We start from the raw sequence: 232468 nt of genomic DNA, 5'->3' as shown, positions 1-232468 counted from the left end.
GGCCAGAATTGATAAATAGCAGAACAATAATATTTCTTTACAGTTTGCTCGGCAACTCAATGTGTTTTCACTTGTTTTAGTGGAAAGAAGTACACAGAAGGCATTTAGATATAAATCTTTTGTCAAAATGACCACAAAACAAAACATTTTTTTATCAAATGACACCCAGAACCTTTAAATTGGCTGCTTATTTCCTGCAAAGAACATCTCAGGAACTCTTCATACAGTTTATCAGGCTGACAGGAAACACAGACTCAATTTAAGGCATTGACAGACATTCAACCAACATAAAAAAGATTAGACTATGTTCTCGTCTTATTTTACATGTCCCATGTCTCAAGTAGCACTCATATTAAAGTCTGTGGGTAAAACTTCAAGTGAAATTATGATGTCATGTGTTGAAAGATGAACAGCGAGCGCAGTGTTGTATATATCCTTCTCAAGGACATCACAACATGGACTGATGCTGGTTACCAGGGAGGCCAAACTATTAAGCCCCTCGTCTTGGGAAGTCCTCTGTCAAATGCACTTATTTCATAGCACCTTATAAGGTGGCCGGTAAGTTTTCTGTTGAAAAGCCAATGCCAAACATAGGCATGCTATGGGAACAGGGCATTGGTTGCCACAATCTCATATCGCGTAAGGTATGCACCAATATTTTGTGAAAATGCAAAGCTGACTTAATGCATGTGAGGCTCGAGGTGGTGATGCAACTGATACAGTTTTGGAGGATCTGACAGTGAAGACAAGCAGGTATTTTCAACTGAATTATCATAACCTAACTGAGCCTTCTTTTTAAAGTGTTCAATTTAGAAGAAGTAATATTAGATGTGTGATATCCCCTTCAGATGTTCTGAAACAAAATACAAAACCAGACTTCAACAAATCAGCATTTATGTTGTTGATGATGCAACAGACATTACACAACATGTTCCATCTTCTATGAACCAACAGTGATGTTTGTTCTTCCCCTGAGCTCAGACATAAACAACACCATATATTAGTCCTATTAGTCTGAGTCTAACTACCATCTACCATCTACCATCATACCGTCTTTTTTTTTTTTTTTTTTGCAGAACCCAGGCTCACCTGTACTCCTCCACAGTGTGAGCTGGTCACACTGATCTGTGCTATTAAAAAAAAAACAAACAAAAAAAAACACAACTGTCACAGCAACTCTTTCATCAGGTCAGACTAAAATTCACCAACTCCTACGTGTAATAAATATAATTAGAAAAAATATCCTGGTCGTCAGTAAAGACATCCACAGCTGTTCCCCTGCCAGCCGAGTTATATAAGTTGTTGATTAAATGACACATCACATATTTGTTATAGCTTTTGGGGTTGTTTTTTTATATCAACTGGGAATTAGCAATGCAATGCAGTCCTTTAATTGAAAACTGCCCAGCCCTCCAGTATTTTTGAGATACAGAAATAAGTTTTGAAACAACACTGGCAGTAACTGATCAGATCGAAGCGGTAAATTAATCTGTTATCTGCATAAGATGTCATATTACACAGATAACACTGTGTTTTTTGCTTCCCAGACAATCACGCAGTAAAAAAGGCCTGCTTTCATTTAACACCCATATTGGTAATTTTAACACCACTAAAGTGTCTATAGGTGTCCACACTTGCTCGTGTTAATGTAACATTTTCTGAAGTGGTAAAAGACTGACACTTCTTGTTGACTTAAAACCCATTATTGTAAATATTCAATGGGTGTCACATTGACGTTACACTGGTGTTGGTGTTTAAATGCAGTGTTAGAAATAACACTAGCATAGTGTTATCCTGGCCAGATATGGTGTTGGAAAAGTTGATAACTGTGACACTGACAGGTATTAATAACAACAACAAATGGTATTTGAATCCATGATTTTTCAATGCGAGTCAAGAGAACTAGCCACTGCTCGACTGTGCAACAACTTTTATTTCAGACTGACAATAAATAACTATTCTATTCTACTCTATTCTATTCCACTGAGTGGAAAAAAAATGGCGCTGGCCAAAAAGATTCTCATTTTGCAGCGTGTGTGACATGGGTAGGCATGGCTTCTTTTGACACCCGCTAATCAACACTCCCGATTGACAACATGAAAATGTTTAAAATAACACCAGCAATGTTACTTTATAGCTGTGTGATGTTAAAGCAACACCAACACTGTTTATTTAACACTGACACCAAACGTTTAACACTAGCATTTTTGCTGTGTAATTCATTCTCCACGTGATCAACTGAAAATGTTTACTTTCCCCTCAATTTAATAAATATAGTGAAAGATTATTTACAATTGTGGGGTTTTTTTTGTGTTGGTTATTGGAAGATAGCTTTTCAGATGTTGTATTTCATGGGCATTAACAGTGCATGTGTATATCAAACAATTACAATATGCATTTTCTCCCTATTTAAATTCAGTGAAGCTCCTGCAGAATTTACCTTTCAGTTTACATATAAACTGAAATATTCCAACTTTTATTTTTGTGTTATTTTTGGCTTATAAATCAGAGGGGACATAAACTATTTACAATCATTTATGGTCTGTTTGTTTTTTGTTCTATTTTTTAATCTAAGGCCATGACTATTCCAATTAAAACGTCAAAAATTCCTATTTATAACTAGTTTACACATTTTTATCAGAGCTTGCATGTTGTCTCTTTAAATCTTCTGGATTTCTCCCATAGTCTAAAAACATTCATTTGAAGTAAACTGGGGATTCTAATTTGTCCATACTCATTGGTGACATGCCTTGGGTTTGCCAAGCCATTGTCAGCTGGGATTGACTGGGATTGACTCCTGCACCTCAATTACCTAAATTGGATAAAACTCTACAGAAAATAGACAGTTTGAATAGTTTACATAAGTTCTGCTTTATTGACAGTATCCGAAATGACAATAAAATACCTCTGTGACTGTGTAGAACCGCTTCACTGCACTTAATTCATGTTTATCTCAGGTGTTGAGTTGTGGACTGACGGAAGCTTTTTATGGTCCTTCTCTTTTTTTTTTGTCAGACATTCTGCTATCTGCTGAGTTTGTCTCTCCTTCTTAGTGAAGTGATGTCTCACTGTGGCAGCACACATTAATCCCAGAGTCTGAAAATAACTTGTCTTTCAGATAAACGGCAGACACTGCAGGCTTGTAAGCCATTTCACACAGGCACAATCTCAACATCTTTAGGAATTCTTAGTTCGACTTGCAAAAAGGATTCCTTGTGTTCCATAAAATGATGCTTTTCAAAACTGCTTTTTCTGGCTTTTAGAATCTTGATCAGTGATATTACTCACCAAAAACTACCAGACATATCACTGACCACTGAGGTGTCATTTTAAATACTATTTATAGTGTGACTGTAGCAGATAAATTCTCTGGCACGGCGATTACAGGGCAGAGAGCAAAGATAAAACTGACTCTGTTATATCACTGCGGAGGCTGCTCTCTCACAATGACAGAGACTGTGATTCCTCTCAGACAGCTCTAGTAGCACTGACAAAGGTAAGATGATATAAGTACTGTAATGTGGACACTGCTGGAAGGTTCTGGAAAGGCAAAATGCTGTTAAAGAAGGTTGAATTTGTGTGTGTCCAGGAAAACTAGATGAAGCTGGACAATGCTGGTAATAAAGCTTATAGTTGAACAGATCATGTTATTTCAATCCCACTGAATAACAGCCTGAATCAACAGTATGATTTTTAACTATTTTATTTGGCCTAAATCATAAGAGAATGTTATCAAATACTGTATCTTAGCTTGAGTATGTTCTTTTTTCTTTCACAAACTTGAAAAATAAATGATGGCCGCATGGAGGCACAATGGTTAGTCTGCTTGTCTCACAGCGACCCTGAACAGGATAAAGCTGTATAGAAGGTGGATGGATGAAAAAAATGATTGGTAATTTGTTTAAGACTGTGGTATGCCCCTGTAAATAATCACTGTGATGAAGTAAGCTGAATATGTAAGCTACAGGAGATATTCTAAGAAATATGAAGTAAGGTGGGTGTTCGCAAATGACTAATGCAAAAAGAGTGGGAGCAAATGAATTCTAACAGCATCTCCTTTTCTACTGTATTTCTGAGCACATGTATGCACATGTAAATAGCTATGACTCATTTGCTTGTGTTATTTAAATTAAAGTTTGTATGTTTATGGATCTGGCCACCACTGCCCCTGACAGAAATAGTCGTATGCTTGTATGCCCTGGACTGTCTTGCTGTGTGGTGAATGCACTAATCACTCGGCCTATAAGATGTAAAGATCAATCTTTTGATACAAAATTGATGCAAAATGTTGGTGTTTCTTAATATGACAAGGAACAATAGGCTCTGCTACAGGAATTCAAATAAAAATGCTACAGGTTTATTTTCAAAACTTAATTAATTCCTGATGCAAGAAGATCAACTAGTTTGGCCAAACAACTCATGAGCTAATATTTTTGATAAGCGATATGAGCTAACATAAGCAGCATGATTTAAAAGTGACTGAGTACAATTTTGAACAAATTGTCAAAAGTAGGCTGTCCATCAATCAAACTTTATTTCTGCTTTTCATAAAAGAAAACAATGTTGCATAAAATACTTTCCTCATGAAAAGACATACTACTAAAAATCCCCAACTATTTATCCCTCACTTCTGTTGAGGAAATGCAATCTTTACTTTATAACAAGGAAACATGGGAGGTAGTTCTTAAAAACAAAGAATAAAGTAAGTAACACAAGTAACCTGACCAACATGAAGCAGGTGGAGCACATTAGACCGAGGTTTCAATCCATGCTCTCACTGCATGTGTGCCAAAGTATTAACTTTCAAAATCTTACTCAATCTTATGTCTACAAAGATTTGAACTGTCCCAGGCCTAAATACATCTCAGATTTACTTGTAGAATATGAACCATCCAGACCCCCGAGGTCCCCGGAAAGAGCCTTGCTAAATGTTCCTAGAGTCAGCAGAAACCTGTGGAACAAAATTCCTGAACACCCGATCACCTCTACTGCACTCTCTTCTTTTAAAGACAAGTCTATTGTTTTCTATTAAACAATAGACTTGAATTATTTTATTACCTTTAATTCAAGAAACCTTTATGGTTTGTTTATTCTCCTTTGTGTGCCTCACCTTGTTTTTATGTTCCATGCACAAATAAACAACTGCTAACTGCCTTGTGTCTGAATGGTGCTCTATAAATAAACATGCCTGGCCTAACAGTTTAATACTGTGTACAGTATGTACTGATCAGATCACACTGTGAATACTTAATTTTTAAAGGACATTTTCAGGCGCTCCCACTCTCTGAACTGAGAGAGAGAGAGAGAGAGAGAGAGAGAGAGAGAGAGAGAGAGAGAGAGAGAGAGAGAGAGCGAGAGCGAGCGAGCGCGCGCACTTCCGTTTGCCTCCGACCAATGAGCTGGTTCCACATGCGGACACTGAACACCGCATTCGACGAAGGGACGCGATTGGTGCTGATGAGGACGCTGCCGATTCCGCAACACACAGTCACCCGGAGCCGAGCTGCAACTTAACCACATGTTTAAATCATACCTCTGGACAGGTCATTCCGGGATTCGCTGCTTTAACAGAGCAGGAGACAGCGCTGTAGACGAAGACGCAGTGTTGATATGACCGTTTCCCCCGCACGGTGTCGGGAGAAAGCTCGCGCAGCGCAGCCGGTGAATTGAAGCGGAGCTCGAACAGCCAGCTAGCGTTAGCCCGTTAGCTTCCCGGTAGCTTCGGAGTTGCTAATACATATTCGTCCGCCCGCGTTTCGCTGCCTCGTCTCAAAGTAACCGGCCAGCCATCGTCAGCACCGCGGACTTCGGCTGCTTATATTTTACAGTATTTTATTTTGGTTTTTTTTAATTAATCCTCGTGAAAGGAGGGGAGCACCGTGACAGGTTGAGGTCGGGACCAGCGAACCGAGCGCTGTCCTCAAGTGGCCGTCCAACATGGACAACGCACATACGAAGACGGTGGAGGAAGTTTACAGCTTTTTTAACGTGAACGAGAGCACAGGTCTCAGCTTGGAGGAGGTGAAGAAACAACGGGAGCGATATGGACCGAACGGTGAGTGCGCTGTGTGTGTGTGTTTGAGGTTGCTAATATCCCGGTGTCATGTATGGCCAATGGCTCCTCGCTGTATCGGGCTATAACGCGGAGAGGAAGGTTGTTGACGTCACGCGCCGTGTGTCGAAATACAGACAGGCATCACTTCTGCGCATCAACCAGGAGTCACACGATCGTCCTATTCTGAAGCGCAAACGCTACTGCAGCAACACGCTACATGTTGTACACCTCGAAGCGGTATTAACCATTTGTCCACCTTTTTCTTTTTGTGTCTTGACGGGATGATCTGCAGAGCTGCCGGCTGAAGAGGGTGAGTCAACTTTTCAATGTTTGACATTTTCCTATTCGCTTTTACAATGTATTTATATAGTTTTATTTAAATAACATCTTATGTGTTAGGTAAATCCTTATGGGAGCTGGTGGTTGAACAATTTGAGGACTTGCTTGTCAGGATCCTTCTACTTGCGGCCTGCATATCCTTCGTAAGTATTGTACCTGTTTTTGTCAGCTGTGAATGTGGTTTGTCCAGTGTTCAACCAATACACAATAAAATAGACTGAGTGAAATGAGTTCAGGAGTTCATATCTGGCTGTAGCACTTCCGGACAGCAAAGCCTCATTGTCTGTTTGCCCGGCTGTTATCAAGATTGAAGGGAGACACTTGGTTAACTTGTGTTCAACCCCTCAGTCAAGATAACAAACGAGTGGGGATAGGACTTTAATGAGGGAGCTGTTTACTTTGAAATCTTAAATACATGTGACTGGTTCATTTCCCTCAAAGATGGAGTACTCTGGATAAAGTTGTAAACCTTGGCTTTCTGCCAGTTGGACATTGAGTGCATCACCGCCATGTTTTTTTCTTCTTCTTTTCTTACAGTCTTACAGCCTTAACCAACTGTCAGCTCTTAGTTTACAGAGACATTTTTGGATTAACTCTGTCATTGTGCAGATCAGAGCTTGGCTAAAAAGCTATTGTAAGTGAAACAGGAAGGCTTCCAGACAGGTGACACAATCCAGGTCCAGGGGATTTTTTTTCCTACCTTCTTTCCGGTTTTTTATGCATCGTTCTGTTTTAAATAAGCAAACATGGTTTTGCTCTTGGTGCCGATCATCAAGCATGGTCGTTTCCTGGAACATGATAGCAATTATTAGACTTTATTAACCCATCAAATATATATATATATATATATATATATGTGTGTGTGCTGAAAGAAAATGTTACTATATAAATACCACGATTACTATTTATAGTACTAGTGGCACATTCCTGAGACGACATAATGTTTCTAGTGATAAAATGGCACAACACAGTTGCAGTGGGGCCATTACACGCATACCAACTACTTGTTTGGTATTTAGCAGATTACATTTATGATGCTTGTCTTTATCACACAATAATTGTGTGCCACTGTGGTACATTTACTATCCAAGCACTTGAGTTCTGCTTTACAATTAGCCATTGGTCCACTGGATGAGAATATCATCAATCATATAACAAGAAAAGCCAGCTTTACTTTTGAATTACAAGCTGTAGTGTAATATGTTCCCTGTCACAGCATATGCATTTATTTCAGTGTGACCACAAAGTTATGTACAAGCATATTTTCAGTTAAGTAATTTCAGAATGGGAAGGTTCTTTGGTGTCGTTCTTTGCCAAATAATCTGAGCAGTTTACTGATTGGAGTTACCTAAATAGGTTGGAGTAAAATAGATGAGGTGCAGTTGGATTCTCTTTTGACACACTTCAGTCCTGGCACAGATTCTAAAAGAGGAGAAAGGGGTTACTACTCTCCTTCCTCTAACACACTTGGCCCAGTTTACATCTCTGGCAGAGGTTGGCTTGATATTTTATCATGATGATTAACCGCTTGCTAATAGTTGAAAGCTTTATGCCAAATAAGTGTAAGTCGGCGTGGACGTCTGGCACATTCACAGAGACTAAAGCCTGTGGATAAGAGATTCCAAAACAAACTCTTATTATAATATTATATAGCTAAACGCTGTCAAATAAAACCTCATGACCTTGCTATTCTTGCTCACTGTGTTATGTTGCAATTTGTGAACTAATCACAATAATACCAAATTAAAGTCCCAGTTTACCATAAAATAATAAACCTGAACTGAGAGGTGTGTGTACATTTTCTGGTGCAGCACATTTGCTGGATTTGGATCATTGGGTAATATTTGATATGAATAAGTTGTGGGGTATGATACGACTCTTGGCTGGAGACAAAGTAGACTACAGAAGTAAGTTTGCTGAGGCAACAAGACAATCAGCTGAAAATAGCTTTGACCTTTCTGCCTCTTGTTTGTCCCATTCCTGTGGATGACGTAAAGTGGCGTGCAACATTGATTGCTGATTTTTGTGTGGATTGTGAAAGCCCTTTGTTTTGTCATTTATTTGTGTGAAGGTTAGGTTGCTTTCGACTTTGTGATCGGGATTTCAGAGTTTATTATGTTTATACTGAAAAGCAGAGTGTTTTGCTATGCCCTGCGAATCCCAAATAATTCCATAATATCAATGAAACGTAATGTACATGTTTTAATGAATTCAAATTTTGTACTGTTTGTTTTGTGCACAGGTGCTGGCCTGGTTTGAAGAGGGAGAAGAAACCGTTACAGCCTTCGTGGAGCCTTTTGTTATCCTTCTAATTCTTATAGCTAATGCTATTGTTGGAGTCTGGCAGGTGAGCACTCATTGCAGGTTTCACTCCTTATAATTGTCTCTAAAATGTCCCTAAAGTGTCAACAGCTGTAAAGTGGAATCTCGTTAAATTTAATGATGAGATAAAACCTTTGCATCAGAATCTTAATCTTTAATGTGTTGATTTATAGCAACCTGAGCACGGTAGGTAGTTCGCTTGAGTATATTTTCAACTGGACCATTTTTGGTACAATAATGTCAATAATTGTCTCGTAAACATCAGTTCAAAGTGTAAGCGCATGATTTAACTGGTGGAGTTGAGACACGTTTATACATTCCTGACAACTATAACACTTGTGGTGCACCAATGTGATACGTGCACACATTTGGCAAAGAAGCAATTAGTTCGTTGGAACGGAGTCGTTCTTGAAAATACAATCACGTGTCACAAATGTGAAGTAATTACCTCACCCTAAAACTCGATGAGAATGCGTTTGACCACTCCCTTCCAGGAAGTCACAGTGGGTCATTTGAGGGGCCTCTTTGATTAAGCACAAGTCTTAACCTGGATGCTCTTTGTGACGCAACCTGGTTCGTTGAGGGTCACTCAGGAACTCGCAGCAGTGACCTTTTATTGAGCTTTGAACAACAAACTGCTCGCTCCACACCTAGAAGTCATTGTTGAGTGAAATATAAATCAAAATTCTAACAAGAGGTGTGCATCATTTGTTCTGGTGCTATTAAATGGCTGCTGGGAAAGTATAATACCTTGTGGTAGACTTGCTGAAAGAGGGCACCAGGATGCTGTAACCTTGTGTTGATTGATGATTAGAGCAACAGTCTCCATCAATAAACAAATGGCTCAGTTTAATTTAAAATGATCCGTTTGTGTTCCGTTTCCTATTTGTCCTTCGCAACAAGTTCACTGCAGTTTGACAAACCCAGGATCCTTCTCATTATACCTTATGCATATTATTCTACTCGTTTAACCTTGAACAACCCCTGTTGGTATCTGTTGGTTTATAGCAGGAATGGGCAACTTTGAATACATAAAGGCTTTAAAAATGCTGTCTTCACTCTTAGAGGGCCAGATTTCGACATTGACCACAGGGAATTATCATTATTATAGCTAATGGCAATTTTAATGTAATAGTTTTTCATTCTGTAATAAAGGAGTGTTTGCTTTTCAAGTGGTATTTCTGGAATACCACTAACTAATTATGCAAACGAGCTCAAAAGCTACAAAGAATTGTTTCTGGTTCCCATTTTATAGTTACAGATTATTACTGAATTAGATGAAAGTGTGTCTTTACAGGCTTGGGGTTTCACTGCTTTCATGTTTATCTAGTGTAGAAGTGGAGAAAGCCCTTATCCATAAAATTAATGAACTCTTGGTTCAAGGTTAAATAATGAGGCAGTTTCCTAAATAGTCCTGCTTCGGTTATCCAGTATCTGCCACATCTGCACGTTGTCTGTGAAAGCCACCTGATGATTAATATTGAGACAATACATTGAATGATTCTCGTACTTGTAAATCACCCTGTATGTTTAGTCAGCGAAGGCGCCTAAAAAGCCGGCTGGATCTCAGCTGGATGGGTTTGTATGAAAGGCTCTTTGAAGGTCCTGCTGAGGCTTGTGGAGACGAGGAGTTGTTAAGTGGCTGTTTGCCCTTGTCTTTACAAACAAACCCTCGATGAATGATGTAGAGGGGGAGGAGTGCTCTATCATCTCTGCCACTACTATTATGGTCTCACCGGTAGATTGTGGAGTTTTCTTCATTTATATATCTGTTCATAGCTTTTTTTTGCCATGTCCAAGCTTGTCTGTATTCTTAGCCATCTTTAATATCAGTGTCCATGCTGCCTTATCTTACTTAAAGACCAGAATTTCCTGTTTCTTTTGTTCCCGGTCTTGCCGTGTGTATCAAGTGTGGCCTTCTCACGGCAAGGATTGGAGCTGCAACTGAAAAGTTAGACCCTGTTAGCCTCTTTGAAAAGAGCACCACGTGATGACTATTTCAGCCTTTTACGACACATCCCATTGTTTGCTTAATTCCACTCCGCTGCACATCCTAGTTCACCTGTCACAGGCACTTTTTATTTCTATTCCTCGCTTTGTTTACACAAGGATCACTTTCCGCTCCTTAATCGGTTGGTTGTAAATTTGAGTAAATTGAACACCTGACAAGTAGCTTCCTTTATTTGTACCTTTATTTAGTAAAGTGCTTCATGCTTTTTGTGAAAATTGCTGTAATTTGACGTGTCTTTCCATTGCAGGAACGGAATGCAGAAAATGCCATTGAAGCGCTCAAAGAATATGAGCCGGAGATGGGGAAGGTGTACCGCCAGGACAGGAAGAGTGTCCAGAGAATCAAGGCCAGGGACATTGTGCCAGGGGACATTGTGGAGGTTGCTGGTAAGATGACGAGTGTTGGCTATCAAATGGGCACTTTTGTGTCACCTTTCATGCAAAGTGACATTTGGGTTTCCTGAATGGCACTCCAAAATAACAGGTTAAGATTTAATTTGATGGATTTTATTTTTCTACTCTAAAACCAGTCAAAACAACTAAATCGGTTGCAACATTTACACAGCTAATATCATACTGTGGAAAACTTTTAATTTAACAAATTAGGAAGAAAAAAAGGAACAACGGCACTGTTGAGACCATCTGACCTCAAAATTAAGGGGAAAAGGAGGATTGATTATCATCTCCTCTGAAGTTGTGATTCTACTCTCACATGACCAGTTTCAAAACTGGTGTCTTATCTCAAAATCTAAAAAATGTGATGTAGAAATGAAGCTGTTTTGTAACAATGATCCATAGAGTTGTGTTACTCTTTACAATGTTTGAAGCAAATGGCTGATCCTTCATCCTGTTCATCTCCCTTGACAATTCTCTTATGATTGTAGTACAAAGTGAGTGAAGTCGTTACGTAATGGAAGACGAGGTCCAGCATGTTCCTCAACATTTCTTGGCTAACCTCAACTTGGATAGGGCCACATATGTTTATTCCTTTTACGTCACTGCTTGTTATGTTCTCGGTTTTCTTTGTTTTTGTTACTGGGACTTTATTTGGCCTCTTTATATCTTTCTTTTCTCTGTCTGCTTTTATTCATTACATGTATGTTAATAATGAAGCTTCCTGTGTAGGATTTGCATAGAACACAATGGACTATGACCAGAGTTACGTGTTGGGCAGTATTTACATTGTTCTCAGAAGGTTTAAGAAAAGGCACTGAGCGTGGTGGAAATCTACCTAAATCATTTTGCATTATTCAATATAATTTCACTTATTTATATACTTAGACTTATTGATTGTTTCCATGTAAAACTGGAATACTAATGTTGGATAAAGCTGTTTAATCACATACGAAGGTTTGCAGTTTCAATCTGAACCTGGTACTGAAAAACTATGATAATCAAATTAATAAACGATTGAGTAGTGTCCAGTCTAACTCTCTCGTCGGCCATGTGATGTTTCTTCAGATATTCTGTCTCAGTGGTTTTCTTATTTCTATCTGACTAGTCCTCCACATGAACTGTTGTATTTGACTTATATGGTAACGCTTCAGACATTCCCTCATGGTAATGAATCTCTCTAAAACCATTTGATGCAGTGCTTTGACTACGATGCCATGTTCAGATACGTACAGGTTTTTCGGTCTTTTTTTGAATCATGAGTTCATGAGATGTTAAGAGTTGTAGCCATGTCATTTGTGTAGCATCTGTTCAAGGAGACTATTCTGGAAGTATATTATCATGATTCAACAGATTTAAGGGACTGCATATGTATCTGGAGTAAGTCAATATCACTTTAGTACTCCTTGTAAGTCCTTGATTTTAGGACTTCTAATAGATTTTCATTTCTTTCGTGGTGAAGCAGGATAATGATGTAGGAGAATTATACAGGCTAGCAGGTATATGGTTTATATCATTGTAGTGCTTTCCTTCACAGTCCGATGTGGTTTGTCAAAGGAATTGCACAGAAGTGGCCGTTCGACTTGTCTGCGCTGAGTGTATTGAGATTTTTGGATTACACAGTGAGGGTTATGCCGATTCCTGTTCTCCGACTCTGACGTACTCTTACTGAGCCATAATGTTTAAGCCGACTCTCTCCACTTACTCCAGGCAAAATGTTTCCTTCTGCTTTAGCTTGCTTGTCAAGTTTCAGAGTGACAGTTTATCTGTTCATTTTAAAAAGTGACTGCTTTCATTAACCAAATTTTTTTTCTGAAGTGGGACAACCACCTAAGTGTCCTTTGGTGACATGACTTTAAGCTTTCAGCTTTATTGATAAACATAAAATTAAGTGGGGAAAAAATGATTTACTAAAAGGGGACATGGCCTGTTATGCATTTGTAAATCTTTCCCCATTTTCCCATCATGATATACGTAAATCAAAGCAGGGAGAAGACAGCCAGGCAGGATGTAACAAGTAGAAAGGATATGGGTTCAATTTGATAAATAATTTGGGCTCCAGATGGCTACATAGCCAGAGATCTTTTCTTGTTTAGGGGTGTAAGAGTGTCTATCGTCATCACCAAAGCTATTTGTCTCAGTATATACCGCTTGCTTCATTTCTTTGTCCCTCAGATGTTGTCGTTTTTGAGCCATTTTTATAAGACACAAAGTTATATTTTTTTCTGTCTGTCCAGGGTTTGTCTTGTGCCTTTCTTTTCCATTTGTGAATAAAAGATTCCCTGGGGAGGGCTCTTGGAACTCTTAGCCGGTCGGTCTCTAAAGGCTGGAAGCCTACGTGCGAGTGGATTAGGGAGCCTCGGTCATGAAGAGAGAAAATATACAACCCCCTAAAGGCTCTGAAGTTTCTCTGGGCCCCCCATGATGAGTAGTTTACTGCGAGATTCCCCTTCATTGTAATTCAAATCTATTTATGGGACACTGTACAGTTAATTTTGTCATGGGATGCTGATTCCAAACAGACCTGGCATCATTTGCATCATTTTCATTCATAAGAGTCAAACGTTGTGCATTTACACACAGTGGGAGGGTTTGCATTGTGATAAGTACACCAATGAAAAAGATGCATATACATGCCATAAACTGTGTATGAAATCAGGTGCAGGCTGTACAAATTTATGGAAATGTTATATCTATGGATAAACAGTGTGACATCCGTCCATCCTCTTAAAAAACAAAACAAAAAAAAAACCCAAGATAAAACGGATGAAGTTTGTGTTCACAGGGGAGAAGGATTAATCTCGGTCCCAGAGGACAGTGTGAGAGCTATGCAGGGCCTGTTGTGGAAGATAAAGGAAAGATAGTCAGTCGGAGTTCAAACAGCTGCATGTTTCGGGTTCATGACGTTAAATCAACCTTCTTTATACAAGTTCAAAATACTTGTAATGCAGCTTCATTTATTAAGAACAACAGTATCTGATGCAGCCCATGCTTATCTTATACCATTTTTCCACTGAAAGTAACTTATAAGTCCATTTTTCCAACGAGTGCTATACAATCGTCTTTCACAAATACCCTGGTTCTAATCAGAAGAGGCTCGCTGCATTACTTCCCTGCATATTTGTGTCATGTCACATTTATTGGCACCATTTTTGCAAAATTTTCAAAAAATAATGGACTCATTCTTGACAGTGGTCATGGGCCATCATAATGTTTTGAAGACACAATCATGCCACTCGGAGTGTGACCTATTACTACTTCTGTAAGATTACCGGTTCATCTTAACCCACTCACCATGCTGATTAAACACGTTCACACTCAACCGGCGCCAACCAAGAGGGTTTAGATGGGTAGTTTGCTGGATCAGTAATTGGAAAAATCACTTTACATTGACATTGATACTGGTGCATGTCTCACTTAAAAAAAAAAAAAAAAAAAAAAAAGGCACATTTGATTTAATACTGAATATGTTTGAAGGTGAAGATTCTCAAAATGTCAACGCATCAATACTAAGATTAAAATCAATGTGTTCATTAATTGTACCACTAAATTGGTTCCATAATGTCTTTGTCACCGGTGCCAATGAAAGTGGGTTAGTCTGCTCGATGTGACCTTATTCCCAAAATGCACCAACGGGTGTTTTGCCACTACTCCAAGGCAGGAAGGAGTTTTTCTAATTAGTGACTTTTTGTGGGAACCTTCCCACAGGGCTTTGGGTCTTAATATATTTCCAGTGTCTGCAGTTCTTCAATTCCTCTGTGTGCCCTCCCTCTTGGTACGCTCGCTCCTCTCCTTGGATGTCTACTGTCAGTTAAGTGGGGATCTGGTCTGAAAGCAGGCAGGTGATGATGAAGTGGTTTTGACAGCATGTAGTCAACTGGAGTACCAAATTTGGTCGTACAGCTGGTACAGCATGAACTCGACACACAGAACAACGTGCTTTAGAAGTAAGCTGCATAGCTTTTGAAAGATCTCGAACAAACGGCAGTTTAATTTGTTATGTCATCCTCGAGAGGAGTTTCCTCGCTTCAATCTCTATATTATTAGTAACAAGCTGTCAGAAACTTCCTGAGTGACCAATATGAATGAACTATCTTCACGCTTCGACACACACTTTCTATTTTAGCTGATGTGACGTTGTACGGGTTCTCCCTGTAAAATAAATTTCTCCACCCTACCCCCCCCCAAAAAAGAAAAGAAAATCAAGCAGCATGCTTTCGAATGATCAAAATAGTTTTCCCATTTTTGGATGTGTGTTTTGGTGCACTAATGTATTCCCTCTTCCTATTCTCTCCTTCCTTTTTTTTTTTTTTTTTCTCTCCTTCCTCTCCACTCAAAAGGGCCGTGTGGAGGCCCAGGGGCTGTCAGCACTCTGCTCTGTCCACAGAAGGAACTCTTTAAGAGCTTCTGGGTCATCGCTTTTACCGTCACCCTTTCAGGCCCTGTCATATCTTACTATAAAAACTCTCAGTAATATTTCTTTCCAACAGCGTGTTTCCCCCGTCTGGATTTTCATTAAAATGTCAACCATCAATTTTGAATCGACTCGAGGCCCCTTACTGTTTTGTTGTCTTATTGTATTATGTTATTGTTGTTCCATTCAATATTCTTAAGCCTTTAGGCCAGACATAGACAACCGGAGACCTGCAGGCCACATGCAGCCTGCGCCCCCATATCTATGGCACAATATGTAAATGTAAATCATTTATTCGATTTATTAGTAATAGTAGCATGATAGTGACTTTTAATACATTTAAACCAGGTATCAATCCAAATTTCTGTCTGGCTCCTTCGAAGTTATGAATCCAAACAAACGCCTGCCTGTTAAGTTGACATCAAATAAGCTGAAAACATATTCAAATTGATACTGGTGGTGATTTAAATTTGGTTGGGTTGAGGTGAAAAGTTCAAGCTGAATTCTTCGGTCATCGCGACCGATTTAAGATCCTATATTTGATCCATCACAAGACTACAGCCATTTTTTCAATGTGACAGAATACTTGCATGACAAAAGCGACTGTGAAATCTTTGTGGTTTCTTTTGTGAGAAAAGAAAAACCGAGTCAAATCAGACTTGGGAGCAGAGACATCTGTTTGCAGAACACACTCCAACATGAAATCTTTTCTTCCTTTTAACCAGACCATAAAAGTGAGAGGCTCATTTACCAGAACTTTATCTGTGCAGATCAGACCCAACTACAGGTAAAAAGTAGTCGGACTACTCCCCTTGAGAGTGAAGCTAATAAATGTGTCTGGCTTTAATAGTACTTACTGGCTTTAGACAAAGAAAACACTTGCCTGGTATGTGGTGTGTATTTACATTTTGCATTGGTTTTAACTCGGGATTGCAAAGACTTTGTGTTAGTGGAAAGAATGACTAGTGATCTATTTATGTCCAGGGCAGCTGATGAGTGGAACATTAATCATTTTTGAATGCATGACTTTCTCCCAGCCTTTCCAGCAAATTACTCAAGTTTGATTATTTCATGACTTTCCAATGAGCATGAGCTGGATTAACACAGTGGATCATTTTGTGCCTCAGAGTTAAACGTGTGTGCCTGGTGATTTGTGCTTATTAATTGCTTATTTATTCAATTATTTGCACTTTTTTGGATGCTGAAGTAGTCCAGTATCTCTTTACACAGTTCGACTGTTATGTCAAATCACTGTTCATCTGCTTGTGTTTAAGGCATCTTTCTACCTGTTGTCTGCTCCACTTTGATGCATTTAAATTGTTAAGAGGTACTTAAGTGTCTTCTGTGTTTTGTTGCTTCTCTCCACAGTCGGCGATAAAGTGCCTGCAGATATCAGGCTGTGCTCTATCAAGTCAACAACGCTGAGGGTAGACCAATCAATCCTGACAGGTAAAGTCATCTTCCTATCTCTTGGAGCTCACTCACACCGTCGACATAGGATTCCACTTTCAGATTCTGTCATTTTTCAGTGTTGCTGGGTGTCTTTCACGTTTGTATATAGTGTTTATCTTTTCTTTTGGCATTTTCTTGCATTGCGTTGTTACCCCCCCTTGAACCCCAGTACTTAAAAAGAATCTAATCTATTGCTGCCTTTGATGCACATGTATTTATCACAGTCAACAGTCATAGCTGGTCACTCGCTACCATAAAGAAAAGAAAATGTGTAAGAGGAAAATGGATGCAGCTTGGATGAATAATTGGCCAAGAAATTCATGGAAAAGAGTAAAGGGGGAGGGGGGGGTTATTGACAGATGGTAAATGTCGGAGAGATGAACTTCATGTGAATCAAGTCCTTAAATCTCTTGTCTTGCTCTGCTGCCTTAATTGGTAGCAAATTCCACGGGATATTTTAGTGTTTGAGCTATTTTCCTCCTCTCTTCCCTTCCCCATTCATGGCCATGCTGCATGTCAAATGCTCCCTGCTTTCAGCAGTGTGCAGACGCCATACAGCTGATTACTCACACAGTCACACATTGTAAGCACACATCAGATGAGAGGGTTTGAAAGGCAGTATTTGATAATTGTCAGGCCTGTCCAGTCAGCTGAAAAAGCCTCTCCCACACACACATATGCCCGAAGTGTCAGCCAACCGTCTCAGCTGCAACTATATGCTCGGCTCTGTCGAAACTCCCTGTCTGCTCTCCAATTCTTTCTTCTTTTTGTTTTCTTTCCCTGCAGGAGAGTCTGTGTCAGTGATCAAACACACAGACCCGGTGCCTGACCCACGTGCTGTCAACCAGGACAAGAAGAACATGCTCTTTTCTGTGAGATATTTTAGGCTCTTCAGTGTTATTTTACACACTTTTTTTTTTCTTGTGAAATGTCTCCCCCCCCCCCCACACACACACACACACACACACACCTACCTTATCTTTTGTGTGCCTGTCTTCACTTGTACACTCAATAGTAACCTGCTGCTTTCTCAGTCCTCCTTTTGTTGGAATAACACCATACGTTCTCATTATCTGCTCCTGTTCTTTTACGCAATTACGACAATTTTATTTTATGACACCGGCTCGGAGCACCGTGTCAAATGCAAATATAAGATAAACTTTTGGGGGGAAATTACAGTCCCTGGTGTTTGTCGGAGTTCTGCTTGGGGGGGGGGAGCACAGGGGCCCAAATTACTTCAGATATATTTATATTGAGCAGAAATGAATAAAGTAATACCTCAGCCCTCCATGTGGCTCCTAGTTTATCAAGTATATTTGTTTGCTTAAACGCACACCTAAATAATTTTCTGCCAAATAACACATAAAACAGACATTTAGCTGAACTGACCTCCCTGTTGTGTGTGCCCTTCACAACACTGCTTTTGAGGGGTAAAAAAACCATTTCCTGCATGAATGAGTCACAATAATCTTTAGCTCTTTCTAACAATTATTTAGGCATAATTTTTCTGTAATTTCTGTTCAGGGGAACCTTTTGTTTAACTTATGACTTGTGATGCATGTTGACTCTTGCCACATGTTGAATCACTTCTGTTTGTCTTCGACGTGTCTCAGAATAGTTGTAAAACTAGTTCCACTCCTTTTGCCCAGAGGCATAGTGTATAACGTGTTGAATAACCTTTTCCACTACTCCATTCCCACAGGGAACCAACATCGCAGCTGGCAAGGCCGTTGGCGTCGTGGTAGCCACCGCCAGTAACACCGAGATCGGCAAAATCCGAGATGAGATGGCTGCAACCGAACAAGAGCGCACGCCCCTGCAGCAGAAGCTGGACGAGTTTGGCCAGCAATTGTCAAAGGTCTTTAACCTTATGTGATATTTTTGAATATCACTTTAATCAAAAAAGCGGATTCAAAATTGACACGTACAAATGATACGCATGTGTACATTCAGGTCATTTCAGTGATCTGCCTTGCTGTGTGGATCATCAACATTGGACATTTCAATGATCCGGTCCACGGAGGCTCCTGGGTCCGAGGAGCTGTTTATTACTTCAAGATTGCTGTCGCCCTGGCAGTGGCTGCAATCCCTGAAGGTAAGCAGGAGAGTCACCCAAATACAGCGTATTTATTCTGTGTCGTCTATACTGTGCTTCAAGCAATTTCCCTAAAATCTCAAATGTTTTTTCTCATTGCGAATCATATTTGTCCCTTTTTCTTCTGGTTTCGTTGATTCTGCTGTGCAGGTCTGCCTGCTGTCATCACTACCTGCCTGGCTTTGGGAACACGCCGCATGGCCAAGAAAAATGCTATTGTCCGCAGTTTGCCCTCTGTGGAGACCCTCGGCTGCACATCTGTCATCTGCTCTGACAAGACTGGCACACTGACCACCAATCAGATGTCCGTGTGCAGGGTAAGTGTGATGATAAACAATTCCTTTTTTAAGTTTTCACAGATATTTTATTTCTTTTATTCTTCCAGTGCCAGCTGGAACCGTATCTATCTAATCATATTATCTGATATTGTTTTAGAAATAAATACACTTCAGCTGCATCATTCAATTTTAGTTTACATTCACATTCACGCTGGTTTTCTTGTGACACCATAAGGCTCCAACATTGTTTACTGAATATGCAAATCACATCCAAATGAGCTGAAATGTACTTTGAGCCCTAAAATGTGGAGTTTATCTTTTGATGTTCATGTATGAAGCTATTGTGACGCGTCTCAATTGGGTACGATTAACACAGACATATGTTTTTCAGTTTTATTCATTAACTTGAATTTTATACCTTGTTACATGTATTAAATTATAGGTGCTATTGCAATAGAGTATTGAAACCTGCTATGATCAAGCACAAAGTTTAAAGGGTATAGTTATTGTTCATGTGAAAAACCAGTATATAAACACATTTATGCAAACACTGATCCGTCTGCTGGATGTAGGTAGAGATGCTTTGAGTCGATTTGCATTATAATGGAGATGACTGCAGACCACACTGTTATAATTAGTTTACACAGAGGAATCTTTGTGGGATCGATTCCAGCCAAGTATGGTAAACAAGCTGTTCTTTTGTATGGTTTCATTGAAGGAACTACAGGTACCTCTTAAAGCGGTTTCTTAACATTATCTGGAATCAATCAAAATAAATGTAGCAATTAGTGAGCACAGAGTTTCGCATGCCAGCACCATATGTGGCATAGCTACTTTATGATGTTGTGCAGCATCCCCAGGTCAACAGTACACTGAGGTCATTTATTGGGTCGAAACATTACCCAGGCTGAGTGGATTGAGAAGATTAGCTTGTAAACCGGCAGAGATGAAATGAGGCTCAGAAGTATGTTGTGTGCATGTTTTCCAATCCCTTAGGAGCACAAATCACTTCATGCCCTATCCGTTTAATGTGGACTCTACGTCAGAGTGCCGTCCTTGCTCTTCCTCCATCCCTACAGCTTTCTCCACACTGCTTTTCCTTCAGCCCCCACCCCCTGTTGGAGCAGCATGCTGATCAGTATGCAGTAGTTAGTCACTTGCAGCAAAACCAGTAGAGTTGCATAACTGACCTTGTGTCTCCTTTCTCTGTCTCCTGATATCTTCTTCCCACCCTCATCCTGCAGAATTTCTGCAAATCAATCCGATGCTGAGCAATTTCAAATCCTCCTTAGTGAGTTCCAGTGGGATCATGATGTCATTTCATGCCTGCTTGATGCATTTCTGACAGATGTAGTACTGCCAATGATATCGCTGTCCAAATACGGCACTACTGTAATTGGCTCCCTGAGTGACTGGCGCTTACAATTCAGTTTCTTGGGTGGTTTTGGATCATACTGTTACTGAAATCCCTGGTTTCTGGAGGCAGCTACTGGAAAACCTCACTGTGCATTATGGCAGATGATTCCATTCACATATTTTTTTTATCTTAAATCCATAGAGCATCTCTTCCCTGCTTGGAGAAGGTATTGGCTCGGTTTCAAGTCCTGTCCAGATATAAATGCTGATTTATTAATCGAGATGTATGGATCTTGTGTTTTATCAATAAAAGCTTATGTGTGCAGTCGCAATAGGTTGTATGTAAATGTAATCCAGTTTTAAAAAGTCCTTATGCATTTTCACCTCAATATTTCACTTTTACGTTCACTGTTTTTTTATAACTCGCATGAACTCTGCCGAACACACTACAACAAGACATCAATGAACCCTCCCCACCACAGTGCTCTGTCTGCTTTTGCTCAGTATTTTATGACAATTTTATGAGTGTACTCTGTTCTCTGGGATAGTCTTGTTTTTTTTTCCATGTAGATTATGATCTGCTGCCACCTGGTGGACAAACTGTACATCTACTTCTCAGATTCTGGAATTAAGCCCCACAATGCAACAAATGTATTGCTTTTTTTCTACACAAGGTCATCAAGGCAATATAGGCAACAAAGAATGTTGGACATCCCTGTCCTTCGAAACTTCCAGCTTTTCTGTGTAATCTGTCCAGCAGGTCCTGGCTCAACTTCATCAAAACATATTTGTATATACCTTTATATATGTTGATCAATCTTATTCCAGGTATTCTCCCATGAACAATAAAGGATGTGCACGTGTATATGCCGTAAGAATGCAATAATTGTTTGTATTTCTTTGTTCCTAGATGTTTATCATCGATCGGGCTGACGGCGATAGCTGTTCCTTGAAGGAATTTACTGTGACTGGATCTACATATGCCCCAGATGGACAAGTGTGAGTATTAAGTTGCCATGGCCTGTTTCCTACAAGTTTAAAAATAATTTAGACGCGTCTGTGTAAGCAACGTATTGTAAAAAAATGTGTTAATTTATCCTGTTCTATGAAATGCTTTGTTCAGGTACCACAATGACAAGCCAGCCAAATGTTCCCAGTATGATGCGTTAGTGGAGCTGGCCTCTATCTGTGCCCTCTGCAATGACTCCTCATTGGACTACAATGAGGTTGGTAAAGTCAAGTGGTTCTCATGTGACAATGCTCAACACGTGTGTGGCATCTTTTGATAATGACTGATCTGATCCGTCTTCGTTTACGTTCGTAGACCAAAGGTGTGTATGAGAAGGTGGGAGAGGCTACGGAGACTGCCCTTACCTGTCTGGTGGAGAAGATGAACGTGTTTGATACAGATGTGAAAGGCCTGTCTAAGATCGAGCGAGCCAATGCCTGTAATTCTGTAGGTAACCTTTTGCTCTTCCAAGCCAATTCCTTATAAATATGCTGCTCTACTCCTGATTTGAATAGATTCTTGTTGATAAAATACATGGAATACTCATTGCAGTTGTATTCTGTATATTTAGGTGATCAAGCAGCTGATGAAGAAAGAGTTAACTTTGGAATTTTCGAGAGAGAGAAAGTCCATGTCTGTGTATTGCACTCCGAATAAAGCACGCTCCTCTGTTGGAAAGATGTTTGTAAAGGTAAGAATCGCTGACAATGAGCATCACCGTCGGGTTTTGGGCTGTGAAATGTCCCGCTTCCTACTATTCGATCCTCCGGTCTGTATCTGATTCTAGGGTGCACCAGAGGGAGTGATCGACAGGTGCACACACATCCGCGTCGGAGGAAACAAAGTCCCTCTGACTCCTGGCATCAAGGAGAAGCTGATGTCTGTGATTAGAGAGTATGGAACTGGCAAGGACACCCTGCGTTGTCTGGCTCTGGCCACCCGCGACAACCCCAAGAGCAAAGATGAGCTCGTGTTGGAAGACTCGAGTCGCTTTATTGAGTACGAGGTGAGAGATGGGACATGCGGTAAAACATGTTGAATTCTGTACAGATTTGCCACATTAATCTGGGTTTGTATCTTTCGTCTAGACTGATCTGACCTTTGTGGGCTGTGTGGGCATGCTGGATCCTCCCCGGGCAGAGGTGGCCGCCTCCATCAGGCTCTGTCGTCTTGCAGGCATCCGAGTAATTATGATCACGGGCGACAACAAAGGTCTGCGAGGAGTCTCATCAGAGATCATTTAGCGCATTTAAAATAAAAATGCCTGCTGCTGATTATGTTGTATATGGGAGGTTGAAGCAGTAATTCGTCTTCCAGGTACGGCCGTGGCTATCTGCAGGCGGATTGGTATTTTTGATGAGGACGACAACGTTTCCAACATGGCTTTCACTGGCCGAGAGTTTGACGATCTGTCACCTGCTGCGCAGAGAGACGCTGTGGTCAAGGCCCGCTGCTTTGCCCGTGTTGAGCCTTCACATAAATCCAAGATTGTTGAGTTTCTGCAGTCCTACAATGAGATTACAGCCATGGTAAGAAAAAAAACGTTTTTCTCTCAATCATCGCCCAGTCTTAAAAGTCTGTCACTGTAAATCATTGTATAATATCCAAGGCACGTTTTCTTCTCTTGTGTTCCCGTTTTAAATATATCTATCTTTCACTGTCATCTTTTTTCTATTTATAAGAGAATCTATTAGAGTAACTGTTTTGATAATGGCGTGTTTTTCTTTTCACTTTCTCCAAGAGGGCAGTTTTTCATGATTCACAATTTAAGCATATTCAACTTTCACTGGTGCTGTCTGCAGTCCTTCACTTTATTCTCCAATTTCGGCATTTCTTTGAAGCTGCTGTAAAATTATTCTTCATTTAATTTCATTGGTGTCTTGTGCTGTGCTGGAAATTTAAGTCCTGTTATAAGGAAGCTAATTAGGTGATCCCAGCTTGCCCACTCTTATAAATCCTGCAGCGTCTGTTTTCAGCCCAGTCAGAAAATGGCTGAGTGGACGTGTAAACACAGGAAAGGCAACAGCCCAAAACGATAGAAATGAAAGTGCTGGTCACGGTGTGATCTACAATGACTTGCTAAAGTCACTTAATACACCAAAGTGATATTACTTACAATTTACATACTTGATTCCAAGTTCAAGGGGCTTATTTTTCTTTCCAGTGATGCGAAACCAACCAACACACGGCATCAATTGCTTGTAATTTAACCCCGGTCTCATTTATCCTGCTGGATGCTGCTGTGCCTGCGGCAGATGACGCCTGCGTTATTTCCCCTGCAAAAATCCTCATGTGTAGCACATGTGGGACATTGGCTTCATTTATCATGAAGTTTTTCAAATCATGTGTACGTCTGAAAAATATGGATCTTTTAAAAGGAAGGAGATTATACGATTTCAGTGTGTCGTCCATTATTGATCATCAAACACTAACGACTTCTGTCTTGTGCTGGTTTTCGTCCTCCTTTCAGACTGGTGATGGAGTGAACGACGCCCCTGCTCTCAAGAAGGCCGAGATCGGCATCGCCATGGGCTCCGGCACAGCTGTGGCCAAGACCGCCTCAGAGATGGTGCTCGCTGACGACAACTTTTCCACCATTGTCGCTGCAGTCGAGGAAGGCAGAGCTATTTACAATAACATGAAGCAGTTCATCAGATACCTCATCTCTTCGAACGTTGGTGAAGTCGTCTGGTAAGGATGAGACATTTTTACAAACAAATCTTTGATTTTTCTCATTTTGTTTTGTTGTTGGTTTTTTTTCTGTCCCGTTGTACTAATTAGCATGCTAATTGCTTCCATAGCATCTTCCTGACTGCTGCGCTGGGTTTCCCTGAAGCTCTCATCCCTGTTCAGCTGCTCTGGGTCAACCTGGTGACGGACGGCTTGCCAGCCACCGCTTTAGGGTTCAATCCACCAGACTTGGATATCATGAACAAACCTCCCCGCAATGCTCGTGAGCCCCTCATCTCCAAGTGGCTCTTCTTCAGATATCTAACCATTGGATGTAAGTACAGAGAGAATTATTGTGGAGGAAAATAACGCATCGTTTTCTGTCTGTCGTTTTCTTGCTGCACATCCAGACTCTTTCCCATTTCAGGGCAGCAGCTTTTAATTTGTCAATTAAACGGGAGTTCGAGAGATTGTCCCTGAAAGCAACCAGCTGTTATTTGTGAATAACTGTTGGCTTGTGTCACAAGGTTACGTTGGTGCTGCTACTGTTGGTGCTGCTGCCTGGTGGTTTGTTGCTGCTGAGGACGGACCAAGGATCACCTTTTACCAGCTGGTAGGACAGAACATCTGCCCTCATTGTTCAACATACAACCACACATAATGCAATAAATGTTTTTCACCGTTTATGCTCATCTGTGTTTTGGTTTTTTTTTTTTCACCTGTTCTAGAGCCATTTCCTCCAGTGTGGTCCAGAAAACCCAGACTTTGAGAATCTGGACTGCAAGATCTTTGCGTCTCCTTACCCCATGACCATGGCCTTGTCAGTGCTGGTCACCATCGAGATGTGCAACGCTCTCAACAGGTTCGTTTTGACCCGGGTTCCCAGCTGTTGGTACCAGTTAATATCAAGTTATGTTATGCCTTTCTTCTTTAATCAATGACTTTTAACAATTATGCATTTGTTGTCGTTTTTTTTTGTTCCTCAGTGTGTCAGAGAACCAGTCTCTGCTGCGGATGCCTCCCTGGGAGAACGTGTGGCTGCTGGGAGCGATCTGCCTCTCCATGTCTCTGCACTTCCTCATTCTTTACGTGGAGCCTCTTCCAGTAAGAGCTTTACCATAAAGTCAGAATCGTTTATTTAACTCTTCACTAGTAGATCGTAACGTCAAATGGTCAAAGGGCAACAGGAACCTGGAAACCTCCAAAAAACAGTGCAGCCATTGAGCGCCACTGAACCGCAGCCTAACCACTCTTGCCTTTGTTTCCAGATAATATTCCAGATCACTCCTCTGAACCTGACACAGTGGCTCATGGTGCTCAAGATCTCACTGCCTGTCATTCTCCTGGACGAACTGCTCAAGTTCGCTGCCAGGAACTACCTGGAGCCCGGTAAAGAGCTGGAGAAGCCCGGCAGCTCCAAAGGCTGCGCCCTGTCTGCATGTTTGGAGGGAATCTCCTGGTCCTTCGTGGCCGTCTCCCTGCCCCTGGTCCTCTGGATCTACAGCTCCGACACTAACATGGCCGACATGTTCTGGTCCTGACTGACTTGAGCACAACCTCGACTCTTTTCCATTCCTCCCCCTCACCCTCACCCACTGCCATCACCTCCCTCTTCCCCCTCCTCCACTCTTTCTCTCTCTCTTTCCCTCTCTGCCTTCGTAAATGTGCATAGCTAGAGTGTGTGCGCGAGTTTGTAGAGTTAGCGTGTGTGCGCTTGTGCGTGTGTACGAGAAGGACCAACTTTTAACTCGCGTAACTTAACAAATAATATCACAATGTTAACATTGCAGAAGTTCTGAGTTTGGGTAGGATCTGTGAGTGGGCGAGGCTTTAATCGTGAGTATTAGAAGAGCGTCACTCCCATAGCCGTGGACATCGTTGCTGTTTCGAATGAAAATATACTGTTGCCAGTTTTTTGTTTTTTTTTGGGTTTGTTTTTTAAGTCCTTTGGTTAAAGTTGATAATGCCTTTAAGGTTACTATTTTTAATGATGTTAGGAATCTCATATGTCCTGTGTCACTACAGTAACAGCAAATTGTTTCATTTAGTTCCCCCTCTTGATGAAAAGGAAATGTAAGACATTAGAAATCATATGATCTGTGCAGAGATTGAACACTATTTTATGCAACTTTTTTTTTTACGGCTTTGTAAGTTGTTTGACCAGCGTGGCTTAGACATACCGCCTTGATTTTTTTTTTTTTTTTTTTTAATGTTTACCATTGTGTCTTCAGTATATATTCAGAGCTCTTTCAGAGAGGACAAGCTCCATGTGGCAGACAAGGATGGGGGGGGGAAAGGTCTGGGACTCCGAGTGAAATGTTGTGAATGCTCAGCTAAAAAGAAAAAGAAACAAAAAAAAAAAAAAAAGAATCCCTGAAAAACAAAAGCCGCATGTCCTGTGACCAAGCATGAACTGTATGTGGTTTCTCATTTCTAATTTAATTGTGTATGTCCCCCATGTTAGAGCGTAAATTAACTTCATGGATGTTTTTCTTTTTCTTTTTTTAAAACTTAATGATTGAGAATGAGTCAGTTTTTTCTGCACTGGGCAGAGCACAGCTACCTCAATATGATAAAAAAAAAAATATATATATTTGTTTTTGCTCATCTCTAGATGCTTTTCCTCCACTGTCTAGCTGAAGCGTAACATCTGAGGTGTGCCCCTATTTGCTTGTGCAGAAAAAGATCAAAATCTTTTCATTCCCTCTTTAACCTTTTTAAGAATATATTTCATTTGTGCTGATCTGTGACATACATAACTTTATTTGTGCTTTAGAGACGGAACTGGGTGGGGATGATGTATGCTGATTACCATCTCCATGACGTTTGATTCAAAGGAAACCTAATATTCAAATCTTTAAGAACTACTAATGCAGCAAGAACTCCAAATGGATCGAACATTAAAAAAAATTGTTTGTTTGGTTTTTTTTTTTTTTACTTCAAAGAAAAATACACCCATGAAACCTTTGAATCAAGTGTTTTCTGTCTTTATTTAATACAACTGAAGCCCATGGCTATCGACATTCTTCATATCCAGTGTTGTTTTGTATGTGCATATAATACTTGAATACAGATCATTTCAGACATACGAATGCTTCGGTTTTCTTGGCACAACCTGGCGAGGCGGGAACTATTAACAGAACGTGATCCGTGTGGTTGTTTTGACTCTTAAAGGCTTTGTTTTGTTTGTGTGTACGTCCTACTTTTTGTGATAGTCACGTCGGACTCTGAGCCCAATATGGTCAAAGCAGCACTAATCTTAAACATCGTTCTGTTTGTGAGAAACCCTTCTCTCATCCGAAGCATGTTTGTTTGGGAGCAGAAGCCTGCGTTTGGTCACACTGTGTTTGTGTTCCACATAACAACCGTGTGCTTTTCTTCTTCAATGCCTTCCACTGGCTCCCCTGTCACTACAGTGAGTATCCACTCGTCTTGCATACTCTCATCCAACACGTCAACACAGAATCCTGTAAAACAGAGGAGCCCTAGACATTCAATGGTGTTGTCATTTAAGTAAAAATGAATACATTTCTCGATGAAAGTGAGCGATAATGAGTTGACCACATGTCACTATTGTGAATGTCACCGTGTGCTGTTCTTTTCACCCCGCTGACACTTGCTGTGTTCACCACGCTGGCTCTGTTAGACAAATTCCCGTGGACTTCTTTATTGGTCAACTAACTCCTATTTTCCTGTCTTTTTTTTTTTTTTCTTCCCAGGTTGGTTCTCTTAAATGCTTCAGATAATTTGTTGGGGACGGCCTTAAAAAGTTTGGTCTCGTCTCAACCGTCCAGCGAGTGCACTCACTCTGACTTCGCCACACTTCAGAGGCCATGATGACCAGCAGTACGTACCCTTGCACAGGCAGAATGGACATGTAGACCAAACGTGAGGGTATACGCAGAAAAAAAAATAAAGAAATATATATATATATATATAAAAAAGGTGGAGCACATGACCACACATACACACTTCTTTACACACTTATACCTCCGTGTGCAGATACAAAATTTGTTTTTTTGAAGTTTTTTTGTGTGCAGGGGAGTTTAAATGTCCTTGATGACCCTTCTTGCATGAAGAACTTGTTTCCGACTTTCATGGTAGTTTGTCACCAGATTTTTAGAAACACTGGGTTTGAATGGTCTTAGCTGTACATCATGTACAATTACATCCATGCATGCGTTTCAGCTGTACGTAGGCTTTGCGATTTGTATTTATAGATTCTAATGTATAATACTTAATGACATTAAGATGGTTTTCAGATGGCTATATTGGATATTGGGTAATCACTGTTTTTATTGTAACGGTTTGGGTAATTTGCACAATTTTAGACATGGATTAATGACATGCTGAACATGACTGTGCTCTACTTGAGGTTTTTGTTTTTGATTTTTTCAACCTTTCCCTTAAATGGTTAGTAGTTGTAGATTGTTCAGCAATCCATTTCCTTTATGACTTTAGTCTTCTGCAATGAGTACAACAGACTGACACCAATTCATTGGTAATCCTGCAATACAAGTGTTCTGTTCTCTGATTGCCTCTGCTTTTATCATAGTTATATTTATCAACTGCTGTAAAACTGTGATCCAATGTGGGGGGATTCATACGGTCTCCTCAGTGACACCCAGTGGAAGAACAATAGTTACCATATGTAGAACAAGAGGATCATTATTGAAGACAAATAATGATTGTACATTCATTACTGAGGTTGTGGTTTCAGGTAAATAAAATAATATAGTATTTGATTTGTGTCGTCTCGTTTTATTGCACCAAATGAGGTGTAAAAAGGAATTGTATCACTTTGTGGAGGAGCTGAAAGGCAGTCTACACCCTGGAGGGGTCACCAGTCCAACACAGGACAAACAAACAGTCTACAGGCACTTTAGTTACTAACCTCAAATGCATTATAAAATAATTTTCACAAAACTTTTAACCTGGAGTTGATCAAATGTTTTTTTTTTTTTTTTATGTAATCAATAGTCATGATTTCAAATGTTTGTTTTCAGTAACATTTCAGTCTGATGGCACCTCTCTGAGATGACATTGAAATAAAATAAGTTAACTTATTCATCAGGTTTGAAACGGTTAGTCATTAAAGCCATAGGGCCTGAATCATCAAGGCTTTCTTCAACCCAGGACTACAAGAGCCCATTCCAGCCTGCAAAGTATGAAATTGAAGTTAAACTATCTGCAGGTATGTCTGGTCCAGAAGAAAATCCATGAACACACAAACTTCACACAGAATTGCCCCAAATATCAAACCAGGGGATTATTTCATTGTGAAGTGAGGCTGTTGATCACTATTTTCGGTGTGGCTCTTTACACAGAACAGCCCAACAGAGTTTTTACTGTGAAACCTCCATGACATTCAATACAAAGCAAGAGAGAGAACATCCTGAAATTTTGCAGTTTTTTCTAATCGAGAGAATTTGGTCATTTTAGATTAGATTTGGCAGAAAGGTTACTGCATGTGGACAGGCTACTTCCAGTAAAGTGTAAATTGAAAAACTATGGAAGCTTCAACACTCGTGAATAATATTCTGTCGCACTTCTCCAAAAGCCTATCTTGTTATCAAAAGTGTGTAATAGTTACATTTCTCTGTATAATAACTTTAGATATTACTCCCCTCCACAATTAATATATAATTTACAACAAAATGGAGTTTCAATGATTTGTATGTTATCATTTATGGTACATCACAACTTTCTGTGAGCACAAGTTGCATATTTTGGACAAAAGAAGAAAAATATTGACTGTTCATCCATCCTCTATTCCACTTTATGCAACTCCAAAGGTTGGGGCAGATTCCAGTTTGCAAGATGTGTGTGGAGAGGTGTGAATTATCTGATAAGCAAAGAAAGCCATATGACACACACACACACACACACACACACACACACACACACACACACACACACACACACACGCAAACAGGAAATACTCTCATTGTTGAGCAAGAGTCTTAACCACTGTACAATATCCATTGACAATTGTGACCGAGAAGTGAAAAACAAATAGTTTTCATTTAATATTATGTATTTGCAACCTTTGATAAAGCAGACGTGTTCCATTGAAATATAAAAAAAGAAAAAGAAAAGGCACTTTCAAGAAGATTTTACCTTAATAAAATTGCTTTTTAGGGATTATAATGCATGAGATCGTAAACATTTGTTGTGTAAAAGATTCAGTTTGAAAGTCTTCAGGAAAATGAGCGCACGTGAAACGTTCTATATTTTCTCCATTGGGTGGCAGTATTGCTACAAATAATCACTGTTCACCTCCACGGTCAGTTTGTGGGATTTATACAGAAGCCTGTACACGAACGAGTCGCATTTCTCTTTATATCCTCTATCGAGTTGTACTCATTGCCAAATAACAGTGGAGAAATATAAACATTGTGTTTGTTGACGCGTTTACAGGATTATAAAGGATACGAGTGTGAAATATGGCAAGGCTGCAACGAGATCACTGTGTGAATTTGCGCAAAAACACAAAGTTTCAAGACCTACATTTCATCCTTGTAAAAACAAACAAACAACAAAAACAAACAAACAACAAAAGACAACTTAAGCCTGGCTTCCATCCAGGTGAGGAGGCGACCGCACGCTTGCATCGCTCTGTCTCTTTAACCAGCAGATTCTCTGTCACTGTTGGTCCCTCCCTTTCTTGCAGCCCCTCCAGCTCTTGCTGGCCTGAGATAGGAGCGCAAACAGCAGCACCATCACGGCCGCAGAAACAGGAGAAATCTGGACGGGAACATCACAAAAAACAACAACAACAACAACAACGCACAGGAGCCGCTTGAAGGAAGGGGAGGAACATGGGATAACGACATATCTAGTTTATTTCCCAGTCCTTTTTTTTGGTTTTTTTTTGGTGGTTTTTTTGAGGAACTCAGATGTTGTCTGCGCTCACGTTGTGCGCGTTTTATCCATTCTCCTCGAGCGCTGCTGGTACAAAGGAGCAGCAGCCTCTGGGATTACAGCTCTGTGAATGGACACGAGTGAGTGGAAACGGACGAGCCCGGGATGTTTAACACAGACAGTGAGTAAACCCGCCAGGATTAAATCACTTTCTTCAATCCGATCCCCCCTCCCTCTCCTCCTCCCTGGGAACCAGACCACCCGTGTCACCCCACGAAGACACACTGTCATTGTGTTGGGGGGGGATTTTTTCCCCCCTTTTTTTTTTATTCTTACACTTTCAGATCCCTTTGTGGAATAATGCCGGAGAAAGATGCGCGTTATAAGAGCGTTTTGATGTCGCATGTGTCCCCTGCCAGTGATCCGCCGGCTCCTCTCCTTCAGAATGGGATGTATTGTTGCGGCTGCGCAACCGACGACAAGTGTCAGCAATTAGACTGTGCGTCTGTGAGCGGGTTTCCTCAAGGCCTCTTATAAACACTCCGCTTTCTCACCGGAGGTGGCCATTGTTGACCAGGAGTCTGACAAAGTGGACATCATATATAAGAAATAAATAAAGGAGAGGGGGGTGAGAGCTCTCTCGTTGGCCCTCTGTGTGTGAACCAGGGTCGCTCACTGAAAGAAGTCGGGCACAATATGGTGGAGCCGGTGGGGTTCATTGAGGCGTGGAAAGCGCAATTCCCGGAGTCTGAACCCCCAAAGATGGAGCTGCGGTCTGTCGGAGGCATCGAGCAGGAGCTGGAGAAGTGCAAAGCGTCCATCAGGCGCCTGGAGCAGGAGGTGAACAAGGAGCGATTCCGCATGATCTACCTGCAGACTCTGCTGGCCAAGGAGAGGAAAAGCTACGACAAGCAACGCTGGGGCTTCAGGAAGACCCCGCTGAACGAGGGGGTGGACCCCGCAGCCACGCAGGGCGCAGAGTCCCCATCCCAGCAGCCCCACATGCAGGAGACTGGTGGAGTAGGAGGCGGAGTGGGGTACTGTGGCAGTGGAGGGGACAGGAGCCGCTTCCAGCCTCTTGGAGATGCGACTGGCAGGTCCAAACCCAGACCTCCGCCGGCCAGGAAGTCGGCCTCCCACGGTGATGGCCTGGAGTCGGCCTTTGAGATACCCCAGCAAGCTGAGTCGACTTCCTGCGACAACCTAGACGGCCTCTCACCGTCCAAGCAGAGATCCGGCGTTGCACTGTCGCCTCGCAGGCCCACTCTACCGCCCCCGGACAAGGAGCTGCCCTCTGACCCCAAGGACAAGCTTGGAATGGGACTTGGAGTAGCAGCTCTGAGATCCAACTTTGAACGGATCAAACGGGCTAACTCTCACTCTGCGGGTGATGTAGCGAAAGGCCAGGACAAGCAGCTGCCGCCACCGCCACCGCCCTTCTACACGAACATGGAGTTCCACCACGAGAGGGGCTTGGTCAGGGTCAACGACCGTGATGTCTCCGACAAGATCAGCTCCCTGGGCAGCCAGGCCATGCAAATGGAGCGAAAGAGGTCTCTACACTCTCTCCCGGGTAATCTGGCCACGGTGGCAGGGGAGCTCCGGGCCAGGCCAGTGTACAGAGGCCGGTCTACTGAGAGCACCTGTGGCTATGATGCAGAATACGAAGATGGAGAGCCCAACCAGCGACATTCAGGGAGAGCCAACGGGGGAAAGCCACCGCCCCCTCCTTGGCAGCCGTCTGAGTTCCAGGCTTACTCCAGTGTTTATGTTGGGGGGGTGATGATGGGTGAAGGAGGCAGCGGGGATGGGAGAGGTGGTGGAGGAAGCAGCAGTGGAGTCACAATGAGAGACCACGGTGTGGGTGACGACCACCTCCTGACCTGGCCACGCCGCTCCTACTCCCCCGGCAGCTTCGAAGATGTCGGTGGTGGCGGCGGGTACACGCCGGACTGCAGCTCTAATGAAAACCTGACATCCAGCGAAGAGGACTTCTCCTCCGGCCAGTCCAGCCACGTTTCACCTAGCCCTACCACGGCCTTTCGCCGTCCCTTTAGGGAAAAGAGCCGATCGCCATCCCAGAACTCCCAGAACTCCCAGCACTCCTTCGACAGCAGCAGTCCTCCAACGCCGCAGTCTCAGAAGCGTCACCACCGGCAGCAGGGAGGCCATGTGGTTATGTCTGAGGCCACTATTGTGAGTGTTCGCAAGACCGGGCAAATCTGGCCACCTGCTGCCCACCATGACCTCATGCCCCATGGCAGAGCATCCCATGACAACAGTTACCATGGAGACCACCTAGGTGAGTGGAAGCTATTGTGTCTAATCTACGTTGTGATGGAGAGCAGGTGGGCCAGAACACAACACATATTTGTAAAATCTGCCCAGAACAAGTGTTTGCTTTTGTGTGGAGGAAAGAAAACCTGAATTCCAGTGAATGGGTGTCATCATTTGGTCATGCCAAAATTATGTTGGCATTGGCACTATAGTATTTTTAAGCCTTTCTTCACGTATTCTGTATTTCCTTGTAATACCACAAAGCATCCAAATGTTTTAGCGATTGATAGTTTGAGCATGAGTGTGTGTGTGTGCGTGCGTGCATGCATGCACCCAGGACTGGGTGTCCTCTGGATGGCCTTGCGTGGGAGACAGATGAAAGATCCACCTCTGCTTATTCCTGGAATGTCAGCCGGGTGGGTGAACAATAAATGTGGTCAGTCTGGGCTGAAACTACAGGTCTCCCCTTTCTCAGACGACTCCTGCAGCGTGGAGTCGTTCGGTGCAGGTGTCTATTCTGCCCGTCTTTGTTTCTTTTTGTCCTTCTGAAACACGACAATAGAGAAAAACTCTCCCCTGATCCACAAGATGAAACTCTCCATCAGCTTTTACCAGAACAAAAGAAATCCAGCCTTATCTCGCCAAACAATTATCTGTAGTATACTGAACCACTAAAGAGCAGCCTTTGAGCCACGGCACCGGTAATGAACGGTCAACAGATAGATGTGCTGCCCAGAGCTGAAGTCATTGGCAGTGGTTAACTGATCCTGTCGTGCTGGAAGCACATCATTGTGTTGCTTAGAGAAAATCACATTGGGAAGCTTTGGCTGGCTGTAATTGCTCAGTGAAGTTTCCATTGTGAAAGCAGTGCCAGGTCACAAGGGGGAATAAAATAAAAAACCCCAAGCACTGCTTGGGTAGTTCAAATACTTCACATAATTGTCAGACATGGATTGTTGTTTATCGTGGTGTGGTTAGCAGCAGTCATGCACATTTTGGTGAGTTGTCTCTCAACAGCTTTTCTGCTGTACACGTTAGTAGCCTTTTAGCCTTTTAGCGCTCACTGTCTTGGAACAGAGTTGGGACTAGTGCCCTGCTTGACTAGACGGGCAGCAGGACGCTGGCATCACTCGCTCGCCCTGAGTGCCAGGATGAACTGGAAAGAGGGGAGGGAAACGCGGACCGTATCAGATGAGAGGGAATATGGAATACTGACGGACGCAGAAAGTTGTCTCCTGTGTCTTCAGAGAAGATTTACTGCTTTCTTTACACAAACGCTTAACGTCGCTGTTGTTTCAGTACGTGATCCAGTTTTGAGCATATTACTGTCACTCATGGCAGCTGCAACCGGATCCTTCTCCCTGCCTAAATGTTCTGAGTGGCGAACAGGTCTCGGTGCATCTATAATTCATTTATCTGAGGTGAAGCACTGACACAGCGGCCCTGATGGAATCGGCTAAAATGGTTTTTCCAGACATGATTGCATCCTGTTTGGAAACCCATCTCAGAAATACATTTGGGGAAAGTGAAAGGTTTTTTTTTTTCTTCTTCTTTTAATTAGCATGCCACGTTACTTTTAATCAAATGAAGGCTAAATTATTGGCGTGAAGCGCAAAGTGTACTGTTCGGTTAGCCGCAAACCCACATAGCAGGTCCTCCGCTAATAGCGAGCTGATTCTCCAGCTGCTATGTTTAGGATTATCACTGCACTGTCTGCCCTCTTTGTTTTACCATCTTTTCCACAACAATGAGCCCTGTGGGAAGTTAGGCAAGCCGGAAGCGCAGGGATGGAGGTTGTGGAGGGGAGGAGTAAGGGTTTGCAGACAGTGATGCATTTAGAAGGATAATCTGGAATTTGAGTCATAAGAAGTCAAATGTTGGTTGGACACCCTGCAGAGAGCTCTTGTTTTTTTTCTAAGCTGAGGGCAGACAGGCGTGATGTTGACAGCTCGCTGGACGAAAACAATGGCTGTTGCATCACCCACCATTGCTGGTGTACTCACTTGCAACGTAAAATGTATGTGTGAGATAGCCGAGCGGAGAGGATAGTAAAGGGAGAGGAGAGAGGAGTAGAGAGTGTGTTGTCGGTGGTGGGCGGCCGATGATGATAATGAAGTGTGGGACGGTGTTGTGAGGAAGACTGAGGGAGGCAGAGTGCAAGGCAGAGCTGTCGTTTCTCGCTTCATTGGTCAGGGATGCGGGGGCTGCGAAGAGGCGCAGATGGGAAGAACTCTCCTGTTGTGTAACAGAAGCACACACACTGACGCTGACACACACACACACACACACACAAAGACACAAACACTTGATGTTTACTCTTATACCTTTGGGCTACTTTGCCGTCAGCAGTAGGTGTACAGTATGTATTCCCATGTTGTATCCTGAGATCATTTTCAGACTGGGTCAAAGAAGAGCACAAGATTTCGCTCCTCTCCTCTCCTCTCCTCTCCTCTCCTCTCCTCTCCTCTCCTCTCCTCTCCTCTCGAATGGCATCAGTCATCACCTAATGGTGTGTGTTTCATTGATATAATATGGGGTCATTGGGGCAACTGCAAGCAGGTAGTATTAATTCATCTTCTGTGAAGCAGAAAGAAATAAAAGGACAAACCAAGTGAAAAAATAAAAGATTTCTATACAGTATGTCTTAGTGAGTATCAATTAGGGCCAAACAAAATGCATTGTTATAACAATATCAAGTTCCCTTATGATGCATAAGAATGACTAAACTGCAAAATAGCATTTTTTGGGGAATTTTTTTGGAATTTTTTTGTATGAAAATTAAATATTATTAATCACAACTAATCCTTAAAAATACCTGTTATTTGAACACATCTCACTACAAAAAAGACCTGTGCCTCTGTCCATCACAAATCATACAGTTATAAACAACATCATTGCATGTTCACCTAATATCATGTGTTGGAAAAGTTTGAACCCTCTGGAAAATGAACACCAGGCTAGGAAACGCTATGAAAAGAAAACAGCGGGAAACCTTTAACTGCCAACATTTAATTTGTGAACTGATTGAACAAACATGAGCTGAGCAGAGTTTTATCATCTCTGCGACTCAATTTTTCACGTCTTCCAGCAGCAGCGACGAAAGTTATCAGTCGCTAGAAAACGCCACAAAGGACTTGAAAAAGTGAACGTTAAAGACGGAAGCAGTGAAAAACGGTTAGTTACCCGCAGGGAGTCAGAAACGCGTTGAGGTCTGAGTCACGGTACACCAAGTTTTACAAACAGAGTTCCCATTTTGCACGCGTAGCCTCAGTCAGAGCACAAGTTCAGCAAGTTTTCATGAGGTCATTTCATTGAAGAAAAGCGGCATTCACTGCGCTCTGTAATGAAATGTGTGGTGACCAAAAAAAACGTTGAGTCTCTCCATACGTTGTTTCCATTAGTTCATGTGAGGAAAAGTCGGCCCTGAAGCCAGTGAATACCTGTGGGTTTGTGTCTCTAACGACGGGGATACTAATGCTGGACGGACTCAATGGCTTTATTGTCCACTTGCTTCCCAGTCAGTCAGCTGGATCCTGCCTGCGACTGTATTTCTATTCTATTTCTATTTTGCTCTCATGCATACAGCACATACATACAAATCCTCATCACCTTTCCCGTAACACTTAACCTCAAACTGTATTTTAAGACCGCTTCCCTTCAAATATTTCTGAAATTAGATGAAATTAAATACACAACTTTTCTTCACATAGATTTTTTAGAACCCATTCTAAGGACTTCAGCTTATTCCAAACGGTTGTTTTTTTTTCTTTTGTCGCATATATATGCTGTTTTAGTAATCATAATGATGACATTTAGCTTGTTATATGCATATTTGAAATACAGTATGGAAAAAAAATTATAAAACCCTCATTCATATGTTCTGTAATGATTTACCCTCATTTACACTAAAATATATGTAGATAACCAGATGTATAAATAAAGAAGAAATCAAAATATTTGCTGAAAACATTTTCAAAGTGATGTGCTGGGTAATTTTCGAAATGCATACGTTTCCCTCGGGTTCGGTTTGTATGTTTGGGATTCCTTGACACGTGTAAATCCTGTAAAAAGCTTCTGATGTGTGGAGATAACGGTTTTGTTCCTGGCAGAGTTTTGAGGCTTCTCTGATCCTTTGTGTATAGGTGCAGTTCTTGTCCTTTTTTTTTTTTTTAATCACACGATTCATCATGTATTTCTACATAGGAACAGGGAGGGTAGTGAAGATGAAAAGAAATACTTTACAGCCGTCTGGCATGGCACACTGACCCCCATTTCCACACAGGGTGGGGAGTGACTGGGGCTCTTAAAAAGCCTTGTTCACGATATGCGAGAGCAGCTCAGTGAAAGGCTGGGTTACCTCAGCCGGCTTGCAGGAGCTGCAGGCTTACAGTCGGACCCTGAGAGGGGAAAAGGGGTGGAGAGACAGATGGGGGGGGGGGGATTTTTGAGCTGATCTGTCTTTTTTTTTTTTTTTTTACCAGCTGGGTGCTCAACCGGAGTTTTCATTCAGCTGGTGTAACCCGCTCAGATCAATTCTGCAGATACAAAACTATCCATTTTTTCCCCTAGAAATTATGCTTTTTTGTTGTTTTTTTTAATCTCAGTAACCCTTTTCTGTCTCACAAGTAGTGAACAAAATGGATTTGTGTTAGCGAAACACAATGTTTTTTTAAGCACTGCTTTTTAAAGTAGGTGTCTTCTAGGTAGGACTATAAAAAGACAGTGCACACTGCTTTGTTGAACCACGATTCATATGGGACAGGCATGTGATGATTAATTTATTGTTACAGTTAGCATCCAGTCTGCTCTTATACAGTATATCGCAATTTTTTCATGACATCATACTTGTATCACAAAAAACTGGCTAAACTGTGATGAATTGTTTCATGCACAATGCACGCATTATGAAATAACACCATTTTGAGTGTGGTTAATCATGCTTATTTCCAAAAAAAATCAACAACCCTTATTTTATATCTGATGGACAAAGGTCAGAAGTAAATATATAAAGAAATAATTACCAAAATTGTCACACAAAAAAACCCCCCACCTCCTGCCGCTGGGAACTGCAGATGTGCATTTCATACAAAAAAAGCAAAACAGACAAAATGTAATTAAAAAAGGAAGGCACCTTCACAGCCAGAGCAAATCAAGTGGAAGAGAAAGAGCACTGTTGTATGGAAGAAGAAATCTGGAACACGTCTTACAACATTAACGTCACACACTAAAGTGTGTATTGAAACTAACTCAGCAGTATTTATCACATGCTCTATGTCATTGTCATTGTGGGGACTGAGGATCAGTAGGCAGAATGAGGTATTTGCCAATACCACACGGTTGGTGGTTTGATTCCTCTCCACACATTGTGTCGTCGTGCAAAACTGAATGAATCACCGAGTCGATCAGTTTGCGTGGCAGCCATTCCCATTAGTGAGTGTATGTGTGTCCAAAACCGTGCAGTGGTGGAAATGTGTGAGAAGAATGTAGCAGACTTGCTAGTATTGTGTGTGCCGGTCCAGGTTGGTTAAACCTGCGAACTTAGATAGACCTGCAGCGCAATACATAAAGGTCAGAGGTCATCATATTTTGTTTTCTTTAGATGGGTTTTAAACAAATGCATTATCTTTACCTAGAAATCACATTGCATAACCTATCAGAATCTAATCTCACTATCGAAATCTAAAAAAAAATGTACACAGATCAGAACAAATGAATTTAACTCGACTCTGAAATGTCATGTGAATAGAAGAGGATTTTGCTTGTAGAGTTCAGATGTCTGAAATGTTGTCTGGCAGTGTTGCGTTGCATGTTCCTGCAGTGGGAGTCCAGCCTGGCGTTGCCGGGCTGGCAGTGGATGGCAGGGTGGAGCAGCTCCACTAACTCCCCAGTGACAGAAGGCCTGCTGCTGCTTTGTGAGGCTGGAGCAGGGAGGTTTCGCCCTGCTCTCGACTTCTGCTCTGTATGTGTGTGTTTTGTCCAAATGCAAACAATGGCTTTAAGGATAGGTGCGTTCTGTCCTTTACTTTCGCACCATTTGAGCTCACGTTCAGGGTGAAAGATGGTTTTATCATAATGATACAGATCAACTTATAAACAAACATAAACACACGCACCCTTCTCTTCAAAGGGTCAGTACTCTTCTCCTTTTTTGTATGTGCTTATATATTTATTGTGCCAAGTAGCCAACTGCAGTCTTTCCTCTGGGAATTGACAGCGCTCAAAAAAAAAAAAAAAAAAGGAAAATCCCAGAGATAGATTTTGTTGACAAGCGCTCCCTGTTTAAAACAGTCTTTTTTTTCTGAATGTCAGCCATCTTGGCTCTCTTCGACATGGCCCGTGTTGTTGCAGTCACTCAGCTTGTCATCTGGACCGGCCGCAGTGCAGGAAATCACTGCTAGTTAGTGTCCACCGCTAACCGCTTACCACAGGCCTTTGGCCTTCCAAGAAGTCCTCGCTCTGTGTCTGCCTGTGTGTGTTTATGCATAACCCAGGTTAGCTGCATGGGTTATTAATCACAGCTCGCTCTCTGAGGGACCCGGCTGAGGCTGGGGGTCGAATGGAGAAAAAGAAAAATGAAAAAAGACCTGGCTTATGGTTTCTGGTTGGAACCACAAAGCAATATGGCTTCTATAAAGATTAATAACGCAATGAGCCACAAGGCTGCCAACACTGTGCAGAACTGGCTTTATTTGTCCACACTACTGGTTCCGATTTAGACGTTAAAGGAGCCCTCGGCTAATTTTATAGAAACCACTTCCAGAAAAATGACTGAACAATTTGTAAAGTGTCATTAAAAACATGATTTAATGATTTATAATTACATGAATAAATGATTTCACAATGGAGCGTCGCCAGTGCATCAGATGATGATTCATCCCGGCTTATTTGGGATTGGGGCTAATTTACTTGTGTCCTCGTCTCAGTGTTTCAACTTGTTTTAAACCCACAGAAGGTCCACCTGAGAGAATCTTCTTCTGAACAGTCACATATTTCTGGGATTGCTTTTTGGTTGCTCTGTACTCGGTTCTGCTCAGTGGATCATGTGATGTGCACGTTTGACCTGGTAGGTATTTGGCACCTGGTGCCCTTCCTGACCCAACAGCAGTGAGATTCAACCAGGAAACATCTGTTTCCAAGCCCTTACTGGCCGCCACTGGCCTCTAAAGGTCAAATAATAGTAAATATTAAAATTAAGATTTTGACAAATTCAGCAAGTTTATTGAGCTGTTGAATATAATAAGGAGAATTTATGGTTGTCTGAGGCTACTTGTCCTATCAATGACTCACTCAATGCTTATAAATGAATAAAGTGAAAATAACCTTTAAAGTTGGTCTAATAGTTTAGATTATGAGTGTCAAACTCATGCTACTCAATGAGCCACATTCGAGCCTGACCAGTAAGATGATTTCATAACGATCTTTAAATAGTGACTTCATTTATTTGAATATAAAATTACATTTTGCAACATTCATTGTGCATGTTTTCACAAATCCACCCTCAATGTTTTGACGCTAATGCTACTTAAATGTAGTCGATGCGTCACAAATCTCTCAGCTTAGATTGCAGCGTTGTCTGTTATTGTTACTCAAACAGAGCACACTCTAATTTAAAACTGTAGTTTTCTGATGTTATTTGTGATGTAGCTAACAAGAGCTAAAAAGATTTGAGAGAGAAATGTTCCACCCTTGAAAAATAAACACAAATACTTTAATAGTGCAGTGGTGGTGGAGCTGTAGATGTACAATGCAGATAACACAGATACAAAAGCAGAGATTAATTTTAGCTCAGTGAGCATTCGATAGTAAATTGGTTATTTTGAAATTTTATTTGTCCATCTGCATCTGTCGCTGTGTGACACGCACAGGTCATTTGTGTACAACTGAGAGCCGGCTGATGCTCTCTTGTGGATTAAAGGGTAACAGAAACCTGTCTAGTCATGCAAACATGTAAGCTTTAATCTCTGCTCTTTAATTTGGGATTTATAACCCAGTAACAATCAGATTTCCATTATTTACTATTCCTCCCCCCTCACAACACTGCGCTCATTACAACACTAATGCATCCTGTCCCATATATTGCAGTCAGGATTATCATTGCTAACAAAGCAGCTCTGGTGTGAATGCATGTTTAACAGCAATGATAGCTGCCTCACAAAGAACAAGGTTTATTCAGCACTGACCCAGTGGTGATGTTTCTACGCTGAATCATGTGTTATTAAATCATTGTGAGCAGTGAAGAGAATTCAGATTTAAAGAAAAGCTTTATTAAATCAAGCTCCTTTTTTTCCCCCTCTCCTTTGTTCCTCAAAGCTCTTCCTGCATCTCGTTCTTTCCCTTCACATCATGCCAATGTGTTCTCTTTCTTTATCTTCTCCTTTTAAACAGCTGCTGCCAGTTGCTTTTCGCTTGGAGCCAAGTAGGAGAGCATCACCTCTCTGACTTTGTTTTTTCGTGGGATTTTCACCCAGAAAGAGGAAAAAACAGGGAAAGATCAAAGCCCCCCCCCCCCCCCCCCTCCCTCTGCAGGAGAAAGCAGGCCTCTCTCTGTAATTGCTGTAGAGGGGTTTACCTGAAGAATCCCAATAAAACAACCCAATCAATGCCAACTGTCAGCAGCAGGCGTCCTTGTTACAGAGCGGGATGGACTCCCCCTCCAGCTCCAGTACAGCTGATTCAAAAGAACATCACTTTTTTTTTTCTTTGTGTCTCCTCCTCCTGCTATTATCCCGTCTACATGTCTGTGTTACTTTGCTCAGTTTGTTTATCCTGCACCTAAAACCTTCAACCTATGGAGCTTCTTGTAAGTTTTTCTTTAATTCTGCAATATAACGATAAATCAAGTTGAGATGTGATGACAAGAAGCTTGCTGATTTTGTTTTCTTTCCCCTCCCCCCTTCCATTTCTTCAGATATATTTTGACCTGTTTCAGATTTTCTTTGTTTTTATCCCATTTTTAATCTTAGAAAGCCTCAACTACAGACGCAAGCAATTACAACATGCCTTGTTATGTTTTCCCATGTATTTTTCCAGTTAACATTGTGTTCCTTAACTTCAACTTGCTTGGCGTATCAGACGAGATTTGCTTTTTGTCCCCATTGCATCTAAACGGTGCACAAGCAACAGCTCTGTTGCTCATCCCACAAATGCACATTCCTCATAAATGTGGCACCATTTAACTGGGACATTTTAATGATATATGATTTATTGTCACAACGCAAAAATAATCTACCAAACCCAAATTTCCTTTTATGTTTCTTCAATAGTTTACGAGAAAAAATTGTTGAACATAAAGATTACAGTTACAAAGCAACATGTTTGCAATAATTTCTGGAAAAATCCTTCCTGTTAAAGAGTCTGCTGTGATTGCTGCAGTTTGTTTTACTCCATCTGGAAAAATACATACATGTAAAATATCACAGTTAACACAGTTTTAATGCCTCAGCTGCATGATATCATTGAGCCCTACAATGAACTGACTTCGAGAAAAAAAGTATTTTCAAAGCTGGAAGTTAAGAGTTACTTTCACTGTAAAGCTGAAAGGCTGGAGTGGCGCAATGAGGTACTTCAAGCTTTCTGCAGCCACAGATGATGAAGGGCCGGAGGATGAGACAAGTTCTCCTCCTCCCCTGTGATAAACAGGACACATGCATGCACAAGTGTCCTCTCACTCTCTGTTTTCTCAGTCTGCAAACATGGATGGAAGACGGACTGTTTCTGTCAGTGTGGTCATGTTTATTTCCAGAAAAGATTCTTTCGTCGTTACTTCCTGTCTGAAACTTCACTAATCTGATCCGATATGTTTTTGTCCGAGTCATGTAAGTGACCATAAGCACAGAGCAGATGTTAATTTATGATACGAGTCAGTCTAACTGAGGGATCTGGGCTGTTGAAACTAGCAGGTTGAGCTCGCTGGTCCAAAGCACCTTGGAAAAGCTCACACATACAAAGGGAGAACATGCAAATAGAAAGGCCTCCAAGCTTCACCGCAAATCAGACTGAATTTGACACACAGGAGAAAAGGAAGAACTGAAAAAAAGGACAGAATAATTCACTGATAGTATAATTCTTTGACATCGCCACAGACATAAACTCTAAATGAATGAAGTCATTCTGGTTTTAAGAAGTTTAACTAGTAAAAGCAACTATCCCCATCGACTAAAACTGAGAGATTCAAACTTTTGAGTATTATTTTTCGAGTGACCGGAATAACTGAAAGATAATCCATCCATCTGTGTTTTATTCTTGTTTAATCCAAATATGGTTTGCAGAAACTGAGATCATGCAAATATTTTTTTGAGGATTCAATGTTTCCCTCAGAAAAGCAATTTCTTTATTTTTCTGGAAAAAGAACAGGCCAAAACACATTGGTTGACCACATTCTGACTTTTGAGGACGTTTCTTATAATTTGGGTTGAATTCTGGATTATACCCATTGACATCTGATTGAAGCAATCTAAATGTGATTTATACTCCTGCTCCATCTCTGTTACAGATGACCGGGTTAATGCTCTCTTGGTTTGGAGTTATTGTCTTGGAACCACATTTATTGGGGATGGATATCAGCGATTTCCAATGGCTTGATGTGCTTCCGGCTGAGTTGCCTCATTGGGATTGTAGTTTGAGAGCATCTTGAAATAAATGAACAAAAACTACCTGCTGCTTCAGCCTGATGGAAGTCAACACACTCCACCAGGCCTGTAATATACGCTTGAGGAAAACCTTGGGATTTCTTCTATTTCTTTTACGAAATGAATTTAGTTGTTTGTTTTTGTTTGGAGCAGACCCAAGATGGAACCAGCTCTCTTGAACGCATACAACAAACCAGAGGACTCATTACCTGGCACACAGTACCGGTGCTGTTGCTTCACAGACCTTCTGCCACCTCTGAGTCTGTCAGCTCTCCTTTCGCTCACTTCGTCTTTGTCAGAGTTTGTGTCCTTTCTGCGTCCCTCAGGCCTTTTGTCATTGGACCCGTGTTTGCCCATGTTAGCTGGATGGCTTTCCTCAGTTGTTGAGGGTTGCCCGGGCTGTTAGTGGTATGTGTGCGTGCTTTAGATTTTAGGGTTTCCAACCTGCTGTGTGAGTAAGGAGTGCAACGATTGCAACACTAGCAAGCAATGCTGTAAAAATACCACATTATCAGGCTAATGAGTGGAGCGGCATTGGCTGTGGATCAGCTGGCTGCGTTTGTCTGCCGAGTGCAGCGAGGACGCCAGAGTAAAACCACAGTACATAAATGAATGAACCAACATTTTCTGTTTATTTAGTGGGTCACAGCTCGTCGTTGGACACTCCTCAGTGGATGAGTCAGTAAGTTTGAACAGATTCTGTGAGAAGCTGTGTTTGTAATGCAGTCAGAAATGCAGATATATTGGAAGATCCTCGAGGATGGCATGTGATTTCCTTGACTCTTTGTTTTATTAAGAAAAACATTTTTTGATATCAAATGCGCTGCTCATGGTGAAGCAGATTGCAGATGACTGTGCAGTTTGCATGTTCTCTCCCTGTGTGTGTGTGTGTGTGTGTGTGTGTGTGTGTGTGTGTGTGTGTGTGTGTGTGTGTGTGTGTGTGTGTGTGTGTGTGTGTGTGTGTGTGTGTGTGTGTGTGTGTGTGTGTGTGTGTGTGGGATTAATTGGTGACCCTAAATTGCCCCTATAGGGGAGTGTGTGTGATTCTCTGTTTCTGTTTTTTACCCTGTAATGGGCTGGGACCGCCAGCTCATGTACCTAACAGCCCAAATGAAGAAAGAGTGTGTAGGGTAACTCTACTGTCACAAGTAACTTTAAGAGAAAAACATAGATGTCATTAAGCTCATTTTTCTGGATATTGATGGATTCAGCAGAAACACTGTGGATGTTGTTTGAAGGATGGCTGCACAGATGGAGGGACGGGAGGAAAAGTCTCCCCGAACTGTCTGAGCTGCGGCTCAATCGATTTGGAGGGAGATCAAAATCTGTCTGGTTTGAACAGACATTTGTAAATGTCAAAAAACATGGGAGGGGAAAAAAAAAAACCCAAAACATTTCAGTAGTTGTGAGGAGGTGCTTGATTTCCATCCTTCCTCCTCTGGCTCTGGCTCCCGTTTTTATTGTCTCGTTATTTGTTGAGCGGCTAGTTGCAGAGGGACTGGATAACCGTGGGCTCCGGGGGAAGATCAGATTTCATGTTGCGATCTGCCGCCCTCCCCTTCCTCCATCCCTTCCCCGAATGCCCTTCGGTAACATCGGTCCTTCTGTGAAATCTCTTTTATGTCACTTAATATCCCCCTCGCTATCCCCCTGCACATTCTCTCTCTCTCTCTCTCTCTCTCTCTCTCTGTCTCTCTGTCTCTGTCTCTCTCTCTCTCTCTCTCTCTCTCTCTCTCTCTCTCTCTCTCTCTCTCTCTGTCTCTGTCTCTGTCTCTGTCTCTGTCTCTGTCTCTGTCTCTGTCTCTGTCTCTCTCTTTCTCTCTCTCTTTCTCTCTCTCTTTCTCTCTCTCTTTCTCTCTCTCTTTCTCTCTCTCTTTCTCTCTCTCTTTCTCTCTCTCTCTCTCTCTCTCTCTCTCTCTCTCTCTCTCTCTCCTCAGCCTGAAGCGCACTCCACAGTATAAATGCTGATTTTAAGCCCAATTTGGCCATGACAACTGATTTTGAAGTTTGTGGAGCGACAGCACTTGTCTGCAAAGATACAGGACCCGGCAGCATTTACAGTCGTTATTTTTAGGGTTTTTCTTCATTTCCTTTCAGTGCAATCACGATAATATCAAACGAATCCCATTTTATATATATATATATATTTGGGGAAAAAAAAAAAAAAGAGTTCTGCATAATACTGAATGTGAGCCCGGGCAGGAAATGTGAATAGAAATCATTTATCTGCAGAAATCTGTCATTAAGTGTGTGATGTGGAGTCTTTTCACAGTCAGACAGAATTTTAAAATCCTTTTATCAGCCGCTGCTTTGTGCCTTTCTGTCTTTCCATTCCAGCCTATTGTTCGTGCTCTTTTCTTCTGACAGGCGGCAGAATCCAAGCCAGCAGCTTCTCCTCCTACGTACCTACGCGGGGGCAAAATGGAGATGAGAAATCCCACTTTCGAGCTCTCCCAGCTCAACCTGCTGCGCCCCTTAGTAAAAGCACTTCAAATTTTCAGTGTTGCAGGGACTGGAAAAAAAATAAATGGCTTAATGGCCACTCTGGTTGGTTTGAGCAACTCTCTGGTCTGATCTGGACTCTGTAAAGTCTTCAACACAAACCTTGTGCAAATAAACCCCGACTGCGAGATAACAAGGGCATCCAGAAGCCGTGTGATGTTTGCTCTGGACTGATACTTTAGTCTTCCAGGGCATGTTTGTGTTATTAACGCATCAGAAATGAGAGCAGAAACAGCAGGGGAAGAAGAAAAAAAAACACAAAACACTGCAGTGTACACAATGTAGACAACATGTTCACATAGAATCTTTTCTTACACGGACTGTACTTTCTTTATTTAAGAGAAGATAATCGAGTGACAGAGTCTTGTATGAATGTCGGAAGATGATGTGAAGTGATTCCACATGTGCAGCTCCATTGTGGGATTCAAAGCTTCATCTGCAGCGTCCACATGGCGTCCACATGGTCCAACGGTCAGTTTAAGCTTTTTAGTTTATGTTTTTGGCATTCTTCTCTCATTCTTTGTCTGTTTCCTTTTCTTTTCCTTTTTCTTTTTTTCTCTGAATGTTTCTCTCCAGTTCTCTTCCTTTTGTCGTTGTCACTGCTTCTCCCTCATTTGGCCCACTTTATAGACCTATAAATGGCAGAGCCCGCTCAGGGCAAAGTAGCTGCGAATGGCTTGAAGTGACAGCCCAAGAAGTCATTTCTCAGCTGCATCTGTAGAAAAGCTGTACAATCGCTTTTCAAGTTGAATTTGAACCACATGGGGTTTTTTTTTTTTGTCTACTGTCTGACAGTATATACAGTAAGCTGGTAAATTTAGCTGTGTGGAATTCCAGAAGCAGTGACACAGTTTTGTGGGCCAAGCCATGAATTAGCATCAACCTTGACAAAAATCAAATGGGCTTTTTCCAACGGACTTTGGGTCGCTGAAGATACGGTTTGGCACGCATGAAACTGTTCAATATTAAACAAAAGTGATGCGATAGTAGTATAATAACATTATAAATTACACGTAACTCATGCCTCTGCCACCTGTAACTCTTTTACTAGATATGATCTTATTTGATCATTTTATCTGTTTGAATCTCGATTCAGAAAATGTTGGAAGGATGTGCAGAAAGGACAAAGCAGGAATTTATCATTCAAACAAACAGAGACTCGGATTTTTGGTAAGGTCATCATAGGTCATCATAGCCTGAGAAATTTTACACTGTAGGGTTTTCTAAAACTGTCACACAATGTTAAGAGTTGTAAAATTCTGCCCATTTTCACTTGTGGGAAGTTTTACTTTGCTAAAATGACAGATCCAGTTAAGTTACTGATCTGTTCCCAGTATTCTGTTGGGAAAATGCTCATCCAGCTGTTTTTTTTTTTTTTTGCCCCATCCTATCATTTTCAGATTTATTGTCACCATTGACTTAAAAAATGTGTTTTAAATGTACTGCCGAATAGTTTCACCTTTAATGTGTGTCTCTGGCTGGATTGTGAATCACAAATTAGATGATTGTTTTCCTTTCATTTTGCACATTGTAGATCAGTGTGACCCATTGTATCTCCCATTATTGACCTTTTGAAATGTACACATAATCCTTTGATCTTCAATGCATGCATTAAATGTGGACAGTCATAAATACAAACTGCAATATGATGCTTGACTTACACCTGCAAACATAAAACCTTTGAGGTTTTATTTCAAGTAAGTATTTCGTATTCATCGCTATATCTTTTAGAATAGATTGCAATACAAAACAAAACAAAAAACTGCTTTAAAACAAGTTAAAAGAAAAAACTACTCGAGCTGTACAACTAATTCCTGCAGGATCCTATGTTATATACACCCCCCCAAGAAGTAAATCTATGTGCATTCAGTGTTTCTCTGTGCCATTCATTACAGAAGCAAACAGACACAGACATTGAGGAACAAACTTACCATCTCATGCACTTGCAGCGCTGCCTACTCACTAATTGACTGCTAAATCCTGATAAAAGTGTGTTTGCGCGTCTACGCTCTGCCTCCCGCCCTCATCCTTTTCTCTGTCATTCATTATTGATGGTGGTGCCCACTTGTTGCAAAACTAGAAACGGTCTCTCGTAGCACAGTGTCCAATTACTGTGTCCCTCCCCACCAGCCAGTTTACAATGAATAAACGCCTCCATTCACACAAAGGAACATGCTGATATTCACACACTTCAGCATAATCTCCATAAACAATGTAGTGAAAATGTGGAAATATTGTCTTCCTCCGGAGTTGTTAACCACAGCAGCGTGATGGGAGTCAGAATTAACAGTCGTCCTCTATTAGTAGACATTTCAATCACAGTAATGCCTTCAGAGGTGTGAGTTTGCATGTTTTTATAGGGCATGGCTGTGTTTTTCTTGGGATCCTCCCACACTCCAGAGACATTCTTGTTACGGTAAAGCGTATACATACTTTGCCAGAATAGGGACATTTGTTTTCTCCCCCAGGGCCGAGGGAACAGAATGACGCCATTCATTTTTCTCAGCAGCTTGTTCTCACATCATCTGGGCAGAGCAGGTTTTGTGTGTGTGTGTGTGTGTGTGTGTGTGTGTGTGTGTGTGTGTGTGTGTGTGTGTGTGTGTGTGTGTGTGTGTGTGTGTGTGTGTGTGTGTGTGTGTGTGTGTGTGTGTGTGTGTGTGTGTGTGTGTGTGTGTGTGTGTGTGTGTGTGTGTGTGTGTGTGTGTGTGTGTGTGTGTGTGTGTGTGTGTGTGTGTGTGTGTGTGTGTGTGTGGTGGCTGACAACCAGTGTGTGATTGACCAGAAATTACAAGTGAGGTTGATGCAGTAAAGCAAACATGCCAACTCCAATTATCGTTTTCTTTCTTTCTTGTTTTTAAAAAAAATCTCTTCCAAGGAGTTCGGCAATGGCCAACACTAACTTTGTTCGTGCTCAAATCACTCCGAGAACTTAAACTGAACTGATGACTACAGATTGGTCATAGTTTGGAATGTGTATGTGGTGGTTTGCGTGTCTGTGTTAGCCTTGTGATGGCTCGACATGTGCAGGGTGCATCAGTTGTGGGCTGGAACAGGCGTCCTCATCCCACTCAGGATTACCCATTTATAAAAGATGCATGGTGGATTGATCGACGCACATAGTTTTGTCAGAAGTTTTATCAGGGGTTCCAACATGAAACAGTGCATCTGTCTTCGCTACTGCTTCATTCAACTCTCAGTGTTAACCGAGATCGGCCGTGTCCACCTTTCAGAGTAACGATTTTACCATAAGTGCATCTTCTTGGCTCATGGAGAAAACCCAAACGAACAAATTGTGAAAATTCAAACTCTGCGGAGGAAGTTTCCTGCAGCCTGGACTCGAGCTTGATGTAATTTCGCTGAGAGGTGAGTCGTTAACCACTTACCCACAATGGATCTTAAAATAATCCAGGTTTCCAGAGCAGAGGTAAGTCAGAGATAATGGTTTCCCCAGTAATACTCGTTATCTTGTACTCGCAATGTTTTTAGAACAGTCCATGTGTGTTTTCAGCTGCAGTTTTACAGCACAACTGAGCGTTTTACCACTTATGAAGGTAAACCATGACTGGTCAAGAGCCCAAAATAAGGGGTATCAAGCAAACAGTAGATGGAGTCAGTGATGTCACTGGGTGTGCATGCAACAATTTTACCTCTACAATTTATCTTGTTTACAGAGCATGAAATAAGTAGTTTACAGAATGTACAGGGAGTCCTGTTTTCCCACTGGTATTTTAACAATGTGACATTTCCTGCTGGAGATCAAGGGAAACAAGCAGGTGAGCATTAGCTGCCATGACTGCCATTACCGCCGTGACTCACGTAATCATCAGCCGAGTGCAGCTGTGGTCCGAGTCTGACCACATTGTGAATGCGACTTCTTTCAAACCTTTTCTCTCTCTTTTTGGCCGGCACTGAAAATGCTACATACTGTAGATGTGGTCATCAGTTGACTATCTGTAATTACTCTTGTAGTTTGCAGCTCCTTCCCTGTGAGCACTCACTCATACAGCAGTGTAAACATTCAGCTCTCCATCAGGCCAGCCCGTAAATTTGGTCAAATGGTTCAGTCGCCTGCTGCATAAATCAGAGGAACATATGTAAGTGTTTAAAGCGAGAACACTGTTTTGTCCAGGTTTCCGATCATGTTGCTTTCGTAATGTTTTACTTTGTGGGGAGGTTATTAGGTTTGCTGAGTTCGATCCACTTTGTTTGATGCAGTTTGAACGCCCACACCGCTTCGGTTCGGACGTCCATGGAGACGCCACAGTAACTGTGTGAACGCACCGTGAGCGACGAAGAGAAGCCGCAGTGTCGTCATGAATGACTGGTGCTGTCTCCACCCACTCTCTGCAGTGGATTGGACGCTGGCCAGAGGGCAAGGTGTCTCAAGGAATCCCTGTGTCACCGGAGAGACACACACACACACACACACACACACACACACACACACACACACACACACACACACACACACACACACACACACACACACACACACACACACACACACACACACACACACACAAAACACCTTATGCTGTGGGCCTTATCACTGGATCTTCACACAGTGGAACTGATGTTTTTGCTTTAAAAGCTTCTTTTCTCATGTGCGCTGTGTTATTGCCCACAGAGAGACGACGCTCCCTGCTTTGTGTGTGTGTGTGTGTGTGTGTGTGTGTGTGTGTGTGTGTGTGTGTGCGTGTGTGCGTGTGCGCGTGTGCGCGTGTGTGTTGGCGTACACGAGTGTGTGCTCTTTGGCGACCGGCCTGGAGCGTGACTTTGTATTAAAGGAAAAGTGATCCATACGAGGACGTGTGGTGCCCACATTCTGCTCCCTGGGCCAGGGGAAAGTGGAATAATTTTATTACTGTCCTACCAAGCCAAGATATATTCATAACTCTCATCGATTACTTAAGTCAATCCATAGAGAGGGCGCCCATTGGATGACCTTTGTGAGTCTTTCAGCAGAGAATAGCTGAACAGTCTGAGTACGGCGACCTCGCCATGAATTGGGAGCAGTTAGGTTGCCGTCTTGCCGAGAGGGGACTGAGGCTGTCTTTTATTCTGAAAGGCTTTCACCTTGCGGAACTCTTCCCTCATAGCTTATTTACTGCAGAGTTGCAGATGAACACATGTGAACAGCAAGCAACAACTTGACTTAAAAAAAATGAATCGAAATCATTAGGGGTAATTAATAATCATAGTTAAAGTTGATCACATCTCAGTCATAACATTTATTCTTTTTCTAGTCAAACATATTTTGAAGGATGTTCTTTTATCTGTGCTTCCATCCCACTTGTTTTTTTGGTTGTTTTTTTTTTTTACTCAAACTTCCCATCCACCAGGCCAAGCATTACCCTCTCATCACATCTGTTAGCCTGTGATCTTCGTAGCCACTTTCTACACACAGGTTTGTTGTCGTTATTGTAGTGTCAGTCAGGATGTACCAGAAAGCAAAAGGTGTAATTGACTTGAAAACTGCCATTTTATTAAACTAAACAAAAAACAAAAACAAAACGCTACCTGTCAGCTGTAACCACGATGAAACAACACAAGGCTACCTAGCTACTGACTCCCAGCAGCGTTCTCCAGGTCTCGCTCTCTGACTCCACTCACCTCTCGCAGTGAATAACACTGAAGGAACTTCCTCAACTCACCATCATTCTGTGTTGGAGTGTAAAGGTGAAGCCGGATTAAATGTGTTAATATTTCTAACACGTTTTCTTTTTCTTTTCTGTAAGTACTTAATTTAAAGTTTAAGCCCTTAATATATTTGTAAATGCACAAATGTCACTCCCGATGGCCTTCCTGACACAACCCAGGCTTCCAGAGGTTAAGAGCCTTGCCAAAGGGCCCAGAGTGAAGATCTTTTGGCACTGGGGTTCAAACCAATGAACATACTGATGATTGGATGAGTCCTTCTTTCATTTAACTGTAATCTAAATCAGGATACATTTTGAGATGTGTTTTACTCCACAACAGAATAAAAATAATTTCTATGTTTCCCCAGTTCAAAGTCAGTGGTCGTTTCAAAACAACAAAGCACTTAAAAAAAACAAAAAACACAGAGGTGCTTGTCGTCTTCACTTTAGTTTCTGGAGAGAGAAATCTCCCAGCAGATGGCTGAACTGTGTTGAGGACTCGGCGCCTCACACAGTGGAAACTTCCAGTTGTTCACTGACACAATTAGCGATAATGAATTGAATTATCCTGCCAAGGTAGTGATGGCTTCGGTGAAAAATAGAGCACAGATTGAGGGAGATTCACCTCTGGCGAACACGTTGCGGTATCTCGCTTCAAGGCCTCTGTTGTTCCATTGAGAGGAAACAGATGTGTTAGTTTTTTGGGATTTTTTATGGCGTGTGTTCATTTGAGTACTCAGGCAAAAGTTTGCATCATAACGTTTATATGTGTGTGTGAATGTCTTTCTAAGACAATGGGACCCTCCAAACACTGAATGCCTCGCAATGCTGCATATGGAGCTCTATCCATAAACGTCCCCCTCTGGGATTTGGCCACAAAAGTCTCCTAAATTTCTCTTTTATTTTCTCTTCATTTTTTTTTTTTTTTGAAGAGAGTATGAGAACTTAATGACAGATGCACCAAATGTTCTACTCCTACCCCGACTTGATTATAAACCGGAGGTGTGTAGTATATATCCAAAAAAAGCTCAACACAGCAGAAAGTGTTTGACACCGAAAAAGCCAAACCGGAACATGAAGCTTAAACTAAGTTAATGTGATTTTCAGAGCATCAGTCAGGGTGTTAAAGGGAAATGGAAAAGCTTAGCAATGGGGAACTGTTTGATGTGGATGGAGAGCTAATGAAATGTTCTAGGAGAGCTCTTTGTAAACTTTTCCTCCATATAAGGTCTGGTTTCCCCTCAAACATCTTACAGCAGGATTTAAACCGAAAGTAAAATTTTTATTGTCTTCGTTGGAGTCAATCTACCAATAGTATAAATGTATTATACTCTTTTTATGAACTCCTGAGGAGAGTGAGAATTTAATCATACCACCTTTATGTGTTGGTTTTTTTTTTGCTGTTATCTCCACATTTTCAAACCCTAGTTTCTTTGCGTCACATAAACATGTAGATTGTGTGTTCACAAGTCAACAGGGAGTGGGAAAAATACATTTAGACGTGAAACTGGGATCTACATTGAATGTGAAGTTTCAGATATCCCTTCAAAGTTATTTTCACTCAATGTGACAACATTTGTGGGTCTACATGAGAATCCGTGTGTTTCTACACTAGAAATAGTATTTGTTACTTCTAAATTCTGTAAAGTCCCTTCTGTACAGGCATAATATTACTGTTGTTTGTCATTTAACTGCAGATTTTCTAGTCATGTTCTAGTCATGTGAATACTCTCATCTCCAAACTGGGAATTTCCAGCTTGTAACGTCAAGGACCCCCACCTCTATAAATGCACTATGGGGAGTCCCATAAATCAATGGATGTGACCAAATACCAACATGTTGTTGATTAAAATAAAAGGAGTAAGTCTTTTGTCTGATTATTGTAAAATCGCCACTCATGGCTGCTGGTCACCGTTACCTTAAATACACGTTCTAAAGTAGACTGTGGTCTTAAACCAGATGGGTTCATCACACTCATGTGTAAAGTGAACTTATCTATTCTGAGCTTTTTCCTGATTAAGGCCATTTGCTTTGTAGATTTTGTAGTTGGATGAAAAGAAAACGCGTTTCATATGAGAGATTGAACATGCGGCGAAGCAAACAAGTCTCCTGCTGTCCTGGTATGTCTGCGTGCACGTCGGGCGAAAGGCTGTTGTTCGCTTTGATTAGCATCTCTGAGCCTGCAGTCGATACTGTTTGCCCCGCTGTCGATTGGCCTGTCACTCAGTCTGGTAATAGGCTGGTCAGAGAAAAGCAGCAGGAGTGAATTGGCTGTCAGTCACACGTGGAGACTGATTTCAGGAGAGATATTGTAGTTTTCTAGATGTCATTCAGACCAAAACAGACGTAGACGGAGAAACTGCGCACGCTGGAAACAATCGTTCACGCAAAGAGGAAGTCTGACTCCGTGGCGGTGTGGCACATTTCCAGAAATACTGCAGAATTACGTCCCTTGTTCTTGCCTGTCGTCTGGACTGTCGATCGTAGCCACTAAATCTTCAGCCTGCGAGCGTCTGCCTGTTTGTATGCATGTGTACTAGAGACTGCCTGCAAGGTGATTTGTGGGAGAAATCTTCAGAGGGAGTCTGAGAAATCCAGTGGAATTAAAAACGAACCACGATAAGCAGGGAGTGCATTTTAGAATAATTACAGTGTAGTTTATCTTTTATATCATATTAATGCACTGTAGGTTTCTGGTGATTTAAAATGCACAAGCTCATAACAGATGATAATGGGTTGGGTTTTTTTTCTCCTTCCCTTGCCTGGTTGCTTCTCTGTGTTTATTCTTCATATCTCTCTGTGGCTCTGCTCTGAAATTCATGTCTCGGTTGATGCTCTTATGTAAGTGAATTAACTTGGAGTGTAGCGTTATATTTTTGATGAGCTGCGGTGACGATCAGAGACCAGCTGGGATTTGTTACCACTCTTTCTGCTCAGTGTAAAATTCAAACATCAAATTTAAGTTCAATTTGTAAGCCTGGGCGACTTTTATTGCTTCTGCTTGTTCCAATATAAATGTCCTGTCGCCTTCGTTATGGGCTCACCTCAACTGTCATATACGATACAACGCTGATTGTGAAGCTTCTTCAGTTTAACTGGTGGAAACTAAAGATGTTAAACTCACAATCGATAGTGTTTCACTGCAGATTTACTAAATGCTTGCTGGCACATACCCGAGGAAAATATCACTGATATTTGAGCAATTGCTGCTAATTGTAAACGTCTAAATGTCAAAGCTTTGCTCATCCTTTTATTATTGTGTGAACACACCGACCAAAGCTGATCTAATGTGGAACAATGATTACGTCTTAACGCACCATCGATTCATCGGACTCATCTACCGAATTTCCTAAAAAAACTGCGAATGCTATGAAATGTTTGATGTCATCTGCAACTTCCAAATGCATGGTGCCATATTTCATTTTGTTCTGATTGAGAGTGCGTGTTGTTGACTGATGACCTGTCCGGAGAGCACACACTGCTCATTGGAGAAATGATGGCATGACAATATTAATCACTGTTAAAATATACAATCTCAGAAACTGGAATTATTTGCCCTTCTATGTGCAAATGAGTTTTGTAAAGAAATAATAACTTCCTAAATCCTTGAATCGCTTTCCAGCTTTTTAGTTGAACTCACCTTTGAAAATAAGCTGATGCAGCTCTTTTTACAAGGCTGCAGTAAAAAAAGAATTACTTGTAGAGTTATAGAGCATTTTGATTTTGTAGTTCATTTGCTGTAATAACATTCACACCTCGATGTGAGTGCTAAAAGTTCAGTGTTTGGATATAAACGACTTCTTAAGGATAACAATGTGTGCTGTAAACCATTACTCAGGATGATATACTGGCCCCGCGCCCCTTCTTAGTCTACAATTACCTCTCGAAGTCACTTTATAAGGTCTGCGCTGCACTGAGCAAACAGTAATGTCATCCCTCTGGTTCCCTGAGCTCACTCACTGGTCCTGTAATTCAGTCTTGCATGTCTGCGGAAGACACACAGAGATCCTGTACATTAAAGGTATCACAGGAAGTCTGAAGGACGGAGCCCATTACCGTTGTATATAATGTCACTGCTGAAAGTATGGGTTCATCACACTCAACGTAGTTCTAGAACATCAGAGGTGAAACTGATTCTAAATGGACTCTTTTCAAGCTTGCAGGTCTCCCGTTTTGGTATCGGCTGTGGCTTTTTCTGGGACTGTATTTAGCTGTAAGACCAGATATCTGGAGGTAGAAAAATTATCAAATGCTAAAAAAAAAAGCTATTATTTCCCTTTCAATGTGCTTTAATGTGTTTTCTTTTCCTGAAGTGAATTCAGTCAGAGTGAAGGGGAGTGAAATTGTCAAACGTGAACAATAAGGAATGTGTTTGAGACGCACGTGTTGTGAGTTTAAATGAAAAGCAGACTTTCAGGGGCACGAGCATGGAGATTTTGATCTCATTCTATCTTCAGACGTGAAGAGGTGTCATGTCATGGATTGAACAAACTGTCACATTTACGACTGTTTCTTTTCTTCATTTGAAGTTTAACTTTTATTTAACCAGCGAGTCTCATTGAGGTTGCAGGGACTCCTGGCCAAGATGGCGGCAGCACCACGGGGCATGCATATAAAGCAGATCACCGTAGTCGAGCAACGGGACGTTATTTACCTTTCACCCGCCTATATGCCTCATATTTTTCTGCACTAACACATCCACCTATATTGGTTCATTTTGTGCTCTTTGGGGCAAATGAACAAGGAAAAGACACCATTGTTCACTGTAAATTATTCTAATTTACCTGATTCTATTTCAAGAAAAACCCTCACTAGACTATTCCTGTTTGCTCATGATGTCAATGTCTTTTTCTCTGTGTCTATATTTTTGTACAGGATCTTCGTTGATCAGGCCTTGACTTGGAACCAGTGTAGAAGTTGGATGAAGGGATAGTGTTTCCGGCTCCTTTCCAGTGCAGCATTTATGCTCTATTTAGCATAGTTTGTGGTTTCGACTCACAGTTTGTAAAATAAAGCTTAATGCTCCGCTACGCTCACCGTTGAGCTGCTAACCGGTTCTCTGCCAGTTGCCCTTTAAGCAGTGAGTATAGAGACTGCTTTTTAATACCAATCTTTAGCTGAAAACACTTTATGCCACCTATTGTGGCTCAAGATGATTAAATAATGAAAGTGAAACAAAACATTCAAATGACGAGCTATAAAGTCAAAACAGACCTAAACATATGCAAAAGTTCTTCATGGAAATGGGTGTCAAACTTGATTTATTTTGCCAAGAAAGAAGTAAGAATAGCTGTATTATGACTGATTCTGTGAAATCGTTCTCAGGCTGCGGTTTTCAGTCACAGCTTGTGCAATTCTTGTGTCCTGAATCTTTATAACAGACATAGCAACTGTAAGGATCACCAGCCAGAACCGCCACACACATTAAAAAAAACGACTCAGGTTGAAAAAGGCCACATGGCCTCTTCGTCACTGCTTTTAGCATCTTGCGGTGACTTTATTTGAACCACAGAGGGACATGTTAATCTCTTACCTCCCTAAAACTAAAGGGGACACAAAAACTCAGACCATACGTTTGAACTGAGAGGATTTAACGAGATTCTGGCAGAGGTAACGGTGTCTGTCTTTGAGGACAATTGTCTGGCTTGTGCCACTGTATTGCTCTGGATATTTGTTAAAAGGGTGTGTTTGTGGTCAAAGCTGGAGCGACAGCAGGAGCGTTTCTGCCAATGCTCTTAAAGCGTGTGTCGGCAGCTCTGCTATATTCTGACACTGATGTCACCGACAGTCTCGTCTTTGTGAGGCTGACTTCTGGGCCGAGGGGAAGAGCAGGGAGGAGACCTCACATATTATATTGTGTGTAAATGTGTTTGCAAGTCTTTATTAGGTTTGTCCTCAGCTAAACAAATCTACTTTAAGTCTGCTAACATAGTTTTAAGGTGGAAAACATGGCGGAAAATAAGGAAACGCGGGCAGAACAGATTTTTTAAATAAACTCTCCGGATGAGTAATGAAGAAAAAGGCCATAAAAAGCCTTGCAGCCATAAGAGCGACAGCCACGAGAATGAGTACTATGAAATATTTTCAGACTAGGACAACAACATAAGCACAATTAATTTGGCTCTAGAGGCGAAGCCTGTTAGAGCATATTCAAAACATGTGCCGTTCGGTGACTCAGGCAAAACAAGCCTGGGTCCCATATGGTTGTTAAAGAAGCAATCTGGATAATGCAGGTAGTAATTTGAATCTTGGTCTCATCTGTTGGAGTATACCGTTGTGCATTTCCATGTCCTTTCTAATAATGAATGGCTGACCTCTTCCTTTTATAATGCTGTGTGTTCGATTTGTGCATTTAAATCTTACAAGTTCAGATGTCGCTGGGCTTTGAGGTTTATTCATTCACTGCAAAAGCAGAGAAATTAGTTGAACACACTAAAGGCATAATAAACTAATTTTACCCGTTTAGTTTTTGCAAAATATAGCTAAACTTAAAAAAAACCAACCCAATACATTGTACTGTTCCACGTTTGCTCTCATATAGGTTATATGTTGTATGAAACAGTCAACGAGTCTCAAACTTGTATGAAAGCAGACGAACGATGTAATGACAAAGATGTGAGTCGCCAGAAAAAAATGCTTTCAATGCCACATTAGCCACATAGTTTCTCTGCCAACGAGAGTTGGCCTCAGCTGATAGCCTTGTTGTCTGCCAGCTGTTATCAAAGAGTAGAAGGCTTCAGTAAGATAATGTGTCTCCTGACAAAGGCACCTGCACCTTGCTTTATCTGTTTGTTGTTTTCCTCACACCAGTGTTTTCTCGTGGGTAGTATTGCTCTCAGGTAGCAATGCGTGTGCATATAGATGCCAAATGTTGCTGACGAAGTGGAAAAAAGTTGCGGAACAGTCAATTATTTTGACCACTATTAGAAAAAATTGCAAAGAGCTTGCGTTATCTTTTTGAAAGTGTTTCTACTTAATACCTAAATAATTGTTATACTTATTTCAGACACAAAGACAACCATTTCACATTTCCCCCTTGGTTGTGCCGTTGCGGGTGGAGCGTCGAAGAGGTGTAGAACTGAAGTGCATGCAGCTTTCCCACGACCCTCACTATCTCACGCATCACTCTCCCCCTTCTTTCTCACACACACGCACACACACACACACACACACACACACACACACACACACACACACACACACACAACCTCACTCCGCTAAGGGTGACTTGCTGATCATATGTGCATTCGAGGTATCGCAGGACCGCTAAAGGTAAAAAGTGGGTCACTCGAGGGTCTTGTTCCATCGCTTGGCTATTATTTGTTCTCATTCGAGTGTGGTGAGGCCCCGCTTTCCTTTGTCTCACTTTTCAATGGATTATGCCCCCCCCCCCTTTCATTCTCACTCTCCACCTCTTTACCTCTGTCTTGCTCCATCCTTCAGTCAACCACTGGTTGACCCAGAACTGCCTCCGGCTCACTGCCAAGTGCTCCATGCTATTTATTACTCACTTTGGCAAGTGCAACTTAAGACGTTGTCATATCCTGCAAATGGTAGCGGCACATAAAAGCCGCATCAGTTAAGGATTTTGCACCCATAAAGTGTTTAATAAAAGCTTTTATTCACTCCATTTACGCCAAAATGTTCACTTTTACAACAATACATTTATCCACTTATACAGGGAATCAGTTAGATCAACATTGTTGGCGAATAGAGTTACACAATATATTAGTACTTATTTTAGTGTTATAGCAATATCCATGTGCTCAACATACACATCACAAATGACTATGAACTATGATCTTTTATGCACTGTGTATTCATGCTGTGGATAAGCAAAATGACTAAATTTTAGATGTGAAAGAAATGTGATTAATCACGATAAATTCACAGAAATTTGATAATAGTTTGCAACATTTCTATAAATACAGAACCCGAATTATTTCATACCTGGTGTCCGCCTGGCAGAAGTAAGAAGCATCATGACTTTAATCAAGTATCAGTTATTTATTCCTGATAATTAAGTCATACAAGTTCAAAATCGTGATCTTGATACAATATTGGTATGATGGGCTTTTATTCATAGAATTGGGCTTGAAAAAAGTGAAGTCATCCAATCTTCAGAATCCGGCTCCAGGTGCTGGACATTGTTGATATGTGACAGTTTAACAATGTGAACAGTCAAGCGTAGGCTTTGTGTATTCTGGTCATGTAGCTGGTATTTAACATAAAGAGCAGACATTCTATTCCATGTGTGTCCAACAGCATTAGTGTACTTTCAGTGTCTTAATCAATTCAAGACGGATAGACAAACGTAAGCTCACAGAATCTTCACTAGAGTTCCCAGTTATTGTCAATAGTAGTGACATTACAGTATTATTTTAGACCACATCATCCCTGTTGACTTGGCTATAATATTGTGATGTAGCAGGAGAGTGGTGGTGTTGTCCTCTCCATGCTTGTTCAGTATATTTTAGACTAAAGTTATGTAATGTTCTTATGTAAGCTTACCAGGCCCCGAGGTTTCTCCTCTGTGTTTACCTTCTCACTCATTCTATCTACATTACTGATATGTTCTTGTTATTGTGCAAATAATATATTATTGTACTATGGATATCAGCATAATGATGTTTTATATTGTTAATATCACCCTGCTCCACAGTAGAGGATAATGTTATGCAATTTGGCCTGAATAGTAGAAAAATGTTGTAATACTCCAAACTTCAATACTACGTTTTAACAGCTCCATGTGGTTTATTGAAAAGGCAGCTTTTGACCTTGAAATGAATTTGAATGTGACATGTCATCTATGTGACAGTTTAATTCAATTACATTTTATTTACAAAGATCCAATAATAACAGTAATTTCAAGGCAGTTTGACAGAGAAAACCCAGCTGTTCCACCGAAGCAAGAATAGGAAAAAGTCCGTTTTTACAAGAAGAAACCTGCAGAACCAGCCTCTGAGGTTTTCTGCTGTTCCAGCTGAATTAGAGGATAGAGAGAGAAAAAAGGACAGAAACAGAGTAGATGTCATATTTATTTACAATTCTAAGAACAATTGGATGGATGGATGGATGGATGAGTGGAACATTCTCAGCCCTGCCCTCTGTTTAGTTACTGTATGCTTGATTAGCCCATTAAGTCTCCAGGCAACATGTGTGCCTTTCTGCATTTAGAAGTAGTTGTGACATGATTTCATGTTTCTCAATGTGTCTTTCTGCAGATCCAACTCAGCTCTGTAGTCATTCTTCATATATAAAATTAGATCACTGAAACAGGAAAAAGTCAAATCGTAAATTTAGAACTTGGTCAAAATGAGTGAATGAAATGAAATATTTAGATGTTCATGGAAATAGTTTCAAAGCTAGGTGTATCATGCATTAACAATCTCATACTGCCTATATGCTTTTTCTTTTGGCTTCTTTTCACTCAGTAGCCGAAGTGTGTGCTCTGAACGCTCCACTGCCAAGTGTTTAAAGTACTCATTTAGATTAGCAAGACTTGTAACACTAACATTTACATTGTTTCTTGGTCTAACTTTTCATTCAACAGCAGAACTGATGGCTGCTGAGCGACTAGCTCTGATGAAAGCTGCCTCGGCTTGATGAGTTGTTATGCTTATAATCTTTCCTTCCCCCCCCCCCCCCCCCAACCCCCCTCTCTCTCTGTGGTGGGCTTTGTTGCGCTTTAAGATGGAAGTGTTGCTCACAAAACCTCAAGTATAAATACTGCATGTCCTCACATTTCTGTCACTAATTTGAGTTAATTGTTCCCATGCACTCTGCTGAACCGGTGTTTTCCTTCATGTGTCCTTGCGGAGCTTGTCTGACGAGTCTATTGGTACAAACGGCTCACACTGCCCTCCCTGTCACATATGACCGTGTGTGTGCAGGATTTGGGTCACACCTCCTCTTACACAATGTGTGTGTGTGTGTGTGTGTGTGTGTGTGTGTGTGTGTGTGTGTGTGTGTGTGTGTGTGTGTGTGTGTGTGTGTGTGTGTGTGTGTGTGTGTGTGTGTGTTGGAGCCTAAAGGGGTCCTGCCCTCTGCATCCCACTGACATCCCAACAGTAGCTCTGTGCTATCTGCCTCTGCTTATTGTCAGTGAGACAGGTCTCCTGGTGTGCTGTATGAAGGTTTCCTTTGTTTGTCTGATCGGCAGCTTGGGCTCACCGTTGATACTTTTTTTAAAACACAAAACTCTTCCCATCAAAAAATATCTAATGTGATCAAGTATGTCCCTCTTTTTGTCCGATGCAGCGTCCATTGGTCATCACACAACAGCTCCAGTGATCTAATGGCTTTGTGAAGGTGTGTGACAGTTGTAATTCATTCATTCAAACAAAGACAGACAGTAGTCGAAAGCTTCTAAAATAATCATCCTCACAAAGCAGACAGATTCCTGTTTGTCTGATTTTGCGAGGGTTGGTGTAGGAGTAACGTTAACTCAGACAGTGCATCTTATGAGTCATTGTGTGTGTCTGCAGAGGGTTTACCCAGCCAAAGACTGGAGTGGTTGTTTATGGCTTGTTTTTTTTTTTTTTTTAAAGAGATTTTAAATATCTCTCTTTTTTCATGTCAGTGGGCTCAAGTTAGTCTCATTCTTTCAGTTAAGTCAGACATTTGCTTTGAATTGACTAGTTTGTCTAGAAAACACTTAGTCAGCTTCTCGGTGGCTTCCCAAACATAAAGAAAGCCAGTGAGACTTTTCCACAGTTTTTTGGATTGTTGTGGTAAAAAACAAACAAACAAAAAAAAAAAATACACTTTTTCTTTTAACATTTCGTGAAGAAAAAAAAAGTTAAAATTTTCAAAGCCTAACTCCAGTTTCCAGAAGTAAAACTCATGTTTGGTCATAAAGGTGGGCTACTGTTTGGTCTTTTATACACACATGTTTACCATTGTACGGGTTGTCAATGAATACAACCAGGAAATAAACCAAGCTGAAGCTTTTATTAACCACATCTTACCAGAGACCCATAAAAAACGTAATTCCAGCAGTATATCACAAAGGTTCAGAGATATAGGCGTCAAACTTCATGCTGCACCTATAATGTTTCATACCTGGCCGTATTTTTCGGTGCGAGGCGGGACTTCTAATTGCCATTTAAAAATCGGAACTCTTTTTCTGCTTGTTATATTTGAAATATCTGGAATGTTTTTATATATGGTATGTGAGTGTCATAGCTATTACACTATCAGTGTTGCACAAAAGCTTATTTTATCATTCGTATTAGGTCAGGGTGAACTTTAGTATACCTGAAAGGCAATTTGTGGTACAGCCAGCAGGAAAACATGATTAATAGAGGCAACATGTATACAAAAAAGGCATATACAGAGCTTAATTATGGCTCTGAGGCAGACCAATAGCTGTAGGAAAAAAAGACTTCTTATGTATGTTTGATTAACACATTGGTAAACTGAACCGATGACCTGAGGGTAAGAAATTAAACCATGCAAAGAGAGTGGATATCTGTGGTCAGCCTCCATTTACAACTGCAGTATTTTTTCAAAACAGTTTTTAGTTTCACCATCAAATTACCTTTTATGTCATGGTTTCGTCGTTGAAGTATGTCTGGGGAAAAGACGTTCCTCTGACCTCCAGATTTTTCCTACTGTCGCGAACCCCCTGTGTGTGTGTGTGTGTGTGTGTGTGTGTGTGTGTGTGTGTGTGTGTGTGTGTGTGTGTGTGTGTGTGTGTGTGTGTGTGTGTGTGTGTGTGTGTGTGTGTGTGTGTGTGTGTGTGTGTGTGTGTGTGTGTGTGTGTGTGTGTGTGTGTGTGTGTGTGTGTGTGTGTGTGTGTGTGTGTGTGTGTGTGCTGATGTGACAGTGTGTTGGAGCAGCAGGGGCCGACCGTGGCAGAGTAATCCAGAAGACAGATCCATACACACATTCTTCATCCCCGCACACGGTCACACTCTCAAGAATGTGTGGCTGCGCAAATCTGTAGAAACAAGCTGAAGACATGTATGCACACACTCCTGTCATCTACCGTCCTCTGCCTCCATCGAACTCTCCTCCCCATCATACAGCCGCTCTGCCGGGCAGATCACTGGAGCGCAAAGCAGCCACGGGGGAATCGCTGCATTTGTAGCTCTGCAGAGCAGAGTTTTAAACCTTTGGGATACACCAGCTTTAATTTGATTTTTTTTTTTTTTTTCTTGAGGTCACAGCCAATTCTAGATGTATTTTGATCGTCTCCACTCCAAACACTCTTTGGTTTTTTTCTCTCATGGAGGCTGCGGTTATTAGACTGTTACTGTAAATTTCACTGTTCACTGAGATAGTCAATAGTGTGATATAATACTCAACGTAACACTTTAGACAATATTGTCATAAGTCAACAGACAATTGGGAATAACGGCACAACTATGTAAGTTTAGAGCCTCATTGTTGTTGTTTGACGGCGTCCGCTCATCGGTAGGTGTATGCGTGTAAGAACAAAACCTTTATTGTTCTGCAATTTACTTTTTGACCATACTTTTTGCATTTGACTCAATACAAATGACAAAGCAGGCACTCATCTTGTTTGCTTCCATTTGCGTGCACAGAAGAGGCTAAAAATACTCTTAAATGGTGCCATCTCCTCCTCTCTCCTACACTGTTTCCAGGTCCCAAGTGTGTCTGCTGATCTTGTTTGTTTACCTTTGTGCATCTGCCTGTGTCAATATGTGGCTGTTGTCATGTTTTCCTCTGTGCCACGCTTTAGTTTAGTCAGTATTATTGTCATTTAGTTACAAATTCCTCAGAGAAAACTGAAGGAAACATTTCGCAGATTGAGTTGTATTAGCATAAGGAAGAGGGTATTTTTCCAGCACAGCAGTTTTACTATGTATCTGAGATAATAAGGGACATAATAAGGTTAACCAATGTGTTATTTAATAAAAATACACATTTTTGAACTGAATTTCATGTATCAAATTTCAATCACTCAATAGCCTTGAGTACAAAACCAGAAGTGTGAGAAAACCACACTTGGGGCTTCACATAAAGACCTATGTTAGTGTTTTAGAGTGATTCAGACAAAAGTTGCATGTTATCATGATTTAGGTTAAGCTGCTGAGTTTCTCTTCAGCTTTGCTTTGCTTGGATTTTGAAATGTCTTTTTATTGTGTGGTCATGTGGGTGAGGCAGCTTCCATCACTGTGAAAGTTACATCAGTTTCATCCCTAATGTAAATGCACATCCTGTACACACAGTATAATATATCCTGGTTCCACAAACCAAAGTCTCCTGTTGTTTTAGGGATTTGAACCAGAGCATCCACAGAGAGAGAGAGGCAGGAGATGTGAGTGTCATTCTTGTAGTGCTGATAGTGTTTATATGTGATTTTCCAGAACACCTCCTGAGCCCATTTACACCAGGAATAAATGTCTCTATTGACACGTGTGTGGATTTAACAGTTTATCTGCACAAATATCTTTCCTGCACCTTGAAGTCACATTAATGCTATTCAAGCTAACTCAGTGGACATTTGGGGGGCTTCAGTGAGAAAGTGTCATTGCTTAGAGGACACAGCTCAACATCACATATCTCACAGACATTCATGGAGTGATGAGACATGCTTGATTCAGTGTCACACACCTCCCAGCCATGATGGCATAAATGACTCCTTTGTTCCTCCTCCATACTTCCACATCCCTCGCTCCTTCTCTACCTCTCTCTCTCTCTCTCTTTCTCTCTCTTTCTCTCTCTTTCTCTCTCTCTCTCTCTCTTTCTCTCTCTCTCTCTCTCTCTCTCTCTCTCTCTCTCTCTCTCTCTCTCTCTCTCTCTCTCTCTCTCTCTCTCTCTCTCTCTCTCTCTCTCTCTCTCTCTCTCTCTCTCTCTCTCTCTCTCTCTCTCTCTCTCTCTCTCTCTCTCTCTCTCTCTCTCTCTCTCTCTCTCTCTCTCTGACAGACTCCATCTCTGTCTGCCTCCTTCTTTTTTGGGTCACGCCGAATTTAATGTTTCTCTACATCTATGTGTTGATTAGGCCTAAATTGTTAAGCGGTTGATATAGATAGCCTGTACATCTGGCCTGATGTGTGTGGAGGTCAGCTGCATGCTAGCACGCTTTCGTGTCGCTCAATGGCGTCCATGTGTCCTTGTTTCTCCCCTGCCTTGCCCTTGGTATGTAATAAGCATGTGGGATTGCGGCTCTTGGATCACATCTGTCTGGTGGTCGAGAGACCATGCAGCACTGCTGTGCACCATTTCCACCCGCAGCTGCCCTCGCCCCCCCCCCCCCCCCCCCCCCCGCCTGCCCTGCCCTCCATGTCGCCTTGTGCGTGCGCGCGCGCACACACACACACACAAACACACACACACATATACACACACACACACACACACACACACACACACACACACACACACCAAAGGAGGTCGTTTCTGCCGAGTTGCTCAATCTCCACGGGGAAATCTGCCTTCATCTGAATGAGTCCAAGAACCTGCTTCACTTCCATCAGCCTCACTCTGCGTTAGTCTCCGGCGGCTGTATGAAGGTTTCAGACTGCAAAAGTAAAGTGAGAATGCTGTCAAGAATAATCCCATGTACATTTTACATACTGCAGTAATCGGAAAGTCCTGTGTCAAATCTGGTTTGGTGGGATTGACATTTTAGCACACCACCACCGGATTTTTGTTCCAAGCATCTTGAAGAATTCACCACAGTTCTCCTGAGGATTTCAGATGGCTCTTTTCTCACCATGTAATCACTTACTGATTTGATAGGCTGTAATCAGAATGATGTACATGCTTACTCAGGAGCTTCAGTAACCTGCAGTAAAGGAACACTGGGAGACCCTTAAAATTCTGATTTCTCTGCACAGTTTAGTCACATTCGTGAAAGTTCCTGCAATTTTTGTTCCCAGAGATTCATTTCTAAAGAACTTGCAGATATCCCTATTGTATTTCTGCGGCTTTTCAGACTGGTTTACCCAGTCTGGACTGAAGCAGGAAAAACCCCAAGATATTTTATTGCGGTTTTCATTCAGGCTTTTCTTTCTTTTTTCAAACAACAGAAGTGACCACATGGCATCTCGGAAGTGTTTATGGTGTACATTATGTGTCAGGATTGTTGTGGCTTCCAAAACCATGCTGCACACTGGTAGATGTATTAATGAAGTTATTATGATGGCTTTTTCACCAACTGACAGCATAGTATTGCTCATAAAATGCAAAAGGAGTTAAGGTTAATGTGTATTGCAGTTGGTATAACATTCGATCGAGGTAGTGGTACAGCAGCGTCTGCTGAAATACGCACCTAATGACATGCAAAGTGATGCTTGCTGACTTTGCTTTTGGTTCGTCAGCTAAAATATTCCTTCTCGAGCTTAATGCTCATATCTACCAAGAAAGTGAGTCTTCGACTCATCAAAAGGTTTGGCTTAGCTCCATGCCCACGTTTAGCTTGTTAAGCCCCCTATCTTAGGCCAAATTAAAGCACAAATGAACCTCTGTGAAAGTAAATGAAGCTTTAGATCCTCATGGCTGAAGAGAAAATAGAGTTGCAGAAACTATGACTTTTAGTGGTTCCTTCATTTGGATCAAAGTTGATAAAAAGACGGATGTTCAGACTCGAATCTGGTTTGATACACACAGGCACTGTGATATTTTCAAGATTAGACCAAAAGATGTTAACAAAAGAAATGTTTCACAGCTGTTGCAGTGTTTATACTGCAATGTAGCTTCTGCGACAATACCCTGTAATTTCATAAATACACACAATGCATGTTGGTTTGTTGTGTTTGGATGTTACTGAGCGAAGAAGACGTCAGCTACCAGCTTCATATACAGTACGATGGGATCAAAATAGAGGCAGGAATTCCTTTGTGAAGCACTGCAATACCAAAATCTTTGGTTCCTGTTGCATTCATACTGTACTGGAGTATGTTGGCAAGCGTACCAAAACTTTTACAAAAGACTTTCTCCTATTGTTGTGGGTGTGGACAGCAGCTTTCAGACTTCCACAAATGAAATAACAAAGAAATCTTTGTTTATTTCAAGCAGACCAAAAGTAACACGTGGAAACACCCTCAGTGAAGGATTAGTGTTTCTCTTTTTCATTTTCATCCCACAAATTCACATAAGTTTCTGCGTTTTTGCTTCCGTTTTTATAATTATTTGCCATAGTTGTGCAAAACCAACTTCAGCTTCTTGGTGGCCTCTAGGAATCGATGTTTTAAAAGCACTCATATGCTCCTTTGCTCTCTCACAATGTGCTGAAGTCCAATGACACCCGTGGGCGTACGCCCATGCATACATATGAGGCTCTACAACCTGCGGTGCCGTATTCTCTCTCCCTCTACTTGTAGTGTCTCGTTACATAAGCGGTCTAATGTTACCCCGGTGCACCATGTAACTGGCACCTCAATATCAGTCATCGCCCCAGAGAGAACGAGAGAGGAGGGATGAAAGCAGAGGAGAGGCAGGCGATGAAATGATTAGTAGAAAGTTGAAGACACGAGAGGAAGAGGTCTGAGAACTACAGAGATGTGATTGAAGCGCTAAATGAGAGATAAAAGAGAGTTCAGAGGAAGAATCAGAGGTGAAAATGGAGAAATGATGTGGTCTTGGTCTTGAGTTGTGAATTTCTTTTTTTAAACTTTTTTTTTTTTTTTTTGAGTGGCAGTGGGTTGCCCTCATGGCCATGTTTGAAGTTTTCATTGACAACTTGTAGCCTTGATCTGCCTTAGTAAAAGCTCCTCTCTCGAATCTCTCAATTACCATCCAGCAGAGAAACACAGACGAGGCATTAATCCTCCAATCCGTGTCTCACATGCACTCCGGGCCTATCAAAGTATTTCCTTTCTAAACGCATTCTTTTAACCCAAATTGAATATATCATTCCTCCCTCAAGGCACCGTGAAGAAAGACCTTAATTCATACTCCCTCTCTCTCGCTGTCTCTGTCTAAGTAGTTAATGCTTTTGAGAGTCTATCTCCTCTCATCTCTGCCTTCTCTGTTTTTCACTCACCAACTTTCTGTCAACCTCCATGATTCTTTTTTTTTTTTTTTTTTTGTGCCTTTTCGTCATCTTTTCTGTCTGACATTGTGTTCACGTGTCAGCACATGAGCAACGCTTGTGATAATTTGCGAAGAAATAGCTCTTGAGTGTCAGAAACCATATTTGAGCTCTCCCCCATATGTCGAGTACATAATGATTAACACAACTAGAACTTTCAACCCTTTCCCAAATTTCTAACCTTTAGGTTCATAGTCGACATGACCGTCTCACCATGACCTCATGTGCTTTAACTGGCGAGAGATGGTCCCTCTATTTAATTAAAATCTGCAAAATTGGTCATGAAATCAACTACAATGGGACACTGTATCTGTATCTTCGACTCTATATAGGGTGATTTTTAAGTTTTTTCCATCTACAGATTGTGCTTCTTTTTGCATCAATTCCTTTATTGAATAACCTCCTGTACTATTCCAGTACTGTGTTTGCACATGTTTATTTAAAGATACTGTGCGTGTGTGTGTGTGTCACAACGACTGGGCATTTGTCAGTTTTACACAAGGAGATGCTTTTTCCTACTTTTTGACCAAATTATCCATCGACTAGTCAAAGAAACCTGCAGGTAAAAATAACCCCAATACAAATAATTGTGTAAGCATTATTGCATCTGTGCTTATAGTGTATTGATGTGCTCTGCCGTTTTTCCCGACCTATTGCAGAGCACATAAAGCAAACACTGAGTGCCTCTCGGTAATAGCTTGGATTTGTGTGTAGGTGGCAACCGTATGACATTGGCTTATTATGAGTTGTGTCCTTGTGGGAGGACAGAGTGCCTGTGTTTTTTCCCCCAGAGGGAAGTTGGAAAAGAACATACACACACGCATCTCTCTCACACACACACACACACACACACACACACACATACGCACGTGCTAACACAGGTCTACCCAGAGCTTTCAGCGTCCCTGAGCTTGGTCCCCTTGCCAAAGAGAGGATACCTGGGCTGAACATATCCATCAAACACCTGGGAGGATTGAGGCGTGGGAGCGAGGGACGGTGCCTCAGTTAAACATGGTTGTTCCACAGATCACAGTGCAGCTGTATGGAAACTGCAAAATAACGTCCAGTTGGCTTGGCGGCTCTCCATTCGTGTTCTGTACATCACAAGTAGCTACTGGAATCCATCCTAATTCCTTTTTGATACGCCACTGACGCACGTCACCGGTTAAGACTACTGTACTGCATTATGCAGTTGCACTAAATAGCCACTGTGGTGTTGATCGCAATCAAATAGCAAACTAGTTCCCCATAACTAAGACCCCTGTTACATTGTGGATACCTGAGCTGGATACCTCACATTCAATTGTACACAGTAGCCAGACAGCCAGAGGAATGGAGATAATTGAAATGGCTGTCTGTGAGAGGTTTTTTCTTTTTTTTCATCTCTCTAATTATTCAGTGTCCTCATTTTGAGAGTGTATTCACATGAAAAGTCTTAAAATCTACTGCAGGCTCTGTGTGTATGTGCTCTAATAACTCATGAGTGTGTATTTCAATCAGCACATTGGTTTAACTTTAATAATATAGCACCTTTTTCACATGTTAATATGGCTCATAGTGTTTTATGGTGGGATGACAAGTAGGATATGAGATAAAACAAGTGAAAGCACAATACAAGACAAGAATAATAAACAATAATTGAAAAGTATCAGGCTGTTTATTAACATTCGCTGAAATAGAAAGCAATTAGAAATATTGTCTTTGTGTGTGTGTGTGTGTGTGTGTGTGTGTGTGTGTGTGTGTGTGTGTGTGTGTGTGTGTGTGTGTGTGTGTGTGTGTGTGTGTGTGTGTGTGTGTGTGCGTGCGTGCGTGCGTGCGTGCGTGCGTGCGTGCGTGCGTGCGTGCGTGCGTGCGTGCGTGCGTGCGTGCGTGCGTGCGTGCGTGCGTGCGTGCGTGCGTGCGTGTGTCTGATGGTTTTAGAGTCGTCATGGGAATGTGTCAGAGCTGGATTCAGGTAATTGATGCTGGGATGCCTGACACTGGCAGACAGTCAGATTGGCCCAGTGCCAGTGTAAAGAGGTGGGGGTGGGGGAGGAGTAGAAGGAGACGATTAGAGCAGGACTGATAGAGGCCAAAGAAATACCATGGCAACCAGATTGTGTGACAAATGTAGTGAATGGATGCAAAATGACAGCTATCCTTATGGAGGAATGCAGTCTTCTGGTTTATTTCACTCCTACAATTTTCTTGTGAGGATCATCATCTCTTCACACAGTTTTGTTGATAAAGGAATGATAACACTGGGTTGTGCAACTTAGATCTGCGTATGTTTAAAAAAAAAAAATCTTTTTTTTTTTGCTATGTCAAACTAAGAAATCAACCATTCATTAGATACTCACATGGCATACTTGTGGTTGTACACCAGTTAGTGAAGTGACCGGTTAATCGGATATGTTTTCATAGAAAAATCCAACACTCCAACTACTGTTGTTCAAACTGCTGCAGAAGTTCATCCTGCTTCTGATGCAGACCAGTCAGGGTGCCAATGTTAATCCCTGTCCATTGCTAAAAGTACCAACCATGTGAACTGTAAGATGGTGGTCTGGTCGAATGGAGCATTTTTCCATTGACATTGCATGGATGGCCAGGCGTGTCAGGAAACACATTGTGCCAGGATACATTGTGGGAAGAAGACAAGTTGGTGGAGGCAGTGTTCTGCTTGGAAACCTGGGGTCCTGCCATCTATGTGAATGTGAGTTTGACACGTACCACCTACGTCAAGCACTGTTACAGCCCATGTGCATATTTCTTAGGAACGGTATTCCCCGATGGCGGCAGCTTCTATCAGAAGGACAATGAGCTCTTCTATGAAGCAAAAACTGTTCAGGAAAAGTTTGAGGCACAACCAGTTGAATATGTTCCTTCGACTTCCCGTTTCTCCACTTCTTAATCGAACCGTGCATCTGTGGGATGTGCAGGACAAACAAGTCCAGCCTCTAGAGCAAACTTGTAACTCTTGAAACTTCCAGGACTTTAAGAATCTACCAACATCTTGATACCACTACGTACTATAAAGGGGAGTTCATGTTTTGACCGGTCAGGGTAGTTTTGGCATCAAAAGGTGGAACCTTAATCATATCTCTGAATGCTTTGGATGATAGGTGTAGTTCTTTAGTGGCGTGAACAAGCACCTCCTCTGCATCCGGACAGGTTACCTAATCACAACTGAAATTGTCTTCCTGTTGGGCTGTGGTAACCCAGGCAACGGTTCCCCTGGAGACTGGCTTTGGCAAATCTCTGTGGTCCGTTCAGCAAAGTCTTAATGCGTGTCCCCTGAACAGCTCCAGCATAAAGCAGCAGTTTATTGCCCTGAGCAGTGATGATGCCGCGGCTTGTGTTTGACCAGAGATTAGGCAGACCCAGATCTTTTGTGCTCGTTCTGCTGTTTGCAGATGATAAGCGCCGCTATGGGCCATGACGGCTAATTCAGGAGCTGAGGGACCGGGGGGGGGGGGGGGCAGCGTGAACTGACAGGAAGCCTCTTGAGTTTGCTGCCAGGTTGAAGTTCAGATATTATTAATGCCATAAGACGATACATCTGTCGTTCTTTATGTTGGTTACTTATGGGTTTTTACTTCTGTTTTAAGTTGATGATCAGAAAAAAAAGAATGTTTTTATTTCCTTTGGTTTAATTTGCAAAGTTAGAAACCATGTCAAAGTTTTGTGAAATATGGTTTATTGCAACTGGATCACAGTTCGAGAGTTTGTTCATCAAGAAGCAAATAAATGTCTGTTTCATTGCGTTGATGATGCTGAAATGATAAACTGTGCAGCACTGTTTCATAGTGCTTTCTTCATAACTGCCCGAGTTTGTTTGAAAGAAATTGCATTTATGTGAAAGGGGTATTTTTCATTCATTGTTTTGTGTTTCAACACTATAACACAAGTAGTTTGTGCAACCAAGACTATATCACAAGTCTTGGTTGCATGTGAGAAAAGCTGAGTTGCAGTTGTTTGCAGGCAGGTCTGGTAGATTGGGAGCATTTCATTTAGTTTCTTAGGGACAATCTCAGCAGCAACAGCAGCAGGAGGAGACCATTACCTGCGTTACGGGACTCCTGGGATCTCTAATGGGGATGATGTGATTCAATGGGAGATGAAATGAATATTTTTTTGCATTCAGATTCAAGCATGGGAGAAAGAAGACTGGAAACTGTTTTACATTGTGCAGAATCAGCTGCACTTCCTCCATCTTTACATTGCGTGACTTGCGCACCAATGAAAACCACCACTCTTTGTTACATTTTTTTGCTGTACATTTGGAGAAGTATCAAGCTTCTTACAGTTTGCGGATGCAGCCTGCAGCCGGTTGATGCTCCCTTGGTGTCTGCTGTTCTGCCAGACTGAATTTCCTTTTTGCGGCAGCTCCATGTCACATAAACAGTATATACCATAATCCCATTATGCGCTCTAAACCACAGCACATGGCAGCCCTTGTTCAACGACTTCTCTTTGAAAACCACCAAAAGCATGCAAATATTTAGTCGTGGTCTGTTATTTTACAGTGAAACCACCCAGATGTTTTCTTTTTAATTAGAGTCATTGCATTTCTCATATATCTAAATCTCTGGGAGAGTAATCAGACCTCATGTGCATGTCTGTTTGTCAGACAAATAATTCATCTTTATTTGTTGCTTGTCGTACAGTACATCATAGTTAATTCATTTCTTGCAAGCTGTCAGACAAGTCTCTTCTATCAAATCAAATGCTGTATTTCGACATTATTGACATTTTTTCCCCCACAGTGCATGTAATGAATCATGAGAAAAAACAACCTTTTTCTTGTGTCTGTACAGGCTCAAATGAAATGACACATTAAATGTGGATTACTTATCCTGATGTAAAGCTCTCAAGGTGAAATCAATAATGATGAGCTTTATAAAATGCAAGTGCATCTAAAATTAAAGACTGCCACTTATGAAATGCCACTCATGTAAGGAGCTGACTCTTCATCTGAATGTGCATATTCTTCCATAATTCCTGTCTCTCATTTTATCCTCAAAATCAACATTTTTATGAACTGCTTGTTTTTCATTTCTATTTCAAGAGAGACAGTCAATTGTTCACTTTCAGTCCAGTTAATACTGTCAGTATTTTATGAAATGACTGTATTATTAAGAGGAGCTCTGTGTTTCCAAAAGGAGATAAGAGCTGCTGTGGAGAATTTTCTAGCTGGTGGGTTTATTGATTGAAGTGGAAATATTGTTTAGTAATTGGATTTCAGCTCCCCCGCTGCAGTCTTACACACATGAAGACAGAGGAGCACAAATCCCATGTGACCTTTCTGTCTATTCCTCCAATGCATTAACCTTTAACCTCTAACCTTTGCTCTGCTTTGTGCTTGAAATACCTCCAGCTCACGGCAACATCCTCGCGAACATGTGGAAACACCTGATTGCATAAGCATTCTGTTGAGCTGATCATCCATTTCATTTCTGATAGCTATACCAGCAGCTTGTCACTTAACTAAATGGTACCACTGTCTATAAACTGTGCAAGCTTGACAGTTATGAGTAAGTAAAAGAATGACAAAATTCCTTTCAGTCATTATTGAGTGGTAAGACTGCTGGTGCTTCTGTCTGAACTATAAAAACCCTCCTGTAATTTCGACATTCCATACATCATAGCACGAATCCCTACGGCTGAGGATTGTGTGAAATGGAGCCAGACCCAACCAGGTGGGGGTTAATAGTCATGTTAAAGCAGCCTAAAAACCTTGGGTGTTTTCACTGCACAGTGAGCAGGTGCAATGTCATGATGGAGCACCCAATTATCCTCACATCACAGTTCAGATTGTTTGTGCCCAAAGGTCTCCCTCAGAAGCTGAAGAATATTACAGCACAGATCCAGGGGGAGTGAAGGCACAGTTCACGACTCTTTGAATGGCAAAAGGAAACACTGAACATTGCTGTTGGTGGCATTCCGGACCAAACTCAACTTACCCAGGCTTTAAGAGTGTAAGTTGAACCTGCAAAGACTGCTGTCTGGTCTCCTGACTGTAGCGAGAATCTCCGTGTTGTCACCAGTAATGATCATCCCGATAGAGACTGAAAGATAACTGACGAGGTCACATTGATCCCAGTAGAACCAGTTTGAAGTCTATCGGGAAAATCTATATTTATATGTGTGATAAAAATCCAGATATTGACTTGCCCGCCTTATTAAAGCCTGCCAAGAGTTTTAGTCACTCATGACAGTCTTAAAACCTAATTATTAAGACACATTGTCAACAAACAGTCAAGTTTAGGTTTGGCAGGAATAATAACATCAGTGGCAAGTACTAGCAGGTTATTGTCATTCAATAGTAAAGCTAATAATACCTCAGAAGCTTGTACAGAGATAAAAAGAACCTCTGCGAGGCTACTGATTGTCTGAGCTCTGGCTTCATTATCTGTTCAGATAGTCTAGTTGCACATTCCTCTGCAAAAGACTTTATTTTACTGTATTGGGTTACTTGAGAGTTTAAGCTTTAATCACACTTCAACCTTGATTCTAACTCCAAAATTTACTAGTGTATTCAAAGATAAACAGAATAGGTTTATTTCGGGTTCAATGCGTTTTAAACCCACACGTGACTTATGATTTGCCACGGAGTGTTTTTTGCAGATAGCCGTGGAGATTTAAGTGCCAGCTTCAGTGTAGATAAATTAATGAGGCCGCTCTCCACCCACACGGAAACACACGCAATCACCACGGTACTCATGATGCATTAAACAGAGTGTCAGAGGGCCGCGGTCTGCTCTCAAGATTTATTGGTGCGGTGAGATCGCAGACTGGCTCCTGCCAAAGGCCAGCTCGGACAGGAAATGAGAGTATGGCCGACAGACACAACAGAGGGCGAGGAATGCTGCGTCGAGATGTGTGTTCAAGGATGAAAGGGTTTCGGAAAAGGAATATACTATCCTGCTGTGTTATGAAGAGAAGAGCCAGGTGACAATCTGGGGGGCGGGGGGTTGCATGCATATCTACAATCGATGCATGAGATCTGCAAGATTACAGGGAAACATGCAATATGGTTGCAATCAATACAAACTTTGTTGTCTTGGGTCATTTTTCCTTGATTCTTGTGCTTCTGACTCATGAAATATTTTTTTTCTGTCAAGACTTTTAATTTAATTAACCGCACATTCCTTGTGAATTTATTGTGAATAATTGCATTTTTTTTTCATATTTAATATTATGTCATATTGAATTTGCAGAGCATGACTGCACAGCTTATGAAAACATGAATAGGATTTTGGTCAGTCTTTTTCAGTGTATCAGTTTTGCGGATCCCATTATCACGTATGTAATACATTTATAATATATTGTGTATCCTTGCGTTACATTCTATTTTACAGAAACTCAGGTGACCAGACACTCAAAAATGTCTGTGAACGTCTCTCCAAGATTGCAAATGACCAAATGACTGCGCGGTGTCCTTGAATGCCTCTTTTTAAAAAGCCACTACACGCTACACTCCATTTAGTCCTTGAATGACTTGCGTTGTTGCTCATGCTGAATGACACCAAAACACAGTGTATTCATCCATCCTCTCCACTGCTTTATCCAACTCAAGGTCACAGGAAGCTGGAGTTGATCCAGCTGACTGGACATGCACAGACACATGCACAGAGACAGAGAACATGCAAACTCCACACAGAAAGGCTCATTAGCCCACCCCAGACCCCAGTTGGCTTTGGTTGAAAGTGTTAACCATTACACTACAGTGCAGGCCCAACATTTATCTACCAGGAGTGAAAGAAAAACCCTGATTTGACACTAGTGAACATTCAAATTTAGCCAAACTTAACTGATGCTGCTCCATTATGCCGTTGAGCTGCCGAACAGTGCTGCTATGATCACATCAGAAGCCCGAGCCTCCATATTATACCACCTGTAACCTAAAACCAAGCATCTTCTATTTTTCATCACACATTTTTTGTCTGTGCTGGGAGAAACTCTACTTACTAATGAGCGCCGTCCATATTTCAGAGTGGAGCTGGTAATTTAGCATGCTGTATTATTAATCAGTGTCTCTGTGTGATTTTGCAGCAATTTGAACGCTTATTTCCCCCCATAATGCTTCGGGGGTCAAAGTAATGAGCCTCTTTCCTAATGACTTTAGCAGTTGACGGAGAAGACACGGCGGGCGCTTAGAGAATCAAAGGTTTGTCTGGCAGGATGAGGGACGAGCGGTCTGAACGCACGTCCGCCGAGACGAATGAGCACTCTCCTCGAAAGTCTGGTGTGATGAAAGGATGTACAGAGACGGAGAGAGGAGTGATGGGTGCAGGGGAGGCAGTAAAACATACAGCACCGAGGGGAGCTGACAAAACCTCCAAGATGCGACAGACTTCGCGGCTGGTTGTATAATTATCTTTCTGTTCACGTCGTTACTTCCACTGTAATTATGTTTATTTCTGCGCTTGGGTCAATTCTCTCTCCATACCTGACTGCCTGTCAGCTTGTCTCTTTTCATGTCTCTCTTTCTCTTTATCAAAACACCTCCTGTTATGCCTCCCTGTTTGTCGACTTTCTCTTCTATCAGACTTGTGACGGCGCTGAAACATCTCGTGGAAGCAGATTCTTCCAAACTCTGCAGGAATGAGGCTCATGGAACAATGACTTCAGATGTCTAACAAGTTTTGAAATCAGCCAGTTCATAGGATGTCTGGATGGGTGGAAGGAATGATGGATGAGGTGGTTGGTTGGTTTTGGAGCGTCTTCATTGATAGCTCATTTAGCAAAATAATATTTGTCACTTCCTACACTTTAATAATGTTTTTTTGATTTTGAATGGCAAATTGAATCTTGAAACGAATTGAAATCTGAAAAAGTGGCCTTCGGTATATATAATATTTGGATTTTGTTCCTATTTATAGATGATAAAGAAAAACAGTGGTGCCATACATCTGTTCGTCATCATAGACGAGACAGAATAATGAAACAGATTACCACTGAATGTGATCATGTAATTTGATTATCTACAACATTATGTATACTTTGTTACCGTTTCTATCTCCTCATTGTTTTAGAGCTGTCTCCATTCTACATGGCACAAATTCATTAAGATACTGAAAACACCATTCAGTAGTTTCAGTCCATATTGGCATGGTAGCATCATACAGTCAGGACAGATTTGTCAGCTACACATCCAAGATGCAGATCTCATATCCTTGAAAAGTATGTTGGATTGTTGTCTTTAGACTTTGGACTTCACATTATAGCTGCCGGAATTAACCACCAAAAGAAGAGAGGTGCACTGTGAGTTGTGACCTTTAAGTGATTTCCTGACTAAGAGGCTTCAAGTTTGCAAATAACATCTCGACAAACATATTGCTGGCAAACATACCCAAATATTGACCACAGGATGGCAATGGCTGGAATTGTGCCATAAAGAGTAACTCGTATGTATAATTTATTTATTGGGGATTCCATTGATGTAAGATAATGGAGACCTGAGCTGAAATATCTGTGACACAATGGTGAAAGCTCACTATCTTTACGATAGAGTCCTTGGGCAAGACACTGAACCCCAAACGGCCTGTGTGAATGCAGTATGAGAGTGAGTGGTTGGTGGTGGTCGGAGGGGCCGATGGCACAGATTATCTATCCATCTATCTCTCAAATGTTATTAAAGTGCCGTTGTATTGTCGAGATGGATATATGCTTTACGCGGCTCCTTGACTTGAATGAGTGTGATCTATATTATGTCAGCAGCAGCAGCCAGAACCATTGAGAACAGCCAATGCAGATCTGTGAATGAATGACAGCTTAAACATAGTGTGAGAACATCTGCTCAAAGCTTGAATGAATTTGAACCAAATGAAAGGGAGATGGATGTTTTGTTCAATAATTGATTACCAAAAGACAACTTTTCTTTGTTTGATTCAAATGCATCACCTCTATTAGTCTGAACAGAGGATCAATGTTTGTCAAAAACAGAGAAATAAACACATTTTCAGTTGGGTGCACTGATTTTTTTTTTCTTTCATTCGATATTCCAGGAGAATCTACCTGCGGTCTGTTTTAGTGCTGAAGTTGTTTTCTTGGCTGAGCTGTGTATGATGCAGCCACAGGCAGCGCTGCAGGTGGAATAACTCACGTGTAATAGCAGTCTGGATGTCATTTCTGACAATCTGTTTCTGCAGTGGAGATTTATGGCAAGAAAACAACATGGCCTAGTGGTTTACATCTGTTCCCGTGAGTAGTTTAGAAGAATCCTTGCCACCACAGAGACATTTACCCACTTACAATTAAAAACTGATAGACACAGTGTGGTGTTGTAAAGCCACGAAGTACACAGGGCTCCACAGTAACCAAATATATTTTGTGACAAATGTCTTTGCTTATCATCTCTAGCCTCCCTTTTTTGAGATTTTCATTCTGTGAAATTTGGTTTCAGTTTTTTTCTTCCATCTCTGTTCTGAGACAAAGAGATGATTACGTCACTGCAGGGGGCGCTGTTAGTTTTAAAGGAGCACCGTCTCTGATTTGGCATTTGCCCCAGCATTATGAGTGAAACCGGCTGCTGCTGCTGCTGCTGCTGTTTCCACAGAGATTATCAATGGTGAGGCAAAGAGATTACCTCCAGCAAACAAATTGGTTTATTAGGATTTCTGAATTTGAGTATGTTAATAAGCGGGAAACAAGGAATTGCCTCTCAGATAGGCATCGGTTGGCTGCGATTGCTGGTTCAATCGGTTAAATTATATGCATAAGAAATGGACTTTTACTGAAAAACGACACGAGGAGAGTTGGGGAGTGTGTGGTCCCCTCTGGTACACTGTCGAAGGACTCAAATTCCAAAACAAATTCATGAAATGAAACGAGCTTCCAGGGAAACATTGTCTCCACTGAGATGGGTGTGTGTAACTGAGATATATACTGTATTTTGAGAGAAATTCTGTCGAGAACAGAATTCATATTTATCTTACAGTCTTTTGCGCCTCAAGCTCAATGGTTTCCATGAGGAATGCAAAGTGCCTGCCCTTCTTATGCACTCGTACATTCTTGGATCTCAACGGAAGATGTCCAATAGTTTGAGAATAAAGAGCTCTGTGCAGTTTATGCCACTGCATCTGCCCTCTAATGACAAGATCGCCACATTTATCAAATTAACTGCTGCCAAGTGGCTGTGGCATCGCAGGAGGATTACGGTGGGCCCAAGTTCATTTGACGGCCTGTCTGTCCCCTCCGGCGACGCCGGATCAGCTTCACTTTCATTTCTAAAGCTTTCCCCTTTCACTCGCCTACCAGCCCCCACTCTTCTGTGCTAAATTGTCTATAAATTGGATATTTAAGGGATTGAGCAAATCAGGATAACCAACGCCCTCAGTGTTTCCTGTCGGTCTCGCAACACTGCATTCATACAATATGTATGTTGAGCAGTAATGAAAATTACGGCGTCATTCAGGAGGCAGGAATGCATCGTATTTATCTCCACCATTCAGATGTGGCTACACCGTTGAGCTTTGCTCTTCTAAATCTGCTGTGCTATGCTGGCACACTGTGAATGAATCACGTTTGGGATTGTGAGGATGAAGTGAAAGTATTAAAACACACCTTTCAACCTCTGATTACACCCCTCGCAAACCAGCCGGATCAAGAAAGAGTGGCGTGTGGAGTCGAACATTAGCATCCCATGGGACTGGGTGGGGCTTCAAGGTGTGTGTGTGTGTGTGTGTGTGTGTGTGTGTGTGTGTGTGTGTGTGTGTGTGTGTGTGTGTGTGTGTGTGTGTGTGTGTGTGTGTGTGTGTGTGTGTGTGTGTGTGTGTGTGTGTGTGTGTGTGTGTGTGTGTGTGTGTGTGTGTGTGTGTGTGTGTGTGTGTGGGGACGAGAGAGGTGGGGTTATATTGGCCATGTTAGGATGACAGGCCTCTTTCCCCAGGTCCAATAAAGGCATGAGCAGCCGGGGCAGATTTATGACGACCATGCTGAGTGGAAGCCGTGATGGGGGATGGAAAGGATGACTATCGAGGATATCTTATGCATCCTTTGAGAGTCGCTCCCCTTCTCTCTTTAATTTCATAGCTCTGTCTGTTGCTTTGTCTCTGTACTCGCACTTGATTGTTATTCATCTTTTTTCTTTTTCCTCCTGTAAATTCAAACATTATTTGTGTTTCGTGTGTGTATATATTAGCGTTCACCTTTCTTTTTACTCCGACTCCACTTTGAATATTGTAGAGCTTCAGGCAACAATTGCTTTCTTTGTCTGCTGGCCACAGCTTTCTTATCCCACTTAAGCTCAGCAGAGCTCTTCCATTGTATTTGTGTGAACGAGGTAAATTTGCTGTTTTTTTTGCATTGTATCGGTATGTTTTGATGTTATGCATGTCAGGGCTGAGGCCAAGAAAAGAAGAACTGATAAGGCATACAAAATGTAAGTGTGAAGAGCTTTAATGATAAACGTTGAATGAGACAAAGAGACATTGAAATTAATTGATATAACATCATCTCAGGATCATTTGTTCTCAGTTGCATAACAAAATGATGAATGGTCAATAGCTGTCAAACATGCTGTACTGGGAACGGTGACTGTGGTCATCAGCTGTTGATTTTTGAGCAGAGTACTGTGTGTTTGTTTCCCTGTTTGTTGCTTTAAGGTTGGTTAACATTTGATGAAACGCGTTTATTATATATCTGTGTCATGTGTCTCTCAACATCAAAAATGTAATACAAAATGGGACAATAACACATTTTTTTTTCTTCCAGATGGTCTTTAATCTCAGAATTCTGAGGAAATTTGTAAGACATTGTTAGATGGTTGGATCTTTTTTTTTATCCATTATTTCATCCACTTTTTTTTTTTAGAATGACAATTTAACTTCAAATGCATGTTTTAGGACTGTTGGAGGAAACCAGAGTACCTAGAGATTGATGTTTGGATCCACTCTGGATCAAGGTGTCTTTCCATTCAGTATCAATTCAATTTTATTCAATCAGCACCAAGTACAACACAACCATTTCAAGGCACTTTTCCAGAGAAAAACCCAACACTTCCACATAAGCATACATAAGTGACTGTGGAAAGGAAAAACTCTGTTTTAGGCCCAGAGGTGGCAGCTCAACGTTTAAATGTGGAATCACTGAGCCCATTGCATGGCTGGTTTATGCCACACAATGTTGACCTGGAGAAGATCCATTATAGGTCCAACCATCGTCAGTAAATATTTCTGCTATCCCCCAGTAACTGACAGGTTTGTTTATGCTTGCTTCAGGTCTATTTTTGTCTGCTTCAAAACAGTGTTTCTTCTGTTTTGCTCACACTGAGCATGGTTCAGACTCCAGAGCATCTTTCGCATTAATCACTGCTCACATATGTGAGTTGAAATAACTTAGAATAACAGCACCTCCCGTCCATAATATTCTGTTATATAGGACATCCCATCAACAGATCAGCTGCCACATGACACCATTGATACCCTGATACCACTGCCCTGCCTGTGGTATTGTTGTGGAAGCCCCCCCCCACACCCCCACACCCCCAACCCCATGTTACCATGGCAGCTGAGCAGCAGCAATTCCCAGTGTGACTGTAGTTTTCCACCTGCAGCAGGAAAAAGACCTGTGCTCCTCCCTAATGCAGTTTCCATGCAAACATTTTACAGGAATGTGTGTGCTGATGTGCATGCGTTTGGTATTTGTGGTTCGAAGCCAATAGCTGCAGGAATAAATCAATACGTTTGGGTTTTTTTTTTTGGGGGGGGGTTGGTTTGTTTTGTAGAATGATATTAAGCAGTGCTCAGTCAATATATATGTTTGCCCTGCTCTTTAGGTGCTTTTCATCACTTCTATTCTTTTACTGTGGGGGGATGGTTTCAGGATGCAGGGGATGAGTGGAAAGCAAGACAGTGCAGGGGTCACGAGGATGAACAGGCCAGCTGTGAGGGCTGCAAATAAATGGAAATACGAGCGATCTGTTCAAGAAAAGGAGGAGAAAGATGAAGGGGGAGATGTGTAACATAATAGAAAGCAAAGAGTGAGAGGCAAGGAGAGACAAAGTGACTCAAGGCGGCGTTAGAAGCGGCGTCTGGGCTGAGATGAGGTCAGACGTGGACAGACTGAAACCTAGTGTTTGACGACCACAGGCTAAAGTGACCCATTAACAGCCCTGTAAAGCCCAGTCCCTCCCCCACTGGAAACTGCAGGTCATGCACACACACACGTACAAATGCACAATTTCACAGGAATCTTTTGCAGGTAACATAATATGTTTGGATTTTTTAAAGACTACATGAACATTAGATTTAAATCTATTTCCATCAAATAGGTTTAATGTGTAAAACGGCAATGTGGCAACTTATCTTGGCAACATGGTTGTGTTGCTTTATTTGTAAAAGATACACAATAAAGATTAATCTTGTAGCCATTTTATGTGTTTGCCCTTTGACGAAATACATTAATCACAAGACATTCTGTGTAGTCAGAGCAGGGGTGAGGAATGTGGCATTTCATGTATAATTATTCCATCCACACTCAGTCATTATCATTCATATCCGTGTTTTTATGTGTGTGACTGTGTCTCATTTCAACCAAGGGATGGTTCTTAGCCCAAAACTTTTGTTTAGCTGCTCGCCATATTGTGCCTCGAGGCTGTGTGTGGGTGCTTAAAAGCATTCAGTCTCAGTGTGATTTTTGTAGCAGCTTTTTTTTTTTTTTCATGAGCAAGCTATGATTTAACAGAAAAAAGGATCATGTAGTTATTCAAAGTGTTTGGTGAGACAGCTTGAGGACTGACTTTGTTTCAACGTCAGCCTGAGATGTTATGCTTCCTAACATGAATCAACAGAGGCGGAGTTTAAAAAAAAAAACAATACATGAAGACACATGCTGGGATGATACTCGCTCATTTCCAACCCTTTGTTTTTCATATCCACACCCTGTATTTTTAGACAAATAATGAATCACTTTTTGAAACGGGTCTCTTGTTTAAAACGTTTTATTCTGATGATGGACCTTTTTGCTTTGAAGAAGTAATAAACTTAATGCAGTTGCCAATCGATTAGGATTTTAAACTGATTCCAATAAAATGAAGACATGGAAGTAATAGAGGCTTTAGAAACTGCACATGTGCAAGTGCTAAAAATTACACCCACAGTTTATGTTAAGTTTATCTAAAGACAAGGAATTTTTGAGACTAAGTTTTGTTCGCTAGAAGGTTTTGCAGTGGAAACTTTTTGCATTGCTCACATGCACACACACACACACACACACACACACACACACACACACACACACACACACACACACACACACACACACACACACACACACACACACACACACACACACACACACACACACACACACACACACACACACACACACACACACACACACAGTGTTGCACAGTGGGCAACACCCACCCACATGCAGCAGTGAGTACTTGGAGCAAACAGTGGGCGTGCTGAAGGTCAGACAAGCCTTGGACACATTGGGATTGTACTTTCTGATTCTTGCTCCCTTTCTCCCGTCACTCCTTCATCTGTGACTTTGAAGATAATCTTTTACTCAATTTTTTTTTTAACCTCTTTTTTTTTCACTGATATAATGGTACAGTGCTGGATGTGAAACAAGATTAGATTTTAAAGAGATGAGATTATTTCAATGTTAAAAGTTGCTGCGATGAACTATGAAGCTTCACTCCGTCATCATCTGTAGTAGGTGCTGGCAAGACTTTGAGGCAGGTCTAAAGTTACAGTTGACACTATGCTGAATCCCCGAAGAAAGGAATCTCGAGGAGATTATAATGCAAAATCAGTATGGTTTAGACCAGGGGTATGCCTAACCTTTTGTTTTTCCTCGAGCCATTCCAGATGGTCTGCAAATCCACCACTATAATTTTACCAAAACATGCTGGCAGAGACACCCACTCCCCTCCACATGCATTAGCCCTCAAAATAAAACTGTTGGACTGTTTCGCAGGTCGACTCTAAAGGAAATTCCTTATTTTAGTTAATTTACAACATGTTCAAATACGCCTTTGACAACCTCAGTTATTACGTTCTGCCTATGATCCCTGGATAATTCAAAGATTCATAAAACTCACCTGAGGAGAGCAAACTCACCTGAGGAGGCAAAATACAAATAATGAATCTGTTCTTTGTTGAGTGAGTTTCAAAGATTCTTAACAGAATTTTTGTGTGAATGTGTCTTGGATTCTGGTCATGCCAGTTGTATGTTTTTAGTCTGAGTCAGCACAGAGGAGGCCCGACCGGCTCTCCCCCAGCAGCAAGGCTCTGATGAATGTGCAGGAGTGGGAGGAGATGAGCAAAAGGTCCTCTGTGACATTCAGAGACGCACAATGTCTTCCCCTCAGCTGTGGTGCATCACATTTCCGGAGCCGCTGACTGTACTCTCTCATCCAGGAAGAACCTTTTTAACTTAGTGAAACGTGTTTGTTGTGAGATATAATGTCAATAAAGTGCATCCTGTCCTTGAGTGTGACTTTGCACAAGGAGTCATTCGAAGTTGCATAGTTTGTTTACATCCAACTCCATGACCTGTGTTTCTTTGTTCTTTCCGTGTTCTCCACCTCCCTTTGTAAGTGGCAGCACTAAGGGAAAAGACACTCTGTGATGGCAGAGCTGTTATTTTCACACAGAGAAAGCGATAGCGCCCACTACAAAAGCAGGTCAGAGGGAGGTTGCTGAAAATTTCCCCGGAGATGCTGTTCAAATTATTGAACCTTGACCCATTTTTTTTTTTTTTTAAGTTGGTCTTTTCAAGTGTTTCCTCTCCAAGCTTTATGTTTTTTTGTGCAAATGCATGAACAAGGAGGCAGGGGAAATTCATTTTGTGTGTCCCAGTTTCCAGGACTGCATTAATTAGTGTTGGAAATTAACTGTGCCAGACTTGGCAACCTTTGGTGAACACAAAGCCAATCAGCCAATGTAACGGATGATCCCACTCGGTGTGCGGGAGGCCTGTCTCCCTACCTGTCTCAAGAGTGAGCGTAGAGCTTTGGGTTTTGTGATATGTAGGTCAAAATATGTCTGGGTGTCTGTATTAAGTCAGCTTAATGTGTTGGTTGAGTATCGAACATTTAAAGTACAGAAAAGACAGCTTCAACCCACTTGCATAAACCAAGACAAATATACCAACTCAAGTTTTGGTTCTCTTCTCCACCAGATGGTCATTACACTGGGACTCCTCCAAGTTACGGTTACGATGCCGACCGAGCGGAGGAGCAGCGGAGGCACCATGACATCCTGCCGTATATCGACGACTCGCCATCGTCTTCTCCACACCTGAGCTCAAAGAGCCGAAGCAGCCGGGACACGCTTTCCTCTGGATCCATGGAGTCCTCTAAATCGGTTTGTATACAAAGACTTTTTTTTTTATAAATCTGAAATTAGTTGTGGTATTAATATGACATAGATTCCTGGAATTAAAACATTTTTTTTGTATTATTGTTCACCAAGTCCTTCATATAGGTTCTCTTTCTGCAGTATGGAGGAGGGATATTTAATTGTGCGCAATGTTCAAAAAAAATCTTTCGGCCTTAATCTTTAAGCCTTTAGGAGCTGTATGTCTTTCTTTTTTCTTTTTTTTTTAGGTGAGACTGAAAGTCCAACCAAAGCTATAATTTAGTTTATGTGCAAAAGTCACTCTTCAATGGGAAATTGTGCCAATTCTTTCATACTCTGACCTCAATGCAGACTTGAAAGTGGGCTAATCTATTCTTAAAGCGATCCCGTTCTGTCAAATAGCCATCAATTGAGGAATCGTATACTGCCATTTGAGAGGATTGATAAAGGACAATATCTCCTGCCTCATAACCCCAGAAGCAGTCATCCAGTGAAGAATCCCATCCGCCTTGAACGTCTGGCTTTTTCTCTTCTGGGGTATTAGGAAGAATTACCTATTCCTCTTCATCACCACATCACTGCCTTCATCCTCTTACCCTACTGAGTTCATCCTCCTTTCTTGTCTGCGGAGCAGTGATCTATGACGTCTGGTGCTCATCGAAGGTTATCATGGAGAGGATACGTACAGTACATGCACACTCACACAACGCTGCTTTACGCAACTGTTACAATTCACATGTTGTTTATGTAGTTTGCATTATATTTTTTTGTCTGTTTATTATTCTGTTTCATCAGAATTTATGTATATGATCAAAACAGTCATATCAATTTGCATGATTTACACATAATTCTTGACAGTGGGGTGTGGTGGGATCATTTGAGGGGGCAGCCTCGGCCCTTATACAAAGTAATTGCATTAGTGACCACAGAGCTGTGTCAGTTCCTCTGCCTCATTCAGTCTGAACTGGTGAGTGAGCACCTGTCAATCTGATTGATGCATCGAATCTGCCAATAAATGATGAGTCCCTCGACTGAATCCCGCCTTTGACCCACAAGCTTTAGTGCTCGCTGATTTTAATGCTACACAGGAGCGTGCACGCATGCACATGTGCACGTGCACATTTGTATACCTCCCATAATTATTGAATTGACTGACATTTATTGATCCTATCCATTATATTCAGCTTACACTTGACAAACCTTAATCTTAATCAAAAGTCTCACCATTTTGCTGATGAAGACAATCTTTTGTCTATACAATAAAAGCAGGGCCCCATAATGGCATTGTTCAAAAATGCACACGCAAATATACGCACAGACTTGCAATGCTAGCTTTGTGGGGCTTTACCATTGATGTAATGCATTTACCAAGCATTCCCCTTAACTAAGAGTCTCATCCTACCCTGTTACTGAGCTTAACCTAATTGCAACACAATAAAAGCCCTCCATGTGTCGTGTGCGTCCAATGTTTTTGGATCACACGTCTAACATTTTTGATAAGAGAACAGAAAGGGTGTACACGAAGGTGCTCCTGTTAAATTTCTGCTTGATGTTACGCAAGCATGTTCTCAGTTATTATGCACTAATTCAAAATGTTCTTAATTTTCACAGATAAAAGATAGAGTTGTTGTATAGGATATTGAATTTGTTAATTGAACGAACATTCAACTTTAAAGGCAGAATTATTGAAAAAAAAAAAACCCTAAGTAGTAAACTAGCAGTAGTTTAAGGCTGCCATAGGCACAATCTGATGGTTGGGTAAATATATTATGAAACACTATAGAAGTTATCCATCAAGATATCGCCAGTACAGCCAGATAGGCTCTCAAAAATTGCCATCAGACTCGATTTCACCACCGTCCTTGATTTGCCCTTGGACAATTCCTCTCCAAACATCATGCCGTCCTGCTCCTCTAATTGAGGAGTCAGAGTCCAGACAAGCTCCTATTGGCTGAGGGGGAACTGATGGATTCATGAAGTCACTGTGATGAGTCATCACCATCAGCAGTACTGCTGATTTAATTTTCCACAGTGGCTCTCCTTATTCTATAATCTGACTTTCTTGCAGTCGGGAATGAAAAGAGGGCAGCCAGTGAGTGGAAGTGACTTGTTAGGACTGTTGTATAATAGTCTTTAGTCACACTGTCTTTGTTATATCCACATGAAATCCTATCGCCAGTGTGACACCTGCTTGTAGGTCAAACCAGGACATCCTTCTGTGCTAATTTCACTTTCGTTACTCAAATGGCATAATTGACAGTCACGAGACAAAAAATGTGAAAAAACAAAGGCCCTTGGCAGCACTTTTAAAAGGCATGGTTCCATTAATGGTTTATTCTTTGAACTCCCTCAGGTCACTGAAACGTTCTGAAATGGTCTTGCTCATAAACCTCTATATATTAAAACATAAATTCTCACTATTTTCAGTCCTCACAAGGTCACAAGATCATCTTGTTTTTCTGCCCAATCAGCACTGAACCTCCAGTCCAGTGTTTCTTAAATGGAGTAATTGCACCCTGAGGGGTAATATCGAGTCCTGCAGAGTGTACAAAGTAGTTAAAACACTCAAATTGATCAGTAATTTGTAACGAGGCAACACTTTATCTTCCTCTCTTTTTTTTTCTGGTGAGGTCTTATGAAGGGTAATATTCCAAAATGGATACATTATTGATATGTAGCTCTCTACCAGAGGCTTTGTTTTGGAAGAATAAGCCTCCCACACGGAGATTGAACCATGCCCACCCCACCGCCCTCTCAGCTCCACCCAGTTCTCACTGTGCACAGGCTTTGTGTCTCTCCAGGTAATTTTGTGTTGGATGCTAGACCTTCTCACATTTTACACTTAAGAAATGCTGATCTCAGGAGCTGGTATGCATACTCATCTTACACTTATTACATTTGGATTTTAATACAATAAAAATTGTTTCACCCTCCATTAAAATGGGAAAAATCATTGTCATGATCCTTGTGATCCAAGATGCTGCAGAGTCCCTTCTGAAACAGTTAGTGTTAAGGTTTGTTCAATGACAATACATCTCAGTTGCTAAAATGCATCGTATCTGTAATGAACCGCCACCAAATGGCATACGGCAATTAAAATGAATTGCACTTAACAAATCCAGCTGAAGCTAAATGTCAGCGCCTCTGACATGTGACTGAATGTGCACTTTGAATAACCAGAGGTAATGTCTGCATCTTAAAGTGATCCTTCTCCTGCAGCTCAGGATCATTCTAAGTGCAATGAAAGCAGATGTGGAGATAGGAAGCAGTCACATGAGGCATTTCAGAGAGTGAAGGATGCTAAATAGATCAGAACATGGAAATTGAAAAGGGTTAATAAAATGTAGAATAAAGCATGCCCTTCATGGTGTCCCTATAACCTGACAATCTCCTCCATGATAAGGCCAAAGAGAGATGGAGAATAATGTAAATATTGCTCCGTCTTGACGCGCAGAGCTTCATCTGCGGGCTCTTCAAACACTTTCTGTTCTGAATTCCATGTATCTCCTGCAAACATGATTCATCCATAAACAAATCAGAATTCCTGAATCATGTTGGGTTGAGCTCTTGCTAAGCTGAAAACTGTTAAGTGAGACTTCAGCTGTGAAATATTAGCTTTTTTATGCCATTGTCGGACATGAATACACAGTCAAAAGAGAAGCTAAATATACCCCAGGCAAGGCAGAGTGTGTTTTATTTTTACTTTTTTTGATTATCCAAAATGCAGGCAGACACCCCTTTAGTCTGAACTCAGAGACGGGCTCATTAGTTGCCATAGTGATGAATAAAAGATGATATGTCTGCAAATGTAGGAGCTTCCTCTGGGAGCCGTCTGGGGTCTGAAACGATGAATAAACACTTTACGCATGCCGTCTTCCCTCTGCCAGTTCACTATAATGCAACTGGATGTTAAAGTTCCCTTCTTGTGATTGTCTTGGATGTTTCAAATGGACCCTCATGCTTCTCGTGTCATTTTACAAGCAGGCAGAGTCACATGCCTCATGTCAATACTCGTCGCTCAGCAGATTTTATTTATTTTTCATTATTCACGAATATTCCAAGGCCTCAGTTTCTGGTCTCTGCTTTCCTCATTTTAAGGTATTGAACACAGATTTGTGTGCATTAGATTGAGTTTAAGGGCAATCGTAAATCAAAATTACATCACTTACATGTGCTGTATTTCTTTGAGACAGTTAATTATCAAGACTCTTTGTAGGGATTGTTTTTACGCAAATGAGATATGAACCCGTGTCATCTCCCTGTCTTCAACTTGTGTCCATCTGCTTTGGAGGGAGTCCTGATATGAGATTGCAGTGGTATTTACTTTTCCTACTTTCGCTTCAAAATGAAAGCGAGAGTAGAGTTAATATAAAATAGGATTGTTGCTTGAGCTGTGATAACATATACGACCACAGCAAGTCACATCCGGGTGGGGCAAACAACTCGGCCATAGATTCCCCAATAGTGGCAAGGTGATTTAAGTTAAATGATGTAAACATGAAACTGAAGAAGATACGTCTTCAAAATAAAAATTTTATATGTAGTCAATGGTTTTTTTTTTTTTTTAATTATAACCTTTATTACAACTGTTGGCAATGGCTAGTGACAAACACAAGCACAATCAATAAATTGCTATGCTATTAAATTCAATTGGATGATATTCTATTCTCGGTCATGTCTCCACATATAGGTATCGGCTGCACAGCATCTAAAACAACCCCCTCAGTGCCCCCTGAAGCTCATAGCACAAAATTAAAACTCGTACTTGTTGCACATTTCGTCAAGTTGCTGAGATCCACTTTAAAGTTCTGGTATCGAGCATGTGATTATTTTTCATCTAGCTAGCTGATCGATAGCACTGTGGACAAACCGATGTCTATTCATCCCTGCAGAAATCGTGCCGGTAATGGACTCCGGTGTAATAAAGTCCTTAATAATCCCAGTGCGTTTCGTAATCTTCACGGCTGCAACACTCCCCAGAGATCTGTACTACAACATCTGCTCATGCAGTGGCCATGGTAACAGTTTTCAGACCCATTTAGACCTTCATTTAAATAAATGCATGCACGCCCACAGACGGTCATGTACTCGCACCTCATGTGCGTATGTAGATGCAGCTCTCGGGAGTTATGTACATCATTTGAATTTTGCTGAGGCTCAGGTGTAGTCATGGACATGGTTCAACAACTTCTAAGGATACATTACTCAAAAAATAAAAGGGTGATGCAGGTCAGCAGGATTTGGAGATGGACAAAAGAAACATGAATCATAAATTCAGAATATAACAAAATTTCATGTATGTCCACACCTGTAAGCGACCTTTCACCCTGGCTCCTCCTGAATTTCTGTGGTTCATCAGATGCGATGGATGACAGCAGCACAGCAGCAGGACCCGAGCGTGGTTTCACTTGTGAGCGTCATGTGCCTCACATGCTCGGTCTTGACCTTTCCTCTGGTGCTTTCACACCTCAAATCCATATGATCGATGTGCAGACATACATGTCAGTGTGTGGACTGTGTGGGAAATTACCACACGCATGATATGACAGCTCCTGGTAATAAAGGCTCTCATCTTTCCGACGCTTCTTCTGTTCTTCCTCTCTGCTGTCTCCTCATTGCCAGAAGGACTAGATGTGTATGTGCACATATACACTTCACACTTACACATTTACTCATGCAACCACATATTTACCACCACCACCCCACCCCCCAAACTTTTTTTTTTTTTTTTCCCTGCCATGGGAGACTCTTCCTATTTGAGTTATTTCAGACTTAGTGGGTAAACAACACAGCCCGAGGAATCTGCGTCTCTCTGTTTTCCTTCACGTCTGCGCTCCTCGGTGAGCTTTGACTGTGCTGAGGGGGGAATGTGGAGGCAACCAGGGATGTGTGCTGGGAGGTGTATCTGTTGCTGTTTGGATTTTCAAGGCGGTTCTGTGTTCACACGCAGTACGTCAAGAAGATATTTATGCTCAGCTAAAATCCAGGAACCCTTCAATTTAAAATAGATGCAAGTCATATCGGAGGTGTTTTTTTTTATTTTTTTTTTACGATAATAAAGATCTTATTTGTCTTTGTGTTTGTTACAGACTGAATGTGACCTGGAGAAGGGTTTGGAGATGAGGAAGTGGGTCCTTTCTGGGATCTTGGCCACTGAGGAAATGTACCTCAGTCACCTGGAGGCTCTGCTACTGGTGAGAGTACATACAGACACACACAATAGCAGATGATATATGCATTGTATTGAGTGAAGAAGAATGAAAATTGGGTTTTAGCACACTTGTCATTGCCAAGCTTGTCAGCCTGTACCAGAAGTGGGCACTCCTGGTCCTAAAATGCTATGTTCTCCATCTATTTTCATATCAAGCTGTTTTTTCATGCACACAAATGCTACTACAAAATCAGTTAATTTCGCTTCATTAATTCTTTCCTGCAAACTCCAGCAACATACATAGATAATTTACAGATTAACACTTTTTTTTACATGTTAAAGTCGCAGTCATCTGATAAAACATTTACGTCAGCGGCACATTTCTGGCCTATATTGCTTTACTTATAACGATAGGTGTTGATAAAAGAGTTAGTTTTAAGAAGATCAAAGTTGATTAATGAGCATTTTTTTGGTTGTGTATGCCCCAATATGCCCGTGTGTCCATAGCTCACCTCCTTATTTATGCTGCCTTTGTTACTTTTTAAATATAATATAACATCTTCCATCTACCATGTTTTGGTTCGTCAATATCAGTGTATTTTGATGGTCCAGAAATCCTCACAATCCTACAAATTTGTGACCTGCTGGTGAATCTTGTCTCTGATTGAAGTCTGTACAGCAGTTTGTCGATGTCATCAGTGGTCTAGTAGTCATGGTTGCGCCTGTGGTGTCCTGTGCTTGGTCCCTCAGCCCATGAAGCCTCTGAAGGCTGCTGCTACGACGTCACAGCCCGTGCTCACTGTGGCTCAGATAGAGACCATCTTCTTCAAAGTGCCTGAGCTCTACGAGATCCACAAAGACTTCTACGATGGACTCTTGCCTCGCGTCCAGCAGTGGAGCCACCACCAGAGAGTTGGAGACCTCTTCCAGAAACTAGTGAGGCTCGGCTTTATTCACCTTTTGGAGCACCTTTAAAGTTCACAGCGAAAGAAAGATATGAGTGAAAGGACTTAAGGTGCTGTGTATGTGTTTGTGTATTTTATGAATGCATTAAGCTCCCCCATTGCAGCTGCCTGACATCCTCCCTAATCAAAGTGACAAGACAGGGAGTCTAAAAAACTTGACAATATTAGAAAGGACACTCGAGGTTATACGGCATCGTTTATGACCCATGAACTCAGAGCAAGAAGACACATTATTCATTATAACCTTGTTTCTTCCGTCTGAATAATTCTGGAGCTGAATTTGATGAACCAGTTGGAAAATTAGATCAAATTTCTGTGGGGGGGGGGGGGGTCTTTTTAAAATAATTTTGAATGACAACAAATTGAATCTAAATCTTCTCACTCTCAGTTCCACAGACACAGCTGCTTGCTCTGTCTTTCAGTCCACCGGTCGTTTATGCCAAGGCTGTCAGGGCCAAATGTACACTGGATCTATTTAATCATTTCCACAATAGGTCAATTAACCCACAAAGAATCATTTGTTAATTCTCCCTACCAAAAAAACCCCAAACTGCTCATCTCCCACCGGTGTCTCCTTCACTTGAGCTCTCTCTCTCTCTCTCAAACACACACACACACACACACACACACACACACACACACACACACACACACACACACACACACACACACACACACACACACACACACACACACACACACACACACACACACACACACACACACACACACACACAGAGGGAGGTACAGGCATGTTTCACAATGCCGCCTTTCTGCTTCAGGCAGCTGAGGCCATCACAGCACTGTGTGCTTTGTGTCTTGAAGAAGCTGCTATAAATAGGAACCCCCCCTCTCTCGCCCTCTCTCTCTCTCTCGCTCTCGCTCTCGCTCTCGCTCTCGCTCTCGCTCTCTCTCTCTCTCTCTCTCTCTCTCTCACAGACACACACTTATTCACTAATCTCAGGAGGGTCCCCTTGGGGCTCTGCTAAGAAATTGGGATTTAATTTGCATCATTTCCTGTCAAAGAGTCGCATTTAAAATCCTTTTTTTCTCCATCAAATGTTAGTAATTGTCAAACTGTTTGTCTATTGCGCCAAAAGCAGCTCTGACAAACATGACGTCATTGTGTTGCGGGCAAGGCAGCTAATGAGTGCAGCGCTGGATATTTAGTCTGGTAGTGAGACATTGTATTAAAAAGCAACCGTACACCAGTCGTATGATGGCTGGTCTGCATCGTATAGAGATGGATGAAATCTGAACAAGCAGACGTTTCATTTAAGACAATTGTGTTTAGATGTTCAGCAGGTATTTACTCAATGTTCTTATGTCTGTCTGAGCGTCACATCATCCTTGCGGAGTCAGGATTTTTCCACTTTTTCTGCTATCAAAGATCCACAGTCGCTTTCTTTGCCACTGTTTCTCCCTGCATACACAGATTCATATTGTTCACTGGGGTGTACAACCATATTCTCACCCTCTTTCTTTCCTCCCGCTCACCAGACAGTAGTTAATAAAAGTCAGGACGAGAGGATGTTGAGCCTACAGAAAGCAAAAAAAAGAAGAGAGAAAATGCTACATGACAGCCGTTCCGTCGGGAGGAGGCGGAGGGAGGGAGAGATTAGATGAGAGTAAGAGGAGGTGATATAGACGAGGACTTGAGGGGGGTGAGGAGGGAGAGCCGAGAGAAGATGGGAGTCGACTAGGCGAGTGAGATTTGGGCTGCTGCAGCTCATGATAGAGCTGTCTCACCATGAGTCTCAAATCTGTGCAGAGAGACGGGCTTAGGAATCATGAGACATCAGAACAAGGAAGGCGAGAGACAAGGGAGGAAAGAGGAAGAGGCAAAGTGTCACTGACGGGTTATGAGCATGAGTGTCAAAGAGAAGTGTTTGAAGGCTGTAAATAGGGCAAAATCACACTCTTTCTTCTGCTTCGACAAAACACTGACTTCACACAGGAGCAGAGGAGAGGCTTTACAGGATGAAAATAGTCAAACTGATAAAATGGTTTTGGAATGTTCATCTTTAAGAAAGACTGATAAGACATTGTCCTGTTTCCCCGGGGCTGTGGCTCAAACTATTGGCTGAGGAATTTATTACAAACTATCATGATTATTATACCATCATTTGTTATATATCAACATCAGATTAAAACAAGTCACCTTTTCCTTACGTTGCATCTATTTCTGATTGCTGTGGATGAAACGGATCAAAAAACACATTTTGGATTGCGTGGATTTGAGCCACGCATCAAATGTTTGTTTCTTTCAGATTTTAGCATGTATGAGCTCAAATCATGGTTTGTATCCTTCAAATGCCTCCGTTAGCTGTAAAAAGTGACTTTAGAATCAGTCAATTATCACTCACATATTTACACAGCTGGTCTTCGAATGCAAATTTTAAAGGGTTAAGTGCCTGAAATCTGAATTCTTGGCCTTTTAGTGGCGACGACTGTTCAGTCAGCAGCATATAAACAGACTTATGTCTGCATGATGTTACACATCTTATTTCTGATTGGATGGATGTACTGTGGGATTCCTGGAGGCCACCATGGTAACCTATATATAGATACAAGGCTCTACTTCTCCATTTTCTGTCAATTTTAGAGTTTTCTAGAGAACATAACTGGTCTAAAAGTTACGGTTATGAGAAGTGTGCATGCCAAATCCTGTCAACAGCGATGGAATAGAAATATATGTCACATATGAATTGTGTATGCCACATTGTGACTCACTAACAAGTAAACATGGTAAACTGTTATCTGTAACACATCAATGCTGTCCTTAGAGCTTGTTAAATCGCCTCTCTTGGCACTGAGCTCAAAGTATTTCTGAATGACCACTCGGAGCTTGTAGCATGACTCCACACTCTGTCATTTAGCAGTAAATTAAATGAAAGCTTTTTAATTACATCTGTTCGCATCATTACATCACCGTAGACTAAACACTGCGTTTTCCCTTTGTAAGGAAAAGTCGGCGCGTGTGAAGACGCCTTGCAAACCAAAGCTAAATCCAGCCTTCCCATATAATGGCCATGGTCTGTCATGAGGCTGTTTCGCTAATGTTGTTTTCCACTGTGGATTACACACATGCTCTCACACAGGACAAATCCTGAACTGAGAAATCCAAACACCCAAGCAGTTCTTTCATCACCCAAAGCTATCTTCTACTATGATACTGTAGCTGCGTCTGCACGCTGGCTAAGCCTTGGTGGCGTTGTGTGTGGCTGGCAGACATTCGGGCTCTCTGTTCTCGCCGCAGTCAAACTGTCACGCTCTGAATGCTCTCCGCTGCGGTGCAGATTGTGTGGCCCAAGGCAGGACACAGGATTGTAGGACTGAGGAAACTACTTTTTCTCTGCACCGTCCTCCTTATTGCTTCTTTCTAGTGTCCAATGTGGAAGTGCAAAATATGCTTTTGAAGCAGCTTTGCAACGGCAAGTCATCGGCAATCTCAGCAAGCGGCTCACAGGAAGAGGACGCGTTTCTTAACACGAATTCTAATTTCAGTCTTGTGTTGGCTGGAAATGTTCAGGCACATGACAAGCAGAGCTGTGAACACAAAGAGAGACGTGTCGCACAGTAACACGTCTGAGCTGCCAGGGATAACAAACTTAACTGCCGACAATGTTTATACAACTTGTGGCGATGCATTCCTGCTCAAATCAATTCACACACAACCTGTGATGGAGATCATGGGGTCAGTTTGGAACATGCGGGGTGACACAAGTCGAAGATCGTTCAGAAACAGGATTTGAGAGGATGAATGTGCTCACTTACAGATAACGGTTAAAAGTCTGACGTTGAAAATGAAGTTATCAGGCACAAAATTAATGATTTTAGAAATAATGAAACGCACAGCTCAAACCAGCAAGCTTTAATTTTAAGCCAAGTTTGACCTCATTTCACATGATTGTTCTATTTTGTTTGTTGATTTGTTTGTGGTAATTTTTTTTTCTGAAATTCATACCAGTAATGTACCACTATTAAACCACTTTAAAAGTCTATAATATGAAATGTGACTCACTTTGTGGGTGGTGCTGTTCAGTTTTGAGCCTTCAAGGCCTGCTGTTCATTTTAGCCATTTGCTGTTATTGACTAATCTGTAATCAAACAGAATAACTCTAACATGGTCACATGAGCTGATAAGTTTCTCAACTCATATTGATCATATGCTTTGGTTCACCTTCTAAACAAAAGGGGGAACAGATGATGGTGGTGGTGATCTAAACTGTTACTATAGTCAAAGGACACTGGTTTGAATCCAACAGGTTCCCACACTGGACAGGTTACCCATCCATAACAGAGCAATCGGAGAGAGATGGAAAATCATACACACACATTCACACCTCAGGAAATTTAGAGTCACTACTTATTTTCTAAAATGGAAGAACCAGGCAGAAAGAACCCCCCCCCCAAAGTTTAACCTGGGCTCAAACTTCTTGCTATGAGGTGAGAGTGCTAACCACTGCTCCAGAGTGGGGTCTGCTAACAACGGCAAAGAGTTTGTTTGATACGTTTTTTATAATCATTATTGTTTACACATCAGCTTCCTGGCTCAAATTTGACTGACAGTACTATTAATGATGTGTGCCCAGTATCTCTGTTGATAAGGAATTGCGATGATTCACTTTTGTCTTCGCCGCAGATAAAGCTGTTGAATTATGAACAAAATTGTGTTCTTTGTTTTCAGCTTGTCTAATCATCTGATTACTCATTCTGCATTCACAAATGAATGCAGCGTGATTTTAACTGATACAATGACCAGAACTATTAAACTAATTCATGTCCAGACTCCTAAAAGGACAGCTGCCCCATTTAAGCTCATATGAGGCGAGAATGGCTTAAATATATCAACATGGCCGGAGAAAAGAGCTTTAAAGGTGATATTTTGTGTTCAGTGCACTCAGGTGAGAGGTGCTCCGGTGCAGCATTCGATACGCAAGAGGTGTAAGCGTGTACGTGCGGCTCTCGACAACGAACACAAAGCCCATCTCCACTGTACTCTCTCTCCTCCATCAGCTTTTGTTCCTGGGAATTGATTGTCCTTTTGTTCTCCACTGAGATGGATCGCAGCGCTGGCAGGCAGCGTTTGCTGGAGTTTTATTCCGCCATCCAGCTTCCTAAACGTGCTTTCATAGCCTCTGTTACACTAATCATTAATTACTTACCCCGGTGCAGAGCAGGTCCCGTTGGTTGCCATGACAACCAGATATGAGGACCACCATGGTTACGCGCTGATCTGTCTCTTCTCTTTGCCGGTTGTTTCAGTTCGATTGTCTGCTTGTGGTGTCGCTCAGATCCAGTCAAACTGCTTCTGGTAAAGATGATGTAGTCTTTTATTTTGAAGCCTGAACTTTATATTGTTTGTATTAAAGATTGGTGGATATCTCGTATTATATTTGTGATTGTAAATAAACTCAAATCAACCAGAGTTGTAAAGATGACCTCAGAAGATGTGCAGAGGGGTTTCGGACACGTTTACGGTTTGTCTCTCCTGGACAAGATGGCGCCCGTGTGTGTGGCTTGCAGCAAACTGACCCAACATCTCAGCTCAATCGTGTCCACTATCAAGACCTGAATATAGAGAGACAGTAGAGACTCAAGTTAGTTTTGTGTAAGCATCTACTATAATAAAGCCACTGCTTTGTAAAGCAGCAACCAAGTTGTAATTTTTCAGTAAATTGCCCAGAGCAGGTCTGAGCAGACATGTTGATTTCTCGTCTGTTGATTAAATGCCGAACTTCACAACCCTCCCGTTTCTCGTTTCCCTCCTTCAGGCCAGCCAGCTTGGAGTTTATCGGGCGTTTGTGGACAACTACGAGCTGGCAGTGGAGACGGCGGAGAAGTGCTGCCAGGCCAACACACAGTTTTCAGAAATCTCTGAGGTAAGAGCATTTATTCCAACAAATGATCTTGTTGGGTTGTGTACATTGATTCACATGCTCTACTGTTTTTTCTGGGTTGTTATTATAAGAGATCCGGTTGTGTGTGGCTTTGTACCTCATCATTAATAAAACCCATCTCCACCTTGGTTCCTCTGCTGCAGTGGGACACTTAAGTCGAGAACAACTTTCTCCCAGAGCCTGAACGACAAAGAAGATAACTAATTTGTAGCAGTGTTACATCATGTTTTATTAGTATAAAGAGAAACAGTTTAGGAGCAATATTTTGTCCCTGATGCACTTCGCACTCTAAACAAACTCCCATTATTCACCCACGCAGCTTTTATCATTTCTCTGCATTTAGATTTGAATGTTCTGCTGAATATTTCTATAAAAAATGCGCTGTGGGGAAGATTTAGTGTGCCAGTGAATGGTTCATTGTTGTGTTTACATAATCTACATGATACAAGCAGAAGGCGGTGGATGGTACAAGTCTATAGATGTCACTCAAGGCCTCTACTCAGTTTCATCCTTAAATCTAACCAGCAACATATGAGCTCACCTACACAGAGCTAAGACAGCGTGATTAATCTGAACGTTTATCTTCTCCCTGAACGCAGGTTTCCAACTGCTTCATGTGTTCAGAACGTTATATTTTTATCTTAGACAAACTAGACATTTATACTCACGCCTGGAATCTAGTTTTGGAGATATAACAACGCTGACCCAAGTCTAAACTAATTTACATTTCCAGCAGTGTTGTATTCAGACAATCTAAACGCGGATGAGAATTGTGAACACTCTAAATGTGTTACAGTATTGTGCAGCACAGTAATGGGCTCAGATTCAGCTTTTTATTTCTCGCCACATCAAAATTAATAAACTCAGCAAATAGAACATGTTTAGCAATTTGGGCATGAATCTCTTCTACTGTTTTTTTTCCCTCTTTTATTCAAGCATGTGGCAGTTTTTCATTCACCATCAGTCTTTGTCTGTGTTTTATGAGGGCTACCAGTCAGTGCTTAGGCGGGTATCTACATGCAGGATGGGGAATTCATCATTGAGGGTTGTTAATGGTCTAAGTAATGATGCATGACTCTGAGCAAGATGGTGGGGGAGAAAAAGCTGCTGAGGATGGCATAATTAATTTGGAAGTGGATGACCTCAGAGCCACAGCGAACCTTATAACCCCTCCATGTTTTGATGGCGTGTACTCCTGAACTCACTTTAATGTGATTTTAAATACATTTTTCTGCATGTTTTTTCGTTTCGCATCCAAACAGAACCTGAAGGTGAGGAGCCCAAAGGACTGTAAGGAGACAGCCAAGAACTCTCTAGAGGGTCAGTTATCTCAGACTGGGTCTAATAAAACATACCAGAAATTGGAATATTTACATATTGCATACAATATTAATTCAGTCGTATAAAAAATTCAGTGTGATCTTTTCTCATTCACAGCTTTACTATACAAGCCAGTGGACCGAGTGACACGCAGCACTTTGGTGCTTCATGTAAGTGAGAGCGCAAGCTCCGATTTGCTCCATAATATTGTCACAGTTGTGTTTTTCTGTGTGTATATTGGTGTTATTAACCTAACAACATGGCATGGGTGATCAAAACCTGACCTGGACTGTTTGCCTTATTTTCCTATTGTACAAGCTCATAGTTACTGCATGAGCGACAAACAAGTTCACTTTCCAGTTAGAAGTCTGATCTTTGTCAAATTATACATTATGCAGACAACAGGACTTTTGTCCCTATAAAATGTATGTATTATACTCAAACGCTAAGTTTTTACATTTAAATTATGCAACTTTTGTGCCTTGGGTGTAGATTACATGTCTATGGAGCCCCTGAGTGGCCAAAGAGAAAAAAAAATTAAATAATGCGTGGGAACGAGATAAAAAGTCGTTCCCTTAAGTTAATAATGTGAGGGCACAAGATAATTTAATCCGTGGCCATGAGATAACAACTTGTACTTGGCGTTATGACTGCAAGCTGAGGTCTGCGTGAGGCTGCAGGGGGCGCTCCGCTATGAGACGCCTCACTATTTTCTACCCACAGAACTTCTTTAAAATAAAGCAATACTTTTGGTTCATCGGCAACTACAAAACAAGCTTCAGAATACTGTAAACGAAAGCATGGATTTTTTTAGCCATAAAATATGCCTTTTAATGGTGCTTCATGTGAAAGAGACTTTTAGTTGTTGTTGATCAGCGTGTGTTTATGTAGGTTGCCATTAGAAACGGCTGTAGAGCTGCGTTCTACCATTGTACGCCTCCATTCCTCCCCGATGTTGAAGCTTTTGATTCAGACACGTCCAGAAATAAAGGGAAAGGAGCAGACATTCACAATGTAATGCCCAAATGTAAAATAAAATGCCCCAAGCTCAATAATTTATTGGTAAAGAGGGGATACATGAATCGAGGCTGCTGAGAATTAAATCCTCTGGCCAAGATGAGTTTTATGCATCTGTAATTCACATGGTTGAGTTAGAACACAACAATATCTATTGCCAGTGAAGATATGGTGTCAGTCCACTTATTCATCCCACAAATGCTTGTTCACTTCAAGTGTAAATATAAAAAGCTTTGGTATAGTGTAGCAGTCTCTGTCAGTAAGTAAAGAAAACACAATTGCCAAAACACAAATGTCCTAATTTTGTGTGTCTTTTGGCTTTTTTTTTTTTTTTGCCTACATTTTAGTTTTTACAATATATGTCTTTGTATCGTGCCAGGATTTGCTCAAACATACCCCAACCAGCCACCCGGACCACCCACTCCTGCAGGACGCTCTGCGGATCTCCCAGAACTTTCTGTCCAGCATCAACGAGGAGTCGACGCCCCGGAGACAGTCTATGACTGTCAAAAAGGGAGAGGTGAGTGTGCAGAAACTCTCCAAAACATGCTGATGTGAGGAATGTGCTGCACTGTGTTCCACTTCTAGAATCTTTTGGGATCTCTTTCTTTCCTCAAGTAGCTGAGGGGCAGCGTGATGTAGCTGAAATTAAAAGTGCAGCACCAGGCTGTCATCATACTGGCATTTTAAACTTAAAATATGATAATAGTGTAAACACAAAGCGATTTTTTTTTCTTACTCTCACACAAGTCCAGAAAAATTTATTAGCCATTGACAAGACTTAATAAAGCTGTGCAGCTCTTAATGTGAAAGACTTTTGATTTGAACTCGACTAATTCAAGGCTATTGACTATGAAATGTCAATCTGTACCACTGTCCTTTGAAAATCTATTTGTGTCCATTACTCATTTTAAAGGTGGTAGTAAAACAGTGTCAAAATTGCTGTTCATTATTTAACCCTTTAAAAACAAGGGTTTGCATTATTCTCATGGTAACAGTCAGTGGTGCCACACATCAAACTAAACCCAATTATTGTCTTTTTCTTCAACCCATCTCCCACATTTATTGATGGATAGTTAGATGTCAAGAAGTTTAGGCTACCTTGACGCCCATGTTTTTTTTAATGAGGCCTTGTTGTTGCAGAAATTTTGCATTGAAATGACTTTCTTAGTGATCCCGCTGGGGAACTTGTTTTCTAGATTGATTGGAGGTTGAGGGTCTTGCTAACAGCCCCAGCAACTTTCAAGAAGAATGTTAAAATATAGAATAGTCAAAACAATTGTTCAACGCTAACACAGCTGCATGTTGCATTTTTATTTAAATCACCCAATCTGTACATATTTAGGTTCTTTTTTATCATAAATAAATTATTATCAAGCTCAATTAAAGCCCAGCAGTGACAAAGATAATCCCCTGAAAGATATAAAAGGTGGTTTTTATTGATTTAAATGGATGTGGGCTCTTCATACGGTAATTTCACTGTACTATTATCCATGATGATGCCATGACCCCGCCCTCCAAATGATCTTGAGGGTTCTGCCAAATGAGTGTACAGGGGCCACCAATCTGCTGCCTAAAGCAAAGTGCATGTCCTTATATGGTCACACACGGGTTGCCTGGGTGAGGGTGACTCTGGTTCTGTCTGCACCCCCCCCCCCCCCCCCCCACCCCCAGCACTGACACACACAGCCCGTCCCCCCACAGTCGCTCCCATCTCTGGAGATGAGTTGATGCACATGAACGGATGCCCCCTGATTGATAGCTCGCGTGACACTGCCATACATAATGCTTTGTAATGAGCCAACAGGCCGCACTGACAGGCAGCTCGCAAGTTAATTATTCATAAACAGAGGGTGGGAGGGAGCAAGTAGATAGGACTCCTCCCCTTACTCACAGGGGGGGGTCATTACTACCGCACCCTCTCTGTACACACACACACACACACACATATTTTTACTGTCCCCGCAGGCCTCAGTTTCCATCTCAGTCTGTCCAGACCTCCACACCAGTCATCAAATATTTATCATGGTTACATGAAAGCAGCACATGGAAATCAATAGGGCTCATTATATTGTACCTCGTCGCAGACAGAGAAGACCTGAGTGCTTTCAGTCTGTATTTCATAGCGTGAGCTCCAACATGTAAGAAGTGCTTTCCATCAAAACACTCATTTATCATGTCGAGAAGTTGAGAAGCTGATGTTTTACATTTTGGGTCAATGAAAGATGTGAAAGAGGACCTCATTTATTTATTTTTTGGCACTTAAAAGTATTTCACTGGCTCTAATGCAACAGTTCAGTCCAGCTTGTGTCATAAACTAGTCTTTGTCTTTTTAAAGGTGCAGTAGGTCCATTTCTAATAAGGTCACTTTTTGCATTATGTGGCATTATCTGTGGTTCAGCCTTCATAAATCTCTGTAAGAGTTTTAGCAGTTTGTTTTTAGTTGATTATATGTAGTAGTAGGTCAGCCTCTGTTATTCAATCCACCAGATTTCTTATTGGACTGAGGCAGCCCAGAGATTATGTCATAACTCTTTTCTTTTCTAAGCTCTCTCTCTTTTTAAAAAAAAATCTTATTTCAAAATATGAAACATTTCACTCAATACCCCACTGTGTAAAAGCCCACTTTCTTCATCTCTTCTTTCATCACTGCTGAAGTTTGCACGTACTTCATGTGCCTGCATGACATTTGCGACGATACTTTGGTTTCTGTCTTAAAATGTCCATTTGGCTCAAATGTGACTGGGACTCTCTGACCTGTACAGTGTGGACTCGACTCCACTGCTCTACGACTCTGGGTTTGATGAAGTGGCATAGAATAGGTTTCTACATTTAATACAAAAATATATTTACTGTCAACTCCTTTTTTAAGAAGTTGAATAATCATTTGGCAGCACGCAGGATCAATGGCAGTTGCTCAAACAGTGAAAAATTGCAAAATAATGCCAATACTATAAACAGTCACAATGTTGTTCCAAACACTAATAATGAGTATAAATAGCACATTTGCAATATTGCACTGCAGATTTTTAAATCACCTCATCTTTTTCCATTATTGAGTTGCGGATGAGAAAAGTAATGTGCCAAAGTGATGATTTATCGTCTTTTACCCGAAATCGAAACAACTGGGGGAGTGTCATTGTGGCCCTCCATGTCAACACGCTATTAAATAACCTGTTGTTTGGTCAGTGAAGGCATGCAGGAAGAGAGCAGCACAGGTGGCCCCCAGAGGCCCCGTCTCCAGTCAGAGGAGGGGAGGAGGAAAAACAGAAACTGCTTAATTAAAATGCAAATGAGGGCGCTCATGCCCCGGCTCTGCTTTGTTTGCCTTTGGGAGAAAAATGCTCCTGATGTGAGTGTAGAGAGGAGCAGCGGACACATTTTCATGCTCATATTGGGAGCCTCAGAGATCTTTCCACATGTGCAGGAATTTGAAAAGAAAAGGAGAAAAAAACCCAACATCTGCAGAGGTTTAAAGCGTGTGTTCTAAATATAACCACAAGCTCTCTGTAACCTCATGCCATTACCTGCACCCTTGCTCTCAGCAGTGGTCAATATTTAATCTGCATTCAGTGCAGTCAGTGTGCTCTGCTTCGTGCCGTTCTCCTTCCACATCGATTATGCCCGTGTGCTGGTCAGCTATTGTGAGATATAAAGAAAGATAAAATTCCTTTAGCTGTCTGATATGATGAAATGTCAGCTCATGTGCAAAGACAAGTTATTTTGTATTTTGTAGCATTTTTTTTCCCTTTTATACAACATATAGAAAGTCTGAAATGAGATCATTCATCTCTGACTCGTAACTGTAATTTATTTGCATTCAATGATAAAACTGTTAACTTCAATTTGATAAAAGGGTTACTATATATATATATATATATATATATGCTAGATTGTATCAGTGACAACAGAAATGATTATTTATATATAATATAATATTCCCTTGTTACTTTAGTTTTATATCCACAGATCATCAAGCAGAAGTTGCAAATGTCTGCTTGACTAGTTAAATAACAGTTGGTAAAGACAGTGTGTACATTTCTCTGTGATAATGTAATATGCTGTAATGTTACTGCTGGGATTATCTTCTCACATTACAGTCACTTGTTGCAAACATGTTTACCGTGTTACATTTGCTCTTCAGTTATTTTCACAATTAGCAGATCAAACTTGATTTTCATGTGTACTTATAATGCACAGATGCATAACATTTGAATGACCTCTCATCATATGATATTTACAACATTTCTTCAGGCAAACTGAGAAATAAATGTCAAAGCAGCTCACCACATTTTTCTTTTTTTTAATCCAAAGTCATTGGATATATTATATAATCGGCATGTAATCGGCATTGCAGAATTTTGAGGAATGTCCCAGACAGGTACTTTGGCCACACTTGATGTTTCTGCCCTCTGCCCAGTTTACTAGTGAGGATTTGTCTGCCCAATGAGGGTTTATTGACAATGACAGCTCTTTGAGATTCAGATTTAGATTTGACCTCAACAGAGTCCAAACGCAAGTACCACACTTGAAATTAACCCCAAACCTCTTCCATAAGATGGACGGCTGTGGCTGGTTGGTTGATCTCCCATTGCACCCAGTCCATATGTCAATAATCCTTGAGCAAGACATAAATTGCTCCCGACGGAGCTTGAGCACCTTGCATAGCAGCTGGCGCCATTGGTGTGTGTTTGTGTGTAAATGTGACTAACAGTGTCCAGCACAGAATTTGCTATGTACGTGAAGTCCATCCACCATTTATCTTCTCTAAGTTAATAGAATATTGAGGGGGGGAAAAAACATACCAACAGCCGATTGGCCAAATACTTTCATTTATGAAGAAGGTGGAAGAATTGCTACATCATTCACCTGAGTTGGATATATCCATCCATTTGTCTTTTATATTGCTTTGTCTTATTTAGGGTTTCAGGTCTGAACTGAAAGCCGATCTTAAGTGAGTCATTGGTAGTATTATCACTAAAGTTTGAGCGGCTTTCATGACGGTGAATGGCATTTCATTCAAGCTGCAGTATGCTATGAGAATACTAAATATAGACATGCTTGACAGCATGCAGATTGACAGAAGTAAGGTGAGAGAGAGCTATGCTTCGCCTTCTCGTGGCCAAATATCCACAGGGGATTTCATTATGTGTGAGGTGCCTTTCCCATGACATCAAAGTCCTCACAAAACAAACAAAACCGAGAAAACCGAGAGGTGTCCATGTGCAGTAATTGCCTGCAAGAGACTCAGCATGTGTTACGACACAAGTCTGATCGGAAAAATCTATTCACGCACCTATTGACGGACGCAGATGACAGTCACTGCTAGAAACAAGCCCAGACAGACAGAAAGCAAGTCATCCGGAAGTTATTCATCACAGGCCGCCATCATCATGGTCCTCATTGTGTTGCCTGTAATGAATAATTACATTCACCGGTGGGAAATTAGGTTTTTATTAGATCCTTGTTTCAGAGATCAAGCCATTATGTGCTGAAGGATCTCGATGAGTGAAGCGAATAAAAGGATGCCTGACAAGAAACAGATCACTGCAGTGGAGCTGCTTTGCTGATGTGTCACATGGTTTGTTCTCTGTGTATTGAAAAAAAGAACTGCAGTATGACATCTGTTATATCAAGAGCCCCTCTGCCTTTCTCTTTCTCCTTTCCTTTTCTCTTACCCTCCCAGACATCCATCTTTCTTATTTATGCTCTCTCAAACATTACTGCTGCTTTCCTCCTGATGCTTTCTTCCACCTCTCCCTCCATCATACTCCCGTCTTTGTGTATCTCTGTCATGCTGCCTTCTCTCGTTCCCTCATCCAAAAGCATAAACACTGACTAACACTGGTCCAGTTTCCTCTACTACTCCACTAACAGACGTCCGGTCGAGTTTTTTTTCGTGTTTTTTTTTGTTTTTTTCTGCAGGCACGTAAACTTCTCTTTTATTCACATCTGCTCCACTTCAGTATTTTCTGGTTGTGACAGCAGCTCTGTGCTCAAGATGGGGGGTGGGGGGCAAAGATAATGACAGGGATGCGGTTGGTGCAGGCAAGTGTGATGTCATGTTTCTGCTGCTGAGGAGGAGTTGTAAGAGATTGGAGATGGTATGCTGGTATATTAGGATATGTTGTGTATTGTGCTGCAGGGAGTCTCATTAGCAAGTCGCCTGTCCTCTGATTGACACTGATACAACAATAACCGAAACTCAGCAACAATAAACAAAAGATTTTTTTTTTAAAGAGCGGGACTGAGGACAGACTGGACGACACAGCAACCGACAACAGTGTCATCTACACTTTTACAACCCCATTTAAACATGAAGCCGAAAAATCATTGTGGCGCAGGTTTCTGAAATACGTGAAAGATAAGGATGTTTCAAAAGTTCGCCTCAGTTTTTGTAAAACCTGAATATGTTCCTATCTACTCGAATTTAACCTGATTGTCCTGGGTGAAGGAAAGAATCATAGAATGAATAGGCATTTAAAAACACATCTCACGAGGCGAGTGTGAACAAAATAATTACACTTCTCTCTGCAGTTTTTCATTTTTACAGTAAAGCTCTCCTGCCAATGTGCTTTTATACTTCACACCACAAGTAAAACCAATGCTTTAAGTATTTATAAGTGAGTCTTTTACTGCTGAGCTGTGGTTTGACATTTGTCTGCTTCCACTTTTGTTTTATGTCAATGTACTCTAATGTGTTTCTTTCTTTAGAAAAGGACATGACTGCCCCCTTTTGGCAAATGGCAGCATTACACTCCTCATTACATAGTCTGACATCAGTGAGTCCAAACCTCAGTGTGCAGCTCTTTCTGTTTCTCTGCTGCTACATTCTTCACTGATTTCTAGCGTGGCCCTGTTTGAAGCAGCACAGAGATTATGATATTGCTCCCACTTGTTTACTATTACATTCTCAAGGTTCTGGGTTTGATTCCCCATCTCCGTCCATATGTCATGAGTGTCCTTGGGCCAGAGGCTGACCCCCAAATTGCTCCCAATGTCAAGAATCTTGCATGGCAGCTCTTAATATGTGTGTGTATTCATGTATGGATGAATGAATGTGACTGTAAAACACTTTGAGACTGCTGAAGAAGAGAAACAATTTGCAATATAATTGAAGTTTCACATTGGTCATAGAGAAGTGGGATTTTGGGATAACCCACAGAAAGAAAATGGTTTTGGAGGATCACCATCCTATCTATGACCCATCCACAGTGGATAGTTTGCAAACATTTGGTATATTTGCTTACGTTTCGTTGATTCATTTAAGAATGCACATTAGATAAGACCGAGCAAATATTTTTGCACCGTCTTTGATTACTGACATCCAGCATTTTGTGTTGCTGACCCATGAATGTTGTTGTTTTTTGCCGTAGAACCGACAGCTGCTGAGGGATAGCTTCATGGTGGAGCTGGTTGAGGGAGCGAGGAAGCTGCGGCACGTCTTTCTCTTCACTGACCTGCTGCTGTGCGCAAAGCTGAAGAAACAGATCGGAGGGTAAGAATCATCTGACAGCATCACAACACCGTTGTAGGCGTCATCTGTGGGTGAAATTGGTGACAGGTCAAAGAGGCCAGGCTGCTATTCGGATGCCCAGCAATGCTCGGGAGTCATTTGGTAGTTGGAAATTGGCTGGGTCGTCATCCGGAAAGTCATTGATGGCCCACTTAGTAGATGACACTGAGAAGACGTTTTCTGCCAAAGTACCAATTAAGCAAATTCAGTTCAGACGCATAAAACAATATGATTATGGTTGTTTGGAGGGCGTCAGGTCCAAATAAAACTGAACTGAGGCCATTAAAAACCGGCTATGTCATATCGTTTAATTGATATCTGTGAAGAAAAAAACCCCATCAAAGTTTATTCTCAGTCATGTGAGATCCTCTTCCCCGTGAGATATCTTGGTCCGAGCAGACTTTATAGTAAGTCAATTAAAGATAACGTGTAACCAATAAAGCCACACGATTGAACTAAATCACTTTTATCAGCACTTTGCATCAACAAAGCTACAGTATTTCTTATTATTTAACAATTCTTTCCTTTTAAGTTAAGGCAGGGAAGTGACCTTTCTGTCACATAATGACTTTGTCAGTAGGCTTTATCCCGCAGGATTTCTTTCTATACCAACTTTGATTGTTGCTAAAAATATTCTTTAGCTCTCTGTTTTGATAGTGCTGCGATGAGTCATCGCCACTGATCCTACGTCTGCTGAAGACATGATTTCGTTATGTTACAAAACTCATTAAAATTTAAAGTAAATTCCTCCTGAAAGTCTCTAATGTGAGTTCATCATTAAAAAACATAGTTGACCCACATTTCAGTGTCATCAGTTGACAGCCAAGAATCGCTTTCCTTTGTTGTTTTCCTGGGGTCTTCTAATTTGTTTTCCTTTATTTTTTTTCCTTTTCCTCTGCACCAATCCCTTTTATCACTCTTATTTCATACCTCCTTTATTTCTGCTTTAACCCTCTGCTCCTATCTAATGCTCCTATCATCCCCCCCACTGTAGGAAAAGCCAGCAGTATGACAGTAAGTGGTACATCCCCTTGACGGAGCTGACCTTCCAGGGGCCCGAAGAGGCTGAGCCTCTCACCATCCCCCAAGTTCCAGATGAAGAGCTGGATGCCATGAAGGTCAAAATCTCACACCTCCGCAGTGAGATCCAGAGAGAGAAGGTAGCACACGTACAGATGTTCAGGGGCAGATGTTTCTTCCAGTCGAATACCTCGTTTCTCTAATGGGTGTACAGAAACCTTTGATTTGGTTTTCAGATTGAAGGAGCCAGAATGTCACATTTGTTTTTCCAGGTGTCCTCTTATATTGTGAGAGCTTGAAGTGACTTTTTGCATCCGAAATGATTAAATTGCATAGAATAAGATGTAAAATGCTTTGTTTTATCTATGTGAGGTTTCCGGGTATCCGCGTACCCACTCCAACTTACTATTTCTCCTCTGTGATTTCAGAGAGCCAACAAGGGCTCAAAAGTCATTGACCGTCTCCGGAAGAAGTTGTCTGAACAGGAATCCCTGCTCCTGTTAACATCTCCGAGCATGCCCCTCAGACTCTACAACAAGAATGGCAAGGTGGCTACATCTGCTGCTTCAAGTTCGCGTTTCATAAACGCCTTACTTGCACCATAGTTTGTAAACATTGTCCTATGTCGTATTGTGAGACTGATTTTCAGATGGCAGTTGTCCTCATAGTTTAAAGAAATCTATCCTTTTATCATCTTTTAACATTGGCAGATATGCTTTCTAAGTTAGTTATTCTAGTTAATATGTAATTTTATTTATTTAAATGAATAAAGCAGTGTGATCGGCTCTCGCTACACTGCACAATGTGACTGCTGCTGCAACACTGGCACTGCACTACACACATAGGCTACACTTAAACAGTAGTTTGCAGATTGCAATATAAGTTACATGTCACTGCATCCACAGACGAGCTCTACTTCTCTACATGATTGTGTACCCTGTACATGAATGGCAGAAGAACAATAGCTGGATCCTTTGTTAGCTGAGCTTATTCATCTCCTGAATGCACTGTTGGAACATGGATTATGTTATTCTCTATTGTAGCAGTTGGTACCTTCGATTCAGTAGAGAAAGTAATATCTTAAACACAATCTCACTGTCGTACCCAACTCTGTGAAATCCATACCACAGTATGGCATTTAATTAACTTGTTAAAATCACAGACTGTAGCAGACTTTATTCTTTTCTGTATCACGGTGGCTGTATGTCCCGTATTCGTTAAAGCTGTAAAACAGCCACAACCTAGTAAATGTTGCGTGTGTATTTGTACAACTTTGTCCTTCAAAATGTTCAATCTGCTTCTCTCTTCTCACTTTCTCTGTGTTTGTGTTTCAGAGCTATGGTTTTCTGATTTCGTCTGACTATGAGCGTGCAGAGTGGAAGGAGACCATTAAGGAGCAGCAGAAGAAATGTAAGTCTCCCAGATGATCCCGGTACCGACTGAGCCTCCACTTTTTTTTTCATATAGCGTTCTTTGCCCTGCATACATTTTCTACCACTAGTCCCATTATCCTTAAGAGAAGAAAGCCGCATCCCCCCCCCCCCTGGAATCGCAGTGACAACCCACAACATTTGATGTACGAGATCATTTACAGCCTATTTATGTTGTCTTCCCTGAAGGTTTGAAAACGTCCTCGCTGACGTCCATGGAGCTGCAAATGTTGACCAGCTCTTGTGTCAAATTACAAACTGTCCACCACATTCCACTTAGTATCAATAAAGAAGGTAAGATACTTCTTTTTGCTTGTAAGAGCATTTTTCTCCTCTCCATTTGTATTTCTTCACAAAGTTATAATATTCAAAGTTTTAGGAAGTAACCATTCTAATTGTGTTTAAATGATGTAGGAGAAATTCTGTGGCGTAACGTTATAAGGCATTTGAGGTTTTATGCACAGGAGTGCAGTTATATTTTTAGCCTTTGTCGATGTCTTTATCTTGCACACAAACCATAACATGTCATAAAAGAAACTGCCCTAGGACAGAGAAATAATGATTGATAATTGTGGGCTGAATTGGAGAGGAAGCGTAGACCTGGGATTTCAGCCACATGTCTCATACAGTGCAGTGCTGTTTTATCTCTTCCTTCCATGTCTGATTGTGCTCCAAAGCAAACACAGATCTGCATGCTTTTCTAATCCCTCTCCCCCTCTCTTCTCACTGACTGTTTTTCCAGAGGATGAATCCCCCGGTCTCTACGGGTTCCTGAATGTAATCGTCCACTCTGCCTCCGGCCTCAAACAGAGCTTGAGTGAGTCACTCACCTACAACTTCACCCGGCTGAAAATTCACATAATCAGGCAAAATGAGCAACTAAGAAGCTCAACTTTAATGCGACAGTGTTATTTTAGGTTAAAACTTTCTTGTTTCATTTTTGGTAATAACTTTAAACTGCTTAATACCATTTAACATATTACCAGCTACGTCAATTGGATTAGATTTGTTTTGTGAAGATAACAACAACCATCTAGCCTGTTCTTTTTGTTAATTCAATAAAATGAAATCGAGTCCTTATGTGGCTTTGTAAATCCAATTTCTTTTCGATTTTCTCCTCTCTGTCAGATCTCTACTGCACAATGGAGGTGGACTCCTTCGGCTTCTTTTCAAATAAAGCCAAGACGAGAGTGTATCGATACACCTCTGAGCCCAAATGGAACGAGGTAAAAAAAACAAAACAACGAGTGGCACTTTGCAGAACTGGTGCCATAGTACTGGCTGAATCCCTTTTACCTTCTCGGGCATGTAAATCCCTTATCACACAGAATTCACAAAGGAGTTTCCAAAATATTGTGAACATATGACTTGAATTTTGAACATATTCACGTTAATTTTTGTTGGTGTTTGTTCCACAAAATGGTCTCATAGTTGTTGCGGATCGATGGAAGTTGTCTCAATTCCGTCTCACTTTACCCAATTAGAGAAAAATAAATTGATAATAATCCTTCAACACTTCTTTTAACTGTCATGTTTCGTGACACTCCAAATGATACGGTTAAGAATGTGCAATTGTTTAGCAAACCATCTGAAAACGGATTCACAAAATCAATAAATGTGTTGAAAGTCATTTACGAGTGCCAAAGATTTGTAAATTTAATTAGGCGAACGTCATGTGAATCTTGAGCAATTATTGTGTAAATGTCGAGGGAGTGCTGTGCAACACGCATGTGAAATCCTTGCTGCCTTCTTGCAGAGTTTGTGCAGTATAGACAAAGTACCAGTTCCTTGTGTTTCCATGAGAAATGTCAGTATTTTTTGGGCACTTTTGTGTCTCAACTGATCCCGATCCTGCTCCTGGCATCATAAATTGCACAGATTTGCCGTTGGTTCCATTTGGTCAAAAGTAGAGCAGACTTGAATAGTCTATTCTTATATTTATTCCTCCTTCACATTTCAAAAAACTTCAACCAGAGCACATATTTTCTCCCTGTGCTGTCTGACATGTATCGGACAGCTGGTGTTTTAATTGTCAACTCAACCCCCTGACTCCAAAACATGAAAAGACATCTTCAGAAACCTTTTGTAAACATCTGCAGCCCCTGCAAACATATAGTGAATGCACACATGCATGCAAGCAGACCCATGCCTATAACTGTCTATACACAAGCACAAATGCTATAATGACACAGCTGGATGAGGGAGGAAGCGCTGAGACCCAATCAGAGTGTGGGATCATCTGCGGTCCAGCAGTTTTCCACAGTAGACCCAAAGACTCTTTGAGGAATTTGGTCAGCAAAGTGGAAATAATGTTAACTAATGAGGATCTGCTGGTGATGACTCACATCTGTCCAGAAGTTTAGTGAACCAACACAGTATGGGCCTCAAAACGATGTGCAAACCATATGCAGAGTCTTCTTACATAATAACGGAATGTTGGTCAGCTGTGCATTACTGTATGACACATGAATTAGAATAACAATGGGATGATAATGTTTAGGAGGTATATTCTCAATTTTTCATCATTATTATCATTTCATCATTTGTCAGTTTTCTTCTGTAATCCTGGACGTTGTTCTTGATTTTTTTCCTTTTTATGCAGGCTGAGATCTTTAATGTTGATTTGTGTGTGTGTGTGTGTGTGTGTGTGTGTGTGTGTGTGTGTGTGTGTGTGTGTGTGTGTGTGTGTGTGTGTGTGTGTGTGTGTGTGTGTGTGTGTGTGTGTGTGTGTCTCCCCTGAAGGAGTTTGAGATCGAGCTGGAGGGCTCTCAGACCCTGAGGCTTCTCTGCTATGAGAAGTGCTACAATAAGACCAAGCAGAACAAAGAGGATGGAGAGAGCACAGACCGCATCATGGGGAAAGGACAGATCCCGGTATGACATGACGTCACCTGAACACCCCCCTACCCCCTTCTTTTTCCTTGCAGCAGTCCCATCATGACTCATTACTGATAGACAGTTATGTCACCATCACTGCCACAGAGCATGAAATCCATTTTATTGCTCATTGGGATGGCTGAGATTATGCTTGATGTGCCAATTAGATCAATTAGCTGAATATGTGATGATTTTATTTTTTTTTCCAGATGCTTAAATGTATAAATCCACGTTTTTAAACTTGCTCAGATTTCATATCAGTTAGTGGTGATGGGTCTGTGCTATGCTGTAGTGAGACAGCCCGGTATTTTTTCATAGAATGACACAAACCTATAATTTAGCTGCCATTGATCTATCATTGTTCTGGCAGGTTCAACTTTTTAAACCGTTCATCAGAAGCCTGCACAGGTGGGAGTGACATCAATACTGCGAAGTGTTCAGTCCATAAAAATGCTGAAAACATGGACACCGTCCTGAGTGATCTGGGCCATGAGACGGACTGATTGTAGGTTGATGGCAGATTTAGATGGCCTGTGATTACGTTGCCAAGACAACAGCGCAATGCAGGATAATGCCAAGTGCCACTCAGGAGATCAACGAAGAGAAAGAAAAAAAAAAAAGACACAGAAATTCACACTGGGATCAGTATTTTATCTCAACTCGCAAAAATAAAACCATTTATCTTTTTCATCTACTTGCAGGAGAGCACAAGTGTTTTACTTCGTATCCATATTAAAGGACCTCAATCTCCTCTTTTGGGTCAGAAACTCGTATAATGGCCAGATTTCCCTCAAATTCATGCAAAAAAAAAAAAAACTGAATATAAATATTAGATTCCTGTTTCAGCTGAATAAAACACTGGAACATTTTCCACATGTTGGACCATGCTCTAAACACTAAATCCATTGTAGCTGTGTTTATTCTGAACTGAAAGAAGCAGCAGAGGAGTACACAATATCAGTTTTCCTTGTTTCTTTTTGTCTTGCCAAAATGAGCTGCAGTCAGACGCTCCACCTAGTGGCTCCCCTGATAATCCTGAGACAACACCAGTGCTTTTTGGCAGGATGATGTCATTGAAAACAAACAGAGAGTGGTGAGAAAGTTGCTCTGCAGGATTTTCACAAATATGAGGATAAGAAACTGCCCCTCCTATCTTCAGCAGTATGGCTGATTGCCCCCTTGGTTTTAACTCCTGTAATGTTTTAACTGTCAGCTGTGACTTTAGGATATAAAAAATGCTGTTTGATGTAAAAGATGCACAAAGAAGAAATATCACACTCGACAGCAGCTTGAAAGAAAAATACTGACCGCTTGATGCAGAAAACAATGTCGTACCATTTTAGCACATTTGCCACCATATGTGTTCAACATTTGTTTGTTTGGCTTTTCTGCTGCTTTTGAAAACGTCCAAATGTTTTCAGTCTGTCTTTACATGCTCCGTGTTGCTGCCACATGCACATCTTGAATATTGTTTGGAACTTTCTAGTACTAATTTTATAAGTGCAGACATTATAATAATACAGTCTATCTTTGCCTTTCATATCTTTGCACCTTCTTGTAAGATTGCTGGCTTTAGTATTCAGCGTTACAGGCTGCAAATCTTCGTAGTAATCTTTCAAGTGACAATTATTGCAGTGTGAAAGAAGAAAAGTTAATAGAGGTACAAACAAAACAGCAAATTATCATTTCAATTTTCTATCACCTTGTCATCTGCAAGTGCCTTTATTCTCGTTTAAAGTTCCAAGTGTCTATTGTTTAAAAAAGTATTAAACAACACGAGTATTTATATCAAGCTAGACGGATATTTTATATCCTGTATTGGGACTATGTAGGGGCGCCATGTCGAGGTTTGTTCTCTCACTCCAGAGTGAGTCGTCCACACTTTCAGTCCAAATGAGAGCCTTTTTTTTGTGAAGGGGTTGCATGTTGTACCTGTGCATTTGTGGGTTTTCTCTCTTCCTCCCACAGTCTAAACCCATGAGACTAAAATGGTGACTCTAAATTGACCATAAGTCTGGATAGGAGTGTCTCTCTTGTCTTTCTCTCGCTCTCTCTCTGTTTGACGTGTGACGGACTAACAGCCCGTCCAGTGTGCGCCCTGCCTTCACTCTGCTGGCTCCAGCACACTGCGTGCCTGAATCGAATAAAGTGGTATATAAGATAGATAAATTGATCTTAATATACCTGAATGTGCTGCTAAACCCTTAATAGCCAAAGGGCAGAGGATATAAAGTATCTGTTGGCTTAAAAACTTAATAGTTTTGACAGGAAGCAGGAGAGGCTCTCATAGCTGTGCTAGTGGAAAGTAATTTCTTGGCGGATGAATGGCTCAATCCAAAGAGCGCTCTCAGCAGTGAGAGATTCAGTTATGAGGAACATGATCCACCTATGTAAGCTACCAGATGGGGCTTAGACTAGGTAAACATACAACACAGAGTATACTGTGTATATTTGTTTCATCACGTTGCTTGTGTATGTGCGTGTGTGTGTACTCAGCTTTTAAAGCCCCAGATGGCGTGACTCTTGAGATCTGAGTGTATTTAGGTGTGAATTCAGTCTCTAAATAAATTATATTTGTTTGCTATGTTTCTAACAATACCGTAAAAAAGATGCAGCATATCAGCAACACCTTTGAAAAGCATTCTGCTCCAGCTGAGTGGAGGTTTGCACAGTTGATCACAACTCAATGCGCTGTTCTTTTAACTTTTAACTGAAAAGCACAGAAGTGGGACAACAGTGCATACAAAAGAAATACACAATAAAATATTATGAAGTAGTCATCGTGTTTTTGGAAGATACTACCGCACAAATTGCTTAAAAAGTCATATGAACTTGGCCTTTTAGCCACTTACAATTTGATTTTACACAATTCTAATCATGTAACCTATCGATCATGAGTGATCTGATCAGACGCTGATGTCTCATGATGAATTGCACCTTTTTACAATTGTTTTTCAAGTTTGAAGTAACTTTAACTGACTGAGCTGAGGCCTTCTATTTGTCTCAATGTGAATATTTACAATGTTTAAGTGACTTTCCCTTTGGAGGAATTAGTGGTGTATTTTTAGTAGATATTAGTAGAGTTATTAACTTTTTCATGAACTTGTTTCTGTCGGGCATATTGCAGTTATATATTCTAGAAATCTTTATTACCACAGGATTATCTCAATCTGTTCATACAGTATTCATCTCTGTTTCACACCCTGTACTTGCTTTGCCGAGTGTCTTTAACAACATTTAACATTTTAACTTCTCTTTGCATTGAAAAATGTTGTGCAGCATTTTAACTTTTTATAACTACAATCATTGGTAATTTGTTAAAATAATTGTGTAACAGGAAAACAACAAAGAAAGAGGTGAATAAAGTAGTCAGAACTGAACTGACCTATAGTTTGGGCTCCTCTCAGTGATGAGATGACACATTGGAAGGGAATTAAAATTAATATTATTTGTAAATAGAAGGGAATACATTTCATCATTCTCCTGCAGAAATGTACTGTTAAACATTTTGGGAATGTTTTTTTGTTGATGAATGAATATTTACTGAAGCATAACAAGTGTGAGGTCACAAGCCGGAAAAGAGTGGAAAGCATTAGCTTTAACCTCATTCCAAGCTTTAACCTCAGGGATATGTTTTGTTTTATAAGTCATTGTTTGAATAAGACAGCAACTTTGTGGTAACATAACATTAACTATGTTTCCCCTTGGAATGTGGTGGTGGATGAGAAAATAAGAAAAAACTGAACGTAATTGTTCCTCAGTATTTGTGTTGTTTATAGTAGTCGATTTGAAATGTGGAAATACAATAATAAGGATTAGATGAGCTTAGTTTCATAATTTTTTTCTTCCCCCAGCTGGTGCAGAGGAGGATTTTCATCAAAATATTTTTGTCAGTGTAAAGTAAGCATTGCTATGTTTTTTTTGTTGTTTTTTTTAATATATCTATTTTCTTTTCTCGACTCAGCTTGACCCTCAGAATCTCCAAGGCAAAGACTGGCAGAGAACAGTCATTCCCATGAATGGGGTGAGTGCATTGCTTCAGTCTCACTAAACATTCTATATTATACTTCCGTGTTTATTTATTCAAACTTTCTTGTTCCACGCTGATCTATCAAACCTCTCCTTGTGTCCCAATACTGGCATCTGACTTATTCTAATTCATTAACATTTCTGTTGTGACACACGTTGAGGGATATTCTGAACATTTTTGCAGGCTCTGGTTTAAAAATGACAGGATTTCCTCAGGTTCATGGAAACATATCACAGATGGATTTCAGGCTTGTGATGTGTCTTTTTGCTGTGTAAACCTGAATTTAACTGGAAGCTCTTCTTTCCTGTCAGATCGAGGTCAAGCTGTCCATGAAGTTCACCAGCAGAGAGTTCAGCCTGAAAAGGATGCCCTCGCGGAAACCCATGGGAGTATTTGGAGTAAAGATCTCCACAGTCACAAAGTGAGTAGACACTTGAGTGAAAAGCATATGTAAATTACTAAAAACCACCCCGATTCTGGTTCTTTTTGAGTTCTGTAACATTCCTCGGTGCTCCATTTTTAGCCTTCTTTTTCTTTTCATGCACGGTTGAAGTTTTTGACATATTTACTCACTTTCCTATACTATGTGTATAAAGTTATGCCTGAATTTTACTTTCCTGTGACTAACGAAAATATAGGGGGGGGAAAAAACTCCCCGTAGTTGCCTAGAAAACTTATTTGAACTACGGATTACCCTTTCGCACAATTATTTATCTATATTTCCAATAACCTGCCATGTGTTTCAGTCGTCTCTCAATGTCTATACCTGAAGTACTTCTGCTGTACTTTTGTATGCTCATATCAAGCACAGAACTGTGTATCAAGTCATGACCAGTATTTCAGGTTCCCTGGAGAGAAGTAGTTGGATTACATTGCCATCTAGAGTAATTTTATTGGTAAAACACCATTTAAACTGGCCCACAGGGCGTCATGCATATGTATTTGTTTTTTGTGAGAACTTTGTGAATTAAATTCCTTGGAGGCAACTGAGAGAGAATAAACTTTCAGCCGTTGTGGAGATCGTGGGACACATTGATGAGAATTCAAGAAAGCAAATGCGTTTATGAGACTTAGCAGAAATAATGAGTCTGCATTGTGGATAAAACATTTAAATGGGGCACAGGGGATTATCTGCCCATGCAGTTGCTGCTTATTTCATGTTTTTAATCACAGTAAAGAAAGACATTTCTATCTCATCATTTTATTTTGCAGTTTTGCCTTTAATGTAGTTTTCCTAAGAATGAGACTGTTTGTCCTCATTGACGCATTTTGTTTTCTTCCAGACGAGAGCGCTCCAAGGTGCCCTACATTGTCCGGCAGTGCCTGGAGGAGATTGAAAGGAGGGGTATGGAGGAGGTGGGCATCTACCGAGTATCAGGAGTGGCCACTGACATTCAGGCCCTGAAGACGGCCTTTGATACAAGTGAGTGTGATATGTGCTTCGATCAGGTTATGAGTGTTTTTAAATTAAAAACTCTTACTTCTGGGTTTTCTGGTTTCTGTTTTTTTTTTTTCTATTTTATTTTATTTTTTTCATAATATCACAAGTAGTCCAGAAGTTATATTTATGAGAACTATACCATGCCAAATCCTGCCTGCTCCAACAGGATTGGAATTTCAGGTTGAATTTCTGTTAAAAGCTACTCAAGCCTTCATAGACCAAAAGATACTGATAGCTCAATATATGACTGTTGACCTGTCATTCATCTTAAAAAACAAACAAAAAAAACCCAAAGAGGCTTTATTGTTCATCACCACAAGGAATTCCTTTTTGCTCTGTAAGCTCACATTGTTCTGAGTTTGTGATGAAGATCTCCCTCCTGTGAAAAGATTAACCAGACTACCAAACAAATTAATTGACTCTAATTGCAATGTTATATCATGTGATAGCCAATAATGAATGTTTGATCATGTGTGAAAGGTGCATGTGGTTTTATTTCTCATGAGAAACTGACACTTCTGTCAGTTCTTACCGACAGCTGAAGGTATTTCCTCATCTCGCCAGCCGACTGCTCTCCTTCACGTTGTTCATGTCTCTCTCTCTCTCCTGCAGACAACAAAGATGTGTCAGTGATGATGAGCGAGATGGACGTCAACGCCATCGCCGGGACCTTGAAGTTGTACTTCAGGGAGCTGCCGGAGCCGCTGTTCACCGACGAGCTCTACCCTAATTTCGCAGGAGGCATCAGTAAGACGCTTGATATTACCAACGCAGGGCTTGGAGCTTCTAAGAAATTGAGATGTCACTCACCATAGTTGTAACGTTAGTGGTGGCCTGGTGACAAATAGGCGTACTGGATTTGAATCGTACTGTTGATAGACCACCTCGGTGCAAGGTTGAGCAGCTGTGATCACTACATTTCTTTTTTGTTCATCTCTTTTTGTCTTTCTCAGCATTAAAACGGCTCAGATGAACTTTGTCTCAGAGCTCTGTGAAGAGAGCGATTTGTAATCGGTGTCTTCTTCTGCTTCTTTAAGCTCTTTCTGACAGCGTTGCCAAAGAGAGCTGTATGCTGAACCTGCTGCTGTCGCTGCCTGAACCCAACCTGGTCACGTTCCTTTTCCTTTTGGATCACTTGAAGAGGTAAAATGACATAAAACATGCATTTGATTTTAGATTAAAATGTGGCTTTGTGGTAGACACTCATAGACACAAGACCCTTAGTGTCACTTCAGTGTGTCAGGCACATTACTGTTCTAGCATTCACATGGAGGGTTCAGTTTTCCTCTATTGTATTATAAGGCACTCGTGCAGCGTCATTCAGCCGCTGAAGCCAAATGTCTTTTAGTTGCCATGGCAATTTTACATTACATGAACAAGCTAACAATGCAAATGAATCTATTTAAAAGCAGCAGATGAGCTTGTGAAACGTCGTTCTGGGATTCCATTTTTATTATTACGGTAAAAGGCCTGTGAATTACATTGTCAATTTGTGTTAAAATAATTCTTGCAGCCTAATACTTACCAATTTGTTACTGAAATTCATTATAATCTCATCAAAAGTTGTTGGAACAAAGTGTATGAAAGGTTTTTGTGAAATGTCCAGAGACAAGTACAGTTTCTAATGCAACACTGCAAATAATACAACCCTTATCATTTTAACATTTTCAAAGCCTGAAAATCATGAAGTGCATCTCTAATAATGGCAAAAGATTTTCGTTCAAGATTAAAGGTGAATTTTATTATCCCTCGAGGAGCAATTTGATATGCAGGAATAGACTAATTTCAATAAAATCTACCACATACTGTACTATCCAAAAAAAACTTTTTCTTTTAATATACTTTTTCCTGTATATTTTGTAGATAATAAACCAGGCAGGATTTATCTCAGTGGGGCAGATATTTTTTGTGCAACAATTTTTAGGTTCATTTAATCAAGATTCCTAACACATCTCTTAATATGTGCACAAAGAACACGGAGATCACACGCTCGTTGCATGTCCTGCTAATAGTTATATGCCTGCTTCGCTCTCCCCAGGGTGGCAGAGAAGGAATGCATCAACAAGATGTCTCTGCATAATCTGGCAACCGTGTTTGGCCCGACTTTGCTCAGGCCTGCTGAAAAGGACAGCAAGATTCCTGCGAACCCCACGCAGCCCATCAGCATGGGGGACAGCTGGTCCCTGGAAGTCATGGCACAGGTGAGCCTTGCTCTGACTGGACCATCTGGCAAGTCACTGAGACAGGTGTAATTTTGAAGAATTAACCTTTCTTTGAAAAAAAAAATTTTTCTCTGTTCTTTTCTCTACGTTCTCCCAGGTCCAGGTGTTGCTTTATTTCCTGCAGCTGGAGACGATCCCCACCCCAGATAGTAAACGACAGAGCATCCTCTTCTCCACTGAAGTATAAAGTGAACACTGACTCTCTCTTTCTCTCTCTCTCTGGCTGCCTGAGGCTTTGACCATAAAGGTGTGGAAGAACAGACAGACATTGGCTCAAAGTGAGCCTGTTGTAGGACATTTTCCAATTGACTGGACACAGTTCAGCTCCTGCAGCTGGGAAGGATTGTCTCTTGCGATGCCTGCTGTGCTTGAACACAAGAGGGCGCCACTTGCTCTCTGAAGCTCTGAGGATGCTCGATCCATGCCATTCATATCCCTTCTTCCCTGATAGTTCCCACTATTGCTCATACAGCCCATGATTTTATGTGGACGTCGGCTGTCTACAGTTTCCCACCTTGCTGTTTGTTGGTCTTAATTTCGAAATCAAGAAGTTAAATGGATCCGAAATCAAAACATCAAAGGACAAAACACTTGATTCTTGGACTTTGGCAACACATCAGAATTTTTCTCTCTACTCATGTTTATTTCGGACAATCATCACATCAAACCTCCTTCAAAAATCTGTGCTTTGCATTTCAAACATTGCTCCGCATCACATCGAGGAAGCGTGTCTTACGTCATCTTGGTGCATTCTTTCACACAATAAGCAGATATTGTTGGTGTTTGGCTTAGAGTTTGTTTTTTGTTTTTTTATCAATGTCACAGACAGCACAGAAAGCCATCACCTGTATGTAATAGTGTTTACAAGGTAAACAACCCCAGTTAGAATCAAACCCTACGGACTGAAGAAGTGTGATGGAGGGAAAAGCCAGTGGTTTTAGTAATACGCTGCAGTCCGGCTGCCTGCAGTTTTTGTGACCATAAAAGTCAAATTTCTCTATTTGTTGTTTGTGTCTTAAGGTAGTCTTCAGCTTAAATACCCAGGAAGCAATATATTTTCTAACATAGGAGTTGTCTGTGTTCATATCTTTGCTGACAAAATGTCCTTATTGTAACATCTTGCCAAATTTTGTTTGTTTGTTTGTCTTTAGGAAAAACGGAAGCGGTTGTATTTACTTATACTGTACATGTACATAATTTTATTGTTCTTTTTGGTTAACAATATAATGATTGTTGCTGTTATTATAATTTATTTTGAGAGACTCTGGCGGAAAAAAAGTTAGTTTTTTCTGATGTGAACTTTTTTTTTTTTTTCTGTTTAAGAAAGTGGTAGGTTGTAGCCTTGACCTAAAGTCTTGCTCTAAATAAGCAAGATTTAGCCTTGTTCTAATAGAAGCTACTCAGCTGTTCTGTCCAGCTCATCAATTACTCATTTAGATATTAATATTATTATGAAGATAACAGGCACACACACATACACACACTATCATTTGCTGCTGTGGAAAAGGCACAAGCTCTTTAACGTCTCACACCCGGAGACCATCTCCTGTCTAGTGTAGACATTATGCAATGTCATGATACAGCACACACACACACACACACACACACACACACACACACACACACACACACACACACACACACACACACACACACACACACACACCCATATGATATTGTCTTCTTTTTGTACTATTTAATCTGTGGCTGCAAAGGTGCACTCAAGCAATGTCAGAACTACTGTGCACAGGTTGAAGTGACCTGTGCACTCAGTGTCTATGTCCAGTGAAAACGTCTCTGTCGGTTTGGATTTGTTTACTTCAACAAAATGCCCCAATTTGCTTCATCTGAAATTTCATTTCCAAGTTCAAGACAAGCTTTTAATATATTGTCGCGATACTCAAATGACATATTTCTCATTTTAATTTCTGTACCATTGATTTAACATGCAGGCATGTTGTATTATTTTCCCTCTCATCAACTTATTGCTGTCTTGTTTACAAATGTGTGATCACAGATCTGGATTTCGGGATCTTGATAGTTCTTAAGAGTCTCTTTTGGCCCACCAGCGATCCACGCTGTTTACTACGGGAGAAACAGGAGTTCTTTCGATGGTGATACAATGTCAGCAGTCGTCGCCACATTGAAATATCCTGCATGAGGTGAAAGCTGGGAGCCTGAGGATGCAGTTTGTTCTTTCATGCTACGTTTCTGAACCTTGCACCTTTGTGCAGTCTGGTGCAGTACCTATTAAAATTTTTATATATTCGGTGCATATACAAGTAAAGTCGGAGGTGAATTACTCGATATGTGTTACATTTCTACAGAAAGTTGTAAAAGACACGAACCAAATCCCTTCAAATTGTCATGTTAGAATATCAAAACGCTTTATGTCCACATGTTGATTTCTCTCACCCACTCAAGAACAAAGTGTGTGAGACTAAAGTCCCGTGAGGTGAAAAGTCAGGAGACACTGATTATAGCCATGAAATATGTCACTTCACAATATTACTTAGTTTGCAATATTTATCACTTGACCAGTAAAATGTCATGCTATTTACACATTCCTTAAACTTTGGTTGAATGTGAGGGCAACACCTTTGAAAGTGAAACCTGCAGCATCCTCTGAATGGCGGCCATGTTGGCCAATTGAAGCAGATACACCAAACAGCTTGTGGGTCACGTTGGGTTTATATTCAGAATATCACAATCCAGTTCACATTACAAGATGGGCATGATTTTAAAGCATGGCATCACTTTATCTGACCTTTAAAGGGCTTGTGTGTGTTTGTGTCCGTCGTTACAATCGTGTTTAAAGGCATACATGAATTCATTACAAAATAGCGTTTCAAAATGAGTTTACTTTTGAATACATATCAGCAATCGAACTGCTATATTCACATAGACTTTGTCCTTGCCATGCTTCAAATATTTTTTTTTTTAATTGTCTGAAATCAAACACAATATTGGTGTTAGCCTCATGATTATTTTCTCCAAACAGTCATTTTAATTTTCTATTTTGATCTAGCATGTTCACATTGTTTCATCCTCTGAATCTGAATTTGTTGAACAGATGAAGAATTCATTTGTTTACTGATACATCTGGGTTACAAGTCCCGTTTGCCTACACTGATCTATCCTGTTGTGCCTCGACACTTATGCTTTTTTTTTTTTTTTTTTTTTAGCGCCTGTTGGTACTGTGGAGACTTTTTTCGTTCTCCTGTTGCCTTTGCTGAGGACAGCCACACACCTTTTTATCTCCTCTCGACTAAGACAGGACCTTAAACTTAAGCATGGTCTTAGCTCACACTGTACATGCCTGTCCGTTGCCATCTTCTTTACTATTTGCCATTACTTTGTTAAAATTCCTTCCCCTCTAAGGCCTTTTGTTTTTTATTTATTTATACTCTCTCTGAGTTTGGTATAAGGTGGTCTGCTGGATTTATTTATTTATGATAATATGTCATCACAAGCTAAATTCATGTGAGAAAAGGGTCTTTATATTGTGTGCATTATTTGGGAAAATCTTACATTGTGGTTTGTTTATCCTTTGTTGTTTTCATTCTATTCAAGTTGCAACAAGTTGTCTCAATTTTGTCCTGGAAACACAACCACTATGTAGAGCTGTAAAGACAATTCAAATCCTTGATTCCTGCATCTTCAGCTCGTCTCTAGCTGTTTATGTCCTTCAACAGACTGGCCACTGTGATTGTTTATCTGATCTAGATAACTGAATAGCCGGTGCAGGTTCTTGTCAATTTAAATGGTAGATTCAGTGAGTTTGCACAACACAAACTTTTCCACAAAGGTTGTATAATATGTATTATACTAGAGAATACATAATTTGGTTTCCCTTTCATTATTTATTGTGGCATCCACTGACGTATGATCGTTAAGAATTAAGCTGGTACACCTCTTGTCTCTTTGGAAATCTGAGCTGTCAGTATGTGGTAGAGGAGAAAAGAGTCTTATATTACTCTAAATCTGCATTGTTTTGGTCTCGTTGATTGTCACTGTAACTGCATGTACCCTGCATAATACATTTCCCTTCATAATATCAATCCCAGCCCCTCTGACAAGAAGAAAAAAAAAGGAGTCATTCTTCTCTGGAGAAGATCGAAAACATGGTCAACAGTTGCAGATTTCTAGCATTCACTGTACTTGATTCTGGTATCTATCACCACATCTCCAGACAAAACTTTACAATTGACCCTCTGCTTCCCCTTCTCTGACACCTTGCTCCCATTTAGTTGCGCTTTTTCGGGAAATGTTCTGGTTTTGTTCTGATCAGCAGATAACAAAATGTATAGCTGGGGATGAAACTCGCTGACCAACTTACAAACACTCTGTCTTTTTATTCCTCGATTTTTGACCCTTGTTCCTGTTGAATATTCAATGTTCTGCTTGTAGAACTGTAAAAAGGAAAACTGTATTCTGAGGGCAAACATGTTTGGAAGGCATTTGCAGCCGATGTTTGTACACAAAAATGTTAAATAAAATCTCCTGTATCTACATGCACTGGTGTCGCCTCCTTTTGACATCAGAACAGGGCGGCCTGTTGCCAAACTGAGACCAAAGCAAAGGTAAGTTACGAGGCCTCCTTCTGTTTTTGTGTCTTTCCCTCTTACTTGATCCAGATTCAAACACTCTTTATGTCACCTCAGTCTCTTGTGTGTATTTTGCAGGCGACCACTCAGGACATACAGGAAGCTCTGTAATGCAAATTTTCTAATAAGACAAACCTCTCAGCAGGGCGTGCATATCGAGAGAAAAAGTTCTATTGTAGGAAATTAACCGGTGACATTAATTATTGTGAAGAACACAAACATTTCATCCTCATCACGAGAGGGTTAAAAGTTGAAGTGGAGTGCACCATTTTTTGTATATATTAACTTGCAATACCTTTTTTAATGAGGGATGTCACTTAAAATTGTGCAAAGACCCAGTATTTAAATCAACATTAAATCCAGAAACGTCCCAATAAACATTCCAAACAATTTTGAAAATCCGCATCAATTAAGAAAATCGTTTTTTTGTTTGTGAATGCAGTAGGTTTTTATAGACGACCACAAGAATATATATAAATTATATGTACTAATTGAATATAAAGGACTATCTATAAATATCTAAATCAATATTATTAAATTGTCATTCTTTGATCATTTTCACCTTGAAAAGCATTTGCTTATACAATATTCACAGATCACACAAATCACTCGGCAGAAGAGCACGAGGCAGGAGAGCTGGCTGGTGCTGAGCGGCATCAGCAGTGAACGTGTTTGGTGTTTTGGTTTTGGTTTTTGTTTAATTTATACATTTTAGTAAATGGCAAATCGAGTTCCTTATTTTTATGCCCATCTGCTGCAGTGAAGTCTGGAGAAGAAGAGTCTCCTGCTACTCGGATACTAAAAAACTAGTGATTGTTTTGTGAGCCAACAATTGAGCAACAATTTCAGCTTGAAGACTTTTAGACTGAAATGGCTTTTAAATCAGGAAATCACAAAAATGAAATTGAAGTTTTGTCCAGCTTGTGTTTGATAAGATGTTTACTCATACCTGTAGTGACTAATCTTCCGTACATCATCAGCCATAGCTGTAACTTGTCCCATCATTACATGTATTTGACAATAGATTTGCATTACTTGTGTAAAATAGCTTCAGCTGCATGCAACTGTAATGTAGAAGATGGATAAAATATAACTACTCCCCTTAAATTACAATTTCCTTGTCATGAATCGCCTCTTTTACATGTCATAAGAGACTCAATGAAAATGGGATCAATCGGATTGGTTGTGTTGCTTTGGCCTTTTCTTTATAGATTACTACAAAAATCCAACAGAGGAAGATGAAAAAGCAGAACATGGATAATTGGAGAACATCAAGCAAGCTTGTTTTTAAAGCACTGTTTATTAGAGCTAACAAATCTGTGTTGTGGCCAGGAATAGCTATCATAAAATGATAAAGTGGCACCAGCCCATGGTGCTTTGGCTTTAAAACAAATACAGTGATGTATAATGCAACTCCATCAACCTGCCATTCTAACCAGATCTTGTGTAAATGGCATATTATCATTTTTCATCAAAATCTTTAAACACTTCCAGTTTACAATCATTAAATGACTTTGTGCTCTACACAAACAATATTGAGAGTATTAATGCAGTCAGCTCACCATAGTTGTCCTTCCAGTCAGTAAGTAATGATATATATTCAACCAGTTCTTATGTATATTAACTCAACTCTTATTGATCAAGTTGTTAATATTGTTTTCCATGTTAACAGTTAATTAGATTTGAATGTTTAATTCTCGAATGTGCTCTGAGCTTTCCCACAGAGGTCATTGCATCTATATATATTAACTTTCTTAGCATTGCTTTGACACAGATCAAGCAACGGAGCTCAAGTTCCTGCCAAGTTAGTGTCATGAAAATATATTTCCAGTTTAGTGTGTCCATTTTTACTACTTTTCTTATTTCATATTTTGGGTATGTAGCTTACCTTTTATTTTTTTCATTTACACTGTATAGCTTGAAAGACATTTTTTTTAATCAACTTTATTAAAATTACAGGTTTTCATGCAAATTACACCAAATAAATAAGGAGAGTCAAAACTTGTGCAGGTAATTTGTCATACAAACATCACCAGATTTCATCATTAGATGACAATCTTTAAGGTGGTCAGATAAAAATAGACTCATTATGGCTGGTAAATGTAGAAGAGATTGTTGGTGGGTTGATTTTTGTGCTGAATAATTTGCATTTAACAAATACATGAGCATGCAGTGAACAAAATAAAGGGAAACAGTAGAGTGTGCTGCTTGTGGGTGGGATATAAATACGCTGCTGAAAAATAAAAACCCTCACTCATTCAAATACCAGTGTAAGTTATTGAGGATAAATTGTGTCATCATGGATATCTGAAAGCAGTTTGAGAGAAAATTATGATAAAGAGATGCCAGTTGATGAGTTCCACGTAGCCAGCATAAAAACTAAAGCTCATGCAGCTGCAAGCTGCTTTGGTGTGTCTGTCATTGCTGGTCAATATACTGCATATGTATATCAGCACTCTGTTTGTTCGGGGTTCCATTATGAAGTGTTCATAATGGTTGCTTCCTTGATCTCTCCACTCTCCTTTTTCTGTCTTTTTTTGTTGTCCATCCATCTTCTTTGTTCATTACAGAACTGCATGGCACTGCAGCATCAAGCCCCATTGGTGTGGAGAGGGTACCCCCATCCATCTTCTATCCCGCTTACCCAAGTCAGGGTCAAAGGGCTCTGGAGCCGAGTCCAGCCTACTCCAGGTACACTCTGGACAGGTCGTCAGTCTGTCACAGGGCAAACACAGACAGACAAATAATTCCCACCAAGGGGTAATTTAGTGTCACCAATTGACTTTTTTTTTTGGAGGGGGGGACTGTGGGAGGAAGCCAGAGTACCTAGAGAACATGTAAACTCCTCACAGAGACTTGAACCCATGAACTTCTCGCTGTGAGGCGAGAGCGCTAACCACTACAGCCCACACCTGCACCACCACAGGGCAATTGCACAGAGACCGACAGCCACACATTCCCGCCAGTTTAAGGTCACCAAGGTCACGTGCATGTTTTTTTTTAACTCTGGGAAGAGATCATGAGTACCAAGCAGAAAGCCACATTTACACAAGGAGAGCATGCAAACTGCCCCTTATTTGTTTAGTTAATGTTTAAATGTGCAGTCTTGGGTTTTAAATGTAACTTTTTAGTTAATTTTCTGTGATACATTTTGACATTCTCCTGTATGTTTGTTGTTTCTGGTGTAAAGACCTGACCACCTGACCTTCAACATGCCTATGCACAGCCCTGAAAATAACCCTACACCCAAACATACACTTCCCTCAACCATGTTGATTCCCTCGACCCTGAAGTTAATGGTCCGACAAAGTGACGGTATTAACAGACGTATAAAACAAGCACCATGCGTAACACACGGAAATACGTGTTCACGCACACGCACACGCACACACGCACGCACACACTGGAGACCCTCCTCTGCTCTGCGGCCGCGCTGCTTCCTGCTGCGCTGAGCGCTGCGTGCGCTGTGCGCACATCCTAACTGCCGCGATCACCACGAGCGGCGCTCCTCACTCGGAAAGCTTTACACCTCGTTTGCTTTGGTATTACTTTTTTAATCAGATGCTCACCTTACTGTGTTTTTGTTTCATTCGCTTTTAATTCAGAGTGATCATGGAAGCACGTGGACTATATGGGAAGGACGTTTTTACTCTCACATGAAAAAAAAGGTAAGAATACACAGAATTATTTAAAAGTTTTTGTTACTGTGGATCTGTTTTAAACACATTCATTTCTTAGTTAAATTAAACAAACTCCTTCAAAATTATGTAATTTGGGGGCTATTTAACTACTATGAGTTTTATACGAATGTCGACTTTTTGTTTTACTGGATGAAGCAAATACGGACTTTATTGTATTGTAACTTAAGTTGACTTTTCCAAAACAGTTGTTCAGTAATATTTCACAAACAAGCTTTCAGGATCTTATATTTATTTAGAAGCGTGGTGTGGTAAATAATACCACTGGCTCAGAGCTCAAGTCAATTCCCATTAAACACACGTCAAGCTGTGATTGTCTTTGCGCAAACTATCAGGAGTTCCACATTTAATGGCAGGACCTGCCTCATTAGCTAGACACACAGTGCCCGTGCCAAAAGTAATAGAAAGCTTTTCATTCACTATGCTCTCTTTCTTTTTATTGTTTTCCTTTGACTTTGGTGGAGCAGATCCTGGACATTGATTGACAGGGCAGTGACAGATCCTCTCCAGCAGGATGTGCCTCTCCTTATCACTTCCTTCAGAGCAGCTGCAGCCAGTAGCCACGTGGTATATGGGCATATAGGCGTGGTGATATGAGGAGGGTTAGGAAAGCTCATCATGTAATGAAGAAGTTCAATTTGAAGACGTTTTTCACTCCCAAGTCCCTACGGTGGCCCTGAAGTGCAAACCACAACAACAAATCACTAAACACAACAACAAATTGAAAAACACAACTGCAAATTGAAAAACACAACACAAATGAAAAAACACAACTGCAAATTGAAAAACACAACAACAAATTGAAAAACACAACTGCAAATCAAAAAGCACAACACAAATGAAAAAACACAACTGCAAATCAAAAAACACAACACAAATGAAAAAACACAACTGCAAATACAAAAACACAACACAAATGAAAAAACACAACTGCAAATCAAAAAACACAACACAAGTGAAAAACACAACTGCAAATCAAAAAACACAACACAAATGAAAAAACACAACTGCAAATCAAAAAACACAACACAAATGAAAAAACACAACTGCAAATGAAAAAACACAACACAAGTGAAAAAACACAACACATTAACTTAAACGGAAAAGGTAGGAACCAGTTGGCAGAAAGAGATCTCGCTGTTTGGACGACGGGACCCTGCCGCTTTATGAACCGGAAGTCATTTCACCCGTGGCGCGTTTGGATTTGAGAGGAGAAAATACCAAGGAACAATGTTTTGTCCAAGCTGCGGGAAAGAGTTGGTGGAGGAGTCACCAAACTTTTGCAGCAGCTGTGGCAAAAGTTTGGTGACTCCTCCACCAACTCTGCGATATCTCTTTCTGCCAACTGGTTCCTACCTTTTCCGTTTAAGTTAATGTGTTGTGTTTTTTCACTTGTGTTGTGTTTTTTCATTTGCAGTTGTGTTTTTTCATTTGTGTTGTGTTTTTTGATTTGCAGTTGTGTTTTTTCATTTGTGTTGTGTTTTTTCATTTGCAGTTGTGTTTTTTCATTTGTGTTGTGTTTTTTCATTTGTGTTGTGTTTTTTGATTTGCAGTTGTGTTTTTTGATTTGCAGTTGTGTTTTTTCATTTGTGTTGTGTTTTTTCATTTGCAGTTGTGTTTTTTCATTTGCGTTGTGTTTTTTAATTTGCAGTTGTGTTTTTTAATTTGTGTTGTGTTTTTTGATTTGCAGTTGTGTTTTTCAATTTGCAGTTGTGTTTTTTCATTTGTGTTGTGTTTAGTGATTTGTTGTTGTGGTTTGCACTTCAGGGCCACCGTACAAGTCCGACACAACCTGTTTTCCAGCTGGATGTGGCTTCCAGCTGGAGTTTTACAAACTTACCAGATAAGTCGTGTTTTCAAATCCCTTTGAGAAAGTTTCAATGACACAGTACTGGAGGACTTTGGTCCAGTGTTTTGCAAATAGGGATTATTGCCAGCATACTTGGCTAACGGGAAAATTAATGAAATTTTCTGAAATATGTGGAAGGCTGTAATCTGAGTAACTTCAACAAGCTGGTAGTTTCTCACAATATTTTTCTATTGACATTAATCCATTTAGGTCAATTCAGTTTTATTTGTGCAGCACTGATTACTTCAAAGCCATGGCATCCATCTATCCATCCATCCATCTTTTATACCACTTTTTTCATAAGGATCCGAGGCCAATTTCAGAATAATTGCTGTCTGTAATTTACCTCAGGGTGCGAATGTGAGTGTGTCTTGATGACAGTGTGATTGTTTTTGTCCTGTGATGGATGAGCGACTTTTCCAGGGAATTCCCTGCACATAGCAAGCTGGGATCTACTTTACTCTATCTGCCATGCAAACCATAAGTGTCAAAGAAGATGGATTGATGAATAAATGCATTGAGAGAGAGAGAAAAAAACCTCTGTCCTAATCAAATTTGATAACCCAAACACATCAAAACATTTAACAACACTCTAAACAATGAATTTACTGAGAAATCCATAGTTAGATATGATTCCTCGCTTAATGATGTAGTATGTCATGAACTTGTTGGGGCACAAGGCACATGAAGCAAGTTTAATCATTTTTAATGAATATTGTATATCTAAAATTAAATTTCTTGAACAAGTGTGCTTAAAAAAAGGTGATGTATGAAAACTGGGTCAGTGATGAGCATTTGTACCACTTTATATGATTGGATTGGAGATTCCCGTCAGCTCTTTTACGCTGATGTAAAGCACACACACAAAAGTCAATGAATATCCCTTTATTACTGATTGATTTGTGTGTAATGCATTGAATCTTGTTTAACTTAACCTAAAATCGTACATGGTTTAAAGACCTTGGCAGGATTGAGGTCATATTCACTCGTCATCGCTTCCGCTGATATCAACTTGTACGTATATGTCCACAACAACTTCTCGTTTGTTCTAGTTCAACAATTCGGCTGGAGTAAAAATAAACATCATGTACCATCCATACTGTAGTATCTTGCTGCCTGTTTGCTTTGTGCCACTCCCCTGAGGTATTTTACCTCACTAAAATCAGTAACCTGGCCTACATTTCAGAAATTTACCTTTATCTAGGGTGATATATGATCTCCCCATCCACTTACATTACAGAGGAATTCAGAAAAATAGCCTGTAAAACCACAACAGAGATAAATTCAACTAAGTGTTCCAGCGATAGTGCCATTGTGGTCAAATTTATGGAGGGTTTACTTTGCACAATTATCATTGATTTTGTAGGAAAGCATGTCACTGACGGGAATGATTAGTGTGCAGGGCTTTTGGGAAACTTTTTCCTGAACTAAAAGGACCATTGTTGGGCTGTCTGCGCTGGCCCTGCAAAGTAAACAAACTGCCCCTTGTCTTCCAGAGATAGATGGCTTTCCTGACCTGGTTGTATATGCAAGTGGTCACCTGCAATCTGTTTATACAGGCTAAAACCACTGAGACTCTGTTTTCTCTCTCTTTCTCTCTCTCTGTCTCTCCAGACCACTGAGTTTGGCAGCCATCGGGCAAACGTCCCAGATGCTCCTTCCTCAATATTCTACCGCCGTCCGCGACAAAGTTTACTGAACTGAACACAAAGCAGGCAAATAGGAAGTGAAACACTCTGATATAGTGGTGATGACAGTAACAGGTACAAGTGTAGTCAGGCATCACTCTTGTGGTGGGAACTTCCTGTCTTGGCTGTCCTCCTGTGAAACAAATCACAATAGTTGTATTTTTTTTATTTTAGATCGCACCATGCGGTTTGGCAGGCAGGTACTTTGCCTGGAAACATGTCAAGCAGCTGAGTGTGTGGGATGAAAACACAAAGAAAGCCCAAAAGAGGAAAAAAAAACAACCATGCCGGAGGTTTACCAGCTGGTCTACGTTGTCCTGGAGGTGGTGATTGCTTGCCTGGCCGTGGCTGGGAACATCCTGGTCTGCTGGTCTGTCTGTGTCAATTCCAACCTGCAGAACATCACCAACTTCTTTGTGGTGTCACTGGCTGTCGCTGATATTGCTGTCGGACTGCTGGCAATTCCCTTTGCTATCACTATTAGGTATCTATGTTTTTTGTAATTTGCTATGAGAATGTATTCTGGACTGAGTTTGATAAAAGTTGAATTAGGGAATCCACAAAAAAATTGTGAAAATATTCATTATGATAATTACTTCTTCAATTTTGTTATCTATGTCTTTGTTTATATAACCAAATAGGCAATGTATGACACAGAATAATGTTGATTTGTTAAGCTTTCATCTGCTTTGTTTAATCTTTGGCGGTTTTGTTTTTCAGCTTTGGGTTTTGTGCAAACTTCTACGGCTGCCTGTTCATCGCTTGCTTCGTCCTCATACTAACTCAGAGCTCCATCTTCAGTCTGCTGGCTATCGCCGTGGATCGCTACATCGCGATCAACAATCCACTCAGGTCAGACAGAACAAGGTCATTTCTTGACATATGTTTCCATTTAAACCCGGTGACTGTATAAATAACTGCCGTTGTGTCAAATTTTGAAAGTTAGCAATTATAGATTAGTTCCTTTTAGTTAGTTTCAGTCAGTTGAGGTAACAAAATGCAGTTCATTTAATTTTAAGTGACAACATTGCATTAGTGGGTATCACCTCTAATGCAATATAGACGTACATTGCTTAAAGCTTTATATCTTTCATCTTGCTATCAGAAAAAAGTGGTTATGGGATTGACGTGTTTGTCTTCCAGTAAAGAGGATATTGGTGAAAGCCAACCAGAGTGCTAAACGGATGACAAACACACGAGACAAAGCATAGTTTTTAATGGGTAATTAGTCAAATCAATCCATCTATTTTCAATGTTGGTTGTTAAAGTGAAGGGCGGGGCAGCAAAGAGCTTAAATGGGCATTTAGCAGGATGAGAGGTTTGGAGGTCCACAGGGTGCATTGTTCCACAAAGATGTTTTGATTTTAATTTTTGAGCAGAAATAATAGTGGGGGAAAAAAACATTTTGAGGGCATAGTTAATTCAAGTGTGATGGAGATTGATTAAAATGACAAGATAAATAATATAAGTAACAGTTTTGACATTTACAGACTCTTTATGAAGACTATCCAAATATTTTAGATTGAAAGCATCAAATAACTAGCACCAGAATATGCGTTTGCAAAAAATAATAATGAGCTATATAAGGAAGACTCATCCTTCCACACTTTGAAAACCTTTTTTGTCAATCAGTGTAATTTGTGCTTCTTTATTGTCTAATGTTGAGAAAGCATTTCATAAAATCTGATGAAGATACTGTGAATTTATACAGGAAACAAATGTTCCTTCATTTTTGGACATGAACTGCTTATAATGGTGCTGGTGTATTATTTGTTCCACCTTTTAATTGTCATTTCATAAAAATTAGTACCTTCATGGCTTGAAACTCAAGCTCTGTCTGCAGTAGAGGTTTGTTTACACGTGTGTAACTAACCCCACTGTTGTTTGCTGCATTCTTTTCTCCTGCCATTCGAGGATTTGTCATCATGTAAGCCATAGCAGGTGATGCATTTTGCATAAGCTGTTGCGTAACAGTTTCAGTGAGTGTTTGTGTGCTCACGCCGGTGCCACAACCCTGGCACCAGAGCCCGGCGAGCTAATAATTCATCAGAATTTTAGGAAGCTTTATTTAGCATGCAGGCTGCCAACCTGTCCTCACAAGATCTCAGTCAAAAGCGCAGGGCCTGATTCAAGTCAGTGTTGCTGAGCAAATGTTTACAAGTGACTCAAGCGGGTTCTCCTTTCGTTTTTCTGCAAAATTGTTCATTCACTGAGCTGTCACACTCACGTACATTACTCTGAAGCAGTTCTGAGTTCACAGAGTTTATTCTTAGTAAGAAAGCTAGGTTCGTAATAGTACAAGGAAAGGGCTAAACATGTGTACCACTGGAGTTAACAGTCAATATGAAAATTAAGCAAACTACACATGAGAAGAAAATGAGCTGGAGTGGCAAGGATTGAACATAAGTAACATACTGCATATACACGCAGAATGAATATGGCAGAGGGCATGGAGGTGATGAGAATCATGGAATCAGGAGTGGCGGATGAACAGACGGCGGAAAAAGACCTTGACTGCCACCAGTATCAGTAAACAGAAAGCAAGAATTCAGAACATGAAACATGAATTTGATTAGATGGGAAAAACCTGATAAAAAAGAGACACAACATGAACAGACAGGAAGGAATGAAATGATTCCAGGGCAGAAATTAGTTTAACATGACTGGAATCAAATGTCAAAATACAATAAGATATAACCAAGTGTGAAACTTGATAAAGAGATGAAGATGAAAGATAAAGAGATGACCACAACACAAAGCATCTGACAGAATGGATGAACGGCATAGATACTAAAACCCTGAGGTTCAACGACATGATGAGACACGCATTCAACCATTAAAAACCTAATGGTTTTAACAGACACTAAGATGAGACCAAAGAACAACTTTAAAACACATTTCCCAAATCAGCAGAAATGACCCGATTAGGAGAGTATTTGCTTACAGTATATATACAATTCCCAGCAATTAAAGTACAATATTGAAAATATGTCAAATTTGACTACATTTACCGTTGGTGATTGCAATTTTAACTATTCCAGACCCGAACATGATACTTGTGGATCTGCATTTTTTTTTTCTATAATCATAATCATGAGTAACAAATTCAGAGTTGTCATCAGGTTAGTGTGTCAGCAGTTTTCTACACAGTCATAGTGCAGCTTACACACAGCAAGATGTTGTCTTATGTGGACCTGGTCATCATTTAACGCTGTGAAAAACAACAATACAAAAATAACTGTTTGTACACGTGTGTGTGTGTGTGTGTGCGTGTGCGTGTGCGTGCACTGGCTGACAAACGACTGCTTCAGAAATGTTTATCCTTTCAACGCGTCTTTAAAAAAATCTATTTAATTTCACTTTTGAGAAACATAATATGGGCAAAACAAAACAAACTACGTGATGAGAAATGTGGACCACATAAGTAGGTGAGTAGATCACAGTTAGCGTATTGGAAAAACACTTTGCTTTTTTCTCCATTTATCAAAAATGTCTTCATGCTTCAGTTCACAACTCTCTTCTCCTCATTTCAAATGCCAAATATTGACTTTGCCTCCTAGGGATCTCTCACAAACAGATTAGATAAAGCACCCAACCCCATAATGTATTGTTGTGGTCTGTTTAACCCTTCAGGTACAACAGTCTGGTGACGGGGCAGAGGGCAAAGGGTTTCATCACATTATGTTGGGTTCTCTCAGTTATGATTGGCCTGACACCATTGATGGGCTGGCACAAAGGTGAGTGTATCTCCAATGATATCCAGAGAGTTGTGCAGAGGTGGTTTTGGGTCATGTTAATTTTCAAATTTAGAAACGAGTATCCACTTTATAGGACGTTAACTATCTCCATTTTTTTCAGACGTCAGCCTCCTCTAAAATGCTTGTTTTGAAATTGTTTAGATTTTTGTCTTCATGATTACTTTATGGAAAAGTACATTTAAGACACTGCTAAAGTATATTGGAGAAATACCTATTACCTACAAAAATCACATTGTAATGTTGCTCTATAGAATATTCTCTTTTTGAACTAACGTTTAAAATTCTGAAATCAAGCTGATAATAATTCCACTTTGCTCCTGCCGCGCAGGTTCGAACTCCTCCTTCACCGAGAGCAGCGACAACCTACCAAACTGTCCAGAAGGCAAGACCCACTGCTTGTTTGAGGGGGTAGTTACCATGAACTACATGATCTACTTCAACTTCTTTGGCTGTGTGATGTTGCCCCTGGTGGCTATGCTGGGCATCTATAGTCATATTTTCTGTGCTGCGAGGAGGCAGCTCCGACTTATGAGCGTGAAAGTTGCACACGCACCTGCCCCTGGAGAGAAAACCTTGTCCTCAGGCTCATGTCGCTCAACCCTGCAGAAGGAAGTGCATGCTGCAAAATCACTGGCTATCATTGTAGGTTTGTTTGCCTTCTGTTGGCTCCCTGTACACATCATTAATTCTATCAACTACCTTTGTGTGAACTGCAAGCGGCCACATATCTGGGTGATGAACATTGCCATTATCCTCTCCCATGCAAACTCTGTGGTGAACCCTTTCATCTATGCATACCGCATTCGGGAGTTCAGGCAGACCTTTCGGAAAATCCTGTACCAGCACATTCTGGGAAAACAGCATAGGATTGGGGGTGGGAGTACTGATGGTACAGGTCCTGGGAGCTGTAGTGTCATACGGACCTCATCCCGTGTCAGTAAAGAGGGGTCTTCATGTGGCACAGTGGTGAATAGTTATGTCCTGGATCCCAGTCTCGATATGCCTACATCCCAGGACAATCGTGAACTCTACTGCCAGTGGACATCAAAATTAGATGCTGTACCCATTAGCAACATACCCAATGGTCACACACTAAAGACTGCACAGCAGCCGTGCGTCATGGGACTTTCTGCACAGGGTCCAGAAGAGCCAGCTGCAGAAGTTTCTGAGGTGAAAGGCAGAGAAAGCTGCATTGGCTTTGTGAATGTTCAGGCTTTCTCGTTACACCAGACCAACTGTTCTAACTCAACTATGTTTCCAGAAGTCTCATGATATGAATGTGAAAGTGTTTTGAATATCGCTGAATATTGATCTCATTGTAACACCATATTCAGTATGAGCAGAACAACTACAGAGAACAAATTATAATTTTTTGGTCCAGGCAATAGTCTAATCTGCCTCGTTGCTTTATTCTCATGTAACAACTTTTGGCCTGGTTTGTATGCACAAATGTACTACACAGAAAGAAGGTAGCTATTTGATATGAGCTGATTCTGACATTTTGTTGAGCTTACATGCATTTTTTTTTAAACTAATTTAAACATGTGCTTCTTCATGTTGTAAGTGTTGGGAAAATGCCTTTCTATAATTTGTACTGTCTTTTGCAATGTATTTGAAGGAACATTTACAATTGTAAATAAATTGAATCTCTGTATATATTGGTGCATCAGGTCATAGTTTCTGATCATCCAATGTATTGGTCTCATCCACTGGTGAATTAAAAGTCTTACATGTTTCAAAGTCATGTTTTTTTTTATTGCAAATTTGAATGACCAAAGTATCAACAACCATGCTTTTAGAGTTGATCTGGCTGTAAGATGAAGCATTTATACATTGGGAAGAACAAATTGAAGCTATTCTACTGAAAGCTGAAACCATTGTCAATTATCAAAACGTGTAACAACTTCGAGGACAATGACGGTAAGCGTCCTGTGGAAAGACCCATTAAAATTTTATTTCTTAAAGTGCCGGATGGCTGCAGAATACTTGATATAGGTAGCTTGATGAGTGGTTTGATAAGTGCCTGGTAACATGTGTCTGTTTCTAGTCCATCAACAGCGTGACTCATGAACCAAAATACAGCGATCTGCATCTGTTTCCAACCATCCAAAACAAAGAGCTTGTTTGAGCTACTCGAATAACATGGCAATAATGTTGTGACTTCCGGAGTCCAGCTTACACATATAAACAGCATAAAAAATACACTTGCACATGTCAAGGGCATACACGCGGCCACAGACTGCAGCATGAGGTGTTATCAGACTGGCCTGGCTGTTGACGCCAGTCAATGAGGCTAATGCAATGGAAATCAAATGATGTTTCATTTGATGGTGTCTTTTATTATCCTGTAATGCTTTCTCTTTCCTCATTTAAAAGCCTTCTCCTTGAGGGAAGGACGTGCATTAAGCATTTTTTTTACGAGGATGGGTTAGTAATCTGAGACTCTTGTCTCCAGGTGTAAACATACATGGGTATGTTTCTCTACAACCTGGTCTCACAGCAGTTCGCGGGTTGAGATATACCATATACCAGAGATATACCAGTAATTATTTTTCTGTTTTTTTTATATATATATATATATATATATATATATATATATATATATATATATATATATATATATATATATATATATATATATGTGTGTGTGTGTGTGTGTGTTGGACAACATGTGTTGGACAACAGATGGAAATAAGCCTTGTGCTAAATCACATTTTTTTCCATCAACATGGTGAAAATTCATGATATTGTTTTTAATATGCACTGTCCCATCAACCCATCCAAATAAATAAATGAATTAATGAATGAATGAAGTAAAGCGTTAATGTGTGTGTGCGTGTGTGTGTGCGTGTGTGTGTGTGCGTGTGTGCGTGTGTCACACGGAGTCAGAGGAAACCCGGCGTCGATCATCCATTTGTTGAAACTACATATCCCATGATGCACCTCCGAGGTCACAGGAAGTGTTTCGCTGAAGCCGTGTTGCATTGTGGATAGGCGGAAAAAAGGCTCAAAAAGCTAGTCTGAAGCGTTAAACGCACGTTGCCGATCCACACAAGAACCACTACTAAAGAAAGAAATTCTTAAGAAAGTCGAGGTAAGAATTGTGAGCTGTTGTCCACCATGTTATAAAAACGTGGCTTTGGTAATGGTGTGGATGTTTGCGTGTCTATTGTTGCAGTTCATTCATTTCGGAGCTAACGTGGGTCTGCACTGCTAGCCGGACTCGAAAGTTTCTACTTTAGTAACTACTCTCATAGTTAACTTAAGTCTACAATCCCCTTTAATCTAATTTATGGTAAGGACTGCAGCGCTAACGCTAAACAAAGGTCAATAATTATGTGAAGCCTTTCTATATTTGCTAAGAATGCTAATGTGGCTAAGTTAGCCTGGTTTGCTAAATCTCTTCTGAAGCATTTAAATGAACGAGTATTTCAACTAAAGGTAAACCAATTGTGAGGTTTCTCTTTTTTACGCAGGTACACGCGTCAGAATACGTAACATGTCTTTTTTTTGTGAAATTTTCTCCGCAGTTAACACGGATGCCTTTTCCCTCCCTCAGATCTCTAAAATGTCCACTCGCAACCATTGAGGTTCGAATTGTAGTTGATTACATATTTTGTTCATTATTTCAGGAAAGCGGTTGAAAATGTCCATCGGTGTGCCAATCAAGGTCCTGCATGAAGCAGAAGGACACATAGTGACCTGTGAGACCAACACTGGAGAGGTCTACAGAGGAAAACTCATCGAAGCTGAAGACAACATGAACTGCCAGGTTCGCTCATGATAAACAAACACAAAAGTGTCCTGGTTTGTTTGTTATAGACATACCGTCCTAGTTTATTTCAACCTGAATTTATGTGCAATAATCTTTTAACAAAACATTTTCTAGAATCGGGAATCAGTGAGTGTTTCTATCAAAGTGCTCCACGTGGCAAATAGTCCTTTTTTAATGCATATTTCATTTACATAAGTAGCCCTCAACCAAAACTACTGTAAAAATGTACCCAGTTAACAAACACTACTAGTCATTCTTGAGTTAATGAACAGGCATGCTATCTCGTCCATTTTGATTTTGCAGCTCTTGGGTAAATTTCCAAAGCAATGTTAATCATTTGTAATCCTAATTATCAGAGGACCAAATTTTGACTCAGCATTTCTACCTCATAAGACATGCTTCTCTGATTTGGGTGCAGTATGTAAGTATATAGGTGGTGTTTTACAAAGGCATAAATACTTTATAAGGTAACATGCTTTGAACAAGATACTGCCTCTGTTTAATGACCTGCATCAATTACATATCTGCTTTTTGAAAAATAATTCGATCTTTGCCTGCAGATGTCCAATATCACCGTGACTTACCGTGATGGCCGGGTTGCACAGTTGGAGCAAGTTTACATCCGTGGCAGCAAGATCCGCTTCCTGATCCTCCCTGATATGTTAAAGAATGCACCGATGTTAAAGAGTATGAAGAACAAGAACCAGGGATCTGGTGCAGGAAGGGGCAAGGCAGCTATACTTAAAGCACAAGGTGAGAGCGGAGCTTTTGGGACAGGTATTCGCAAAGGTCACTGGCGTTTTGTGAATCGCATGTTTTTTTGTTTATAAACTTCTGATACTTCATAATTTGACTTATGGGACTCGCTTTTGTACAATTGCAGTTAAACCATTGGCGATTTGTAGGAAAACATTGTTCTTTATTCATTATTGCGGGGTCTTAGGAGAGAGCCATTGGATTAGTTATGAGCTGTATCATAAGTAAAAACAGAAGCAGTGTTCAGCTTTTCTTACTTTTCAGCCAAAAACATGCAAACTAACATGACAGCTTTTTTTTTTTTTTTTAATCTATTGATAAAATGAGTGAACCAGTCGAGATTCCTCCAGGACAAATTCTACTCATCAGCGAGATGTTTCCTCGGGAGTCAAAATTTCCCTAAAATGTTTTTTTTCTATGTTTTTCTTGCAGTGGCTGCAAGAGGACGGGGTCGTGGTGGAATGGGAAGAGGCAACATCTTCCAGAAGAGGCGATAATTGCTCCATCTGCGTTGACGGTGTTGCATTGTATATTGTTTCTCTTTTTAAGTTTTGTCTTCTCTGGATTGGATTACTTGGATATGCTTTTCATTCTTGCGATTTGCAGATTCGTGCTTTGATTTAGCTTTTTTTTAATCGAAATAAACATTTCACTTTGGAAAATTGTGTTCCGCTTTTGTAAATTTGGGATTAATTTAATTTCCTTTCTGCCATCTTTATCATCTTAGTTCTCAGCGTCTTGCTTGTCCCCGTCATTCTGCATCAATAACTAGTCTATGATTTAAAAACAAGGTGGCAAAGGTTGAATGCGTCTTTATGGTTTCAAAAATGCACATATTTCTGCTTCTATCAACTTGAGGTCTGATTGATTAGTTTCCAGATCATGTTGCTGCACACTTGTGCATGTTTTTAAAGAATTTTTCAATAACTTTCAAATAGTTTTAGTTTTTTGAAGTAATTGTAAGACACCCACCAACCCTTAATCTACATGAATTTCTATGCTGCTTTATCCAACAGGGGGGTCACTTTTCAATGGTTATGAATCCCAGTTTGCAATAGACATAGACTGAGTACACTGGACAGATTACCAGTCCATCAGAGGGCAAACAAACGAGTTAGGCAAAGATGCTGCTTTTTGTGTAAAATGTTTTTATAAACAAAAAGATTTAAAACAAGTTTTTACTGTAATAATTGTACAATATAAGTAATTGATTTGATCCCAATAAAATTGCAAGACAGGAAAGTGAACATTTAGGCCAATGACTAATTGAACAGATCGCACTCATCTTATAGAATCCATGCAAGGGAAGTCGATAGCCAGGTAGTAACACATTCAACTGAAAAGCCTGAAGCAATAATAAACTACACAATCTAAAAGTAAGAGGAGCTGTTGTCATGAGAACAGACTTGTTTTATACAAGTGCTGAAAATTTTCCTGCAGAAAGCTGCAGTGAGACAAATAACTTGGTCAGACACGGTAAATGCCGGGAACCAAATAGATTAGTAGCTGGATTTGAGGGCATTTTTAATTACTATTTTGTACTTCTGGAATCTTAATTTATTGTCCTCAAGCCTGATTTGGTGATTATAGGTTGCAGTTCTCGTCACCACCACTAGGGTGAGCCAAGTCACGCAGTGTTGATATGCGCACCCCCCCAACAACACAACCCTCGAGTGTTTTCTATTGAAGTCGTGAGAAACGGAGAAAAAGGGAGGGTGGGAAACAGAAGGCGGCGTCTGCGGGCGAAACACGTCGGGTGGAAGTAAGTGAGGACTGTTCGTGAGCTATTCACACTTCCTCGGCGTGGAGCACGAGACTCCGCGGCTCGGCAGGATTGGTCCACGGGACCCGCTGCCTGTCACTCCGCTCGGTTCTCCGTGGGGCTCGCAGCTAGCTAGCTGTCGGAGGGGCAGCGGATCCTCTCCCACCCACGGCAGCCCGCTGGTTTCACCCGCCGGACGAAGTGACACGGTAAGGCACCGTTTGACCGGAATGAAAGGGCGTGTTTGGTTCGGTTGTCTGTGCGTCTTCGTGCCGAGGTCGCGGCTAGCATCCCTGACTCCTGCAGCAACATCTGGATGTGGACAGATGCTGCTAACGTTTAGCTCGGCTGCGGGACGGAGGCTGAGGGCTTGTCGCTGCGTGGGACCTCGGTGAACACATGTTCCCACCGTTGTGACCGAGTGACAGCGTGAATAACAAAAGGCGCATGGCGGCTGCCGCCTACAGCTGTCAGTGAAGTTAGCATCACTGTGGGGGAAGCTAAACAAACCCAGCAGCGGATCATCTAAATGTAAATCCCTGCAAAAAAAGCCCCTTAAAATGTCGCTTGTTTATGTCTTATTACATTTGCAAAAACTGTCTTTATTTATGGTCTGATGCTTCTAATACTTCTCATGGTGAAGCGACACGGAATAAATATTATGTAACGTTGATGCTGCTGTCAGCTTTCTGCTTTATGTTGGTACTTAATTATTCCCACACGTTTAAATGGTTTGTTTTAATATTAATCCAATAAAAATGGGGTAGATTATCATGTGTCTGATTTTATTATACATCAGAAACAGTACTGTGGGCTGACATGATGGTATACCTTAATGGGGAATACACCACTTCCCTTTTTCACTTTTGATCTCATGACATTTACCATTGGAGACCTAACTTTACTCGGATTGTCTCTTTATAGGTTGAGGGCTCTAGAGGATACAACAACATTTTAGAGTCAAGGAAAACCTGGACTATATGCCAGATTTTACACACAAAAAAAATAGTTAATCTTCTCTTTAAATCCTAACAGATGTGAACAATAGTCTCATAAGTAGAAAAATATGGAAATTAAATGTGGCAGTCAAACAGAAAACTAGTACTTGATGTTAGACAAAGCACATTGTAAGAGTTTGGGGACTCTGATGTGGTTTAAGCTTGTGTGTGTGTGTGTGTGTGTGTGTGTGTGTGTGTGTGTGTGTGTGTGTGTGTGTGTGTGTGTGTGTGTGTGTGTGTGTGTGTGTGTGAGAGAAAATTGTTGATCTGTAAGAATTTACTATCTTGGATTTAATAACACACAGTACATTCATACACTTGCAGAGCCTTTAGTAGAATTACTCTGAAGATGATACATGAATATTATTATATTATTACCATGATCATATTGTTGCAGTTATGGAAATCATCTCAAAATGTAAGATGTTGATCTACATCAAAATCATGTTGGTTTTGGGAAAGTTGTGCTGCACTATCTTCCCCATTTTAGGAAATAATCCTCTTAATGCAGAGTCTGTAATGGACAAACAGCTCTGAAGACCTTTCCAGCACAAGACAGCGTCACAATTTCTGAGTTGAAAATCTGGACTGCCAGTTACAGGTTTCTGATTCTTTCTCTGGGAGAGTCAGTCATGATTGTGTGATAGCCCGGCAGGAAAGTTGATCGAGGACATTCATCCCTCCATTTACCGGAGCTTATCCCTTGCACGGCTCCGCAGAACGCTGACAGCGAGGCCCCGTTGATCTTTTAATGAAGCCGGGGATCCTCTTCTTGCTCCAGATGGCCTGGTTTTGTACTGGTATGTCTTTTGGACCATGTCTGTGTTGTCGTTAATGCTGTACATGGCTCAGACCCCCCACAGGCTCTGATAAGTCCTCTCCTCCCCCTCCCTTTTTTTGCCGAGATAGTGAAGGTCAAGTCACATGACTTTTGTTATGATAAGAGGCGCAGTCCGGCATCTGGAGCGCGGCAGCATCTGTTGGTGTTTCACGGGGACTCAAATCTCACCCCTTGTTCTTCAGCGTGCTGCTGCGATCACATGGGACCAGGGATGTTCAGGGCTTCAGGGAGCGCTTAGGTTATTTTTATGGTATTGTTGTCCACAGAGTGGAGGCTACAATATAAGAATGAACAATCAATTTAAACTGACGATAATATGTCCAAAAGTGTTGAGTCAATCAATTCAGTACTACTTAATTTATACAGCACCACATACAAGTTATTTCCTGGTGCTGTTAACAGAGAGAAACCCAGCAAATCCACATGAGCAAGCATAAGCGACAAAAAGGGAAAATCTCCAAAGATGTTTCTTTATTTATTTCTAATTAAACTTAGAATGGCATGGTGCAGTGATGCTGGCATAGAAACCTTTAGTTTGAGAGGGTATTATTAGCAAGACTTATTTTAATTGTACAGATGTAATTCCTGATGTCATACCGAACGCTCTTAACTTCATGTTTCTGATGGTCAGCATTAGTTTGTCTTTCCAGAGAAAACATCTGTCACAATTTCACATAATGGCTTTTATACAGAAATATTAACCATCCTGAGCTTCATGGAAATCCTGCTCACCAGAATATTATTTACTTTAACAATGAAGCACCACAGATTTAAAAAAAAAAAAAATACAAAGTACAGTTGAAAGATTTCTCTCTGTAATTCTTCCAAATCCAATGTGAACAGAAGGTTAAAAAAAACAACAGTATGTTCAAAGCATTGTCAGTTGTTGTGTGAAGTAAGTTCGCGGTTCTTTTCACCATCGATGTGGAATCAAAGCAACTTGGTTGTAGGTTCTCCTTTCTGGATATAAGAAGCATTCCATAGCTGTGAGTTTTCATCCATACCTTTCCTCTCGCGCGTAGCACTACTGACATGTGTTTAAAGCTGAACTTGATTTTATGTCAGCTGGATAGGTGTCAGAATAGTGCCAGAATAGTGTCTGGTTTCCAGAATAGCACGTTTTGTTAGATGTTACATCAACCTTGGGAAGGAGAATATGTGTTCTCTGGTAGAGATAAGCATTTTCACTGAATTTGTTGTATTGTAAATAAAACAGGCGCAATCATTTAAAGTGATTTTGCTCTTTTTAATTGTCACTGTTGTGTTTACCCCAAAGATGTGTGTTTTACAGATGAAACTGTTATTCTCAATGCAACTCACTATGAATATATTGCGATTCCTTCCCTTTGGTTAGTTCACATCACTATATTTGGGTTGACAGTGGAGGTAGAGAAGCTACCTGGAGTGGGTGTCTCTTCTCTGAAGTTGTTTACACTTATGGCTTCCCTTTGTCCGTCTGTCAGCTCGCACAGACTGACAGAGCCACAATCCTGTCAGAAATCAAGAATCGGTCTTTATGGCCATCTCCTCTCTGCCACTCACAGATAATAGGCAGATAATAAGTTGAGTGGACTTAAAAATGGAAATGTTCCTCGTGAAGTGACCCCAAAAAATGGTTTTCTTCTGCTGCAGATAGCAATTAAGGATGTTGTATAACTGACATCAAAAGCAGACTGAACTGTGGCTTTTATAGATGCATCCAATCTGTCCTCTTAAAGACGATATATGCGATACTAGATGTGTTTGCATTTATTAATTAGCACTTTACAGAATGTGTGGGAAAAGTCCATGCTTCACGATTGTTTCACATGGAAAGAGCTGTAACTTGGTATGTTTCAGAACTGAATGGCGTCTCTAATTGTTTTTCCCACACCTTTTTATTACACCCACAGCTTGGCTCGTGCAGCTCCAGCCGTGTGGGTAATTAAACCTCTGGGGTATTTTAACATCATTTGGCACAAGCTGTTAAGTATTCTTTGCTAAAAAGTCACTTACCTTCTGTATTCTTTTAATTAGTCAAAGTAATGGATGCTTCAGAGATCCAAACTTACCATCCATTCATCCATCCATACATTTGAAAGCATTATAAGAATTTGAGTCCTCAGCTGGAGAATTGATTTATACATTATGCAACCTTAAACTATCTAAGCATAATAAATGCATCAATGCAGGTTGACATTGTTGTTGAGGCTGCTTGAGAAACCTTGTCAATATCAGTGTCAAGACTGCAAACGCAAGGCAGACATTAAGAAACATATTGCACCGAGAGGAGGGAAAGTGGGGAAAAAAGGTCTATGCTTGGGTGCTTTGGTGTGAGATGACTACTGATGGTTGTCGTCAATGGACAAATGTACATGAGAAAAGGAATACATGAGGTTTAAGGTACGGGTATTTTTTCGAGAGACATAGGAGAACAGTAAAGATCAAGAATAAACATATATGTATAGATCAGTAAACAGGATTATTTCTTCATCTCTTTATTTCCACTTTTCCTTAGACACAAGTTTCCCCGGGAGGCTCCCATCTGATGGAGCAGTGGTTGTCAGTCTTTGCGAAGAGGCACCATGTTTCCTTGTCACGTCTCCCCCTGGCCACCTGCTGAACCCCCGGCATCCTGCGGTAGCCATGCGCCTCCAGTGCAGCCCCCACAACCCCTGCCTGACCTGCTGTGCAGCTGCCCCGCTCCACCTTTGAGCGCTCACTCGGAAACGCCTTCGCCGGACCCCATGGAGTCCCTCATCGTGGTCACGGAATACGAGCCCAGCAGACCGCCTGGAGAGGCTGGCGAGGAAGAGGTGAGATGAAACATACCCTGCGAACACCACCTCCACAAGATATGCAGTCTAATTGGATATTCGGCTCGCTAATGAATGAAGTGTGCAAAACAGGCTTAAAGGTACATTCTGTTTGGGTATTTTCTTTCTTTGAACGATCAATAAACGAAATAAAGCAGGACGACTGGAGTCAAGACAAGACTGCCACAAGAAATAAGGATAATTTATCTCCTTCAAAAAGTAATTAATTGCATTAGATTGTTGTTTTGTTCAAATGTAATCACTGAAATATAATGGCAGATTTGAATAAAGATTTTGCTGCATTAAATTTTAAATCCCAAAATTTGGCTTAGAAATTTACTACTGACATCCTATTTTACATAAAGACAATCGATTTGAAGAAAGATCTCAATGTGTCCAATGTCAGGTAGAAGAGATGGACAGCTCTGAGACACCCGAGCCGACTTCCTCTGTGGCCGCACCTTTCCGGACTCCGTCCTGCGACCTGCTGTCCCACACGGTCGGTCGATCCGAGGCTCTGCTGCCCGGAGGCCAGGAGCAAAGGGGCAGATTGAACCTGTCGGACAGGAAGCTGTCTTTGCAGGAACGCTCGCAGACGGCACCCTGCAGCTCCCCTGGGCTCAACGGACGCTACATTTACCCATCGTTACCTTACTCCCCCATCACGTCGCCTCACTCCTCTCCACGCCTGCCCCGCCGGCCCACTGTGGAGTCCCACAGTGTCTCCATCACAGACCTCCAGGTATGATTGTGATTCATCTCATCATCTTTTCAATCTAAAGTGTTCTGCCCTTAACAAACTGATTACTCTCTGCTGTATTCATGGCTTGATGTTTGCGTCCACAAGCAACAATAACAACCCCCAGTAACGCTAAGGGAGTTGCGTTTGCCCTAAATTGATGACAACCCAAAATTGCAAGAAATCGGGGATATGAGATTACAGCCACTGGAGTAATAATTGTGATTACATAATTTAGCATCTCTGCACTATCAGGACCCGTGTAGTTCCCTCAGGAGTGTGTAGTGCGTGAAGCTTTACACATGAATGAGCAAGCTGACGTGCAGGCACACTATGAGAGGTGTTTCTACTGAACACATGTTTGTGTGCTATAAAATCACCATTGTTGGAAAGTAAGCAGGGCTGCTTTTGCATTTGTCTTGAAAGCAGCAGCACACTGGTACAGACCAACCTTTGTGGATGTAGAGGTAAGGTTTTACAGTCTCTGTAGAGATAGATAGATAGATAGATAGATAGATAGATAGATAGATAGATAGATAGATAGATAGATAGATAGATAGATAGATAGATAGATAATTAAAAGCACCAGTAAATTATCCTACTTTTTTTCTTATGAAAATGTCACATTGGCAGATAAAATGAATAGCACATAAAACGTTGATACAAAATTAGGAGCCAATACAGATTTATACTGATAGAGCTGCTTAGTGGGATTCAAGCAGGACCATACTGAAATTAGTAAGAGAACAGCATTTAAAAAACACAATGTACAAACAACAGAAGACAACAAGACCTTTTACAACATGAAATGGCGAAGTGGACCAGAAACACACAACTTAAATACACTAGAAGATAAAAAGATAATCAGGCAATAAGACTTCATTCAATGTGAAAAAAATATGAAATACTCTAATTGTAATGCTTAAACAACAAAAAGCAGCCATTCATATGATTTATACTCGCACCAATGTCCCCTCAAACCTTTTTGTAGATGTCTGAGCTGATATTATTTCAGCTAAGTATTTTCACAATAAAAGATGCACCATTGGTAGTCTAGAGGTTAGAGGAACAAGCTTGTAACCAGACGTTTGCTGATTCAAACCCCCAATGCTGAACGAGTGAATAAAAATCGAGTAAATCAAACATCTGGATCTCATGATCCACTGTGACCACCTTGATTTTAATAGAAGTGGATCATTGTTATCATGCTGAGAGCCGAGGCTTAGTTTGAAGAAGCTACTATACTGAATGAAATTAACTGTTAGAAGTCGTCTGAGGTAAATTTGTATCTTAATATTTGCTTTTTGCTCATACAATTTGAACAAAGACTAAGTATTACAATCCTTTGTTCAACTCCGAGTGTGGCTTCAAAAGGAACAAGAATTACGCTAAACTCTTATTGGGTTTTCAAAAATATGTAATTCCTTCTGCACTTTATAAGGCAGACCTTGTTTGAACTGATAAGCACAGGAACCAAATAAAGTAAAGGCTCGGACATGACAAAAGCAAAAGTATTTTCATGTGAAACTGAAGAGAAATGACAAATACAAACATACAAAACATACTTTATTGGTTAGTTCTAATGTAAGATGACCTTGATCATAAGACAACCAATCCCCTTTTAAAGGATCATATTTAGAAAAAGGTTTTTCAGATCAAAACTATGTTGTTTTTACAAAGACGTGGTTTATTTGCTTATCTTTACAATAAAAAAAACCACATGGAATTAAACCGTTGCCCACATGCTCCCTGGTTCCATTCAGTCTTATATAAAGTCGACTGTCTCAAGTGTCCTCAGTTCATTCCTCACACAGAGCTCCTGCCTCGGTGTTGTTCCAGCTATAGTTGCACTCACGGTCTGGTTGCTGCCGTCCAAAGCGTTTAAGATACAGCATCTTTTTTTTTTAAACTGCTGAACAGCTTGTTAACAACAACCTCAAGCCCCCCCAACGGCTTGCCATCTCCCCCCTCATATTCATTAAGTTTACTGTGTGCATCTGACATTTGACCACGTCCAATATGCTCGTCTTGCTTCTGGGGAATAATACGACAATCCCACTATTTCAGAGCTATTTCCAGCACAGAAAGCCATCTACTATTTGGATCAATACGGTATATTTCATTACATAATACAAACACACAATACTACCATATAAAACATGACACAAAAGAGACACAATGAAAGAATAACAGAATCTAAGCAGGAAAAAAAAATATATAAAGCTGAACCCAAAACACGGATCATGACAAAAAGATTATCAAATATGATCCAAAAGCATCCGGCCACGAGGATCTCATGCAAACAGAAAGATTACCAGATGGGATTACTGCCAAAATGTAGATGAAGTGCAAGTCTTTGTTTTGGATTTATCTGCGCTTACTTTTGATCGGTTGTTCTGATTAACCACACACCTGGATGCGTCACGACAAAAGTCCCCCCGACGTGCCCGACAAGAACACAAAAAAGGTGATGCACTTTGAAAGACTCATTGTGGAACAGGGATGTGCAGAAATATTGGCATGAAGGAAAAAAAAAATGTAAAATAGATTCAATGCTGATCGCTTTGCAATGTCTCAGGAAAAGCTTTTCAATAAAAGTATCTGGGGTATGTAACTGCTGATGTGATTTTTTTTCCCTCTCTCTCTCTCTCTCTGCTTTCCTGTCTCTCCTCACTTTCTATCTTCAAGGATTGTGTTCAGCTCAACCAGTACAAGCTGAAAGACGAGATTGGAAAGGTACCCATCAGGGAGAACTCGCTGATTGCTCCCCTTCGCCATCTCTTCCATTTTCGTTTCCCTTCCGCCTACCGCATGCCTGTCATGTAGTGCACACCATCAAGGGCTGGCAGTAACCGTCTCTGATATCCTCGCTCTCTCTCTCTCGACTGTCCTCATTTCCCGAACTCTGTGTAAACCACCAGGCCATGGGAGAGTTGGAAGATGGATGAGAGCCTGGTATAAATAGCGCTCTCTAAGGGTTGTGAAAGGCTTAGTGGATACAAGTGTGCTTGAGTCATTTGGTGTGTGTTTTGGATTGTGGGCCATGTAAGGCACAGTGCACGTCTGTTTTTCTGCATGTAGGTAGACTTGTTCATGTGTTGCATTGAAGAACTCAGACGAGACAAGTCTTTTAAGGATTGTTGGACCGGCTCCTGCTATCAGTTAATATCTGGGACTGTTGGATGAGCTGTTTGTCCTCTCTCACCAATTGTGCAATCTGCTCCCCCAGCAGGAACTCTTCCTACCCGCTCTCCCCGTTTGTTATTTGAGTGTGAATTTATCTGCAGAGGCTACTAATTTTTCACTTTTTATCCTGAATTTCCTGTGTGTGGGCAGAGGGAGCTTGATAACACAAGCCAGATCCAGTTTCCTTAATTAGCCTGCAATAGGAAAAAAAATAAAAGCGTGAGATGGAGAGATGATTTGAATTTCTCTGTTCTCACTTTGAACAGCTGGTGCACTTTCAGTGTACACCGCCAGCCCACTCACCTCCATTGAGCGTACACACTTGTGTATTTGTTGGTGTTCGTTTGTATATACAAGCATTTGGATTAGGTTTGCATCTCATATTGTGTGATTTTTAATTTTTTTTAATTTATTTGTCACATGAAAAACTGAAAGCTGCTCATCCTCAATTTTGGCTGTTATTCTCTTTTGACCAGGGCTCCTACGGCGTTGTCAAGCTGGCTTACAACGAGGATGACAACACATACTACGTGAGTTCCTTACATGCAGATGCGAGTTCCTTTGAACCGGTGACACTTTCTCGGGTCTGATTGAGGCGCTCCTCAAGCGAATCTCACAAATGATCAAACACTTTGTCACATCTGCAGATGCGATTCTACGTGAAAACCGCACATGTGAAAATGTCTCCTGATAATTGAGCTCACATCAGCGGAGGCTTTTCGGTTTTCGGCTTGTGATTATTGCTGCAGTTCTCATTAAGCTGCATGATAGTGACTGACAATGACATGGGGATTATTTTAATGTTCATCCCAAGTGACAAAGCCCACATGTCGCATTTAGTGATTATGCCATTGCCATAATAACCGAGACCAGAGAGGCTATTAAGAGAGGAGTGAGTTTCTACAGAGGAAGATGTAATATATGATATAAAATGATTGTACCATCACTCACTCTGTGCTGCTCAGGTGTTGTAGTTGTTGGAAATTAATAATCAGACGCCTCTCAAACAAATTGCATTCCACACTTTTGCAGTGTATAAATAAAGCCTATCCTGGTATTTGTAGTTTGCCTTCAACCTTTTTGTTTTTCCAATAATAATTCGGGCTTTTCTTTTATACATGAAGTAGTTGATCAGGGCCACAGCAATGTAGAGCATTTTGCCTAAATTAACAGTAACAGTAAACTGTCAAGAATCAAGTTGATATCCAAACAATTACACTTCTCATGCCTTCATTCAATTCTATCATAGCTAAAAATGGGTGATCTGATTTGATAAGCATTTTTCTTTGAAATAACAATTTTCAATATCTCTGGGCAAAAGGTTTTCGTCAGAAAATATATGAAAAATGTACTATTCAACACCTGCAAGCTCACAAAAGAAGCAATTTGGATTAAAAACCTTCTCCTTAAGCTTTTAACAATATTTCTTGTATGTTTGTATTCAAACCTTCTCTAAGACTATTTTCATAACAACCTAATTTCTTCACAAGGGGAAAAGTTGACATTTGTAGATGACATAAATAAATTAGTGAGTTGTACTGCATTTTTTTTTTGGTTTACAGTCACATCATGCCGGGCTAATGGAACAGCCAATGCCTTCCATTTTATCCATCTTCTATTACTACTCCATCCAACTGTGTGACTAGGACACGAAAAAGATGTTCAGGATAAGAGAGGAACATATAGATACAAAAATAGTCATCAGTTTTTCTGTGAGTGGGAGTACTGTCAAATAAGGACTGCATCACTATATTTTTTTGGTCTTTTTTCTTCTTCTTCTTCTTTTTTTTTTACATTTCTCATCCACTCTTCTGTTATTTTCACCTTCTCCAAATACATTTCCAATTTCCTCTCTGTCCTGTAGGCAATGAAGGTGTTGTCCAAGCGGAGACTGATGAGACAGGCAGGTTTCCCACGTAAGTCTGTCAGTTTACATAGTGGAGAGGGCAAAGTCTGTAATGTTTGAGTGGTGCCTGAACACTGCATGTTCCTCACCCATTTCCTGAAACATGATTCGTGTCTCCTCAACCAGGGAGGCCTCCTCCTCGTGGAGCCAGAGCAGTTCCCGAGGGCCCACCTCAGCCTAAAGGGCCACTGGAGCGGGTCTACCAAGAAATCGCCATCCTTAAAAAGCTGGACCACCCTAATGTAGTCAAACTAGTAGAGGTGAGTCTTTTTAACCTCTGATCAATATTGTGATATTCAGACATTTATTTTAAATGTAATATTGTGAAAAGTGTGCAACGAGTTAATGCTTCTGATAATGCTAATGACAATGCTAATGCTTCTCACTACCAGAAGGCTACATTTTCACATTAGAAAGATGGCTACCGATTTACAAAAACAACAAGAAAAACATACAATTTTACATGACACGATAGGAATAAAAAGATTAAAACTCTATACAGGTTGTTGCTTAATACCAACTTAATTTGTTAGGGTGTCCAGATAATTTGTGGTTTTCAGACCTCAGCAGAAGGTTGTGCAATTAAATATTCTTTTTTGTACTCGTATTCATTTAAAATGAAAAACACGAGTACAGCAGGTCATTGTCTTATCGAACATAGACCCCAAAAAAAAATAGATTTACAGAGTGTTCAGCTACTCGCTAGGTTCTTGTTTCGAGTGTGTCTCTTGAGCTTTTTTTTACACGTGACACAGCCACTCATATAAAAGACACAAACCATCAACAGTTAACTTCCAGATGATCTTGTAAGCTACAAACACAACGTCATCTTTGACTACTAAAGCATGCTTATTTTCACCAATTTTTTAAACATCTGTTGTAATCAGCAGAAATACTCGGGCGTTTGGGAGGCGGTTCAACAGTTACTATGGAAACCAGTGGACCAGAAACACTGCTGCCACGTTTCCTCACTGTTTACCCTTTCAAAGATTATGTTGGGACTTGGATGGTAAAGAAGGAAAGCTTATAGACTGCCTGCTCTTTAAGCTAGTCATCCAATGCCACGCAAACTACTGTTCGATGGCAATCGACGTATTGGAAAATGATGCTTTAGTGCCACACTAGTGTAGTATTTCATAACTGTTAGTTATGTCTTTTGATTGTGCTTCATGTGTTGAATGTGGCAGAAGGAAGGATGTATAAATGCTTAAAATACATCGGCGTTGTGAAAATGTGTAAACATATCTTTTCTGGCCCGGAGTGACGAGAAGCATAGGGATTTAAAACAAATACAGCTGAATTCTGTTATACTGAGACTTTTTCACACACTTCATGCGCTCGTATTTTGGCTCCTGACCTTGAAAACAGTATTTGGTTTCGTTATTGATTTTGACTAAAAGTGTATTTCACTCTGCTGCATGCTAAAATGATCTATTGAGCGTGTGTGCGTGCGTGCGTGCACGTTTTTACACTCATTTCCATTCCCTTGTGATTCTGTGCCAGGTTTTGGATGACCCCAGTGAGGACCATCTGTACATGGGTATGTTGTGGCCAGACACTCAGCCTTCAGAACAACACATACAAACGCACACTCACAGTCACACTCACACGTCACACAGCCTCAGAGTGGTACATGAGGCAGAAAATAAGGTCATTTAAACTTAGAATGATGTTGTTTATTTTAGTTTGTGTCCTGAAAAATGAAAAAAAAGAAAAAGAAAAAGCTTTGCTCACTAACCTCTTGTGTGTTTCTGTCACAGTGTTTGAGCTGGTGAAACAAGGGTAAGCTAAGCCTCTTTTATGGTAATTGTGATTGTGACACTGGAATGAGCTCAGCCTCATTAGTCGTGATTGCTAATTGCGTGTGCGCTTGTTTGCATGTGTACCTGCTCCTGCGGCCCGGTGCGTATTCAGGGCCGTGATGGAGGTGCCGACAGATAAACCTTTCAGCGAGGACCAGGCACGCTTTTACTTCCAGGATCTACTCAGGGGAATTGAGTATTGTGAGTCGCACAAAACCTGTTTTGACTCTTCACCACTGCTTTGATACCGATGTGTTCAGACATGCTTACGTCATTTTATTCAATACATTTTCAACTTTTTGACAGAGAATACCAGAACAACACTACAGGGAATTTGTAGTCCAGAATCAGTGTGTCCTTCCTCTTTCTGTCAGATGACACCCTGATTTTAGAAGAAATTCAGAATGTATTGCTGTAAGTCTGCTAACCTTCTTCCAACAATATTATTGTCAAACGTTGCGAGTCCTCAGGTATTTGTTCAAGCTTTAAACATTTCTTTTACTTAATTTTTTTATTTGGTTTATTTTTTTTAGGAACAGATTTAGGACAACAAAAAACAACTTTGGCAAAAGGAGGAACCATCTCATGGCAAAAACTATACACATATGCACCATGTCATAAGTTCATCATATAACATTCACATAAAACAAAAAGGGGCAATTACAATGAAAAAACTCAATACTACTAATTTCAAATCAAAAGCATATCTGTTTGTGTGATTAACCCCAATTTTAGTGCCGTATTAATTTGCATATGTTCCCTTGTGTGTGTGTTCGCTAGTTTTCGCCAAGCATTTTTAGTTTTTTTCCCAAAAAAAATAAAAGAAGGTAAATTGATGCATCTAAACAGGTGTGAATGTGACTGTCTGTCCGTGTTTGCCCGGACATGGACTGACTGCCTTTGTTCAAGGTGGCGCCACAATCCGAGCTTTAGTAAATCAGGCCCTGAGTGGTCTGATATGCCTAACAATTCAGTAAAACTCCTGCAGAGATGCAAGTAAATCCTCAACAACTTTGAATGTCAAAATTACAATTACATGACCGAGGTAATAGAAAAAAAAAAAAAGCTCTTACTGTATGATCAAGATCTCCCCTCATCCTGTAATTCCTTCCCTGTCATTTAAACAAGTCCTTCATCTGTTCTGTTCTTGACTCCAGCCACCCACAAGGATCATTTCACATCGTCTCCGTTGCGCTTAATGCATTTCAGCTTCAGGAGAACAGGTTCTGCACTAAGTGTCGTCAAGGAGACTAGTTCTGAGGAAAGGGGAGGGAGGGCTCTGCACCAGGGACACAAAAATAGTCAGGACCATTTATTTTTTTTCTCCTTCTCAGTGATCATTACCAAGAAGAGTGCACACGACACACTTGTTTTTTGTTTTGTTTTTTTTCCTTGTAATTTCACATCTTGTGCAGAAACTCGGGGCGTATCACTTTCTGTTGATGGTACTAATTGATAAAGGATTTATTCTACCACCTGTTCACTACCACAAATACTTCAAGACTCTTAAGCCAGTAGAATTTTTTATCTTGTTTGACCGAGTACTGATTTCTTTACAAGAAGTAGCTGTGAAAATACCACCACTTGTTTTCACCTATTTGAAATAACATAAATGCATCTTTACGTCATTGCCGGAATGACGTTTTAATACAGAAACCATGATTTTGTCAGTGCATTACCAGAGGATCATCCACAGAGATGTGAAACCCTCGAACCTGTTGGTGGGAGAAGATGGCCACATCAAGATAGCAGACTTTGGAGTGAGTAACCAGTTCGAGGGGGCCGATGCGTTACTGACCAGCACAGTGGGAACCCCTGCCTTCCTCGCCCCTGAAACACTCTCTGAGACCAGGAAGAACTTCTCTGGAAAGGTGAGGCTCGATTTTGGTTAAATAGCATTCAAGTATATGCTAACCTACGCTCGTATTCATTTCAGTTTCTATACGGCCCTGTATTTCTTAACCCTGTGGACATGTTTGATTTGTTAATGTTGAATTCCTGTTGGGTCATTTTTGGCTTAGGCCTTGGATGTCTGGGCGATGGGAGTGACGCTTTACTGCTTCGTCTTCGGAGCGGTGAGTGGGTGCAATGACGGACGCCGTTAATAGTTGTCGACTTTCCTGTAGATGTCAATCCGCGTGCTGGAGATGAAATAATGTCTTGTGTTCACAGTGTCCATTTATGGATGAGCGCATTCTGAGTCTGCATCAAAAAATCAAAACACAACCGGTGGTGTTACCAGAACAGTAAGCTCTTCCTCTCCTCTCGCTTTCTTACGGCCTTCATTTGGTTGAATACGCACACTTGTCACCTTTTCTTTAATTATGTTGCATTGATTTATTTTTCTGTAACCACAGTGCCGACATATCTGATGATCTCAAAGATTTGCTGTTAAAAATGCTGGACAAGAACCCAGAGACGAGAATATCAATCCCGCAGATTAAGGTGAGAGATCTGATTAATCCAGGTTCACTGATGAACAGGTTTTTACATTTCAGAGTTGGTTTTAACTTTCTGCTGCTGGATTGTGAACCTTTGAATGACCTTGATTTCATTCACAGCCGAGATTTTCTTCCTCTCTGGTCCCGTCAGATCATTTAGATTCAAAGTTCCACAGCTTTTTTTAATGTCGTCCTCCTCCAAGACAACTAAATATTTTAGATGTGTGAAGGATTGGAAACCTCTGACTTTGATCCTTCCCTGTGTTTCATGTGCAGTAGAGAGTTTGATTTACAATTGAATGCTTTTGGAACTTTTTAGAATCCAGATTAGGTTTTAACTGATTCACCTGCACTGTACTAACCTTAATTTATGCTGGTGTTTGCTTTGTTGGTGCATATTTGTCATTGTTAGCAGTCGTCTGTCCTTGACAGCAAAGCACTTTCTGTTGTATCTTGAACTGAAAGGTGGTACATAAAAGCCGAAGAAATTGTCAGACATGTTGCATTCGTCTTATTAAATTTGTCACAGTGGCCCTTTAGAGACGCCGAGGCTGAGTCTGCCACACAAACTGGGGATGAAATACGTTCCAAACGTCTTTGTTTTGCTGGGGCTTGTGCTCAGGTGCACCCATGGGTAACGAGACACGGCGCTGAGCCGCTTCCCCCCGAGGATGACAACTGTTGTATGCTGATTGAAGTGACCGAGGAGGAAGTGGAGAACTCTGTCAAACACATCCCGAGCCTGGCGACAGTGGTGAGCGTCTCCACTTGTTTGTGCCGCTCAGAAAACACTTAACAAGCCCCTGAGTCACAACCAAGCCGAATTTGTTTGTTTTTTTTTTCTTCTCGTGGCATTCAGTGGAAGATCACAAACGGTTCTACTTTATTTGTTTTTCAGCTTCACTCAAACGACAGGAGCAATTGAACTGCAAATCATTCTTGCCTTTGTATTACGAGCACCTTTAGTTGTTTATAATAGCATTTTTAGATCCTTCAGCATGCAGTGAGTACATTTATTCTAACAAAGGATGCTGTGAAAAATATCACAATTTGGGCTCAACTCAAAAACACTTTGAAATTATCATTCAAATATAGATCTTTTTTTATTCAAATGTTGTGAGATGCACTCGTACTATGGCGCTCACAGAGTAGATTAAGGGATTAAGACACATGGATCATTATTCAGGATTTAAACTGAAGTTTGATTAGTTTAAATGGTCTAAAACAAAGTTTTCTTTTCTCTTTCTGATCAGTTTTTTGGATTTGTGTGCTTCAGTGGTTCATTTTCTTCTTCCAGATCCTGGTGAGAACCATGTTGAGGAAACGCTCCTTCGGGAATCCCTTCGACTGGGGCCGGAAAGAAGAGCGCAGCAACTTGTGCGCTTCGGGGCAAATGCTCACGTAAGTTGACAAACACAAAGCAGATTGTGCCTCAGGCTCAGTTTCATCCCCCATAAAAAAAACAAAAGAAAAAAATAAAAACCTTGCGCGAAAATATTTAAAGCAGCATGCTGTCATTGCCACACCGTCCTCAAGAGCTGTTGTGGTTTCCTGTTATTTTGCCTTCATCAGTTTATGTGTTTCTCAAGTAGTGTGTGTGTGTGTGTGTGTGTGTGTGTGTGTGTGTATGTGTGTGTGGGTGTGGGGAGACTTTTGGTAAGACCTTTATCATCTTTCCCTCCCCTCTCCTGCTCTGTAGGAAAGGCAGAGCAGGCAATGTGAGATACTGCTCCATTCATTGTAACCAAAAAAGGTAAATAAACATTAGGACAACTCTTGCCTGCTGTGGTACCGTTTAAGTTGCAGAGAGAGTCCTTTAAGACCCCTGGCATGACATAAGCAGCTGTACATCCCAATATGGCTGCGACAGTCAAATACCCCTATGCTAGTGGAGGGGTGTTTGAGCAAGCCATGTGCGGGAATGTTGTGCTCTTCTCCTCTGTTTGTAAGACCAGCAGTGCTACATGCTGAGGGTGCTTTTTGCAGGAGCATGTGTCATGCGGTGTAGAAAAAAAAAAGAAATCCTCTGATAACTTGCACAGATCGGCCATAACATCATGACCACTGACAGGTGAGGTGACTAACACTTGTGATGTCTTTATCATGGCACTAGCTAGTGGGGGATGGTTTGTCCTCAATGTCGATGTGTTATAGAATAGAATATTCTATTAAAAGAATGTCATTTCACTGAAATCTCTTGTACAGGAACGGGGAAGAAACACTACCAAAAATTATACGATTTGGTTTTAGCTGCAGCTAATACTTGACATACAGTAACACCACACTTGCCACTTATAAATGATATTTTAATTACACGTGAAACTTTTACTCGGTGATAAGAGTCAAAACCAAAATATCCATACAAGAGCATCCGTGTCTCTTGGAAAAACTGTTCCTCATCCCCTGCATGAAGCTTTCTGCTCCGTCATTGCAAGGACAATGCCAGTAAACGAATGCCACCTTTTCTTTTAAAAGAAATAACCTTTCAACGTAACGTCTTCCAATGTCTTTCCATCGTTGTCATTTCTGACCACCTGTTTCTCCCTTCTCTTCTTCTCCTCGAGTGTCTCTTTGCACACTCTATGTGCTTCAGAGGTGAATGAATCAGCGTGCACCGCCTTGCATTATGCAACCGATAAATGCTTGTTTCTGTATCCTCAAGAAGTGGCTGACTTGTTTCTGGGCTCGGTGGCGTGGGATTGACGGGAGGCCCGCCGCACCGCTGTAGCTAACGTGGTGTCTGTGCTCTGTTACTTAGGAAACAGGAGAGTGGTGACGGTATGAGAAGTATGGACCTGCCCTACGTGGGAGAAGACGAGGCTCTTTCGTGATGCGGAGGTTTAAATATGCACGCTAGTATTTGCCTGCAAAAAAACCAACAAAAAAACAAAAAAAAAACCAACAACCCTTTACTCACAGTTTTTATACTGTCATCCCACACCTACGAACATTTCCGGGGAGGTGGACAAGTGAGTGGGACCCTGAAAGACGAGGAGGAAGGATGAATATTTAAGGCACTTTGACCATTATTTCCTGTTTTTCTCCCCTGCCTCAGCTTAGTTTGTGGGATTTCTGACTCTCATGTTGGAGCCTTCCAAATGATCCTTCACCGCCTTTTTCCCTGACCTGCTGTCCTCCTCCTCCTCCTCCTCCTCCTCCTCCTCCTCCTCCTCCTATTATCCTGCATGCATTTATATTCCCAGCATGCTTCGTCTCAGGCTTCAACTGTACAGTTTTACCCCCCCACCCCCTAGGGCACGGGAACAGGACATGGTCATGGTGGTCTTCACCCTCGCCGCAGGTTCCTTGATGATTGTCTGGTTCTCTCTGCTTTGGAGCAGCGGTGATCAGTTTTTGTAACATATTTGTGAGTGAAGCAGATGTACAGTTTACCTAAAAATGAGAAGAAAAAATAGGGAGTTGGGGAAAATGTTTACTTTATTGAATGCATGTGTTTACTCTCCCAATGCAAGCACTATATAAGCTATTTCGAAAAGAAACATTCCCACTCTTATAGACATCCTTGTTTAACCCTTTTTTGTTTTGGTCTCACACATATTTCAATCAATAGAAAGCTTTAAATCAGTTGACATAGTGCTTTGTGAACAGTCACCTTCATCTTCACTGCAAAAACATGACAGTTAAAAAAAAAAAAAAAAAATCCAGATTTTCTTCTTGAGCAGATTTAACAATTCTAGTAATTCTTCTTAGGTTGAAAAATATGATTTTAGGTGTTTTAACTTCATGGAGCTAACTAATTAAACTAAATCGTTTAGAAACAAACTGAATGTATCAGTGCAAAGTTACTGGTTAAGGTTAAGGTAACATTTTTTTACTTATTGTTCAAATTGTATTGTTTAGACCAGTGGTTCTCATACTTATTATAGTCGGTTTCCCTTTTTGTGTTATTTTCCAGCTCAGTATCATCTAATGAGCACAAAACAGCAGTTGGGAAATAGATAATATTGAAGGAAATAATAGAGTTCAATACTGAATTGTACAGGTGCAACTCCAAAAAACATGTTATTTGATTAAAAAGGATAAATGTTTTAACATTTATCACAAAAGTCAAACTTTTTAGACCTTTTTGTTTCATTTCTTAGAATTTTAGCTTGGAAGTTATTGAACTAAAAAAAATAATTTCATTTTTAATATCAGATGTTTTTTCTTTTTTTTATTTCAACGTAGCCTGTGATTATTACAATTATTTATTTTATAAATTTTTGAAATGTTTCTGTTAATGTGACTGTAAAATTAATTGATTAAAAAAAACCCAAAAAACAATGATTACCTTTTTGTTTTCTGGAGGTGCACCTGTCAGTACAGTATGTTGTAATGTCACAATGCACTGAAGTGAGTTTGTTTCTTCCATGAAATCTTTTTGCCAATTCATCTTGTAAAATTAAGCTTATTTGTTTTACATCCAGAGTTTTCCCAATGTAATATGATGAAGGATGCATAATTAGTCATTTTTATGTAATTATTGAAAAAGAAGAATCCCTCCGACTCCCTTCAATACTCCAATCTACCACTAGGGACATTCGTGTTCCTGTTTTGGAAACTGGTTTAGACAACAGGGCTTATAAACTGTTTTGTTTTGTTTTTTTCTAAACCCGTGTCATGTATTTATTTCACTTCTCAAAGTCTGTGTGCAAATTGAACCTGAACCTCATGTTTAAATTAATCATGTTTTTTTTTTCCTTGTTTTGTTTGTTTTGTTTTGTAAGAATTCCTAATGTTATTTCAAAAGTGCACATTTCAGGACACCAAAAAGAGATCTATGATTTTGTATAGAAAAAAAGAAATCTAGTGATTGAAGTATTAGAGCTGGTTTAAGGTTAACATGATGGCAGCACAGTGCAGATGCAGACGTTTTGTACAAATCTATGCATGCCATATCCGTAGAAGTTAAAACGTGTTGTCGTCTTCGGCTGGAGGTGCAGGCCACTCTACAAATCTTTCTTCTTCTGAACTACTTTTCTCTACCCGCTTTGGTTCCCTTCATTTCAGTTTGTTTTCCCCCCCAAAGATGTTAGCATCAGTATAAATAGATAGTCACTTAACATTTTTTCCTTGTCAACCTCAAATATTGACGGAAGATTGATTCCAACTTCAAATGCTTCCACGCACTAATTACTTCAGCACTTGTGTGTTGAATGTGTGATAAAAGGGACTGGAATTATTTTCTACTTACTATTTGCATGTCACTTTGAACTGTATCTACGGTATGTCTGTTTTTACGACTAGTACTATGCACATGATGTATCTTAATGGTGCAACAGTACGCCCTGTCAGATTGTCATGTACAGCGTGCACACTCAGTGGCTGGATGCAGACTGTTTGTTGTGTGTGGCTCATCGACACGATTCTTTCACTCAAACACACGCGGCGTGTTCACAGAGCTGGGAACCAGCTGGAACGGTCCCATTTTCCCAGTTGGGAGCGTTTACAAGATAACATGGCTAACATGTTTACCCCACATTAAGTTATAAACATCATCGCCCATGTGAGCTAAGTGTACCTAAGTATGGGAATTGTGCTTTTAAAATAATTTTTATTGTCTTGAATGTTGGTGGCAAAAAGTGTATATCAGCCAATAAACTCTGGCTTTTGAGTCATGAACACACAGACACATGTCGATTTAAGATTTCCACAGATATAAAACAAAACAAAAAAAATTGAGCATTTGAAGTGCAATTCCAAAGTGATGACGGCAAATAATTCATTCATGTTCTGTAAAATATTGCCTCTTAAATCTCCATTTCTGACATAAAGGGACTTTTGTGAGCATTAACTAAAGGGCCGTGTTGAGTGTGAATGCAGGGTGACAGAGTACGCCACAAGAAAGAAAAAAAAACAAACCCTGTAAGATAAAACATTTTTATACATACAATATTTAATCTTGTAGTTTGTTTCAATGCGCCTGCTCTTTGTGGCTACACAAGGCAGGCTGAGTGATTAAACCTTTAATGTTCACGAATGGTTTTTCATGCTGTCGTGTCGTCGTTTTTATCGAGAGCTTTGGGGGCTCTTTTCCCCTAAATGCATGCCAACATACTGAAATGCATACCGCCGTATCGTCATAGCATGAAAGGTCCTCTGTGAGAAACAGCGACCTAAAAACTAATTATTCTATACATACTGTATCTTGTTAATCATTTGAATAAAAATATTATTGCTTTTCTGTAATCCCTGTGGTGCTGTCATTGTGTTGGTTTATTTTACAGTTACACAAGACGACCACAAGTGGGCGCTGTGCACCATCACATCAGTGTGAAGCTCAGGAGAGGCTGAATATCTCATTGTGTTCTTTTCACACCTGCAACTGCAGTTTCATTCTTCTGCTTCAAATTTAAAGGATTGTTTTTATTGAGACATTTTTAAAGGCTGGCTTAATTTGTCTGGAAGATTCACTAACTTGTCATTTGTCACTTGTGCTGTCATTCTGCAAATATCTGCACGTGATATTTGATCTAATTTTTGTTTCTTGTTCTTTCCCTAACCATGTTTTTTCTCTTTTATTCTTGAGCGGAAGTCATGATGAAAATATTTATGTAATTAGCTTCAGTGCAAAACTGGAAGTTTTGAATCTAACTAGAAACTACTAGTTAGTAAGTGACATAGTGTGAGTGGGGTCTATAGAGGTACTGGGTGGCTCACTCTCATAAACCTAAACATATAAATGGTGAAGACAAAACCTCAATGGTTTCACTTATATTTTCTGTAAATGCAACAGTACTTTCTCATTGCTGTACATCTCAAGTTAATGATAATGCCACACTGTCTAAATTTTATTTAGGTTTTGAAATTGTCCATATAGTAAATTAAACATTATTTTACAGCATCTTTTCACCATACTCTTGTCCAAACCTGATCCTGGCGCCACCGTCGTGTATGTTTTATAGATGTCCAGCACACCTCCATCTCATGACTGTGTCAGTCTGATAACGAGCAGCTTATTTCAGTCAGGTGAGCTGAAGCCCCCTGGAGACCTCGCAGACATGCAGGCCTGAGACGACCAGGACAAGAAATCACTGCTTTAAGAGGCTGCTGCTGCATAACACTGGGTGTTATGTTGCATCTAAGTTGTATGTATCCACTGGCACGGATCATTCTCGTCCTTTTTGGGGGAAAGTGAGCGACCTATTTACACTTCGGTAAATTTTACATTTCTTCCTGTCTGATGAAACATCACGTCACATTTTTCCAGTCGGCACACCTGATGAATGTGCGTAAGTTTACGATTTAAAATCCCAAATTTGTTTACAGGCTTTGGACCCACAAGTGACAGAAACAGCAATGTAATTTTACACATTGTGAGTTGTCCTTCGTGTCAGTTAGAGAATATTTGACCATAAAAATTGTGAAATATGAGCAATTATTGGTCAATTGGGTATTATGCAGCTGATTTACCCATTTAAATGAGATCAAATGTTGATCTTTACTACTTTATTTTATTCAAAGGACTAAAACAGGAAGTGATTTGAAGGGAGTTCAATATCTGTTCTACACAGGTGATTCAACGCATCACAGTAAGACAAGCACCACACTGACCTCTTGTGTAAGTAGGGATGAATTACAGTTCATGCGAAACAACTTTCACACTCGCTTTGTATTTGAAGCTTCTTTGAGTCACAAAAAGTCAAACATTCACGTTCTTGAGGTTTTCTGCGTGGACGAGCCCTTTTTAAGACTCAATACTTTGACAGCAATTCTCAGTTTGAATCATGCATCCATTTCACTTGCACTACATGCACTTGGGGGGGGGGGTAAAAGGGAAGTTGCACACATTGCAAGAACAAATACAGAGAGACATACAGTCAATGTACATACACCTAAGCCATACAAGCACAGGGAGAACATGCAGAGTTGAATGGAAAGGCATTGAACTGGGAATATTCAGAGGTGAGGCTGAAATCCACTTAACCACCCCCCCCCCCCCAAAAAAAAAAATCTCATTTATGTGCATGAAATAAAAAAACAAAAAAAAATCAAACAAACTATTCACACAAATACTGTTCCTTTCCACAAATATTGTGAGTGCGTGAGAGTAAATGACTAAACCTTATAATCAGCTGTTCTGCCTCCGAAAACATCAGCGTAGAAGCAAAAAGGGCAGGTTCAAATTGTTTCAATTCCCCCGGAGCTTCCATCCATCACAATGTTGCTCACTGCAGCACAATGTACTGTTGGCCATATAGGATCCAACGTAAGAAACGGCTCGGAGGCTCACTCAGGTCTTGAACTGGTTGGTGTGTTGTGTTCCCAGCTTGGCTGCACTCGGGAGCCCAGAAGCTCCACATCAGCAAGTAGGAAGTGCTGATTGTGACAGAATCGGAGCTCTAAGTCGTCATGCTCACTTAATTGTTTACTGGATGGAGGTAGAAACAGAAACACCAAAATAAAACAACAAAGGCCTTGATCAGCATTCCGTAGAAACACATGTTTCATCATACATGTTGCCTCCTTTCTCTTGAACTATTTCTGGATTAAATCTTTCTGCAGCCTCTGTATTGTAGCGTTCACATGATCTTTGCTGCCGATTGTGCACCTGGAGAGAAACTGCATGAAATACCTGTTAAAAGAACCTGAAATGAGGTGAAAATGAGTCACTTAAGACGTCATTCATGAAGCATCACAACTTTTTTTTAAGATATCTGGATTGATGTGTGTGTGACAACCAAGAATTGAACAATTTTGGCCTGTTTAATATGTAATAAAGCCCCTAATGTAATAATTTACAAACGGTGTAATCAGATATTTGAGCATTGTAATAAGTTATCATATATAACATTGTAATAACATTCAATCAGCGAGAAAGTCTGGGGCCTTAAACTGTGTGGAGTTTGCATGTTCTCCCTGTGTGTGCGTGGGTTTCCTCCCAGTTCTTCCAACAGTCCAAAAACATGCATGTGAGGCAGAGTTGTGACCCTATTTGTCCCCGGGTGAGAATGTGTGTGTGTGTGTGTGGGGTTGTCTGTCTAATTTCCACACGGTGGTGTCGTGGTTCGTACTCAGATAAAGTCTGAGCTTGTGAACCTTTCTGTGCAGAGTCTGCATGTTCTTCCAGTTTCCTCCCACTGTTAGAATACCTCTATTTGGAGTTAGTTTGGTGTTCTGAAACTCCCTGCTGTGTGAATGATTGTGTGTGTCTGTACTTTCGCTGTGATGAAGTGGCAGTAACCTGCCTTTGCCCACAGTCAGCTGAATTGACTCCAACATGCTGTGACCCTAATTTGGACAAAATGGTGTGGAAGATGAATGGAAAAGTAAATTCCTAGTGGAATAACTGTAACATGTTTTTTTTTTTTCGTTAGTGTGTGCAGATCCCTGCATTGGTCTGCAATATTCTGCATAAGCTAAAGTGTTCTACATCAGGCTTTACAAGGATTTCATGTTTTTTTTAATAGTTTCTTAATGACTCCTGCAGCATATGTGACCATGATTTAGTTCCTTTTGTTCTTGCTTTCACCGCTGTTTGCTCTGAGTCTTTAGCTGGATTTGATGATCCTTTAAAGAGGGGAGCCAGAAGTTTTAAGATCGCCTTAGATGTGTGTGTCTTCTCTCTCTGTCCGTGTAGGCGACGTTGGCGGTCAGTTTTGCCAGGTTCGTACCTCGACATCTTCCCAAGTTGACTTGATGTTGCTCTCTAATTGCTGCACTCTATGGTAGATTCCACTTCATAGGATCTAGTCTGAACCCAGGCATCATATAGTATATGTATTTGATTTACATTAAACCGCAACAATCTTTTAAAGGTCTATACTACAGAACCATTTCCTTGAAGGAAGCAAGTCTACTTCCCTGAGTGAGACTTGGTGATTATATACTGCACAATGTTTCAATTGTGTATTCGGAATTAAAAAAAATAACCTAGAAAAAAATTCAACATCTAAATGCAGAGCACATAAAGAGGGGCATGACAATCTGTCTTGTTTTGTCAATCTGGAATAAAGGAATTCTGTAAGTTTAGAGCAGAAAATGTCCCTTTACACTACTGCCTGTCACAGCAGGAGAAACAATGCCTCTTTAGCATTTACATACTTTTTATTGTGCCTAAGCACGATTTGGAGTATTGTTTTGGCACTTCTTCACTATATTTAAGGAAATCAAAGATTTATTGTTTTTGTAGTGTTCTTTTTTCCCCCCACTCGTCGTTGCTCAGCAGTCACTGATGAATCCTCAAGCTGGCCGACATGTTGCAGACACAAGTCCAACTGAGTCAAGAAAAAACTTAAATGCGAGAAACGTCCAAAAGTTATTTACACTGTTATTATCATAGTTTTTAACCCATTTGTCAGAAACTACATAGAATTTGAGCAGCAGTTTACCTTCACATTGGTTTTGCATGGCGTGAAATGATTGACTTTAAAAGACTTTAAAAGATCGTTAACCATCTGCTACTTACACACAATAAATTACTTATGTAAAGTTACCAAACTATATATTTTCTGATTTGTGATTTGTTTAATACATAGTGTGGTTCAGTGTTAAAACAGACATGGCTTTTCATCCTCCCTGCAGATTTGTAGCCTCTGGAAGTGCTTTGCAAGAGCTTTCTTGTGACCTTTAGAGACTCGGAGGAAGTGACTAGCTGCTGTTCGACAACCAGTGTTAACAAAATGTGTTTCCTCATTTCCCTGTGCACTGTCACTCAACCATTTCCGCCATCAAGCTTGCGTCTGCCATATGTGGATAACAGGGAAAAGCTGCAGTGGGGGGAACCTCTGGACAATTAGGACTTGCTGTTGATTGTGCTTCTGAGATCACAGCCTGAGATGTTTACATATGCTCAATGCTAAGTTGCCACCACTTCAATGGGGGAAAGGAAAGAAAGATAGAAGTAGAAAAGTAGTGTGCAGAGGGCAGAATGTGCATGGAGATTATGGATCGAAAGGCTTTTCTGGCACAGAAAGATAAAGCACCTTAAAACGACTCCATCGAGTATCAGGAGAAACTTATCTGCATTACATTTTTTTGCATAATAAGCTCCACCTAAAACATAATCCGTGCTGTTTTTGTTGACAAACATCTCATTAAATTTCCCCGTGCCTCCACTGAGATTGAACGAGGTTGAATTTTTCTCAGAAGAAACATTTGCGACAGAGGTTTTCCTCGACTCTGCACTTCAAAGTCACCGCTTCCATCCACTTTTCTCCAGTCGGTTGCAGCTTTGCGTGAATCAGACAGGAGGTGGATTCTGGCCGGGCTGAGAGCTTTTCATTTGATGCGTGTGTCGACTTCTCACCATTTAGAATCTGTGGCTTCATTCTGTGCAGTCTGAATGTTCTCCCCGCGTGCACCTACATTTACTGTGTTTTCTAATACAGACCCAAAACACGTGTTTCACGTGTCTCACAATTACTTGGATATACTATATTGCCTGTGGATGTGAATAAACACACTCTTTTGCCCTTGAGTTCAATGCTGTGGTCTAGAAGATGGATGGGAGTGAACATGCTCTTCATCTGACCAGATTGTCTCATATTGACCTGCTTTGGCAAAAGCATCCATTATGAAGATTAAACAGTTTGATCGCGGTTTTGTTGTGAAGTTCTCCCTGCATTCGAAACACATCCTCGCTGTAAGTCTGCAGCATGAAGGTCGATAAGCCTTGATTTTATTTAAACCGATACAGCCTAAATGAGTGAATAAAATCAACACATTTAATAATCACAGTATAATTACTTCTCTTCACTTGTGTGCCAAACTGTGGTGGGATTACCAGAACCCTCTCTAGTGAAACAAGAAGAGAATTCTGGTTTTTTTTTGTTTTGTTTTTTTATGTACAATGAACAAAAATATAATTGCAACACTTTTGTTTTTGCTCCCATTTGTCATGGGCTTAACTCAACGATGTAAGACTATTTGTATGTACACAAAAGCACAGAAGGGTTATTTCTCTCAAATATTGTTTGCAAATGTGTCAGCCAAGTATTAAAAAAAAAGAAAAGATTATTCTCTGCGTTTGGCCCTTAGATTTATACATAAATATAGTGACGATTCACCACAAATGATGATTTCTAAAAGCTCCGGCCAAATTGGAGATTCAGAAAAACTCAATGTCTCCGTTTGCATCTAAAGTGGGGCAGGCGGATATTTATGTCACAATTCGTTACATCGTGATTTTTTTTCCAGGATTCTGATTGGCTGTCATGACATCATGCTTCTCGTTACACTGCCCCCTACAGGTTTGGCGTTCACATGAAAACTCCGAACTAGGTGCAAGTGCGGATCTGTGTCGATGAAGATCTGTTTGTCAGATGGAGCATAATCGTGTATCTGTGTCAATCTGGTGCCTCCTAGTGTCTAAAACTGATAGCACATATTGAAAACCTGACAGTTCCATAAATAGTTCAACTGGAAATGTCAAAAATTAACTACATCACAAACCACTCAGAAAAACCACTTCTCCCCTTTTCTCCACAACAAAATGACTTGAGTCTTAAACAAAGCATAATGATCCTGTCATCACAGGACTGTACACTTACGAGCAAGCTAAATATTTCAGAACCACAAAGACAAATTTAGTAGCACACACAGGTGCACCGTTTAATGTTTATATTGGTCAAAATCAATTTGCCACCACAGCTTTATTTCTGCCCCCACAGGATGGTGGAGCAACTCCAAACCCTGTTTGTAGGAGAAAAGAAACACTCACCATGTGCTTCACTATTTCACAAAAGAAAAAAGATTCATAAAAATTTAACTATTTTTATTTCTGGTGTCAATAGTGAGGGATCCTAGGATCTTTTGAGTGCGTGTGCTTAAATGTGTGCATCAGACATGGTACCAAGTCTTATTTAAGTCTTTATGCAATACTAGTGTTTTTGGCTTGTAACTACTCAGTACTTAATTTAGGCCAATCTCAAACAAAATTCAATCAACTCACTTAATTAGGTAGCAGTTTTGACCAAATCTGCAAAGTTGACTTTTTCAGAACTTGATTCAATTTTCACCTTATGCAAAACTTTTAATGGAGTGGCGTAAGGAAGGGTCATGGGGTTTGTTCAGTTCCACCTCCAGAAATATTTCCATTTGCTAACTACACCTCCCTGCTTTCTCCCTGATCCTAAAATGAACCCAACAAACAACACAAGACACACAATCAAACACATTTGCATCTTTAATTAGATTTCCGGTGAAATGTAGATTTTTTTTTTGTTGTATTTATTTATTTTTTTTGCTGAGGGAGAAAACAAAAGAAAGCGCTCTCAAACTCCTGAGTCAGAGTGCTCTTCACATCATGGTCTTTTGATTATTAATTGAAACAGTCATAAATAAAGGAATACTTTCCTTTTGGATTATTTTCATTTTTATGGCACTTTTTTTTCTTTTAATTGTTGCTCTTCTTTAAAATAACTGCTATGCATGTTTGTGATCAGTAAAACGAATACAGGATGAAGTTCAGAGAAAAAAAAAAAAAGAAAAAGAAAAGCCCATTAAACCCAGCAGCTATTGAGGAAAACTTCTATCAGGATTTGGCAGCCTAGCGCTGAGCTGGAATTTAAACGGCTCCGCGAAATGACAGGTTGCGTAATTGTTAAATATCAAATCTATAGTGAAACGGGACAACTCAGGCTGAGAGAGCACTTGTCTGTGCCAGACAAACTGCATCATGAGCAATACAATGTCAAAGAGGTCAAACCGGAGCTGCTGGTAGAGAGATACAGAGCACTCTGAGAGCGGTTGACCTGAACTAAAAAAAATAAATAAATATGCCCTTCACAGAATGGCCACCTATTACCATACCCACACAAATAATGACAGATGGAAAACTATTTACTGTACACAGATGTATCTTGATCTGCGTGTGTTTGTATATATGCAGAGCTTTGACCACGCTCGTCTGAAAGCATTTCCTGTTCAAACTGCTAATTTTCTCCTTCCAAACACTGATTTGTTGTGACACTTTACCGACAATGAGGAGTTTCTCGTTATATGAAACTGCTGTGATTAGTTGAAGAGTGAGCTGTGATGTAACTGACCTGCTGCACAGTTCATAAACCCTCATCAATTAAACCATAAGCACTATTTCAACTAATCATCCGCCTGGCACGGTTTTGAATAATTTCTTCTGCTGGCACATTTAAGAAAGTCTGCTGTTTCTTGTGGGAAAAACCTGAGAAATTAGATAGCAAAGTGGAGGCCACGGGACTGAGTCATTTGTGCTTTGGGACTAGGGATGCATTTGATGATTAGTTTCTGAATAATCAGTCAGTGTGTATTTTTTGTGATTTATCTGCCACTTATTTGGCTTTCTTCTGGAAAATGTCTTTGACAGTTCACAACTAAAATGCACTCAGTTTATCATTATAAAGTACTGAAGACAATAATCACACCTAACAATCGAAGTTAAAGAAAGACAGACTTATAAACAACTGACGATGGTCAAAATTCCCCCATTTTTAAAATGTATAATTGCAGCTTTGTTTTGTAGTGTCATGTATGAAGTCAGAACCTTTTGAAGCTGAAATATAATAAGTGTTTATAGCTATCGGGGCACTCCAGGGATTTAGATTTGCGCCTCACATTGACGCTCTTGTAAAAACCATAAAAGTGAAGGTCAGGAATAAACTCACAGAAGCCAAAACATAATTTTAAGTCCTATAAACCTTGAATCCTACACTTTCATTAATAAAGGTTTATGGCACACTCAATTAGATTTGCCCTATTTGGACCAACGTCCTTATCTTTCAAACTCAATACCATGGTACACATGCTGTCTGTTGGACACATTTCCTCGAAGGAATCAGACCCCCAGAGCCACAGAAGATGTTTTATCTGCCAAGTCTCCATGAAAAATCGTTGATATAGTAAATTTCGGTCAACTATGACGAAACTGTAAAGTAAAGTTGGTGCTGCTCATCACTGACTTCACTTGTATTTTCACCCTTTAGCCATTCACACATACATTTGCAGGTTTACCTCTACTGGAAACAATCAAGACACTCAGTGTTTTGACCAAGAACACTTTAACACATGGATAGGCCCAGATTATGAGATTGGGTACAACTGCAACTCATGGGGACAAATCACTCTACCAACTGAGTTTCTTAAGAGCTTTACATCAAATAGAGAACATATTTCAATCCAAAACCAGTCGTTTCTTTAGTCAGAGGGCCTAAACCTGTATATAAATTGCCGTTGTGTCACAAGATTGTTGATGGATTCACTTTTGTTGCCACGATCATACAGTTTTGAGAAAGTAGTTGCAGTTAAATGTGCAAAATTGTGGATATGAAGCCCCCTGTCCACCTGGTCCCCCGTCTTTGTGTAAACCTGTCGGTCTCGAAAAATGGATGTATATAGTCATCATTTTCATGACTTGTAGAAACCGGCACAACCAACTTTTTCTCTGGAGACTGAGGGTTGAAAGTAGATCAGACAAAACCATCAATTGTTTATGATTATATCTTTGAAACAATACAATCTCATAATTACTTATTGAATGATATCAAAGCACCCCAAAAACAACAGTAAATCAACCCGAGCTGCTCAGAGATGCAACAGCCTAATACCACAGCTTCCTGTTACCATTACAAATTAAAAGCCCTTCTTTCAGATTTAAAGACATCTAGTGGTTTATTCATGGCACAACCATATACCAGCACTGTAACAGCACTTCTACCTTACTAGTATATAACTTTCTCTCCCTTCTTTCTGCGGTATCTAAAGGGATATTCTAAATGCTAGTGTTGTACTGAAGTTTAAACCTCTGGCCTTGGAGCCGCCCTTGTTCAACATATTATAACGTGGCTCACGATGAGCATGCAGACTTAAAGTGGCGATACCCTTTGACTTGACTCGTAATGTGTTTCGAACAGCCCTCGCGTTTGTGTATCTGTATGTGTGTGTTTGACCATTCTTAATCTGCGTAGGTCTGCCGAGGTCACTCTGGAAATGGGGCAGTCTGAGACAGACACACTCTCGGTGCATATTTCTGGCCTTTTTAACTCGCGGACACCTGGCGGGGGAGCGGGAGCTGAAAGCCGTTAACAGCCTAAACTGCTGGCAGATCTGTTCAATTCAGAGAGCTCTGGTCCTCAACACTGGATCACAGCCCAAAGAAGTGTGAGGTGGCGGAAGCTCGTTTGGCTGCCGTTGAGCGGAGCCAAGAGTATTTTGGCAGATAGTGAGAGCAGCCAGCATTGATGACGGGGGCCAGCTAAGTGGCCTGAACCTTCTGCAGAAGAGCAGGAGGGATTAATAGTTCAACTCCTCCAGTACAGGGGCAGGAGTGCTCGGATGGCTGTTACATCCCTCTTGACATCATGAATCATACATCATGAGTTTGTGTTTGATGCGTATGATACAGATGCATGTGAGCATGATGGTGGTGATACTTTTTGCTTTAGGAGAAAATACACACATTTGCATGTTTTCTTTTCTTTTAACATGGTAAACACACATAAAAAAAAAAAAAAATTCAGCACATTGTACGTCTCATCCCCTAAATCTCCAAGTTCAGTCCTTAAACTAAAGACACGTTTCTAAAAAGATAATACATTCATTCCAAGTGATGGCAATGGGGAGTACAATATCTTGATAGGATAGACAAACAGAATAATTACTTCATGGCTAAAACCTGAGTTATTTTCATATGAAACTGCACAACAATGCACATTAAAAAACAAATGATGCATCATTCATCTCATGTAAGAGTATTATTTGCATGACTAAAGCTATGCTAATATATTCATGTGATATATATATACACACACATCGACGTATGGGTTATTTATGTATATGTATGTCTCCAGGATGTGAGATTATCTGAGAGGTCCAATCAAAACACAGAACCACATTATGGCAGGGTGAGTTTCAGCAATTTCTCAGAAGCGTGTCAGCTTCAAAGAGTACGTCCTTGCAACAGAGCCATGACAAAAATGGTATTTCCTTTTCTACACGTTTGAATTTTGGACTTTTGAACTCAAGAGGCAGTCAGATTTGGTGATTATTATGTGGAAAGTCCCGCTGTCTCTGGCTTTTTCCCGATTTTAGGTAATGTTTTGGCTATTTTTGCAGTTGTAGTCCGCTATCCTCACTCTGGGAATGAGGGAGGGCAGAGGCACAGCATAATTTACATCATCCTCAGCCTCTTTGTTCTGCTATTGCCTTTTCTCCTCTCCCAGCCCTCTCCAGGATGAAAGCAGGCATGACTGTTTATATTGACTTGACGGGCCGAGCACTACAGCGGAGCAATGTGCAGTTGCTGGATCAGTTTCAACAGGTTCGTTGTGGCATTGGAGGGCTCTGCTGCTCCCATTATCCAGGTGCCGTTGTCACAAAAAGTCTTCGTAGTCCAAGAGTTTCGAATGTTGGCGAGTTTTCCAAAGGCGGTAGAGGCGAAAGTCGAAGTACATCTCAATCATTTCTTTGCCTTAAATGAAAAAAACAAAAACAAAACAGAGGAAATCTTTATATAGCAGGCATTTAGCACAATTTTCATTTTAATTAAACAACAAACTGTCTTCGTGGTGACTGCACGAGCAGATTTGTCAAGCGAGAGATGGATAAACCCATAGTCATCTCAGACTTCTTTCAGTTTAGTTTAAGTTCAAGAGATGAGCCTTCAGCCCGGTCTTCATCTGGCAGCTTTTAAATATCGTTGATGAGCTGGATTTTGCTTTCTGTAATCACAAACTCACTGCTTGAATGAGGAGAGACTACTTTGCATTAGTCACAAATGATCAATTGTTACACATTTGTGTGCCTATTGTACAAGAATGTTGTGCAAATCTAATGCTGAGCAAGTAGCATGTGAGATGTGCATAAACTTCAGGCAAACTTTGACCCAAATTTCGCCAGAAATTAATAAAACATTCATGGAACACTTGCAGACTACAAACTTGTGTCATTTCAAGTCACATTTGATTCAAACACCGTATGATAACAGGTGGAACTGAACCTATTTTGTAATTTCAACACGAAAATGTCTGGACAAAAACACAATGCATCACCTAAACATAATAATTTGAGTGTGAATTTCTGAATTCTTTTGTTCTGTGATGTTGAGACAGATGTCCAAACAGTCCTTCTAGAAAATGATCACAGCGCTACACTTTATCCACATTTTGTTTTATCCCAACTTTTTTTTCCGAAATAGATTGAATTCATTTTGTGTTCAAAATTCTCCACACGCTACCCCATAATGTACGTATCTCAAGCTTGTGGCATCGCATTCAAAAACACTTTAGGCTGCAATTGCTAAGTATTGAGTAAAGACCATCAATACTTATGTAAAAGTGATTTCTCAATTTATTTATTTTTAAATAAATGTGCAAAACCCTTTTCTACATGGTAATTATAGAGTATTATATGTAGAATTCTGAAGAGGAAAATGAATATAATTAATTTTATAATTAGGCTGTAACCTACCAAAATGTGGAAAAAGTGAATACTTTCTGGTTGCACTTGTGAAAGAACTGAGGATGAAGCTGTTAGCAAAGTGTGTCTGCACTGTCATTGATTAAAGTTCTGAGGTAGTTCAAGGGTGAACAGAATATTGAAATGTCTTTAGTGAAGTCCTCTCCTTCATATTCGACTTCAAGAAAAGCTTTGGATTGATTTTTTAAGTGTTGCCAAATTGTATTTACAGTCAGTTACAGTCAGTCAGAGAGGTCACAGAACATTCACAAGTATATTTTGTTTTAGTCAAATAAAATGGAAAATGATTGTGAGAGTGGCCTGTGGAATGAATGTTTTAAAGTCAATCTTAAGATTTTTTTCACTGTTGCATTCGGTTCCCAAATTGTGTTATTGTCATATTGTTTTATTGTGCATTTGATCTTAAATGTATATTTTTTTTATCGACAGCACTTTGATGGAAATTGGATTGAATTAGTTGGGTTTCTCAATCAACAAACAAAAATCTACAACTTCAGCACCAGATTTGACCAAACCTACTAATCGTTGTTTTTTCATTGATCTTTTTATGAATCCTAAATGGCACCAAGTTCATCTTATTGTACAGTATTTCTTATGGGTATGAATGTGTCTCTCAAAAATGTTTTAACACCTGAGGTGTTTGAGGGAGCCTTCCAGAGCGGTGGGTGTGGGCATTTCAACAACAACAACAAAAAAGTGGGCTTTTAGGAGGCAGGAAAGATCTAATGAAAGATGCTATCAGTGTTTTTGGAGGTTGACTCATATAAACAAAGAGCCACACGCTCTCAGCTTCGACTTCCTCTATTTTTGCCTTTGTTTTTAGAGCGTGCCTCTCATGAGTCTGATACCATTGTTGTTATGTTTAGATAAAACTTGAGTTTTACCTCCAATGCAGAAGATCCTGTACAGTTTCATTTATTCGGGAGGAAAAGTTGAATTAGATAATTAAAAATAAATAAATAAATAAATAAAAATCTATCTTTTTCAGGGTACAAATTATCTGTGCTTTGTGTGATGCGAGCGTGTTGGGTTTTTTTTATCACCAAGAAAGAAAAGTATAGAAAGGGAACATGTCTGAGTGGTTAAAGAAGAGACCGTCTGGATCAGTGAAAGAGTGCCGCTTATTCCCAACACTAAATACAGGCTTCTACGAAACCAACTATCACAGTGAAAAGAGGACAGAACGTCCATGCTCTCATCTGCAGTGAGGAGAAGAAGTATGTCTCAACAAAGTGCTAAAGTCTAAATTGTTCGTCTTTATTTATCTGTAGACAATTTTGCTGGCTGACTTTGTGAAGTCAGTCTAAGTCTATTCTTTGGAAAATTCTGACAAGTGTGTTTACAGGTCGAGAGACCTCGACCATCATTGCCTGGATTCTCAGGTTATTGTACGGACACATTTCCAAAGAGTCAGGCCCGAAGTGGGATGACGTGCAAGAAAACTTGGAGTGATAAGAAATCCTAACATTTGACAAATTCAAAGCAATAAATTGAAATGAGCACTAATCTAAATTTAATTTATATCTGGTTAAATGAAAAGTATTGATTTAGTCTGAAGGAAAAGGAAAAATTCAAATGAAATGTTAATATATAAGATTAAAATCAGATAAACATATTCGATATGGGAAGAAAATATGAAGTGACACACTGATAATAAATCAGAATTTTTACAGCGCGCAGCTGTGAAAGTCAATTCCTTCACCAGTTGTCAATGCAGGACAGATGGTGTGTGTCTGCAACATTTCATATGGACTGAATTTTAACACAAGCATATGTAAGTGTGCATGAATCACTGTGCATGTGTGAGTGCATTTGCATGTTTGTTTGGACCCACCCTGCGCCGACAGTTCCAGCGGTGACTCGAACTCAACAGAATAAGGCCTCATCAGATTCTTCAGTTTCTGGAACAGCTGTTGGGCCGAGATAAGAAAGCAAGCCCCAATTAATCCCTCAGCACTCGGATACGCTTGCAGCGGGGCAACCCGCGTGTTTAGTCGCAGCGCATTAGCGCAGAAAGGCACAGGAGGACAACGAAGCATTTAGCTTGTTACTGCCAAAGAGACAAATTCAGTGTCTTGTTGTGCAGGTAACAAGGAGAGAAAAAGAGATAAGGAAGCGCGTTTCAGAGGTGTTCATTTCTGTTTAAGGTTTCCATATGACCTCTCTTTCTTTTTATGAATCAATAAAGCCTGCAAAAGGTCCTTGTGTCCCATTTTAAAGTTCCCATGGGTAGGAAGGTTTTAAACACATGGAGCTAACTCATAAAACAAAAGGAAGTAAGATCTTACTAATCTAACTGCAACTGAACCACATACAACAGAGACTGAGCCATTTCATTGGGATTGAAGCGCTAACTTGGTGAATTGTGGATTTCCACAGTGTTCTTTGTTAGGACCCATATTTTTGCAATATACATGCTTCCTGGAGGAAAAGTTTAAGCAAACAATTCATTGACTTGCATTTCAGTCTGATATCAACTTGTTTATTTGTTGCTCTCTACCTCTATCCTGTCCTTCTCTCTCTCTCTCTCTCTCTCTCTCTCTCTCTCTCTCTCTCTCTCACACTATCCTTTAAATCAAACCAGTGGTGCAGAAAGCCGCCACATCGGAATCTGCTTCTTCTAGATAAACATAATCTGATACAGTTCGTATTCCACAAAGAAATAAAAGTATACTTAACATCCAGATAACTAACCCGCACCTAAAAAAATGAGCAATATAGAAAATACCTGGAGAAAAGAGAAGTAGGTCGAATTAATCAGCTCCATAGGAGGAGTTATGACTGTCTGTTTATGCTGATGGTGATCAATGCAGCTGAAATTTACAATAACTGTCAGGTTGCTGAAAAACACTGCGTCAATGAGAGCAACGTAAAAAGATAGAGAGCACAAAAGGAATCTGGAGGAAAAACACAAACAGTGAGAGGAGATCATGCTGTGGTCCTTAAAGTTGTTGAGGACAAGGAATGATTGCTGAGTGAGAACCTTAAAGACAGAATCAACATAACCAGAGCTGTTAATCAGCTAAACTCTCATTATGCAATCAATCTGAGGGAAAAAAAGATCTTGACTCCCTGAATCAGATAGAAAAAAGTCAAACACCCCCCTTTTTTTTTTAAACATGCCAAAGTTAGTCCTTGTAAACAAAAAGAAATCAGTGATGGTGAGGCCAGAGGGAATAAAGAATCTGTCTCTGTCTGACCAATACATTGTCTTTCAAGCATAATTTAGATTGAAAACAAAGACTTGGTAACTAAATGTGAGCAAAAGATCAGTTTTAGGATCTATACTCCCTTTGGGTAGTTTAAATTAAAGCGTAAGGATTTTCTTCTTGAATTCAGTCACGCACAACTCCCCATGTCAGGAATAATCAAAGAGCAAATATGCCTTAGTTTTTTCACTCCAGGGTGTCAAAATGGAGATGGTATAGCAAAGCTTTTATTTTCTCGTGTTTTCCGTTCTTTGAAGAACATAAAAGAAAATGGCTCGATGTCTGATGTGGAAGGAAGAACGTGTGTGTGTGTGGGGGGGGTTGCAGGCACAGAAAGAGCTGCAGGCACATAACAAACAACGTGTTGCGTGCCGGGTCGTCTCCTGTCTGTCCTGGGTGGCTTCTTACAGGCTAACAATGGCTGTCGTCTCCCAAGACATAACAAGATGCAGACTTAGTGCTGACAAAGTAAAACACACGGGAGAGTCTCTGGATGTCTGCCGCGGTGTGAGAAGTGGGTCACGCTACCTGTCTGACCTGCTCACCTACTGGTCTCCATCTGCATCCTCGCCATTCACCTCTCCGTCCTCCAGCCAGCTGCTAAACTCGGTGAAATTGCATTTTGAGTGGGAAAGTTGAGCTTCTCTGGAGGCCTTAATCCAACTGGGATAACAGCATGCGGCTTCATTTCCAATCAAACAGCCCTGAAGGATTATTATCGAGATAACTAACATTATGAAATCAGCTAATATCATCGTTAAAAGCTTGATTGCTCTGACATTAATAAAAAACAAAAAAAACAACAACCCAATTGTGCTTATTTTTCATGGAAGTGCTTGTTTGTCACTCTTGAGATATTTGATCAAATCATGGCCACTTAAAAAAAAAAAAACAGTCAGTTTTTATGTGTATCTATAAAATTATCAGAGCGCCTCAACCATAACTGCACAATTTCTACTGCAAAAGTTGGAAGAAGTGCCTTTGAATGCAGAGTATTTACTGCTGTCATCTGCAGTTTCCCCAAAACACTTCACTTAAGTCATCTGCACACAGATGTATGCAAAAACACATTCAAAGTATTATTATTATTATTGGAAATAAAGCAGCCTAATGGTTAGCAATAACACAGATCAAGATTCAACTAAAGTTATCACTTTGAATTAGAAATAGATGTTTTTTTAAATAAAAACTATTTTCTTTTATATATATACATGTACCCTGAAGAATCCCTGCAGCCCTGTTTTACATGATCGATGAAATCATTTCCATATTTAATTTCAAAATAGAATCCATAAAAGGTTGATGTGCTAAATTCATAGTAGCAGTGGTCAAGATAAAATGAGAAACAGGTTTCAAGGTTAAAGCAGTCAAAACTGTCTTTGGACAAAGGTGCTGAATGAATTCATCTTCTCTGAGTCTCTGGCTGGAAACTATCACTTAGAGCTTCAGGAATGGAGCCAAACTTCTTTTTTTGTTTGTTTGTTTGTTTCGTTCTGTTTTTCTTTTTTCTCTCTCTCTCTTTTTTTTCCTCTTTGTTTTATGTCCTTTTATTTTTGCTTTTGTTATAACTGTTGTGATTATTTTGGTTTTTGCTCTGTTGTTGCTCAGGCTGGTTTAATCTCATGGCAGTTGGAAAATATTTTGATCACTGTGATTACTGTATTATTAAAAAGAAAAAAAATGTATGTAGCACTAACAAGGGTATTGTATGTATCTCCCCACCAAGTCTTTCTCTGTCTTTCCTCTCCTCTCTTCTATCCTTTCACCCCAACCGGTCCGCAGAATGCAGCCACCTCTGAGTCTGGTTTCTGCAAAGGTTTCTCCCTGTTGGGGGAGTTTTTCCTTTCCACAGTCGCAAACACACCTGCTTGCTCATGTGGATATGTTGGGCTATTTTCTCTATAAAAGCAAATTGGAATGACTGTAATGTATTTAAAAATGTCTTTCTTTTTTTTTTTATTTAAAAAAAAGAAAAAAGAAAAAGGAATGGAGCCAAACTCTTGAGACAAGAGAAGAAAAAAAAAAGCAACCAATTTGGTTGTTTTGTATTCACACACTGGAGATACAAATGCTTCTGTTGGGGAGGAGATATCGCTGATGTGCAGTCGGCACTGAAGACTGTCCATCAACCCTGGAGAGATCCGCTTTATATAACAAAGCAGTTTTGGCAGACGTGACTGGAACGGACAGTTCGGTCACACAAACACCGCTGGCTGTGGTGTTTGTGTGCGTCTGTACACAAGCGCCAGATTGTTTGTGCGTGGTTGTTTTCGCGTGTGTGCATGTGGCTCTATTTGTTGACATTAGCGGCGTCACTCAGCTTGTGAGCTGCTCGGCTTCATCCAGTAACATTATTCAGTAGGAGATAATAGTCACACAGGTGGAAGAGGAGACGGGAAGAAATCAAGACAGCCAGGCGGATAACATGCTGATTATCGGACGGAGTCAGACGCGGTGAGCAGTGAAATGAAAGCGCAGGCCCGTGAACAGCAGAGTATATAAGGAAATCGGAGTGAAAACTGAGCAGGGGAGAAAAAATACCAGGAAACCAAAGCTGTATAAACTTCAAGCTTCAAAAGATTTGAAATCAGTATCAACAGGCTGCAGAGAAAGTCTTATTTGCTCTTGTTTGCAATCAATCTAGTTAGAAGTTTTGGAGAAATTGTTGCCTACGTAAGAAAGACTAAGTAAGAGTCACGATTCAATAATAATATGAGTACATTCATTCATCCATTCATTTCTCAAACTCAGTTAATCTTTAGAACAAATACCTCAGTGCTGCTGTAATCTACTCAATATTATTGAATACCTTTTCTCCATTGGGGTTGCCCAGGACGTAGCAGCCCATTATGTGGATCAGGTTTGGCTCTGGGTTGACTTTACTCATGAAGCGACTGAGTCTCTTCCAGAATCTGAAAAATAGAATTATAGTGACTTACACAGCTTGTTTTCTTCTTTTTCTTTTTGATCAGCCCATATAAAAGGCTGACAATAAACATAAACCTTTGTTAATCACATGGCAATTTCTCATTGGTGTGCTGCTGAGAGTTTCACTAAAACAGTTATTAAATCAGAACATAAGTCTTTTATACTTAAACAGCAGGTCAACCTTGTGCTTGGAGTTCTGCAGGTAAACATCGCCTGGTCAAACAGTCTTCAATGGGAAATGTACAGGAGTCAAAATCTTCATAGAAGGACTCATTAATGACAAACGGAATAGAGAAAGCTACTCCATCCCAATATAGTATCTCGGATGTTTTTTCGTTTACAGTAAGAGTGTTTATATCCTGGAACTCCAGCCACAGCAAACATGAGGCAAATCAGTTTAACCAAGCACTAGGAAAAAATCTTTTTATGTTTTTTCTTTTTCTTTTTAATAGTATTTGTCAAACATATATTTGTGCAAACATGAAATAAAAGTCAATTTTAGTTGAAAATCACGTCCATTTTTTTTCTCCAGATAAAGCTTAGAGAGATGACAATATTGCTTTTTTCACCATGATGAGACTTAATGACATTAAAATACCAATTTGTTTGATCAAATTCGGCTTCATGGTTCATAACAGCTCAACATTATGTCTTCTTTATTTTCACAGACTTTATTCTGCAGTGTTTCCATCATCTGCTCTCTAATGACTCATATTCTGACTTTTTAAATGTTAACATTAAATAAATTAAGGCTGTAATATGTTTATTCTTGAAAGGACACAGAATAACACTTTTACTGGTGGACAGTTTTGGATATCTGTATGATTAAAAAACAGCCAAAAATCATGGGAATAAAGCTTTTTATCCTGAAAGGACTGATAGAATTCGTTATATTAATGAGCACCTTAATACACAGTAATATTGAATAACTTTTAAAAATGGAAGTTATCTTGGAGAAAAGAGGCAGAAGCTCCCATTCATTGTACATTTTCTGACAATACCACAGCCATAAAATCTAAATACATAAATGTCCTCATCAAAATGAGGTTTATTATCAATAACCATGTGTGAGAATCTACAGCATGAGCTAATGTTTGTTAAATATCACAGAACCTAAAAGTCCAACATCAACTTACTGGCTCATGTCTTCCTCTTTTTCCACCTTTGCAAAGGTTGCCACTTTATTCTTCAGTAAATACAGATGACCAGGTCCCCCCTAATAGAATTAAACACATCACAGTTGTTACTGTGCATGAAAATGTTGGGTTTTTAATTTTGCAACCGGACTGAACATATGCATTAATGCTACAGTCAGGAATTAACTCGTACAATCTACAAGGCATTCTAGGTATACTGTGTCTTCACCTGACAAAAGATGAGCATCCTCCAGAACTTGCTTCCTCTCCTGTAAGCCGTGAGCTTCTTGTCGATTTCCTCTGCGAGAGAGAAGGAAATGGGGGTGAGATTGATGTGAACGACAGGGAGCAGCGGAGGGAAAGAGAAGCAGAATATATAGGGACAAGTGACAACGCATGGGGGGTGTGTGAGTGTGTGAACACAGAGGAAGTCTCTGGAGGCTAAGTTCAAGTACAGGCGTAACATCAGGTAGCAGAGACTCAAGCCCAAGATGTAATATAAACTGAACTCAACAGAGTGTAACTCGCAGCAGCTTGAGATGTCACATTGAAATAAAACGGATCAATGGGACACATTCAAACGGAAATCTGAAATCTGTATTGTGCAAATGATAGTCAGTGGCATCTTTTCAGCTGCTCTGCTGCAGCTTAATTCAGTGTAGAGTTAACTAAAACTCCAAGGAATATCTACTGAAGATGATTATTAATTTCAGGCTTTTGTGCAAACCAGTCCTAAGGAGTCCTTTAGTCATTTTTTAGGGTTGGACACTGGTCTTGAGGAAAATACACCATATTATCCAGATCCAAGTGAAATGATTTTACTGCGAGAGAGATTCACCCTTGAGATATGTCTCTGACCTTTGACCCCTGGAGTTCACTGTGAGTGAGAGGTCAGACTTTACTCCTCAGGCTCAACTCAAGGAAAAGGAGGAAACCATGTCATCTGTGGTTCTTTATCTATACCTCTCCTGTTCCACATCAAACTGATAGCTCTTTGAATATTCCATTTTGAATATTCCATTTTAATTGTATTTAAGTTGTGAATGTTAACAAGATTTCATCATAGAAACTAACCACCCCTTAAAAAAACACTATATCCCTATGTCCCCCTAATGTCCCCCTGTTTAAGTCATAAATGGTAGTAAAACTGAGCAATCCTGTGATTGTATTTTTACAAAATTTTGATTTAAAAGGGATGGGCAAAATTGTGTCAATATTAATGGCAATCTGTTGTAGAGTAGTAGTTAGAAGTTCCAACGTAACAAAAACGCAAAGTTTAAACACAGTGCATTTCAATAATAAAATTGAAAGTTCAAAATCTCAGAACACAATCAACAGAAACACTCACCCAAAATGTCGTCAAAGGTTGCATGTTCATGGTCCTGAAGGAAAACACAGAATACAGTATTACTTTTATAGAACTTAACTATTTAGATGAGGGGCAGCTTTTATTTCTACACCTAAGTCCTACATGTACATGTACAGTATGTCGCCGATTGTTCCACATCCGCTGTGTGTTTGACTCACGTAGAGGATGGGGATGATGGAAGGGTCATCCCTGCGGATTATGGTGGGAACGTACTCCGCCTTGGGGACCTTCGAGGAGATCAGCTGCAGGTGAAGCAGGAGCAGAGAGGGCAGGATTAATTTGTTAGACTGGATGTGAGGGAAGCAAAAGGTGGAAGACTGGTAGAAAATGGGAAAAGGAATGAGAAGTGAAATGGAGAGGCATTAAAATTCTCATCACACCCTCTTTGTTTGAAATGCACAGCTCTGTGTCGTATGCAGTGATGTGAGAGGAAATGCCTTCAGAGCATTTCAGGCACTGTGCCTGTAAATCACGTCTCAGTCCCAGCAGCAGGCTCATCTTAGCTGGGAATTGTTAGTAATTTATGAGTTTATAATAACATTTTGCTTTCCTGTCACCAGATATCACTGATTTAGCAATCTAGATTCTTTCTTTTCTGAGGTATTGCACTCAATATCCCTCACTGTAACAAGATATAAAGAAACGCTAAATCTAAACATAAGGTGACAGTTGCCGTTACTTTGGTCATTTTTTTGGGAGCTGCTCAAAGAAACCACATTTCCTGCTGACTCATTCGCTGTTTCATTCTCCAGCACATCAATCTGGTAATGATCTCTCACCATGATTTTGGGAGGCACAAAGTCGTCCCCCTCACAGGCCAGCCTCTCCATCTCTCTTTCCTCCTCCCAGTCCACATTGTCATCCAGGCCTCCCTCTTCCAGAGTGCTGCAGGAAGTCTGCAGGTCTCCACCTAGAAGAGATCAGAAGACACAGGTGAGGGAACAGGGCGAGATAATGAGGCTGTCAGTGGTGGTGGGAGTCACGTTGTGAGTTCAGAAAGACGACACAGGAAAAGAGGAACTTTGGAGTGAAGGAGAGACGTGGCCAAGTAGTGAAGCTCAGTCAGTGTGTAGGAGAGGAGGAAGGATGGTTAAAGGTGTCAGCGCAGGAGGAAGATGACAGATGGAACAGCGAGAAGCAGAGTCAGATGACTGATATCCAGTGTGGCAGCGGGTTTGAAGAGATTAGAGAAAAATGTAAGGTTTCGTCCATAATGATCTGATGCACGTGTTTACTGATGCTGTCTGCAGCCCTCTGATGTCTGAGTGGTATGATGGAGTTTCATTCCTTCCATTATTCATGTGACGGGATCTTTATGGTATTTTGATCATCTATTGCAACTTATACAATTGCAACGTTAGGGAATTCCAAGATTTACTGTCCTAAACTATACGTGCTGTAAGTCCTTGTGATGATCTCTACAGACCAGACATGCACTGGCATGGCTGCTCTTTGTGGGCCTCCAGCAAATTTCCAAAAGTTAAGACATTTTTGATTTCACAGGTCATTAGAAGGATAATATTTTTATTTGTCATTATGATTATAATTATTAATCAAATATTTTATAAAAGTAGTATCCATAATTTCCATTGATTGCAGTACTCTCACAGTTTGGCCCTCCAGTAGTGAAGTGGAAATCTCAAAATGATCTAATTTGCCCATCGTAGCTCTTGACTGTGGAGTGATTCTCCAGGCAAGTTCACGTTTCAATTCTATCAAAATGTGACACCCTCGTATTTGTTTTTGACTAGTTACACTCTAGATTTTCTCTATTAAAACTTTTTTATTTAAATCTCTTTTTGTTCATATATTTCCCCCCCACTTTACTCCACTTCTATAAACTTTAAAAGAAACTATAATAAATTCTTGTAGTTGTAAGTCGCAGCAATAATAGTAGGCATAATTCATCATATCAAACGTACATCCCCTGAAATGATAACTACTATCTCTGAAGCTACACATACACTTTTTAATACACGATACATATAAAACATATACATACAAGTTTCCATACATGTGACAGCTGACATGCAAGCATCACCAAACTACATATTTATTTTTTCTGTTTTCCTTTTCACTATGTTTTTGGCATGGGGAGGAACATCTAAGATAGAATTCTAGGTTGTTGATAATAAACGTTTTTATATTTGTATTTTTAGGTTGTATATTGCACAGCTTAAAACAAATATTCATGGAGACGGACAGTCCAACATTTCCTGTGTGGTTGTTACATACATTAGTTCAGTTCTCTTTTCTACTATAATCTTAATCCAGCCACACACTAAAAGCTGCACGCCTAAACAGAATGAGCATGCCCTTAACTGTGAATGAATTATATGAAGAGACCTCATCAGTTATTATTCATCTGTCATCATCACAAAAACTCCCAGGTCATCCTGAATGTCAACTGTATTGTTACTATATTAACTTTATGTTAAAACAGATATAAAGGCGTATAGTGTTTTTAAAAGAGGAACTGAGGAAGAGTGAGAAGGAGAAAAAGATGAACAAAAATAAATTTTTAATGACTGAAAGGGACATCCATGGGTTGAATAACAAAGAAGAATGCCTTTCTCCCTTAAGAGAGGAAGAATGAGGCATCAAGCACCATTAGACAAACAATTCATTTATCTTTTGTCACATCGTGAAACACTGAAACACTGATGAGGATGGAGAGAAGAAAAAAAAAAGTCACACATCCACGCAGACAAACAGCATGCAAACAGTGTGTGTCGATTCGTATACTTGAAAGCCTCACGGACACACGGAGACACGCACACCCTCGCATCAACATCTGCAGCGGCTGACACACTTGGACGGGGACGCACACTCCAGTTTGGAGGACATACTCGGAAAGAGACGGGGTCACACAGTTGAAGAAAGACCCACGGTCATAAGGAGACAGACGGACAGGGTCAGAGTCAACGGCAGAGACAGTCAGTTTGTACGTGTGATCGTGTGCGATTTGTCCGTGTGTTAGTTTGCCTCGATCTGCCAAAACCAGGAAGTGAGCTCAAAACCTGTGACGACAAAATGTCACATCGGCGTTTGATTGAAAACAATCTACTGCACAGACTGCAAATTTATTCATAGATTCCAAGTCCTGTGGAGGACGTGGACCAAATGTGTTGAAAAGTGGCTTTACATTTTCAAGCTACAGAGTTCATACTGACATATTAATAATAATTTAAAAGAAGATCCCATGGCAATCCTTACAAATAATATTTGACTGGTGAGGAAATTTCAGAAACTGTTTTTCAAATATGATGATCTTTAGAAATCTAGCATTTTCTAATTACACTTTTTTTTTTTTTTTTTTTACTTTTCAGAAGTTAGTCTTCATTGATCTAAAAAAAAAAAATGCAGTCATTTAAATGTGTACTGGAAATTAAAAGCAACCACCTCCTGTGCACTCTTACTTTCAATGTGTCTCTTCCTGCAGCCTTAATATTGTGCACAAAGCAGTATTGCAGTATTGTTTCAGTGTCTGTGTGGGACAGTCAAATGAGTGATTCATTAATTTAGTCATGACTCATGTAAGTTCAATGATTTGTAATAAAATGCTCTCCAATCTAAATGTAAGAGCTTCGTGAGAGAGGCCGACGAATAAGATCATGAAAACATCAGGAAGCAGAAACACAGCTGAGACATAATGACATATGATGCAGACAGATCTCAGAAAGGTAAGCTCGCCCTTAGTTAAAGCTACTAATGCATCAAAAGTATTATAGATTCAGGACAAAACTAATACTACTCTGATCATGGTGCTGTCTGAGTTAGTTTAAGTATTAATTAATTGACAGGAGTTTAATAGAATCGTAACAAAGCTGCTCCTCGATGGAGAAGAAACCTTTAAATAGCGTCAATGTTAATAACTAACTGGAGAGAAAGTGTTGCTTTTTCACATTCAACAAATGTACCAAGCTTAATTTAACTTCAGTAACTCCGTCACATTGATTAGTTCATGATTACTGACGGCGAAATGTTAATTTATAACATATAATTCAATCAAAAGTTTAAGATTTGTGCAATTAAATTTATTGTCTGTAGACTAAGTTTAGAACGAATCAGAAATCTCTTTTGTAATAAAGTTACTTGATATGTTCTTTTACACCGTATCGTATTGTAACGTTTACGACAAAGCATCAGTATCTATTTAGTACCAAAGTGCACAAATGTTAATAAAAATTGACAAAACCAAACGGAATTTGATGCCAGATTTCTAATTTTACTCATCTTTACCTTGTTTGCCAATCACCCATTTGACAGAGGCAGCCTTCATGGTGTCTATGGTCGCTCGCTATCCTGCAGGCACGTTTAGCGTAGCACACGAGGTGCACTCTAAAAATAGCAATACTCAGCACAAAGATTTCAAATTGATTTTGCTGTGTTTAAGAAATAAAATGTTAAACAATCTAAAAAAAACAAAAACAAGTTGCCCTTTATATACGGTAGCTTGAAACAGCTGAATGTCAAAATGCTGAACCCAACCTTATGGTAGTTATAGTCAATACAATTGTGTTAAAATGATCAATGCCACAACAGCAATATACTAATAATTCTGTCATATGACACATTTTAAAGGTTGCTCCTGTTTTCAGATGGGAATCATGTCAGACGAACAATCATTTAGCATCATTGCACCCTCACCCAGCGTCGACCCAAGCTCGTATATCAACATGTTGATTGTCAGAGTATTTTTGCTGCCGACAAATGCTGCTGAGTGGATTTTACCTTCTTATGAGCCACCTGTGTTTAAAAATTAATTACTGACAAAAGTACTGAACGAGTACAAAGCCGGCGTGAGCTGCAATCAATCTGCCAGTCACAGTGTGAGGGCACCAGGGGACACGTGGGTAATTTATCACGGCAACCACGAAACATGGGCCGACATGTGTTTTCACTGCAGCCCTTTTGTCAGACTCTAAACATCATTGTAAAAAAAGCCACGTTTGTATGAGGTTGTCACAGTGATAAGATAATTATATAACTAAAACATCCAGGTTATGTTAGCTGAAGTTGTTGAGAGCATGTTTGAAGGCAAGGGAGGAAACTAAAATGCACTTATTGTGGGTGGGATATGTGTCCCTTGTGTATATTTGCAAAAAAAAGGGTGTTTCAGATCCCTTCATGACAGTTTATCATATCCTGAAAATTAACACTTGTCCTAAGTAGATGCTGTGCCTGACTTTTCTATCAATTTTCCAAATGTATATTTACAACAATTTTCATTGAAAATGTAGACTAAAGAAGCAACAACCTTTAATCAATACTCAGGTAGATTAATGGTATTTGAATAGAAAATTACGTCATTTACTTGTTGAGTCATATTTATAATAGTCCTTTTCATATGGATTTAAATTTCCATTCTTAGCATGTTTTAAGAGTCCCGAGGAAGTGTTTGTTCACCTCCAATTTCTGAACATGATTCTATTTTTAATACAACGCTGGACCTCCCTTGATTCGGTTATGTATTTTTTGCAGCTACAGGAAGTTCACCTGGCATCACCAGTGTCCTTTCAACTTATTATATAACCTTTTAACAGCCACATGACCATATGTGGTAACTCCCTCACATCTTCCCATTTTAATAAAAAGTTCATATTTATCAAACACATGATTAAATAGTTACACTATGCACACTATATACTTTTAGTGTAGAATGAGGAGGATATTATCAAATGTATAAGATATTTATGAAAAAAAAAAAGACAAGTGATTTATGTCAATCTTCATAATCACACAAACACTGTAGAGTATATCTCACAATAAATGTAATCATTGAAATTTAGCACACAATAAGATACTCTAACTCGTGCATGGTTTTAAAATAGATGTTATTTTGGCCAGTTTTACACTTTAAAACCATTTTCGATGATATTTTTAAGTGAGTAAAATAACATTTTTACTTACTTTCATTGGCACTCATAGATTCCTCTTTAACAAGCTAATTTCTTTAGTGTTCTGCCAGCTTACGCTCCACTAGCCTGGTTTTTGCCTCACAAACAGACGTTTGCAGAAATGATTTGTGTTCTAATTTCTGATCACCTCTCTTTTTCGTGCAATCTGCGGCTTCGTGTCGGCGCCTGTGGACGCGTGCGTGTGACGTTCTGTTGGTGTGCATGCACATGTGTGAGTCCGTGTTAACTCACTGTCTCTGGGCTCATTGGGAGCGTCAGTCTTGACAGGGGTGGGATCGCTCCAGGAACGGCTGAAACTCTTCGATCTACGCTCAGCGAACGCTAGGGCAGGCGGGGAGAGATCGTCACGCACGCACATACGCACACACGCACATCACGGGCAGGCCTTACGAGCGGGCCGCTTCCTCGACACGCTCACCACCCCAAAACACACGATAGTGCAAAGGCGGAAAGGCGGATGCAGCGAGTGCACGGTGATAGTGTGCTCACGATCACCATCCCTCCTCAACACGAACGCACAAGCTGCCAAACGGACACACAAACGGGAGACGGACAATCCACCTGCTGCTCGTCCTTGTTCGTGGACTCAGACAGACGACTTCTTTCACAGATTTACTGAGCTGCTCAAAGACAAGATCACCTCTGCCTTCAACAGTAATCACTGAGCTCTCGGAATATTTTAAGACTACTTGAAAGCGTTTGACATAGTTAATCAACAGTGTCCCTCAAGGCGCAGTATTTTTGGGGGGGGGCTGTGCTTTTGAGGCTGACAGATCCTTGCTCATGTTGTGCTCATTTTGCTTGTTCTTTTTGAGTGGATGTTTCTTTTTCATTTACAATTGAAAAGGGTCAACCTTTTTGTTTTTAATGTTTTCTCACTCACACCTGAAAAGACATATTTGTGATGTAGACTTTGAAAGGTTTCCCTTGATGAATAACTTTTATCCTCTTTTCAAAGTTTTGTTCTGTTTTGTGGTCTAATGATGTGAAATGCTTCGCTCTTTGAGAAAGTTTTTGTTTTCTACCACCCCCCCCCACCCCCCCCACCCCTCCCCCCAAGGCCAGCAGGAACCTAATTAAGATTTTATTCATTTATATTATTAGTCACAAACTTTGTGACCATGAAGAGAAATTCACCATGAGGAGATCAATTCACTCCAAGTTATGAAGGAAAGTGAGAGGAGATTATTCGGGGAATAAATTAGCTCCGGTAGAACAATTTCTTCCTCGCAGCAGGATGTCTGAGGTGTAGAATAAGTTTAATGCTACTGTCACCAGCAGCAAGATTTGGGGCAATAAAGTAGCTCTACAGTGCAGAAAAATCTGCTGATGTGCAACATTGTGAGAGTTGATGTCACACTTGGGCTTTAATTGGTTTCAGGCTTGTTAAGATTAAGACAAAACCTACTTTTACTTGGAGCTGCCTGCATGTTGAGCCAATGGGATCATCGTGTTGAAGGAAGACAAACTAACAATCAGGCCAATCTGATCATTCTCATGCGAAATGTGTTTCGAGATGTTTGTTTATTAATATGCATATGTGTTGATCACTAACTTTTGGTGAAACTGAAGAGAAGAAGGAATATGTGATGTGGACTTCACATGAGGTCACACAGTGTTTGTGGTCATCTGAACCAACACTGCAAGTCTTACCAGTAAAACACAAGATAAGTGTTAACATGGTGCACCATGAAATGAAGCGTTCACGGCTGAGGATTGTAGTAGTCCCTCTTTATGGCAACAAATCACTGTTTTCAGTGAAGTGTTCTTTAGGACAAAAAAAAAAAAAAGTTAATCCTGTCTTATGTGCTTTATTTCATTAATTGTCACATGATAAAGTGTAGGATCAAGTCGTGAGAGGCTTCAGTGCTCTTGTATGAAGTGAGAGTTTGTTTGGATCACAATGGTGAATTCCCAGTGAATTAGAACTCAGTGTGTTGTTGAGTAAAATATTGTTGCCTTCTTTAAGGTGATTACTCAGTTTTTATTCAATGACATCTTTCATTAAATAAAATAAAACATATGCATTCAGTAAGAGTTTGAGTCGAGTGAGGAGCCAACTGGACATTACGTCACTAATCATGATTTTTCTTGAAACCTAACCCCATAGTTTGCTGTCTAAAAAAAACAAATAACTGTTTTGCAACATGAACATGCTGATTCTTATAACCGCCACAACAAAAATTCAAATAATAAAATCCATATTGTTGACTTTGTGCATCAGTTAAACATGTGTCGGTGTCAAGGAGGGTACATGTAGTTGAAGTATCTTCACAAAATGTTTTGTTTAAAAACATAACCCCTCATAAGTCACTTCTACCCCCTTTTCTGAAAGTAACGGCTTCAAGAAAAAACTTCACAAATCTAAATTGATTCGCACAACATAACCCCACAACCACATCCTTCTGCCACCAACAGTCACTCCCTCACTATATTTCCTCCCTTAAAAATGATGCCACGTCTTCATGTCTGCAAACCTTTCAGCCACACAAATAAACAAATAAACAAACAAACAAAAACGTTTCAAGAGACAACAGCAAAAGGCCACCTACTTCACGTCTTAGACGCTCGTCAACACACATGCACAAGGCTCACATCACCGGTTTACCAAACACGCACCGATAGATAAATGAACCTGTTCACATGAAATCCCAGTAATGCAGTTGTGCTTGGTGCCACACACATGCACACACACACACACCGGAAAGAAAACACCCAACACACTGATGATGGCGGGGTGAACGACATGACAGTCGATTTGAGCAAACATCTCAACCACACACACACACACACACACACACACACACACACACACACACACACACACACACACACACACACACACACACACACACACACACACACACACACACACACACACACACACACTTCTGACTCACTCTGCGCTTTAATCCTTCTGCTGCCCACCATCCGAAGATGCTTCCGGAAGTTCCTGTGGGTAGCAAATTCCAAGCGGAGGAGGAATAAGAGAGAAAGGACCAAAATGTAAAGAGGAGAAAGAAAGAGGAAGGGGTGGGTGGGAAATAAAGCCAGGGAAAACAAAAAGAGCAGACTTCAGTGTCAAGCTTCTGCACTTGTACAGAGGCTGTAAAAGAGATAATTAGGTAAATATATGCATTTCCCTGCCAGTGCAAGTGGACACGGAAGTGGTGTGGGAGTATTGTTTCATGTGGCAACAATGCTTCATTTCATCTTTTTTAGCGCTGCGTCATGAGACTCGGGAGACTCATTCATATAACGCCAGCCAAAAGGGAAGCCCTGCTTTTATATTTGGTACGTTTGAAATATCTGTTTGTGGATCTCCTCAGAGAAAGACGTCTGAGTTTTGGCCAGAGTTCCTTTTGACATAAAGACCGGAACAATACTGTGCGCTATAATTAAGTTTGAGACAAAGTCCAAGAGCTCCTTTCAGTTGAGGGTAAAAATAAAGTTCAGGTTGGACTATTGGGTTGGACTAGTAAAATCAGAGCACAATAACCGATGAACAACTCCAAATGTTGCAATGCAAATCAGTAAAGAAAATGTTCACATTTAATTGGCTTTCAACAAACCTAAAGTGTAATTTTCATTACAGTTTGAAGTATTGAGCCTGAGCATTAAGCACTCATCTTTACACAGGTTCCCTCTTAAATAGTTCAATAAGCTCAAATAGTTTCACTGATTGAGAAGAAATTGCTGCAATCACCAATTTGGTCGTGGTGGGCAACGTCTCCTCACATATCACAGGTTTCAGTCCATTCTTTCTCTGTGCATGGGGCTTTCCTTACTAAGTCTAAGAACATACTTCTGATATTGACTGGCCACTCTTTAATCCCTTTCGCATGTGAATGTGAACTTGTGTGTGACTAAACTGCATTCACTGCAGAACATGAATGGAACAACTTTCCCGTCCAGTTAAGCATCTCTCAGGTACGATAAACTTTTACAGATGCTTCAGATGTGACGCCGCACTATTTCCCAATTAGTCAGATAAGTTAAGTTTTTCACTCGAGGGTTGTATTTTTTTCTATTTTTGGAACAATTTTGAGAATTCAAAATCCAATCTAAATTACACGTCATTATGTATGAATTCTGCAATTTCAGTTCTCAAGTTTAATCTTAATTATATCAATCGCTTTTCCTTTTTTTAAATTGCTTTTTTTTACCCCACGATTCCTCCTTGAGAACTTTTTAATCTTTGACATCATTCTGTGAAAGGACAGCTTCTGATAAGGCAAAGTTCAAACATTACATTGAATAATCATGGAAGTGCTCATGCTAAGGTGGAATACATCATGTTTGCAGGGGTCAATTACAATTATTGAATCTGACGTGGAAATCTTATAACAAGCTCACTAAAGGTTACAGGAAAATGAAAATTATTCTTCATGAAGCCCACTGTTGATAAGTTCCTGTTGCTACGACACAGGATGTTTTCACAAACTCCCCTCGCAGTCTGAAGTTTTAGATCATAAGTTCAGACTAGCACGCTTTCACTGCAGCTTCTTACTGCAATCAGCTCCGTTCTGGGTCACAGTGCTGTGATATATGTGCTAATCTCATCAATACTGTATGACCCCCCCAATGACCAAATAAGGAATAATGCTTGCTTTCGCAAGTGATGTCTTTTCTTGACACTTTGCAGTGTTGGATCTGTTGGTATGCATCAGAGCTATAAGCCATACGTTTGACAGCTCTGCCTCTACAGTCTGTCTGATAGCGAAGCAGCATGCACTCCTCTTCGTTCCTCAAAACTAATGCATTTATCAGAAACTCGGTTGGCTTATATAATCATACTTTGTAACCGACCACATTCAAATATTAAGTTTGGGAAATACTTAGTGCAAATATTACAGTTCATTTACATGAGATATATATAAAAGATTTTTCTCAATAGCTCACCTTATTAGTTCGACCTTAAAGTAGAAGTGGCTATTTTAGTTCAACTGAAGCTGCTGAGGCAGCAGAAACCTTGAGTTTTCTTAATGCAGTCTTTGAGTGTAATAGGTGAAAAAAGTAGTTTCCTCGTGCACAGGGTTTTGCTCTAATTGTGTGAAGAAACTTATTCAGGTTAGTTCTAAAAGGCTTACTCAGTGTTAAATCCAAAGTATTCAGACGTTCCTGCTAATATAGTATACACACTCATTATCCTAGAGAAGTAGGAAGTCATTACCCACTGTCTATATATATAACAGGATTTGCATTGGGAAAAAGGCGATTATTTGGGCTATTACTGGAGATATTAGATCACTCAGCAGAATCCTGTGTATCTTTGTCGCTAATGAATTGTGAATTGGGTTAGATGACATCAAAATACAGGCCGGCCGAGGACAAAAAGTAAAAACTGTGGTGTGTTCAGTCTTATCCAAATGAACAGGGATGGTACATCTGAGGCGAACGCAGCTTTAGACCTGTCCAACAGCAGATCACACACACGTAGTAATAAAATCCACACTAATTAAGAGCTGAATAGGATAAAACTGCTGACGTAGTTTCACTATCAAAGGTTTGTTCAACATCCCATTTTTTTCCCAGTAAATTGATATTGAAATGATAAATATCTTGATTATGCGTAGGCTAAACAAATATGCATGCTGTTGTAGCCACGTTTCACCTAAAATTCACTGAACATCTTTAATAAAAAAAAGCATTGAGGTCCATGTAGTCCTTCCTGGTGACTTGCTGCCTCATGCTGACATAATGTTCTATGCAAGAGTCCCAGATAAACATCCTTTTATCTCTCTGCGCTCCTCCCATGTCGCCTCTGCACACAGTATCAGTGCACCGAGCTGCCAGGCGACACTCATTATTAATGGTCTCTGCGTGTGGTTATGAGTGAGTGGGAAGTATATTCATGTTTATCTGGTGGAGGAGAAGTGTACAAATATAGATGTCACATGAAAGAGAGAGAGAAAAAGTCTGTGATTTCTCTTTGTCCCCGGTTTACCTCCGTCGTGATGTCAGCAGGACAGAGGTAACATGAAACTATAAATGTCACTCGTAACTTTATTAACCGACAAACAGCCTCGTTAAAGACAAGCAAATATCGCATCACTAGTAATTACACATGAGCAACGCCACGCGCTTCGTGCTTTGAAGAAGAGATCTTTGTACGCTAATGCAATGAGTCAGACAGGAGTTGTCAGTCTGAATGTCCTGTACTTAAACCTGCGCTTTAACGAGATTTAGACAGAAAGAAGTGAGAGAAACTACATCCACCTCCTGCCAGTGAGAGTCTGACAGCTCCTCCCACTCCCTTCTTCGGCTCTTTATACAACTGTTTACTCATTTCAAACTAGTCTTGTTTAACATGTTATTCAGGTAAAATAATATAAAATCCCCCATTATTTTGATTATCAGCATTTGATCATTTTAGGTGTTCTTTGTACTTTTGGGAATGTTTATTTTATTGTGTATACTTTTACTCATACTTAAGGACAATTCACACCATGTAACCTGTTTCAAATACTACTTTCAAATCATCAGATAGTCTATAGGTCTCTAGTCTATAGGTACTAAGGACATCCGAAAGAAATAGTTAAGTCGACAGAGAAGATTGCGTTGATTTGCTGTGATGACCCCAGTAAACTCCAAAAACTTAGAAAAGTTATTGGAATGAAGATATTTCATACAGGTAAACTAAAACCTGGACTTCTACAAGGTTCAGCGTTATGGTGTTTACAGTATATACATGCTTCCTGTAGGGACTATTAGTGTGGATATTGTGTTGTATTTGACACCAAATAAATACAATTCAATTGAATTGACCATCTATGGACAATTCAATTCAATACACCAAAATATAACCGATACTTAGAGTGGGTTTGAAAAAAAGTACTTCGAATTGAACGGCTTACCTGCTGCTGACTATATTAAAATGAATAAATAGTAGTCATAGCATTTTGCTTAAAGAGTACTTTGTACATTCATTGGAGTATTTCTAACAGTAGTACCTTCATTTCACTTGCCGTTGAGTCTAGTGAAGCAACGTAACAGTGACAGGACTTGAGTACACATTGTTGGTACTCGTTAGTAACATTGCTGTAAAAAAGTTGGATAATTTACTTTCAAAATAAGAAAAAAAAATACATCAGAATGTTACTATTACAGAGGTAAATAGTGCAGACTGAAAACTTGAATGAAAAAGCAGAAATGTGTGATCACTTATGTAGCATTACAGTCCAGGTGAGAGTAATGATAAGTTACTTGGTTCCTTTATTTATTGAGGTTGGATTTTTCATTTTCTTGTTGTATTCTGGTTTGATGTTCTGTGTTTTGATGCAGCAAAGAAAACGATGGAGACTACAACCAAAATATATTGCCTGTGGTGATTGTGCGGTCTTATTTTGAGCAACACAATAGAGTCAGTGCTTTGTTTGTGTAAGCAAAATTACCAGAGATCCGATCTGAGTAAACAAGGTTTGGAGAGTATAATTTTGGGAAGTTTATTTAAAAAAAAACAAAAAAACAGAGTATGCAATATAAAGTAGAGGGCTGATTAAAAAGAAAAGAGACAGCACCACTTACTCAAAAGTTTCAGGGTGCATTGTTATTGGAGATCATGCAGGCTTGATTAAAGAGGAAGTGAACATCTTGAAGAGCAGAATTTTTCTTCTTCTTTGTAATAACGAAAAGGACTCCTCTTGAAATAATGAGCTGATTAACAGCAAATGCTGATTTGGCTCTTTTACTTTTCTTCCTTCACTTGCTCTGTCGAGAACTGGAGTTCATTTTACCTTCATTTGTGTTGTGTTGGATTTACAAAAAGTTCAAACCTTTCAGTCTGCCAGCACAAACACAGCAGGAGCCTCATGGAGAGAACGACACTTCACTTGTATTTTGCAGAACCCCTGCCTACTAAAGTGCCACTGTAATAAAATAATCATCTCCACGGCCTCTTCCATTCTTACAATGAGGCTTTTTATCCAGACTCGCACGTGTAGAATGAAACAATCAAATTGAAAAGACTGAGACAAATAAAAGCCCCGTAACATTCATCCAAAGACGCTTTCTGTCGTTTTCAAAGGGTTGTCTGTTGGTTACAGAAACATAAAATGATCCACGGAAGAGAAAACAATGCCTCCAGTGCCGTTTATTGTTAAACTGCAAGGTTATTCTTTTGATTTATATCTTTTGATGTATCCTCTTTCAACAGGTTTATGATGGTCAAATGCTTATCTCTGCATTGAAATAAAAGGATAGAAAAATTATATTAACATATGTTTTATCATTTGATGTTATGGGCGGGGGGGGGGGGGGGGACTATTGCTATGACATGGGTATTAGAAGAAATGTGTTTTTCCAAAGGAGGGGGAAGTTCAGAAATTCACTTTGTCCCCCCCATGTCATTTCTGCCTATGGATAATTACAGTTTTGAACAGAGTTGGTTAACTCCAATCGTTGTGAGGGCTACTAAAGTTCATCACTAACACAAAACACCAGCGCGTGACCATTTTTCTGGAAATCTACATGCCATTTCTAATTTAATACTAGAATTATAGAGTTTTGGTGTTAAATAAGCTTAAAAAAATTTTTTATGAAACACATAGCCTCTTCTTGTAACCGGTTGAAGAATAAAGAGATATAGATTTTGATAAATTGGCTGAATGCCCATGTCTGGTTTAGAAAATGTAAAAATAACCAAAAATTATCAACAAAACTTGAGGAAATAACAGTCAAATAATCATCTCAATAATGATTGACATTTACATTGCAGCAAAATCTATGGAAACCACACAAGCCATCCGTATCATTATTGAAGTATGTCTTAATACTATCAATGGTGAAACATGTTCATTCTACAAGAAGACATCACTTAAAGTTTGTTCTCCCATGTCTTTTTTTTTTTTTTCTGTTCATATCACTCAATTTGATGAAATAACGCACTCTGTTAATGACGTCGACACTGCAGATGGATGACACGGACATGTCAATGTAATTGAGATGCATCGCCTGGTGTCACAGTCTCCATCTGCCCCTTTGTGACAGAGCATCTGGGCCTGAGTGGGACGCTCTCTGAACTTGTAATCAAAGTCTTGACTCGGCGTGTTGCAGAAGCTCACTCCATAGGCTTTAGACTCTCGCTTGTGTTTGGTGACCCATTTTTAAAAGAAATAAACAATGTAATTTAAAATGCTGCAGAAACCTACAGTACCTTCTTCTGTTGGTTTAACTGCTGAAGTTTTTATGACTGCTCCTATTTGAATTATCAGCTTGAAACAGCTTATTTATGATTTAGGCTATTTTTAAACTCTGCATTTTTGGATGATTCATCAAAGAATAAAGGTCTGATTCACTTTTCATTGACGTCTGTTTGACCTGGAAATTAGGGCACGGTAAGCAGTTCCTTTTTTTTAGTGGCTTCTGAAAGCAGCTGACGTCGTCGCACCTTCAGGAGCCGCACTCTGACTCCGTGGCTTAGTCAGATTATACCGCTGTAAATAAGCAATGGCGGAGGCAAACCCAGAACTGTGTGCCAGCGGTGCTCGAGCAAAGCACAGCGCTGGCTGTGGACGGCCACTCCATACCTCTGGATGACTTGGGCAGAATCCTGCTCCCTCTCTCTCCTCTTTCTCTGCACAAATCCCCGGAAAGCCCTGCCAGGACGTGGCACAGTATTAAAGGGATGAGAGAGAGGGGCAATGCTAGCGTAGCGAGGGGCAGGGCAGTGCGGGGAGGCTGATGCCGCGGCGTTTAGCTGCAGGGTGTATTTGGCTGTGAAAAGGACACTGCTGTCGGTAGACAGCAGATAGCTCACACGACAAAGACCAGAGGGTGAAATCACATCACTCGCTGAAATCTCATTTTCTATTCTGCCCTGCGAAGAAATGTGCCAGTCTGCCTTTTGATATAATCCATCACCCAAGAGAAATACTGGTCTGGTGACCCTGTATGACATCTTGGCTTTGAAGCTTCCCTTGAAGGTAAACATTGTTTTGAGGGGGATTTTATACTTTCTCATACTTTCCCCAGAATCAGTCATGCTTGCTTGTTTTTGTATCCTCCAGTATTTTTGAGTTGTGTGGAGTTTGCAGCTTATCCTAGCCGAACATAGCTCCTGAAGGTCTGTGCGCTCAAGAAGCAGCTACACTCCAAAACTTCTCCAGTGCTGTCTATTTGATATTTCTTATTCCCAGCCTTGTGTGCATCCAACTTTCATGGGCACATTTGTTTTTTTTCTCAGCTAAAATCCTGCAAGCAAGCAAGCAAGCAAGCAATCTGCAGCAGAAACCGTTGAGTTGTTGAGGAAACCTGTGGTCCATTTACACGAGCCACTGTGGAAACTTGCTCTGACTGACAGGAAGTGATACTGCCAGGCTCACGCCGGACATTTATGTGTCAAAGTACAAACATGGTGTGAAATGCATCACTTTCAATGTGTGATTATGTCTTCAGCAGACTTAATTGTTGTTAACTAGGGGAGACATGACCCAACGGTCCTGTGAAGCCGATTTACATTTGTTGAAAGCTGAAACAAAGCTGAAAATGAAGCGTCTCCAATTCTGCTCAAGATAACGGTTTTCTGTGTTTTTATGATTCTCCTCCATAGTTACCAGCATTCTGGGTGAGGAGATGAAATTGGCTTGAAGAAATTCCCCCAAACAGCACATCCCTTTAATAACAGGGGTCATCTTTGTTGTTACTTTACTTTCTAATGGAGGAAATACCTTGAAAAGACCAAAAACAGCAATGTCTGTGTCTCTTAATATAATGGTATCTGGATTATGGCATGCAAAAGATCTTAAAAGATCAAATATATTTAAAAAAAATCAATCGATCAATCAATTAGATACAAAGTGATATTTCCCTTTCAGTGACAATTTAGAACTAAACACCAGACTTTGGGGAATTTTGACAGAAAATAAAAAACTATCAATTGCAAAAAATCCTCTCAAAATAAAATAATTTGTGTTTATTTTGTGTTAAAACCAGAGAAAATCATTCAGGGCTCTTGGAATCGATAGCGATGAAAAAGTTTAATTGTTCTCACACTAGTTCGATGCTTTAAAATTAAAAAATTTTCTTAGACTTAATATGTAGTTTGCAACTGTTGTAACAGTTACACTAATGCTTATTTTATATCTTGTTCGATTTTATTATGATCCTATGTTAAATTTTGTTATATAATATGGACTTTACTCAAAGCGTTCCTGGATTTTACATTCACCTAATTCTTTTTATCACGATTCCTTCTCAAAAATTGCGATAATGTATGCCATATCAAAGCTTTCTGTTCCAGACCACTAATTTATTGTAAAGGAACTAAAATTGAAGGCACCAAAGGTCAACAAAGAGGTCCAGTGCTGTATTTTGAATCGTATTTGGATAACAATAGAGCTCCAGTTTCTTTTTTACTGACAATGTAGAAATGGATGTTTTTACATTGCTTACATCTTACTTAGTTGGTAAAAATAAACAAACTAGAACGGAAAGTTAAAGAGACGAAATGAATGAATTATGTTCACCCAACAATAGAGCTCGATGCCACAGATTAATTTCATTATAGACCAAGGTGAAACTTTTTATTACAATCATTCATTGTTGGTTTTGTCTTTAGATAATAATCAAAACGAATGACGTCATCAACAAACTAATAAAGCCCAATTTTTGCTTTTGTCAGTAACTTGGCCAACATAACAGGGCAAACATATGAAACAGTCAATAGCAGCTCAGGTTAGTTGGGTTTAGTTATGTGCAATGTTGGAAAGGAGGGTGACATATGGCATGAAAACACCTTCAGTGTGAATAATGTTAGCAGTAATCTGATTATTTAAGGCACTTGCAAGTTAGTCTTCACGCTCAGGAACAATCTGACTGAAGGTGGTGATCTGCACACATGTTTCATAAATATAATATTTATCTTCCAGGTTCTAATGAAAATTGCTCGACACTGAAAACCGACCAACAGCAAACTTTGTGTCAAACTCCAGCTGAACAGAAGACTGTGGGCACGTCTTGGTGCTATAATTACTTGTTCCTCTTAAACCTCTCCAACACAAATTTCCTCCAAACACAACTTCAAAGTCAGCCAACACAGATTCGATCGTAATTAGGCTAACTGTGGAGCAGGATTACAGCCCGAACATGACCGTCACAAACATCTTAAATGGCCAGTCTCTGCTTGTCACCGAGTGGCAGTGGGTCGGTGTGTGTGTGCCAACCTGTCGTAGCTGCGAGCTGGATGGAAGCTGTCAGGGTTGTAGGGCAGCCAACACACACAGAGAGACACTCTTTGGACCCGGGTTTGGCACGACTTACTCAGCTGCATTGGCTTCCTCTGGACTTTGTACCTTCTGCCGCACAGAAATCCTCTAACTCAATTTTTCTCCTTTTGGCTTTCATCTTGAGGTAAAAGATGATATTTGTGTTGACTGAGCTTGCTGCCAATCATCCACAGCTGTCTATCATAAAAATCAATAGAGGAATAAATGTTGATTTTTCAATGTCCAAAACAGTTTGGAGTCTCAAATAATATATATAAAGCAAAAAAACACAACAACTTCAACAGCAGCCAACAGAAACACACATACACTCCCACACCATGTACTCTCAAATCGGAGAATATAGTGATTTGATAATAATATTTTCTGTTCCCTAACATGTGCGTCCCAGGTATGGGGGTTATATAGTGCAAGTTGAAAAAGTCATAAAGGCAAGCAGTGGAGAATACTCACGATATCCTGTTTTAGCATCCCAAGATTAATTGGCATGCAAAAAGAGAGAGGGGAGAGAAAAAAAAGAACATTTTAGGTATGCACTAAAAGGAGACAGTCACAATGAGACAGAGACACAAAAGAGAGTGTGACTTGTTTGACCCCCATGAATAAAAAGTCAACCTGTCAAACCACATAACTGCTGCTGGATTGTGCTTATTTAATGAGCCACACCAACGATCGCTAAGCAGCGATTTGGCTAAGTCTGATTTTGTGACCAAACACAGCCGGACAAGTGTCCATTTGTGTTTGGTTAAAATTAACCAAACACTTATTAAAATAAGTTAGAATGACATTCATATGTCCTTGAATGACAGAAACATCGACAGGACTGTGAGAGAGTCAGTAGTTTTCTCATTGAAATTGGTCTTGAACACTAAATATGTTTCTACGCTACAGGAGATTTTGAGGATCTCATGTTCTCATTATAATCTGATGTATTTACAAAGGTACAGAGTCATTTTTGAATCCACATTTTCAATATTTTTCCTTCCATTAGTAAAATCAGTTTGTTTTAGCCTTTGAAACACAAATGTTAAAGGTTTTTGTCTCACGCCAAGTAGTGAATATCGGTTGACCACCAGACTTTCTAATGTTATTTACACTCTAAAATATTTAATTAACAGCTGTTGTGATGCTAAATGATGCTAAATTCTTTAATTTTCTCTCAAATTTTTATTTTGAATGTCTGTTACCTCTTTATAAAAAGTCTGTAACTGTGATATATGTTTTATTTTATTTGCAAATTGCCGTTTTTCTGATTCTCCTCCCTTGAATAGCAAGTCAGGCTTTAAGGTTTTTTGAAAGAAAAAAAAACAAGCAATTGACAAAATATTCACTGTGATTGATTGCAGTCCTTGAGCAAGTTTGAGATGCTTATTTCTCTTTTTAGCTGTCTGAAATCAAAATCAATGGCAGCCTGGAAGACACAAAACCAATCTAAAAACCAATAACATGCTTTGGAAAGTGGTTGGTGGTATTGTTAAGTATTCAGGTAATGGCCTGATTGTAGTTAATGGTCTGAAACATGCAAAAAAATACGAGAACGCCTCGTTTACGCTGACCTTGTGTGTGTGTGTGTGTGTGTGTGTGTGTGTGTGTGTGTGTGTGTGTGTGTGTGTGTGTGTGTGTGTGTGTGTGTGTGTGTGTGTGTGTGTGTGTGTGTGTGTGTGTGTGTGTGTGTGTGTGTGTGTGTGTGAAGGTGGGACACTCACGCCTGCATGGTGGTTGTGGCGGTTTGGAAGCTGAACATGTTTTCCTTGGGAAACCAGTTAGTGTCATCTGCAATTAGAGAGAAAAATGAGGAATGGCGAGGTTAAGCGGACAAAGGGAAAAGATTCATGTGACATGCTGGCAAAGGTTATCGTAAATGTATTTTAGAGGGAAAACAATGAAAGCACAAAACCAGCAACAGCACTTCACAGTGCACCACTCCACAGATGGAGAGAGGGAGACACAGAGGAAGGGACAGCAGAGGAGAGAAACGGGGGAGACGAAGAGTCAGGAATGCAGACCACCACGTCACATCCAACATCAAACCCTCAAATCCCACCAGACCTGAGAGGAAATAGATTTGAGAGCAGTGTGAAGATATGAAAATGATAGCAGCTCATTTCATGCCGATTTTCTGTTTAATTCATTAAAAACCAAGGCGTGTATTTTATTTCCAGTCCCATGTTTAGTAACTCAAGATCAAATGTATGTGAATGTTTAGTACTGAGCCGATAAATTAAACACGAATTGCATTAAAATGTTCATATCAATAATCTGGCAGTAAGCGGCCATAAACAAATACAATATCTTAGTGAATTAACAAACACATGTTCAAATTAAAGTATGAATATATACATGTTACTATTATTTGAAAATGTTTAATTACTTTGAAGTTTAAGTTGATTGTATTAATCACAGAATCTTTTTTAAGCATGTTTTTCATTCTTAAAGTTAAGAGGTTTGCTGACCTACAGTGTTGTAAAGAATTACTGTGACCCTCGGTAAATATAAATGCAAAATTAGTGAGTGAAGTAAAAAGAAATATAGGTTTTCTTTAAAAGAAACCATCAAGCACTTGTATAATGTCAATTTGTGTCATACATTTACTCAAAATCAGCATTAAGTAACCCATCTAAATATATTAGTAACTACGTTCAGTGTAGATGTTTTTCATATTGGTATATGAAATCATTGCTTGAAAGCAGTTTTACTATCTATTCACTAATATTTACATTTCTGTGTCCCAGCACATTATATTTATATAGTTTCAGAATAGATGAAGGAACAAGGAAAACAGTTAACTGTGTATTTTCCTTGCCAAGTCATTGACAAAGCTCAAATGCTATTCCATCTCTGGTCTCATACCAATCCTCAACAATCTTGCCACCTCCCTTCCCACCCTTGTTTGGATTTGGGCGCCTCTCCCTTCCTCTGTGTCCTCCGCCCTCTCACCTCTCTCCAGCCCAGTCACCCGGTCCACACTCCACATCCGCTCTAGGCGTCGGTGCTGCTTGCCTGCCTCTCGGGACGCGCTCTCCAGGTCCAGCGATCCCTGGCTGCGCGAGGGCGCGCCGCTGCACGACTCGCAGGCGAGCCCGCTGCACTCCGCCTCCCCTTTCCCGCCCTCGCCCCAGCTCCGGATGTTGTGCGCGCTGACCGAGGTCTGCAGCGGCGGCTGGGCCAGGTGGTGATGGTGGTGGCCGTGGTGGTGCGATCCGTGGTGGGAGTGCGACATTGCAACAGTGAGCTGCTGCTGGCTGCTGCTGCTGCTTCCGCTTGCTCCGCCGCTGCTTCCTCCTCCGCTGCTGGACGGCGCGTTCGTGCCCGACAAGACGTGGTGGTGGTGATGATGGTTGCCGTGATGGTGGGGGCCCGCCGAGCTGCTGGTGCCACGTCCGCTGCCGGAACGGTGGTATTGGGTTGGAGACGATGTGGCTGAGGAGGGGGAAGTGGAGGGCTGGATCGAACCGCCTCGAGACCCCACCCCACCACTCCCCGACTTTTCCTTGAGGACGTCCAGTTCTAGGCTCTCTTTGCTGCCCCGGCCACTGCTCATCAGCATACCGTGCCGAGTGGTAATGGTGTACACGCGGGCGGGCTGCAAGGTGCACTCCACACACTTCTGCTGGTCTTCCTCTGCCGAGAAGCTGCGTTCGAGGGACAGCGGCGCTGGTTTGGTGGAAATGGTTATGGAAGGAGGAGCTGGCTGGAGTAGGCCCAGTGGCTGTTTCACTAAACTGAGCTCAAGGGCCTTTCCACAGTCCTTGGTACTGGAGCAGGAATGGACGTGGTTGTTGTTATTGGGGCTGACGGCGTCACTCGGCGACTCCGGATCAGAACCCACCAAGGTGTCACAGAGAAGATGAGCTAGAAAATGAAAAAAAAAAAAAAAGGGGGGGGGAGAAACACATGAGGACAAATTGAGGTGCAGGAGAAAGAGAAGCTCACCCAGGTGCTGACGAGAAAGTAAATAGAGAAAGTGGGGTAAAAGAAGAGAAAATGCTGTGGATGACAGAGAAGATTATAGCATCGTCTCTCTTCGGCTGTTGGAGAGGCACTAATGAACACAGCCTGGCATTTCAAAAGAGGATGAGGTGATGCAGGTGGAGGAAGGATTAAAACCACAAAGAGACACGCAGAACAGGATAAAAGGATGAACAAATGGCAGGATGGCAGAGACGCTGACCTGATCCGTTTCGGTTTTCAGGGTGTGTGTGGGACAGGTACTCTCCAAATGCTCGCGCTGCTCTGTTGGGACACACACACATTTATGAGACACACAAAGACATTAATTCATGGGTGGGAATAGGAGATGAGTGAGAAAAAGAGTGAACAAGGAAAGGGTGAGAGCAGGGACGGACAGGGGAACTGTAAATTGTAATCCTAATTGCCTTCTTTGTAGGCCTGTGCCACCCACAGATTAAGATGCAGCCGTTTTATCTTCTCACGTCAGGCGGCCTCAGACTGAGAGGGAGGCAGAGTATGAGACAGCAGGAGGAGATAGAGTGAGGGATTGTTTTAGGTAGACTTAATTTCTCAGGATGACCTCAGTTTGCGTTGGTGGACTTAATTGCAGTCCGCGAGCACTCTTACGCTGTGGTTTCACACACACACACACACACACACACACACACACACACACACACACACACACACACACACACACACACACACACACACACACACACACACACACACACACACACACAGCCTGCGAGTGTGGCGATGCTTCCTCTGTATTCATGTGTCGAGAAAAATACTTCACCATGATGGCATCACTGCTTAGAGATGCACTGAAAACTGAAAATATCTGGCTCTTAACTCATCTTTTGTCTTTGTCCTTCTTTTGCTCACTCACAGAAAGAGGCACTCGACTGACTATAATACTCGAAATACATCCAGTCAACCACATATCACTGAAACCTTATATCAAAGAGGGTTTCTACTTTTATTACTTTGGCCTGAGGTTTCACAGCTGAATCACACTGACCTGCTAATATTCCTCGAGTGCATGTCTGTGATGAAAAGGAGAAGAGAAAGAGACGGGATGGGAAAAAAAAGATAACCATGAGGATGTTCTTTCAGTGTCAGTCTGGGTAATAACTGAGGGGAAATGTATCGCAGCAATAACTATTAGAAATAATGATTTGTGCTCATACTCAAGAATAAGTAGAGACAGGCCAGAGAAAAGGAAAGAAATTGTGAGTAATTCAAACACTGTATGCTGGCAACTAACCCGTTATTCATGGCAATACTGTGAAAAGAACAATGTGTTCCAAAAGACTTTTGAAGGATTTACTATGTAAGAGCTTTTTTCTGTTTCATTTTGTTGTAATTTTACAGAGGTAGGCGATATTTTCTTTTTTTTTTGTATCGGGGCACAATGCGTTCTGCTAGGTAAATGCATCGCTCAGTCACATTGTGTTAATCAATCGTCCAATGAGAACCACAAAGACAGATCTGGTAATGGTGTTCTGCCTTCTGCCTGATAAGATGTCATCTCAAATCACGTCTCAAATAGGTTTGAAAGTAGCAGAAATGGAGTCTGAGCTATAAAAGCCAAAGGAATTCACCTTTTTAAAATGAAAGTCCCTAGATTTCCTTGTTTTTTTATTTGTTTGTAATAACATAATGAGTGAGATGACACAAATCTAATATTAAGTCACTAAATCACTGATTTTTGAAGACCTAATGAAAAACCATACTTTTACAAATTGCAAAGGCCTTAAAAGATAATGCTTATGGATCATTATTATTGGAGCAGTGAAGTCCTAAAGGTTAGAGAAGTGTGTTCGTGACCGGATGCAGGTTGATCGGCTGGAAAGAGAATGTCTCATACATTTATTAAAAAAATAAATAAAAATTGAGCGATGTTTCATCTGCTTCTCAGAGACATCCAATTTTCCACTTTCCCAGTTGGAAGTTCTAAGTATGTTCAGAAAATTGTTTCCTAATTGGTAGTCAGATCTTCACAATTGCATTTACTCATAAATTCACCACGAATACACAACAAATTGGAAGAAACTTCTACATCTCTCCTGCCAGACCCATAATCAACAAACTACTGTCTCCTTTGAAACAGTGCCTCTCTACAAACAAAGTGATTAACACCTTGTTGTTCTGTGAATAACCTGTTATTTTGAACTACACAGATGTGCGCATCAGTTGTAGTCAGAAATAATAGACGAGCACAAGTTGGACATAAATATAAAGCCCGTTCTTTTGGGGTGCGCTGTGTAAATAGTCTCACAGGTGACTCCATCATCATGGCAACCCGAACATAGACGTTTAGTTAATTATCACTTTCGATTATGTTAGCAAGCGCTTGAATTTGTTCAAAGACAAGGTCACTTTCAGCTTTGACGTTAAAGTGACAAGCGGTGAAAATGAAAAGAAAATAAGATTTTATACAATTTCGTGTGTGTTATAATTATGATTCATGAGTAAAATGACTGATTAAAATGAAGTCCCTATTGAAACCACTTTGCAGCATTTAAAGGCGTAAATTCAGGATATATAAAACTGTAACTATTGCATTATTCTTCAGTTATTGGTACGTTCCTCTAAAAAAAGAATACTATTTCTTGTGAATGCTCATGTTCACCAAGCTGAAAAGACGAAGCAGAGTTGTTTTAGTTTGCTGTTTGTATACAGTGTGCAATTTTGTGTACTCCAGTTTTGGTCTACATGTCCTCACACTCTTGGGGTCTGTCTATCTCCTCCCGCCATTCAATCTCTCGCATTCTCTATCCAGCTTTATCCACTTCATGGTTGCGAGGAGCTGGATCCCTCTGACATGCTCATATTCACACCTAAAGTCAATTTAGACTCAACAATTAACCTCAAACATGTGTTTTTTGGACTGTGGAAGGAAACCAGAGTACAAGAAAAACACACCCATAAGCTCAACATGCAGATTCCACACAGAAAGGCTCCACAGTCTTACTATTCCCTCCCTCATCATGATAAGAATTCTTTAGCTGACTGGACAAACCTAACAATTAAGCTAAAAAAAATGTTTTTAATCTGAACTCACACTGCACACTTCGTTTTGTGCCAATTAGTTATTTTTGTTATAACATCTAAATGTTGACAAGCATTAACAGACAATGGAAGTTTCATGATGAGTCATAATTTCTCGCCTCCACCCAATACACTTGTTACAGTTGTGATTTTGCACAACATTAGCTCATTGTATTTGCCTGCATAACTTAATCATCTGCATTTTATTCACATAAATGTTTGTTTAATCAAGCATTAATCATCCCTTCTGGTTTCTTTACAAACTGCACCCAGTGTGTACTGTAAATAAGCCCATGTATTTACATAGTCACAATATCAGGAGCTAATTAGGTGTTTGCATCATTCATCAGCACAGCCTGTATGCTTCTGCTAGCGACGCTGTCCATATTGAGCTGGGGTCAGAGGCGACACACACACTCATATTTGTGCTGAAGAATCCCCCGTATACAAAGAAATCTGTGGGCGTACACCTCCTTCCTGACGGATCTGCCAATTATTAAAGCTCGCCCAAACGCACCGCCTCATCCACTTACACTCTCCCTCTCGTTTCGAGGTGAACACAGACACTTCCCACCTCTTAAAGAGCTTCTGATTTAAACTCAGGATGCCATTTGTCACCCTCTACCTTCTCCTTCACCTCTTTTAAGAGAATGGTCTTTCGGAGATATTGCGCATGGAAAATGTAAGATCTCTAAAGTAAAACAAAAAGAGGACGGGAATTGTTTTGGTAAGGACACAATTTAAGAAATATATAGCAATTCTTTCATAAACTACCATTATCACATGTGGTCACATGTGGTTAAATAAATGTGTGAGACCGTTTAGTAACAGCTTGCTTCTTCCTAATTCATAATATTATTAGCACAATTTTTATGAATTAATTGTGAGTAATCTCACTTTACGTGCGTATTTAAAATTTCAGTCTGCTTCTTGAATGTGCAGTTCCATCAGTCTCTTGGGATAAGCATGTTGCACATCATAAAAACGATACATTTGTAATATACTGTGAAATCCTGTGAGAAGAGGGAAAAGATGGAAGCAAACGGCAAATTCTTTAAACCAAATATTTAATTCTGTCCTCTGAAGCAACCAGAAATGCTTCAGAAGGGGTAAGCCTGTCATCATAGAGGGGGCGAGATTGTATAATGGCTCCAGTGGGAATAACGCAAGAAGACGCTTTTGGACTTTCTGTTCATGGCATTGCTCGCTAGATTGTTTGTGATTTTTGGAGCAAAGAGATAGAATTAGTTTTCATGTGAAACCTACAAGAACAGCTTCAGAGAGAAACTGAATTCCTTTGTGCATTCTCACCTCTACATGAAGAGCTACTTGCTCCCTGGAGTGGTGTGCGTGTTGGGAAATGAAAGAAACTGTCAGCCGCGGCGCTGCCAGAAGGGACTTCAGAAAGAAATGTTTCAGTCTCATTTTGATGTTTCATTTTATCTAAAGGTTTTGATAATGTCCACCAATGTTTGACTTTAAAGACTTGACTGAAACTTATAGAAGAAAGAAGAACACGTGCTTGCCATTTTCATTATGAAGTTAAGGTATCAATGTTCATGTTCACAAATATCATTCACTATTGCAAAGAATGTGAAGATCACCATTGTAAAATATTGCCAATTTCAGAAAATAGTAGAAATGGAAGTAAAATGGCGAAAACAAAGTTATAAATCAAAGACATGGGGGACAAACACTAATATGCTATAGATTAGTCACAATTCTTTAAATTTGTATTGACATATTGTACTTGAGCTGTTGTACTGTCTACTTTATTGCAGGGATTGATGATGATATCCAAAGTTAACATTTTTGAGTTAAATGTGTTAACCGGGGTTTAAAAAAAACCTAGATTTGACATGAGCGTCTTGTGTTTTTCAGCAGGATAACGTCCCAGAGTGTGCATCCACCAGCACAAAGGAAAGATTACAGTTTTAAACTGACCCATAACGTCTCCTGAAACACATCAGGCGAGGACTGAAATCTCCCAATTACGGAAGCTCCTGCAAATGTAAAAGAGGTTGACGACACTGCAGTGGAGAAGTGTCAGAAATCACCAGATAATTGTTAAATGATAACCAGAGACGCTTCTCTCATTGCTGCCACTCGTTCTGCAACTGTCTGTTGCGACGTTGTTGTTTCATGTATTATGATGATAGACACACGATTTAGTTGCACTTATTTAATACCTCAAAAAAATAGTAAGATAACTTTGAGTCTTATTCTTTAACTTTGACAGTAAACTCAATTAAAGGGCCTCCTTGAGGAAAACTGAAGAGTTTGGTGAATTAAATACCAATTTATTGTAACTTGTATATTGTTATGATTTTCATATCCTCTTGTGGTGCAGCATTCATAAATGATGATGTTTTTCTGCTCCTGCAGACTCCAAGCTCCCTCCCATTGTTTACCCTCAGTGGTGCAGACCACAGCGAAAGTATATGATAGTCCCCAACGTTTTGGGGATGGTATTGAGGACCTAGAGTTTCTGCACGTGCTGCGACACCATCAAACTGCCTTCACTACACTTCTAAAAATAGCTTGTAATGCCATTGCAATTCTAGTCTCTTGCATCATCTCTGCTGAAATCCTCCTCTTCTTCTCATGTCGGAGTCTTGTTTGTGCATGCATATGTCTTTTGGCACGTGAGCCAGAGTTTTATGTTAAAAGACAATGGCTAAAGAGGGATCTGCGGGGGAAACAGGTTAAAATATGTTTGTGTCAGTGTGTGTGCCTGCCTGTGGTGATGTAACAGGAAACAATCTCCATTAAGGACAGTTGTAATAAATGCAGTCTGTACTCTAATCAGCAGGTGTCCCTCAGAAGCTCTGAGACATTTTCATTTCACCCTCCTGTTTCATTATTCAACAGGCCAGGCTCTTTGATTAGAATCAGCAAACAATAGTCCAAGAGACGCGTTTCATCCATTAAACATGAGAGGAAACTGAGTTAGAAATGGATGGAGCAAAACGTCTTTCAATCCTTTAATTTTAAAAAGAAATCAGTCTCTGTATTGGTTTGTCCCTTATTACTGTTTTACATTCACCAGGTGTATGCTCCATAAGCTATGCGATCAGGAGGACACATCAGGGATATCGGATGTGTTGGCTTGGCAGTTTGGAGGCACACCGTGTGCAGGTGAAAATGAAAGAACGCCAGGAAGAGCTTGACAGGCAGACGTAAAAATGTGTCCTGCTTGCTGTCATCCACGTGACAGGGGTGAGGAGAAAGAAACACAAGGGGTGGAGAGATTCTGAGATGAGCGAAGTGATTATAGCGGAAAAATAGGGGAGTATATCGAGGGGAATTTGGGGCATATTAAAATTGAAAGGCAAAGTGAACTTGAAGAAACAGAGGCAGAGAACACACTCAGGATAATGAAGAAGAAACAAGACCAGACATTTTTCTTCAGGAGGGAGTCTTTGAACATTATGCAAATTCTCCCCTCAAACCCGATAAGATGCATCAATGCATCAAATAACAGGTGATTCCAGATGTAGAGGTGGGAAGTGTGTGCACGCGAGTGAAACCAGAGTGGAAAGGCGAGTGCAAGATAGAGCTTAGTGTCGTGGATACAAATAAGACCACAATAGGGATTCTGACAGTGACGCGCCGCTCGAAGCTGTCTGAGAGTGAAACCTTCATTCTACCAGCTAAAACCTGCCGAAGAGAAAATCACCTGTCGCATTAAAAATACTGTGTTCCACAAGTTTTCACAGCAGTTTAGAGTTCACTGAAAAAGAACATTAGAGAAGACAGTCTTTTCTCAGATGATATTACCGTAAGTTAACTATCGCATGAACTTCCTTAGCAAATGTAAGGAATTTGTATTTTGTATTTTGTCAAAATTTCTCATTTAGACTGGAAACTTTCTAGATCCTTTGAGAAATTAGTCTGAACACACAGAAATCCTCACATCTTTTTATGGCTTTAAAAGGAGAGGTGCTTTGGGATGATCTGTGTATCTGGTCAAACGCTTTCACACCCCAATTAGTTGATAACGCCACATAACATGACATGAGAACAGTCTATATTTGAAACATTGCAGTCAGAAATGTATATTTTACTCTGTGCACCAGATATCATGTAATCACAGCGACAAGGTCACACAGTTGGAACACAAATATATTATTTAAGCACTTAAAATGACAAGGAGCAGGGGTGAAGACAAGTGACTCAAGATGATCTGTGAAGTGACAAAGTATTAAACAATGCTAATGACGATTATATATGTTCCACTGGCTGTTGTGATCGATGGTAGCAGCTTTACGAAATGGCTGTGCAAGACATAAAATAAAAGTGGAACACAGTCATACAAATTGGTTTAATTTAAACCCAGAAATTGTGAATGTACATATGAATCATCACAATTGTGTCCGGAAGTAGTTTCGGCAATCCCTGTGGTTTCAGATTACCAAAAAAAAGGCAAAAAATAATATTTTAGACTTAAGGTTGCTTTTTTATCAGTCAAATAATAATCGGACTTCTTTTTTCCCTGACAGACAAGGGTTATAATCACTGCAGTGGCAGGATGGCATCCTCACTCCAACAACAACATATCATTTTTGTCCATTTGCAGAAATAACCGGGGTAGAACTTGAGTCAAAGAGCAGCTCCACTCATATTCTGGGAACAACAATAGGCAATATGCATGGTCATTTCTTTCTTTTTATTCAAAGTGAGAGAATAATAGTGACTATGGACATATTTTCTGCCTTTGTCTTTCGCAGATATTGTGGAGCACTGAGCAGTTCTCAACCTGAATGAGTCAGACGCAATTACCCACACTCCACATTCTGAACACATTTTGCCTCAACTCCACTAACCACTTCAGAGAGGCATGAAATGACCCTCAAAAACAAGAAGGTACACCTCAGCACATTCGGCTTTTATAATGGCTCTAAACAGAGCAATTTCTAACTTGATGCTTGACAGATGGGAACATGACAAAACCGTATACATGCCCTTTTTAATATCCTCCTCTGCTTTGTACTTACTAACAGACCAAGATGGAGGAACGTCACTTATGTAGTTAAAACAGCTTCTGCTTCTTGTTTAACTTTTTCTCTCAGATTGACCTGCTTCAAAGTGCTTTAACACCGAAAGTGTTCACAAGCAGTCAATCAAACTGTTCTTCCTCGTTGGGTTGTCGCTGTCGTGCAGGATATGCTCACGCACCTTGGATAGGCTCCAAATAACCGATCCATAGTTTATTAAAAAAAGAGATCAGGGCACTTTTTCAAGTGTCTCAAGGTGAGATGAAGTAAAAGTATGCACACATAAATGCAATTCAAGAGTAATTGAGATAAGATCAAATAAATTTTATGGTTTTATCTGTTGCACACTTTTTAAAGACTTGCAATATATTTCAAATTGAAAGCCTCTAACTAGCAAGACAACAGTTGTGCTTTTTATTACCTTCAGATCCCAACAACCATTAACAATATCTCAAAGTGAAAAAAAAAACACATGAGAAGGCATGAGAAGGTGTGCTGTGAATGTTTTGGAAAGTATTTGCTGATCCTTCCACACTTTTAGGGTGTTGTCAAAAAGAAATTCTCTATCAATATGTCTGAAAGGAAAAGTCACCTAGTTGGCTGAGTAGATTGTTGTTGTGAGCAAAGAGATATATAGGTGATACAAATCTATCCCACAGGTCTGACACAGAGAGACAGACACAAACCAAATGCTGGAGTACCCAGCATTTGGCACACAAACAGCAAACTCCACAATAACACCACCTCTTTGGTTGGTTGATCATCAAAATGACCAAATGTAATGGTTTCACCTGAAATATATGAGGAGAATGAGCATCATGGAGAAACCACTGCAGTTCAAGCAGGTTTAGGCACCAAACCAGCTTGAAGACGTTAAGAAAAACATATACTTTATCTGTTCATGTAATGTTCACAATCAATATTTGTGTTTCATATGTGTGAGTTTCTCCTGTAGAATTTCTGGTGTGTTTCTCAGTGAGCACAAATTTGTGAAATTGTTTCCCCGAAGTCTACTGATAAAACTACTGTTCTACTGCTCCTCTTGTGCATAAATCACCAGGATATGAGTATAAAAATAAAGATACATTATGTCAAATTTATGTCATACCAATAGTGCAATGAAAAGCAATGGGAAGTGGTAACTATTGTTTGTTTGTTGCTTGACTTTATATTTTTGCAGCACTGTGATGTGTCATCTTGCACTGTACCACTTCTTGTGGACTGAGAATAGCAGTGGGTCATGATGCCATCCTTAGGTAAAAACTGCTTTAAAAACAAGAGATAAATGCTTAGCTTGCTCACTTCTTTGACTCTACTTCAATACAATCACATTAGTTTTGCTTTATGTTTTATTGTCTATGGATTAAATATTGCATTTTGTGGGTTGAAGACATGGATATCTGGTCAACTAAAATCTTGTGATATTAAGTCTTCCTTAAGATTACTCATTTAATGGCATCTCTCTCATAAACCCCTCACAATCAGGCTGCAAGTTTTGGTATTGCTATCCAAATGTAAAGCAAAGGAACCTGAAGACTCCCAGATTTAATCCAGTGGCAACAGTATTTCATTCCGATATAGACACCTCTCCAATCACCACTATGCCGTTTCCCGGTGGATTTGGATACCATTTAACACACTGGCTGTATATCTTCAGAGGTAAAGCAGCTTATAGCTGCAAACAGGTGATTAGTCCCATGGTAGTCTTCCCATTGGCCTGAATGTCATCAGAGCTGATGTCTCCTCTGGGTGTCTCTCCATTGTAAACAATGGGTTGCCAAAAAAAGAAATCCCTCACTCTTAATGCTCCTTAATCGAATCCACTTCTCAGATGCTCTAATTGAATTGGGTTTCCAACCAACACACATACACACACACACACACACACACACACACACACACACACACACACACACACACACACACACACACACACAGAAATATGCACAGCTGGGGTGATGAGAACCTGTTGAGAGCCTTGTTGCACATGCTGAGGGCCGAGGGGACTCGGGAATGTTAATTGTCGTCTTGAAGCTGTGGTGCATTGTGGGACATTGTGAGCCCAGCATCGGATCATGGCCACTGATTAAAATGTCAGTACACGCAGCTGAACGCAACCACTTCAACCACACATAGCACCAAGTGACGCAATGCAACTAATTCACACACACATAGCACTCCTGTGTTTCCCAGCAGAGGTTCGAACATATAAAGTTTTTGACTTTGCAAGAACAAAAGGGGCTTTTACCTGCATATATTTGAAGTTCTCACAGCAAGAAACCATTGGTGAGACTAATAGAAGCAGTATCCATAATGAAGGATCATTGATCAATGGTCATTATCAAGTCTAAAACTCCAAAATGGAGGATGTCCCTACAAAACAGTGTAGCTGCAAGACTTAAAAGTTAGTGTGATGACAAGCAATGCATCACAGTGTAGTGGGAAGAGCTGGACAAATTAAAAGTTTGTGTTGTTTCATTTGAGTAGGTGAAACATATCTCTGCAGAGCAATCAGGGGACTAGAATCTTTCAATGTTTCACCGTAAATCCATCCTCTGTATTGTTTTATTGCACTGATTTATCATCATTGTTCACATAGTAATCAATGAAATCTACTTCATTCAGCATATTTGAGAAAAGGAAGTGATTTTGATTGAACACGGGAAAAGGTAAAGAGATGGCGAGGTTGCTCTATTTGATTGAAACAGATTTGATTTAATCACACTGAAAAGCATAGAATTTGATGGTGAGAATTTACAGACTTTTAAAGAGGCAAGAAAGGAAACTGAAGCAGGATATCAACAAACAACAATTCAGACTTCAGGAAGTAATCTGTGCTTAAGTTGCTCAGAAAAAAAAATACAAAATCACAAAAAATTACAAGAACTGGACCCTCTTCAGAGCAGGCCAATGACAATAAGACACCTGACTGTCCGAAGAGACTGTGTCCGATTTGCAAAGCCCAATTCTTTTATCTTCCGAGCTGCTCTTCATACCTCCACAGCTCTTCTGCACACTGTTGTCCGCTGCCCTTCAGCCAAATTCTGCAGCACAGGCCCCCTCTCAGGCTGATCCACAGATCAAAGCTTTGCTTTCTCACTCAGTGTAGCAAATTGTAATCTCTCTCTCTCTCTCTCTCTCTCTCTCTCTGTCTGTCTGTCTGTCTCTCTCTCTCTCTCTCTCTGGTTGCCAGTCGCCAGTTTCTTCCCAGGAGCTGCTAAAGGGCTGAGTGTGACCTGTTTCATAAACAGCATTCCATAAAAATGCAAAATATGACACTGCCACAGTCGATCACTGGGTGCAGGAAGCTAAAATCTCTCCAGTGTATCCTCTGTATTTGTTATATTTAAATATGTTTATTAGAACAAATTTCGTGTCCTCTAAGAAGTAATCATACTTGAAGATAAAACATGCGATGTAAAGCAGCTTCTAAAAATAGCCATATTCACTATTAGTTGTCATTAGGAACCTTAATGTCCAACTTTTTTGGTCCAGAGTTCCATATCTAAACAACCTGAGAGACATGATGCTTTTTGTGAAGGCATAATTTCCCTCAGGGGTGGATGTTTATTGATTTAAACAATCTTCTCTGGGCGTTTCCCTGTATTCCACGAACACTGACACCTGTGGCTTTCACTGAAATGCCCTCGATACATAAACTGATGAATGATCACTACATTTGTTGACTTTCAGTTTCTGACCATTAGCTTTAGTTGATTTAAGCAAACTATAAACTTTGCACCTTCTAAGCGTCAGGTTGTCAGCACCCAAATACAGCTTTAAAGTGCTGTAAAGTTTAGTAGGGACAACCGCTTTGTTTCAAATTTAACTTGAAAACACAAACAATACTTGTTTCATCGCTTCTGCAAAAGTATGAAATAACTTGATTAGTCAATCTAATCCTAACCCAAGGCTGCACAGTCTGAGCCTGGTGCCTTCCAGTGTGGTGTTTGCATGTTGATTGTGTCTCTGAATTGCTCTCAGGTTTGAATGTGTGATTGCCTTTTTCTGTGTTGGGTTTCTGACGGACTGGTAACCTGTTGGGGTGTAGCCCGCTTACACTAGCTGGGATGGGCTCCAGCCCCCCACAATCCGAGGCTGGATTAAGATAGATGGTAAATCTTTAATATTTTTCTGCCCCAGCAGTGTTCCCTACAAGCTCTGAAGGAGATTTTGCAGTTGAAGTGCTGTACAGGTTAACAAAACGTGCGACTGTTTTATATATTTGTTAATAACTGATTTTGAATTAAAGCTGCCTCGTAAAGGCAACCAAGAGTAATTCGGATGACATTGAAGTTAAACGTGGTGCACGATGCTTTGAAAACTGGGAAAACGTATATCTGTATTTCTGTTGTAAGTCAGGAAATCCGATTCCACAGTAACATTATAAAGACTTATTCCTCTTGTGGGGATGAAATGCAATCGTCCAGGAAATAAATGATCACATTTGCAGTTAGAAATATGTTTTAAGATGCCTAAGGGAAAGGCCAGGGTACGTATTAGGCAATTGTGGTATTGTGTACAAAAACAAAATCAATCTCAGGCAATGTAATGCTCATGAGAAGCATGAAAACTATTTATTTCCTTGTTTTACTCTGTTTAAGAGGTCTGAATCATTTCACCACACAACACTTGTAGGATCCAACCCATCTTGTGAAGATCAAAATGGTTTTGAGGTAACCACTGATTAACATTAAGTCAATATAATATCCTTTGGAGTGATGGCATAATATAAGCTTTCTGATGTGACATAAAAAAAACGATTTCTCATTAAATAGCAACAGTGTATTTTTTTCATGTATTTAAAACAACTAGGTGCATATACTGTACCTTTTACATCATCAAAATATAATGAAAGGAAAGTTATTTGTTCGGTCTTATACTAACTATAAAAAGGCTGAAATCCCAACAGGTGCTGTGCAGATAATAACAGAATCCAAAGGTTTCACTGGAGGGCACTGTGCTTTTTACTGCTCAGCTCCCACTGTCCTATGATGGCATGTGATACAAACTCAGCACAAAATGTACTAAGTGGATCCTTGAAATAAAATGGAAAATGAAATGAAATGGAGAATCTATTAATGGAAATATAAATTGCTACATAAAGGGAATGTAATGAGAAAGAGGAGAGTCAACAAGTCTGACACCCTTATCTGCAAGGGCCAGCCTGTCCTCCAAGAAGGAATGGTGCAAGAAACAAGCACGTGGAGATCAAATGAAGTGGACACACACTCACACACACACACAACACACACACACACACACAACATACACACACACACACACACACACCTGGGTGCATGTTTGTAGATATCATTGGTCATGTGTGTGGAGGAGAGATAAAAAACAAAGTGCGGTTCAGTGCTTGCTTCCACATTCATGGGGGTCATGTGCAGGTGACTGGCTGATAAATATTAGATGTGATTCAGCTGCTTTTCTCATCCACTGGAGGCAAGGTTCACTCTGCCATTAACTCCCCAAAATTTAACTCTGCGTGTATGTGTGTGTGTTTATGGGGGGGAAAGGGGGGGGGGGGGGGGTTCAGCGCGAGTGAGAATTACAGTGAGGCGGATACAACTATAAATAACTATAAATAACTAAATCCGTGACTGTATCTTTTCTGTGTGTGTGTGTGTGTGTGTGTGTGCGTGCGTGCGTGCGTGCGTGCGTGCGTGCGTGCGTGTGTGTGTGTGTGTGTGTGTGTGTGTGTGTGTGTGTGTGTGTGTGTGTGTGCGTGTGTTTCGGTCGAGAGGAAAAGATAACCTGGAGATGGACTCTCTCTCTTTCTCTCTCTTCAACCCCCCCTCTCTCTCTCGCTCTCTCTCTCTCTCTCTCTCTCTCTGTCTCTCTCTCTCGACCGAAACACACACACACACACACACACACACACACACACACACACACACACACACACACACACACACACACACACACACACACACACACACACACGCACACACACGCACGCACACACCCCTCCTCAAAGACGACTGCCTGCTCAGGACTCCCTCTGTAGCCACGCGTCGTTGCGCACAAGCATCACATCCTCATCTTCCTCTCCAGGAAGCATCCAGAAACAAAAACGCCCGCTTGGTTGCAGGTCCGCATGCTATAAGTAGGGTATAATATATGAAAGACAACAGGCGTGCACAGGACAATGACGTAACAGTACATCAGCCCACATCTGTGGATGTTGGAGTCTGCACAAGTCAAGGTCATTCATTGACTGAATTACAATCACATATTAGGGCCCGCTGCCAGGCCACTTGTGAAGCACAGAGATGCTGCATCTGTATTCAAACCTCACCTATGAAGGCTTGTAAGACACAGTCTGCTCTTGGTGCGTGGTGTGGACACATGAACACACGTGCTCTCAGGGCAAACTGCAGCTCTGGCTCAGCATCTCAGACGGAGGAGACAGTGCGGGTCGGATGTGGCTGTTGTTGATGTTGTGCGGGCTCCGCATATAGATATATATATAAAAGAATAATGTGTACGAGTGAGTCGTTAACATCTTTTGAAGGGCTGGACCTTTTGCCAAACAGTCTTTTCATTTATTAATTAATTTATTTTTTGCCCAGGCTGAATAAATTAGCAGCAGCTCACTTGGTGCTGCCCTGTGTGACTGACCCGGTGACTGGCCGTGATGGGTGATCAGTGCGGACGGCTCAGTCGATCGCAGAGATTGATTTATAGATGGTTCATTTGCCCGCCGGGCTGTGAAGACATTCGCCTCATCATCATCAACGCGCCGTGCGCTCCGGGTGATGCGGGCACAGACGAAATGGCTTTTTCTTTTTTTTTTTCTTTTTTTTTTTTTCTTTTTTTGGGGGGGGGGGGGGGGGGGATGCACCAAAAACGCAGGTTCTCTGTCACAGTGGGTTGAAATGTGACGCCAAAAATGAGTCAATGTATGCAATCAGCGTTGCCACTACATCTGCATGACTTTGGTTATACAATGACGCTTCATTCACAACATCGGTGAAGGAACCGACGCGCTGGGAGCAAATGAAGTCTCAGGCTGATTTACACACAATATATATGTATATATATATACATATATATATATATTTTAAACACACACACAATTTACACAGAATAAATGAAAACGCTCTCTGGAATGATCCCGGTGTTTCTCATCACAGGTGCAGCAAGAGACAACAAACAGACATCCTTTTTTTTTTTTGCGCACATATCTGCTGGTTTGCACGCGCTGGGGTTGGACGGGACAGTCGGCGGACACGAAAAGCGCAGCGAGCGTCTCATGCGCATTGCAAAACTCGTGCTGCTGACTGAGTCCGGCAATTCATCAAAACATCACAGCTGTCACAGCCGCTAACTTCAGCACAGAGCCTCGAAATACCCGTCTAGACTTCCCGGACTCGGGTTGACGCGGGCGGAGGAGCTCACCTAACTTTTGCTGCCACAGAAGATATCGCATCGTTTCTCAGATTCCTCCTCTTGGACACGGCAGTTCCCATGCTGACATGGAAACGACGCCGGCAGCGAAACAGTTCATTCCAAAGCGGACGACGGGGACCGGGGCAGGAAAAACAGTAGAAAAGAAAAGAAAAAAAAGAAACCGCAAAAAGTTGAAGGGAAATCCAGGAGCGGATGGGTCACGCACGCGTCTGCCGAGCAAAAAAAAAAAGACGGACGTCAGCCTCTCCCCTCTCTCCCTCTCTGCCTCTCTGTCTGTTGCTGCTTCTCTCTCTTTCTCTCTCTGTCTGTCTCTCCAGATATGAGCACGTACGTGGGGTAGCTGCACAGCTGTGGCTGAAAATACCCAGACCTCTCCCTCTCTCCCTCTCTCCCTCTCTCCTTCCCTCTCTCTCTTTCTTTCTTTCTTTCCCATTGATCTAAAAATGCAACGTGAGGATAGTGTTGATATCATCACAGTGCTCACTGATGGGAGGGGACCACATGTACTTCATGAAGGGACTGGTCATTCAACCTCTGCCATTCACCTAATCCACTGTTAGGGGCTATTGCCTCTGTCGTTATTCATCCATTGTGTTATGTAATCGGTCATTTTGGTGAAAGCACCCTTCTTTTGTTGAGATGGAGGGGACTCTCATTCACAGACAAGGACAGAGGAAGCATGGGTGAGGCTCTGCAGTGGTCTGCGTGAGCACCTCTTTAAATAATATCAAGATAACAGGACCTTTAGAGTGTGCTGTTGTTTCTGCATTAGATTCATTTTGTTTTGTTTTGGGTTTTTTGTTTTTGTTTTTTCTAAGGCAGTGTTGCAGGACCCGTGAGCCTTATCTGTATTCAAAGGAGCGTTGGGGACCGATAAAGCTGGGTTCATTCACAGTGTGTAACGCCTCTGTGAGGCACAACCTCCAGCCACATCCTCAATGAAACATTTGCATTGTTCAAACTGTAGTATTTTTACTCAAGTACAATAAAATCATGTGACTTACAGGACCACTATCTATTTTTTTTTTTTAACAATTACCATATTTCCCCTTTTTGAGTTTGAAATGATATTTCCTTTCTTCCATCAATCGAAGTATTCAGATCAATGAACTGAGGCAAAGAAATGAAAAACTATTATAGTTATTATAATATGGAAATGTTTTTTAGAAATCATGTAGGGCTTTCATATTTCAAAAAGACAATATTAGAGCATAAACCATCCATCCATCCATCCATAACAACAGCAGGCTTTTGACAGTAGAAAAGAGCACTGAACTATTTTCCACAGCTGTACCTAAATATAGGCTGCTTCCTGAGACAATAAAACCAGTTTGTGATATTCCAAAACATTCTTTCCCACATTATATGATTCCAACCTTTTTAAAGTTAGTAATGTATCTACACCATGTTATAAATCATTTTTCTGAAAGAGGAACTTTAAGGCAAATCCACCTTTTGTTTGATGAAAAGAGAATTATGTTACCAACAAGTTAAAACAAGCCCGAAAACCATTCAGAAAGCATCGACCCCAACCTGCATTTCAACATCTTCAATTGGTAGAAGTTACAAAACAAACCATGTTGTCACATCTTTTCATTGGTTGCTTTTTTAGCTGTAAGTAACTCGCTTAGAATTTAGTAAGACCATTCTTTCACCATAACACTCTAACTGTTCATTCATTAGTTGTCATTTCATTTGCAAAAGGAAATGTGTAGATCTGCTTTTTTTTTAATCTTCTAAGAATATCCTGATTTTTAAGAGACATCCACACAGAAATTTTATTGCATGCAATTATTTGTTCGTTTGTTTGTACCTTTGAATGTTTATTCATTCATCAAACTCCCAAACAGATCCAGCGAAGTATACATCCAAACTCTTCTCTTATTGCAATGCCGTGCAGGAAGATTTCCTTCTGTGCAGACGTAAGTGTGCTTTTTTTATTTGTTGGCTTCCATTGTTCCAAGACACTTAATCATTGTATTCGAAGATGGAGGATGGTGAGTGTTCGTTTTTTTTGTGGTGCGCACACATAAACGCACACATAAGCACATGTATATTTCATAGGAACAGATAGAGGTGCAGGCAGCAAACGAATCACCGTGTAACAGCCGATTAGCCTCCACACATCCAATCAATCAATCTTTCAATCCACAGGTCATTTTACTCGCAGCTCAAGTGTGCGGGACGTCCTTGAGCTTTTTATCTTCTCGTGTGTGCTGGTCCTGCAAACACATGCAGTCTCTCTCTTCTTCTCTTATACACACTAAGACAATAGGAATGGAAATCAATAAATAAAGCAAAGCACCTCTGGGCTGGCGTGAGCTGCTGGAGGCCATTAAGCAGTAAATAATTCCAGGCAGCTCTGATGAGACTGAGGGAGCCTGTGTGGATGGACTGTAGATGAGAGCCAGACAAGAATGGGGACCAAATGAATGGAAGGACAGGGGCACCAGAGTTTCTCGCAGGCCAGAAAAGAGATGATAAAATAAAAAGTGGGCTTGGCGGGAGCATGAATGAGCAGTAGGGCTCTTTCATAAAAGGAGCACAGTTGTGGGATTGATAACAAGAGTCTGTACGGGACATATGCTGCGAAAAAGGGGAGAAAAGGAGTGACAAAATGCATGAAAGGCAGTGGAAACTGGAGGAGAAGGAGGACACATGGCAGCCATAAATCCACATCTTCCCAAGATATTAGTGTCTCCTCTGACCCTGACTCACTGTTTGATTGATTGCAAAGCAGGTCGATATTCGAGTCTGCAGCAGCGGCAAGCCAAGTGGTCCGTATAGTCCATCTGAAAGCATCAAAGTTACACACACGTCTTCGTTTCTCTGAGGAATATTTATAATGAAGAAAAAAAAAAACTGTGACTGTGTCTGTTACAGAGATATATTTTAACTTGCGGGTCCAGTAGGTCAGTAATATCAAAATATATGGCTGCACTTGTCGGTATCTTTTCACCTCTTCCATCCAGTTTAGAATATCCATTGGATAATAACCATTGAATCATTTCAAGATGGATTGTAGGGGTTTATTCTGCACATGTGTTGTGGTCTCAAGAGGTTGAATCCCACTGAGTTTGGTTAATCCCACCAGCATCTTCAAAGGGTTGACATCTGGTTTCCAGTGAAATGTCTCTGACTTCATACTGGATCAATATGAAATGTGCTTCTCAGATGCGTGCCCCTCTCAGGATACATTTTCTTATAAATTCACTAACCCATTAAAATGCTGGACACACAAAGGTGACTTCCCTGTGTGTTTATAGTTGTCCTGCTTTACTCATCTCCTCTGTTTAGCAGTCTTGGAAAAACGTGTGGAAATTATTCTCTGTCTGTCCTCATGGTGACGCATAAGCGTCTAAATTAACTCTGAAAACAGGTTCACGCTAATAACATTCTGCAGATGCACACACTGAGACTGGCCTCGGTGACTGGTGGCTAACTCATTAACACCTTCAAAAATGAAGTTTTATACTATATATCCATCCATAGAGCCATCTTCCTTGCTTCTTTGTTCATCTTCAGGTAGCGGTCAGGATCTCAGCTGGAGGTAAACCTCAGGGCAAATCAGGGTAGTCATTTAGCTAAACTACCTGTTAAACCTCTGCTCACACAATCAGCCCCAAGGTCTACATTGCTAGTCCAGCATGGTGAGTTAGACAAACGAGCAATGGCCTCATATCCCTGAACACACTTCGGCGGATTATAGGAGCTTTCAATAGCATTAAAATTCTGCCCTATAATTAGAGTCATACAATAAAAACACAGTTAGCTGTCACATACTATCATTCCTTTATCTGAGGCTGAATCAGTCCATCTGACAGGAGGAAAATTAGTACAAACCAGCGGATTAAAAACACCATCAAAGCGAGGACTTTGGTAACAGCAGGGCTGAAGAAGAAGTGCGATACGGTGATAATGAATTGTGACTTTACCTCCGACGCGGTCCAGATATCCAATCTGTGCACGTGGGGGATACATTTCAAAAGAGAATTGAAACAGATGCATCATGTTTGAAAATGGAGAGACATTTTTAAGGTGATTGTTGGGTGGCTGAATATTGTGAATGTCTGTGTAGGTGTTGTCGCACTGCATAGTGAAGCTCCATAGTGGATCACGACACATCTTCGAAGGCTTCATTAGAGACCGCGTTTAACTTTCATACAGACCTAAGGGAATATTTAATAACACTAAATTCCTTGTTTCTTTAAATATACTGTTCGTTTTAACGAGGGTCATGTAGAGGGTCGAACCCACATTACGGAACGATACTTCCCGACGGTAATGAACTTTGAAAGTGCATTATAATCTCATTTACTATATTTGGCTGCTTAATTAAGCCACAAGACTTGTGGCCATTAAGGTGACAGTTGCACAAAGCTAAGTCAAGAGACTTAAAAAAAAAAAAACACCTGTTAATAAACTCAATGGGTAAACCAATGATAAATATTTGTTTGGAAATGTCACAAAGCACAGCCTTCGTCATATTTTAAAGGTGCAGCTCTCTATTGCTGTCATGGCAGAGGATGCAGTAAATAAAGATTCACACAGAACTATCATTTATTCTAAGCTGAGTGCAATTTCTGTAACATGTAATAACTGTTTATTGAAGACTCAATGGGGTGGGTAGAGAAAGAGTGACCAGTGAGAGGACAGTTGTCTTGCATTACACACAGGAGTTCTTTTGAACTTTATTCCATCAATCAGGTAAAGCTATATGAGCTCTTTGACTTTGCCACACCACACAATGCATATGGTTAATGGTTCACTCAATTCACTCATCTCATTCATTCACACAGCAATAACGATGGAGTTACCGTGCATGGTACTCACCCTCCATTGTGAGCAAATCTAGACTCAGTGTATTACCAAGGACATTTCAGTATATGCTCTACTGAGCCTGCATACACAGTATACCCCTGCAATCTATACACAGATATTCATGTTATGATGGTCTTTCTATATACACCTAAGTGAACTACATTAAGAAATTCAAATTGAAACAGACAATTGAATATTATTTTTCAAGTCATTGTAGCGAAAATAAGTCAATTTCATTTCAACATACCTGCTGCACATACTGTATGCATAATACCCAACAACAACAACTCATCATTAAATGGATATCTTCACACTTCCAGATTCTCAAATATTCTGGCGTATTTTTGGTAATCCTATGACTGCAGTTAAAAACACTGTGTACGACTCTTGATGACACTGCGTCAATATTTGGAGCAGCCGCTTGTGTTCCCCAAAGAAAGTGACCTCCATTAACTTTGACAATCTCTCCACTTTTCACACAGTGGTCATCCAAGCAGAATTCAAATTGAAACACAGCTCAGCTGATATGTGACGTCAGTGTGACAGTCTAAAACACTACAGCAGTAAAGCTAAAATTGCTGGCATGGCTTTAGCCTATTTATAAATATTAAATAAAGTACTGACACATATGTGAATGATGACACTGCTAACATACCATTACCACTTCCACCACTCAAAGTGCAGCTCTTGAATACATCAAGAAGCAGCACTGATGCCTCTCAAAGCCTTAAAGCAAATAGGCTACTGCCTTCTGCATAAATCTGGCCCCCGGTGCTGTGTCGCACTTTTGTTAAACAAACTTTATATCTTTTTCCATAATAACATTAAGGGGTTTTGCAGTAAACTCTGTCTCTTGAGGCAGATAGGCCGCCTGGCGATGAAGGGAAAATAAAGATGATGATGGAATGAAAGCAAAAAACTGAGACATCAGAGGGCAATGAAGAGAGAAAATAACACTTTCCTGCTCACATTATCTTGTGTAAATGAATATTGAAGCTGACAGGGGAGGAGGTTAACAACTATATTTGTGCATTGTATAAAATCTTTGCCTCAAATCAAAGATGGACCATCAAACGGCTGCTGTTTATACCGGGGTGTGTGAGGACCTCGCCCACCTGATGCAGCAGGGAGGGGTGGAAATGAGATGGATCTCAGCAGTGAAGTGACAGAAAGCCAGGCACAGAAATGAAGTGTGCTGGTGGAGGAGGGGGGATTGTCATGGGCCGATGATGGATAGTGGAGTCCCTGGGCGTGTGTCGAGCATGTGTGTGTGAGTGTGTGTTTGTGCTGAGAGGTCTCAGCCTCGCTTTAATTACATCCCATTACTGCAACTTCAAAAAACATGTGTACCTTCCCAACTGAGGTAAAGCCTTGAAATCTGTGGAACTGGTTGCATCGTCATCCTGAAACTTGCCCAAGCTGAACAGAGCTCTCATGAGGACTTGTCCTTGCAAAGACCTAGGATATAAAAGCACAGTACTCACCGTTCTTAACGTGACTTGGATATATCACTCTTTCACCCAACGTGTGCCCCGACATTTCGAGAAAAATCTGAACCACGTGTGTCGACAGGTACACTGAACCTCCTGTCAGGCTTTGCCTCCGCTCCTCTGCCCCGTTCACAGCACGCCACGCAGAGCCAACAGAGCCGCTGACAGATAAACCAACAAACAAGGTCAGCCAGGAGACATTTATCCCTTCTGCATACATGGACTATAACCACCACATCAGTCTCGCCCTAAGAAGGCTGCGTGAATGCATTACACTTTCACTGTAGCTGATAAATGAACCATGAGCATTTGCACAGGCAGGCAGGCTTTGCATGGCGTACGCTGCCATAAGCACATCCCCATGGAGCTCTGGAACGATAGCAAGCACCCGTGTTTGTACTGTATGTTTGCTCCTTGTTCTCCAATGCTAAACAGAAGCTGCCAGTAGCAGGTTAATTGAAGTGTTTAGTCAGTTTAAATAAGTAATAATGAACTATGCTGCTGTGGCATTTCAGAAATGATCAATCTTGGTGTATTTCCAGCTGGTGGATGTGAAATATTTAATATCCGAGTTTGATTTAAATGACACCATCGATTATTAACATTCATTTTGAGATCTTGTTTCTGCCTTCTTTGCACTCTGTTTGGTTTTCATGTCCGGAGATAATTTCAATGTTCAAAACCATGTAAAGAATCCCCAATAGTTCATCGATAGATAGATTCAAGATTCAAAATACTTTATTTATCCTCTCGGGGAAATTTAAAACAGCCCACACGGAGTAGTCATGTATGCATAGACACAAGAACCAAAAAAGCCATAGCATAGAAACCGTGCACACAGACCACATAATAAATATCATAAATACAATAAATACTCATCTGGAGTCCTTATTTAAAGTGCATTGTGGTCCCAGCAACTTGGCAGAGAGGGAGGAAGTGAACAGGTAGAGCTCAATTCAGTCACTGAGAGAGAGAGGGGGGTCGTGGGGTCATGGGGTCGTGGGGTTGGGTGGCTGAGTGGGTGCCGACACAGAGACAGCGGGTCAGGCTTGGCTGAGCATTGAGGAGAGGAACCACTCTGGGGACAAAAGTTGCTCTCCTCCTTTGAGTCCGACATATGGCACATGAACAAGTTAAGTTTTACAACTGAAGATTTCCACTTTTCCACACTAATATGGATCTATTGGAGTTTGGGAAGGTGGATTCATCCATGCATGTCATGGCTATATCTATTTTATCCACAGACAAATTTGCACACTTCTGCTGCTTTCTTCACCCTTTCCACCTTCCCACACTGTCAAAAGCACCCGGTATTCAATGTTGTATGTCACTCCTTCTGTCCAATTTGCATTTCAGCACATTTTTGCCGAACCAATCAGTTTCCCTTTCCTGATTTTTAAATATCACTGTAAATAGGTCACTTTGCCAACCTGTGGCATGCAACCTCCCACACCAAATCACCACTGTATCCTTCAGCCTGCACAGAAAGTCTCTCCAATGTTTCTCTCAGCTATCTACCACTCTGCTCCCCCTCCTCCAGCCTCCAGACTCCGGTGGTCCTCTTCTATCTTGGCCAGCACTCTGTGATGTTGGTTCGGATTCAGAAACACAGATTTCTGGCATTTATTTGCTTGTGCTTGTGCTGATACTCTGATTCCACATGTAACTTGCAAGACTTTGTGAGATGATTATGAGATGAACGTCACTGACAAACACATCTGTCTTTGTTAACTGATTGGTAAACATCTCATATAAAAAAGGGTGTAGACTGTCCGCGAGATCAAATCAATAATTGACTAAATTACAGATTGAAGATTGAAGCTAAAACATTTCTAATTCATCAATTTGCAAAAACTTGAAAAAGGCACTTGATCATTAAATGTTTTTACCAGTTAAAGTGAGCATCTGTATTATAGCTTTTGTCAAGTAATAACAGCCCAAAATGCACTGAGAAAGCAGCATTGGCCAATTTTGGTTATAAACAGTAAGAATGCTCAATACATTGTAGAGTTTGTCTTTTCTTGTAACTTTCTGACAATAAGAAAAATATTGAAAATCACTAAAGCATTTTTCTGTCCCGTTTTCAGATGTAAAGGCTGAATCTTTTTTGATTTGTAATCACACATTGACCAGAAGTTTGAACTGCAAAGGCCTGTGTTCTGTTTGTTGTGGATAACTGACTGTCAGACCCTTTTATGTCAACAGAATCTGCACTACTATTTTCTCCAAATTACAGCATTTTACCTCTAATCAACTAAAGAAAAGAAAAGTAGAGTTACATACTGCAGAGTGATTTTTTTTTTTTTTTAATGAAGAGTTTGGTTTCTTTTTGCTTGTTTTCACTGTGAGACATGAATGTTGGCCATTACATGCATTACAGTCCTTATTGGACTCTTCCTGTATATGTTAAAGTATCTAAAGTATTTATACAACATATTGTCATGACTCTTGTGATTTTGAA

General features: G+C 40.5%; 6 protein-coding genes across 8 annotated transcripts; 5 read left to right on the top strand and 1 right to left on the bottom strand.

Moving 5' to 3' along the window:
- Positions 1-5455: 5455 nt before the first annotated feature.
- Positions 5456-27481, top strand: atp2a2b (ATPase sarcoplasmic/endoplasmic reticulum Ca2+ transporting 2b). The gene is made up of 23 exons (XM_080510213.1): positions 5456-6055; positions 6348-6365; positions 6455-6537; positions 8637-8741; positions 10975-11113; positions 16902-16982; positions 17772-17857; positions 18688-18843; positions 18939-19080; positions 19231-19397; positions 21625-21713; positions 21838-21940; positions 22039-22170; positions 22295-22414; positions 22511-22729; positions 22812-22935; positions 23041-23252; positions 24194-24414; positions 24525-24727; positions 24921-25006; positions 25122-25255; positions 25380-25497; positions 25662-27481. Exons 1-23 carry the CDS (start codon positions 5938-5940, stop codon positions 25932-25934), a joined length of 3129 nt encoding a protein of 1042 aa, XP_080366339.1. The 5' UTR covers positions 5456-5937; the 3' UTR covers positions 25935-27481.
- Positions 27482-31953: 4472 nt separating this feature from the next.
- Positions 31954-122702, top strand: bcr (BCR activator of RhoGEF and GTPase; the record flags this gene model as incomplete). The annotated part of the gene is made up of 23 exons (XM_080510342.1): positions 31954-33559; positions 86424-86608; positions 92692-92796; positions 93504-93689; positions 99496-99603; positions 100884-100941; positions 101059-101111; positions 102338-102478; positions 109335-109456; positions 110469-110634; positions 110923-111042; positions 111829-111904; positions 112114-112218; positions 112667-112741; positions 113053-113150; positions 114667-114798; positions 118766-118825; positions 119143-119252; positions 120115-120254; positions 120885-121019; positions 121310-121415; positions 122311-122473; positions 122592-122702. The coding sequence occupies 23 exons, from the start codon at positions 31954-31956 to the stop codon at positions 122679-122681; spliced, it is 4140 nt and encodes a 1379-aa protein (XP_080366468.1). The 3' UTR covers positions 122682-122702.
- Positions 122703-134281: 11579 nt separating this feature from the next.
- On the top strand, positions 134282-139575 carry adora2ab (adenosine A2a receptor b). Its single transcript, XM_080510378.1, has 5 exons — positions 134282-134411; positions 134511-134820; positions 135057-135188; positions 137970-138073; positions 138423-139575. The coding sequence occupies exons 2-5, from the start codon at positions 134621-134623 to the stop codon at positions 139364-139366; spliced, it is 1380 nt and encodes a 459-aa protein (XP_080366504.1). The 5' UTR covers positions 134282-134411; positions 134511-134620; the 3' UTR covers positions 139367-139575.
- A 1512-nt stretch (positions 139576-141087) lies between these two features.
- Positions 141088-143290, top strand: snrpd3l (small nuclear ribonucleoprotein D3 polypeptide, like). Its single transcript, XM_080509760.1, has 4 exons — positions 141088-141188; positions 141727-141866; positions 142430-142622; positions 143058-143290. Exons 2-4 carry the CDS (start codon positions 141741-141743, stop codon positions 143120-143122), a joined length of 384 nt encoding a protein of 127 aa, XP_080365886.1. The 5' UTR covers positions 141088-141188; positions 141727-141740; the 3' UTR covers positions 143123-143290.
- Positions 143291-144350: 1060 nt separating this feature from the next.
- Positions 144351-165224, top strand: camkk2 (calcium/calmodulin-dependent protein kinase kinase 2). Of its 3 annotated transcripts, none has more exons than XR_013936945.1 (18): positions 144351-144596; positions 148724-149021; positions 149428-149763; positions 152449-152496; positions 153423-153476; positions 154811-154862; positions 154979-155112; positions 156356-156392; positions 156613-156634; positions 156767-156855; positions 158326-158525; positions 158676-158729; positions 158827-158900; positions 159012-159099; positions 159718-159849; positions 160393-160496; positions 160795-161166; positions 161854-165224. XR_013936945.1 is itself a non-coding variant. In XM_080510117.1 (18 exons), the coding sequence occupies exons 2-18, from the start codon at positions 148791-148793 to the stop codon at positions 161924-161926; spliced, it is 1782 nt and encodes a 593-aa protein (XP_080366243.1). In that variant the 5' UTR covers positions 144351-144596; positions 148724-148790; the 3' UTR covers positions 161927-165224. The 3 variants fall into 3 exon arrangements, 2 of the variants coding, with proteins under 2 accessions (XP_080366243.1, XP_080366244.1); XM_080510117.1 differs by having other exon boundaries at positions 160795-160848; XM_080510118.1 differs by lacking the exon at positions 160795-161166.
- An 11156-nt stretch (positions 165225-176380) lies between these two features.
- nsmfa (NMDA receptor synaptonuclear signaling and neuronal migration factor a) lies at positions 176381-223755 on the bottom strand (the record flags this gene model as incomplete). Its single annotated transcript, XM_080510316.1, has 15 exons — positions 176381-176478; positions 179320-179395; positions 183504-183606; positions 184759-184838; positions 184988-185058; positions 186107-186140; positions 186286-186369; positions 186907-187037; positions 192280-192369; positions 194949-195001; positions 201576-201644; positions 205976-206042; positions 207207-208121; positions 208441-208502; positions 223685-223755. 15 exons carry the CDS (start codon positions 223753-223755, stop codon positions 176381-176383), a joined length of 2004 nt encoding a protein of 667 aa, XP_080366442.1.
- Positions 223756-232468: the final 8713 nt, after the last annotated feature.

The sequence above is a fragment of the Blennius ocellaris genome (assembly GCF_963422515.1).
Source record: "Blennius ocellaris genome assembly, chromosome: 15".
NCBI classification, from domain to species: Eukaryota; Metazoa; Chordata; class Actinopteri; order Blenniiformes; family Blenniidae; genus Blennius; species Blennius ocellaris.
Note: the sequence above shows the minus strand (reverse complement) of the source record. Positions and strands in the feature narration are given on the sequence as shown.

What these genes read in the sequence shown, in the direction of transcription:
- camkk2 (XM_080510117.1), top strand. Translation starts at nt 148,791, where the DNA reads ATGTTTCCTTGTCACGTCTCCCCCTGGCCACCTGCTGAACCCCCGGCA. An exon ending in CCGGTGGTGTTACCAGAACA is followed by an intron (nt 158,901 to 159,011) that starts GTAAGCTCTTCC and finishes CTGTAACCACAG; the next exon opens with TGCCGACATATCTGATGATC. An exon ending in TCCCGAGCCTGGCGACAGTG is followed by an intron (nt 159,850 to 160,392) that starts GTGAGCGTCTCC and finishes TTCTTCTTCCAG; the next exon opens with ATCCTGGTGAGAACCATGTT.
- atp2a2b (XM_080510213.1), top strand. Translation starts at nt 5,938, where the DNA reads ATGGACAACGCACATACGAAGACGGTGGAGGAAGTTTACAGCTTTTTT. An exon ending in TTGGCCAGCAATTGTCAAAG is followed by an intron (nt 18,844 to 18,938) that starts GTCTTTAACCTT and finishes GTGTACATTCAG; the next exon opens with GTCATTTCAGTGATCTGCCT. An exon ending in ACAATGAGATTACAGCCATG is followed by an intron (nt 23,253 to 24,193) that starts GTAAGAAAAAAA and finishes TCCTCCTTTCAG; the next exon opens with ACTGGTGATGGAGTGAACGA.
- snrpd3l (XM_080509760.1), top strand. Translation starts at nt 141,741, where the DNA reads ATGTCCATCGGTGTGCCAATCAAGGTCCTGCATGAAGCAGAAGGACAC. An exon ending in AAGACAACATGAACTGCCAG is followed by an intron (nt 141,867 to 142,429) that starts GTTCGCTCATGA and finishes CTTTGCCTGCAG; the next exon opens with ATGTCCAATATCACCGTGAC. An exon ending in AGCTATACTTAAAGCACAAG is followed by an intron (nt 142,623 to 143,057) that starts GTGAGAGCGGAG and finishes TTTTTCTTGCAG; the next exon opens with TGGCTGCAAGAGGACGGGGT.
- adora2ab (XM_080510378.1), top strand. Translation starts at nt 134,621, where the DNA reads ATGCCGGAGGTTTACCAGCTGGTCTACGTTGTCCTGGAGGTGGTGATT. An exon ending in CCCTTTGCTATCACTATTAG is followed by an intron (nt 134,821 to 135,056) that starts GTATCTATGTTT and finishes TTTGTTTTTCAG; the next exon opens with CTTTGGGTTTTGTGCAAACT. An exon ending in ATTGATGGGCTGGCACAAAG is followed by an intron (nt 138,074 to 138,422) that starts GTGAGTGTATCT and finishes CCTGCCGCGCAG; the next exon opens with GTTCGAACTCCTCCTTCACC.